Consider the following 288,358-nt stretch of genomic DNA (forward strand, 5'->3'; position numbering starts at 1 on the left):
GAGCTCTCCCAGAAGCTGCCCTTTCAAGGACAACCTCTGCAAGAGCTATGGCTGACCCAAGGCCATTCCAGCAGCTGCAAGTGGAGGAGCGGGGAATCAAACCCAGTTCTCCAAGATAAGAGTCCATGCATTTAACCACTATACCAAAGTGGCACAGAAAGTATAAGATATGATGAGTGTAAGCAGATTTTAACTAATTTGGTGTGGTTCATTTATTGTCCACCTTTCCACTCAAATGATGCTCAAAGCAGCATACAAATTTAGCATTTCATTGACTGCTTCAAAATGCCTGCCTGCCTAGCAACCAGCACAGCTGGGTAAAGATGCAAGGAGATGGGATAGGAAGTGAAGACTGATGTCACTGATCAGAGGGCAGACGAAATACCAGTGCTTAGTTAAATGTATACGATTGCTTGGAAACCGTGTCAACACTGCAAAAACAATACAAATTTAAATTACAAGATGAGGCAAGCAATGATATGTAAAAATTTCAAGAGCTGTCAGTTCTCATGCAAATTACTGCACCTTGGGTGCGACCACACCTCACATTAAAAGCGGGTGTGTAGCGCTCAAATTTGAACAGCTGAATATTGATTCGATGCAGGGCTTTTCAGACGAGCATTCAAGAATGCGACTCATTCTGTTGTTGAGCGATCACACAACCAAAACTGTCACGCTTTTTTCTTGGAGCATGCGTGATCAGATGTTGATTTCTGGGAGGGGGGGGTCCATTGAATATGCGCCCAACTGTTTGGAGGTGGGAAATCAAACAATGCTTCAGAGGCAGGGGGGAAGGGGGAAAATTTCCGGAATTAACATTGCGGATTCAAATCAGGGAACTGCCAGGAATTAATTTCCTAGAAACTGGCAGTGACAATGATATCTGGAAATCCTCCACATTGAAAAAAAAGATTTTGTTTTCCTGTTCTGAAGAGTGGAATAACGTTCCCCACCCCCCCTCCGATTCTGTGTTGATTGGAGAAGCAGAAGCGTCACCTCAGATTCCCGGATGATCTGGCAATGCGCATGTCAGCTGGGGCTTTTTTTTAAAAAAAAGGTGGGAGGGGCGGTAAACATTCCAAAGGGCAATATCATGCATGAGCTGTCCAAACAGGAAAAAGTCAATTTTGTGCTGCTGTTTTGAAAAAGGGCCGGACGTTCTGCACTGTCAAATTAATGCGGCACTGATCCGCAGCAAGTTGGAATGACCCTGGATGACGCTCGATTGCCAGATGTGGATGCCTGAACAAACACATTTAATCCGTCAGTGAGATGGAGCTGTGTTGCCACTAATGGTACGTCTGGCTGCACCCCTTGTGGCTTTTGGAGGAGTCTTATAAAACGCATGAAAACTTCTACAATACAAGTTTGAAACGCCTGTAGAGAAAAGACCTGATCAAAACAAGTGTCGAGAAAAACGTTGCAGCAGCCGCTCCGAAACTCATCTCACCAAAACAAATGTAGATGCTTCAGGCAGCAATGATGAAAAACAGTTGTGAGAACGTTAGGTAACGTAAAAGGTGAGTTTTCAATGCGGTGATAGTCACAAACTGTTGGGGTAAAAACACCCATAGAGAACATATGTATGTCTGCCTGTTCTCTCACCAACTCAGAGGAAGGAGGCCAAATCGAGGCTGTTGGGGGACCCCTGACACAAAGAGACCAACTCTAGGAACTTTCTAGTATGGGTTTCCTCTACTGGTAGGAGGGGAAACAGTGCCTTTGTGACATCAAGCAAGAATCTTGTGACATCAGTGGCTGTTCTACCAATCCCTAGCCACAATTAGGGACTGATTTGCATGCCTAGCAACCAGCACAGCTGGGCAAAGGTGCAAGGAGATGCGATAGGAAGTGAAGACTGATGTCCCCAGGGTGGCTGCTGATGTCGTAAAGGCAAGGCTTTTCCTCCGACTTGGCCACAGGCCTGGGTCAGCCCTAGATGAAGACTAAGGAGAGGCAAAGAAAGCTGACACCAGAGGTACAGGATTCCATAAAGCGAGAAGGTGAGAAGATGATGTCATGATTACTAGCCATGGTGACTATCTGGTCTTCCAGAGCCAGGAGGCAACATTAGGGGAACACCTTGGTTGGCCACTGTGTGAGAGAGGATGCTGGACTAGACGGACCACTGGTTTGATCCAGCAGGGATCTTATCAGGGGAAGGCCTTGGCCTCTATGCCCTGATGTTGGCCATCCAGAGGAACCTCTGAAGAGGATTTAATGGTGACCAAAGGGAGGTGGCTACTAGCCATGGTGACTAGTCAGTTTCTGAATCCCAGTGCCCAGGCAACATCAAGGGAAGGCCTCAGCCTGTTTGCCCTGTGGTTGGCCCAACAGAGGAACTAGATGGCCACTGTGTGAGACAGGATGCTGGACTAGATGAACCACTGGTATGATCCAGTAGGGCTCTTCTGATGTTCTTATGATAAAGATCTTATTTGGGATGTTTGGGTATTTTTGTCATCCCCAGTAAGCTACAATACCGCCTATCTGACCCAAACCACTTAGATGTTAAATAGTGCAACATGGTTTCAAATAAAATAATCTTAATTTCCCCTGGGATCTCTAGTTTTCTTTTAGATTTCTTTAACATGAAATATATCGTATTTATTAATTCCTTAGAACGCTTCACAAATCCAGGTCACAGTGTTAACCTTTTTCTCCTTCCTGATGAACACAAAATAAGGTGGTTTTCTTGTTGCACTCCAAAAGTAGAACAGATTTCTTGAAGCAAAAAAACCCCTAGTCAAATATTTAAACAAATATTTCGATGGCTGTTTTGAATGGTCAGGGTACTTATTTTTTACTTTTGTATAGAAATGTCACAAACTACCTCTTGAATCTTGAGCCTGCTCGCGGGACAGGGCGGGATATAAATCTGAAAATTAAATTCAATTAAATCAAAATTAACCATGCTGTTCACAATTCCCCCCTTTCTGTCCTAGGACTGCCGGTTCTGGATTGGGAAACACCTGGAAATTTTGGCGGTGGAGCCTGGGGTGGGTGAGGTTTGGGGAGGGACCCCAGCTGGCTGTAATGCCACCCTCCAGGAACCATCAGGAGGTCCACCAGTGGGGCCAGAACTCCAGAAACCTTCCCACTGTTGCCCCCACCAAGCGGTAGGAGCATCGCTCCCCCAGACAGTGTTCCATCCAGCGTTTCCTCTTAGCTTAGTGAGCACGAGCTAGCTCACAGATTTTTAGCCTCCAGCTCACACATTTTTGTCTTAGCTCAGGAAGGATGACCCCAGAGCATAGCAATTGATTCAGGAGCTCACAACTTTAATACCAGTAGCTCACAAAGTAGGATTTTTGCTCACAAGACTCCGCAGCTTAGAGGGAACATTTTCTATAATTTCTACAATTATAATTTATAATTTGTGGCTAAAAGTCTTATCCAGGGCTTTTTTTTGAGCAGGAACGCACAGGAACGCTGTTCCGGCTTAGTGTCAGGGGTGTGGCCTAATATGTATATGAGTTCCTGCTGGGCTTTTTCTGCAAAAAAACCCCCTGTGTGAAACAATGGTGACACCAGGAGTGTGTGATCTAATATGCAAATGAGTTCCTGCTGGGCTTTTTCTGCAAAAAAAAGCCCTGGTCTTAGCTATAATTTGTGGCTAAAAGTCTTGGTCTTATCTATAATTTGTGGCTAAAAGTCTTGGAATTATAACTGATCTCCAGGTGATAGAGATATGTTCCTTTGTAGAAAATGACATTTTTGGAGGAGGGGCTATATGACGAGCTGAGGTCCCTCCTCTTCCCAAACCCCGCCCTTCCCAGGCTCCACCCACCAAATTCTCCAGTTATTTCCCAACCCTGAGCCGGCAACCCTAGCTACAGGGTGATCTGTCTCAACAGAACAATTTGCTTTCTACAAAGGGCTGGAGGCTACAGAAGCAAGAGAATGAAATGCCGAGCTTATGGGTAAAGACAAAGAGGAAAATGTGCATGATAAACTCATCTTGTGTACCATGCATCATGGGGCGAGTGCTGTGAATATCAATGGCAAACTCGAGAAGCTTGGTGTGGTGCGGGCAGGCAGGGGAGGGGAGGCCTGAGCTGAGCGGCCTCCATTTAAAAGATCACATCCTGTCAAAATCGGTTGCAAAGATCATTGTCGAAGATGACGGGAACCCAACCATAGCAGCAGCAAGTCAATGTGAGAGCCGGCGGAAATATCCAGGCCTCATTTTGGGCAGGAGCTCACAGGAGCGGAGCTCCTAAACTTTATTGTGCTCTCTCTTTCTTCCACCCTGGCCCAGAGTTTGCTTTGTAGAAAAATAGGTGGTGGAGCTCATCCAGGGATTGTTATGCAGCTGCATCTACTATTCAACGGACAAGGTGGGGAGGAGGAGGGGGAACCCTCAGGAAGGTTCTGTGAGCTCCTGTTGAATCCAAGGCCTGCCCCAGCCCACCCCAAATACTTGCTTCTGGGCTCCATTGTTCAAACTCCCTGTGAGAATTTTGATGAACTCTTACGATCTAACGAACTTTCTAATATTTCCCCCTACAAAAAAAAAGGGAAAATAACTAAAAATAACTAAAACATATCAAATAAATCAACTAGATAAAATCGACCAAATAAAGCAGACAGATGGAAATCTTCCTCATGCCATAAGAACATAAGAGAAGCCATGTTGGATCAGGCAAATGGCCCATCCAGTCCAACACTCTGTGTCACACAGTAGCCAAATATATATATATATATATATATATATATATATATATATATATATATATATATATATATATATATATATATATATATATATATATATATATATATATATATATATATATATACACACACACACACACTGTGGCTAATAGCCACTGATGGACCTCTGCTCCATATTTTTATCTAACCCCCTCTTCAAGCTGGCTATGCTCGTAGCCGCCACCACCTCCTGTGGCAGTGAATTCCACTGTGAATGCCACTGTGGCCACATAGGAGAAAGTCACTTAAAAAGTATGATGGGAGTAAGGTTTTATTATGACAATTCTAATTCAAGAAGTATTTTAACATAGATGCTGAGCTGATATAATTGAGTCCACCTTCTGGTGATGTCAGGGGTGTGTGGCATATGCAAATGAGAGCCCGTTTGGTGTAGTGGTTAAGTGTGCGGACTCTTATCTGGGAGAACCAGGTTTGATTCCCTGCTCCTCCACTTGAATCTGCTGGAATGGCTTTGGGTCAGCCAGAGCTCTCTTATCTGGGAGAACCGGGTTTGATTCCCCGCTCCTCCACTTGAATCTGCTGGAACGGCTTTGGGTCAGTCATAGCTCTCTTATCTGGGAGAACCGGGTTTGATTCCCTGCTCCTGCTGGAACGGCTTTGGGTCAGCCATTATAGCTCTGGCAGAAGTTGTCCTTAAAAGGGCAGTTGCTGTGAGAGCCCTCTCAGCCCCACCCACCTCGCAGGGTGTCTGTTGTGGGGGAAGGAAGATAAAGGAGATTGTGAGCCGCTCTGAGATTCAGAGTGGAGGGCGGGATAGAAATCCAATTTAAAAAAAAATTAAAAAATGAGTTGTGCTAATGAGCTCCGGCACTTCTTTTTCTAGGAAATGACCCCTGACTATATCCAGATGTGTTGCGATGACTGCACCATCAAAGCTAAGCTAAAGACGCAAAAGGGATGATGGAGACAGATCCCTCAAAGGGTTGCCTACTCTGGGTTGAGGAATCCCTGAAGACTTGGGGGCAGAGCTTGAGGAAGCCGAGTTTGGGGGACGGGGGGGGGGGTGCTGAGCAGGGATGCGATGTCTTCAGATCCACCCACTGAAGCTGCCATTTTCTCCAGGGCAACTAATTTCTGTAATCTGGAGATGTCATCATTCCAAGAGAACTCTAGACCCCACCTGGAGGCTGGCAACCATAATGTCACCCCATGGCTTTTCCTATTGTCTGCTGAATTGTATTTTCCTTTGTTGTAAGCCACCCTGAACGTCGCTTGTCAAGGGAGTGGTATGATTCTGATACAGAAATGAAATATTTAGTGGTGTAGTGGTTAAGTGTGTGGTCTCTTATCTGGGAGAACCGGGTTTGATTCCCCACTCTTCCACTTGTAGCTGCTGGAATGGCCTTGGGTCAGCCATAGCTCTTGCAGGAGTTGTCCTTGAAAGGGCAGCTGCTGCGAGAGCCCTCTCCAGCCCCACCCACCTCACAGGGTGTCTGTTGTGGGGGAGGAAGGGAAAGGAGATTGTGAGCTGCTCTGAGACTCTGTCCTTGAAAGGGCAGCTGCTGTGAGAGCCCTCTCAGCCTCGCCTACTTCACAGTTGTGGGGAGGGAAAGGTAAAGGAGATTGTGACCGCTCTCTCGGTGAGCATTTAAAATTTTCATCTACATTGCATACCGCCGTCACTTCTGTCTTGCTTTGCATTATCTTCAGTCGTCTACGCTCATTTTCTTGAATTGGCACCAAAAGCCATTTCACCGCAGAGTTGCTCCTCTCTTTACAAGGAGTTTTCTGCAGGCGGATTAGTGCTCATAAAATCAGAAGCAACCCTGAGTGTAGAAATAGCCTCTGAGATTCAGAACTATAGGGTGGGATATAAATCCAATAGCTTCAAAATAAAAACCGTTCTGTCCTTCTGGGATTCCTAGGAGCATCTGAGTTGACTGCAGCTGGGAAACAGGTTATGGTCTGATTTGACAGATTTTTGTCTTATTTTCTTCTGGAGGGGGATTTTTCAGAGTCGTGTGCTTTGGGCCTAAGGAACAAGGTGTTTAGGGGGTAAGCATCTATCCAAAGCTCATGGGCTAAGCATAACGTTTCTGCTACACCAGGGGTGTCAAACATGCAGTTCAGGGGCCAAATTAGGTCTCTGGAGGCTCCTATCAGGCCCCCGAGCAACTGGCTGTCATCTGCTTCCTTCTCCTCTTGCTTCCTTCTGCAAAGCAGTTTGCTTTGCCAGACTTGCTCAATTGCTCAGAAACTACAGAGCAAAACCTCTGTTTTCTCCATTGGCTGAGGCTCCTCCCTTAGGGAGGAAGGGGGGAGAAATAGCTTGCTTTGCCAGGCTCTCTCAATCGCACAGCGGAGCCACTGAGCCAAGCCTCTCTTCCTTCTATTGGCTGAGGCTCCCCCTCCAGTCCCCTGGGGAAGGAAGGAAAGAGCCAGAGCTTCCTTTTCACAGTTCTCTGGATCTCATGGGAGAAATACAAAGAAAGCCTCTTTAAGACCAATGAATGCTAAGCATGTTTTAAGTTTTTAATATATATATATATATATATATATATATATATATATATATATATATATATATATATATATATATATATATATAATTGTTTCTGCATCCTTTATAAAGTTTATATCTCTGTTACCTAATCTTCAAAAGGTATACACATGGCCTGGCCCAACATGGCTTGGCCCAACCCGGCATGGTCTGGCCTGACAAGGTCTCATTTATGTCTGTTCTGGCTCTCATAACAAATGAGTTCGACACCCCTGTGCTACACAGTCTAACAGCAAACAGGAGGCAAAGTGTAGGAGTGGGAGCAGAAGGGGAAAATGATAGAGTGGAATCGGAGCTGATGATCACATGCCTTAAGAAGCTTCAACACATGCCTTAAGAAGCAATGCTTCTTTCAGGAGGCCTGCCCCTTTCCCTCCCCTCCTCCCGCTATCATGCAGCCTAGAGAGTGAGGGCAGGCTGAATGTGCAACAGCTCTTCTGTGGGCATCTGAGAGTGTGTGAATCGCACCTTGGGTGGCTTGTTTGCTGCCTCCACCTTCTGTGCCTTCGGTTAATGGATGCTGCAATAGCCAAACACCAGTTTGTTCTCAAGAAGTCTGCTTAAACCAGATGGGGGGGAAATTGCTTTCAAATCAGCTGTGGACATCAGAGCAGTTTATGGGTGCATAATATATGTTTGGCAGTAGGGATTTTTGTGGTTCACTTCGGTTTGTGGCCCAGTAGTGTGGTCTGAACTCTCTGCTCACGACGTGAGTTCGATCCCAGAGGAAGCTGGTTCAGGTAGCCTGCCCAGGGTTGACTCAGCCTTCCATCCTTCCGAGGTTGGTCAAATGAGTACCCAGCTTGCTGGGGGGAAAGTGTAGATGACTGGAGAAGGCAATGGCAAACCACTCCGTAAAAAGTCTGCCATGAAAACATCATGAAAGCAATGTCACCCCAGAGTTGGAAATGACTGGTGCATGCACAGGGGACCTTTCCTTTCCTTTCCTTTCCTTTCCTTTCCTTTCCTTTCCTTTCCTTTCCTTTCCTTTCCTTTCCTTTCCTTTCCTTTCCTTTCCTTTCCTTTCCTTTCCTTTCCTTTCCTTTCCTTTCCTTTCCTAACCATCCCCAAAACAAAGCATTTGGCTTTCTCAGAAAGATCCTGCCGCAAGGTCCTCTCTAGGGGTGGGGACAAACTAGCTCACAATCTAAAATTCATAATGAATTTTGGCTGGTTTATGGTTCGTAAAGAGGTGTTCATGAACTGAAGAGGCATTACGAATGAACTGCCATGATTTTTAAGACTGTTTGTGCTCGTTTGTAGGGGTTCATAAAGAGTAGAAAGTGGGAGTTCAAACGGCTCCAAGCCATTTAAATGGGGATTTAAATGGCTCCAAGAAAGCAAAGGTTTAAATGGCTCTGAGCCGTTTAACCCCCTATTTTCTGCTCTTTCCACACAAAAGAGCTGTGTGGTGTGGAGCAGAAACTGCTTTCCGCTCCTTGCTGCTGAACTGCTTTCTGCTCTTCACGAACTGTCACGAACTGACTTAAAATCTGAGGACGTTCGTGATGGCTCACCAGTTGGTGAACTTCAGTTTGCAAGCCACAAACCAGCAAAAATTCATCATAAATTTATGATCGTGAGCCAGTTTACACCCATTCCTATTTGCCAGATCTGGCTTGGGAACTGGCAGGAGACCCAAGGGATAGGAATGACATATTGGGGAAGGGGGGAAGCTGTGGTTGACGTGAAGAAAAGCAGAAAGTAGGGTTGCCACCCTCCAGGTAACAAGGAGGAATCTACAAACTGTGCTATCAGTAACAAAAACAATCTTAGAAAATTATAAACTTTTATTATTTTAACCCAGAAGTCTGTTAAGGAATTAATTTAATTATGTGGGACTCACAAGAAACTTAGAATCATTGAGTTGGAAGGGACCTCCAGGGTCATCTAGTCCAACTCGCCAATGCAGGAACTTCACCAATACCTCCCTCCCCCCCACATACATTCCCAGTGACCCTTGCTCCATGCCCAGAAGATGGCAAAAACCTCCACAATCCCTTGCCAAACTGACCTGGAGAAAAATTGCTCACTGACCCCAAAGTGGCACTCAGCTTTTCTTGTGCGTGTTAGAAAGGGCCACGAGAACTAAGCACTTGAGGGAACGGTGCATTCCCCCCACACCTTCGCTCCTTTCTCTGTCCTTCTTCTCAAATAATCTTCCACCACCTTTCTCCCCCTCCACTTCACAATCTTGTCCACCTCTCTTTCTCTCCATCAGTCTCCCCCTGTATATTCCCCCCATCTCTTATCTTCTGTCTCTCCCTTCTACCTTTCTCAGCCAATAGTCCTCCCCAGGGGTGGAATTCTAGCAGGAGCTCCTTTGCATATTAGGCCACACCCCCAATATAGCCAATCCTCCAAGAGCTTTGTTGTTGTTGTGATCTCTTGTCCTTCCCATTCTATTATTTTCTTCTATTGCTTTGCATTGTTCCTTTAGGAAGGCCTCCTTATCTCTCCTTGCTGTTCTCTGAAAATCTACATTCAGTTGGGTGAATTTTTCCTTTTCACCTTTGCCTTTCCCTTTCCTTCTTTCTTCAGCTATTTGTAAAGCCTCATCAGACAGCCACTTTGCTTTCTTGCATTTCTTTTTCTTTGGGGTGGTGTTGGTTGCTGCCTTCTGTACAAGAGCTTACAGGGCTCTTATTCCAGGGTCTACTGTAAGCTCTTGGAGGATTGGCTACATCAGGGGTGTGTGTGGCCTAATATGCAAAGGAGCTCCTACTAGAATCCCACCCCGGTCCTCTCCATCTCTTTCTCCTCCCCTCTGCTCCTTACCTTAATGTCCTGAACTGCAGTCGGACTGATTTAGAAAATGGGTATGTATGTGTGCGTGGAGTTTTTAAAAAGCAGCCGAGCTGGCAACCGTAGACAGCTGTGAGTGGGCGAGGAAGTTCCTTCTCACCCTTGTCTCGAGCTGTTGGCTCATCTATCCTTTAAAACTTTATCCCAGCTTCTAAGCTGTCAGACTGAAAGGAGAAGCAGTGCAGGAGTGTGTGGGGGGGGGGAGGGAGGGAAACAAAGATTCCTCCTTGTCCCCCCCCCCAAACCCCGTCTCCTGTGCTGTTTTGCCCTGAAGTCTGACAGATTTGAAGAAGAAGACGACTGCAGATTTATACCCTGCCCTTCTCTCGGAATCAGAGGCTCAGAGTGGCTCACAATCTCCTATGTCTTCTCCTCCCACAACAAACACCCTGTGAGGTGGGTGGGGCTGAGAGGGGCAACAGTGTGAGGACTTCTAGTGTCCTGGCCCCACTGGTGGACCTCCTGATGGCACCTGGGTTTTTTGGCCACTGTGTGACACAGAGTGTTGGACTGGATGGGCCGCTGGCCTCATCCAACAGGGCTTCTCTTATGTGACGCAGAGTGTTGGACTGAAGGGTCCATTGGCCTGATCCAACATGCCTTATGTTCTCAAGTACATTTCCCAGGGTAGAAATGCACTGCTGCTCTTTACTGTATCGGCAACAGCAGCTTCTGTATTCCAAACTGTACAGATTTCAGGGCTAGCACAGTTTTGTTAATACATATCAACAACAGATGCCTGAGACTGCCTGTTAGTGCAGACATGTCTTTTAAAACATTGCACTGGGGAAATGACTGAGCAGTCAAGTCACCCAACTGGGATATAAGTTCTATTGGCAGAAATCTAAGTTGGTGGTATATTGGCTAGATCAGGGGTCTCCAACCTTTTTTTTGAGCCTGTGGGCACGTTTGGAACTCTGACACCATGTGGTGCATGCAAAGGCAAAATGGCTGCCTCAAAATGGCGGCCACAGGAGGTGGTGCCAGCCACCAAATAATTGCCTTCTGTATAGAAGTTTTTTATTGGTTTCAAAAGTAAAGGGGAAAGGGGATAGAAGAATTGAAAAGTAAAAAATTCAAAGTTCAACAATACACTTTTGGTACAGTCGGCGTGATGATGCATCTTCCCTATGAGATAACCATAGCCTGTTTTAAGTCAGTTTACACTTTATCTTTATATCTAAATAAAACCTCATACAGATTGTAAATCAAATCTAGAAGCGCCTATCTAACTGGAAAATATTGCCTTTCTACATTTAATAGAAATTTTAGGCGATAGAATGAGAATATAAGTTCACACCAAAATGTCTTACATATCTAGCCAGACATATAGCTTCTCCCAACATTTCCTTGCATTTTCCTTCGGCTTCCCCGCCAACAGCTGAGATAAATAGTCTGTTTCCGCCACATCCAGAATTTTACCCATCAGGTCGTCTGGTGGGAATTTCCTGAAGTTTCCATCTCTGTGCCAAAAGAATTCTAGCTGCTGTGTTAAAATGAACAATCAAATGTCTCATCTCTTTTGAGTATGCGTTGGGAAGAATCCAAATAACTGCCACGGCTTACCTTCAGTCCCACAATGAAGGTCTCTTGTGCCGTGGTGGCAGCTGAGCCCAAAATGACTTTTTTTAAAAAAAATCTGCATGTCCCATCAAATCTCCAAGAGCCAATCAGAATCCTTCCCGGGCAAAAGCCCCACTTGGCCCTGCCCACTTTCTGAAAAGACTTGGTGGGCACCAGGAAAGGGGCTGGTAGGCACCACAATGACACCCTTGCCCCAAATTCCACACTAGCTGGGTAAGGGGGTGTACGCAGTTGTTAAACAACATCAGGGAGAGAAGTGCCCCTGCGGAACTCTTACCCCTCAAAGCCCAGGAAGAATGTGAATTCCCCATTGGAGTTCGATCGTGCTTGTCAATCGTGCCCCCGGCTCCACCCCCAAAGTCCCCAAATAGTTTTGAGTTAGACCTGGCAACCATAAAAGTCACACGTACACTGATTTTATAATCATCATCATCATAAACAGGGCTTTTTTTGGAGTAGGAACTTCTTTGCATATTAGGCCACACCTGTCAGCTTGTGTTCAATTGCCTGCTATTGATACTAACCATGTTGCCTATACTGTTTGTTTGTTTAAAGACTAACCCCATTGCACCTTCGTAGAATGTTAGACATGTGGGGGGGGGGCGAAGGAGGAAGGGAAGGGAGCCCTGGGCGCCAAGAGCAATAAACGGCTGGCAGAACAGAGAGAGGCAACGATGCCGTTTCCCAGGCCCCCCAAGGCCACTGGCCAAAGGGAGGAGAACGAATGGCTCAGGAAGATAGATAACAGACGTGTGAAGCTCGTACCTCAGTGAGAGAAAAGTAACTTTGTTTTGAGAATGATTTAAAGTCCCCTTTGATGTACTCCCATATATGCCCCAAGCTATTCAATGCATGTTATCACTCTCAAAGCTCTTCAACTGCAGAGACATTGTATTTCTAATAAAGAAACTTATTTCATAAAGAAAGAGTTCTATTATTCTGGAATTTCGATGAACCCTGCGCTGACAACACCCCTCTGATGTAGCCAATCCTCCAAGAGCTTGCAGGGCCTAATATGCAAAAGGTTCCTGCTACAAAAAACCCTCAAACAAATAAAAAAGCCCTGTTATTGAATAAATAAATAAATATAGTCGTGTGATGAAGACCAAAGCCCATCAACAGAGACCATAGCGGCATATTCTAAACCATTTATTTTTAGGCAACTGAATTTTTTAGCATTTCTTATCCACCATCTGCTAGGCCACGGCGTCAATCTTTCTCTGACCTACATACCATAGATTACATGTAGGAAAAATGGAAAGAATGCTAAATCCTTTATCGCTCCCCCCCCCCCCCTGTGCAGCGATTGCTATTTTTAGAAAATTCAGCCTTATGTAACATTTTAAAAACACCCTGAGAAACAGTCCTTGCTTGGATGCTGCATGACATTATCGGCACAATCCATGCATAGCGCAAAATCCAAATCGTATGTCATCAAAACTGAAGGCGGAGGGCCGCTGCAGATTTTATTTCTATTTTAGCGCAAGTTACAGATTTTATTGCATACCCCCCCAATTCTGGAAGTGGCCGTGCATATAGGGTTGTCAACCCTGGTTTGTGAAATACCTGGAGATTTTTGAGGTGGACAGTGCTGGATTAAACCCTGTGGAGGCCCCGAGGCAGTCAAAATCTTGAGAGCCCCCTTGCAAATTATCTCTGAGTTGGAGCTCCTGCCCCACCTCCCATGGCCCCCGCTGCAGCCTTCAGGCACCTTCTCAAAAGCCCCTTTGACAAAGCTGTGGGGGAGAGGCAGAGAGAGGCAAACTAAAAGATGACGCCAGCAGTAGCCGCACCAGGCAAGTCAGGCAAAGAGTGGCTCAGTTGCTGGTAGGGTTGCCAAATCCAATCCCAGAAATATCTGGGGACTTTGGGGGTGGAGCCAGGAGACTTTGGGGGTGGAGCCAGGAGACACTGGGATAGACACTAGGGGGTAGGGGGGGGAAATGGCGCCAGGGAGCGTGGCGAGCTGCCCCATCTCGGAGCGGGCGACGCCGCTGCGCAGCTGCCGCCTCTTCTTCGCTCGCTGTGGCTGCTCCTCCGAAATGGGCTCAGGCTGAGCCCATCTCAGAGGAGCAGCTGCGGTGGGGCGGGGGGGGGGGCGGCAGCGGCCTCGCCCGCTCCGCCTCTGGGGTGGAATTGGAGGGGGGGGTGGAGGCGGGCCGGGGGCGTGGCGAGCCACGAGTCCAGGTCCTAGAAGGGCCCGGATTCGCGGCTCGCCATGCTCCTGGCCTGCCTCCGCCCTTCCCTTCTCTGGTTTTGCCTGCACTCTTGCCGCCTCTTGGCTGCTTCTCCGAGATGGGCTCAGCCTGGGCCCATCTCGGAGGAGCAGCTGCAGTGGGTGGGGAGGGGGTGGGGGGCGGCAGCAGCACAGCGGCCTCGCCCGCTCTGGGATGGGGCGGCTCGCCATGCTCCCTGGCGCCGTTTCCCCCTCCCCCCGCTTCCGTTTTTTTGAAGAGCGGGGGAAGAGGGGTGAAAAATCCTGGGGTCCCCCGCCAGGGCGGGAGGGTTGGGAAGCCTAGTTGCTGGCTGCATGTGCAGGCTGGAAGGGCTGCAAGCAGGGGGGAAGGGGTGGAGCGGTCTGGGGCTCCTAAAGGCATGGGGGCCCATAGGCCAGTGCCTACTTTGCCTAACTGTTAATCCAGCCCTAGGGGTGGAGCCTAGAGAGGCCAGGATTTGAGGAGGAGCATGGTGCAATGCCATAAAGTCTATCCTCCAAAGCAGCTGTTTTCTCTCAGTGCTCCAGTGAGTCCAGTTTAGGCTTCCCAATCCCCAGGTCCCAGCGGGGGATCCCCCAGTTTTACAGGCTTCCCCCCGCCCGCAGCCAGCTGGCCGGCGGGGGAAGCCCCACCCCCACAGCCACCATGCAGCTCTAGATCTCTGGCAGGTTTAGAAACCTGCAAACAGGGCTGTTTCAAAATGTGTGTGTGTGTGTGTCAGTGTGCCTTTAAAGCTGAGCAGGAAGTACTTCATGGGAAGGGTCAGCAACACAGTCCCTCGGTTTGTTTTGCATTCGTTTCAGAGGAACTAAGTGTGTGTGTGTGTATGTGTGTGAGAGAGAGAGAGAGAGAGCAGCATAGCCCCTGTTCTTTTCAGTTGTCGTTGCGGAGGAACCAGACCCAGTAAGTGTGTGTGTGTGTTAGAGAGAGAGGGTTGCCAATCCCCAGGTTTGGAGGCCCTCCTCCCTGCTTTAGGGTCATCAGAAAGCAGCCGGGGGGGGGGGAGCAGGGGGAGGGAAGGGCAATTATTCCCTATGGAGAACGATTCCCATAGGGAATAATGGGGAATTGATCCATGGGTATCGAGGGCTGTAGGGGGGCTGTTTTTTTATGTAGAGGCGCCAAACTTTCAGTATGGCATTTAGTACCTCTCCTAAAAATACCCCCCAAATTTCAAAACGATTGGACCAAGGGGTCCAATTCTATGAGCCCCAAAAGAGGTGCCCCTATCCTTCATTATTTCCTATGGGAGGAAGACATTTAAAAAGGTGTGCTGTCCCTTTAAATGTGATGGCCAGAACTCCCTTGGAGTTCAATTCTGCTTGTCACATCCTTGCTCCTGGCTCTGCCTCCAATGTCTCCTGGCTCCACCCCCAAAGTCTCCTGGCTCCACCCCCCAAAGTCCCCAGATATTTCTTGAATTGGACTTGGCAAACCCAGTACAGTTTTTGCATCTTGGTTGGTGTGCACTGGTCTACCTGGGATTTAAAAAAAAGATGGGGTATTGCAGGATCTCCCTCAATGTGTACTTCGGGCATCTTTCTACAAAGAAATAAGATGAAATCATCTTGGACCTTGTGGATTGTGGCCAGCGTTTCCCAAAGCTTCTCTTTAGCTGTGTGCACAGTCGGAAATGAATTAATACTGGAGGCACATTTCCAGGGCTTTTTTTTTTTTTGAGCAAGAACGCACAGGAACGCAGCTCTGACTGGCTGGGTGTCAGGGGGTGTGGTCTAATATGCAAATGAGTTCCCGCTGGGAATTTTCTACCGAAAAGCCCTTTGTGAAACAATGGTGCTCAGGAGGTGTGGCCTAATATGCAAACGAGTTCCTGCTAGGCATTTTCTACCCAAAAAGCCTGCACGTTTCACTTTTATATTATGAAATCCCTATGTATTTTTTAAAATTCATTTTTTCCCTGTGGTGCAGAGTGGTAAAGCTGCAGTACTGCAGTCCGAGCCCTCTGCGCACGACCTGAGTTCGATCCCAGCAGAAACTGGGTTCAGGTAGCCAGCTCGAGGTTGACTCAGCCTTCCATCCTTCCGAGGTCGGTAAAATGAGTACCCAGCTTGCTGGGGGGGAAAGTGTAGATGACTGGGGAAGGCAATGGCAAACCACCCCGTAAAAAGTCTGCTGTGGAAACATTGTGAAAGCAACATCACTCCAGAGTCAAAAACGACTCGTTCTTGCACAGGGCACTGCCTTTACCTTTTTTATACCCTATCTTTCCCTCAAGTGAGGACCCAGATTGTGACTGGTATACTCAGGACTTTTTTTGTAGCAAAAACTCCTTTGCATATTAGGCTACACACCCCTGATGTAGCCAATCCTTACAGAGCTCTTTGTACACAGCCTACTATAAGCTCCTGAACGCACACCCCTGATGTAGCCAATCCTCTAGGAGCTTACAGTAGGCTCTGTACGATGAGCTCTGTAAGCTCTGGAAGGATTGGCTACATCAGGGGGGCGTGGCCTAATATGCAAAGGAGTTCCTGCTACAAAAAAAGTCCTGAGTATACCATTCACTCCATTAGGCCAGACTTCTCCATGCCACCCTTTCCTCCATTTTCTTCTGTTGCCTCATTGCATGCTTTGTTCCATCATCAAAAGCAGAGCTGAATAGGAATTGTGAACTTCTCTGGAAGCCCTAGAGAAGTTTTTAGTCTCCCCAGGGAAAAGATGTCAGCCTCTTCTACAGGCGTGGTGGCTGTAGCATTTATCCATTCCGGCTCAGCTCTCCTAAGGGCTCCCGGGGAAGCAAAGCAGGCTGTTTCCAACGGGAAATGTCACCAAACGGCACTCGCTTCCAGCACTTGAAGGCAATAACTGCCAGGAGGAACACAAATGATGCCATAGTCTTAGACGGGTAATTTTATTTTGTTTTTATTTTGGTCTCGTAAAACAATAACGCTCGTCATTGTAAAATCGGTTATAGGGATGGAACCTGAGCAGTTTACGGTTTGGGGTTTTTTTATTTCTTACAGTTCATCAAATATGTTGGCAGCTTAGTCAGCGTCAGCAAATTCTTTTGGCTCCTTCTGCCATTAAGGGACAAAAAAACCCAGTGGTGCATAGGTCAGTCTCTCTGCATTGAGCTCTCTGCATTTCTCATTGTTTGGTGATGCAAATATAGGGTGTTTTTACACTGACAGTTTGTGACTCTCTATCACCGCATTGGAAACTCACGTTTTACATTACCTAACGTTCACACAACTGTTTTGCCTCGTTGCTGCCTGAAGCATCTACATTTGTTTCGGTGAGATGGGTTCTGGAGCTGCTGCTGCAGCGTTTTTATCAAAACTAGTTTTGATCCGGCCATTTCTCTACAGGCGTTTCAAACTTGTATTGTAGAAGTTTTCATGCGTTTTAAAAGACTCCTCCAGAAGTCACAGGGTGAAGTAATTTGCATGAGAACTGAAATTGTTACATATCATTGCTTGCCTCGTCTTGTAATTTAAATTTGCATTGTTTTTGCAGCGTTGAAACGATTTCCAAGCAATCGTATACATTTAACTAAGCACTGGTATTCCGTCTGCCCTCTGATCAGAGACCTCCCCCCCCCCTCAAAATTGAAACGCTTTCAGCAGGAAATAAAGAAGTTTGGCTATGCAAAATGAGCGCAGCAAATCCACCAATGTGAAAGGGAAATAATTAAAGCGGAACGGTGGCAGGCGATTTGAAGGCTCTAAAACTTTGGATCAAACTGAATGTAAAAACACCCACCAGCCGGCCCTGCTGCTAGACAAACTAGGCAGTCGCCTAGGGTTAGGGTTGCCAAGTCTAAATCAAGAAATATCTGGGGACTTTGGGGGTGGAGCCAGGAGACTTTGGAGGTGGAGCCAGGAGCAAGGGCGTGACAAGTATAACTGAACTCCAGAGGAAGTTCTGGCCATCATTTTTATTAATTATGGTTTTAACTTTACTATGTAAATGTTTTTAAGTTGAATTTATGTGAATTACAATGTTGTAAGCCGCCCTGAGCCACTTCGGTGAGAAGGGCGGGATATAAGTCTAAATATAAATAAATAAATAAATAAATAAATAAATAAATAAATAAATACCTTCCCTCTATTAGAAATAATGAAGGATAGGGGCACCTTCTTTTGGACCCCTTGGTCCAATCTTTTTGAATCTTGGAAGGTGTTTCGAGGAGAGACACGGAATGCTATGCTGCAAATTTGGTGTCTCTATCTCAAAAAACAGCCCCCCCCCCCGAGCGCCAGATACCCGTGGATCAATTCTACATTATTTCCTATGGGAATCAGTCTCCATAGGGAACAATGGAGTGCTCAGCAGACATTTCCCTCCCTCCCCCCGCTTTCAGATGACTCTAAAGTGGGGGGAGGGCCTCCAAACCCAGGGTACCAAATTTGCAGCACAGCATCCCACACCTCTTCTCCAAATACCCTCTAAGTTTCAAAAAGATTGAACTGAGGGGTCTAATTCTATGAGCCTTCAAAGAAGGTGCCCCTATCCTGTATTATTTCCAATGGAGGGAAGGCATTTTAAAAGGTGTGTGGTCCCTTTAAATGTGATGGCCAGAACTCCCTCTGGAGTCCAGTTATGCGTGTCACACTCTTGCTTGTCACACTCTTGCTCCTGGCTCCACCCCCAAAGTCCCCAGATATTTCTTGAACTGGACTTGTCCACCCTAGACGTGGGCCTTTAGACATCAGTGTCAGAGGTCTTGCTGAGCATGAGTTGGTCCAATATGAGCATCTCTGCTTTCAGCTGGTCACACCAGGTCTGAATTGTCATCGGCCTGGAAGAGGTTACAGTGGCTAATACGAGAGAAGTTTTAAGGACAGAAAAGTAGCCAGGCACCTGACTAATTCAGGAAACGGCTTCCATAAAAACTGCTGGGTCATCTTGATTAACTCCTCCCCCCCCCCCCCGTCACCGGCGGCCTCTAATTGCACTCATAATCAATTCAGTTCCTTAATTCGACGTGAGGCTAATGCAACATGACTGCTGCATTATGCATAACGGAGCTAAACTGTACTAGGGAGTGTATTAAAGGACATTAGGGCCTGCGTGGCATACTTTGATTTATTTCGTGGGAGACAGAAATGCTGCATGTACATATTTGAGAATGAAAAAAGACGTTTAATTTTGGAACAGCCCCTGCACATATCCTCTTTGCATTGTATAAGCTGGCGTTGAAATTAATTCAGAATTACAGACCTCTGGTGATCGTGGCCGTCAGGGGTGGAATTCTAGCAGGAGCTCCTCTGCATAGTAGGCCACACACCCCTGATGTAGCCAATCCTCCAAGAGCTTACAAAAATAAAAGTCTTGCAAGCTCTTGGAAGATTGGCTACATCATGGGGGTGTGGCCTAATATGCAAAGGAGTTCCTGCTAGAATTCCACCCTGGTAGTCGTCGATTCATATTGGCAGATTAGCTGATCAAGGGAGCTTTGACTCTCAAAAGATCATGCCCCCCAAAATCTTGTTGGTCTTAAAGGGATGTATGATATTCGTTTGCATTTTCAGGAAGAAGTTAGAAGATGCCACATGCAGGCATCGTTGGGAGCTAAACTGACCTAGGCTTCCCCCCCCCCCCCGCCCTGCCAGGGGACCCCTGGATTAGCAACCTCCTCCCCCGCTCTCCAAACATCTGGAAGCGGGGGTGGGAAACAGCGCCGTGTCTCTTTCCCTGGCTGCCTCCCTCCCTTGCAGGCTACTGCCACCCGACTGGAGATTGGCAAACCAAAAACCTCTGAAGGTATATGTGATCCAAATTACTAGGCTGTAGGGTTGCCAATCCCCAGGTGGGGGCAGGGGATCCCCCGGTTTGGAGGCCCTCTCCCCGCTTCAGGGTCATCAGAAAGCGGGGGGAGGGGAGGGAAATGTCTTCTGGGTACTCATGATTCCCTATGGAGACTTATTCCCATAGAAAATAATGGAGAATTTATCCATGGGTATCTGGGGCTCTGGGCCACCTGTTTTTTGAGGTAGAGGCACCAAATTTTCTGTATAGTATCTGGTGGCTCTCCCCAAAATACTCCCTAAGTTTCAAAAAGATTGGACGAGGGGGTCCAATTCTATGAGTCCCCAAAGAAGGTGCCCCTATCCATTATTTCCTATGAAAGGAAGGCATTTAAAAGATGTGTGGTCCCTTGAAATGTAATGGCCAAAGCTCCCTTTGGAGTTCAATTATGCTTGTCACGATCTTGCCCCTGCTCCACCCCAATGTCTCCTGGCTCCATCCCCAAAGTCTCCTGGCTCCACCCCCAAAGTCCCCAGATATTTCTTGAATTGGACTTGGCAACCCTACTAGGCTGTAATGTAGGCTTCGCAATCCCCAGGTCCCAGAGGGGGATCCCCCGGTTTTACAGGCTTCCCCCCTCCCCCAGCCAGCTGGCCGTTGGGGGAAGCCCCACCCCCAGAGCCATCATGCACCACCATGAACGATTCCCATAGGGGATGATGGGGAATTGATCCGTGGGTATCAGGGGTTCTGGGGGGGCTGTTTTTTGGGGTAGAGGCACCAAATTTTCAGTATAGCATCTAGTGCCTCTCCCCAAAATACCTCCCAAATTTCAAAAAGTTTGGACCAGGGGGTCCAATTCTATGAGCCCCAAAAGAAGGTACCCCTATCCTTCATTATTTCCTATGGAAGGAAGGCATTTAAAAGGTGTTCAGTCCCTTGAAATGTGATGGCCAGAACTCCCTTGGAGTTCAATTGTGCTTGTCACAACCTTGCTCCTGGCTCCACCCCCAAAGTCTCCTGGCTTCACCCCCAAAGTCCCCAGATATTTCTTGAATTGGACTTGGCAACCCTACTAGGCTGTAATGTCCATATTGAATATCAAATTCTTTAATAAACCAGATGTCTCACACAGGTATGGTTCACAGTAGAACAAATATATCTTCAATTCCCCAAAACTGTAGATTGCCACAGAATTGTTAATGTGTAATTCCTCTTTCATACATCCATTTCTTCAGGCTTGAGATTTACCGAGAAACCCTGACACCCCCATTGTTTCACATAGGGCTTTTTTTGGTAGAAAAAGCCCCGTAGGAACTCGTTTGCATATTAGGCCACACCCCCTGACACCGAGCCAGCCGGAACTGCGTTCCTGTGCGTTCCTGCTCAAGAAAAGCCCTGATAGTTAGCATGCAATGGTAGTTCATAACTGACAACATGTAATTTGATAAAAGACTTGCAATGGTAGCCGGGGGTTGAATTTCGAAATGAACATTTCCCATTTAAAAATACAAAACGGAACTCTGTATTTAAAAAGGCCATGACGCTGCTAAGCGGTGAAAGTGAAATGTCAAAAGGATCTCATGGGTTGGCACGTTGAGAGGTGCTCTTGTCTCTTTCCCGTGTCCCTTTTAGTGCTTTCAGTTTGTGAAACTGCTGCGCTTTTATGCTCCATTCAGAGCAGTGGCGTTCCTTGGAGAGACTCTGTTCCTTGTTCTAATTAAGTTCTCGAGCACAACACAGCCACCAGACTGAAGCCACGGCAATGAGAATGGTGCATTTAGCTTTGAAAGCCTACAAATATAGTTTGCTGAATTAAGCATTGGTCAGTTTAATGCCTATAATATAGTGCGGGGGTGGCCAACGGTAGCTCTCCAGATGTTTTTTGCCTACAATGCCCATCAGCCCCAGCCATTGGCCGTGCTGGCTGGGGCTGATGGGAGTTGTAGGCAAAAAACATCTGGAGAGCTACTGTTAGCCACCCCTGATATAGTGGGTTCAATGCGAGGAGGAGGCACGGTGGCAGTGATCGTAGCTCTTTTTTAGTTACAGTATGGTAACGAGTAAACTAGAAGACTGCTGAACTGGGCCAACGGGGCCGACTATATACAGATCCAAGTTCCTGCGCTAGGACACCATTGGGTCGTTTGAACCAGCAGGGGGTCTGTGATTGGACCAGGGCAGCAGTGTTGGATCCTACTGCTCATTGTTCCTGAGTCCCCAAGCTCAGTCCGCAGGCTCCAATGAGCCAGGCAGGAACGCAGGTAAAATGTATTGCAAGAGTCCCCATACGGAAGAACACCGTATTGCAGAAAGTAGTGTTTCCAACAGAGAATGCTGTTACCCAACACCTGCCTTGAACGTAAGATCCTTTTGCTTTGTGATGCTGGCAGGGCTTGAATTCAGCAGGAGCTCACAGGAGCACAGCTCCTGAATCTCCAGCCAGGGTCTGCATGCAGTGGGGAGTTCTCTTCCCGCTGCACACAGATCCCGGGGCATATGCAAATGAGATATGCTACTGAGCTCCTGCACCTTTTCCCCCCTACAAAACGAGCCCTGGATGCAGGGATAGAGATGCCAAGCTCCAGATGCCAAGCTCCCTCCCCACACTTCAGGTTCATCAGAAAGCGGGGGTGGTGGAAATGTCTGCTGGGCACTCCATTGTTCCCCATGCAGACTGATTCCCATAGGGTATAATGGAGAAGTGATCCACGGTTATCTGGGGCTCTGTGGGGGCTGTTTTTTGGGGGCAGAGGCACCAAATTTCTGCATAGGATCTGGTGACTCTCCTCAAAACACCTGCCAAGTTTCAAAAAGACTGGACCAGCGGGTCCATTTCTATGAACCCCCAAAGAAGGTGCCCCTATCCTGCATTATTTCCAATGGAGGGAAGGTGTGCGGTCCCTTTAAATGCGACGGCCAGCACTCCCTTTGGAGTTCCATCATGCTTGTCACAACCTGGCTCCACCCCCAAAGTCCCCAGATATTTCTTGAATTGGACTTGGCAACCCTAGTATAAGGCAGCTTCATATGTTCATTGCGGAAGACGGGGTGGATGGGAGCTCTGGGCCCTCCCGTGCAGACCCTTACCAGAGTGGTGGCAGCCAGCAGAAGTCCCTTCCTGATCCCCTGTGCACTGATGTTTCTTAATGAGCATGGGCAAATAAAATGTGCACTGTCCGTTGGATGTTTTGTGAATCCGCTGTATGGCTACGACCTCCAGTGGCAAAGCATGGCTAGCAAGTCATATTCAAGCAGAGCCCCTGCGTCTTGTAACAGAAATGGAGAAAGTCGCTGGGACTCGTGAAGCCACAGTTTGGAGAGTTTGCCCGGTTGTGTTACCCCGCTCTCCTCTCTAATGCGGGTCAGATTTTCAAATACTCTCCACCAATTGAAACAAAAATTGGAGCCGTGCCCTTTCTGACCGGCTTGTCAAAGCTTTAAGAAATTCTGCTGAACCACGCAAGTTTTTTTTTTTTTTGCCAGGCTTCCAAGTAATCATATGTAGCTCAAAAAGCAGCAAAGGATGCTAGTATACAATTTCCAGTGCTCAAATTTACATGCTGGGCCCCCACAGTGAAACGAGAGTGCTCTTTAAATGTCTTGTACAGGGGTGGAATTCCAGCAGGAGCTCCTTTGCATATCAGGCCACACACCCCTGATGTAGTCAAACCTCCCAGAGCTTACAAGGCTCTATTTTTGTGAGCTCTTGGAGAATTGCAGGGCTTTTTTTGTAGAAGCCCAGCAGGAACTCATTGGCATATTAGGCCACACCCCCTGACATTCCCATTGTTTTGCAGAAGGCTTTTTTGTGGGAAACCCCCCCCCCCAGCAGGAACTCATTTGCATGTTAGGCCATACCCTCTGACACCAAGCCAGCCGGAACTGTTTTCTTGTGCAGTCCTGCTCAAAAAAAAAAAAAAAAAAAAAAAAGCCCTGGATGATTTTTTTTTTTAACAACAGATTTTCAGTTTACAATAAAGAATGCTGTAATCTACCACCTCCAAGAATGCAGCCTTAGTGAGGGTATAATTGACAAATTTTTAAAAAAACCAAGAACAAGAAAAAGAAGAAGATATTGGATTTATATCCTGCCCTCCACTCTGAATAGTCTCAGAGCGGCTCACAATCTCCTTTACCTTCCTCCCCCACAATAGACACCCTGTGAGGTAGATGAAGATACTGGATTTATATCCCGCCCTCCACTCCGAAGAGTCTCAGAACGGCTCACAATCTCCTTTACCTTCCCCCCCCACAACAGACCCCCTGTGAGGTGGGTGGGGCTGGAGAGGGCTCTCACAGCAGCTGCCCTTTCAAGGACAACCTCTGCCAGAGCTATGGCTGAACCAAGGCCATGCTAGCAGGTGCAAGTGGAGGAGTGGGGAATCAAACCCGGTCCTCCCAGATAAGAGTCCGCACACTTAACTACACCAAGCTGGCAAGGAGATCATAAAACAGAGAACAAAGGAGCAGTCATACAATTCTACTGAAGAGCATCCAGTGAAAATACGTTCTGTTGGTTGATTCTACTGTAGGAATGTACGAAGAATTGTATCAATATTCTATTAAGAAATCCAGTTAATCATAAAAGGACATTGGACAATTTTTGATAATGATTAAGTTTGAAAAAGAAGAAGAAGATAATTTTTTGTTTTAATAGTTAAGGGTACCTTTAAATATTTGCTTTTTAAGTAAATAACACTGGCGGGGGTCAAGTAACGGGGGGAGGGGTGGGTAGAAAGTAATATATGGGGTAGATAAAAGAAGTTTTTAAAGATGTAAGATATAGATTTATCACCATATGTTACCAATAAAATTGTTTTAACGAAGAAATCCAGTTAATCAAACTAAACTATTTAGAGCTCACCGTTTTTTGTATTCAGACCAGAGAAGAGAAAGTGAGCCCAGAACATATTAGAAATAGAGAAAACGTCATGATAAAAACGGTTTTTTGGGGAGAATATTATGTTTGGGGAGATATTCCTGAATTTGGAGGAGGGTTGGCTCCATCAGAGGTGTGTGGCCTAATATGCAAAGGAGCTCCTGCTAGAATTCCACCCCTAGTTACATGAACGCCACAGGAGAAGCACCTGCATGGACAGCACCTTCAAAACTAATGAAACATTCAAAGGTCCACGTCTATAGCGGAAGAACAGATCTGAACACTTTTGCCATTCGAATGCATGAAGCTGCCTCATACTGAATCAGACCATCGGTCCATCAAGATTACTCTTGTCTGCTCAGACTGGCATGTCTCAGCTTTGCATGCAGAAGGTCCCAAGTTCAATCGTCAGCATCTCCAGCTAAAAAAGAATCAGGTAGCAGGTAATGGGAAAGACCTTAACTTGAGAACCTGGAGAGCCCCCGCCAGTGTGAGCAGAGGAACCCGGCAATTCTAGAGGACTGAGTGCAAACAAACAACTGTGGAAGACCACGAAACACAACACAATGCTATTGAAAATATCTCAACAAAATTTAAAAAAAAGCAGCAGCAATAAATTCATAGAAAAATTTTAGTAATCACTATTAGGAAAATACACAATGCACTACTCTCTACAACAGGGGTGTCAAACATGCAGTTCGGGGGCCAAATCAGGCCCCTGGAGGGCTCCTATCAGCCCCCCCCCCCCGAGCAACTGGCTGTCACCTGCTTCCTTCTCCCTTTCTCTTGCTTCCTTCTGCTTAACAGCATGCTTTGCAAGGCTTGCTCAATTGCGTAGGAGCTATAGGGCTCCTCTTGCTTCCTTCTGCATAACAGCTTGCTTTGCAAAGTTTGCTCAATTGCTCAGGAGCTACATGTCAAGCATGCGGGTTCAATGATGAGTTGAAGTTGATACAAAGACTACGTTTATTGATAGACCAATACTTTGGTAACAAGTTCTTGAGAGTAATGCCAACTACACATTGGTACAATACTTTTAAGGACTACTTCAAAGGGATTCCAAGGGACGGGGTTGCGGGGTAGCGTTCACACATAAACTATCATAACTGTCTACTTTCCCATAGTGTTATCAGGACGGTGTCCTTGCTTTCCCAGATGTGTCTCACTCCCTTACTGGAATGTACGGGAAGGTGCCGACTACTTAGTTTCTATTCTTATTAATTCTAATTACAGGCCATAAAGCATAGGAGGGGGGGGGGGGAAGGGAAAGAATAACAACCTAGCAAAGTCAGGTCCTCCATGATACTTCACAGGCCAGGTTAGGAAGGACCATAAAGCAATGAATTAACAATGAAATTTCACCATGCTTGACACTACAGAGCAAAACTTCTATTTTCTCCATTGGCTGAGGCTCCTCCCCCCATTCCCCTGCGAAAGGATGGAAAGAGCCAGAGCTTCCTTCGTCCAGTTCCCTGGATCCCATGGGAGAAATACAAAGAAAGCATCCTTAAGACCAAAGAGTGCTAACGTTTTAAGCATAATTTAAGGGGTTTTTTTTTAAAAAAAAATATTTGTGTTTGTGTTCTTTATAAAACTCATATCTCTGCTACCTAATCTTAAATAGGTACACACATGGCCCAACCCAACATGGCCCGGCCCCTCAAGGTCTCATTTATGTCAAATCCGGCCCCCATAACAAATGAGTTAGACACTCCTGCTCTGCAATATCTAATTAATAACATCACTTGCAAATCACAATAAACAGTTCATAAATCCATGTCAATATCCTTGAGTACGTTGTTCCTCCAGTCGACTTCCAAGAATTTCGCAAGACCATCCTGCCGCTCCCTTACGGTGGATTAAAACGCTAGTGTGTGCAACGGTCCTGTGGCCGATATTGTCCTTAGATATTCATAAATGATTCCAGCCAAAATTAAGGCCTTACACCTTAAAACGATAAGAACAAGCGGGTGCGTGAAAAACCTTGGACGGGGACGTGCATTTATCACTGGTCTGTTTACTCATAATGACCACCAAATTATTGATAGCTTCAAAATGGAAAAACCCTTCTAAACCTACTCAGTCACAATGGCTCCTGAAAATGGTAAAGGTAGTCCCCCTAAAAAGGTAAAGGTAGTCCCCCTGTGCAAGCACCAGTCGTTTCCGACTCTGGGTGACGCTGCTTTTGCAATATTTTCACGGTAGACTTTTTTACAGGGTGGTTTGCCATTGCCTTCCCCAGTCATCTACACTTTCCCCCCAGCAAGCTGGGGACTCATTTTACTGACCTCGGAAGGATGGAAGTCTGAGTCAACCTGAGCCGGCTACCTGAAAACCCAGCTTCCGCCGGGATCGAACTCAGGTCATGAGCAGAGGGCTCCGACTGCAGTACTGCAGCTTTACCACTCTGTGCCGCGGGGCTGTACGAGTGATTGATTGATAAATTAGCTTCTCAGACCATCCAACAAGAAGTTTCACTATGCAAAAAACACTTTTTATAGAGCGTTGGTTTTCTTTTTTCGAATATATTGAAAACTCTAATAAAGAATATTGCAAAGTACCTGAAAAATACAAACATTTTATTTTATTGATTATTGATTAGAATGGAGAGATTTAATCCTTCTATTAATCACTATCTATATGTATTTATAAATAAGTATATGACCCCTAGACAGCACAGTTGTTAATTATGCTTTGTTTAACAGTTGTAATTCTTTTACTTTGCATTGATTGGTTATAGTAATGTTATGCTTATTGAATGATTTAAATAAACAGTTAAAAAAAATCACTGTTTCTGACCCAGTCCTTTGTCAAAGAGGCTTCTCAATTCACCCATACAACACCACACAGCACTATGCACAGAGAAAACTCTCTACCTTATTAAACACCTTATGGAATCATTTATGAATATCTAAGGACGATATTGGCCACAGGACCATTGCACACGCTAGCACTTTAATCCACCGTAAGGGAGCGGCAAGATCGTCTTGCGAAATTCTTGGGAGTCGTCTGGAGGAACAACGTACTCAAGGATAGTGACACGGATTTATGAACTGTTTATTGTGATTTGCGAGGGATGTTATTAATGAAATTGCAATGTAATTATTAATGTAATGTTATTAATGAAATTGCTGAGCAGTCGGGTTAAAACGGATAGAAGGAAGTACTTCTTCACCCAAAGGGTGATTAACATGTGGAATTCACTGCCACAGGAGGTGGTGGCGGCTACAAGCATAGCCAGCTTCAAGAGGGGGTTAGATAAAAATATGGAGTAGAGGTCCATCAGTGGCTATTAGCCACAGTGTGTGTGTGTGTGTGTGTATGTGTGTGTATATATATATATATATATATATATATATATATATATATATAGGCCACTGTGTGACACAGAGTGTTGGACTGGATGGGCCATTGGCCTGATCCAACATGGCTTTTCTTATGTTCTTAATGGATATTGTAGAGAGTGGTGCATTGTGTATTTTCCTAACAGTGATTGCTAAAATTTTTCTATGAATTTATTGCTGCTGCTGTTTTTTTGAATTTTGTTGAAATATTTTTAATAGCATTGTATTGTGCTGCGTGATCTTCCACAGTTGTTTGTTTGCACTCAGCCTTTACTGTGGTGCTCTGGGTTGTGCAATTCTAGAGGATTGGCATCTCTGGCCTTTTGAAAAGCCATTGCCGGTCATTGTGGGAAGCGGGATATTGGTTTAGATCCCCCACGGTGTTCCCCAGCAGGTCTCCTCTCCTTGCTTTTTCCATGCTGGAGGCATCTCCGAAATACAAAAACACCTAGGAATTCTTTGCAGGCTCAGAGCAGGAAGGTTCTGATTCCGCTCCAGTTGCTAGAGGCTGTTTCTGCCGTCCTGAGGATAGGTAGGACAGCTGCTACCAGCTTAGCAAAATGAGCAATGCAAATCCCTATTCTTTTAGAAAGCTGGAGAACAAAAGGGAGCTGGTAGGAGCACGGCTGTCAGCTTGCATAATGGCTCTTCTAGGAATAGGATATAACATCAGGCAAGCAATTTTTGCATCCAGCTTATGCCTCCTTTAAAAAAAAATAGCAAGCAGGTTCTTCAGTGAACAACGGGCGGCTTTGGGCTCTGTGTCTTCCCCTTCTCTCTTCACTTGATGGCTCTCAGATCTCTTCACTTGATGGCTCTCTGATCTCTTCACTTGATGGCTCTCTGATCTCTTCATTTGATGGCTGTCATCAAACAATGTAGTATTTGAGGCTGATAGGAAAGTCTGGCCTGTAATTCTAGCAGGAGCTCCTTTTCATATTAGGCCACACCCCCTGATATAGCCAATCCTCCAAGAGCTTGCAAAATAGAGCCTCGTAAACTCTTGGAGCATTGGTTACATCACGGGGCGTGGCCTAATATGCAAAGGAGCTCCTGCTAGAATTCCACCTCTGAGCAGAAGAAATTATGGGGTGGAATCAGGGGTCATTTTATAGAAAAAGAGGCTCCAGAACTCATTAACACAACTCATTTACATATGCCCCACACCCCTGACATTACGGAAGGTGTGCTAAATTATGTCTGCTCAGCATCTACCTGAAAATGCTTCTTGAATTAAAACTGTCATCAAAAAACCTTACTCCCATCATGCTTTTAAAATTACTTTCTCCTCTGTGGCCACAGTGGCACGAGGAAGATTTCCACCTGCCTTCTTAATATGTTTTGGTGACTTTCCCATTTTTTGTGGGGGGAAATATTAGAAAGTTTGTCAGCAGGGACATATTTGCCTATTAGGCCACACCCCCTTATGTTTTACACAGGACCCCTTTTTTTGTAGAAAAAGCCCAGCAGGCGCTCATTTCCATATTAGGCCACACCCCCTGATGTCACCATTGTTTCGCGCAGGACTTTTTTTTGTAAAAAAAAAGCCCAGGAGGGACTCAGTTGCACATTAGACCACGCCCCCTGACACCAAGCCAGCCGGAACTGTGTTCCAAAAAGCCCTGGTTGTCTGCATATGTGTGTGAGTGTGTACATATTTTTACAAAAAACTATTAAGTGCTTGTTTCTTTAGAGACAGAAGAAATGTTTGGTGTCGTGGTTAAGCGTGCAGACTCTTATCTGGGAGAAGCGGGTTTGATTCCCCCACTCCTCCACTTGCGGCTGCTGGAATGGCCTTGGGTCAGCCATAGCTCTCGCAGGGTTGTCCTCGAAAGGGCAGCTTCTGGGAGAACTCTCTCAGCCCCGCCCACCTCACAGGGCGTCTGTTGTGGGGGAAGGAGATAAAGGAGATTGTGAGCTGTTCTGAGCCTCTGAGATTCGGAGCGGAGGGCGGGATATAAATCCAGAATCTTCTTCTTCTTCCTCTTCAGGACAATGAACAATCACCCCTACAATGTTGTTTTGGGTGTGTGTGTGTGTGTGTGTGTGTCACTGAATCCTCAAGAAAAACATAATGAGGGTCTACAAAGGGAGAAGAGAATAATCAGCAGTCACGACCAGTGTTCCCTCCAAGTTAAGTGTGAGCTGACTCACAGTTGTTTAGTCTCTGGCTCACACAATTTTGTCTTCGCTTATGCAGGATGGCCCCAGAGAAGATTTATGCAGCAGTCAGATCAATAGCTCCCAGCTTTAATGCCAGTAGCTCACAAAGTAGAATTTTTGCTCACAAGACTCGTCAACTTAGAAGGGAGGATGAGTCACAACACCCTCTTAAGATAATTTAAGTGCCCTTAAGTTTTCAGGATGTGGTTGGGTTAGGTCCGCTAAGTTCCGGGGCTGGGCGGGAATTCCCCCACCCCAGGGGTTCCCAAACTGCCAGCCAGCATTGGACTGGCCGGGTTGGTCCTCCCCTGACGTCACTGGTGATGTCGTGTGCTGGCCACTCTAGGAGCTTCTGGGAAAATTCTATGGTTTTTCCCAGACACTCTAGCAATTTGGGAGGGAAAACTCTATGGTACCAGAGGCTGCGGGGGGACTTGGGAACTCTAGGTTGGGTACAGGCCATAATCTTCGGATTAATTTTTGTTTTAAAAAAACCTTTTGTAAATATTTGTACTGTTTTCTGTTAACCCCCCAAAAGAATAAATTGCAGGCCCGCAAGATTGTGGCATTCATTCACAGAGAGATTTGAAGACGGTGTTGAAAACTCAGGGGGCTATCTACTAATGCTGTTTTCCCAAATCTTCTACGCAGGAGAAGTCATAACCCATTTCTACTGGCAGTTTAAAAAAACATTTCTACTGTCTTTTTGTTAGCCTGAAGTGCGTTAAGGGTAAATAATGAGAACCTAACACAACTCCAAACTTAAATGAGGTGTCAAGGTAAGAACTAGTTAGTCTGAGCGCCCCCTTTAATTCCTTCCCAGGAAATCTGCCCTGGTTAGTTTGCATGTGATTGTAATCCCTTGATCTTTAGCCAATAAGTGGGGAACAAGTTTTGTGTGAAGTGGCTGAAAATAAATGTTATGGAAATTACAGGATAACTACTGAAAACAATACCTCCCCATCTTCTCCTAGGATTGCCCGTTCCAGTTTGGGAATCCTTGGAGATTTGAGGAAAGAGACTAAGGACAGAGTTTGGGAAGGGGAGAGGGCCAAGGGTGTCAAACATGCGGCCTAGGGGCCGAATCAGGCCCCCAGAGGGCTGCTATCAGCCCCTCCAAGCAACTGGCTGTCATCTGCTTCCTTCTCCCTCTTTCTCAGCTTGCTTTCATAGAATCATAGAGTAATAATAATAATAATAATACTTTTTATTTGTATCCCGCCCTCCCCGCCAAGGCAGGCTCAGGGCGGCTCACAACATATAAATGCAAATACAATAAAACCATACATAGTGATTCCAATTATAATTATAAAATCATCATTAAATCAATTTACAAGTTGTATTAAAATTAATATTGTGGTGCTATAACTTGGTCTTTAGTAAAATTCAGTGGCTAAAAAAACATGTCCAGCGGCACTTTCTTGGCTCGGTATTAGGTGAAGGCTATTTTGAAGAGGTGGGTCTTACAGGCCCTGCGGAATTGGTCTAAACATCGCAGGGCCCGTACCTCCTCCGGGAGTTGATTCCACAGCAGTGGAGCTGCAATGGAGAAGGCCCGATCCCGGGTGGTCTTCAATCTGGCCTCCCTTGGCCCAGGGATATTCAGCTGGTTCTTTCCAGCTGACCTCAGCGCTCTCTAGGGCTCATATGGGGAGAGACGGTCCCTCAAGTAGGCAGGTCCTCAGCCATATAGGGCTTTAAAGGTGATAACCAGCATTTTGTAACAGACTCAGTACACCACTGGCAGCCAGTGCAGTCCGCGTAGCCCCGGCTGTATGTGCTCCCATCTTGGGAGTCCCAACAGCAACCTAGCCGCCGCTTTCTGCACCAGCTGCAGCCGCCGAGTTCAGCACAAGGGCAGCCCCATGTAGAGGGCGTTGCAGTAGTCCAGTCTCAAGGTGACTGTAGCATGGATCACCGTTGCTAGGTCCCTGCGCTCCAGGAAGGGGGCCAGCTGCTTCGCCTGTCGAAGGTGAAAAAACACGGACTTGGCAGTGGCCGCTATCTGTGCCTCCATTGATAATGAATGCTCCAGAAGAACCCCCAAGCCTATGGGCTGCTTTCAGCAGCACACCATCAAAAACCGGCAAGGGGATTTCCCCTCCCGGGGCACCGCGGCCCAAGCAAAGGACCTCTGTCTTCGTTGGATTCAACTTCAGCCCACTCAGCCTGAGCCAACCTGCCACGGCCTGCAATGCTAGGTCCAGGTTTTCTGGGACGCAGTCAGGTCGGCCGTCCATTAGTAGATAGAGCTGGGTGTCATCTGCGTATTGGTGACACCCAAGCCCAAACCTCCGAGCAATCTGGGCAAGGGGGCGCATGTAGAAGTTAAACAACATCGGGGAGAGAACTGCCCCTTGTGGCACCCCACACACTAGTGGGTGCCTCCGGGACAGCTCTCCACCAATTGCCACCCTTTGTCCCCGTCCATCAAGGAAGGAGGAAAGCCACTGTAAGGCCGACCCCCTAATCCCTGCGTCGGTGAGCCGGCGGGCCAGTAGCCGATGGGCGACCGTGTCGAACGCAGCCGACAGGTCTAACAGCATCAGCACCGCCACGCTGCCTCGATCCAGATGCCTCTGGAGGCCATCTACCAAGGCAACCAGCACTGTCTCCGTCCCATGGCTTGGACGAAAGCCGGACTAGTGGGAGTCTAAGGCGGAAGTGTCATCCAGAAAACTCTGTAACTGTAGCACCACTGTCCTCTCAATAACTTTACCTAAGAATGGTAAGTTTGAGACCGGTCGGTAATTCGCCAATTCGGCCGGATCTGCTGTACTTTTTTTCAAGAGAGGGCGGACCATAGCCTCTTTCAAGGATGTTGGAAATTGCCCTTCCAAGAGGGATCTATTTATGATATCCTGTACAGGATATCTAAGCTCCCTCTGGCAAGATTTAATTAGCCAGGAGGGGCATGGGTCAAGATCGCAAGTTGTAGGGCACACAGTAGAGAGAATTCCGTCGACTTCCCCTAGGCTAAGTGCGTCGAAGTGGTCCAAGATAAAATCAGAAGATAGGTACAGAGCCTCGGGTTCTTGTACTGCCTCCAATGTGGCAGGAAGGTCCTGGCGGAGCGACGAGATTTTGTCTGCAAAGAATTTCGCAAAAGCCTCACAGCCTATTTCCAATTCTCTCATGTTTGGTCTGCCTTGAGGCAGAGTAGTCAAATTCTCAATTATCTTAAATAATTGTGCCGGGCACGAATTTGCAGACGCAATCCTAGCCGCAAAGTAATCTTTCTTTGCGGCTTTGACTGCCATCTCATAAGACTTCATAAACGTTCTGTAGGGTGTTCTCGTTGCTTCGTCACGAGTATGCCGCCACCGTCTCTCTAGTTGTCTGAGTGGGAAGGGACCTCCAAGGTCATCTAGTCCAACCCCCTGCACAATGCAGGAAACTCACAAACACCTCCCCCTAAACTCACAGGATCTTCATTGCTGTCAGATGGCCATCTAGCCTTTCCAGGGCTTACTCAATCGCACAAGAGCTACAGAGCAAAACCTCTATTTTCTCCACTTCCTGGTCCCCTGGGGAAGGAAGGAAAGAGTCAGAGTTTCCTTTGCCCAGGTTCTTGGATCCCATGGGAGAAATGCAAAGAAAGCACCTTTAAGACCAAAAGGTGCTAATGTTTTATTTTAAAGTATTTTTTTAAGGTTTTCGGAGGAAGTTGACAGAATCGTCTCCACTATATGCCCAACAACTTGTGATCTGGACCCTTGCCCCTCCTGGCTAATTAAAGTTTGCCAAAGGGAGCTTAGATATCCTATACGGAATATTGTAAATAGATCCCTCTTGGAAGGACTTTTTCCAACGCCCTTAAAGAGTCTGTGGTCTGCCCTCTCTTGAAAAAAATCTACATCAGATCCAGCCGAATTGGCACACTACCGACCGGTCTTGAATCTACCCTTTTTGGGTAAAATTATTGAGAGGGCAATAGTGTTACAGTTACAGAGTTTTCTGAATGACGCTTCCGTTTTAGACCCCCACCAGTCTGGCTTTCACCCAGGTCATGGGATGGAGACAGTGATGGTCACCCTGATGGATTACCTCCAGCGGCATCTGGATCGAGGTGGCTCGGCAGTACTGATGTTGTTAGACCTAATGGCTGCGTTCCATACGGTCGGCCATCGGTTACTGACCTGCCACCTCACCCATGCTGGGATTCAGGGGTTGGCCCCGCAATGGCTTTCCTCTTTCCTAGATGGCCGGGGACGAAGGGTGGCTATTGGGGGAGAACTGTCCCGGAGGACAGTTCTCCCCCAATTCCTCCATACTGGAGCTTAACTCCAGTATGGAGGAAACTGACCATACTGGAGTTAAGCTATTTGAAGCATCAGCATTGAATTGGTGAAAATTTTTGGGAAAGCTTGTGGAAGCAAACAGCGAAAAGTGGGAGAGAGTCCTACTGCGTCGCATATCATTTTGTGCCTAGCCGTGCATTTGAGGATAGGAGCATCGGTCTCCGTGGATAACGGCTACGTTGGAACCAGGACCCACATTCTGTTGTTGAGGCACTATGGACACGGACTTCCAATTTAAACGACTGTGGGTGGGGTCACATACGTCTCTTGGTTTGCACTTAAGACTCCGTATGTTCGAACGATACTGTTTTGATAAGTGAAAATTCATACTCTGTATAAGATAGGAGGCTGGTCTTCGCGGAGGTGTCTACCTATTTTCCCTGCCCCACCTGGAGATTGGCAACCCCTGGACAAAGATCAGTGAGCTCTGAAGCCATTGTGTCTGCCCTCCTAAGCTGCCATTTCCTCCAGAGGAGCTGATCTCTATAGTCTGAGGAGCAGCTGAAATTAGGATTGTAATTTGGAGGATGGTTGCCAGGTCCAGGTTGGGAAACTCCTGGAGATTTGGGGGTGGAGCGCAGGGAGGGCAGGGACCTCGGTGAGGGACAATGCCAGAGAGTCTACCCTCCAAAACATCCATTCTCTCCAGGGGAACTGATTTCTGTAGACTGGGCTGTTATTCTGAAGGATCTCCAGGTCTCACCTGGAGGCTGGCATCCCTAGCTGTGATTCTGGGAGAGCTTCAGAACGCACCTTGAGGCTGGTCACCGTAAACTTTTCCCCAACATAATATCTAGCGAACCGAGATGGGGGAGGTGACAGTTTTCCCGCTTCCACTTTTTCATTCGTCTCAGTTTAAATCAGCCAGGGGTGGCCAAATTGTGGCTCGGGAGTCACATATGGCTCTTTCGCACACATTGTGAGGCTCTCAAAGCCCCCAGCACCCTGTCAGCCAGTTTGGAGAAGGCATTTGTCTCTTTAAATCACTTCTCTAAGCCAACGCATCTGTTGGCTTGGAGAATGCATTTAAAGTTAAAGTTGCTTTCTTTTCACCTCTCCCTCCCCATCTATGTTTTCCTTCCTTCCTTCCTTCCTTCCTTCCTTCCTTCCTTCCTTCCTTCCTTCCTTCCTTCCTTCCTTCCTTCCTTCCTTCCTTCCTTCCTTCCTTCCTTCCTTCCTTCCTTCCTTCCTTCCTTCCTTCCTTCCTTCCTCTGATGTCCATGTGTTGCAGCTCTCAACATCCAATGTTTATTCTTCATGGCTCTTTTGTTAAGGCAGTTTGGCCACCCGTGGTCCATCCCCTCCCTTTCTGGACTCAGAATCAAGGTCGGCCATTAGAGGGCACCATAGACCTAACTATGGGTTCAGAGGAAGAAAAATTGAAAGGGAAGGCCGAGACAAACAAACCATCCATAAGTATGAGCGTGTGTGTGTTTGGAGGGGGGGGGGGGAGATTCAGTGTTAGGTATTTCATTTTTGACTAAAATTGACAGTGACGTCTGAGCAGATCAGACACAGGAATGATTTTTGGGAGGGGGAGTGTCAGGTGTTCCCTTGCGTCTTCAAACCTTATCGACACTTTGCTGTGGGTGGGAAGAAAGACTCAAATGCAACATCACCCTCCCCCCACGAGTTGTCCTACTCTCTTGACTTCTTCTTGATCCAGATACCATGCTCTGCATTGCAGCGACACAGCTATTCTACCTTTTGGAGTCCACACACTGAAATGTATGCACAGTTGCCATCCTATTCATTTCAGGGACTCTCGTTCGGTAGACTTTTTAAAAAAATTGTAGCCTGCTTTTCTCCCCAAATTTTAAACCGTTTTACTGCCATCTTCCATTTTATCTGCGCAACAACAACGTTGTGAGGTAGGTTAGGCTGAGAGGGCGTGACCCAGTGGGCTTCTAGCCAGTTTGGTGTAGTGGTTAAATGCGCGGACTCTTATCTGGGTTTGATTCCCCATTCCTTCACTTGAACTTGTTGGAATGGCCTTGGGTCAGCCACAGCTCTCACAGAGTTTTCTGGGAGAACTCTCTCAGCCCTACCTACCTCACAGGGTGTCTGTTGTGGGGGAGGAAGGTAAAGGAGACTCTGAGATTCAGAGTGAAGGGTGGAATATAAATCCAATATCATCATCATCATCATAATCACCACCACCATCTCCTTCTTCTTCTTCTTCTGTAGCAGAGCGAGGATTTGCATCTAGGTCTCTCAGATCTTAGTCTAATGCTCTAACTATTGCACCATGCTGGCTCAGTTAGTCATTCTGGGCAGACTTGGCAACTGGCTTTGTGTATCACATTATCAGTGTGCTAAATGGTATCTGGTGGACTTGTGGGCCTGCTAGGGTTACCAACCTCCAGGTGGGGCCAGGAGTTCTTCCCAAATTGCAATTGGTCTTCAGACTTACAGAGATCTGTTCCCTCAGAGGGTAAGAGCTGTGGCATCACATCCCTGGCTTGGCTGTCTCACCACTTTGCTCCCCCCCATTCCCTACCCCCAGATTTCCCCAAGGCAGAGTTAAATGCAGAGTTGCCAACCTGCAGGTAGTGACTGGAGAGCTCCTGGGACAAAAATGGGTTCACCTAGAGAAAATGGCTGCTTTGGAAGGTGCACTAAGTGGCATTATACCCCACTGAAGTCTCTCTCCTCCTCAAACTCCACACCGACAGGCTCCACCCCTAAAATCTGGAAACAATGTCTATGCTGTAGTAATCTTGAGTGTGCTGTTCAGGTGTGTGCAGGGCTTTTTTGTATTAGAAACTCCACATATTAAGCCACACCCCTGATGTAGCCAATCCTCCAAGAGCTTACAGGGCTCTTCGTACAGGGCCTACTGTAAGCTCCAGGAGGATTGGCTACATCAGGGGTGTGGCCTAATATGCAAAGGAGTTCCTGCTACAAAAAAAGCCCCGCACTTACCTGTTGTAAAGAGAGTTTGTCCAGCTCTGAATCACTTTCATTGCAAGAAGAAACAGTCACAAACAGTGCAAGCTCTTCATTCATTATGTACACTTTGGCCATGTTTAAGTGCAACCCACCCCCACAGCAGGCAACAGTTACTTCTATTGGCTCACTCCATAATTCTTCATTTGCATCTCTTTGTTGCAAGTTCATCGAATCACAGAATCATAGAGTTGGAAGGGATCTCCAGGGTGATCTAGTCCAACGCTTGCACAATACAGGAAACTCACAAATGCCTCCCCCTAAATTCACAGGAACTTCATTGCTATCAGATGGCCACCTAGCCTCTGTTGAAAAACCTCCAAGGAAGGAGAGCCCACCACCTCCCGAGGAAGCCTGTTCCACTGAGAAACCGTTCTAACGGTCAGGAAGTTCTTCCTAACGTTGAGCTGGAAACTCTTTTGATTTAATTTCAACCGATTGGTTCTGATCCTACCTTCCGGGGCCACAGAAATCAATTCCATACCATCCTCTAGATGACAGCCCTTCAAGTACTTGAAGATGGTGATCATATCTCCTCTCAGCCGCCTCCTCTCCAGGCTAAACATGCCCATCTCCTTCAACCTTTCTTCATAGGACTTGGTCTCCAGACCCCCACACCATCTTTGTCTTCCTCTGGACCTGTTCCAGCTTGTCTATATCCTTCTTAAAATGTGGTGCCCAAAACTGAACACAAGACTCCAGGTGAGGTCTTACCAGAGCAGAGCAAAGCAATACCATCACTTAATAATAATAATAATAATAATAATAACTTTTTATTTATATCCCGCCCTCCCCGCCAAGGCAGGTTCAGGGCGGCTCACAACACATAAATACAATACACAGTAAAACCATACTACACAATAATTACAATTAGATAAAACCATCATTTAAATCGACTTATATTAAATTAACATTATGGTGCTATAACTCAGATCTTCTATAACATTCGGTGGCTAAAAGTGGCTAATGTAATCTGGACACTATACTTCTGTTGATAAAGCCCAAAACTGCATTTGCCTTTTTAGCCACCACATCACACTGTTGACTCCTCTTCAGTATATGAGCCACTAAGATCCCTAGATCCCTTTTGCACATACTACTGCTAAGACAAGTCTCCCCCATCCTATAGCCATGCATTGGATTTTTCTTATCGAAATGCAGAATTTTCCATTTATCCCTGATAAAATTCATTTCATTGATTTTTAGCCCAGTTTTCCAGCCTGTCAAGGTCATCCTATATCCTGTCTCTGTCTTCTACTTCATTTGCAACCCCTCCCAATTTAGTATCATCGGCAAATTTAATAAGCATTCCCTCTATTCCTTCCTCCAAATCTTTGATAAAGATGTTGAACAAAAGAGGTCCCAGGACAGATCCTTGAGGCACTCCACTTGTCGCTCCTCTCCAAGAGGATGAGGAACCATTCGCAAGCACTCTTTGGGTGTGATCTGTCAACCAGTTTACAGATCCACCTAACGGTAACAGGATCCAAACCACATTTTACCAACTTGTCAATAAGGATAGTATGTGGAACTTTATCAAAAGCCTTGCTGAAGTCGTTATGTGCCTAGCATTCTGATTGACTCACTCTATAATCCTTCATTTGCATCTCTTTGTTGCAAGTAGTTCCATGCCTAGCATCCTGATTGGTCAGTTCTTCCAGACTTCAGGATCCTGGTTTGCAAGGAGTGCCTGTCTCAAGCTCAGGCAACCATAATGCAGTAAGATGCAATACATAACAGTACCACACAGAGTGTCATGGGGAGAGAAAGGGAAGGCAATTGTACACCTCTCTGAGAGTCTGAGTGAAGGGTGGGGTGTAAATCCTCTCCTCTCCTCTCCCTGTTTTTTAGAAGGGGCAAGATACCACAGAGGGTGGAGTGACCACTTGGATCCAGGCTAATCGTTGTAAATATAGAACACAGTAATTGGAATTCCAGGCGTGTGATTCCAGAAGAAAAGGTTATGACTTTGCACAAGTCGTGGAGGTGAAGTGATAATCGCATATGAGAAAATAGCATCGGCGGTGTAGCCTTTATTATTCTTTTTTTGGTCCAGCTTTTTTCTGATTTGAGGGGTTATATTTGCTCTTTTAACATTGACCACCGAGTAATTTTATATAAATTCCACAGCCGGCGTAGGGCTTTGGCTGTGTCATAAACGGTGAATGGAAATTCTTTGCTGCTGCATCAGCACCTTCCTATTTTAGCCGGAGAACTGCTTAGTTCAGGGAAAGACGCTTTGAAAAGAAAAGAGAGACAGGAAAGAACCACAGTATTTTTTTGAGCAGGAATGCACAGGAACGCAGTTCTGGCTGGCTTGGTGGCAGGGGGTGCGGTGTAATATGCAAATGAGTTCCTGCTGGACCTTTTTCTTCAAAAAAGCCGTGTGAAACAATGGCGTGGTCAAGGGGTGTGGCCTAATATGCAAATGAGTCCCTGCTGGACTATTTTTTTATAAAAAAAGCCCTGCCAAGAAGTCTTTCCTGGGAGTAAGCCCCATGGAGCAGACTTGAGTAGGAGTCCAAGTAGACCTGTTTTAGGTTGCCTGGGAAAAGAGAACCAGTTAAAGGCATAATTATTTTACAGTTTTTTAAAGCCTTCACTAAAAATAGGATAGTCAGTCTTTTCTTGCCACTATTTTAATTTTTTAAAAAATACATGGGATAACAGGTTTGGTTGTGCAAAACATGGAAATATTTATTCATTACCTTTATTTATATCCCAACTTTTGCCCAGTGGAGACCAAAAACAGCTTACATCATTCTTCTCCCCTCCATTTTATCCTCACAATGACCTTGTGAGGTAAGTTAGGTTGAGAAGTTAGGTTGGCGCAAGGTCACCCAGCAAGCTTCCATGGCACAGCTGGGGACTTGAACCTGACTCTTCCAGATCCTAGCAGCATATAGAAGGCAGGTTGTCAACCTTTAGGGCTTGAACGCCACCCACTGGCTATCTGTGATGGTATTGATGCCCCAGCGAACGACAAAGTGAAAGGTTGTACTTGGTCACACACAGTGGGAATGAGGTAAGCCTCAGTCACACTGGCTAGAACCTCAGGGACTCTTCTTGGATGTGGCTGGGGTTTTTGTCAGTCTATGAAATAACAATGCCCAGGGGTGGAATTCTGTCCGAAGCTCCTTTGCATATTAGGCCACACATCCTTTGATGTAGCCAGTCCTCCAAGAGCTTACCAAAAAAGAGCCTTGTAGATAGATCCAAGTGGGCAGCCGTGTCGGTCTGAAGGAGTAGAACAAAGTAGGAGCCCAGTTGCGCCTTTAAGACCAACAAAGTTTTATTCAGAACATCAGCTTTTGGGTGCTCTAAGCACACTTCATCAGATGAGGAATCAGGTACTGCTGTATGAGCAGAGCTACGTATAGCTGGTAGGCAGAATGGTGCAGAATGGTTCAGAATGCAGAATGGTACAGAATGGTTCGGAATGGTTCAGAATGCAGAATGGTTCAGAATGCAGAATGGTACAGAATGGTTCAGAATGGTTCAGAATGCAGAATGGTACAAATTCAAAATTCAGTGACAGAATAGTAAAATGAACAAATCGAGCAAACCTTTGATCCGGGTAGCATGAGCGTGAGAAACCAACGAAACAGTCAAATGTCAAAATGTCAAGCCCTGAGATTCCCAATAACAAAGTCCCTTGTTTTCTTTCAAATAGACTGGTTTATTCAGGAACTCAAAGGTGCTACGAGGAGCATGGTCCTTGGGAATACTGAGATACTAGAGGTTACGTGCTTGCTATATAGGGTATCATAAACCGTTACAAAAAGGTGCTTCATTTGAATCTTAGGTTCAAAGGTCACAGCAGCAACTGTCATTTTCACTACAAAAGCATTCTCACACTACATTGTGAACAGATAAGGAAGCCTGTGAATTTAGGGAGTATTTAGGGAAAGCCAGTTTGGTGTAGTGGTTAAGTGTGTGGACTCCTATCTGGGAGAACCTGGTTTGATTCCCCACTCCTCCACTTGCACCTGCTGGAATGGCCTTGGGTCAGCCTTAGCTCTGGCAGAGGTTGTCCTTGAAAGGGCAGCTGCTGTGAGAGCCTTCTCAGCCCCACCCACCTCACAGAGGGGTCTGTTGTGGGGGAGGAAGGTAAAGGAGATTGTGAGCCACTCTGAGACTCTTCAGAGTGGAGGACGGGATATAAATCCAATATCTTCATCTACCTCACAGGGTGTCTGTTGTGGGGGAAGAAGGTAAAGGAGATTGTAAGCCGCTCTGAGACTCTTCGGAGTAGAGGGCGGGATATAAATCCAATATCTTTATCTACCTCACAGGGGGTCTGTTGTGGGGGAAGAAGGTAAAGGAGATTGTGAGCCGCTCTGAGACTCTTCGGAGTGGAGGGCAGGATATAAATCCAATATCTTCATCTACCTCACAGGGGGTCTGTTGCGGGGGAAGAAGGTAAAGGAGATTGTGAGCCGCTCTGAAACTCTTCGGAGTGGAGGGCGGGCTATAAATCCAATATCTTCATCTACCTCACAGGGTGTCTGTTGTGGGGGGGGGAAGGTAAAAGAGATTGTGAGCCGCTCTGAGACTCTTCGGAGTGGAGGGCGGGATATAAATCCACTATCTTCTTCTTCTACATCCTTGAAACACAGCAGGCCATTTCCAGTACCATAAACATTCTTCTGCCAGATGGTGTTTCCTACGTGTTCCCTAAGTAGCAAATAATGGAGAACAGTCAAAGTATTAGCTTGATATTTGGCCAGCCATCTCTAATAAAAGGCCTTGGCTTGACAGTGAGAATGTCTGTTAATCACTCTATTGTATTGTATTAAGCCTGGGCCTTGTAAGCTCCAGGAAGTTTGGCTACATCAGGGGTGTGTGGCCATATATGCAAAGGAGCTCCTGCTAGAATTCCACCCCTGATAATGCCCTTGGCTTTTCCGTGGTGCCAGCACCACATTGGACCATCTCATTTTTTTGTAAGAAGAGCCCTGTAAGCTCTTGGGGGCTTGGCTACATCAGGGAGGTGTAGCCTAATTTGCAAAGGAGTTCCTGCTACAAATCCCCCCCCCCCCCCGCCATCTACAATGATGATAAAAGTCGACATGGTCAGTTGGATGGAATTCCTGGCTTATGTCCGTCCAGGGCTCAGGTTCAAGTCCTGCCTGTCTCATAGACTTCCAGTGTGCAGGGAGTCGGAAAAGTTGTCCTCTCTCAATGTCACTTCTCCCTGCCTATAAAATAAGAACAAAAGAGATCTATTCACGGTTTGTTGTGAAAGACAAACAAAGCAACAGTTGAAAGATACGGTGTAGCTCAGTGGGTAAGAAATGAGACGAGTACCAGGAAGATACTGCTTCTAGACACTTGTCAGCTATGATCTCCTTGGATAGCTTTTGACAAGACTATGGGCGTTTTCGCACTCACCTTCAAGTGGTGCGACCACCCTCCTCACGCCGGCGGATCTGCAGGGATTTCGCACCAGAAGCGCCGGCGCACCCAAAAGAGCCGGCGACTTCCGTCGCGAAACCAGCTCAAACGGAAACCGCCAAGAAGCAGGAAAACGTTTGAGCTGGTTTTGCGACGGAAGTCGCCGGCTCTTTTGGGTGCGCCGGCGCTTCTGGTGCGAAATCCCTGCAGATCCGCCGGCGTGAGGAGGGTGGTCGCACCACTTGAAGGTGAGTGCGAAAACGCCCAATGTCTCTTAGGTTCTGTACTATGTGAAGCCTAACACAAAGAGCTGTTGCAAGAATTATTGGGATAATGGGTGCTAAAACATGATTCCCTTGCTAAGTATTCTTATTCTCCACCGTGACAGCTCCTAGCTTCAGAGAATGTGCCCTTCCCACAGTGACTTGTCCCCAGGCATGTGATAGCCCAGGGACACCTTAGGCACGGATGCAGGGTGGTGGCGGCAACCACAAAATGGATGCCACAGGAAGTGGAGCCATTCACAAAATGTTAGGGAGTTAGGTTATGAAGAACTCTCATAGTAACTCTTCAACGTTTCAGGTGGATAATCTGTTTAACATAGAGTTGCCAAGTCCCCGGCTTCCCATAGCGAGGGACTTTTGCGCACGCTTCGCGATGGCATCACCCGGATGATGTCACCTTTTGTACCATAGAATTTTCCCTCCCAAATGGCTAGAGCATCTGGGAAAACCATAGAGTTTCCCCGGAAATGCTTCGAGTGGCCCCGCCCGGGGTGCTGCCATTTGGATGACATCACTTCTGTGTGATGTCACCATGCCAGCGATGTAGGGGGAGGTACCCCCCGCCGGCCCAATGTGGGTCGGCGGGTTGGGAACCTCCCGAATGGGGGATTCCACCCCTGGACGCAGCCCTAATTTAACAGGATGCCTTTTATAATTACTGTACTGTTTTCTGTTAAATACAGAGTTTACATTCAGTCAGGCAATGAAGTTCCTTTGCTGTGAAGACAGCTGCTACCAAAGCAATGCTTTTAAAGATCTGCACCGCCAAGCAGAAGACCTGCAGAACAAAATTCCCAGCCACTTTCCGAGAACATTTAACAGTTGCCAAAAAAAGGTGTGGAGTGCACAAGTATGGTGAGATGTCCCTGTGGACAGTTTGGTGTCGTGGTTAAGTGCGCGGACTCTTATCTGGGAGAACCGGGTTGGATTCCCCCCCTTTTCCACTTGCAGCTGCTGGAATGGCCTTGGGCCAGCCATAACTCTGGCAGAGTTTGTCCTTGAAAGGGCAGCTGCTGTGAGAGCCCTCTCAGCCCCACCCACTTCACAGAGTGCCTGTTGTGGGGGAAGAAGGTAAAGGAGATTGAAAGCCGCTCTGAGATTCGGAGTGGAGGGTGGGATATAAATCCAATGTCTTCTTCTTAAAGGTACCACAACCTGCATGCTAACAATCCTCACAATAAAATGAGGGAAATGCATACATGCGATCCTGTTACACTTCCAAGCAGGGCTTTTTTGTTGCAGGAACTTCTTTGCATATTAGGCCACATCCCCCTGATGTAGCCAATCCTCCAAGAGCTTACGGGGCACTTAGAGCCTATTGTAAGCTCCAGGAGGATTGACTACGCCAGGGGTGTGTGGCCTAATATGCAACAGAGTTCATGCCAGTTTGGTGTAGTGGTTAAGTGCACGGGTTCTTATCTGGGAGAACCGGGTTTGATTCCCCACTCCTCCACTTGCAGCTGCTGGAATGGCCTTGGGTCAGCCATAGCTCTGGCAGAGGTTGTCCTTGAAAGGGCAGCTGCTGTGAGAGCCCTCTCAGCCCCCCCCCCCCCCGACCTCACAGGGTGTCTGTTGTGGGGGGAGAAGATATAGGAGATTGTAAGCTGCTCTGAGTCTCTGATTCAGAGAGAAGGGCAGGGTATACATCTGCAGTCTTCTTCTTCTTGTTAGCCAGGCGCTAGATAATAGGACACATAGGCATGGGGTGGAGCTTTAAACAGCATCACAACCAGGAAGCCAGGGGTGCTGTTCCTCTGGGTGGGTAATTTGTAAAATGACCAGTTGGTGGCAGTGTACCCAAGGAGACATGTGAGAGAGGAAACCCCTCCAAAACTTGGGTGAGCCAAGATGGCGGCGCTTCAGGGGATGGAGATACAAGGCAAACCCTGGTACCTGGAGAGCCAGTGTTGTGGAGTGGTTGAGGTATTAGACTAGGATCTAGGACAGGGGTGGCCAAACTTGCTTACCATAAGAGCCACATAGAATAAATATCAGATGTTTGAGAGCTGCAAGACATGAATATCAGATGGTTGAGAACCACAAGGAACATAAGAACATAAGAGAAGCCATGTTGGATCAGGCCAACGGCCCATCCAGTCCAACACTCTGTGTCACACAGTGGCAAAAAATTTTATATACACACATACACTGTGGCTAATAGCCACTGATGGACCTGTGCTCCATATTTTTATCTAAACCCCTCTTGAAGGTGGCTATACTTGTGGCCGCTACCACCTCCTGTGGCAGTGAATTCCACATGTTAATCACCCTTTGGGTGAAGAAGTACTTCCTTTTATCCGTTTTAACCTTTCTGCTCAGCAATTTCATCGAATGCCCACGAGTTCTTGTATTGTGAGAAAGGGAGAAAAGTACTTCTTTCTCTACTTTCTCCATCCCATGCATTATCTTGTAAACCTCTATCATGTCACCCCGCAGTCGACGTTTCTCCAAGCTAAAGAGTCCCAAGCGTTTCAACCTTTCTTCATAGGGAAAGTGCTCCAGCCCTTTAATCATTCTAGTTGCCCTTCTCTGGACTTTCTCCAATGCTATAATATCCTTTTTGAGGAAGGAAGGAAGGAAGGAAGGAAGGAAGGAAGGAAGGAAGGAAGGAAGGAAGGAAGGAAGGAAGGAAGGAAGGAAGGAAGGAAGGAAGGAAGGAAGGAAAATAGATGGGGAGGGAGAAGTTGAAATGCAGCAACTTTAACTTTAAATACATTCTCCAAGCTGCCAGCTAATTTAACTTGGAGAAGTGAGTTAAAGAGAGAAATGCCTTATCCAAGCCAGCAGACAGAGCAGTGGGGACTTTGAGAGCCACATAATATGTGTGAAAGAAACCCATGTGGCTCTTGAGCTGCAGTTTGGCCACCCCTGATCTAAGAGATCAGGGTTTAAATCCCTAGTAATGGCGTGGAAGCTTGCTGGGTGTTCTTGGGCCTATGACGCACTCTTAGGGTGATTCTGCATTAGCCTTTGCTCCGGCCTCGGTGCTTTGTTTCCCCTGGGGCAGATGTTGGTTTTCACATCTCTTGACCCGGAGCGGCAGTTTGACCTACCTCTAAAGCAGTGTCACCCCACATCTAGGAGATCGTCATTTTGCGAGAAGTTTATTTTCGATGCGGTTTTGGGGCTCGAAATTTACGTGTGGCATTCACGCCAATGCACTGTCAATCTTCTTGCATCAACAGAACACACCCACATAACTCCACGCCCATGATTCCGCCCAGTTATTTCGTCATACTTCCTTAATTTTACCCCCTTTGAAAATTATCCAATATTTTCCTGAAATAAAGTAATTTTTTTTAAAAAACAAATCACGTTCCGCGTTACAACGCGAAAAATATATAACGATGTAATGTGATTTCCCACCCACCCCCATTCTTTATGGTATTCCACGTGATTTTGATAATGTGTCGTTGCATTGTGATTACTTTCTTCCCCCCTCTGATTAAAATCACTCCTGACTATTATCATTTTTTTTCCAAATAAGATCGTTGCAACGCAACTAAATAAATAGCGATGTTACAGGAACTACTTTAAAGATGAGCGATTGCCACTTTTATCGATCCCTCCCCGCCCCCCGTATGGCCTCAAATGGGAACGGGAATTTGATTATGTTTATAGGTTTATATTTTTGATCGGTTGGGGAAACTTTCTCCCTTAACCCCTCTGCATAAATCTCCCCCCCCCCACACACACCTTCATGCATCTGTTTGTAATTTGTTATAGCTTTTAATGGAAACCTGTGTGCTTAACATTCAGCGTGTGTGGATAAAAATGGTGGATCGCCGACTCAGATTTCCCGGGGCTTAGATAACCTGCCAATGGCAGGGCGAAAGAAAAACACGTGACTTTGCCAGTATTTTGCCTCTGGCATTACGTTGTAACGCAAACAAAGATGATCACGTTGTAACGCGAACACGCACGCACGTTTTTTTTTAAAAAAGGGAAACGTATGAGGGAGGGGAAAATTGCTACGATAGTGGGGGAAACTCTGGGAGCAGCAGTAATGTGGAATCAGAACACACGGAACAGATTGGGAATTCAAGAGAAATCTTCTAGTGCGGAATCGGGAAATCACACCCACATGGAACAGCCCTGGAGCGAAAGGGAGGCAAATGCCAAATGTGGAATCAGCCTTAGTCTAACCTACCTCACAGATTTGTTGTGAGGATAAAACAGAGGCAAAGAGAATGACAGAAACTGCTTTGCGTTCCCATTGGACGAAAGGTTGAGTATAAAGTAAACATAACCAAGTAAATGTCATCAGGACTTTTTTTTGTAGCAGGAACTCCTTTGCATATTAGGCCACACCCTCTGATGTAGCCAGTCCTCCAAGAGCTTACAGTAGGCCCTGTACGAAGAGCCTTGTAATCTCTTGGAGGATGGGCTACTTCAGGGGTGTGTGGCCTAATATGCAAAGGAGTTCCTGCTACAAAAGATGCCCTGCTTGTTGATTTTTATGATCATTATAAATTAAGATGGGGTATAGAAAAGGAAGAAAGACGGGGAGAATTATAAGTATATATTTCTATTTGCTCCTTATAAGGACAAATAGCATCTAAGCATAAGTATTTAAAATACCTAACATACAGTACATATTATGCTTGCTACTAAAACTTAACATTTATTATCATAAATTACTATTGTTAACATTCATTATTACAGTGAAATCTTTATATATCCTAATATATATAAAGAGAGCCAGTCTGGTGTACAGTGCACAGACTCTTATCTGGGAGAACCGAGTTTGATTCCCGACTCCTCCACTTGCAGTTTCTGCAATGGCCTTGGGTCAACCATAGCTGTGGCAGAGATTGTCCTTGAAAGGGCAGCTGCTGTGAGAGCCCTCTCAGCCCCACCCACCTCACAGGGTGTCTGTTGTGGGGGAGGAAGGTAAAGGAGATTGTTGGTTAAAACAATTTTATTTGGTAACATATGGTAACAAATTATATTTCTTGCATCATTAATAACTTCTTTTATCTATCCCATATATTACTTTCTACCCACCCCTCCCCCCGTTACTTGAGCTCCGCCGGTGTTATTTACTTAAAGTACTAATGTTTAAAGGTAACCTTAACTAATAAAAACAAAAATTAATATTCTTCTTTTTTCTAAGACTTAATCATTATCAAAAATTGTCCAATGTCCTTTTATTTTCCACTCTTTTTCTACATATCTTCTGAACTTTTTCCACTCCATCTTAAAATCTTCTAAATCATAGTCTCTTAAAATTCTTGTTAATTTGTCCATTTCACTCCATGTCATAACTTTTACAATCCAATCCCATTCTCTGGCATTTTTTCTTGCTTCCACAACTGCGCATGTAATGTCCTAGCAGCCGAAAGCAAGTACCATATTATAGTTCTATCTTCTTTTGGAAATTTTTCCATTTGTAATCCCAACAGAAAAGCCTCTGCAACTTTCTTAAACTCATATCCCAAGATTCTAGAAATTTCTTGTTGAATCATCTGCCAATACTTTTTTGCTCGTTCACAAGTCCACCATGTATGGTAGAAGGTAGAAGGTAAAGGAGATTGTGAGCTGCTCTGAGATTCTGAGATTCAGAGTGGAGGGCGGGATATAAATCCAATACCTTCTTCTTCTTCGAACACATCCTAGTGCTATCATAATTACTATAGGCAAATTTAAATCTCACAGGCTGTGTCAAGATTGCTGGCTCAGGGTGACCTGGAAGTGAGCCGCGGTCCACTGCTGGAACAGGGATGGGCCACAGGCACCCCAGAGAAGCTTCCAGAATGCTCATGCGCCTGTCTGTCACTCCCCAAGTGCTTCCTGGCTGTCCAAATGGCCGGGGAGACTCCTTGGAGGTGCCTCAGCATTTTTGTACCACATTTGTAGTGGTGCCTTTTTGAGCTGGCCAGACTGCAGGTAGGGATGGGGTGAGGGTGGGACGGGAGCCAGATGTGCTCGTTTGGACACGCTTTTCTGGTCCGCTTGCCAGCCATCCCTGGGGTGGCTTTTAGGAGAAGAAGAATTGCAGATTTATACCCCGCCCTTCTCCCTGAATCAGAGACTCAATCTCCTTACAATCTCCTATGTCTTCTCCCCCCACAACAGACACCCTTTGAGGTGAGTGGGACCGAGAGGGCTCTCCCAGAAGGTGCCCTTTCAAGGACAACCTCTGCTAGAGCTATGGTTAACTCAAGGCCATTCCAGCAGGTGCAAGTGAAGGAGAAGAACATAAGAACATAAGAGAAGCCATGTTGGATCAGGCCAACGGCCCATCAAGTCCAACACTCTGTGTCACACAGTGGCAAAAAATGTTATATACACACATACACTGTGGCTAATAGCCACTGATGGACCTGTGCTCCATATTTTTATCTAAACCCCTCTTGAAGGTGGCTATACTTGTGGCTGCCACCACCTCCTGTGGCAGTGAATTCCACATGTTAATCACCCTTTGGGTGAAGAAGTACTTCCTTTTATCCGTTTTAACCTTTCTGCTCAGCAATTTCATCGAATGCCCACGAGTTCTTGTATTGTGAGAAAGGGAGAAAAGTACTTCTTTCTCTACTTTCTCCATCCCATGCATTATCTTGTAAACCTCTATCATGTCACCCCGCAGTCGACGTTTCTCCAAGCTAAAGAGTCCCAAGCGTTTCAACCTTTCTTCATAGGGAAAGTGCTCCAGCCCTTTAATCATTCTAGTTGCCCTTCTCTGCACCTTCTCTAAAGCTATAATATCCTTTTTGAGGTGCGGCGACCAGAACTGCACACAGTACTCCAAATGAGACCGCACCATCGATTTATACAGGGGCATTATGATACTGGCTGATTTGTTTTCAATTCCCTTCCTAATAATTCCCAGCATGGCGTTGGCCTTTTTTATTGCAAACGCACACTGTCTTGACACTTTCAGTGAGTGAGTGGGGAATCAAACCCGGTTCTCCCAGATAAGAGTCCACACACTTAACCACTACACCAAACTGGCTCTCTCGTTTACTGCCCATCTGGAACCAGCCACAGTCTCCATACTTGAGGACCATAACACAATTTGCTTGAGAGCGATGGAGAGCCCAGCGAAACTGGACTTCCTTCCAGGAATCATAGAATCATTTGGAAGGGACCTCCAGGGTCATTTAGCCCAACCCCCTGCACAATGCAGGAAACTATCTCCCCCTAAATTCACATGATCTTCATTGGGTCAGATGGCCATCTAGCCTCTTTTTAAAAACCTTCAAGGAAGGAGAGCCCACCACCTCCCGAGGAAGCCTGTTCCACTGAGGAACAGCTCTAACAGTCAGGAAGTTCTTCCTAATGTTGAGCCGGAAATTCTTTTGATTTAATTTCAACCCATTGGTTCTGGTCCTACCTTCCGGGGCCACAGAAAACAATTCCACACCATCCTCTAGATGACAGCCCTTTAACTACTTGAAGATGGTGATCATATCACCTCTCAGCCACCTCCTCTCCAGGCTAAACATCCCCAGCTCCTTCAACCTTTCTTCATAGGACTTGGTCTCCAGACCCCTCACCATCTTTGTTGCCCTCCTCTGGACCTGTTCCAGCTTGTCTATATCCTTCTTAAAATGTGGTGCTCAAAGCTGAATACTCCAGGTAAGGCCTTACCAGAGCAGAGTAAAGTGATACCATCACTTCATGTGATCTGGACACTATACTTCTGTTGATACAGCCCAAAATTGCATTTGCCTTTTTAGCCACCACATCACACTGTTGACTCCTGTTCAGCATATGATCCACTAAGGCCCCTAGTTTCTTTTCGCACATACTACTGCTAAGACAAGTCTTCCCCATCCTATAACCATGCATTGGATTTTTCCTACCTAAATGCAGAACTTTACATTTATCCCTGTTAAAATTCATTTTATTGGTTTTAGCCCTATTTTCCAGTCTGTCAAGGTCATCCTGTATCCTGTTTCTCTCTTCTACTGTATTTGCAACCCCTCCCAATTTAGTATCATTGGCAAATTTAATAAGCATTCCCTCTATTCCTTCATCCAAATCATTTTTAAAGATGTTGAACAAAACAGGTCCCAGGACAGACCCTTGAGGTACTCTACTCCAAGAGGATGAGGAACCACTCACAAGCACTCTTTGGGTGCGATCTGTCAACCAGTTACAGATCCACCTAACGGTAACAGGATCCAAACCACATTTTACCAACTTGTCAACAAGGAAAAGCATGTGGAACCTTATCAAAAACCTTACTGAAATCAAGATAAACAATGTCTACAGCATTACCCTGATCCAGCAAGGTAGTCATTTTCTCAAAAAAAGAGATCAGATTAGTCTGACATGACTTGTTCTTGAGAAACCCATGTTGGCTTTTAATAATCACAGCCATCCTTTCTAAATGTTCCAGGACTGACTTTACATTCATCTTGGCCCCTTTGATGGGCTGTGGAGAAATGGACTGATTTTGCACTAGGGCTTGTTCCGGGCAGAGAGCCCTTTTGTCCCCGGGGCTTCACTCCGTTTTTACATAAGCTGCTGCAGAGATGCTGGTTGGCATGCTGCTTTTCCCCAGCAAGCAGAAGCCACTTGTCAGAGGATCTCGTTTGCTGTGGAATAGTGGCGTGCCAACTCTCAGCTCAAGGGCAACTTGTGTGAAAACGGGCTCTCCACCCGGAACAAGCCTAGTGGGAAATAGGTCATGGTTTTGTTCACAGCATAAAATGTTTGATTATATATTCAGAAAGCTGTTGCCAAAAATGTCCTTGACTGGCAGCATTACTTAGGAGAAAGTTGTCCTTTTCCGTTACCCGTAATCACACTCAATAAACTTCCATATCTAAAGCAAACATGCTGTCAACATTCCCACTGACATTCAAGAGTTTACCAAGTTTCGAGTATTATACACTTTTTTGTCTTTTAAAAATAGCATCCACGTATAGTTCTGTTGATTCAAATCAGCCGTAACATAATTTTAAAAAATACCTCATTGAAATGATAAAAAGGACAATATTTGCCACCCTGGCACAGTCTGTAATGTTCAGAGTACCGGAAAAATTGGAAAAGAATTTTATATTTTCAAAATTGGAAAAGAATTTTAGATGATCAGGATCACCATAAATTGATGGGAAAACAAGTGCTTCTGTGATTCTTGCACAGTTTTTGGAGACTGGATATTATAGGTTGGATTCCAGAGATCCTTTCTACTCCTGGTGGTACTTCCCTTTGGTTCAAGGTGACTTCCCTTGACATCAGAAGCTCCTCCACCATTGAAAGAGCCTTTTCCATTGAGGGGAAACCTCCCTGCACCACTACTAGAGTAGACCCACAGAATCCAATCATAGACATTCATATGTCATCTTTACAGTTACATGAAGATTACCTTAATAGAAACCTGAAGAAACGAACAATAGAAAGAAAGCTCAGTAGAAAGCTCGAAACATTCGGTAGAAAGTTTGAAACTTTCAGTAGAAAGCTCGAAACTTCAAGCAAACTTCAAAAGGGCACTGTTAGCTTAAAAAGTGATCTCATCCCTTTTCCTTCGTTCCAGAATGGAAACTTGCATCAATGGCAGGAGACTGAGCACTCGAACTTCTGAGGGTAGACATTTACCTAATTAATATTAATTGGCTATTTAAAGTTACTCGTAGCACCTTTGGGCTTTCTCTCCATCCTTTTTTAAAACCTTTCGTCTGCAAGTTTGAAAATCGTTTTGAATCAGTCGATGCCGAATCACCACCTCCATTGACAGAAACTAAACATGACCTCTGCAGGAGTCGGGCGGTGGCATGCTCTCCGGCTGAGAGTAAGCGGAGCCAGGAGCCGATGTGTAAACGTGTGTAACCTCTTATCGTCGGCGATCGGCTCGGCGCTGGAGTGACATGGATATCGCTGGTGTAGCTGTTTCTTTTCACCATGACATCACGGATTTAAAAATAAACCCAGACGACACACATGTCCCAGCACTACATCCAGACGACACCGATGGGAAGGCGTTTCCAAAAGAACAGGGGAACCCAGAAAACAGAGACTCACTGCCATTTCCAGATGGGCTTTATTTGAACACACTGAGGTCTTCCTGGATTATTTAAATAAGCAAATCTGAAGAGCTGTCCCTCACTGTTTTGGGACCCTGCTTGCCACTGCTGTCACGCCAGCGGCCCATCAGTCCTTTGTGTGTCTTTCACCCGGCTCCTCTCCTGCTCTGTCTTCCCTCACTGAACACCTGTCGATCGGTGATGTGAGTGATTATTTTGGTGGCCTTTAAAGGAAAGCGATCGGAGCATGCAAGAGAACCGGCCAGGCTCTGAGGAAAAAGACGGGCTCCTTCATTCGGCTTGTTTTGAGGCACACTGAAGGCGTCGTTTTGGGTAGGACGTGTTTCTTTGGGGAAGGTCTTCGTTGACGGTGTCTGAGCGGGGGGGCCTTTAAAAGCACTCTGCCATGCTGCAGCAAATTCTGCGGGACATGTACATCGATCCGGAGCTACTGGCCGAGCTGAATGACGAACAGAAGCACATCCTCTTCTACAAGATGAGGGAAGAGCAGGTCAGGCGATGGAGGGAGAGGGAGGAGAAGACACGCGAGGATGAGGCGGGTCTGAAGAGGATGGCGAGGCTCAAACTGAGTAAGATCTGGGGAGCTTTTTGTAGAGCTGCTTCTCCATGTTAATTCTTGTGTGCCAAACTGTACACTTTCTTTTATGTCATATTACTTGTCGTAAGCAGGCCTTGAATTCAGCAGGAGCTCACAGGACAGCAGCTCCTGAACCTTTCTGAGGGCCCCCCCTCTTCCTCCCCACCTACCTTGCCTATTGAATAGGAGGTGCAGCTGCATAGCAATCCCTGGATTAGGAGAGCAGGCAGCCAGCCAGGCATCAGGGGCTTTGTCACAACCCCAGCGGCCCTCATTAACCCCTGGAGAAGCCTGTACCACCCTTTCTCAACTTCTTATGTGATTTGGGGCAGCTGTTGGCTTGCTGGCCTTTTCACTGGAGGGAGGGGCAGCCCAGGAGAGCCCCAGGCAAGTGTGGCCTGATTGGGCTGGCTGGATCTCTAGCCAGCCCAAGCAGGCATCACTTGTCCGGGGCTCTCCTTTCTTGCATCGGGTGGCTTTTGGCTGGTGAGGGGGCGGCATATGCTAATGAGCTCCACCACCTATTTTTCTGCAAAACAACCCTTGGTCTTAAGAAGTCAGTCTCAGAGAAGGCAGGCAGTGGGATGTTTCAAGGTAACCTTGTCAATTTCAGGATAGAGCGTCCAGGGAGCCAGGCTGTCCAAATTCAGGCCAAGCCCTTTCAGATGTTACAACTGGCCGTTCTTGGAACCTTCCAACTGACATTTACCAGAAGCGGGAGCTTCTCCTGATACAGGAGGTTGCTATATTGTGCGTGAACAGGAGCAACATGCATGTTCAGCCTTGGTATATACAGGGGTGGAATTCTAGCAGGATCTCCTTTGCATATTAGGCCACACACCCCTGATGTAGCCAATCCTCCAAAAGCTTATGAGGCTCTTTTTTGTAAGCTCTTGTAGGATTTGCTACATCAGGGGGATGTGGCCTAATATGCAAAGAAGCTCCTGCTAGAATTCCACCCCTAGATATCTGTGAATGCAAACTCTGAAAAATCCCATTCACACACGCCGGAGCTGCTAGTGCATGGTAAATACCCACCTTGCCCATGATAACCACTTGTTAGGAAGCTCTATCCACAAGTCAGCAGACTCCTGGGACACCAGACTGTAACATCTGAAAAGCTCTTCAGGAACAACTAGTGCACTTTAACAAAAGCAGCCATTTCTTTAGTTATTTAGGGGATTTCCAGAGCTTTTTTTGAGCAGGAATGCATGGGAACACAATTCTGGCTTGCTTGGCATCAGAGGGTGTGGCCTAATATGTAAATGAGTTCCTGCTGGGGGTTCCCCCACAAAACAGTGTGAAGCAATGGTGTGGTCTAATATGCAAATGAGCTTCTTCTTTTAGTGGGACTTTGGTGTGATTCTGTGCGTTTGAAAAGCAGCTTCTGCTTCTGACTGGCAAGTGTGGGGGAGGTGGCGCTAGCAGGGGAAGAGGCCACCAGGGCTTGTGGGGCCACCACTACTGAAGGACCTGGGCTGGATTGGCTACTTTCCCCACCAGCACCACCTTCCTTGTCATGGGCTCCTGAAGTGTGCCCAGCTGCTGTACTGCCATCTTGGCCTGCAGCTGCATCCCTGCTCGCTGCATCCGCCTCCTTCACCTTGCCGCTGACTGCCTCAGCAGGCCACCCCTTTGAGAGCCAGTTTGGCTTAGTGGTTAAGTGTGCACACTCTTATCTGGGAGAACCGGGTTTGATTCCCCACTCCTCCACTTGCACCTGCTGGAATGGCCTTGGGTCAGCCAGAGCTCTCTTATCTGGGAGAACCGGGTTTGATTCCCCTCTCCTCCACTTGCAGCTGCTGGAATGGCCTTGGGTCAGCCAGAGCTCTCTTATCTGGGAGAACCGGGTTTGATTTCCCACTCCTCCACTTGCAGCTGCTGGAATGCCCTTCGGTCAGCCAGAGCTCTCTTATCTGGGAGAACCGGGTTTGATTCCCCTCTCCTCCACTTGCACCTGCTGGAATGGCCTTCGGTCAGCCAGAGCTCTCTTATCTGGGAGAACTGGGTTTGATTTTCCACTCCTCCACTTGCAGCTGCTGGAATGGCCTTGGGTCAGCCAGAGCTCTCTTATCTGGGAGAACCGGGTTTGATTTCCCACTCCTCCACTTGCAGCTGCTGGAATGCCCTTCGGTCAGCCAGAGCTCTCTTATCTGGGAGAACCGGGTTTGATTCCCCTCTCCTCCACTTGCACCTGCTGGAATGGCCTTGGGTCAGCCAGAGCTGTTGCAAGAGTTGTCCTTGAAAGGGCAGCTGCTGTGAAAGCTCTCTCAGCCCCACCTAACTCCAGGGTGTGGGGGAGGGAAAGTAAAGGAGATTGTGACCGCTCCGAGACTCTGAGATTCAGAGTATAGGGAAGGATATAAATCCGATATCATCATCATCATCATCATCATCATCATCATCATCATCATCATCATCATCATCTTCTTCTTCTTCTTCTTCTTCTTCTTCTTCTTCTTCTTCTTCTTCTTCTTCTTCTTCTTCTTCTTCTTCTTCTTCTTCTTCTTCTCTGCTGCTGGCCTTTCCTCCTCTACTGCTTCTCCTTTACAAGCCTCCTGGGTGAGTTCTTGGTGGGAGTTCGGGGTGTCAGGGCCATCCTCAGGCAATGGGGGGAGGGTGGGTGAGAGCCTGGGCTCTCCTAGATCACTGCACACCAGGCAGCAGCTTCCCCTGTTGAGGTGGTGGTTAGATTGAACCCCAGGCAGGCAGCTACCTGTTTTCCAGCTTTCTTGTGCCATGTCTTTAAACTGGGACGGCACAAGAAAGCCCAAAGCAGCTGAGCAGCTGGGAGCACTCTCGCCGCTCAGCTGTTTTTGTGGCTTTCTGAAAACCTTGTTTAAAGGGACCGCAGTCCCTTTAAATGAGGTTTGCTGGGCCCATGAACCACAAAATTAACTTTTTTTTAATCAGGGAGCAAAGCAATCCAGTTTGCGGTTGGTGCAGGCTCATCCCTAGTAGGGCATCTGCTTAGCCTGCAGAAGACTCCAGGTTCAATCTCCAGCATGTTAAATTAAAGTGATGCAAAAGACCTGGAGAGCTATGGCCAGTCTGAGTAGACAGTAGGGCTGCCAAGCCTCCGGGCTGGGTGGGGGTTCTCCCGCCTGGGAGGTTCCCCTGGGCCAGTGGGGGGAACCTCCCCCGACATTGCCAGCGCGATGCCATCACCCACCGGCCACTCTAGGCATTTCTGGTAAACTCTATGGTTTTCCCAGATGCTCTAGCAATTTGGGAGGGAAAAACTCTATGGGAAGTCCCCCGCTGGAGGCCGCAGGAGACTTGGCAACCCTAGTAGACAGCGATGACTCTGATGGATGAAGGATCTGATTCAGTATAAGGCAGATTCACGTTTGTTCAAGTTTCCCCTCAACACACTGAGTTGGGGTTTTGGTCTGCCAGGGTCAGTATTGGTTCCTCTAGCAGGTAACAGAGCCCTAGAGTCTCAGGCAGGAATCTTTCACATCACTTGCTACCTTTTGAGAACCAATTTGGAGTAATAATGGGTAAGTGTGTAGACTCTAATCTGGGAGAACCAGGTTTGATGCCCCGCTTCTCCATATGCACCTGCTGATGTGACCTTGGGTCAGTTTCAATTCTTGAAAGAGCTGTCCCCTCAAGAGCAGTTCTCCCAGAGCTCTGTCAGCCCCACCTACCTCACAGGATGTGTGTTGTGGGGAGGGGAAGGGAAAGAAGACTGTGAACTGCTCTGAGACTCTGAGGGAAGGGAAGGGTAAATCCAATCTCCTCCTCTTTCTCCTCCTCCACCACTACCACCAGGGGTAGAACATAAGAGAAGCCATGTTGGATCGGGCCATAGGTGCATCCAGTCCAACACTCTGTGTCACACAGTGGCCAAAAATCCCAGGTGCCATCAGGAGGTCCACCAGTGGAGCCAGGACACTAGAAGACCACACATTGTTGCCCCTCCCAAACACCAAGAATACAGAGCATCACTTGTCCCAGACAGAGAGTTCTTGTCAACTAGTTCCAACAATACGCTGTGGCTAATAGCCACTGATGGACCTCTGCTCCATATGTTTATCCAATCCCCTCTTGAAGCTGTCTATGATTGTAGCTGCCACCACCTCCTGTGGCAGTGAATTCCACATGTTAATCATCCTTTGGGTGAAGAAGTCCTTCCTTTTATCCGTTCTAACCTGATTGCTCAGCAATTTCATTGAGTGCCCATGAGTTCTCGTATTGTGAGAAAGGGAGAAAAGTACTTCTTTCTCCACCTTCTCTATCCAGGGCATAATAGGACCTTCTGTAAGCAGAGGTGGTGCTCTACTACTAAGCCATGCCCTCTCCTCTCCAAATGAATGGCAGTGAAAGAGATGAGGAGGAGCTACAGTCATTCTGCCCTCCCTTCTCTTGCCCATTGGTGAGATGAAGGTAGATTCTGCAAGCACTGAGTCATTACCAACTCATGGGGTGATGTTGCATCACAACGTTTTCATGGCAGACTTTTTACAGGGTGGTTTGCCACTGCCTTCCCCGGTCCTCTACACTCCCCCCGCCCCCCAGCAAGCTGGGTACTCATTGACCGACCTCAGAAGGATGGAAGGCTGAGTCAACCTTGAGGTCATGAGCAGAGCTTGGACTTTCAGATTTTACCCATTACTTATTTGCACTAGACTCTAAGCCAGGGGTGTCGAACTCATTTGTTATGGGGGCCAGATCTGACAGAAAGGTGCTTTCTTTGCATTTCTCCCATGGGATCCAGGGAACTGGGTAAAGGAAGCTCTGGCTCTTTCCTTCCTTCCCCAGGGGACCAGGAGGGGGAGGAGCCTTAGCCAGAATGAAGAGAGCCTTGGCTCAGTAGCTCTGCTGTGCGATTGAGAGGGCCTCGAAAAAGAAGCCCTGCCTTCTCCCCTTTCTTCCCAAGGGAGGAGCCTCAGCCAATGAAGAAAATAAGAGGTTTTGCTCTGTAGCTCCTGTGTGATTGAGCAAGCCCGGCAAGGCAAGCTGTGATGCAGAAGGAAGCAAGAGAGAGGAAGGAAGCAGATGACAGCCAGTTGCTCGGGGGCCTGATAGGAGCCCTCTGGGGGCCTGATTTGGCCCCCAGGCCTGATGTTTGACACCCCTGCTCTAAGCCCTACCGATGTCACATCCCTTTGCCTATTCCCACAGTTTTGCAGCACAGTGCAAAAAACAGTCTCTTCAAAAAAGAAAAACAAGGGATGGACTGTAGTTCAGCAGCAGGACATTTGATCTGCATGTACAAAATTCTAGGCTCTGACTGGCCTCTAGTCTTTTTTTTAAAGGACTGAGTAGCCCAGGCTAGCCTGATCTCATCTGATCACCAAAGCTAACCGGGGTCAGCCCTGATTAGTGCTTGGATGGGAGACCACATAAGAACATAAGAGAAGCCATGTTGGATCAGGCCAATGGCCCATCCAGTCCAACACTCTGGGTCACATAAGAGAAGCCATGTTGGATCAGGCCAATGGCCCATCCAGTCCAATACTCTGTGTCACATAAGAACATAAGAGAAGCCATGTTGGATCAGGCCAATGGCCCATCCAGTCCAACACTCTGTGTCACATAAGAACATAAGAGAAGCCATGTTGGATCAGGCCAATGGCCCATCCAGTCCAACACTCTGTGTCACATAAGAACATAAGAGAAGCCATGTTGGATCAGGCCAATGGCCCATCCAGTCCAACACTCTGTGTCACATAAGAGAAGCCATGTTGGATCAGGCCAATGGCCCATCCAGTCCAACACTCTGTGTCACATAAGAACATAAGAGAAGCCATGTTGGATCAGGCCAATGGCCCATCCAGTCCAACACTCTGTGTCACATAAGAACATAAGAGAAGCCATGTTGGATCAGGCCAATGGCCCATCCAGTCCAACACTCTGTGTCACATAAGAACATAAGAGAAGCCATGTTGGATCATGCCAATGGCCCATCCAGTCCAATACTCTGTGTCACATAAGAACATAAGAGAAGCCATGTTGGATCAGGCCAATGGCCCATCCAGTCCAACACTCTGTATCACACAGTGGCCAAAACCCATGTGTCCTCAGGAGGTCCACCAGCAGGACCACCCACTGAAGCCCACCCAATGTTGCCCCCCCCCCAGCAACAAGAATACAGAGCAGCACTGCCCCAGCTATAAGAACATAAGAGAAGCCATGTTGGATCAGGCCAGTGGCCCATCCAGTCCAACACTCTGTGTCACATAAGAGAAGCCATGCTGGATCTGGCCAGTGGCCCAGTCCAACTATCTGTGCCACATAAAAACATAAGAGAAGCCATGTTGGATAAGGCCAATGGCCCATCCAGTCCAACACTCTGTGTCACATAAGAACATTAGAGAAGCCGTGTTGGAGCAGGCCAATGGCCCATCCAGTCCAACACTCTGTGTCACATAAGAACATAAGAGAAGCCGTGTTGGATGAGGCCAATGGCCCATCCAGTCCGATACTTTGTGTCACATAAGACAAGTCATGTTGGATCAGGCCAATGGCCCATCCAGTCCAACACTCTGTGTCACATAAGAGAAGCCATACTGGATCAGGCCAATGGTGCATCCAGTCCAACAATCTGTGTCACACAGTGGTCAAATAAACCAGGTGCCATCAGGCGGTCCACCAGTGGGACCAGGGCACAAGAAGCCCTCCCGCTGTCCCCCCCCCCCCAGCACCAAGAATACACAGCATCACTGCTCCAGACAGAGAGTTCCATCAATACGCTGTGACTAATAGCCACCGATGGACCTCTGCTGCAGATGTTTATCCAATCCCCTCTTGAAGCTGGCTATGCTTGTAGCCGCAACTACCTCCTGCAGTGAATTCCATGTGTTAATCACCCTTTGGGTGAAGAAGTACCTCCTTTTATCCGTTCTAACCCGACTGCTCAGCAATTTCATTGAGTGCCCACGGGTTCTCATATTATGAGAAAGGGAGAAAAGGAGTTCTCTCTCTACCTTCTCTATCCTGTGCATCATCTTGTAAACCACCCACTAAGGTTTGCTATGCAGTGGCAGGCCATGGCAAACCACCTCTGAACATCTCTTGCCTTCAAAGCCCAACAGGGCAGTATAAGTCAGGCACAAGGTGATAGCACTTTGTTCCACACACGCAAGGGGTGATGTGAAAGACCTGTTCCCCCCCCCCCTCCAAAACCCAGAAAGCCACTGCTAGTCAGAGTAGATAAGACCAATGGTATGGCCAGAGCCTTTTTTTGTGGCAGGAACTCCTTTATATGGCTGAGGACAAGCCTATCTGAGGGACCGTCTCTCCCCATATGAACCCCAGAGGGCACTGAGATCAGTTGGGAAAAACAAAATGATTATCCCTGGACCGAGAGAAGTCAAGCTGCAAAACACCAGAGTGCGGGCCTTTTCAGCTGCGGCCCCGGTCCTATGGAATCAGCTCCCAGAGGAGGTGCGGGCCCTGCGGAATCTCGACCAATTCCGCAGGGCCGGCAAAACGGTCCTCTTTAAACAAGCGTATGCCGGCTACTGAATTAGGACCTAGAGTAGCCGTGTCTCAAGACTCTCGTCAGTATAGATACTTAAACTGGCAGGCACCAGCGTCAGAATATTATTATGCTGCCAGATTAATTTAACTCAAACTGTGAATTCTAAATTTTTTTTAATTATTAACGGGTTTTTATAATGTTTAGATGTTTTTATTGTTAACTAAGTTTTATCTATTACCTATTGTTGTACATGTATAGATGCTGTTAGCCGCCCTGAGCCGCCTCGGCGGGGAGGGCGGGATACAAATAAAATTTATTATTATTATTATTATTTGTATATTAGGCCACACCCCCTGATGTAGCCAATCCTCCTGGAGCTTACAGGAGGCCCTATATTAACAGCCCTGTAAGCTCTTGGATGGCACAGAGTGGTAAAGCTGCAGTTCTGCAGTCCAAGCTCTCTGCACACGACCCGAGTTCCATCCCAGCGGAAGCTGGTTCAGGTAGTCAGCTCCAGATTGACTCAGCCTTCCATCATTCCAAGGTCAGTAAAAGGAGTCCCCAGCTCGCTGGGGGGAAAGCGTAGATGACCGGGGAAGGCAATGGCAAACCACCCCGTAAAAAGTCTGCCATGAAAACGTGAAAGCAACATCACCCCAGAGTCGAAAACGACTGGTGCTTGCACAGGGGACTACCTTGACCTTATTAAGCTCTTGGAAAGGAGCCGCATGGTGCAGAGTGGTAAAGCTGCAGTACTGCAGTCCAACTTCTGCTCACGACCTGAGTTCGCTCCCAGCGGAAGCTGGGTTCAGGTAGATGGCTCAAGGTTGATTCAGTCTTCCATCCTTCCGTGGTCGGTAAAATGAGTACCCAGCTCACTGGGGCCGGGGGGGAGTACAGATGACTGGGGAAGGCAATGGCAAACCACCCTGTAAAAAAGTGCCATGAAAACGTCATGGTGCGATGTCACCCCAGAGTCAGAAACTACTGGTGCTTGCACAGGGAACTACTTTTACCTTTAAGCTCCTGCAGCATTGGCTACATCAGGGTGTGTGGGTGTGCGTGGCCAAATAGGCAAAGGAGTTCCTGCTATAAAAAAAGCCCTGGGTATGCATTGTGGCTTCAACCTCCCTAGTCCCCCCCAAAAAAAACTCAACTAAAGGCCTGTTTGATTGATGTGTGCTCTGGTGGGAAGGGACAGACAGAACTCAGAACGTCGCTCCGCTCGGTGTATCAAAACAACATTAGGGAAGGACGGCTGCCTTGCTCTGGAGATGAACTTCATGCCTGCTAACTCTGAGAGGGAAACAAAAGCAGCGGCAATGTTTTTATATAGTAATTTGTCACACTTCTGACAGCAGCATTTCCATATATAAATTATACATTAAACCTATTCTGTTTTTTAGTGCACCGAATTGTTTTCCGGTTAATTAATTTTCTGGTTTGCAAAAGAGGATGGGGGAAGGAGGAACGAACCGTCACAGGAAACGGTAGACCGTCTGTCTCTAATCTTGGAAGGAAGGCTCCTAGACCCCGTGTCTGCTCCGATCCATTTGCCTCCCTTTTTAACTGCTAGGGTCTTTGGGGAGAAAAGAGATGCAGGTAAAGTGGTTTCTGTTCTGCATTAAAGAGAGCAGGTCTATATTTTTCACTTCAGAGAGCCAGTTTGGTGTAGTGGTTAAGTGCACGTACTCTTATCTGGGAGAACCGGGTTTGATTCCCCACTCCTCCACTTGCGGCTGCTGAAATGGCCTTGGCTTAGCCACAGCTCTTGCAGAGTTGTCTTTGAAAGGGCAGCTGCTGGGAGAGCTCTCTCAGCCCCAACAGGGTATCTGTTGTGGGGGGAGAAGATATAGGAGATTGCAAGTTGCTCTGAGATTCAGAGTGAAGGACAGAGTATAAATCCAATATCATCGTCATCATCGTAGTCGTCGTCTTCTTCTTCTGCCAGTTTGGTGAAGTGGTTAAATGCACAGACTCTTATCTGGAAGAACTGGGTTTGATTCGCCACTCCTCCACCTGCAGCTGCTGGAATGGCCTTGGGTCAGCCATAGCTCTCGCAGAGGTTTTTTTTTTTTAAAGGGCAGATTCTGGGAGAGCTCTCTCAGTCCCACCCACCTCACAGGGTGTCTGTTGTGGGGGAGAAAAGTAAGGGAGATTGTGAGCTGCTCTGAGACTCTTTGGAGTGGAGGGCATGATATAAATCCAATATCTACATCTACCTCACAGGGTGTCTGTTGTGGGGGGGGGGGGAGGTAAAGGAGATTGTGAGCTGCTCAGACTCTTTGGAGTGGAGGGCGGGATATAAATCCAATATCTTCCTCTACCTCACAGGGTGTCTGTTGTGGGGGGGGGGGAAGGTAAAGGAGATTGTGAGCCGCTCTGAGACTCTTTGGAGTGGAGGGTGAGATATAAATCCAATATCTTCATCTACCACACAGGGTGCCTGTTGTGGGGGGTGGGAAGGTAAAGGAGATTGTGAGCTGCTCTGAGACTCTTCGGAGTGAAGGGCGGGATATATATCCAATATCATCTACCTCACAGGGTGTCTGTTGTGGGGGGGTGGGAAGTTAAAGAAGATTGTGAGCTGCTCTGAGACTCTTCGGAGTGGAGGGCGGGATATAAATCCAATATCTTCATCTACCTCACAGGGTGTCTGTTGTGGGGGGGGGGAAGGTAAAGGAGATTGTGAGCTGCTCTGAGACTCTTCGGAGTGGAGGGCGGGATATAAATCCAATATCTTCATCTACCTCACAGGGTGTCTGTTGTGGGGGGGGGGGAAGGTAAAGGAGATTGTGAGCCGCTCTGAGACTCTTCTGAGTGAAGGGCGGGATATAAATCCAATATCTTCATCTACCTCACAGGGTGTCTGTTGTGGGGGGGGGAGGTAAAGGAGATTGTGAGGTGCTCTGAGACTCTTCGGAGTGAAGGGCGGGATATAAATCCAATATCTTCATCTACCTCACAGGGTGTCTGTTGTGGGGGGGGGAGGTAAAGGAGATTGTGAGGTGCTCTGAGACTCTTCGGAGTGGAGGGCGGGATATAAATCCAATATCTTCATCTACCTCACAGGGTGTCTGTTGTGGGGGGGGGGGAAGGTAAAGGAGATTGTGAGGTGCTCCGAGACTCTTCGGAGTGAAGGGCGGGATATAAATCCAATATCTTCATCTACCTCACAGGGTGTCTGTTGTGGGGGAAGAAGGTAAAGGAGATTGTGAGCTGCTCTGAGACTCTTCGGAGTGAAGGGCGGGATATATATCCAATATCATCTACCTCACAGGGTGTCTGTTGTGGGGGGGTGGGAAGGTAAAGGAGATTGTGAGCTGCTCTGAGACTCTTTGGAGTGGAGGGCGGGATATAAATCCAATATCTTCATCTACCTCACAGGGTGTCTGTTGTGGGGGGGGGAAGGTAAAGGAGATTGTGAGGTGATCTGAGACTCTTCAGAGTGGAGGGTGGGATATAAATCCAATATCGTCTTCTTCTTCTACAAGTTGCTCTGAGATTCAGAGTGAAGGGCAGGATTGAAATCCAATATCACCATCAATTCTCCATTTTGCCCTATGGGGATCGGTCTCCATAGGGAATAATGGAGTGCCCATCATATATTTCCCTCCCCCCTTCCGCTTTCTGATGTCCCTGAAGCAGGGGATAGGGCTCTAAGCTAGGGGATCCTCTGCCCCCACCTGGGGATTGGCAACCCTTTTCCCCACCACTTTCACTAATATAGAGTTGCCAGCTCTGGGTTGGGGAATTCCTAGACTTTTTTCCCAAAAGATGACAGCAAACGCTGAGAAAATGATGTAAAAATTATTTCAGATGTGATGAGTGAAGCATATGAGTAGGTAAAATTCACTCGGATAAAGCAGTAAAGCGAAACAGGAGTTCTTTAGACCGGTTATTGATTTTTTCAATACTTCCTGCATACGCTGTGCGAATCTGGAATATTTACGAACTTTCAGGAAATTTTGAAAAATTTTGATATGAATAAAGGAATCAATTTTCTACAAGAGTAAAAAAAACACCTTTATTGGACATAATTGAGATCCATCGGCATTGCAAGAGGTATTCTTTGCACGGAGCTTTTCCTTCTTTCCCAATCTTTTTGTCCGTGTGGCTTTTGTCGTGTTGCACACACACCTGGGGATTGACAACCCTCGTTTGGATGCGCTTTCGGGGGGCATTCACCTGCCGTCCCTGGGGCGACTTACACCGTCTGTCTGAACCCAGCCATGACTATCCAGAAAGATTTCGTCTCTAAGCCGAAGGCAGGTCTTTCTGCGCCCTGCGACATACCAGCCTTTCTGGGACCCCGCTGCCCTCCTTTCTGCACGTAACCTTGGGCTTAATGCTGTGCGTTTGCTCCATTAAGAGGGTTTTATTTCCATCTTAAACAATGCCGGCTGCAAAACAATATGCAAGTCAAGAACAGGCCACTGTGCGTTTTCCGTCGTTTTTGTGCATGCAGGCAGTGGAACAAAACACAAGGCCTATTAAACGGTACATACGAGGTTTAATTTGCTAGAAGTTCAGGGTGGTCAAGTACAGGTTTTTAGTGTTGCTGAATGCAATTAGGACTCCCCGATCTGCTCTAGGAACAATGCGGGAAAGGTCGAATGGAAATTTAATGTTGTATTAAATACAAGTGGGATTTCCCCCAGTAAAATAAGATAATGGGTTCAGCTGGCAATGCAAAGCGGCAGGTCGCACGTTCTGGCTGCAGCACGATAGGGGAGGCCCTAAGCAGCCATAGCTGAAGCCAGACCTGGAGGGTGTCATCTCTAGCACAGCATGGAAGGTTGCCAGCCTCCAGGTGGAGGCTGGAGGTCTCCTGGGATTACAGGTGATCTCCAGGGAACGGGGCTCTGTTCACCCAGAGAAGAGAGCCATTTTGGAGAGTGGATTCTCTGGCATTATACCCCATATACTTCTCCCCAACCTCACCTTCCTCTTGATTCCCCACTCCTCCACTTGCACCTGCTGGAATGGCCTTGGGTCAGCCATAGCTATCGCAGGAGTTGTCCTTGAAATGGCAGCTGCTGTGAGAGCTCTCAGCCCCACCCACCTCACAGCGTATCTGTTGTGGGGGGAGAAGATATAGGAGATTGTAAGCCTCTCTGAGTCTCCGATTCAAAGAGAAGGGCGGGGTATAAATCTGCAGCCTGCCTTCCTTCCTTCCTTCCTTCCTTCCTTCCTTCCTTCCTTCCTTGCTTCCTTCCTTCCTTCCTTCCTTCCTTGAGAGACAGAGAGACAGATACAGCAGACCTGTACCTGGCCTGGATGTCATCCAACCAGAACAGGTTGTCAGCATCCCACTCAACAGGATCATTGCTATGAGTCAAGACCCTGGCAGTTCAATGATCAGAGATGGTCCATTCAGAATAGCTGTTTATTGATACATGACAGGTCAGAGCAAGATGATCCTTGCGGAAACTGACTTTGGCGGGCTTTTGCCCTTCTCTTATAGCTCTGGTCCAAACTGTTACACATTCAAAGCAAAGCGGGAAGCAAACAGTCCCTCCCCCCAAGACTCTTCCCAGGCCCCTCACGAGTGTGCACTTAATCAGGCAAGAGTGACCTCGGTAACTCTTGAGACCAGGCAGAAAGGGATGTTTCGACTGATACACAGAGGTTCACCTTTAAGACCAAGTAAGTTTTATTCAGAATGGAAGCTTTCGTATGCTCTAAGCAGACTTCATCAGGTAAAATTGGAATGACAAGCAGCAGTTCTTAATATAAGTGGGCAGTGAGCTGGTATGTGGAATCATGGGAACGTTTTTAGCAGATTAACAGAATCACAAATTGAGGTCTGTGTTTGTTAGTTAATGTTGTTAACTGGGCTGAAAAGAACATCGGAGGGTGATAAAAAAAAGCAGATTGATGTCGTAGGTGTGAAGTGCCATAAATCTGGGTAACGTTCTGGCTTTGTTAGTTTTGGGTTTAAATAGAGGGCATAGTTACTCGAGAGGTAAATACAGTGGTTAGTATATGCAATAAGATAAACAGCCGATATCCCTTATTCGAGTATGTCATGATTCTACATACCGACTCGTTGCCCACTTATATTAAGTATTGCTGCTTGCTATTCCAATTTTGTCTGATGAAGTCTGCTTAGAGCATATGAAAGCTTCCATTCCGAATAAAACTTTGTTGGTCTTAAAGGTGCCACTTGCCTATTGCTTTGTTCGGTTGCTTCAGACCAACACGGCTGCCCACTCGGATCTATTTACACAGATAGTAGCAAAGTGAAGTGGAGGGACTGGAAAACGAAAGCATCTCTCAATAATGGCAGCAGCCTTCTTGACACGATGGGCCTTTCTGTGCACCGCATTTCCGTTTCCCACCAATTGCTGCGTTTCCTCGTCTTAGTGGCTTCATATAGGGTTTTCTGCTTCTACAGAAATTCCCTGCTTCCTATCCTGGCCTTAGCTAAAATCAGTCCCAAGGCAGGTGTAGCATTGCTCGTGGAGGAGAGAAAGGCAAACGTGTGGCCTGCACTGTTTAGAAGGAAAGGCTTTGCGGGGAAGAGACAAGTCAGATTACTTCTGCCTTCCACGCCAGGTGCAACAGCTCACCTGTGGGAAGAGAGAACAGGCTTCACTTGCGCTCTCTCCTACTGGCCGGCAGGTCAAGCTCTGCTGCAGATTGGAAGGCGAGGCGAATGCCAGGTGTGACGAGGCAAAGAGATGCAGGCTGAACACAGACCCGCGTTTCCTTTTCTAATGAGAGATCATGTGCACAAAGCGGCCCTACGCTAAGTCAGAGCGCTGGTCCATCAAAGTCAGTACTGCCCACCCAAACTGGCAATAGGTTTCCCGGGGTCCTTCAAATCACCTCCTACCTGACGCTTTTTGACTGGAGATGACAGGGATGGAACACGAGGCCTGCTACGTGCACAATACGTGCTCTGCCACTGAGCCTTTCCCGCCTGTAAGATTAGTGATGAGGATCGCACCTCTGGAATCTTACAGTTGACGTGTCCTAGAGCAGGGGTGGCCAACGGTAGCTCTCCAGATGTTTTTCGCCTACAACTCCCATCAGCCCCAGCCATTGGCTATGCTGGCTGGGGGTGATGGGCGTTGTAGGCAAAAAACATCAGGAGAGCTACCGTTGGCCACCCCTGCCCTATAAAAGGCAGGTGCACACTCAGGGGTGGAATCCTAGCAGGGGCTCCTTTGCATACTAGGCCACACCCTCTGATGTAGCCAATCCCCCAAGAGCTTACAAAAAAGAGCCTTGTAAACTCTTGAAGGATTGGCTACATCAGGGGTGCATGGCCTAATATGCAAAGTTGCTCCTGCTAGAGTTCCTTTCCTGTGCACACGCTTTCCTGCCCTTTTAAAGAGTTCGGGGCTGTGATCCTGGCTCTCCCTTTCCCACTTTATTCTCACAACATTCTTGCAAAGGTTAGGTTGAGAGTGGCAAGGAAGAGGAGGAGGGGAAGGAGGAGGTGGTGGTGGAGGAGGAGCAGTTTGGTGTAGTGGTTAAGTGTGCGGACTTTTATCTGGGAGAACCGGGTTTGATTCCCCACTCCTTGACTTGCAGCTGCTGGAATGGCCTTGGGTCAGTCATAGCTCTTTAAGAGTTGGTCCTTGAAAGGGCAGCTTCTGGGAGAGCTCTCTCAACCCCACCCACCTCACAAGGTGTCAGTTGTGGGGGAGGAAGATAAGGGAGATTGTGAGCCGCTCTGAGACTCTGAGATTCGGAGTGGAGGGTGGGATATAAATCCAATATCACCACCACCACCACTACCATCTTCTTCTTCTTCTTCTTCTTCTTCTTCTTCTTCTGCTTTTCATTCTGGTTTTTCCTAAGAATCTCAAAGTGGCTTCCAATCCCCTTCCTCCTCCCACAACAAGCACCTTGTGAAGATGGTAGGACGATAGTTCTGAGAGAATTGTGACTGGCCAAAGGCCACCCAGCTGCCTCATATATGCAACTCCTGGTATCTCCTGTCATTTGGCCTTCAGGCCTGAGTGCCCAAGCCAAAGGGACTTATTAGCATTGATTACTTCCCGGTGATGCCTGGTGACCACCAGACAGCAGAGATTCATTCCCCTGGAGGAAATGGCCGCTTTGAGGGAAGGACTCTGTGGCCTTGTACCCCACTGAGGTCCCTCCTCATCCCAAACCCTGGCCTCCCCCAAGCTCCACTCCCAAATCTCCAGGAATTTCTGAACTCAGAGATGGCAACCCTAGATTCAGACTCAGCTTGATGTTTCTGGTTCAAGGTCAAGCTCCCTAATAATAGAGTTGGAACTTTTGGTTCATCTCTCTGGCAGGTGAGAGAGAGCTAATTCCACTTAGAATCATAGAGTTGGAAGGGACCTCCAGGGTCATCAAGTCCAACCCCCTGCACAATGCAGGAAACTCACAAATACCTCCCCCTAAATTCACAGGATCTCCATTGCTGTCAGATGGCCATCTAGCCTCTGTTTAGAAACCTCCAAGGAAGGAGAGCCCACCACCTCCCGAGGAAGCCTGTTCCACTGAGGAACCGCTCTAACGGTCAGGAAGTTCATCCTAATCTTGAGCCAGAAACACTTTTGATTTAATTTCAACCCATTGGTTCTGGTCCTACCTTCTGGGGCCACAGAAAACAATTCCATCCCATCCTCTATATGACAGCCCTTCAAGTACATGATCATATCACCTTTCAGCCGCCTCCTCTCCAGGCTAAACATCCCCACTTCCTTCAACCTTTCTTCATAGGACTTGTCTCCAGACCCCTCACCATCTTCATTGACCTCCTCTGGACCCGTTCCAGCTTTTTTGTATGCTTCTTAAAATATGGTGTCCAAAACTGAACACAAGACTCCAGGTGAGGTCTAGAGCAGAGTAAAGCGAAACCATCACTATATTTCCTTAAGGCTGACTCCCTTATTAAATTAGGGCTGCCAAGATCCCGCCAGGGGTGGGGGATCCAACGCCCTGCAGGGCCCCAACCCGCTGGCAGGGAGCAGAATCCCCACCCCTGAAGAGCCCTGTTGGCATGTGCCGTCCCCAGCATGAGGACATCACCCTGAAGTACAGTGATTGTGCTGGGGACAGCACGCTGGGGATAGGACTCACCCTATAGGACTCATCCTAAAAACTCTATGGTGCCATAGAGCTTTTACTGCGAGTCCTAGAGCGTCTTTGGTGCCACGTCTCTGTGTGATGATGTCACTTTCTGGTGACATCATCGTGCTGTGCGTGCAAAGCGCATGTGAGGAACAAGTCCCCTGCCACAGCAGCAGAGGGACTTGGCAACCCTATGTCAGATACATAAATCTTGTTTTATTTTACTTAAGAGCTGAGGGATTACACAGGGTCTATAAGAACCTATGTGCCTTATCCTAGCTCTGTGCTATCATCAGCACTATGCACGGCTAAGGGGATGCTTTAATTTTATGAACGAATCCTTCTGAGTATGTTGGAAAACATCCCCGAGTTTTCTTTGATCTGAACCAAGTATATTTAAGGAAAGTACGTAAGCATCTTCTCCTCTGATCAATGACCAGCTTTCTTGGTCAGTTCCTAAACTAAAATACATAATTTAAAAAAGCAACAAAATGGAACCAAGCCTATGAAGTAGGGTTGCTAACCTCCACGTGGTAGCTGGAGATCTCCCAGAATTACAACACAAGAGAACAGAAGATCATAAGAGAAGCCATGTTGGGTCAAGCCAGTGGCTCATCAAGTCCAACACTCTGGGTCACACAGTGGCTGAATCCAGGTGCCATTGGGAGGTCCACCAGCAGATCCAGAACTCCAGATCGCCCACTTTTGCCCTCCAAGCACCAAAAATACACAGCATCATGCCCCCAAACGTAGTGCTCTATACTTTATAGCTAAGAGCCACTGATGGACTTCTGCTCCAGATGTTTATCCAATCCCTTCTTGAAACTGATTTCCAGGCTACAGAGATAATTTCTCCTGGAGAAAATGGCTGTATTGGAGGGTGGATGGTAAGGCATCGCATCACCGTGGAGGTCCATCCCAATTCCCAACTTCACGTTCCCCAGGCTCCACCCCAGGGTTGCCATATCCCTCCTAGCAACCAGGGGGAGGCTTTATCAAAACCAGGAGGGTAGCCTATGCCTCACTGGCAGCAACATGGTGACATCACTTCCGGCATGCACCAGAAGTGATGTCATCCTATTGTTGACATTGAGGTGACACCCTGATATTTGGACAAAAAAAAGGAAGAAAGTATAGGTGCCACAGGACTCAAGCCAGTTTGGTGTAGTGGTTAAGTGTGCGGACTCTTATCTGGGAGAACCGGGTTTGATTCCCCCCTCCTCCACTTGCAGCTGCTGGAATGGCCTTGGGTCAGCCATAGCTCTGGCAGAGGTTGTCCTTGAAAGGGCAGCTGCTGTGAGAGCCCTCTCCAGCCCCACCCACCTTACAGGGTGTCTGTTGTGGGGGAGGAAGGTAAAGGCGATTGTGACCACTCTGAGACTCTGAGATTCGGAGTGGAGGGCGGGATATAAATCCAATTTCTTCTTCTTCAAATTTTATTCTATTGTTCTGGGTGTGTCTGCTGATTGGGATATGGCACTAGATTTTGCTGTTTCCTTATATCGACAGTCCTCAACAGTGCAATCCTAAACAGAGTTACACCCTTTTAAGCACAATGACTTCAGGGGACTCATAAAGGTATAAGTCTTTTGAGGATTGCCCTGTGAATTTTCTAGCTGCACTGGATGCATGGCGGTGATAAAATGCACCATCAAGTTGTAGCTGACTCATTGCTACCTTGTAAGGTTTTCAGAAGAAGAGACAGTCAGGGTGTTTGGCCATTGCTCGGTTCTGTGTGGTGACCCTGGACTTCCTGGTGGCCTCCTGTCCAAATGCATACCAGGGCTGACCTTGCTTCGCTTAGCTTTTAAGATCTGACAAGATAGGGCTTGACTTGGGACATCCAGGTCAATGGACTGAAGGACTAGAAGGAGCATAAGTACCTGCTCCTCGTGTAAAAGCTAGGGCTGCAAAGCCCCCGGTCTGGGTGGGGTTTCCCCCGTTCAGGAGGTTCCCAACCCGCCGGCCCACATTGGGCCGGGGGGGGGAATCTCCCCTGACATCACCAGCGTGATGACATCACCCGGAAATGACATCATCGTGCCGTTGCCACTCTAGGCACTTCTGGGATAACGCTATGATTTTCCTGGACGCTCTAGCCATTTGGGAGGGAAAACTCTATGGTACAATAGGTACCATAGAATTTCCCCCTCCCAAATGGGTAGGGCGTCTGGGAAAACCATAGAGTTTTCCCAGAAATGCCTAGAACGGCTGCGTGTGATGTCGCCGGCGTGATGATATCACTTCCGGGTGACATCATCATGTCGTGCGTATGAAAGTCCCCCGCTGGAGAATGCAGGGGACTTGGTAACCCTAGTAAAAGCTCATTGCAAGGTAGTAAGGGGCCAGAACAGGGAATCATGCAGCTCTCCAACGGGCGACCTCTTCAGTACTTTTTTTTGCTCAGCAGAACCGTTAATTCTTTCATGCAGTTGTTTTATTTCTCATACTGCATTTGTGTGGGTCAGCGCACAGTGTGGGGCTTGCTATTCCTTGTTTCCCTTTCCTGTTTAAGAGGAGACGGTATAGGGTAGAACTCTGCAGGGCCCCTAGAATGAAGCTGCTGGGAGAGATGGCTGAACTCTCCATCAGCATTGTTTAGCGTTTCTGTGCCAAGAGTGAGAGGGACGCGCTGGGCAACTGCCAACCCTTCATGATCAAAGGTGAGTGGGATCAATAGGGTATTCTTCCATCTCGCTCTCTAAGTGTAGATCAAGGACTGAGGCCACAGGTGCGAACCTCAGCGTTGTTCCGGGGTTGCAGACTGAACTGCCGTAGGGGGAAGGGGGCTGACAAGTCCTTCTGTGCCTGAAGTTGCATAGCAACGATTCAAGGAACGACCTTTCAGAACGGAGGTTGGCTGAAAGAATGCTGAGAAAGAGGTACAATCAGATCACGGCATAGGGGCCATACCAAAATAGCGGGATCTGGATTCTATCCTGAGCAGGTCATTCTTTCGCTGTCCACAAGCTTCTCTTTGTCGGCTGCGCATTTGCGTTCATCACCTTTGCAGTGTCAAAACAAAAATTAAAATAAAATTGACCCCGAGTAGTGATCACATAAACCCCCCTTTCCAAGACGATCAAAGCTCCCTTATCAATGCAATGAGAACTGTTGCTCTGAGCAGAGGACTTCCACCTTTTCCAGCCCATGGCACCTTCAGGGCTTTTTTTGTAGCAGGAACTTCTTTGCCTATTAGGCCACACACCCCTGATGTAGCCAGTCCTCCAAGAGCTTACAATAGGCCTTTAAGCTTGTGGAGGATTGGCTACATGAGGGGTGTGGCCTAATATGCAAAGGAGTTCTTGCTACAAAAAAAAAGTCCTGGACACCTTTGGAATTCTGGAACAGTTCCAAACAGTACCGAGCTCTCCGTTATTTCATCCTACAAAGTACTTGCAAAGAAGAAGAAGAAGACGATATTGGATTTATATCCTGCCCTACACTCTGTATCTCAGAGTCTCACAGCAGCTCACAATCTCCTTTTACCTCCCTGCCCCCTACAATAGACACCCTGTGAGGTTGGTGGGGCTGAGAGAGCTCTCACAGCAGCTGCTCTTTCAAGAATAACTCCTGCGAGAGCTCTGGCTGACCCTAGGCCATTCCAGCAGCTGCAAGGGGAGGAGTGGGGAACCAAACCCGGTTCTCTCAGATAAGAGTCCGCACGCTAAACCACTATACCAAACTGGCTCTGCACTGCAAGAGTCTCTGTGTTCCTTCAAAGTCCATAGAGTTCCAAGAATACAGTAACTGGCTGTCCCTGCGCACCCTCGACATAGCTCCCTAGTTTGTTCTACATGTTTCAATCATCTTCCTCATGGAGGGGTAGAAGACAATAGGCCAAATCCATTTTCCAAACCATTTACAATCCTTAACAGTGTTGACACTGTGCTTGTCCATAATCGCACTGGGCACCCTGCGCAGGGGCACTCTAGCAATTTGGGCAAAAACTCTATGGTGCCATAAAGTTTTTGCCCAAATTGCTAGACCGTCCCCTGCGTGACAAGCCCGGTAGGATTATACTACTTCTGGGTGGCATCATTGCGCCTGGCACGTCGGGCGCAATGGAGCTCTTTGGGGGAAGGGATCCCGCTGCTGGCCAGTTCCGAGCCAGTGGGGTGGGGGCCCCCAAAATTGGGGGAATCCCCGCCCCAAGTGAGAGGCTGGGAACCCTACCTATGTTCACGGCTGGCTCCTTTTAATTGTCACAACAGCATTGTGAGGTGGGTTAAGCAGAGTGATAACATATGAAGCTGCCTTATACTGAATCAGACCCTGGGTCCATCAAAGTCAGTCTTGTCTACTCAGACTGGCAGCGGCTCTCCAGGGTCTCAAGCTGAGGTTTTTCACACCTATTTGCCTGGATCCTTTTTAGTTGGAGATGCCGGGGATTGAACCTGGGACCTTCTGCTTACCAAGCAGATGCTCTACCACTCAGCCACCGTCCACCCAGTGAACCCAATGGTGGAACAAGGTTAAGTACACTAACCTAGTCTGCTTGCCACTACTGTATTTTGAGAGAGCCAGTTGGGTGTAGTGGTTAAGTGTGCAGATTCTTATCTAGGAGAACCGGGTTTGATTCCCCACTCCTCCACTGGCAGCTGCTGGAATGGCCTTGGGTCAGCCATAGCTCTCGCAGGAGTTGTCCTTGAAAGGGCAGCTGCTGGGAGAGCCCCCTCAGCCCCACCCACTTCACAGGGTGTCTGTTGTGGGGGGAGAAGATATAGGAGATTGTAAACCGCTCTGAGTCTCTGATTCAGAGAGAAGGGCGGGGTATAAATCTGCAGTCTTCCTTCCTTCCAGTTTGGTGTAATGGTTAAGTGTGTGGACTCTTATCTGGGAGAACCAGGTTTGATTTTCCACTCTTCCACTTGCACCTGTTGGAATGGCCTTGGGTCAGCCATAGCTCTGGCAAAGGTTGTCCTTTAATGGGCAGCTGCTGGGAGAGCCCTCTCAGCCCCACCCACTTCACAGGGTGTCTGTTGTGGGGGGAGAAGACATAGGAGATTGTAAGCCACTCTGAGTCTCCGATTCAGAGAAAAGGGCGGGGTATAAATCTGCAGTCTTCTTTTTCTTCTTTTCATGAATGGCAAAGACATGGCTGGAACATAATTTACCAGCGGCTGGGTGGATCACGATTGACTAAAGGCAGCCTGAAAAAGAGGAGCCTTGCATGCCCTGAGGAGCCTAGGGAGAACCTTGTAGGCATGCACCTCTTCAGGCAGGTGGTTCCATAGGCTGGGGGCCACTACTGAAAAGGCCCTTGCCTTTGTTGACACAAAGGGGGGGCAGTTCATAGACCAGGGACCTTCAATAAATTCTGAAATTCTTCTTCTTTTTCTTCTCCTGTAGAAAAAAGCACAAATTTTGACTACCACAAATTTTGTTAGCCTTTAAGGCACTACTGGACTCTTGCTTTTTTCTATGGCTGCAGAAAAACATGGCTTCCCATCTTGATCCATTGCGAATGTCAGGCCTCATTTTGGGCAGGAGCTCACAGGAGCAGAGCTCCGGAACCTTTCGATTTTATTGTGCTCTTTCTCCCCCCCCCCCCAATACATGCTTTGGAGTTCCATTGTTCAACCCTCCGGTGGGAATTCTACTGATTTGATGAACATTCTAATATTCTCCCCCCCACCACAAAAAAACATTGCCCAAACATATCAAAAAGACAGATGGAAATCTTCCTCATGCCTCTGGGGCCACAGAGGAGAAAGTAATTTAGAAAGTACGATGGAAGTCAAGATTTCTTATGACAATTCTAATTCAACAAGCAGTTGAAGGTAGATGCCGAGGTGATATAAGTTAGTACACCTTCTGGTGATGTCAGGGGTGTCTGGCGCATGTAAATGAGTTGTGCCAATGAGCTCCAGCACCCCTTTTTCTATGAAACGATGACCCCTGACTACTGTGTTGTTGTTGTTGTTCAGTCGCACAGCTGAGTTCGAATCTTTGCGACCCCATGGACCAAGTCACGCCAGGCCCTCTTGTCTTCCACCATCCTCGGAAGTCTGCTCAAATTCGTGTTTGTTACATCAGTAACGCCGTCCAGCCATCTCCTCATTTGCCGTCCCCTTCTTCTTTTGCCTTCTGCCTTTCCCAGCATCAGGGTCTTCTCCAGGGAGTGCTCCCTTTTCATTTGGTGGCCAAAGGATTTGAGCTTCAGCTTCAGCATCTGACCTTCCAGGGAACAGTCTGGGTTCATTTCCCTTAGGGCTGGCTGATCTGATCTTCTTGCAGTCCAGGGGACTCTCAAGATTCTTCTCCAGCACCACAACTCGAAAGCATCTATTCTTCTGTGCTCGGCCTTCCTTATGGTCCAGTCCTCACAGCTATACATGTACGACTACTACACTCCTGATGAAAATACCAGTCTCAGTGTGATGCAGCGCACACTGCAGGATCTGTCCCTTCGCAGGACACTACAAAAATTCGCTGTACCCAAGCCGAGCTGCTTCACGTTCCTTTATTTCCATTTGATGGCGGTGCCGCATAACTCGCCGTTCCCCCTCCTAGCCTCCGTCTTATTTATTTGTTTTTATTGATAAATCTTTTTTAGCTGCCTCTCAGTAAAAGGCCCAAAGTGATGTACAATAAAACAGGGAATTAAAGCAATGTATCTGTTAAAAACAACCCCCTCCCCCCCCCCTAACATTTAAAGCGAGCAGTAGTTTAGAATCATGGGCAATAAAATGCGAATATAAAGTCCAAACAAAGGACAATACTATTTTAAAAGGGCTATTGGAATAGAAATATGCTGGGTAGTGAAAAACGGTATGAAGATCGACCTTGGCCCAGTTGATGTGGCCGTATGCCTAATATAGTGGGCACCACAAGTCTGAATGTTCTGCATTCAATGCTTCTATGCGATAACCTTGCGGTTCTGTCTTCAAGAATGAAAGATACTTAGAGCAAGGCCTCACTTGCTAAGGGCTTTCTTTTTTTTGGGGGGGGGGGGCGGGTTCTCCTAACTTTTCTCATGGAATGCCAAAATTGTTAATAGCACCATAAATCATAGAATCATACCTCCCGGGTCATCTAGTCCAACCCCTTGCACAATGCAGGACACTCACAAACACCACCCCCTAAATTCGCAGGACCTTCGTTGCTGTCAGATGGCCATCTAGCCTCTCTTTAAAAACTTCCAAGGAAGGAGAGCCCACCACCTCATAAGGAAGCCTGTTCCACTGAGGAACCGCTCTAACTGTCAGGAAGTTCTTCCTAATGTTGAGCCGGAAACTCTTTTGATTTAATTTCAGCCCATTGGTTCTGGTCCTGCCTTCTGGGGCCCCAGAAAACAATCCCACCCCATCCTCTAGATGACAGCCCTTCAAGGACTTGAAGATGGTGCTCATATCACCTCTCGGCCTAAGGATAAGTGGGTGTTGGGTGGAGAACCTTGCTTGTATCTCAGAGACAACAATCTGGCGATGACTGGTTCCACAAGGGGATTTTTCCTTGCAGGGAAAGCAGAAAGCCCCCCAAGTAGGGGGAATGTTCACATAGGTCAGTTACAGATGGGTGGTTTAAGCTGACCTAGGGACATCGGGCAATCGGATCTAAAAAGAGTGTCCAAATACGCAAAGTGGTACCTAATTTCTGAGGCAGCTTAGAGGCACATTCCTGGCCATCTGGGCAGCTGGGAAGCAGCCTGGGAGAAAAAAACCCAAACAACTGTGCACAGAAAAAGAAATAATATACAAAAACCCATGGTTCTTATATAGCAAATTTGATTAACAATCATAAGAACATAAGAGAAGCCATGTTGGATCAGGCCAACGGCCCATCCAGTCCAACACTCTGTGTCACACAGTGGCAAAAAATTTTATATACACACACACACTGTGGCTAATAGCCACTGATGGACCTGTGCTCCATATTTTTATCTAACCCCCTCTTGAAGGTGGCCATGCTTGTGGCCGCCACCACCTCCTGTGGCAGTGAATTCCACATGTTAATCACCCTTTGGGATACCACATAGCACAGTAGAATGCGATTCTGTTCATTAGGGAGAGTCCCGCTGCAGAAACAAAGGAATCCAGCACAAGTTTGTAGACAACAAAAATTCATGCAAAGCATGAATTCTTATGGAAATTCTTCGAAATTTTTCAAAATTTCTGTGTGGACGTAAGGAGAACTTTTGCCTTTGGAGCCGGATCTTTTCAGGGGATTGGATCCCACGCAGAAGTTCATGGATCTTCAGCCACCTGAACACTTTTAGTAATTATCGTAACTCCAGTTTACTTGTTTATTTATCAGATTTATATCCTGCGGTGTCTCCCCTGAATGTTATTTGAGAGGGCTAACAACATTCAAATGGAGTTGCCAAGTCCCTTAGCTGCTCTGGCGGGGGACTCCTCTCTCTCTCTCTCGCCATTTGCATGTGCAATGCGATGACATCACCCAGAAGTGGCATCATCACACCAAGCATGTTGTGTTGTGGATGCTCTAGGATTTGCATTGAAACTCTATGGTACCATCGAGTTTTACTATGATTCCTAGAGTGTCTGCGGTACAACATGGCCGGTGCAACGATGTCGCTTCTGGGTGGCGCAGGGCACGTTGCGTGGCGATGGGGCTGTTTGGGGGTGGGGATCCTCCTGGAAGCCCGCGTTGTGTCGGCGGGCTGGGTCCCACTAATTGGGGGATCCTCATCCCTGGCGGGAGCTTGGCAGCTCTACATATAAAACTAGGCTTCCCAATTCCCAGGTCCCAGAGGGGGATCCCTTGGTTTTACAGGCTTCCCCCCTCCCCCAGCCAGCTGGCCGATGGGGGAAGCCCCACCCCCACAGCTATTATGCACCTCCATGAACGATTCCTGTGGCGGAACCGGCCCGATTCTGCCTTCAGACCCGGTCCCGTCTGCTCCCTATTGAGTCGCCAACTCCTGGAGGGAGCTATTTCTCCTCCTGCCCCTTGGGCGCGCTGCCACCACCTGCTCAGTCCCGGGGTTCAGATTGAGAGGAACAGGACTCCCAATCCCCCTCTCCCTCTATGAGGCTAGGCCTCCAGGTCCTCTGCCACCCTGCACTTGGGTTTCACAGAGACCTCAGCGCTTCTTTGGGGCACCCCTGGAGGATTGGCACCTTATCCAACTGCATGCCTTCCCCCTTCCCCGGGGCCCCCTTCTCAACACAGCGTGGTCTAAAGCGGTCTGGGGATCTAGGTGGTACAGAGATTGACTGCCAGCATTTAAACAGTAAAAATATATTTATTTAAAAAGAGAAAAAGATAGGAAAAGAAAAACAAAACAAAAACAGTTGCATTTAAAAAGTTAGCACAGCACAGCACAGCTCAGCACCCGTACAGCACACAGCATACAAAGAAAAGTTGATTATAAACGCATCCTGCTGGCCCTGATCTAAACTTGCCCTGTCTTGAGAATTACTTACTTGGTCTGCCTGCCTGGGGCCTCCCCGGCAGGAGCCTCCATGCTCACCACATGCTCGCTCGAGCCCCAGTTCAAATCTGCCCTTCTCTTCCTGCTAACACACATGCAAAGAACAAAAGCACTTCCTGCCTCTCTAGGAGATTTTCCCCCTAGTGTTGTTGGTTTGGCTCTGGAAGGGAGGGGGGGAGTGAGGGGAAGGCTACAAAGCCTGCTGAGGGATTTACTGACCCCTGCCAAATGAAGCACCACCACTGACTAAAATGGCGTTTCTCCACAATTCCCATAGGGAATGATGGGGAATTGAGCCATGGGTATCGGGAGCTCTGGGGGGGCTGTGTTTTGAGACAGAGGCACCAAATTTTCAGTATAGCATCTAGTGCCTCTCCCCAAAATACCTCCCAAGTTTCAAAAAGATTGGACCAGGGGGTCCAATTCTATGAGCCCCAAAAGAAGGTGCCCCTATCCTTCATTATTTCCTATGGAAGGAAAGCATTTAAAAAGGTGTGCAGTCCCTTTAAATGTGATGGCCAGCACTCCCTTGAAGTTCAGTTCTGCTTGTCACACCCTTGCTCTTGGCTCCACCCCAATGTCTCCTGGCTCCACCCCCAAAGTCTCCTGGCTCCACCCCCAATGTCCCCAGATATTTCTTAAATTGGACTTGGCAACCCTATATAAAACACAACTGATAAAACAGTTGTAAAGACACAATAAATAAACTTAAAAATAGAAAACAGTTAGTTAAGTTAAGTTTGCCTTTATTGGCATAAAGGAAACAATTAAAAATCTGTCCCAGTTAAAATCTCTCCACTTTAAGTTGGGTAGGAGAGCCAGTTTGGTGTAGTGGTTAAGTGCGCAGACCCTTACCTGGGAAAATTGGGTTTGATTCCCCACTCCTCCACCTGCAGCTGCTGGAATGGCCTTGGGTCAGCCAGAGTTCCTGTAGATGTTATCCTTGAAAGGGCAGCTGCTGTGAGAGCCCTCTCAGCCCCACCCACTTCACAGGGTGCCTGTTGTGGGGGGAGAAGATGTAGGAGATTGTAAGCTGCTCTGAGTCTCCGATTCAGAGAAAAGGGAAGGGTATAAATCTGCAGTCTTCTTCTTCCTCTTCTTTTCATGAATGGCAAAAACATGGCTGGAGCATAATTTACCAGCTGCCCGGTGGGTCACGATTGACTAAAGGCAGCCTGAAAAAGAGCAGCCTTGCATGCCCTTTGGAGCCTAAGGAGAACCTTGCAGGCATGCACCTCTTCAGGCAGGTGGTTCCATAGGCTGGGGGCCACTACTGAAAAGGCCCTTGCCTTTGTTGACATGAAGGAGGGCAGTTCATGGACCAGGGACCTTCAATAAATTCTGAAATGATTGGAGAAGATGGGGAGGATCGTGCCAGGAGAGGTGGTCCCGAAGGTATGAGGGTCTCAAACAATTAGGGTTTCAGTGACTTTTCAGTGTTTGCAAGTGTGCCCTCTCTTTCCCTTTCTAATTAAAATCGCGCTCCGAAGAGAACGTTTGAAATACAAATTTGAGATGCCATTTGATGTTCCTCCGACCAGAGCGTGTGTGTCGTTTTTCACTCAGCCATCCATCCTTTGATTAGTTTGGCTGAAACACCAGGCCACGAGGGGCCTTCCAGCTGGCGTTCTGACATCCCTGCAATAACAGAGTTGACGGCAGAGTAGCGATGAGATTTCAGAATGTATCGGGGCCTGAAGGAGTGAAGGACAGGCTGGCGGGATGGGAAAGATGCTAGGTTTGTTTGCTGAAGCAAATATTGGATTGTGTTGAAGCAGAAACTGCCTTGTGGTAGCTGGGTAGCTGCGGCCCAGTTTTGGCTCTAGGGGCTTTAGATTAGGCCAAACTCAGTCAAGGTGGTTTTTGTCAAGTGTCATCTCCTCTGTATTCCTTTTATGTTGTAACCAATTTGCCTGGACGCATTCTTGCTTTGCTCACCCCCCTCCATGCTTATCTTGGGAACTTATTAGTCAAGCTGTTTCCACCAACTTCAAGGTCAGATGCTTGGGAAGTATAGATTAGACACCTGGACTCTAAAATGGGGAATGGGAGGGGGTCACGCCAAAACCTTGGTTTCCGCTTTGCCGCGCTTGCACTTGAAATGTAACGGTCGGGGCGAGGGGTTAAAAGGAGTGTCTGGGCTAAGACGTCAGTCTTAGCAAAGATGCTGTACTGCCTTCTGATGTTTATGGAATAAACTGCTGAATTATTGGACTGTGTTATTCCTTGACTCAAGGTCCTGTCAGATTTAACACAGGGTTTCCAGCCTCCCTGTGGGTCTGAAGATCGTAAAGAATTAAAACTGATCTCTAGAGAACAGAGATCTAAGAGATTCTAAGCCGCTCTGATTCAGAGAGAAGGGCGTGGTATAAATTTGCTGTCTTCTTCCCCTTTTCCTGTGAAATGACCCCTGTTGAAACTTATTCTTGAGCAGGTTCATAGGATAATTTATGAATAGTATCTAAGTCGTAATGGTTGTTAGGGAAAGACATGTCAGCTCTTCATCCAACCCTAATCAGGGTACTGCTTGCAGGGGCCTGCCCTGCTGGAAGCCATCATTTATACATGTGTCTGCCATTCATAAATAATGCCGTGTGTGTATTTCGAACTCAGGAGTAGGTTCTTCAGCAGGGAAAAGTCAGAATGGCTTGGCCCTAAGACAAGCGTTTTGACAAGATAGCCCCAGGTTGCGGCCATTCTAATTTGGTGTCCTTTTTTTAAAAAAAGAAAGATACTTACGAACGATTCTCTCTGAGAGAAAAGTTTATGGCCTTTGACGAACTAGAGGCCGGGCCGGAGCGATCGGCCCCATCTCATGGGAGATGGAAAAAGCATTTTGAAACATGAGCAAAAACTGTCAGGAGTTCTGGCAAGGAGTGATGGAAGCATCAGTTACACTCTTGAAAAGCAATAAACGAGGATGGGGTCAACGGGTGGGCACCGATACCCAGTCCAGGGTGGGCAGGGTTCGAAGGTGATGTCGATGGTCATGAGATACATGGGCAGTTGTTCACGAATAATGTCGAATTGTGAAAAAGTTTCCAGGGGGACAGATGAAAAGCCGGGTATCAGCTTATTTCAGAAGGAGGCGTGGTGGTTGCTTTTCCATGGCTCTCTGCCTATCTCCTGTCCAGGGATGGTTCGAGGTATTTGGTTACCCCCAAGCAATGATACCCATCACCTCTTCAACCTGTGGGGCAGCTGGTCAAATCCAAGCTCGTTTTCTTGGCATAGGCCCAGCCAACAACAGGTAATGAGTCACTCCTTGAGCCATTGATAGCTGGGATATCTGCAGTGAATCGGTGCCCTCCGTATTGGGGTGCCTCAAACAGTGGTTTGGCTGGCTGGGCTTGAAGAAGAAGAAGACCACAGATTTATACTCCACTTTTCTCTCTGAATCAGAGTCTCAGAGTGGCTTACAATCTCCTTTATCTCCTCCCCCCACAACAGACACCATGTGAGGTGGGTGGGGCTGAGAGAGCTTTCCCAGAAGCTGCCCTTCCAAGGACAACTCCTGTGAGAGCTATGGCTGACCCAAGGCCATTCCAATAGGTGCAAGTGGAGGAGTGGGGAATCAAATCCAGTTCTCCCAGATAGGAGTCTGCGCACTTAACCACTACACCAAACTGGCTCTTCCCACTACACCAAACTGAGATAGGGTTACTGTCCTCAAGGTGGCACGAGGAGATCTCTCACTATTACAGTTGCCCTCCAGAAACCCAGATCGGTTCTTCTGGAGCAAATAATATAAGGAAACCACCAGAAACAATGTAATCTCCACATAAACCGTGTGTAAATGTATTTAGTGCAAAACTGAAAAGAACCAAAAATACAGAACACTGAGTATGCAATAGATGAACTGTCCCCACAAAGTTTCCACAGTCTGATAAATGGCTTCTTCAAGTAGACACAGAGGTGGGTAAAAACTTTACAACTCAGCGTTCAACTCCAAATGGTACAGAGAAAATAAGGAACCGCTTATTGCAGGACTCCTCGCCATTTCGATAGTAAACACTTCATCAGCCTCCTTCTTCTTTGTATGGACCCTTAGTAGATTTTTTTAACATGGATTAATGCATGTTCTCTTCAGCTGCTGGAGCACTTTCTCCGTACCATTTGGAGTCGAGCGCTGAGTTGTAAAGTTTTCACCCACCTCTGTGTCCACTTGAATAATAATAATAATTTTTCAGTTATATCCCGCCCTCCCCACCGAAGCAGGCTCAGGGCAGCTTACATAACATAAAATACGACATTACAAGGGTACAATAATAAAACACCCCGATTATATAACAGTAATTCCCCAATTAAATACACCATTACATTAAAACCGTCAATGAAAACAACAATTTGAAACCACAGATTAATTTGGTGCCACGATCTTAGTGTAACATAGCTTTGGATGACGATGGTACAATAATTCCACATTAAAAAGCCAGCTGGAAGAGGATGGTCTTGCAGGCCCGGCGGAACTGGTTAAGGTCCCGCAAGGCCCGTACCTCTTCTGGTAACTGGTTCCACCAGTGGGGAGCTGTAGCTGAGAAGGCCCTCTCCCTTTTTTTTCAATTTTGCCTCCTTCGGCCCGGGGATTTTCAGCAGATTTTGCGAGCTAGAGCTCAGTACTCTCTGGGGAACATATGGGGAGAGACGGTCCCTAAGGTAGGCAGGTCGTCGGCCATATGGGGCTTTCAAGGTAATAACCAGCACCTTGTAACGAATCCGGTACACCATTGGCATCGATCAGGCTGTGGAAAGACTTTGTGGGGACAGTTCATATATTGCATACTCAGCGTTCCGTATTTTTTTGTTCTTTTCAATTTTGCACTAAATATATTTACACACAGTTCGCGTGGAGGTTACATTGTTTCCAGTGGTTTCCTTATATTGTTTATCTAATACAACGGCTCCAGTTGTGCTTATCACCTCTGGAGCAAATGGCTGCTCTGCAGAGTGGACTCTGTGGCATTATACCTTGCTGAGGTGCCTCCCTTCTCCAAACTCCTCAGGCTACTTCTGAAAAACCTTCAGGTGTTTCCCCAACTCAGAGCTGCCAGACCTGGCTGAAGGCCCAGCCTTGAGGCTAGCAACATAATGTTTCTTTAACTATTGTGTATGGCTAATGGGACAGAGGAAAACTGGGCTAAAGCCAAGAAAATGAATTTTAACAGGGATAAATTTAAAGTTCTGCATCTAGGTAGGAAAAATCCAATGCGTGGCTATAGGATGGGGGAGACTTGTCTTAGAAGTAGTATGTGTGAAAAGGATCTAGGGGTCTTAGTGGACCATATGCTGAACATGAGTCCACAGTGTGATGCGGTGGCTAAAATGGCAAATGCAATTTGGGGCTGTATCAACAGCAGTATAGTGTGCAGATCACGTGAAGGGATGGTATCGCTTTACTCTGCTCTGGTAAGACCTCACCTGGAGTCTTGTGTTCAGTTTTGGGCACCACATTGTAAGGATATAGACAAGCCGGAACAGGTCCAGAAGAGGTCCTCCAGGAACAGGAGGGCAATGAAGATGGTGAGGGTTCTGGAGACCAAGTCCTATGAAGAAAGGTTGAAGGAGCTGGGGATGTTTAGCCTGGAGAGGATGCGGCTGAGAGGTGATATGATCACCATCTTCAAGTACTTGAAGGGCTGTCACATAGAGCAGGCGTGGCCAACAGTAGCTCTCCAGATGTTTTTTTGCCTACAACTCCCATCAGTCCCAGCAATTGGCCATGCTGGCTGGGGCTGATGGGAGTTGTAGGCAAAAAACATCTGGAGAGCTACCGTTGGCCACCCCTGACATAGAGGATGGTGTGGAATTGTTTTCTGTGATCCCCCTCCTGCGTTGGGTCCTCCTCCATTCGCTAATGTTCCTTTTCCTCCTCTTCTTGTTGCACTTCATGGTTTCTGTCCAGGAAACCTTCACCTTCATTTATAAATTGGAGTCTGGGCAAAGTCCATCTTCCTGGACTTGGAGGCTTTGAAAACTGCCCCCATCATCAGCCTCTTCCTAGTTAGCAATGTATTCTGTGACATTGCCACTGATGTCACAATGGACTTTTTCTGGTCGCCATGTGAGCGTACAAGTATATAAGCATCTCCACAGACCTACAGGCTCAGTCAGCAACCACGAGGCTTTGAGATGACAGTATGGCGACTGAGACATCTGGGTTGCATGGAAAATAAAAGAAGCAGGTTCACAGCATCCTATAAAAGGTAAGATGCTTCTGAGCCTATAGGACAAGGGTGGTCAAACTGTGGTTCGGGAGCCACACATGGCTCTTTCCCAGACATTGTTTGGCTCTTGAAGCCCCCTCTGCCCTGTCAGCCAGCTTGGAGAAGGCATTTCTCTCTTTAAATTGCTTCTTCAAGCTGAGCCAGCCATGGCTTGGAGAATGAATTTAAAGTTGCTTTCTTTCAACCTCCCTCCCTCCCTCCCTCCCTCCCTCCCTTCCTTCCTTCCTTCCTTCCTTCCTTCCTTCCTTCCTTCCTTCCTTCCTTCCTTCCTTCCTTCCTTCCTTCCTTCCTTCCTTCCTTCCTTCCTTCCTTGTCTTACAGCTCTCCAACATCTGACGTTTATTTATTGTGGCTCTTAAACATCTGGCATTCATTCTGTGTGGCTCTTACATTAAGCAAGTTTGGCCACCTCTGCTATAGGGAATGGTGGGTGGGGAATATACTGTCAAGTAAATTTCTGATAATGGAGATTTGGGAGGAAAGAATTGGAGGAGAATTAGTGGATGTGGTTAATGGCAGGCTTGGACAAAGAAAGGACGGTAAGTCTGAGTCAGGCCATGATATGAACCAGAATTATCTTAGATGCCTTGGGATGAAATGAATGTTAGGAAGCTTAGATTGAAATGACTAAAGAGAAGACTTCTCTTGTCGAAAGCCAAAAGCAGGTTGGTTTGTGTCATGTCATTTCTATTTGCTACTTCTAATGGTGTTTAGCAGATAAGCCAGATACAAAGCAGAACACCCCTCATGCTCTCCTCCCCTCCCTTTTCTCCTTCTAACCAAATGATGCATAATAAATCCATCTGGACCCAGGATGTTTAGAGTAACCTTGTATTAACAGTGTAGAGTGCCTCTCCCCCAGATTCACACAGCCAGGTCTTATCGGTTCTCAGAGAATGTGTGAGAAAGGGAGATGTTTTCATTAGCTGACATTCCTTAGTCATAAAGAGATAATAGTGAATAGCCTTTGAACTCTTAACTCAATTTGCATCTTTATGTTATTCTTTTGAAGTTATCTGTAACCTATCTCTTTGAAGCATGCCTATTAGTTATTATCCAATGCTATGTATGTCATTACTTCCAAGGAGTCCGTCTTTGGGCAAGCTATGGAGAACAAAAGCTTGATTATTGAGAAATATCGATGCTTGACATTTTGGAAATAAGAAGAGCGCAGATTTATACCCCGCCCTTCTCTCTGAATCAGAGTCTCAGAGTGGCTTACAATCTCCTTTATCTTCTTCCCCCACAACAGATGCCCTGTGAGGTGGGTGAGGCTGAGAGAGCTCTCACAGCAGCTGCCCTTTCAAGGACAACTCCTACGAGAGCTATGGCTAACTCAAGGCCATTCCAGCAGGTGCAGGGAGTGGGGAATCAAACCCGGTTCTCTCAGATAAGAGTCCACACACTTAACCACTACACCAAACTGCTTCCGGGTCCATTGCAGGCAAGAAAGGGGGCAGAATTGGTGAAGGCTTAAGCCCCCTGTGGCAGTTATGGGGGGAGGGGAGAAGACTCTGAGACAGGCCCCCTGTAGACTGAAGAATGTTGAATCCCCCACTTATGCATTTCATAAACCACAGCAGCCCATAATCAAATAAAAAGGGACACACAAGCTTTGATTAAAGGGGTGAGGCTTTGCCAGTTGTCGATCCCAGTCGACTCAGCACATATGGGAATGGTCAGGAGATTATTAGAGATCAATGCAGAGCAATAGACAGGACTTTATTTTTCTTGTAGAAAAAGCTCAGCAAAAACTCATTTGCCTATTAGGCCACACCCCCCAACATCACCCTTGTTTCACGCAGGGCTTTGGGTAGAAAAAAGCCCATCGGGAACTATTTTGCATATCAGGCCACACCCCCGATGCCAAGCCAGATGGAACTGTGTTCTGATGGACCTTCTGACTACGAAGCCATTGCCGAGAATAGAGTAACTTAGGCTGGGTACAGAAGGGCGGCTTCAGGGGCACCCGGAGGTGCCCCAAAATGTGCCGACCCAAAAATGGAGCGGAAAAAGAGTGATTGGATGCTCCTGTGCAAGGCGCCTATATCTGGCACAAAGGGGCGCTTCAGCACAGACAGTTGTTGCGCACCACCCCCTCAGTGTGGTTTGAGTTTCTTTTGTTCCTTACATTTTTAATGGACATATGCTCATGAGCCTAGGGCAGTTTTTTTTTTAAAAAACAAAGAATACTGGTTAGCGCCTAAAGTGGATTGGGGGTTCACATCAGAGACCCAGAAAGGTGGATGGCGTGCGGCAAAAGATGACCATCTAGCCTGCTTAAAAACCTCCAAAGAAGAAGAGCCCACCACCTCCTGAGGAAGCCTGTTCCACTAAAGAACTGCTCTGTCAGGAAGTTCTCTCTGGGAAAGGCTGCAGGAGAGGAGGCAGCAGGAGAGATCCCTCACCCAAGGTGGTGAGTTTTGGTATTAGAGGAAGGGAATGTCTAGCTAGTTGCGTCAAGGCTTCTGCTTACTTGCACCAATCTTTTTGTATTCATACTCACTATTACACTAAACGTTTATCACCCACTTTTTACTTTCGAGCACTAACAAACTCCTTTTGTTGCTATCCTGCCTGGCTTCTCACGTCTCCTTGGTCACGGTTAAGAAGATTGACTAATGAGGTATAGGGGCGGTTGGGTGCTCTGGGCCCTCCCATGTAGACAGCAGCAGCCCGATGGCCCATGGCACCCTAGGAAGACTGGTGGTCTGCCTCCCTTTTCCACAGCGCCCCACACCTCCCCCCTGTGGCACCGCCTCCCATGCCTTCTCCACCCCGTGGTGTCGCACCACCGTGTGGCTCCTTCTCCCTCCCCTCCCCATCCCAGGTCTATTTTAATGTCGGGAAGGGCAGCAGCGGTGCCTATTCGGGACGCGGTTCGTTAGTGCGGCTGCTGGCCTGCCCAGCCGCTGAGTGAGGACGCAGCATGATTTTACCCGTCGATCAGCTGATTGGCGGGGGGCGGCCTTTAGACAGCCTGGGAGCTGCACATGATTGCCCTTCCCAGCATTAAAATAGACTTGGAAAGGGAGGGAGGAAGAGGTATGCATGGGGGGGGGGCAAACTAGGCATTCGCCTGGGGGGGAGGGAGGCCAAATTCAGCGTACCCACACTGCTGGCGCCCTAGGCAACCACCTAGTTTGCCTAGTGGGCAAGTTGGCCCTGCATGTAGACCCTTACCCGAGTGGGGGCAGCCCGTAGAAGGCCCTCCTAGGCCCGTGCGGCATGACGCTTGGGGCAGATCCCAAATCTTCTTCCTTTTGGCTTTCCAAGATGTCGGCAAAAGCAATTGCGCAAGCTCGCATGATGCTCCCGCCTTCTCCACCCCATTGAAACAGAGCGCCTTGTTTCAGCAGCATTTCTAATTAAAAGATGCATCATCTGGATGTCCCTCCGGCCACCTGAGTAAATGAGGTTGTACAGAGAGGGGAAAGGAAGTGTGCCGAGCTTTAATTATCTTATCCCCGTTCTCCCTGTCGCCAGCCAACGGAAGCCTTTGAATAGGCACATCTTAATGCCGCTTTCTGTAGAAGCGCCAGCTTTCCACGAGTTGCCAGGGAAGAGAACTCCAAAACCGAGGGCCAGCTTCTGAGAACGCTTCCCTGCGCAAGACATCCTGTCTCAATTCAACATTTCAGGCGCTATTTTTCAGCGTGTGTTCCTCGATGATGTGAAAGCTGGATGCGACATAGGAAAGGCGTGAGTCTCATGCGGAGTCCGAGCTATTTAAAGCTTCATTAGGTCCTCACAGTTTCTGGAACTGAGCCTGTAAGGCTTTTTGTTTTGTTTTGTTTCTTTTTAGTTTGGGATCCTGGTGCGAATCAGTTTGGGATTGTCGCAGTTAGAACTCCTCTCTTGGTGTCTTAAATGCTGACAAGTTGCTTCTGAATTGGGGGGACCCTATGAATTAACGTCCCCCAAAATCTCCTATTATTAATCACCTTGCTCGGGTCTTGCTAACTGAGGGCCATGGCTGTCTTGAGACAATCCATCTCAGGGTGGGTGTTTTACTGATACGGGTTTAATACTGTTTACTAATGTTGCCTCTGTTTATTTTATGTTGTTAGCTGCCTCGAGTCTTAGTAGAATGGGTGGAATATAGATCTAATGTAATAAATAATAAAAGCTCAGCAGGAACTCATTAGCATATTAGCCCACATCCCCTGACATCACCATTGTTTCACCCAGGGCTTTTTTGTAGAAAAAGACTAACATGACCATATTTGCATATTAGGCCACACCTACTGAGCCCCGTGGCGCAGAGTGTTAAAGCTGCAGTACGGCACTCCTAAGCTCTGCTCACAGCCTGAGTTCGATTCCCGGCGGAAGCTGGGTTTTCAGGTAGCCAGCTCAAGGTTGACTCAGCCTTCCATCCTTCCGAGGTCGGGAAATTAGTACCCAGCTTGCTGGGGGGAAAGCGTAGATGACTGGGGAAGGCAATGGCAAACCACCCTGTAAAAAGTCTGCTGTGAAAACGTGAAAGCCACGTCACCCCGGAGTTGGAAACCCTGACACCAAGCCAGCCGGAACTGTGTTCCTGTGCGTTCCTGCTAAAAAAAAAAAAGCCCTGACTTTACTGGCATGGAAGAGGATCTTGTAGAGAAAATATTAAGAGAATTCTCTTACTCAGGTACACTTGTCAGTTGGTCCTGCCTTCTCATTGGTTAGATGCTGAGTCTTTTTGGCCATTGCTTGCCTTTTGTTTTTCATCTCATATAGAATCTCTCTTCTCTCTTTTACCTTGGCTTGGAGCTGTAGCAAGTTAACCTTTTTTTAAAAATGTTTATCTGTTCACAATGTGTTCACTGCACCTACATGGACATGTCCTGTAAGATGTGCTTCCGCTTTTGTAAGTAAACTCTCTTTTGTAAGTAAACTCGTTGGAGTTGAATTATCCCTGTAATTTGTTCAACTGCATCTCCCTTTAACCAGGAAACTTGAAGGATCAGGATAAAGATTCTGTGAATTAGAATTCTGGCCTTTCTTGTGTGGAGAATAAACCAATCAGGAAGTGAAGCCAGTATTATTATATTCTGTATTCTTGGTGCTTGGGGAGGGGCACAATGGGAAGACTTCTAGTGTCCTGGCCCCACCGATGGACCTCCTGATGGCACCTGGTTTTTTTTGGCCACTGTGTGACCCAGAGTGTTGGACTGGATGGGCCGTTGGCCTGATCTAACATGGCTTCTCTTATGTTCTTTAGTGCCTTGGGAAAATATATTTACTAATCTCACAGAGCATGTATGCAATCTAACAAAGGGTGTTGCTCAGTTCTAGGTAGCATCTAGGTTTGCTATGAGATGAGATGAGCATTTTCTCACTGGGAACTCAGTTAACCGGCTCTCAAGATACCCAGTATTCATATAGTCCCTGTCTCTCATGATACACCAAAGTTGTGGGTGGGTCAGAGTTAACAAAGAATGTTGCACAGTCCTAAGGTAGTATCTAGGCCAGGGGTGGCCAAATTTGCTTAATGTAAGAGCCACATAGAATAAGTATCAGAAGTTTGAGAGCCACAAGACATGAATGTCAGATGTCTGAGAGCTGCAAGACCAGAAGGGAAGGGAAGGGAAGGGAAGGGAAGGGAAGGGAAGGGAAGGGAAGGAAGGAAGGAAGGAAGGAAGGAAGGAAGGAAGGAAGGAAGGAAGGAAGGAAGGAAGGAAGGAAGGAAGGAAGGAAGGGAGGGAGGGAGGGAGGGAGGGAGGGAGGGAGGGAGGGAGGGAATGGAGAGAGAGGTGGAAAGAAAGGAACTTAAATTTCATTCTCCAACCTGCCAGCTGGTTTGGTGATGAGATTTAAAGAGACCAATGCCTTCTCCAAGCTGGTCAGCAGGGTGGTGGGGGCTTTGAGAGCCACACAATATGCCTAGATAGATAAATAGTTTATTGATGTGACAGTTGGCCATGTCAACTAAAAGAAGAAAAGAAAGCAGTGACATCCCTAGTATTACAAAAGAACACATTCAGTTATTGAATTTGGTTATACAGAATCTAAAATATCTAAAATACCTCAAATTAAATAGGTAAACAACATTTATAAAATTCCATTGCTCAGTCGTTGCTATATTGCTGTGTCAACGTGTTATCATCTCAGTAAGTTGCATTTTTAAGAATCCGACTTGCTCTAACTTTCCTGGCTGCTAAAGCAAAGAGTGCTACCCTATAAATGACCAGAGCGTTCACATCCGACGACAGATAAATTAGCTTACTGTCAGAGAAATTATATAGTTGATTTAGTAATCCAGATAGACATTTGCTTCTAGGATCCGAATATAACGGACAAACCATCACATTAGTGGAATCAATCTTCCACAGAAGTTCCACAAATACATTGATCCAGGGGACTTTTTGAGTTGTCTTCCTGTCACTACTTCTGTCGGCAGAGTCTGAGATCGTAACGCTGTGAAGGCTTCTCTTAGACTGTCACCCAATATGTGTGAAAGGGCCACATGTGGCTCCCAAGCCACAGTTTGGCCACCACTGATATAGGCTTACTATAAGACGTGCATTGCCAGTTTCTCATCGGGGGCTCAGTAAGTAGGATCTCAGATGCCTGGTTTGGATCAGGAGGAATTTGGGGGTCCAAGGACGATGTATTACGGTTCCTTGTCCGACACTTTTTACAAATTCTTTTCCCAGTGAGGTAAATAGCACCATGGTAGATGTTTCAAGTTGGAGGAATGGCATGAGCAGATAGGGGGAAGACTTAAGTACCCACTCCCTGCGTTTTGGAGTCCCTATCAAAATCAGATTCCTGCATGCCTAGGAACTAAATTCACCACATGGAGGGCTTTTTTTTGTAGCAGGAACTCCTTTGCATATTAGGCCACCCCCCGATGTAGCCAATCCTCCTGGAGCTTACAGGGCTCTTCTTACAGGGCCTACTGTAAGCTCTTGGAGGATTGGCTACATCAGGGGGTGTGGCCTAATATGCAAAGGAGCTCCTGCTACAAAAAAAGCCCTGTCCGTATGTCTGATTGAAAGCCCTCATGGTGGACAGCAGACATGACGCAAGGACAGGCAAGGGGGGAAGGCTGTGGGGCACCACCACCCCCCGACTTACAGGCAGGGCCCCCTGACTTCCAGGGGGCAGCCTGCTTCCCCCCTTCTTTTCCCAATAGTTGAGATGCGGAAGCAACAGCAGCAGCTGGAGCTGGGAGAGCTGAGCAGGGCACAGAGGGAGGCAAAGGAGCGGAAAGTGGAAGAAACTGCATGGTATGGTCCAGGGAGGGGAGAGATGGATGGAGCTGCTGGCTGCAAAGCTGCCAGGGTGGGGGAGAGGGTGGTGGAAGGAAACCGCTCTGTTTGCACACAAGATGCAGTCCCTTCATGACGCCAAAGTTTGAGGGTTGGCTGCCTCGACTTGGCCGCTTCCAGAGCCTCCAGCTTTTGCCCCTACCCCAGAAAGCCCTTAGCCACATATATCCTCTGCCACACAGTTCTTATGATACGTTCAGCCCGACGACCATGTAAGTGAATGGCGAATAGTATTTATCCTGTGCCTATTCAAACACAGGCTAAACTCGAGGGAGACAATCTTTTGTTGTTGTTGTTGTTGGAATTTGTCCCCCCCAAACAGCATCTGCCCGTGAAGACCAAACCAAAGGGAACACACAAAATGGTGGACTGGAGTCAACAAGGGGCATAAGGCCACGGACAGCTCCTCAGGGGCTCCTCTGGGGAGGGGCTGCAGCTCAGTGGAAGAGTCTGCTTTCCCATGGGGAGTGGCCCTAACTCACTGGAAGAGCCTCAGCTCTGCATGCAGAACATTCAGTCCCTGGAATCTCTAGTTCAAAGGACCATGCAGTGGGTGGCGTAACCCAGTCCTGTGGCCAAGTCAGAGGAAAAGCCTTCCCTTTATGACCTCAGCAGCCACCTTGGTGACACCTGTCTTTTCTTCCTCCCCTCATCTCCTTGCTCCTTTGCCCAACATTTTGGCGTAGTGGTTAAGTGCGCGGACTCTTATCTGGGAGAACCAGGTTTGATTCCCCACTCCTCCACTTGCAGCTGCTGGAATGGCCTTGGGTCAGCCGCAGCTCTAGCAGATCTGTCCTTGAAAGGGCAGCTTCTGGGAGAGCTCTCTCAGCCCCACCTACTTCACAGGGTGTCTGTTGTGGGGGTGGGTGGGAAGGTAAAGGAGATTGTGACCGCTCTGAGACTCTGAGATTAAGGTGGGATATAAATCCAATATCATCATCATAATCTTCTTCTTCTGTGCTGGTTGTTAGGCACGCAAATCAGGTCCTAACTGTTGCTAGGGATTGGTGGAAAAGCCACTGATGTCACAAGATTCTTGCTTGATGTCACAAAGACACTGCTTTCCTTTCTAAAGTAGGGAAAACCCATTCTAGAAACTTCCTTAGTTTGGTTGTTTTATGTCTGGGGTCCCGCAACGCGCTGTCTGTGGGCACCATTACACCTGCCTACACCTTTCCTAGCATCCCTGCCTTTAGCCAAGCAAGGTATCTGAGTGGCTGCTGGAGAGAATAATAATTTAATAATAATTTTTAATTTATATTCTGTCCTCCCCGCCGAAGCAGGCTCAGGGCGGCTTCATTGCCAATGAGATTTCATTGGCTGTGCAGATTTCTAAAAACATGGCAGCAGAGAGCCAGTTTGGTATAGTGGTTAAGTGCATGGACTCTTATCTGGGAGAACCGGGTTTGATTCCCCAGTCCTCCACTTGCAGCTGCTGGAATGGCCGTGGGTCAACCATAGCTCTTGTAAGAATTGTCCTTGACAGGGTAGCTTCTGGGAGAGCTCTCTCAGCCCCACCTACCTCACAGGGTGTCTGTTTTGGGGAGGGAAGATAAAGGAGATTGTGAGGCACTCTGAGACTCTGAGATTTGGAGTGGAAGGTGGGATATAAATCCAATATCATCGTCGTCATCGTCTTCTTCTTCTTCTTTCAGCACAGCACAAGGATCTTCGCTGTTTGGCACAAGGTAAGCTGCAGCAGCCATGTTTTTGTTTCAGAATTCAAAAGGTGCCCACGGAGTCAAAAAGACCGGGTATTCCTGTTTTATTTTGAGTACTCAAAACCCAGTTTCCTTTCCCTCTCAGCCAGCAAAAACAGTTCCGAGAGGAAGGCGAGCAGAACTGCAGAAGTGTGAAAAGCTGGAGCAACATTTTTTTTAAAAAAATAAAACCATACTCTGCTTTGACCCCCAAGATTTTGGGTATTTCGCATGTGAGCAGGGGTCGTTTCGTAGGGGAAAAAAGGTGCAGGAGCTCAGTCACCTATCTCATTTGCATATGCCCCGGGATCTGTGTGCAGCGGGGCGAGAACTCCCCACTGCAGGCAGACCCTGGCTAGAGGTTCAGGAGCTGTGCTCCTGTGAGCTCCTGCTGAATTCAAGCCCTTCATGTGAGCATTTAATTGGTCTCACCTGGATAGCTCAGGCTAGCCTGATCTTGTCAGATCTTGTAAGCTAAGCAGGGTCGGTCCCGGTTAATATTTGGATGGGAGACCACCAAGGAAGATCTGAGGTTGCTATGCAGAGGAAGGCAATGGCCAACCACCTCTGCAGGGCTCTTGCCTTGAAAACCCCAAGGGGTCACCTTTAGTTAGCTTCGATTCCATGGCGCAAAGATCCCACTGCCATTTCGTTGTAACCTTTCCCTGAGTTCAGAGCCCAACAGTTGGAGTCCTAAGTAAAGTAACGCCCTTCCTAGGTCACGGGTTGAGAATTAGGACCGCACCACTCCTAAATACTTACGTCGGATCTAGCCTCTCTTTTGGGAAGCTATGTTCTCATCCTTGCTGTTCAAAAAGCATTCAGGCTTAAAAAGACGCCCCCCCCCCCTTTCTCCGAAATTCTTCTGCGGCTGCTGCATGCATTTGAAGTATGTTCGGTCAGCATTCAGAGAGACAGCTCCGAACTAATCAGACCAAAGTGTCGCTTAGCAGGCATCTGCGAGGTTCCGAAAGATGATTTGCTTCCTTCCCTCCCACCCGGCATTTCTTTAGCAGTGTGCTTAGGCAACAGAATTGGTGACCCCCTTAAGTTTCTGATCATGGCTCACTCTTGGAGACGGGTGGAATTCTAGCAGGAGCTCTTTTGCATATTAGGTCACACACCCCTGCTGTAGCCAATCCTCCAAGAGCTTTCAAGGCTCTTTTTTGTAAGCTCTTGGAGGATTGGCTACATCAGGGGTGTGCGGCCTAATATGCAAAGGAGCTCCTGCTAGAATTCCATCCCTGCTTGGAGATGTTCAGGGAGTATGCATGCATGCATGCTGAACAACAGCATTTGCATTTTTTGCTGTCAAATTGTAGTCAAGTTCTAATCGCAGGGCAAAACGCACTGGGAAGTTCTCCTGGGTAAGACCCACTGGGTTGTGGAAGAGATGGCCAAGAGCACCGCTCCTAGGAGAACCTCCCGGAACATCCGATGATGCAGTCCAAAGCCGAGGTGGAGGGGGCGGATGGTGCCGCGAAGCTGCAGTTGCCTTATGGTGACCCCGTATGGTTTTCAAGGCAAGAGGCGTTCAGAGGTGTTCTGTAATTGCCTGGCTCTGTGTAGTAACCCTGGATTTCCTTGGTGGTCTCCCACTGAAGTACTAACTTGGGGCGACCCTGTGTTGGCTTCTAAGATCTGAGGAGACCAGACAAGCCTAGGCTATCCAGGTCAGGGCAACAAAGTTAGTTTGGTGTAGTGGTTAAATGATTGGACTCTTATCTGGGAGGACCGGGTTTGATTCCCCACTCCTCCACTTGCAGCTTCTGGAATGGCCTTGGGTCAGCCATAGCTCCCCTAGAGCTGTCCTTGAAAGGGCAGTTTCTGGGAGAGCTCTCTCCATCCCACCTAGGGTGTCTGTTGTGGGGGAAGAAGATAAAGGAGATTGTAAGCCGCTCTGAGACTCTGATTCAGAGAAAAGGGTGGGGTATACATCTACAGTCATCTTCTTCTTCTTCTCAAGATGATTTTGCTGGTACGCAGGGCTGGCTTTCTGTCCAAGCAATGGAAGCAGGTGAACGCACACATGAGCACAAGCACAAACAGGAACACGCGCATGAAGCTACCTTCTACTGAAACAGACCCCTGGTCCATCAATGTCAGTATTGTCTACTCAGATGGGTAGCCTTTCTCCAGGATCTCGGGTAGAGATCTTTAACACAAGATACGCTTGCAAGCTGGGGGGAGGGGCTTCAAATAATTTTTGTACAGCATGTACTTGTTCTTAGGGCTGAAATACAAGCGGAGGCACTGCGGAAGGGACTTGAAGTGCTCTTCTCCTCCTCCAGTGCCGTCTCCCCCACCATCATCCTGGCCAGGTTCAAATCCAATTCTCAGCCTCAAAACTTGGCCAGTTGCTCTCTCTGCCCAGCACAGGGGTTGTTGTGATGATACAACAGGGTTGCCAGGTCCCCCGCAGCTGCCGGTGGGGGACTCTTTGCCATGTGTGCATAGTGCGTGTGGTGTGATGACATCAGCTGGAAGTGACGTATCATGGCGGGCACATTGCGCAAGGGCACTCTAGGAATTCACTGGAAACTCTATGGTTTCATGCGGGGATGTTCTAACAGCTTGGGGGGAAACTCCATGGTACCAGTGTTCCCTCTACGCTGAGTTAGCGGGATTTAGCTCACAGATTTTTAGTCTGCAGCTCACACATTTTTGTCTTATCTCAGGAAAAATGGCCCCAGTGTCAAGCATGCGGGTTCAATGACGAGTTGAAGTTGATACAAAGACTACATTTATTGATAGACCGATACTTTAGCCGAAGCCATTTCTTGAGAGTAATGAAACTGATACGTTGATGCAATACTTTTAAGGCATACTTCAAAAGGATTCCAAGGGATGGGGCTGCGGGGTAGTGTTCACACATAAACTATCAAACTGTCTACGTTCCCAGGACATTATCAGAACTTTGTCCTTGCCTTTCCCAGATAGCTCATCCTCCCTTTAGGTGAATATATGGGAAGGTGTTGATTACTTGGTTCCCTTCTCACTACTCTTAATTAACAGCCATAAAGCGGGAGGGGGAAGAGGAAAGAATAACAAACTAACAGGAATGGATCCTCCATGACAATTCACCGACCAGGTTTAGGCAGGATCCTAAAACAATCAATTACCAATAGTATTTAACCATGCTTGACACCCAGAGCATAATAATTTATGCAGTAGCTCACAACTTTAAGGCCAATAGCTCACAATTTTAATACCAGTAGCTCACAAAGTAGAGTTTTTGCTCACCAGACTCTGCAGCTTAGAGGGAACATTTCATGGTTCCATAGGGTTTCCCTCCAAATTGCTACAGCATCCCTGTACGAAATCATAGAGTTTCCTGTGCATTCCTAGAGAGTCCCTGTGTGAGGTGCCTGGCATGATACATCACTTCTGGGTGCTGCACATACCGCATGTTGACGGGACTCTTGGGAGGGGGGATCCCCTTCATAGCCTCCTCCCTGCTAGTGGGTCAGGGCCTGCCAAACCGGAGGATCCCCTGTCCTTGGTGGGAACTTGGCAGCCCTATGATACAATGAACTAGGGGACAGCCAGATGCACCACTCTTTGGAGCCCAGAATAAAAATGTGTCATTAAAACTTGCTTTGGGCTACAGTAATTGTGTCTACTGTGATTTGGTGCTTGGCGAGGGCAACAGTGGGAGGGCTTCTAGTGTCCTGGCCCCACTGGTGGACCTCCTGATGGCACCTGGTTGTTTGTGGCCACTGTGTGACACAGAGTGTTGGACTGGGTGGGCCATTGGCCTGATCCAACATGGCTTCTCTTATGTTCTTATGTGTGACACAGCATGTTGGACTGGATGAGCCATTGGTCTGATCCAACATGGCTTCTCTTATGATCTTATGTGTGACACAGAGTGTTGGACTGGATGGGCCATTGGCCTGATCCAACATGGTTTCTCTAATGTTCTTATGTGTGACACAGAGTGTTGGACTGGATGGGCCATTGGCCTGATCCAACATGGCTTCTCTTATGATCTTATTTGTGACACAGAGTGTTGGACTGGATGGGCCATTGGCCTGATCCAACATGGCTTCTTTTATGATCTTGTGTGACACAGAGTGTTGGACTGGATGGGCCATTGGCCTGATCCAACATGGCTTCTCTTATGTGTGACACAGAGTGTTGGACTGGATGGGCCATTGACCTGATCCAACATGGCTTCTCTTATGTGTGACACAGAGTGTTGGACTGGATGGGCCATTGGCCTGATCCAACATGGCTTCTCTTATGTGTGACACAGAGTGTTGGACTGGATGGGCCATTGACCTGATCCAACATGGCTTCTCTTATGTGTGACACAGAGTGTTGGACTGGATGGGCCACTGGCCTGATCCAACATGGCTTCTCTTATGTTCTTATGTGTGACACAGAGTGTTGAACTGGATGGGCCATTGGCCTGATCCAACATGGCTTCTTTTGTGGTCTTATGATTTCTAGTGCAGCAAGTTTTAGGGTTGCCAGCCTCCAGGTGAGGCCTGGAGACCTCCCAGAATTACAGTGGACCTCCAGGTGACAAAGCGGTTTCCCTGGATAAAATCCTGACTTGGCAACCCTACAGATGACCCACACCAATATCCTCCCCATACATTTCACCTGTGTAAAAATTGATGAGGGGGTGGAAACTGCCTTTATCATTGGCTAAAGCCAGGACGGGTAGGGCTAGATCCGCATCTTTCATTTGACGCTTAGAGTCATTTGCAATCGTGCCGCTAATTAAAAGGCATTTAAAATAACTGAGGCTGCAGCTGATGAGATATCGCTGGACTCAGCTCGTCGCGCACACAATCATTTATCTTTTTTTTTTGCAGTTGTGGCATCCTTGACAATTCTCAGTTGTTCGTCATCAACCTCTGGAAATTCCCCCCCCCACACCTGCAAGGAAACGACTTCAAAGTCCTTTGCAAACTCAATTTGATACTACATTTCCGAGAGGTCCCATTAGCTAGGCAAGGGTTAACTACATTCAATCTGGAGGCCCACTCTGTCTCAGAAACTCATATTAATTGCTAATTAAATCCAAGTTTCAGTGGATCACTGCTTTGCAACATTAACGAACTACCAAACCTTGCTGACTTGACCCATCATGTTTCTTTGCTTCCTCTGGCTATCGTTAGGACTGCCAAGTCCCCGAGCTGGGCGCGGGTTCCCCCACCCTGGAGATTCCCAACACGCCGGCCCACATTGGGCCAGCGGGAAGAGCCTCCCCCGACGTCACCGGCGTGATGACGTCGCCCGGAAGTGATGTCATCACGCTGGCAATGCCGCGTGCTGGCTGCTCTAGGCGTTTCCAGGATTGCTAGAGTGTCCAGGGAAACCATAGAGTTTTCCTGGAAATGCCTAGAGCGGCCGGGACACGGCATTGCCAGTGTGATGATGTCACTTCCAGAGGCCACGGGGGACTTGGCAACCCTAGCTACGGTTGGCGTACAGAGCTCCCTTTCTGCCTTAAATTAGCATCTCAGGGAAAATAGTATGCTACATTTTTCTAAGTGCTAACTTGCTACATTCAGAGGGTTTTTTTTAAAAAAAAAAAACATATGGGGAAGCAATCAACCCCATAAGGCAGGGATCCCCAGCTTTTTTGAGCCCGTGGGCCCCATTGGGATTCTCACACAGGTCTAGGGTTGCCAAGTCCAATTCAAGAAATATCTGGGGACTTTGGGGGTGGAGCTGTGAGACATTGGGGGTGGGGCCAGAAGAAAGGATGTGACAGGCACAATGGAGTTCCAAAGGGAGTTCTGGCCCTCACATTTCAAGGGACTGCACACCTTTTCAAATGCCTTCCTTCCATAGGAAATAATGAAGGATAGGGGCACCTCCTTTGGGGGCTCACAGAATTGGACCCCCTGGTCCGACCTTTTGGAAACTTGGTTTAAAGTATTTCCTGAGTCAGACCAATGGAACAATACCAGGATTGAATGTAGTCCTGTGTCTGTAGATGAGGGGATATGGTTTATCCACTTGGAGCAGGCCTCAGGTTCAGCAGGAGCTCACAGGAATGCAGCTCCTGAACCTTTCTGACGCCTCCCCTCCTCCTCCCCACCTACCTTGTTCATTGAACAGTAGCTGCATAACAAGCCTTAGATTAGGAGAGTGGGCAGCCAGTAAGGAACCAGGAGCTTTGCCACACCTCCAACAGCCTTCTTTAACCCCTGGAGAAGCCCATGCCACCCTTTCTCCACTTCTTATGTGATTTCGAGCAGTGGGTGGCTTGCTGGCCTTTTGACTGGGGTGGGGGGCGGCCCAGGAGAGCCCCAGGTGAGTGAGGCCTGCTTGGGCTGGCTGGATCTCTAGCCAGCCCAAGTAGACCTTGCTCGCCTGGGGCTCTCCTTTATTGCATCAGATAGCTTTTGACTGGTGGGGTGGTGGTGGTCCAAGAGAGTGCCTCACTCGCCATGGGCTCTCCTTTCTTGTATTGGGTTGTTTTGGGTGGCGAGCAGCGGCATATGCTAATTAGTTATGCTAATGAACTCCACCACCTATTTTTCTACAAAACGAACCCTGACTTTGAGCCATTTGGGGAGACCCTGTGGCCGAGTGTTAGAGAGCCATTTGGGCTGTGGCTGTGTGGCAGAGCAGCTGCTTGGCATGCAGAAGGGCTCAGGTTCAATCCCCGGCATCTCCAGTTAGGGATGCCAAGTTTCCAGGTGGGAGCTGGGGATCCCTTGGAATTATAGCTTCCTTCCAAACCAAAGAGATCAGTTCCCCTGGAAAAAAATGGGTGCTTTGGAAGTTGAACTCTATGGGCGTTTTCGCACTGACCTTCAAGTGGCGCGACCACCCTCTTCACACCGGAGGATCTGCGCGGATTTCGCACAAGAAGCGCCGGAGCACCCAAAAGAGCCGGCGACTTCCGTCGCAAAAGCCGCTCAAATGTTTTCCTGCTTCTTGGCGGTTTCCGTTTGAGCGGGTTTCGCGACGGAAGTCGCCGGCTCTTTTGGGTGCTCCGGCGCTTCTTGTGTGAAATCCGCGCAGATCCTCCGGTGTGAAGAGGGTGGTCGCGCCACTTGAAGGTCAGTGCGAAAACGCCCTATAACATCGTATGCCACTGAGGTCCCTGTCCTCTCTGGGCTCCATCCCCACATCTCCAGGGTTTCACAACCAGGAATGGGCAACCCTACGCTCCCCCACCCCCTTTTGGTTTTAGGGTTGCCTAGTCCAATTCAAGAAACATCTGGGGACTTTGGGGGTGGAGCCGGGAGACTTTGGGGATGGAGCCAGGAGCTAGGTTGTTACAAGCATAGTTGAACTCCAAAGGGAGTTATGGCTGTATCATTTAAAGTGATTGCACACCTTTTAAATGTCTTCCCTCCATTGGAAATAACAAAGGATAGGGGCACCTTCTTTTGGGGCTCATAGAATTGGACCCCCTGGTCCAATCCTTTTGAAATTTTGAGGGTATTTTGGAGAGAGACATTGGATGCTATGCTGTAAATTTGGTGCCTCTACCTCAAAAAACAGCCCCCCAGAGATCAATTCTCCATTATACCCTATGGGAATTGATCGCCATAAGGTATAAGGAAGTACCCAGCAGACACTCCCCCCACCCCGCTTTCTGATGACCCTGAAGTGGGGGGAGGGCCTCCAAACCGGGGGATCCCCTGCCTCCACCTGGGGACTGGCAACCCTAGTTGGTGGCCAGGAGGGATGTGGCAAACCTATCTCCAGTTAGAAGGAGCAGGTGATGTGAAGGACCTCTACCGAAGTCCTTGAAGAGCCGCTGTCCACCCGAGTAGACTCTACTGACTTCGATGAACCAATGGTCTGATTCAGTATAAGGCAGCTCATACTGTGTTGATAGTCTTTAGAGCAGTGAAACTCAGTTGCTTTCCCCTGTTGGCCTCAACTGAAAAAAACAAAAAGTAAAGCATTTACCTCAGCAGGGCCAAATGGCTGTGGGACCTTGTTGTCCATCGTGTGGGTCAGAGGCCTTAATGGGAATTCTTGACAGCCTTCTGTGATGCGGAAGAAAAGGTCCTTTTCTCTCTCTCTCTCTCGTTCTCTTCCTGCTTAATGATCGGAGTCGTTTTTTCTTTAGCTTTTGTCGGCCTTTGGTGAATGTGAGGTTGGGAAATGATGCTCCAGTCCACGGTATATATTAGACAGGCCGCGCAGCTCGTTGGAGACCAATAATTCTTAGAGGCCAGAAACCTAAGCTCGGTATTGGTCTCGCAGGCCTTGTTTTCCGACTTCATTGCTATGAACTTCAGCCAGGAGCGGTTCCCATTAATCTGTTGTGGAAGGCCCTGGAAAAGCCAAGCAAATATTATGGTTCCAGTGCTGGGTCAGTGCATGTTTATTAGCAATAATAAGAATACATTTTCCATGTTCTGTTGATCTCAGCCGTCTGACTCCTGGAAAGTTGCCCTGTATGGCCAATGAGGATCCAAGACTGGAGCATCTGATGTCCCATCTAAAGGGCAAGGCTTAGCATCTGTTCTTTTAGGCCAGGGGTGGCCAAAATTGCTTAACGGAAGAGCTGCAAGACATGAACATCAGATGTTTGAGAGCCGTAAGACAGGAAGAAAGGAAGAGGAGGAGGAGGAGAAGGAGAAGGAGAAGGAGGAGGAGGAGAAAAAGATATTGGATTTATACCCCGTCCTGTACTCTGAATCTCAGAGAGTGGTCACAATCTCATTTACATCCCCCCCTCCCACAACAGACACCCTGTGAGGTAGGTGGGTCTGAGAGAGCTCTCACAGCAGCTGCCCTTTCAAGGACAACTCCTACGAGAGCTATGGCTGACCCAAGACCATTCCAGCAGCTGCAAGTGGAGGAGTGGGGAATCAAACCGGGTTCTCCCAAATAAGAGTCCTCACACTTAACCACTACACCAAACTGGCTGGAAGGAAGGAAGGCAAATAGATGGGGAGGGAGAGAGAGGTGAGAAAAAGCAACTTGAATGCATTCTCCAAGCTGCCTGCTGGCTTGGCTTAGAGGAGTGATTTAAAGAGAGGAATGTCTTCTCCAAGCTGGCCAATAGGGCAGTGGGGGCTTCAAGAGCCACACAATATGTGTGAAAGAGCCACATATCGGCTCCCAAGCTGCAGTTTGGCCACCCCTGTTTTTAGGCCTACAATTGGGCAGTTCCTAGGGATAAAGGTATAGTACAAGTGATAGTCATTCATACTGGCCTCAACTAGAGCTAGAGCCTTTTTGGCGATCACTTCAGTTTTGTGAAATGCACTTCTGAGCGAGATCAGGACCCTGCGGGGCTTAGCTCAATTCCACAGACCCTGTAAAATGGAACTGTATCTCCAGACTTATGGGTGAGACCAGGCAGTTTTTCTTTAAATACTGCCCTCTGCGTCTTCCCCGCCCTTCTTTCCCCAGGAAATAGTTTATATGCCATCTGGCTAACTGTTGATTTTGTATAGATAGATTTTAATGGTTTTTTAAAATGGCTTATTTATGTTGTGATCTGCTCTGAGCCCCGTGATCGTGGAAGAGAGTGCCATAGCAATTGATTAAATACATAAGGCAAAATGCACTGGGAAGATCTCCTGTGTAAAGCCCAATGGGATGTGGGAGAGATGTGCAACAGTACAATCACATGAGCATCCAACAGTGCAATCCTAAGCAGCTGGGCTTGCTAGCCCCAAGATCCGGAAGAAGCCCCACCTCAACAATCATGATGTGCCTTTAAATCTTCTCAGGGCATTTTGGAAGAAGCTTGCAAACTGTGTTTTTGAATGGGTGCCTTTAAATCTCACCGGGATGAAAGCTGCATGGGGGTGGGGGTGAGCAGGCAGAGCCACGTGGCTCTTCCGGGTGAGTGTGTGAAGTGTATGAGACAGGGCGAGAGCACAGTCCCTCGGCTTGTTTTGAATTTGTTCCAGAAATCATGTGTATAGTAGAATGTAAAGTAGTAAAGAGTTAACTAGAACCTGAATATGAGATGGAGGAAAAGTCCACCCCCTAGACTGCTCTCTTCCTTACTTTTGTTTATCTGTGTTAGTCCGAACAAGTTGGTTGAAATGAAGCAGACTGTTTGATTCAGCAGCTTCTGTGAGCAAAATGATTTTATACCATTGCCGCGGTGAGATCACGAAAGTTGGGCTTGCAAACTGTGCTTGTCAAAACCTTGCTCTTGGCTCCATCCCCAATGTCTCCTGGCTCCACTTCCAAAGTCCTCATATATTTCTTGAATTGGACTTGGCAACCCTACATCTTCCAGGTCCTGTAGCAGGAACTCCTTTTGCATATTAGGACACACCCCCTGATGTAGCCAACCCTCCAAGAGCTTACGGGGCTCTTATTACAGGGCCTACTGTAAGCTCTTGGAGGATTGGCTACAGCAGGGGTGTATGGCCTATTATGCAAAGGAGTTCCCGCTACAAAATAACAACAACAACAACAACAACAACAATAATAATTTTTATTTATATCCCGCCCTCCCCGCCGAGGCAGGCTCAGGGCGGCTTACAGACATGGAAAGTGCCATGATTACAATAAATACATTATACAATAAAATACATTTAAATAATTTAATTAAAACCACAACAGTTTAAGGTGCTATAATACAAGACAGTATATATCAGATGGCTAGGTGTCACTTCAGGATTCAATCTTGTAGGCCATTTGAAAAAGGACAGTTTTACAGGCCCTGTGGAACTGATTATAGTCCTGTCTGTAACCCACTACACCACAGTGGTACTTCAAAATGGCACTTTACAGCACTTTAAAGAAAATGGCACCTTAATAACCTGAATTCCTCACTAGTTTTGGGGAAATAGGACTTTAAAGTAGCGTTTGCGCTACAATATCTTCACACTGGCCATGTCTGTTTTAAGATTTCAGTAAGTAAAGAAGAAGTACAATTGAAAATTGGCAAAATAAACGCAACACTGTGTGGCACAGTACAAATTGCTATAATAATATCAAAGAATTTCCAATATACAAACAAAGTCTCTCATAAGTGCTAGTTGCAAAAAGTCTCTTAAAGCCTTTGTGAGATATCCAAAGCGTAGTCTCCTGCCTTATCACGGCAAGCCCATACTCCGTGGGGACCAGTTTCGATGTTACACACCTTCATCAGCCAAGGGCTTCCCCACAGCTTCTGACAACAGTTCCTCCTGACTGATTTCCCACTAAACTTACGCCTCTCTCACTCTCCTCTTCTCCGCGGGGCTGCTGCTGGATTTCACACAAACTGTCCCGGACCAGTGAGTTGCCCTGCCTTTCTTCAAATTCCCTTCTCAGCAGGCAGGATCCTCTGAAAACCAGTTTCTGTCTGCCGTGGAGGAAACTTGAAAAGGGGCGGGGCAACTCGCCGGCTTGGGGCAGCTTGTGCAAATGAGACCGAAACACGAGAACAAAGCAGTGGACGAGTGCACCTTCAAGACCAACGAAGTTTTATTCAGAATGTATTTATTTATTTATTTATATTTAGACTTATATCCCGCCTTTCCCACCGAAGTGGCTCAGGGCGGCTTACAACATAATAAACTTACATAAATTTAGCATAAAAAACATTTACATAAGAAGATTAAAACAATAAATTAATAAGACATAAAAACATAAAAACCAGCGGTCTATTAAATGCATTTTAGTTCCATCTAAAAATTTCTCAGTGTCAGTTAGTTGTTGTAGGCCTGCTGGAAGAGGGCTGTCTTACAGGCCCTGCGGAACTGCCCTAGGTCCCGCAGGGCCCTCACCTCTTCCGGCAGCTGGTTCCACCAGTAAGGCGCCGTTACCGAGAAGGCCCGATCCCTGGTGGATTTCAGACGGGCCTCCTTTGGCCCAGGGATTACTAACAGTTTTGTGAACCCGGTCGTAGTACTCTCTGGGGAGAGACGGTCCCTAAGGTAGGCAGGTCCTAGGCCATATAGGGCTTTAAAGGTAATGACCAACACCTTGTACCGGACTCGGAATGTTATTGGCAGCCAGTGCAGATCCCGAAGCCAAGACTGAATGTGCGCCCATCTTGGGAGCCCTAATAGCAGCCGGGCAGCAGCATTCTGCACTAACTGCAGTTTCCGGGTCCGGCACAAGGGTAGCCCCATGTAGAGGGCATTACAGTAGTCCAACCTCGAGGTGACCATGGCATGAATCACCGTTGCTAGGTCGTCGCGTTCCAGGAAAGGGGCCAATTGCCTCGCCCGCCTAAGCTTTCGTATGCTCTTAAGCAGACTTCATCAGACAAAATGGGAATGGCAAGCAGCAATTCTTAATATAAGTGGGCAGTGTAGAATCGTGGGAATGTTTTTAGCAGATTAAAAGAATCACAAATAGGTTTTAAACAATTTTATTGATAACATATGGTAATAATTTCCATTAATAACTTCTTTTTATCTATCCCATATGCTTCTTTCTAATCACCCCTCCCCCCATTACTTGACCCCGCCAGTGTTATTTACTCAAAATACTAACATTAAAAGGTACCCTTAATTCCTAAGAACTATAATTAATATTCTTCTTTCTTCTAAAGTTTAATCATTATCAAAAATTGTCCAATGTCCTTTTACTTTCCACTCGACTTCTACATAACCTAAATTTTTTCCACTCCCTTTTTAAAATCTTCTAAATCATAGTCTCTTAAAGTTCTTGTTAATTCATCCATCTCACTCCATGTCATAGCTTTTACAATCCAATCCCATTTTTCTGGTATTATTTCTTGTTTCCATAACTGCACATATAGTGTCCTAGCAGCTGAAAGCAAGTACCAAATTATAGTTCTATCTTCTTTTGGAAATTTTTCCATTTGTAATCCCATCAGAAAAGTCTCTGCAGCTTTCTTGAATTCATATCCCAAGATCCTAGAAATTTCTTGTTGGATCATCTTCCAATACTTTTTTGCTCTTTCACAAGTCCACCTCATATGGTAGAAAGAACCTTCATGTTTTTTACATTTCCAGCATCTGTCTGGCATCTTGTTATTCATCTTTGCCAATTTTTTAGGAGTCATATAACATCTATACATCATTTTAAAACAGTTCTCTTTAATACTCTGATATGTTGAAAGTTTCATAGAGTTCTTCCATAAATATTCCCATGTATCCATCTGTATTTCTTTATTTACATTTATTGCCCATTTAATCATTTGATATTTCACTACTTCATCTTCTGTAGACCATTTTAAAAGTAACATAAGTTTTTGAAATTAATTTTTCATTATCTCCAAGCAGAACTTTTTCCATTTCTGTTTGCTCTTGTCTTATTCCTTCAGTTTTAATATCGTTTTCCACCAAACTCTTTATTTGTTGCATTTGAAACCAATCGTATTTGTTATTCAACTCCACAGCAGTTTTCAATTCTATTTTGCCACTTTGTATTTTTAATAGTTGATTGTATGACAGCCATTTTTCCTCACCTGCCTCAGCTGTTATTTTTATCACTTCTGCTGGCACTATCCATAATGGTTTTCTTTCATCACCATATTGCTTATACTTCATCCAGGTATTCAACAAATTATTTCTTATATAATGGTGAGAGAAAAAACTACCCATCTTTTTCTTCCCATAATACATATAAGCGTGCCAGCCGAATTTATTTCCATGACCTTCCAGCGCTAAAAGAATCACAAATAGGGATCTGTGTTTGTTAGTGTTAGGACAAAGCAGGGCTGAAAAAAAACTGGAGGGTTATAAAAAGCAGACTGCTGTTGTAGGTGCGAAGTGCCATAAATCTAGGTAACATTTTGGCTTTGTTAGTTTAAATAGCAATAACAAATAACAAAAACAACAAAAGTATTTAAATAATGAAGTTATTTAACAAAGTTATTTAACAAAGTTATTTAAACTTAGTTATTTTTGTTATTTAACAAAGCTACTGCTGTAGCTGCACTTCCCGCACTGCATCTGTGTTTCAAGCTTCAAGCACAAATGTGGTGCAGGAGATGGAGCTACAGCAGTCAAGGTTGGTCACATTATGACATTTTCTTGGCAGACTTTTTACGGGGTGGTTTGCCATTGCCTTCCCCAGCCATCTACACTTCCCCCCCAGCAAGCTGGGTACTCATTTTACCGACCTCGGAAAGATGGAAGGCTGAGTCAACCTCAAGCCGGCTACTTGAAAACCCAGCTTCCGCCGGGGATCGAACTCAGGCTGTGAGCAGAGCTTAGGACTGGAGTACTGCAGCTTTAGCACTCTGCGCAACGGGGCTCCTTGAAGCAGATCTGTAATTCTCTCAAAGTGGCGTCTGTCTTTCCTTGCCCATTCATTATATTCTCCTTTGAAAAGCTGTTCTCTGCTGAAAAACTGGGGAAAGGCTTTATAGTTTGATGGGCCACCCAAGTCCACTGACAATTTTAGGAGCACCTTTATTACCGGTTTTACTGATCTTGGACGTGGGTGAATATGCGAGGGAAGCACTTTGAGAAGGAAACTTGTGTCTGTATGGCAAATAAAACGTTACTTTAAAACAATTCCTTGAACTAAAGGCAACATATGATATGCAAAGAGGAGGGAAAGCAGGGTGGCATACCGTAAGTTCTTCAGATCTCAGCAGCTAAGCAGGGTCGGTGCTTGGAAGGGAGACCACCAAGGAAGACTTTGCAGGGGAAGGCCATGGCCAGTCACCTCTGCTTCTCTCTTGCCTTGAAAGCCCCATGGTGGGGGTCACCATAAGCAGGGTCGGTACTTGGATGGGAGACCACCAAGGAAGGCTCAGCAGAGGAAGGCAATGGCCAGCCACCTCTGCTTCTCACTTGCCTTGAAAGCCCCATGGTGGGGGTCACCATAATTAGGGTTGGTACTTGGATGGGAGACCACCAAGGAAGGCTCAGCAGAGGAAGGCAATGGCCAGCCACCTCTGCTTCTCACTTGCCTTGAAAGCCCCATGGTGGGGGTCACCATAAGCAGGGTCGGTACTTGGATGGGAGACCACCAAGGAAAGCTCAGCAGAGGAAGGCAATGGCCAGCCACCTCTGCTTCTCTCTTGCCTTGAAAGCCCCATGGTGGGGGTCACCATAAGCAGGGTCGGTACTTGGATGGGAGACCACCAAGGAAGGCTCAGCAGAGGAAGGCAATGGCCAGCCACCTCTGCTTCTCACTTGCCTTGAAAGCCCCATGGTGGGGGTCACCATAATTAGGGTCGGTACTTTGATGGGAGACCACCAAGGAAGGCTCAGCAGAGGAAGCAATGGCCAGCCACCTCTGCTTCTCACTTGCCTTGAAAGCCCCATGGTGGGGGTCACCATAAGCAGGGTCGGTACTTGGATGGGAGACCACCAAGGAAAGCTCAGCAGAGGAAGGCAATGGCCAGCCACCTCTGCTTCTCTCTTGCCTTGAAAGCCCCATGGTGGGGGTCACCATAAGCAGGGTCGGTACTTGGATGGGAGACCACCAAGGAAGGCTCAGCAGAGGAAGGCAATGGCCAGCCACCTCTGCTTCTCTCTTGCCTTGAAAGCCCCATGGTGGGGGTCATCATAAGCAGGGTCGGTACTTTGATGGGAGACCACCAAGGAAGGCTCAGCAGAGGAAGGCCATGGCCAGCCACCTCTGCTTCTCAGTTGCCTTGAAAGCCCCATGGTGGGGGTCACCATAAAATGGAAGCTAAGCAGGCTCGGAGCCTGGATGGGATAGCACCAAGGAAGACTCTTCAGAGGAAGGCAATGGCAAACCATTTCTGCTTCTCCCATGCTCCAGGTTTCTAGCCCCTCCCAACAACCTGGTAGGTTAGGCTGAAAGGGAGTCCCTTGATCTTTCCAGGCTAGTTTTGGAATTCCTGCCAGGAGACTACAGAGAATTGAGGTACAGATGAAATGAAACCACAGAGCTGCCTTATACTGCATCTCAGGGGTGGAATTCTAGCAGGAGCTCTTTTGCATATTAGGCCACACACCCCTGATGTAGCCAATCCTCCAAGAGCTTACAAGGCTCTTCTTTGTAAGCTCTTGGAGGATTGGCTACAGCAGGCATGTGCGGCCTAATATGCAAAGGAGTTCCAGCTGGAATTCCATCCCTGCTGCATCTGACTTTTAGTCCATCGAAGTCTGTATGGTCTGTTCAGACCTTTCAGGATCTTCCCGGGATCTTTCACATTACCTAAGGCCTCTTCCTTTTAACTGGAGATGCCAGGGATTGAACTTGGGACTTTTGGGACACGGGGTTGAACTTGGGACTTTCTGCATGCCAAACAGATGGTCTGCTCACAGCTCCTCTGCTAAGATTAATATTGTCTACTCAGAATAGCAGTGGCTATCCATGGTGTCAGGTAGCAGCCTTTCACATCATCTACTACCTGTTCTTTTTAACTGGAGATGCTGGGGGTTGATCCTGGGACCTTCTATGTGCCAAAGAGATGCTCTACAACTGAGCCACGGCCCTACCTCTAGTGATATGAACATATTTTGAACATATGAAGTTGCCTTCTACTGAATCAGACCCTCCTGGGTCCATCAAAGTCAGTCTTGTTGACTGGCAGCGGCTCTCCAGGGCCTCAAGCTGAGGTTTTTCATGCCTGCTTGCCTGGACCCTTTTTAGTTGGAGATGGTGGGGATTGAACCTGGGACCTTCTGCTTACCAAGCAGATGCTCTACCATGAGCCACCATCCCTCCCAATGGAGGACAACCATTTGGCCAGTAGTCAAGCCAGTCATATATGGACATATGAAGCTGCCTTCTACTGAACCAGACCCTCAGTCCATCAAAGTAAGTATTGTCTGCTCAGACTGGCAGCAGCTCTCCAGGGTCTCAAGCTGAGGTTTTTCATGCCTACTTGCCTGGACCCTTTTGAGTTGGAGATGCCGGGGATTGAACCTGGGACCTTCTGCTTACCAAGCAGATGCTCTACCACTGAGCTACCGTCCCTCCCATTAAGATGATTTTTTGGGGGTCTTTTGATCATATGAACATATGAAGCTGCCTTATACTGAATCAGACCCTCGGTCCATCAGTCAGTCTTGTCTACTCAGACTGGCAGCGGCTCTCCAGGGTCTCAAGCTGAGGTTTTCACATCTATTTGCCTGGACCCTTTTTAGTTGGAGATGCCAGGGATTGAACTTGGGACCTTCTGCTTACCAAGCAGGTACTATACCACTGAGCCACCGTCCCTCCCATTAAGATTATTTTTGGGGGGTCTTTTGATCTTATGAACATATGAAGCTGCCTTCTACTGACCCAGACCCTCGGTCCATCAAAGTCAGTATTGTCTACTCAGACTCGCAGCGGCTCTCCAGGGACCCAAGCTGAGGTTTTTCATGCTTACTTACCTGGACCCTTTTTAGTTGGAGATGCTGGTGATTGAACCTGGAACCTTCCGCTTCCCAAGCAGATGCTCTACCACTGAGCCACCATCCCTCCCTGATGCGATAATAAGTCATCTTATTAGTGTTGAATATTTTGGGAATCATGTTCCAAAGCAATAATGAAGTTTAAAAAAATGACTGTGTTGCCCACACCATTATTCACTTTCAGCAAAAACCTGGAAGCGATGGAAGGTGGCTCTAGAAATAGCTGGAAACTCTATAGTTTCACAATAGAGTTTATGCCATTTTCCCAGACCTACCTCACGTCACTTCCTGGTTTGCCCTGGAAGCGAGGTAACAGTGTATGCAGCATCACTTGCTTTCCTTGTCCCCACCCCCAAACCTCTGGCCAATTTTTAGGCACATCCTGGGAATGCTATTCGCAAAAAAAAAAGTCTAAAGATGGGGAGATGTTTATACAGGAGTCAGAAAAAGCTAGTCACATGGCGGAGGAAGTAGACCAAGGTGCAAAAAAGCTGACTGGGGCGTAAAGTTATTCAGATGAGAAGGTGAAGGCTCAAGATAGCAGGGGGCAGTTCAGTCCCCAGAAGAAGAAGATATTGGATTTATATCCCGCCCTCCACTCTGAAGAGTCTCAGAGTGGCTCACAATCTCCTTTACCTTCCTCCCCCACAACAGACACCCTGTGAGGTGGGTGGGGCTGGAGAGGGCTCTCACAGCAGCTGCCCTTTCAAGGACAACCTCTGCCAGAGCTATGGCTGACCCAAGGCCATTCCAGCAGGTGTAAGTGGAGGAGTGGGGAATCAAACCCGGTTCTCCCAGATAAGAGAGCTCTGGCTGACCCAAGGCCATCCCAGCAGCCGCAAGTGGAGGAGTGGGGAATCAAACCCGGTTCTCCCGGATAAGAGTCCACACACTTTTAACCACTACACCAAGCTGGCTCTCCCTGGTCTGAGACTAACTGAAACTAGAAGGCCCCCTGAGGTTTACTGGGTGCCAACATACGAACTGCCAGCCAGAGACGTGAAGACAGTGTAAAATGTAGGGTTGCCAATCCCCAGTTGGGAGCAGGGGATCTCCCGGTTTGGAGGCCCACCCCCTGCTTCAGGTAAACGTCTGCAAGGCACTCTATAGCAGTGGTGTTGAATTCATTTCTTATGAAGGCTGGATTTGCTATAAATGAGACCTTGTTGGGCTGGGCCATGTCAAGTTGGACCAGGCCATGTCGGGCCAGGCCACATGTGTATCTATTTAAGATTAGGTAGCAGAGATATAAACTTTATAAAAAAACAAAGACAAACACAATGAAATATTTCTTTTAAAATGTAAAACATGCTTAAAATGTCAGCACCCATTGGTCTTAGGTGCTTTCTTTGTGTTTCTCTCACGGGATCCAGAGAACTGGGCAAAGGAAAGCTCTGTCTCTTTCCTTCCTTCCCCAGGGGACTGGGTGGAGAGGAGCCTCGGCCAATAGAAGGAAGAGAGGCTTGGCTTGGTAGCTCTGCTGTGAGATTGAGAGAGCCTGGCAAAGCAAGCTCCCCCTTCCTCATCCTTCCTCAGCCAATGGAGAAAATAGAGGTTTTGCTCTGTAGCTCCTGTGTGATTGAACTAGCCTTGCAAAGCAAACTTATGCAGAAGGAAGCAAGCGAGAGGGAGAAGGAAGCGGATGACAGCCAGTTGCTTGGGGGCCTGATAGGAGCCCTCTGGGGGCCTGATTCGGCCCCTGGATCACCTGCCCTATAAAGACCGATTCCCATAGAATATAATGAAGACTTGATCTGTGGGTATTTGGGGCTCTCGTTTATTGAAGTAGAGGTACCAAAATTTCAGCATAACATCTGGTGCCTCTCCTCAAAACACCCTCCAAGTTTCAGAAAAGTTTGGACTAGGGGGTCCAATTCTATTATCCCCCCAAAAGATGCCCCTATCCTTCATCATTCCAAATGGAGGGATAGCATTTAAAAGCCACACAGTCCCTTTAAGTGGGATGGCCAGAACTCCCTTAGGAGTTCACTTGTGCTTGTCACACCCTTGCTTCTGGCTCCACCCCCAAAGTCTCCTAGCTCCACCCTCAAAGTCCCCAGATATTTCTTGAGATGGACTTCGCAACCCTAGTGAGATGTTAAGGCTTATGTTCTCCTTCCGTGCAGCAGTCAGTAGTCCGTCAATCTTAGTTTTGATTCCCTGTCAGTTGTTGGCTCTCTGACTGTTCCATAATCACATTTTTGATGTTTGTTTTGGTGGCTTTTCCAGAAAATGGCAAACGAGTGCAGTGGCTCCGTGGGAACGACGGCGAGGTCTGGGTTTGGATCATGGGAGAGGCTCCCGGAGACAAGCCGTTTGACCAGATTTCTGAGGAACTCATGGCAGAAAGAGCCCGACAGCAAGCCCAGAAGGAAGCGGATGAACTATGGTGAGCCGACTGCCCAAAGCAAAATCCAGACATTTGAACACGCGAAGATGTGGCTCTTCCCTTCCTTCCCCAGGGGACTGGGTGGGGAGGAGCCTCAGCCAATAGAAGGAAGAGAGGCTTGGCTTGGTAGCTCTGCTGTGAGATTGAGAGAGCCTTCTCCCTCTCGCTTGCTTCCTTCTGCATAACTGTTTGCTTTGCAAGGCTAGTTCAATCACACAGGAGCTACAGAGCAAATAAGTTGCCTTTTACTGAATCAGACCATTGGTCCAACAAGGTCAGTATTGTCTAAAACTGGCAGTAGCTCTTCACATGGGGAGCTTTTGCCTGATCCTGGTTACTCTGCTCTGGTAAGACCTCACCTGACGTGTTGTGTTCAGTTTTGGGCACCACTTTTTAAGAAGGATATAGACAAGCTGGAACGGGTTCAGAGGAGGGCGATGAAGATGGTGAGGGGTCTGGAGACCAAGTCCTGTGAGGAAAGGTTGAAGGAGCTGGGGATGTTTAGCCTGGAGAGGAGGCGGCTGAGAGGTGATATGATCACCATCTTCAAGTACTTGAAGGGCTGCCATATAGAAGATGGTGTGGAATTGTTTTCTGTGGCCCCAGAAGGTAGGACCAGAACCAATGGGTTGAAATTAAAGCAAAAGAGTTTCCGGCTCAACATTAGGAAGAACTTCCTGACCGTTAGAGCGGTTCCTCAGTGGAACAGGCTTCCTCGGGAGGTGATGGGCTCTCCTTCCTTGGAGGTTTTGAAACAGAGGCTAGATGGACATCTGACAGCAATGAGGATCCTGTGAATTTAGGGGGAGGTGTTTGTGAGTTTCCTGCATTGTGCAGGGGTTGGAATAGATGACCCTAGAGGTCCCTTCCAACTCTATGATTCTATGATCCTAAACTGGAGAGTCCAGGGACTGGAACTGGGACCTTCTACATGCCAAACATATGCTCAACCAATGAACCACAGACATTCTCCCATTTCTAAGAGAGCCACTCTTGGGTGAAGGAGCCTTGCATTTAAATAACCTTTCCCATTGAAAATTAAGGCAAACATCTTCTTCGCAACAGCAGTTTCCATTTTTTTTAAAAAAATAGATTTTATTTTATTGAATCCAGGGGTCGCTTTGTAGAAAAATAGGTGGTGGAGCCCATCCAGGGATTGTTATGCAGCTGCACTTCCTATTCAACAGACAAGGTGGGAAGGGGGAGGTGGAACTCTCAGAAAGGTTCAGGAGCTGTGCTCCTGTAAACTCCTGCTGTATCCGAGGCCTGGATCTAACCATTCCAGTAGATTTTAAACTTCTTTTGTTCGATATGTGGCCTGATAAGTTGGTGAGTAAAGATCAGAAATCTTTAATCTCAACGATATTGGCGATAGCTCGCATGACGGTTGCCAGGGGTTGTTTTGTAGAAAAGTAGGTGGTGGAGCTCATCCAGGGATTGTTATGCAGCTGCACCTCCTATTCAATGGACAAGGTGGGGAGGAGGAGGGAACCCTCAGAAAGGTTCAGGAGCTGTGCTCCTGTGAGCTCCTGCTGAATCCGAGGCCTGATTGAATCTTATCCAATACACAGGGAGCATAGGGGAAATAAATAATAAAAATATAAGTCTAACATACTAGAATCCAATTTAGATAATTGGATTCATATAACAAACCATTTACAAAAACATTACATAATATGCTAGGTATTAAGAATTAGGAAATAGCCTACAATTCATTCTATTAGGCAAAAAAGGAAATATTCCCAAAGAATCCCAAAACTGGGGCCCAAAGCAAATCATAATCTATAGCCATTTTCGAAGGAAGGGGTATCAATCAATTTATTTCCATGCGTTTCCTCTAGCATTTGCTATGTATCAAATGCAATGAAACTAGTTTTGGGTTAGAGGTGATACAGTTTACCAAAATACAATGCATTTAGAAGCAGGGGTGGAATTCTAGCAGCAGCTCCTTTGCATATGAGGCCATGCCCCCCTGATGTAGCCAATCCTCCAAGAGCTTGCAAAAAAGAGCCTTGTAAGTTCTTTTCACTGCCTGCCCAGATTTTCTTTTAGAAATTGCTTTGGCATCAGCGTCCTTTGCAGCACAAGAATATTCCTTGCAGCACAAGAATATTCCTTGCAGAGACTAGTGCATGAATATATTTTTAAATGCTACATTCGTTTTAAAAGGCATCTTATTGAGCAGAGCTTCTGCATAGGCTTCCCAACCCTTCCGCCCTGGCTGGGGACCCCAGGATTTCCACCCTCTTCCCCCGCTCCCCCAAAAAATGGAAGCGGGGGGAGAGGGGGGAAACGGTGCCAAGCCGCCAGATCCTGGAGCCGGCGAGGCTGCCGCGCTGCTGCCGCCCCCTCCCCGCCCACCGCAGTTTCTCCTCCGAGATGGGCCCAGGCTGAGCCCATCTCGGAGGAGCAGTCAAGAGGCGGCAGCAGCGCAGGGGAGGGCGAGGCAGGCCAGGAGCATGGCGAGCCGCAAATCCGGGCCCTTCTAGACCCGGGCTTGCGGCTCGCCATGCTCCCGGCCCGCCTCCACCCCCTTCCATCCCAGAGGCGGAGCGGGCGAGGCCGCTGCGCCGCCTCTACTCTGCTCACCGTGGCTGCTCCTCCGAGTTGGGCTCAGGCTGAGCACATCTCGGAGGAGCAGCCACGGCGAGCGGAGAAGAGGCTGCCGCGCCGCTGCCACCTCTACTCTGCTCGCCGTGGCTGCTCCTACAAGATGGGCTCAGGCTGAGCCCATCTCAGAGGAGCAGCCACGGCGAGCGGGGCAGAGGCGGCAACTGCGGGGCGGCTCGCCACGCTCCCTGGCGCCGTTTCCCCCCTCCCCCCTAGCTCCACCCCAGTGTCTCCTGGCTCCACCCCCAAAGTCTCCTGGCTCCACCCCCAAAGTCCCCAGATATTTCTGGGGTTGGATTTGGCAACCCTACTTCTGCATGAATGCTGAAGAATTACCATTACAGTTATGCCTAACCTCTCTCCCTGACATTTTGTGTCTTGCAGCCACCATTTTGTGGTTGCACCCGCTACCCTGTGCCGGGCTCGAAAAGTTTGGGGATCCAAATTTACACATGACAAAGTCATCTTGTTTGCTGGGGAACAACACAAGGGCTTTGTATCCCATGTGCAATGGGAGTTTTTGTGCTTCCTGGACATATCCCAGCTCTTTTCTGTTTGGGACCACAGCACCGGGGGGGGGGCAGTTGTACCTCCTCCTGCTGTGCTGTTTTTGCATCCACAAACTGGCCCAATGGATGCAAATACATCCAGCAATGGGCTCTGTAGCGAAATTTATATGTAGTCATGTATACAGGGTTGCCAAGTCCAATTCAAGAAATATCTGGGGACTTTGGGGATGGAGCCAGGAGACTTTGGGGGTGGAGTCAGGAGGCATTAGGGGTGGAGCTAAGATCAAGGCTGTGACAAGCATAATTGAACTCCAAAGGGAGTTCTGGTCATCACATTTAAAGGGACAGCACGCCTTTTCAATTCCTTCCTTCCATAGGAAATAATGAAGGATAGGGGCACCTTCTTTTGGGGCTCATAGAATTGGACCCCTTGGTCCAATATTTTGAAACTTGGGGGGTATTTTGGGGAGAGGCACTAGATGCTATACTGAAAATTTGGTGCCTCTTCCCCAAAAAACAGCCCCCCCCAGAGCCCCAGATACCCGCGGGTCAATTCTCCATGATTTTCTATGGGAAAAAAAAATCTCCATAGGGAATAATAGAGATCCCAGCAGACATTTCCCTCCCCTCCCCCCGCTTTCTGATAACCCTAAAGCGGGGGGAGGGCCTCCAAACCGGGGGATCCCCTGCCCCCACCTGGGGATTGGCAACCCTACATGTAGGTAAACTGATTTTTACCCCAAGCCAGTGGCAGATCCATGGGGCCATTTTTGCAGATGTGAACACAGTGGGCGCAATTGGACGAGAGATTTAGCCCAACCTAGCCATACCTCCCCTCCTCTACCCCTGAGTTCCACCCATATTTACCTCATTTTAGGATAGAGTTGCCAAGTCCAATTCAAGAAATATCTGTGGACTTTGGAGGTGGAGCCAGGAGAATTTGAAGGTGGAGCCATAAGCAAGGCTGTGACAAGCACAATTGAACACCAAAGGGAGTTCTGGCCATCACATTTAAAGGAACTGCACACCTTTTAAATGCCTTCCCTACATTAGAAATAATGGATAGGGGCACCTTCTTTCGGGGCTCATAGAATTGGACCATGTGGTCCAATCCTTTTGAAATGTGGAGAGCATTTTGAGGAGAGTCATCAGATGCTATGCTGAAAATTTGGTGCCTCTACCTTAAAAAAACAGCCCCTCCAGAGCCCCAGATACCCCCAGATCAATCCCCCATTATACCCTATGAGAATCGATCTCCATAGGGAATAATGAAGTGCCCAGCAGACATTTCCCTTTCCCCCTGTTTCTGACAACTTTGAAGTGGGGGATTGGCATCTCTACTCACGGGTTGCTGAACTCCCAACTTCTTCAAAGTAACACAGTGCAACCATCCCAAGAGGAAGCCTTTCCAAGGGAGTCTGAAGCCTCCGGAGATGGAAAGGCACATGGTGGCTGTAGGGGCTTCCCCCGCCGGCCAGCTGACTGGGAGCAGGAAGGTGCCTGGGAAAGCGGGAGAACCCCTGCTGGGACTTGGAGACTGGCAAGTCTATTTCAGGATGGGCTGAGACTGGATTAAATAGATACTGGGAACTTCCAGGCAGCAAATCTCTAAAACCCAGGTAGGGTGCATGTCACAACTGTCTGAATGATTAGTATTATCGGCTGCCATTTTAATTGATTGCTTTATGTATTGTTCTTAATATGCTTCAGGCCTTTGTAGCTACTTTTGATTGTGACTCATGATTGCTTTTATGCCAATAAAGGTCTGAACAGAACCGACCAGGGCAAACAATGCATCTGCATGTGCAGGAGCAATCTAAATGCTCCTCTGGTGTGTGTGCAGCCTGTGCCTGCAGGGCAGGGGCTGTGTGATTGCCGCAGCTCATATCAAAGAGATACTGCCTGTGCCAAATTCCCAGCGTGATCCCACCCAGCACTGGCCCGAGGGCGCACGGCACCCTAGGCAGACTCACAGCCTGCTGCCCCCCTCCACAGTGCCCCTGCACCTCCACCCGTGGTGCCTGTCCCTGCCTCCTCCCCTGACTGCCGCATCTCCTCCTCCCTCCCTTCCCCACCCCAGGTCTATTTCAATGCGTGGAACGGCGTTCAAGCGCAACTCTGGGCTATCTAAAGGCGCCCCCTGCCAATCAGCTGATCAGTGGGTAAACCCACAGGTGCTCACTGTCAGCGCTGGGGCATGCCAGCAGCAGAATGCAGGAACATCATCCTGAAAGGATACCACTGTCAAGCATGCGGGTTCAATGACGAGTCGAAGTTGATACAAAGACTACGTTTATTGATAGACCGGTACTTCAGGCAAAGCCATTTCTTGAGAGTAATGAAACTGATACATTGATACAATACTTTTAAGGCTTACTTCAAAAGGATTCCAAGGGATGGGGCTGCGGGGTAGCATTCACACATAAACTACCAAAACTGTCTACGTTCCCAGGGCGTTATCAGGACGTTGTCCTTGCCTTTCCCAGATGTCTCGTCCTCCCTTAGGAGGATATATGGGAAGGTGCTGATTACTTGGTTCCCTTCACACTATTCTTAATTCACAGCCATAAAGCGGGACAGGGGAAAGGGAAAGAATAACAAACTAACAGGAATGGATCCTCCATGACAATTCACAGAACAGGGTTAGGCAGGACCCTAAAACAATCAATTATCAATAGAATTCAACCATGCTTGACAACCACTGCTGCTCCCTCCTCCCCACTTCCTGGATGAGAAGCATTGAAATAGACCTGGGGTGGGGAAGGGAGGGAGGAGGAGGCTGAGGAGCGGGCAGACTAGGCATTTGCCTAGGGGGAAGGGGGGGGAGGCTGAATTTGGCACCCCCGCCCTGTCGGCACCTTAGGCAACTGCCTAGTTTGCCTACTGGATGAGCCGGCCCTGATCCCACCCACTGTGTGTGGGTGTGCATTTGCGTGTAAGCTACAACTTCTTCTGCCTGCATGCTGTGGTCGCAGCATGCTGTGGTCGCAAATGCGAAACAGTTGCTGTGTGCATGGGCGGCACAAAACTCTGATTGCCCATATGATATGAAGACTTTCTATTATGTCGGCGGAGCTTTAATTCAGGGAGGGTCTATCCACAGTTCAGTGTCCTCACAGAATCTCTGATCTCTGTCTAGAAGAAGACATTGGAAGACGACATTGGATTTATATTCCGCCCTCCACTCTAGAGTCTCAGAGTGGTTCACAATCTCCTTTACTTTCCTCTCCCACAACAGACACCCTGTGAGGTGGGTGGGGCTGAGAGAGCTCTCCCAGAAGCCCTTTCAAGTACAACTCCTATGAGAACTATGGCTGACCTAAGGCCATCCCAGCAGGTGCAAGTGGGGAATCAAACCCGGTTCTCCCAGATATGAGTCCTCACACTTAACCACTACACCAAACTGGCTCACCTTCGTGAATGAAGAGCTCAGGGCAGTGTGAGAAACGTCGACTGAGGGGGTGACATGATAGAAGTTTACAAGATTATGCATGGGATAGAGAAGGTAGAGAAAGAAGTACTTTTCTCCCTTTCTCACAATACAAGAACTCGTAGGTGCTCAATGAAATCGCTGAGCAGTCAGGTTAGAATGGAGAAAAGGAAGTCCTTCTTCACCCAAAGGATGATTAACACATGAAATTCACTGCCACAGGATGGGGTGGTGGCTACAAGCAAAGCCAGCTTCAAGAAAGAATTGGATAAACGTATGGAGCAGAGGTCCATCAGTGGCTATTAGCCACAGGGTATTGATGGAACTCTCTGTCTGGGGCAGTGATGCTCTGTATTCTGGGTGGGGGACAGTGGGAAGGCTTCTAGCATCCTGGCCCCACTGGTGGACCTCCTGATGGCAGCAGGGTTTTTTTTGGCCACTGTGTGACACAGAATGTTGGACTGGATTGGCCATTGGCCTGAGCCAACATGGCTTCTCTTATCTTCTGTGAGCCTCTGTGGCTTCAGAAGAACTATGTGCAGTGCTTCAGTTTGCATCTGTGAGGCAGAGGCTCAATCCAGACACCTCACAAGAGCACACTGTCATCAGACAAATTATGGTTAATGTGATTATCTAAATGCACGCCGCTCGTTACACGCGGACAATTTGGAACCATCAATCCAAGATCTGAAGCCAGGATCTGAAGTCGGTGCAGTTAATGTTAGACATTTAGTTTGCAGCCTTTGATGATGTGTTTTGTGGGGCCAGTAGCTTTGTTGTCGTGCTTCTTGTAACCGTAGTGCCTTTGATGGAATGGTTTTGTACTTTCTGATGTCTAGCAAACACCAGCGTTGTGGCCACTTATTAATTCAGCACTAAATCATGCTCTTTCAGGCACTACCTGGCACACAAAGTTAAGCCAACGTCACAAGCCAATAGGCACGGCAAGCATGTGTGTATGTGTTGTGACATCATGTTGTTTACAACTCATAGCAACTGCAACCCTATGAATTAATGTCCTCCCAAACATTCTAGAATCATGGAATCATAGAGTTGGAGGGGACCTCTAGGAACGTCTAGTCCAACTCCTTGCACAATGCAGGAAACTCACAAATACCTTCCCCTAAATTCACAGGATCCACATTGCTGTCAGATGGCCATCTAGCCTCTGTTTAAAAACCTCCAAGGAAGGAGAGCCCACCACCTCCCGAGGAAGCCTGTTCCACTGAGGAATCGCTCTGTCAGGAAGTTCTTCCTAGTGTTGAGCCAGAAACTCCTTTGATTTACTTTCAACCCATTGGTTCTGGTCTGACCTTTCGGAGCCACAGAAAACAATTCCACGCCATCCTCTAGATGACAGCCCTTCAAGTACTTGAAGATGGTGATCATATCACCTCTCAGCCGCCTCCTCTCCATGCTAAACATGCCCAGCTCCTTCAGCCTTTCTTCATAGGACTTGGTCTCCAGACCCCTCACCTGTTGTTAATGGCCTTTTTGTGTCCAGTGGCACCTTTAAGATCAACAAAAAGTTTATTCAAGGTGTGAGTTTTTGCGTGCACACATTCTTCCTTAGATGCTGTATCCGAGGAAGTGTTTCTGCATTTCAGATCCGGGATCTGCAGAAGTGTGCATGCACAAGGAAGCTCATACCTTGAAGAAACTTGCTCTTAAAGGTGCCACTGGACTCAGCATTCCGACCAACATGGCTGCCCACCGGGATCTGTTAACAGCCTTGCTCAGATCTTGCAAATTGAGGTCCTTGTGACTTCCTTGATTGAGTCCATCCATCTCGTGTTGGGTCTTCCTCGTTTCCTGCTGCCTTTAACTTTTTCTAGCATCCTTGTCTTCCCCAGGGAATCTTCTCTTCTTATGATGAAAGTCCATCAGTGGTCCATCAGTGGCTATTAGCCACAGGGTATAGATGGAACTCTCTGTCTGGGGCAAGTAATGCTCTGTATTCTTGGTGCTTGGGAGGGGCAACATGTGAGGACTTCTAGTGTCCTGGTCCCACTGATGGACCTGGGTTTTTTGGCCACTGTGTGACACAGAGTGTTGGACTGGATGGGCCATTGGCCTGATCCAACATGGCTTCTCTTATGTTCTTGGTGCTTGGGAGGGGCAACAGTGTGAGGACTTCTAGTGTCCTGGCCCCATTGATGGACCTCCTGATGGCACCTGGGTTTTTTGGCCACTGTGTGACACAGAGTGTTGAAGTGGATGGGCCATTGGCTTGATCCAACATGGCTTCTCTTATGTTCTTATGTTCTTGGTGCTTGAGAGGGGCAACAGTGTGAGGCCCCACTGATGGACCTGGCCCCACTGATGGACCTCCTGATGGCACCTGGGTTTTTTGGCCACTGTGTGACACAGAGTGTTGGACTGGATGGGCCATTGGCCTGATCCAACATGGCTTCTCTTATGTTCTTGGTGCTTGGGAGGGGCAACAGTGTGAGGACTTCTAGTGTCCTGGCCCCATTGATGGACCTCCTGATGGCACCTGGGTTTTTTGGCCACTGTGTGACACAGAGTGTTGAAGTGGATGGGCCATTGGCCTGATCCAACATGGCTTCTCTTATGTTCTTATTCTTGGTGCTTGAGAGGGGCAACAGTGTGAGGTCCCACTGATGGACCTGGCCCCACTGATGGACCTCCTGATGGCACCTGGGTTTTTTGGCCACTGTGTGACACAGTGTTGGACTGGATGGGCCATTGGCCTGATCCAACATGGCTTCTCTTATGTTATGTTCTTAAGTCAGTTTTGTTTCTAGGGATAGTTCAGGCCTGATTAGAGCTAGTATTGATTTGATCTAACATAGGCTTAGCCATGGCGTGTTTAACATTTCTTACATTAACGATGCTATTTTCCAGAAATTACTAGCTTTTATACAGACATGTGACACCGACCTTTCGGCAAGCGTAGCACTTTCTTGTACCACATTTAAATTGCTTTGCTTTTGCCAAGGCATGAAAATGCCACTAAACGGTCATTTCCTCGCTCTTAAATTCAAATTGATTGTAAACTGTGACTTTTTTTAAAAGACCATTTCCCACAGAGATACCGCGCTGCAAATCTGTTTCAAAAATATTAGGTTCTTTCATTTTTGTAGAATCTCAGCTCTCGTAAGACATTTACAAGATTATGCATGGGACAGAGAAGGTAGAGAAAGGAGTCCTTTTCTCCCTTTCCCACAATACAAGAACTCGTGGGCATTCAATGAGATTGCTGAGCAGTTGGGTTAGAATGAATAAAAGGAAGTACTGCTTCACCCAAAGGGAATGGAATTCACTGCCACAAGAATTCGCATTTAGTGTCACACAAGGTGGCGGAGGCTGCAAGCATAGCCAGCTTCAAGAGCGGATTGGATAGACATGTGGAGCTGAGGTCCAACAGTGGCTATTAGCCACAGCATATTGTTGGAACTCTCTGTCTGGGGCAGTGATGCTCTGTATTCTTGTGCTTGGGGAGGGGGGAGGGCAACAGTGTGAGATCTTCAAGTGTTCTGGCCCCGCTGGTGGACCTCCTGATGGCATCTGGTTTTTTTGGCCACTGTGTGACAAAGAGTGTTGGACTGGATGGGCCATTGGCCTGATCCAACATGGCTTCTCTTATGTTCTTATGACCATGAATGACTCCATCCATGTGAAGTATCCACGATGTGGTAGTAATATATGGTGGACTCTCCATCGCCACTTGAATGTTTAAAACAGGAGTCTCTCAGTTTTTTTTTTTAAAAAACCCTTCTCTGTATTATTTTTAAAGGAAGAAAAAAGAAGCTGAAATTACACAGAAATTCCGGGATGCTATGGCGAAGGAGAAAGCTCGCATCGTGGCGGAGAAGTGGAAGATAGAGACCGAAGATCGCAAAGCTGCCAAACTGATGGAAGAGAAGTTCCAGGAGGAACTGAAGGTTTGCTTCTGTTTGGAGCATTTTTATTCTCACCTTTCCTCCAAGAAGCTCAGAGCAACATACATGATTTCCCCTTTCTCATCAGGGCAGGTTAGGATGAGCGTGTGAGAGAGAGTAACTCCCATCGAGTGAGATTTAGGACGGACTGGATGTTTGCACCAAGCCCGTTCAGATTCCAGTTTGGCAGACTGACTACCAATGTTCCCTCTAAGCTGTGGAGTCTTGTGAGCAAAACGTCTACTATGTGAGCAGCTGGCATTACAGTTGTGAGCTATTGGCATTAAAGTGGTGAGCTACTGCATAAAATAATAATAATAATAATAATAATAATAATAATAATAATAATAATAATAATAATAATAATAATAATAATAATAATAATAATAATAATATTTAATTTATATCCCGCCCTCCCCGCCGAAGCAGACTCAGGGCGGCTCACAACATAAAAACACTTCAACGATAAAACAATGGATATTATAAATCATACATACATATTATAAATCATACACTAGAAATCATATACTATAAGTCATACATTAAAACCATCTAAGTTGGTTTGGTGCTAAAGTCTTGATGTTACACATCTTACAGTTTTTCCGTGGTATAGGCCAGCTGGAAAAGAGTAGTCTTGCAGGCCCTGCGGAACTGGGCAAGGCTCCGCAAGGCCCGCGCCTCCTTTGGCAATTGGTTCCACCAGTGGGGGGCTACCATTGAGAAGGCCCTTTCTCTGGTGACTTTCAGTTTGGCCTCCCTTGGCCTGGGGATTACCAATAGATTTTGAGAACCAGATCACAGTACCCTCTGGGCAATATATGGGGAGAGACGGTCCCTTAGTGTGCTCTAGTGCCATCTTTCCTGAGCTGAGACAAAAAATGTGTGAGCTGGAGGCTAAAAATTTTTGAGCTAGCTCACACTAACTCAGCTTAGAGGGAACACGGCTGACTACTACACTAGGTGTTCCTCACCTTTTTGAGCCTGAGGTATCTTTGGAATTCTTACACAGGGTGGTGGGTACAGGCACAAAATGGCTGTCACAGGAGGCGGAGCCAGCCACAAGATGGCGGCCATTGCTTATCTTTAGTTACTCAGTGAAGAACCTTGTGCTGTGGTGGGCAGCTGCTGTTGAAGCAGTGTTTCTTTTTTTTAAAAAAATAGCGTAGCCAAATATCCGATGACCAATCAGAAGCCCTGATGAGCAGACACCCCAACTGACCCTATCCACTTTCTAAAAACACTTGGTCCCTCCCAGGAAAGATGTCAGTGGGCAGCTGTCAACTCTTGGAGGATTGACTACATCAGGGGGTGTGGTCTAATATGCAAAGGAGCTCCTGCTACAAGAAAATGCACTCTGATTTCTCCCAGGGTGACAACTCTCCTTGCCAGACTAGATATATATTAGAACCCATAGCAGAGAATGCAGACTCAGGACTACACCTGGTGTAGTGCTTAGAGAATTGGACTAGAATCTAGGAGACTTCAGTTTGAATCCCCCACAGAAGCATCCTGGGTGACCTTGGGCCAGTGGCACACCCTCAGCCTCACCTACCTCACAAACAATACTCCCTCTATGCCAGGGGTGTAAAACATGCAGTTCGAGGGCCAAATCAGGCCCCCGGAGGGCTATCAGCCCCCTGAGCAACTAGCTGTCATCTGCATCCTTCTCCCTATATCTTGCTTCCTTCTGCATAACAGCTTGCTTTGCAAGGCTTGCTCAATTGCGTAGAAGCTACAGAGCAAAACCTCTATTTTCTCCATTGGCTGAGGCTCCTCCCTTGGGGAGGAAGGGGGGGAGGAAGAGCTTGCTTTGCCAGGCTCTCTCAATCACACAGCAGAGCTACTGAACCAAGCCTGTCTTCCTTCTATTGGCTGAGGCTCCCCCCCTCAATCCCTTGGGGAAGGAAGGAAAGAACCAGAGCTTCCTTTGCCCAGTTCCCTGGATCCCATGGGAGAAATGCAAAGAAAGCATATTTAAAATCAATGAGTGCTAACGTTTTATACAAATATATATATTTGTTGTTTTCTTTATAAAATTTGTATCTTTGCTTGTTGTTCAGTCGCACAGTCGCGTCCGACTCTTTGCGACCCCATGGACAAAGTCACACCAGGCCTTCTTATCTTCTACCATCCTCTGAAGTCTGCTCAAGTTTGTGTTAGCTACATCAGTAACGCTGTCCAGTCATCTCATCTTTTGCCATCCCCTTCTTCTTTTGCCTTCTGTCTTTCCCAGCATCTGGGGCTTCTCCAGTGAGTGCTCCCTTCTCATTGGGTGGCCAAAGTCTTTGAGCTTCAGCTTCAGCATCTGACCTTCCAGGGAGCAGTCAGGGTTGATTTCCCTTAGGACTGACTGATTGGATCTTCTTGCAGTCCAAGGGACTCTCAAGATTCTTCTCCAGCACCACAGCTCAAAAACATCTATTCTTCCGTGCTCGGCCTTCCTTATGGTCCAGCTCTCACAACCATACATTACTACTGGGAATACCATCGCTTTGCCTATATGGACTTTTTTTGGCAGGGTGATGTCTCTGCTTTTCATTATACTGCCTAGGTTTGCCATAGCTGTCCTCCTAAGGAGCAAACGTCTTTTAATTTCATGGCTACAGTCGCCATCTGCAGTGATCTTGAATCCCAGAAATGTGAAGTCTTTGCTACCTAATCTTAAATAGGTACACATGTGGCCCGGCATGGCTCGGCCCAACCCAACATGGCCTGGCCCAATAAGGTCTCATTTATGTCAGATTGGGCCCTCATAACAAATGTGTTTGAAACCCCTGCTCTATGCTGTGGAGTCTTGTGAGCAAAAATTCTACTTTGGCATTAACGTTGTGAGCTACCGCATCAATTCGTTTGCTCTAAGCTATTTTTCCTGAGCCAGAAGCTAAAAAAACTGGGCCAGCTCACACCAACTCAGCTTAGAGAGAACACTGCTCACAAGGTCGTTGCAAGAATAAAACGGAGAAGATGAGATTTACGTTAGCTCCTTTGGCTCCCCACTGTGGGGAGGTATCTGTGAGTTTCCTGCATTGTGCAGGGGGTTGGACGAGATGACCCTTCCAACTCTAGGATTCTACGATTGAGGAGAAAGGCATGGTATGAATGAAGTAAATAAAGATCAAGACAAGGGACGTTTCTTGGATCCATGTCAGTTTTTCTCCTCTCCACGGACTTATCTGTCATTTCCCTGGGTGTTTTCCTGCCTCCGGCAATGATGTTATGTGCGGAAGCAGGGCTGTGGTAACTCTTTGCCCCCCCAGTCGGAATGAAGAGGCAGACACAATTGTTGGGTTTTAAACCGGGCCGCTTTATTAGGATTAACAAATATAATTGGCAGGGGGGGAAACCAGACCAGACAAGCCCTGGGGTCAACACCTGGACCCCGCCTTGTCCAAAGGGCGAGCCACCCTGCCCCCAGCACAAACCCGCCGTCATCGGGTTGTAACTGAGCGGCCAGGCCTCCAGCCATCACCAACCGGGCTGGCATCAATCCCCATGGAAAGATCCACCCAGGTGAGGCTTCTTGTGATCTGCATCACCGCACTGAGCCGTTTAGCCCATCTACGGTTCCTGCAGACCACCGCACCACCGGTGCAAGGCCATAGGTGCTCCCCTGGAAAAACCCGTGGCCAAACCTCATCCAGCCACCGCCAATGCCAAGCCTCTGCTTAGGCATTAGCGCCCCAACGGGTGGCCCAGAGCCAACCGCACCCCCTGCCAAATTTCATCTAAAAAGGCCCGGTTGCCCACATTGGATAAATGAACGCCATCCGGCCGATGCAGGTCCACTTGGTTGACCTGTATGGCCAGATGAGGGAGGAAAATTCCAAGTCCACCCTCTATAGTCTTCTGAGTGGCCCTATTGGCCTGTGAGGAGGCAACGCCCTTCGCTCCCTGAACAACAAAGCCTGATCACAGGCCAGCCCAGCAATTCCACTGTAACCCAGCAGTGAGCCCGAGCTGGGTACCCACAGGAGACCGCCTAGCGTAATGGGCAGCCAAGAAACCATGCCGTGCCCGCAGATGAGAACCCACCTTCTCTCACCCCGAGCACAGCACCTGAAAAAACAAATCACAGTCAGCAACATGCACAAAATTAACCAACCACCCGACAGCCTGCAAAGGGACCAAGGGGGGGGGGGCAAAAAAGAACTTATAAGCCGCCGACCGCCATCAGCCAACATGCTGGATGGCAGAGGGCATATAGCCCCTAACTGGCTAGCGTCGGCCCTAGCGGGCATGTCGCCATTAACCTACTGAGAGCCGGCCGGCGGATGGGGCTGGGCCCCTTTTCCCGGTGGCTGCGAGCCGCCGCCGCCGCCTCCGGGGCGCTTACCGCCCGCTCCAGACTTTGACCTACTACAGGCCGAAAGCGCGTGGGGCCCGCTACACAGCGGACATTCATGACGGAATTTGCAAGACTCCCTGGGGCAGACCCCCTTGGAGGCAAACTCCCAACACAACAACCGTGAATGATCCGGCTGGCCCGCGGAAACGCGGGCGCCCGGGGTAGGCTCCTGTTGCTGTGCTCTCTGCACCAGATGGCCACTATCGGACCTATCCCCGGAATTCGGTTTTGCCGGGGCCATCAGCTGCAGCCACAGCTGCTGATTTATCTGGTCCCATGGCATTCCGGGATTGACGGCGGCCCGCATCCGGAAGGCTTCGTCATATTGCAGCCATGCTGCCCCGACGAAGTCCGTGTAAGCCCTGTAGACTATATCTATATATTGAAAAAGGGCGGCCGCCCTAGCCGGCTGTGCCCTTGCGATGACCCCGGCGTAGATCAGGAAGCCGGGCAACCAATTTGACCAGGACCTATCAACCTTCCTGCGCTTTATTTTTTCCTTGTCCCTGTCGTCGAGCTCCTCCTTACTTTTCTTCTCGAGCTCCCGAAACAAGAGACCAAAAACATCAACATACTCCCCACGGAGGATTTTTTCACGCGTGGCCGCCGTCAGATGCTCCCCCAAAGGCAAAGAAGTGTCGCCATAAGGGAGAGCATGAAAGGGGATACTTGCATAGGGGTTTGGTGGATAGAACCACCCACCCCCTTGAGCTGCAAACCGTGCCCCCTGTGACTGAGCCCCCTGTTGCCCACCCCATGGCAAAATGCCCGGTGTGGGCAGTGAGGAAGAGGCTGCAGGGGGGGCCCCAGCGCCCACCTGCTGACCAAGAGGGGTAGGAACTACACTGGACAGCCAACTGGGTGCATAAGCACCCCAAGCCCATGGCTGAGCGGGGCCCACCTGTTCCCCGGCACCAAACCACCCGGGCCCCCATCCTACCCCGCTTGCCCCCAGCATGTGGGGGGTTGGCTGAGCAGGACCCCAAGGCCAACCATGAACAGGCAGAGTAAGGGGCTTACCGCCGTCACCCGGAAAGACGCCCAAACCTCCAGGGGGTTGCATCCCCCCACTTCCAGACGCCCCGCCCGATGGGCCTTCACCTGGATCTTCGTCTTGGTCAGGTTCCAGCGGCGCTTCGGGCTCCGGCTGCCCACCCTGTAAAGCAGACAGCCTGGCAAGCAATTCGGATTCGAAAGTCAGCTGCGCCGACCGACCGGTGGCACGGCGGCGGCCCTCCCAAATGGGTGCACCCCTGGCCACCCGTTCCTGTTCCAGGGCATCTAATTGACTAATAATGGCGAGACGAACCCGCTCGCTCTGGCCCTGTTCCTCAGCAGGGGCTCCTTGCTGACCTCGCCCCCGGGGTGGGCGAGCGGGCTGTTTGCCCTTAGATTTGCCTTGCCCCTTTGTTGGTGCCATCCGTACTAGTGACAAAATAGGCCAAGTACTTACAAATGACCCCAAGGCCCCGTCTGGTCCTACCCACCCAAACTTAGGAAGAGTATACTCCCTTGTCAGTGGGGTAAACCAGGTGACCAGTAGCCACCCAGGACAGGCACACACCTGGAATTCCCACCCACAGGTAAGGAAATAAGAGGAGATGTATGCCCTTTGTTAATGGGGCAACCCCAAACTGCCAAGAGGTAATGATGATGGAAGGGGGGGGGGAGTTGCTACAGGCAGGAGCCCAGAGCACCAAAATCCAGACAACTCTCCCTTCGTTCAGGCCAAGGAACCCAGCTTAGCCTCCCAAGGAGCAATTTCAAAAGAAGGGTCCTCCCGGAACTAGCCAGCCCCCCGTTCCCAATAAGCAGGGGGGCCGCTTCACCAGGCGAGCCAACAACGGTGGAAAGCCCCAAGGGGCCTGTACAAAAAGGGAAGGCCGAGCCAACCCGTCCCAGCCTCCCCCCCGAGCCCCCAAACACTGATAGACGTGCGCAGCGCTACTCAGCCCCGCAACGCGTCCAAGCGGAAGCCTCCACGCCGCGGCGATCAGAATTCTGAGCCTCGCAAGCGCGCCTCGCCGCGCCGAACAGCTGATCCGCTGAAGTCCGCCGCGCTGCTGAACACGCCTCCGCAAGCGCGCCTGCCGCCAAAACCCCAGCCGCCGATCAGCTGTTTGAAGAAGCTCAGACCCCCGTCGCCCAGGCCTCGCCTGCAGCAGCAAACGACGTGGCTCTCACACAGAGAGCCGAAAACAAACTGCGTGGCAAGGAGGGAGCCGGGGCTTATATAGCCCCGACTCCGCGCCTTGCAAAAAACACCCGTATGTCGGGTGATCTTGCTGCCACTCCCTCCTTCCGGGGATGCAAAGGCGGCCCCCAGCCTATCGCCAGCGAGCTGGCTCGGCTGGGAAGGGGCCGGACCTTCTCAAGTGTCCAATAACGTTCCACCATCGAGTATACCTGACCTTGTAAATGAACACAACGTCAAAGGGGTCTAACAACAGGGCCATCTTAACAGCATTATGGGTAGGGTTGCCAAGTCCAATTCAAGAAATCTCTGGGGACTTTGGGGGCGGAGCCAGGAGACTTTGGGGGTGGAGCCAGGAACAAGGGTGTGACGAGCATCATTGAACTCCAAAGGGAGTTCTGGCCATCACATTTAAAGGGACGGCACACCTTTTTAAATGTCTTCCTTCTGTAGGAAATAATGGATAGGGGCACCTTCTTTTGGGGCTCATACAATTGACCCCCTGGTCCAATCGTTTTGAAACTTGGGGAGTACTTTGGGCAGAGGCACTAGATGCTATGCTGAAAATTTGGTGCATCTACCTCAAAAAACAGCTCCCCCAGAGTCCCTGAAACCTCCAGATCAATTCCCCATTATACCCTATGAGAATCGATCTCCACAGCAGACGTTTCCCTCCCTCCCTTCCCCCCCCCCGCCCCGTTTCTGGTGACTCTGAAGGGAGGGATTGGCATTTCCACTCACCAGTTGCTGCCAACTTCTTCCAAATAACACAGACACACCATCCCAAGAAGAAGCCTTTCAATCGGAGACTGAAGCCTCCGGAGATGGAAAGGCACATGGTCCTCTGGGAGCGGGGCTTCCCCCCACCAGCCAGCTGACTTGGGGTGGGAAGGAGCCTGGGAAAGTGAAAGAAGCCCCGCTGGGACCTGGGGATTGGCAAGCCTAATTATGGGCCCCGGGCAAAGCAGTGTACTGGGCCCCTATGACAACTACTCACAGCAGCGGGTTGTTTTGTAGAAAAATAGGTGGTGGAGCTCACCCAGGGATTGTTATGCAGCTGCAATACTATTCAATGGACAAGGAGGTGGAAGTCTCAGAAGGAGGAGGTGGAATTCTCAGAAAGGTCCAGGAGCTGTGCAATAGGGGGACACTCTGGTATTTGGGCAGAAACTCTTATGATAGAAGTCGTTATTACCATAGAGTTTTCACCCAAATATCGGAACTCCCTGTGTCACTGGCAATGCAATTATGTCACTTATGGTGCATGCTGGAAGTGACTTACTAGTCTAGGGGTCCCTTTGATGCCGTTAAGTTGCCCTGACAGCAAGCTAATCAGCGATGGAGGTGGGGCTTGAGGGTGGGGATACGATGCCCCCATTGGGGGTCCGGCAAGCCTGTTTCAGGGATCTCATTAAGCTGTACTTGGTTGGGAGTGGAGGAGGCAGAAAAAGTTGTGTTCCACTGATGGAGATGCCTTCTGTTGATGGAACTGAATTTGGATTGAAACCATTGGTCTTTCATTACTAGCAAGTCTACTTGACTGGTCTGCTCTATGAATTTTCAATTATTTTCCCCATGTTTGACAAAGCAAAACACCTATAAGGCAAAGCAAGGGTCATAACAATGGCACAGAAGAAGAAGAAGAAAAAATTGGATTCATACCACCCTTCACTCTGAATCTCAAAGTCTCAGGGCGGCTGACAATCTTCTTTACCTTCCTCCCCCACAACAAATACCTTGTGAGGTACATGAGGCTGAGAGAGCCCTCACAGAAGCCCCCCTTTCAAGCACAACTCTGCAAGAGCTATGGCCAACCCAAGGCTGTCCCAGCAGCTGCAAGTGGAGGAGTGGAGAATCAAGTGGAGAGCCAGTTTGGTGTAGTAGTAAAGTGTGCGGACTCTTATCTGGGAGAACCGGGTTTGATTTCCCACTCCTCCACTTGCATCTGCTGGAATGGCCTTGGGTCAGCCACAGCGTTGGCAGAAGTTGCCCTTGAAAGGGCAGCTTCTGCGAGAGCTCTTTCAGCCCCACCCACCTCACAGGGTGTCTGTTGTTGGGGGAGAAGATATAGGAGATTGTGAGGCACTCTGAGACTCTGAAATTTGGAGTGGAGAGCGGGATATAAATCCAATATCATCATCATCATCATCATCATCATCATCATCATCATCATCATCATCATCTTCTTCTTCTTCTTCTTCTTCTTCTTCTTCTTCTTCTTCTTCTTCTTCTTCTTCTTCTTCTTCTTCTTCTTCTTCTTCTTCTTCTTCTTCTTCTTCTTCTTCTTCTTCTTCTTCTTCTTCTTCCCCGGTTCTCCTGGATAAGAGTCCTTGCACTTAACCACTACACCAAACTAGCTCTCGCTGGCTCACTGCACTTAGAGTGGCTTTTTAAAGACAATATTCTGAACATAATAGCCGTACTCTTTTCTTCCGTAGGGCGCAAAACCCTCTCGACCCGTGACCCCATCAACCCTTAAGAGAAGCTGCACCGTCTGAATATGAGAATTCTTACTATGTTTGTCCCAAGCAGAGCAGATAGAAACGTTTCACATGTATTAGTGACCCATACAGATCAGCTGTAAGAGATACAGCAGAAAACCTCATGACAGTTTCCTTGGCTGAAAAATTGGAGCGGGTCAAATGCCACCGCTGCCAATACAAATCCTAACCTCAGTGGGTTCGGCAACGTTTATCCTCGGGTCGCACTGGCCTTGCAAAAATGGTGCAATTCCCTGTTTCCAAACATCCAATTGCACTTTTGTTTGTCCTTCTCTATTTATGCTTCAGGCGAAAGGAAGGATAACAAAATTTAGTCTGCGGCATGACATTTTTAGCTTTTGGCCTCTAGGGTGGCCACTTTCTCCCCTTGGCCGTGATCTTTTTCTCTTCAGAGGGTTAGAATTACAAAGACATAGCTGGCAATGAGCATGGAGAAAACCTGTTATTGGAAGTTGCGTCTTCTTATGTTTCAAACAATTTTATTGGTAACATATAGTGATAAATTCAATTTCTTACATAATTAATAACTACTCCCCCCCCCCTCTATCCCATATATTACTTTCTACCCACCCCTCCCTCCGTTACTTGACCCCTGCCGGTGTACCATACTTAAAATGTTAATATTAAAGGTACCCTTAATTAGTAAGAACCAAAATTTATATCCTCCTCCCTCTTGTACTTAATCTTTATCGAAAATTGTCCAATGTCCTTTTATTTTCCACTCTTTTTCTACGTATCTTCTGAACTTTTTCCACTCCATCTTAAGAAGTTGCGTCTTCTTAATCTTGCGTTGAAGTTGAGGCTTAATAGGCCCAGTACTGTAATCAGTACTTTGTGATCTAATGTTGGTAATTTTTCACTTGCAACACGGTTTTCTCCCAGTCTTCTGCTTTCTGTGTTCCTTTCACCATTTCTGCCCCACCTGAGAGCCAGTCTGGTGTAGTGGTTAAGTGTGCGGACTCTTATCTGGGAGAACCGGGTTTGATTCCCCACTCCTCCACTTGCACCTGCTGGAATGGCCTTGGGTCAGCCATAGCTCTCGTAGGAGTTGTCCTTGAAAGGGCAGCTGCTTAAGAGCTCTCTCAGCCCCACCTACCTCACAGGGTGTCTGGTGTGTGTGTGTGGGGGGAAGGTAAAGGAGATTGTGACCGCTCTGAAATGCTGAGATTCAGAATATAGGGCAGGATATAAATCCAATATAATCATCTTCATCATCATCTTCTTCTCCATTCAGGTTTGACTCGAAGTCATTGATGCCTTGAAGAAGTGTAACTTTTATGAATGATTCAGGGGGTCAGAACGAGCGGCTACTTAGTTAACACACCCGCTTTACCAAATTTAAAATATTTATCATGTCATTAATCATCTTTCTAAGCAGACGACTGGGGCCATATCTGAAACGGTCTCCAAAAGAGAGGGAGAAAGAGAAAGAGAGAAAATTATAAACTCCATTAAAATTTCATCATCTGGAAGCTTTTTGATTTGGGAAAATTAAACGGTGTCGTCCATTTTCCTGATGTGTCTAACCTTTAACGACACAGTATGATCAGGCTTCACTTTTAAAAATAACTTTTATTCCTTTTGACACCAATCAGGACTCTGAACCTGACCAGATGAAAGAAATTATCGTTTCACTTATCAGGGTGAATAATGATTCTTTCTTTCTCTTGCCAATACTAATCAACCCTTAGCATTTCTTAAGAGGTGATGGATTTAATTTTATGGCGTGAGATGAAGTGGGGCCAGAAATTTTGGGGGGTGGTTTAGGAGCTCCTTTTTCTCTGCCTTTTCTTTGACAACAGGTATGCGAGTAAGTCGCTTGCAAAATGTTATCCTAATTCATGGAAATGGTGGGAGATCACGTCCCACTTTTTGCTGATCAATTGCTCTACCTTTTCTTGTGGACCGTGTTTGTTGAACATGTAGAGGAAGTAGAAATGGCTATTGATTCTCAGATGAATCTACAGACCTTTTTAATCGGCTGGACAGTCTGTTATAGAAGAGGAGGAAGAAGTTTTTATACCCTGTTTTTCTCTACCTTAAAAGAGCTCCGTGGCGGAGAGTGTTAAATCTGCAGTACTGCAGTCCTAAGCTCTGCTCATGACCTGAGTTCGATCCCCGGTGGAAGCTGGGTTTTCAGGTAGCCAGCTCAAGGTTGACTCAGCCTTCCATCCTTCCGAGGTTGGTAAAATGAGTACCCAGTTTGCTGGGGGAAAAGTGTAGATGACTGGGGAAGGCAATGGCAAACCACCCCGTAAAAAAGTTTGCCGTGAAAGCAACGTCACCCGAGTCGGAAACGACTGGTGCTTGCACAGGGGACCTTTCCTTTCCTTTCTCTACCTTAAGGCAGGGGTGTCAAACTCGTCTGTTATGAGGGCTGGATCTAACATAAATGAGACCTTGTTGGGCCGGACCATGTCGAGCCAGGCCATGTGTGCACCTATTTAAGATTAGGTAGCAGAGATATCAACTTTATAAAGTACACAGACAAACACAATTAAATATATATTTTTTAAAAAAACAAAACCCTTACAACATGCTTAAAACATAGCTATCGCAGAGGTTGTCCTTGAAAGGGCAGCTGCTGTGAGAACCCTTTCAACCCCACCCACCGCACAGGGTGTCTTTTGTGGTAGAAGAAGATAAAGGAGATTGTAAGCCACTCTGAGTCAGAGAGAAGGGCGGGGTATAAATCTGCAATTCTTCTTCTTCTTCTTCTTCTTCTTCTTCTTCTTCTTCTTCTTCTTCTTCTTCTTCTTCTTCTTCTTCTTCTTCTTCTTCTTCTTCTTCTCCTCCTCCTCTCGAAAGCTCATACCCTGAAAATGTTATTGCTTTCTAAGCTGGTCGTGGATTCGAATCTAACTGCAGACCAGCATGGCTACCCTCTGAAAATATCCTAAGCAGAATAAAGTTTGAGTCCAGTGGCACTTTGAAGACCAATAAAGTTTTATTCTGGGTATAAGCATTTGTGCGCATGCACACTTCTTCAGATACACTGAAACAGTCCTGAACCATTATGTATAGGTCAGGGGTGGCCAACTGTAGCTCTCCGGATGTTTTTTGCCTACAACTCCCATCATCTGTACCTGTGCAAGTTGCTTTTGTGAGGCTGAATCTGTCGTAAGCAATGTTATATCATTTTATGTCCACAGAAGTCCATGGGATTAGAAAGATCCTAAGCAGTTTCATCTTTCTAAGCCCATGGACTTCTGTGGACATAAACAGGGCTAAACTGGGTTCCTAAACAGGGCTTTTTTGAGCAGGAACACACAGGAATGCGGTTCTGGTTGGCTTGGCATCAGGGTGTGTGGCCTAATATGCAAATAAGTTCCCACTGGGCCGTGCAAAAAATGGTGATGTCGGCGGGTGGGGTGGCCTAATATGCAAATGAGTTCCTGCTGGGCCTTTTCCACCCCCAAAAAGGCCCTGCTTAGGAATGTACTGTTGGTGCGTCTTCAGAACCGTGTGCCATACTAGAAGAGAAGCAGGGGGAAAAAATTCTTTAGTATCACAACAGTGTAACGCATTGCAAAAGAGGTTTTTTTAAAAAAAAATTCTACAAGGTCTCTCCTTTGACTTTAATTAAAACTCTCTTCATGCTTGACAAAGGCAAATAGGTCTGTCTCTCTAGGAAAGAATTCTCTTCCAACCCCCTCTGGGCTCTGTCGTCGTTTTTATGGCTGTATTGTGTTACTTGATTAACATAACAAATATAAGAGCATCCTGCAGAGAGATGTTAATTATGTGACAGGTCTCCTATCCGTGCGCAGCAGACTGCATCTGCTCCTTGGCTGTAAAATGGGCGTAATGCGCACTGTGCAGGGGCGTTAATGTTTCGGGGAGCAAAACAGAATGATCTGGTATTTCCAAAGGTGTTTTCACGGTCGATTCCCCGCCCTTTAGGATTAACAGTTTCTTTTGCTGCAGTATGCTAAGTTTAAAAACCTGCACTTGTTCTTTTTCCTGTTGAGTTGTGTTCCTATATCTTCTTCCTAAATGGAGAGCCAGTGGGATGCAGTGGTTAAGAGTGGCGGACTCTAATCTGGGGAGCCAGGTTTTATTCCCCACTCCTCAATGTGCAGCATCTGGATGACCTTGGGTCAGCCACAGTTCTCTCTGGCTGTTCTCACAGAGCTCTCTCAGCCCCCTATTGGACAGGGTGTCTGCAGTGGGGATAGGAAGGGAAGGAGATTGTAAGCCACTCTTTTGAGACTCTGAGTGAACGACGGGGTATAAATCCAGTCTTCTCCTCCTCCTCTTCTTCTTCTTTGAATCATAGAATCATAGAGTTGGGACCTCCAGGGTCATCGAGTCCAACCCCCAGCACAATGCAGGAAACTCACAAACGCCTCCCCCTAAATTCACAGGATCTTCACCGCTGTCAGATGGCCATCTAGCCTCTGTTTAAAAACCTCCAAGGAAGGAGAGCCCACCGTCTCCCAAGGAAGCCTGTTCCACTGAGGAACCGCTCTAATGGTCAGGAAGTTCTTCCTAATGTTGAGCCAGAAACTCTTTTGATTTAATTTCAGCTCATTGAAATGAAACATTCGCCCGCCTCCACTCTTCTGGCACCTCTCCTGTTCTCCAAGAATTCTCAAAAATAATAGCTAGTTTCATTTAAAGAAACTAGGTGTTTATATATTAGGTGTTTATATATAGCTTTGTTGTCGTGCTTCTTGTAACCGTAGTGCCTTTGATGGAACGGTTTTGTACTTTCTGATGTCTAGCAAACACCAGCCTTGTGGCCACTTATTAATTCAGCACTAAATCATGCTCTTTCAGGCACTACCTGGTACACAAAGTTAAGCCAACGTCACAAGCCAATAGGCACGGCAAGCATGTGTGTATGTGTTAAGTGACATCATGTTGTTTACAACTCATGGCAACCGCACCCCTATGAATTAATGTCCTCCCAAACATCCTAGAATCATAGAGTTGGAGGGGACCTCTAGGGTCATCTAGTCCAACCCCCTGCACAATGCAGGAAACTCACAAATACCTCCCCCTAAATTCACAGGATCCACATTGCTGTCAGATGGCCATCTAGCCTCTCTTTAAAAACCTCCAAGGAAGGAGAGCCCACCATCTCCAAGGAAGCCTGTTCCACTGAGGAACCACTCTAACAGTCTGGAAGTTCTTCCTAATGTTGAGCCGGAAACTCTTTTGATTTAATTTCAGCCCATTGAAATTAAACATTCGCCCGCCTCCACTCTTCTGGCACCTCTCCTGTTCTCCAAGAATTCTCAAAAATAATAGCCAGAGACTCAGAAATTACATTCGCAAGCTCTTTTAGAATCCCTGGATTCAGTTCATCTGGCCCTGAGGACTTAGTTTCATTTAAAGAAACTAGGTGTTTATATACTACCCCTATGCTGATCCTAGGTTAGAACTTCATACCCTCCTTATATGTTCTGTTTTTGCCATGTTGAGCACCGTTTCCCTCAGAAGAGAAGACTGAGGAAAAGTAGGAATTGAGCAGTTCCACCCTCTCTTCATTACCTGTTACAATTTCACTTTCTTGCCCTTGCAGTGGGCCTACCATGTCCTTCCTCTTTTTCTTAAACATAAGAAAAGAACCCTTTTTTGTTGTTTTTAGCATCTTTGGCCAGCCTAAGCTCATACTGGGCTTTAGCTTTCCTAACTTTTTCTCAACAAGCACTGGTGATTTCTTCTTCTTCTTCTTCTTCTTCTTCTTCTTCTTCTTCTTCTTCTTCTTCTTCTTCTTCTTCTTCTTCTTCTTCTTCTTCTTCTTCTTCTTCTTGGCATCCTTGGCAGCCAGAATGTTGTAGTGCTTCAAGTATCAGACTAAGATCTGGGTGAAGCAGGTTCAAATCCCCACTCCACCATGGAAGCTCGCTGGGTGGCTTTGGACCAGTTACACGATCTCAACCTCATCTACCTCACAGGGTTGTCATCAGGATAAGAGGGAGGAGAATTATGTAAGCCACCTTGGGTCCCTGTTGGAGAGGAAGATGGGGTATAAAAGAAGAGAATAAACTGGGAGGCGGTGTTTTTAAAGCCCTCACAGTCTGTGGTCAAATGGTGAAAGTATTGGGCTAGAACCAGGGATATTGAAGAGGAAGGCAATGGCCAACCATCTCAGCTTCTCACTTGAAAGCCTCTTGCTGAGGTGGTCATAAGTTGGAAGCTAAGCAGGGTCGGTATTTGGGAGGGAGACCACCAATAAAGGCTCTGCAAAGGAAGGCAAAGGCCAACCCTCTTTGCTTATCATCTGCCTTGAAAGCCCCTCGCTGGGGTGGTCATATGTTGGCAGCTAAGCAGGGTCGGTATTTGAGAGGGAGACCACCAAGGAAGACTCTGCAGAGGAATGCAATGGCCAGCCACCTCTGCTTCTTGCTTGCCTTGAAAGCGCCTCACTGGGGTCGCCAGAAGTCCACTGTGATTTGACAGCACTTCACACACACACTGTACTGATGGGAGGGATGGTCAGATCTTGTCAGATGGTGGAAGTTGAGCAGGGTTAGTATTTGGGAGTCCTTCAAAGGACTTTGCAGAGGGAGGCAACAGCAAATCACAGCTGCTTAATCACTTGCCTTGAAAGCCCCTTGCTGTAAAAGGTAAAGGTAATCCCCTGTGCAAGCACCAGTTGTTTCCGACAATGGGGTGGCATCGCACCATGACATTTTCACAGCAGACTTTTTTACAGGGTGGTTTGCCATTGCCTCCCCCAGTCACCTACACTTTCCCCCCAGCAAGCTGGGGACTCATTTTACCGACCTCGGAAGGATGGAAGGCTGAGTTGACCTTGAGCCTGCTACCTGAACCTGGCTACCTTTGCTAGGGTTGCTGCAAATCTGCTGTGATGTGATGGGTTTTTAAACATGTTGGCGAATTTCTGTTTATGCACAAGTCACCAACTTTGTTGGAGGATTTCTTTTGTACCCCCAACAGCACAAACCCCAAACCGAAACCTTCCGTTATCAGAAGGCTAATACATCCTCACTAATAAGTTTTAAGACCTCGTAGATAAACTTTCTTAGACTCCATGTTTAGAAAAGCAAACAGTTTATTAGACTCCAAGTTTATTCTCTAGACAGAAGGCTTCAAATATAGTTAGAAAGGCAAAACAAGAGATTACATTCGTACAGTTGCTCATACAGTTCCTTTAGAAAGAAGGCTTCAAATGGACCGAAAACAAAGCAGTTAGATAAACTTAGTACATTTCAGTTTCTCCTTTAGATAGAAGGCTTAAAATATATGGGTAGAGAACAAAACAGAAAACAGTTCCACATTTAGAATTCAGTCAAGCATAAAGCATAAAATGCAATAAAGCAATAATGAAAAATATAAGTCCCAACAGGGACTTCCCCTATCAGTTTCATTTTCCCATTTAAAATCAAAGTCCCAAATCTTAGTAAATGCTATGCTCTAGATTTTGAATCTGAGCATTTTCTCTATGTTTGAGATCTCAAACAGATGATGACTTAAATCAGCAAAGGCTGTCTCTCCTCTTTGGCTGTCCAGCAGAGAAACTGTCTCTGCAGAGCAGCCCCAGAGTCTGAGTTCCAATTAGCTTGGCATAATCTGATGCAGAGGCCGTGTAGCAACGCTCTGGTCCAGATCAGCCACGTGGGCTAAAAAATCCACAGCTTATGTAGGCTCCAGTGACCTCATACTAGGGTGGCCAACCCCCAGGTGGGGGCAGGGGATCACCCGGTTTGGAGGCCCTCCCCCTGCTTCAGGGTCGTCAGGCAGTGTGGGGAGGGGAGGGAAATGTCTTCTGAGAACTCTGTTATTCTCTATGGAGATTTATTCTCATAGAAAATCATGGAGAATTGATCTGCGGGTATCTGGGGCCCTGGGGAGGCTGTTTTTTTGGGGTAGAGGCACCACATTTTCAGTATAGCATCTAGTACCTCTCCCCAAAATACCTTCCAAGTTTCAAAAAGATTGGACCAGGGGGTCCAATTCTATGAGCTCGAAAGGAAGGTGCCCCTATCCTTCATGATTTCCTATGGAAGGAAGGAATTGAAAAGGTGTGCCGTCCCTTTAAATGTAATGGCCAGAACTCCCTTGGAGTTCAATTATGCTTGTCACAGCCTTGATCTTGGCTCCACCCCTAATGTATCCTGGCTCCACCCCCAAAGTCCCCAGATATTTTTTGAATTGGACTTGGCAACCCTACCTCATACATACATCTACTGGACATTTACTGTCAACAATTTTTATAGCCGACTGTAAACAATTTCAGCTAACTCAAAACACTCATGGCTGAGATTGTCCCCAGTTCACTTCTACCTTTCACCCACTTTCTGGGTCTTTGCAAATGGCTGCCTCCTCCATCTTGTTTCCTCCTTGCCATATAAGGATCTTTACCATATATGGTACTTCCTGCCTGAAGAGGCAGCTTGAACCTTCACCCAGTTACCCCCATCTAGCCCTAATATAGATGCCCCATAGTGCTGAAAGACTGAGACCTCTAGTGGCCAAATTCCATAACCGCAGCAAAGATTATAGAGAGAAAGAGAAATGTAAAGGCTTAAGGTGTTTGAAGTGCCCATTTCATAAGAGCATGGCTGCTTTGAGAAAGAGTTCTGGTAGCCAATTTCATAAAGAGTATGTTTAAGATCATAAAGAGGGCCAACCCAAAATAAATTTCGCCACAACACACACACACACACACACACACAGAAAGAGATGATTGCTGCCCACGTTCTACTTTGGGTTATTTTTTAAAAGGAAGGTGGGACCCAGCATTTAACCACATTATTCCCTTCTTAATTCCTTGAAGATTTTCAGGAGGTGAAGCCGGTACTGTCTGCTGGCACTTTGTTGTCTTGCTTGCCTCTGATGCATTCTTTTTAAACTGGCCACTTGACTAGAGAGCTGAATCTGTTCCACAGGAAAGGTCTGAAGCGGTGCTAGAAAATCATGCCACGAACCGTCACCGGAGCGTAAAAACGAATGTCGGATCATTTTCAGCATACAGAGGAAACACCCCCCCCCCCAATGTGTCGATGTACCGGCACACAGTTTAGCTTCCATCATAGTCACAGGTTTCTACATGCACAATTCTGTGTACGAGTGGGTGGGCAGAGATACTTCAGCAAAGGTTCCCCTCCCTTTCTGTGTTTCTAAGCACTCTGTTCCTGCTGGGCACATTTTTGTTGCTTCTTGCTGTAAAGTCACAGCTAGGGTTGCCAATCCCTAGGTGGGGGCGGGGGATCCCGTGGTTTGGAGACCATCCCCCTCCCCGCTTCAGGGTCATCAGAAAGTGGGGGAGGGGGAGGGAAATGTCTGCTGGGCACTCGATTATCCACTATGGAGACCTATTCCTAGAGGGTATCATGGTGAATTGATCCGCAGTTATCTGGGGCTTTAGGCCCCCCCCCCCCAAAGGTGCTCCTATCCATTATTTCCAATGGAGGGAAGACATTTAAAAAGGTGTGCGGTCTCTTGAAATGTGATGGCCAGAACTCCGTTTGGAGTTCAGTTATGCTTGTCCACACCCTTGCTCCTGGGTCCCCTCCAAGGTCTCCTGGCTCCACACCCAATATCTCCTGGCTCCACCCCCAAAGTCCTCAGCTATTTCTTGAATTGGACTTGGCAACCCTAGTCACAGCTGATTTATGGCACCTCTGGTAGCAGGGCTTTTTTGGGGGGGGGAGCAGGAACACCTTTGCATATTAGGCCACACCCCAGGATGTAGCCAGTCCTCCTGGTGCTTACCATAGGTCCTGTATGAAGAGCCCTGTAAGCCCTTGGAGGATTGGCTACATCAGGGGTGTGTGGCCTAGTATGCAAAGGAGTTCCTGCTACAAAAAAGAAAGACCTGACTGGTAGGAGCTTCAGAAGTGGTCTGCCATTGCCTCCCTCTGTGTAGCAATCCTGGACTTCCTCGGTGGCCCCCCATTAAAAATACTAGCTTGGGCTGATTCTGCTTAGTTTCCAAGATATAATGAGGTCAACCAGAGCTAATAAACCCACATCAACACCGAGCTTTTATGCTGGACAGACTCAACATATTTCCATCGTCCATGGTCTCTGGTAGACAGAAGAACAGAGACAGTGCAAATGTGGAAGAGAGCCTGACTCTATTCGACACGTTCTATTAGACTGCCCGTTACTTACCCACCACCCAAGTTGCCTTATCAAACCTCTGCCCTTAATCCCCAACTTGGTGACAAACAAAAGGATACAGTTTTTGTTGGCTGACAAATGTCCCTCAATTACTGAGCAGGTTGCAGAACTTCTGGCCCTAGCAGTGAATGAGAAAGACATTAAAAGTGGCGTCAGGCAGGGGAATACCTCGCTCCACTTTGCTTAGTTAAGTTTTGTTTGTAACTTTGTATTCCCGCGCTGGTTGTGCTTGCAAATTACTGTGGTTTGTATGTCTCATTTTGAAGTTCCTTTGGATCTTGTATTTCTTTTCTGTTATGCCACTAAAGGTTATGTCTGTCTGTATCTCAGGTAGGTCCAGATTTGCACAATGTATGCAAAAGATAATTCAAGACAATTTTTAGTATCAACTTACAGGCGTAATCGGTCTAAATTCTCCTGTTTCGCAATTGCTTTATCCAAGCCACAGTTTAATCAATAATTTGCTCATACTTCTCACACTTCTATGTCATTCTCATTAAATTTACTGCAACCTTCAACAAGATGGCCCATTCACAGTGAAGGTTGGAGTAGATTTAATGAGAGTAACAGAAGTGCGAGAAGGATAGGCAAATTATTGGTTAAACTGTGGCTTGGATAAAGCAATTGCGAAATAGGAGAATTTAGACCGGCCTGCAAGCCGATATAAAAATTGTATTGAAGTATCTTTTGCGTACATTGTGCAAATCTGGACATTTAAAAAGTAAAAGATTTGGAATACAAAACCAATATTTTGGAGTGGATTTTTGATGATAGGAAATTGGTGAGAGGTGCATTTTACATGGAGTTGTTGCCTATTCCTTGTCTCCTATCCGTGTGACTTCTTTCTGTTGCCTATTCCTTGTCTCCTATCCGTGTGACTTCTTTCTGCTGCCACCTCTGTGTTGGGAAATACCTAGAGATCTTGGGGAGGGCAGGGTTTGAGAAAAGGAGGGACTTGAGCGGGTGAAATGCCATAGAGGCCACCCGCCAAAGCAGCCATTTTCTCCAGGGGAACTGATCTCTGATGCCTGGAGATGGAGTGTAGTACCCAGGCCTCATTTTGGGCAGGAGCTCACAGGAGTGGAACTCCAGAAGCTCTAAACGTTACTGTGCTCTTTCTTTCTTAAATGCACCCCCCCCCCCCACACACCAAAATACTTGCTTCTGGGCTCCATTGTTCAACACCCCCCTGTGAGAATTTTGCTGAGCTCTAAGATTTGACAAACTTTCTAATAGCTTCCCCCACACATACAAAATGGGAAAATAACCAAAACATAGAAAGCAGACAGATGGAAATCTTCCTCATGCCACTGTGGTCACAGAGGAGAAAGTAATATGAAAAGTATGATGGGAGTAAGGTTTTATTAGAACAATTATAGGAACATTTTTTAGAACAATTATTAGAACATTTTGAGGTAGATATTGAGCTGATATAATGTAGTACACCTTCCGGTAATGTTAGGGCAGGGGTGTGTGGTGTATGCAAATAAGTTATGCAAATGAGCTCCAGCAGTTCTTTTCTACGAAATCACCCCTGGTAATACCAGATCTCTAGGCTGCACCTGGAAGCTGGCAACACTAGGTATCAAGAGATTGGGAAATTCGTTTTAAGGGAATAAGAGCACTCATAGAATTCAGGCCTATACAATCTGCAGACTCTTTGACACGCTCGCTGTGCCAAAAATCCTCTGCAAACCTGGCCTTATGTTCCCAGCTGGTATGAACCTCCAGCACAGAATGCCACACTTGCTACTGAATACCCTCGGGATGAATTATTGCCCTTCTGAAATTTTCCAAAAACTGGCACAGCGCCTTGATTATTTGCCAATGGTAGAAACCTGCACTTGCCGTATTCCTGGGATATGATAATTGCTTCTAATTAAGCTGATCGCTTACTTAGTTCCAATCATTTTGGAAAATGTCAAAGGATGAGAAAAGGGTTTTTGAACATTGCCAGCTTGATGGAGGATGGGTTGGGATTGCTAAGTGAGCCATCTTTTTGAAGCTCGAGACACCTGTCCTTGTTTATTTACACTTGACAAAGTATGTCTCTTCTTTGTGTCTCCTTCCTAATGGAAAGTGTCAATTCTTCTTAAGTGCATCCCCCCTTTTTTTTCTTTTTTAAAGCACTCTTTTGTTTCTCAGCAGTCAAACAACCTGAGGCCTTTTTGGTATCTTAAAGGTCATCAAAGAAACACTGGAGGATCTTTTGAAAGATCTTCAGATCTTGACAGCACTCAAGCTCCCACCAGACACCCTCGCATTTCTCAAGGCACAACCGAGTTTGGCACAAAACTGTTAGGAAATAAAATGGAGATGGCTCTCATGAAAACAAAGCGATTTCTTTTAAGACTGATGGGAAACAGTCTGGATTTCTCTGCTATTAGTGGCTTATCTAGTCCCAATGTAGGGCTGCTATCCTCCAGGTAAAACCTGGAGTTCTTTTGGAATTACAACTTATTTCCAGAGATCGGGTTCCCTTGATGAAAAGGCAGCTCTGGGGTGCAGACTCTGTGGTGTGCCAGAGAGTCTTGGAGAAATTGAACTTCTAGAGTGACATCACATCTCCATTCAGGGGTGGAATTCTAGCAGGAGCTCCTTTGCATATTAGGTGAAACCCCCTGATGTAGTCGATCCTCCAAGAGCTTACAAGGCTCCATCAGGGGTGTGTGGCTGCATCAGGGGTGTGTGCCCTAATATACAAAGGAGTTCCTGCTAGAATTCCACCCCTGTCTCTACCGATCTTCCTTTCCTCCCTACACTCCACCTTTTCCAGGCACTGTCCATAACTTCCAGGAATTTCCCAAACCAGAATTGGAAACCCTATCTGGATGTGGATACAAAACATGTGCAATTGGGAGATCCACCAGTGGGGCCAGGACACTAGAAGCCCTTCCACTGTTGCCCCCCCCCCCTCCGCGTGTCAGACCCAGAGTCAAGGAAAAGACAATTGAAGTTCAAGATCTTTATTCCAGCTTCATGGGCATACACACTCGTTGTCGGAACTGACCTCTCTGTCAGTTCCCCCAACGTATAAACCTTTGCCCTGACCGTTATAATTCAAGCCAAAGCGTGCCAAGCAAAAGTGGGGGGTTTTGTGAGGGGTTTTTGCAAAGCTCTCATCATTGGAGGTGCTTGCTATCAGTTCATGGTTCGCATCTCCTCCATCTCTTAGCCTTGGTTACCTAGCAACTAGCCCATTCCCGGACATGCCATCCTCCCTCCAAATAAACAACAAGTTACAGTTATATCAAAGGCATAGCAAGTGCACCATACCATTGAGGCACAGCCTAGCATTGTATAATTGGATACACATGACAAGAGGAACAAGATGGAATGACTCTTGACACACAGCACCAAGAATACAGAGTATCACTGCCCCAGACAGAGAGTTCCATCTATAACTTGTGGCTAATAACTATTGATTGACCTCTGCTCCATATGTTTATCCAATCTCCTCTTGAAGCTGTCTATGCTTGTAGCTGCCGCCACGTCCTGTGGCAGTGAATTCCATGTGTGAATCACCCTTTGGGTGAAGAAGGACTTCCTTTTATCCGTTTTAATCTGACTGCTCAGCAATTTCATTGAGTGCTCACAAGTATTTGTATGGTGAGAAAGGGAGAAAAGGACTTGTATATGTGATCAAATATATATATATAAAGTATTGTGTTCTTGCCTGGCTCATTGGAGGCTTGGGGACTTGGGAACAATAGGCAGCAGAATCCAAATCCCTGCTGTCCTGCTCCAGTCACAACACCCCTGCTGGTTTGAATGGTCCAAAAGCATGCTAGCGTGGGACCTTGAGTGTATATATAGTTGGCCCGGTTGGCCCAGTAGTTAGTCTTAGAGCACAGCCCTGCACTATTCCGTGATAATAAAAAGAGCTATGATCACTACCATCTCACCTCTTCATTGCATTGAACCCACTATATTATAGTACTTCTTTCTCTACCTTCTCTAGCCCATGCATAATCTTGTAAACCTCTGTTAAGTCACCCCTCAGTCGATGTTTCTCCAGGCTAAAGAGCCCCAAGCACTTTAACCTGTTCCAACCCTTGAATCCTTCTTGCTTTTGCTTGCTTGCTTCTCGAACCCACTATCTATCTATCTATCTATCTATCTATCTATCTATCTATCTATCTATCTATCTATCTATCTATCTATCTATCTATCTATCTATCTATCTATCTATCTATCTATCTGGGATTTATATCCCGCCCTTCCCACCGAGTGGCTCAGGGCGGCTTACAACATATATAAACTAACATAAAAATATAAAATTACACTTTAAAATTAACATTTCATAATATATAATTAAAATCAAACGTATATCATAGTACTTCTTTCTCTACCTTCTCTATCCCATGCATAATCTTGTAAACCTCTGTCAGGTCACCCCTCAGTCGACGTTTCTCCAAGCTAAAGAGCCCCAAACACTTTAACCTGTTCCAACCCTTGAATCCTTCTTGTTTTTGCTTGCTTGCTTCTCGAACCCACTATATCATAGTACTTCTTTCTCTACCTTCTCTATCCCATGCATAATCTTGTAAACCTCTGTCAGGTCACCCCTCAGTCGACGTTTCTCCAAGCTAAAGAGCCCCAAACACTTTAACCTGTTCCAACCCTTGAATCCTTCTTGCTTTTGCTTGCTTGCTTCTCGAACCCACTATATCATAGTACTTCTTTCTCTACCTTCTCTATCCCATGCATAATCTTGTAAACCTCTGTCAGGTCACCCCTCAGTCGACGTTTCTCCAAGCTAAAGAGCCCCAAACACTTTAACCTGTTCCAACCCTTGAATCCTTCTTCTTGCTTTTGCTTGCTTGCTTCTTGAACGCACTATATTATAGTACTTCTTTCTCTGCTTTCTCTATCCCATGCATAATCTTGTAAACCTCTGTCAGGTCACCCCTCAGTTGATGTTTCTCCAGGCTAAAGAGCCCCAAGCACTTTAACCTGTTCCAACCCTTGAATCCTTCTTCTTGCTTTTGCTTTGTTTAGAAACGGGAGGAAGAAGAGAGGCAGAGGGGCGAAGAGCAGATCCGTCAACAGGAAGGACGCCGAGCTCAGGAGCTTTACCTGAGCCTCAAGCAAGCCCAGCAGAACAGCCAACACAATGACAAAGAGGACCCGGAATGGGTTGAGCAGCGTGAGTGAACTTTAAAAGGAAATTTTAAACAATGCTGAGAGCCTGGTTATCGCAGCAACTGTCACATAATGTGACACATGTGAAGCTGCTTTATACTGCACTGAACCCTTAGTACATCAGTGTCAGTATTGTCTTCTCAGATTGTCAGCAGCTCTCCAGGAACTCAGGTGAAGGTCCTCCACATCACCTACTGCTTAGTCCTTTTAAGTAGAGATGCCAGATGATTGAACCTGGGACCATCTGCATGCAAAGCAGAGACTCTTCCATTAAGCCATCTTCTTGTTTTTGCTTTGTTTAGAAATGAGAGGATGAAAATAAGAGGGGTGAAGAGCAGATCCATCAACAGGAGCAGAGGTCCATCAGTGGCTATTAGCCACAGAGTATAGATGGAACTCTCTGCCTGGGGCAGTGATGATCTGTATTCTTGGTGCTTGGGGGGGGCACAATGGGAGGGCTTATAATGTCCTGGCCCCACTGGTGGACCTCCTGATGCCACCTGTTTTGGGGATTTTTTGGCCACTGTGTGAGTGTTGGACTGGATGGGCCACTGGCCTGATCCAACATGGCTTCCTTTATGTTCTTATGAGCCACGGCCCCCATCAAGGCCAGTGTCACCTTCTCTGATACTGAGCTTAATAGGCCAAGGGTCTGGCTCATAATAACAAAAGAGAAGGCATTTTGGATCAGGCCAATGGCCCATCCAGTCCAACACTCTGTGTCACACAGTGGCCCAACACCAGGTGCCATAAGGAGGTCCACCAGTGAGGCCAGAACTCCAGAAGCCCTCCCACTGTTGCCCCCAAGCACCAAGAATCCAGGGCAACACTCTATACCTTGTGGCTAATAACCACTCATGGACCTCTGCTCCATATGTTTATCCAATCCTGTAAGAATTATGAGAGACCATCATCTGTATGTTCAATCATGTCCATAGACTATCAGTTGCTCCCAAGGGTGAGGTCTTTCACATCACCTACTACCTTATTGCTTTCCTTGGAGATGCTGGGGACCGAACCTGAGACCTTCTGAATGCAGAGAAGATACTCTACCACTGAGTCATGGTACATTCCCTGACATAGGGGAGATGGATGAATAATGGGAAAAGGCAACTATAGGGACATTGATTCACCCAGTGTGAGTAAATAGGGACTGTCCCGATAAACAGGGCAACTGGAGTGCATATTTTAACCTTCCTCATGTCTTCTCTCATTCCCTTTTGTGTTTCCTCTCTTCAGATTCTAAGTCTTTGAGCCAGGACTTGTCCTTCATTTTAATTTGCTGCGAGGTACCCAGCTAAAGGTTAAACACTGCGCAGATTAATAACAATAAGATGGCATTGCGTGAAGTGCCATTGCGGATTTCATTTGTGTGGCGTTAGAGGCGCCGGCATTCTGCGAAGACACCATTAGTCACAGAATTCGGCATAATTCCTTTAATGCCAGTTACCCTAAGTCTGTGACCTGCCATTCGTATGAGACCAAATTACTTCGCAACAAATTAATTTTGCATGTGACGAACAATGCTCCTTATTAACTGAGATCGTGCCTGGCCTCTGCACTTCTGGTACGGCAAACGCCGAAAGAATTTCAGTGAACCGAGGGGAGGGGGGGGGCGGAAAGTAATTCTCTGAGGAAGGAAATCTGGCCTGATTGTCGATTTCAAAAGCAAGCAATTATTGCTTTGAACAAACGGGTCTCTGTTGCGTGGGAAGAAGCACAATGCCGGGGTCAACCTGATTTCTGTTGGTGGTAAAGACAGTTGTCTGTTTTGTTCTTAGAGAAATAGCCTTTTGCAGGACATGGAAGGGAAAAGATGGGAAACTGATTACTAGGAGGGGGAGAACTGTAAGCAGGGGTCATTTTGTAGAAAAAGAGGTGCTGGAGCTCATTAGCTCAACTCATTTGCATAGCGCATTTGCATATGCCAGAGTGGAAGGTGTAGAAGAAGAAGACGACTGCAGATTTGTGCCCTGCCCTTCTCTCTAAATCAGAGACTCAGCGGCTTACAATCTCCTCTATCTTCTCCCCCCACAACAGACATCCTGTGAGGTGGGTGGGGCTGAGAGGGTTCTCATAGCAGCTGCCCTTTCAAGGACAACTCCCGTGATAGCTATGGCTGACGCAAGGCCATTCCATCAGGTGCAAGTGGAGGAGTGGGGAATCAAACCGGTTCTCCCACACACTTAACCACTACACCAAACCGGCTCTTAAATTAAATTACTAAAATATATCAGCTCAGCATCTACTTTAAAATGCTTCTTGAATTAGAATCGTCATAAGAAAATCTTACTCCCATCATGCTTGTTAAATTATGGTCTCCTATGTGGCCACAGTGGCATGATGAAGATTGCCATCTGTCTGCTTTAGATGTTTTCGGTTATTTTTCCATTTCTTTGTGGGGGGAAATATGAGAAAGCTTGTCAGATCTTAAGAGTTCAGCAAAATGCTCACAGGGGGGTTGAACAATGGTGCCCAGAAGCAAGTATGGGGTGGGGGTGAGGTAAGAAAGAAAGAGCACAACAACATTTAAAGGTTTCGGAGCTCTGCTCCTGTGTGCTCCTGCCGAAACAAGGCCTGACTGTGAAGATTTGTGTGAGGGGGGTGGATCTCATTTTCCTCTGGAGAGAGATCAAGATGGGGAGCCATGTCGGTCTTTCTGTAGCAGCAGAAGAGTCCAGGAACTCCATGAGGAAGAAGAAGAAGACTGCACATCATTAAAAGCGAGCTAAAATGCAGATGCAAAAACAAAAAAAAAATCAACTAAAACATAGGGCAGGGAGGAGGAATCATTGAGGGAACGGCAGATGACAAAATCAGTCTTCAGTCATTGGCGGGAAACAAAAGAAGGACAAGGAGGAGGAGGAGGAGGAGAAGAAGACCGTAGATTTATACCCTGCCCTTCTCTCTGAATCAGTCTCAGAACGGCTTACAATCTCCTTTATCTTCTTCCCCCACAACAGACAACCTGTGAGGTGGGTGGGGCTGAGAGGGCTCTCCCAGCAGCTGCCCTTTCAAGGACAATCTCTGCCAAAGCTATGGCTGACCCAAGGCCATTCCAGCAGCTGCAAGTGGAGGAGTGGGGAATCAAACTCAGTTCTCCCAGATGAGAGTCCACGCACTTAACCACTACACCAAACTGGTGTACCACTCTTGAAGACTAACATAATTTGTGGTAGGGTATGAGCTTTCATTGAATGAGGAGAGCACAAAAGTAGGCTTGAAACTCAACATCAAAAAAACCAAGATCATGGCATCCGGCCCCATCACACCTTGGCAAATAGAAGGGGAAGACATGGAAGTAGTGACAGACTTCACATTTCTGGGATCCAAGATCACTGCAGATGGTGACTGTAGCTATAAAATTAAAAGACATTTGCTCCTTGGGAGGACAGCTATGGTGAACCTGGGCAGTATAATAAAAAGTAGAGACATCACCCTGCCAACAAAAGTCTGTACAGTCAAAGCGATGGTATTCTCAGTAGTAATGTATGGCTGTGAGAGCTGGACCATAAGGAAGGCCGAGCGCAGAAGAATAGATGCTTTCGAGCTGTGATGCTGGAGAAGAATCTTGAGAGTCCCTTGGACTGCAAGAAGATCAAATCAGTCAGTTCTAAGGGAAATCAACCCTGACTGTTCCCTGGAAGGTCAGATGCTGAAGCTGAAGCTCAAATCCTTTAGCCACCAAATGAGAAGGGAGCACTCACTGGAGAAGACCCTGATGCTGGGAAAGACAGAAGGCAAAAGAAGAAGAGGATGGCAAAAGATGAGATGGCTGGACAGCATTACTGATAGAACTAACACGAATTTGAGCAGACTTCGGAGAATGGCAGAGGACAGGAGGGCTTGGCGTGACTTTGTCTATGGGGTCGCAAAGTGTCATAAGAACATAAGAACATAAGAGAAGCCATGTTGGATCAGGCCAACGGCCCATCAAGTCCAACACTCTGTGTCACACAGTGGCAAAAAATTTTATATACACACATACACTGTGGCTAATAGCCACTGATGGACCTGTGCTCCATATTTTTATCTAAACCCTTCTTGAAGGTGGCTATACTTGTGGCCGCCACCACCTCCTGTGGCAGTGAATTCCACATGTTAATCACCCTTTGGGTGAAGAAGTACTTCCTTTTATCCGTTTTAACCTGTCTGCTCAGCAATTTCATCGAATGCCCACGAGTTCTTGTATTGTGAGAAAGGGAGAAAAGTACTTCTTTCTCTACTTTCTCCATCCCATGCATTATCTTGTAAACCTCTATCAGGTCACCCCGCAGTCGACGTTTCTCTAAGCTAAAGAGTCCCAAGCGTTTCAACCTTTCTTCATAGGGAAAGTGCTCCAGCCCTTTAATCATTCTAGTTGCCCTTCTCTGGACTTTCTCCAATGCTATAATATCCTTTTTGAGGTGCGGCGACCAGAACTGCACACAGTACTCCAAATGAGACCGCACCATCGATTTATACAGGGGCATTATGATACTATACAGGGGCATTACGATACTTGTCGGACTTGACTGTGCGACTGAACGACAACATGAGCTTTCATCAGTCACTGCTCAGTTCTTTAGGTACTACCCCTAGGGACCAGGAAGGACCTGTCAGCCCTAATCCTTCCCTCTCACTATTTCATCATTCCCTTCCCTAGCAGTACTGCAGTCCAAGCTCTGCTCACGACCTCAGGTTGATCCCGACAGAAGCTGGGTTGAGGTTGACTCAGCCTTCCATTCTTCCGAGGTCGGTCAAATGAGTCCCCAGCTTGCCGAGGGGGAAGTGCAGATGACTGGGGAAGGCAACGGCAAACCACCCCATATAAAAGTCTGCCATGAAGACATCGTAATGTGATGGGTCATCCGTAATGTGATGGGACATCCCAATGGGTCGCTTGTGTAGGGTCTTTTTTACCTTGCGTAGGGTCCTTTTTAACTTTTCCTTTTTACCTTTCATACTCCCGTATCTTTGGGTTATGCCTTTACATGGGCCAGGAGAGAGCGGCCAGTTTTCATCCCTCAGTAGCACATCGTGCAACCCTGGCTTCCGTCCACCAGCGCCGGAGGCCAGGGAGATGCAGGGATGTCAGCGTTCGCATCCTTTTGCTATTCTGTGCTGACTGCAGATGCCAAATCATCCATTAGGACCCAAGCCAGGCCCTGTGATGTCTTGCCCCCACCAAGCCAACTGCTGCGCTCACCGGTGCCAGGGGTCGGGGGGGTCGAAGAGGCGCGTAGCAAGCACAGCTGCTGCGGAGGGTGAATGTTGCCATGATATTGATAACACTACTAATTTATTTAGTGGATGGAATTTCCAGCAGAATGAGGATTCATCTCATCGTCCCACCGCTATTTATTGCCAAGTCAATAGGCGAAGCGTTACTAATTTTAGTGTTCGGCTTAATTTGCCGCCGTGGTTCTTTTCGTCGAGCCAAACAAACAACAGCGCCGCTCCGCTATAGGTAATTGAAAGATAACTTTTAAAAAATATATTATGTTGACTTCCCTCCAAGGCGGACGTCAGCGTTTCATTCCAATGCCGTGTAAGACTTGCCTCGTTGGGTCAAGCCAAGGACCAGCTAGCTTAGTAATGGCACATGCGTGGCACAAATACGATGCCCTGTTCTCCTGGCTTGATTCTGACCGGTGTTCCCTCTAAGTCAAGGGTGGCCAGAATTGCTTAGTGTAAGAGCCACAAAAAATACATGTCAGATGTTTGAGAGCCAGAAGACATGAGCATTAGATGTTTGAGAGCTGCAAGGAAGGGAGGAAGGAACATCAGATGCTTGAGAGCAGGACAGAAGGAAGGAAGGAAAGAAGGAAGGAAGGAAGGAAGGAAGGAAGGAAGGAAGGAAGGAAGGAAGGAAGGAAGGAAGGAAGGAAGAGAGAGAGAGAGAGAGAGAAAGGGAGGGAGGGAGGGAGGGAAGGAGAGATGGAGGAAGGAAGGAAGGAAGGAAAGCAGGGAGGGAGGGAGGGAAGGAGGGAGGGAGGAAGGAAGGAAGGAAGGAAGGGAGGGAGGGAGGAAGGAAGGAAGGAAGGAAGGGAGGGAGGGAGGGAGGGAGGGAGGGAGAGAGGGAGAGATGGAGGAAGGAAGGGAGGGAGGGAGGAAGGAAGGAAGGAAGGAAGGAAGGACGGAAGGAAGGAAGGAAGGAAGGAAGGAAGGAAGGAAGGAAGGAAGGAAGGAAGGAAGGGCTCCTTTGCATATTAGTCCACCCCCCACCCCCCAAATGCAGCCAATCCTCCAAGATCTTACAGTAGGCCCTGTACTAAGAGCCTTGTAAGCTCTTGGAGGTTTGGCTACATCAGGGGTGTGCAACCTAATATGCAAAGGAGCTCCTGATACAAAAAAGCCCTGCTTTTATTTATTAAAATATTTATACCTCACTTTCCCTTTTGGTTCAGGTTTTGAAGTCTTTCTCTGCTCTAAGGAGATTTTCTCCAACTTAAGTGACTCTTCCATTGAAGAAAGCATCAATTACATTGGAAGAAGAGGTACTTAGGTTGGAGGAGGGCTACTTAGAGAGTGGTTGAATCACCCCAATATATTCAGAAAGAGGACAGCTATCTTGCAGCTGGAGACCAAGTTGAAGGAGAAGCCTGAGATGTTATTAAGAAAATGATCATTCTGCCTCTGAGTTCCCCTATCTGCTGTGGCAGATGCCACACTTGAGTTTTGGGTTCTGAAGCTCTGAGCTTCAGGACACCTGACATCTCTGGGTAAGCATGTCCAGGAACTGAAGAAAGCCAGCATTCCCACAAAAACTTGATGCACAGGCTGGATCTGAAGAGCTGTTGTGTGTTCCACCAAGAGTTTGGATCACACAGGGCTTTTGACTATTTTTCTATGGACAGCAAACAGCGTACCTGGTGACTGACCACTTCAGAAAGGCTCCTCTGTTCCAAAAGGGGTTTGTACAGCATTGGAATGTGTGGGCTGAGAAATGAATGCAGGTTCTCTGTGTTGATTTTCTTCTTAAGAACATAAGAGACGCCATGTTGGATCAGGCCAATGGCCCATCCAGTCCAACACTCTGTGTCACATAAGAACATAAGAGAAGCCCTGTTGGATCAGGCCAATGGCCCATCTAGTCCAACACTATGTGTCACACAGTGGCCAAAAAAACCCAATTACCATCAGGAGGTCCCTGCAGTGGGGCTAGACACTAGAGGTCCTCCCATTGTGACTCCTCCAAGCACCCAGAATACAGAGTATCACTGCCCCATACAGAGAGTTCCAACTATTGTGGCTAATAGCCACTGATGGACCTCTGTTCCATATGCTTATCCAATCCCCTCTTGAAGCTGTCTATGCTTGTAGCTGCCACCACCTCTTGTGGCAGTGAATTCCATGTGATAATCACCCTTTGGGTGAAGAAGTACTTCCTTTTATCCATTCTAACCCGACTGCTCAGCAATTTAATTCAATGTCCACGAGTTCTTGCATTGTGAGAAAGGGACAAAAGTACATCTTCCTCTTCCTTCTCTATTCCATGCAGAATCTTGTAAACGTCTTCTTCTGGTGAGGGGATCAACTTCTTTGATTGATGGGACAGTCATAAAGTCCTCCCCTGTGATCTTAATTCTCGAGCAGCAGGGCTTTTTTGTTGCAGGAACTCCTTTACATATTAGGCCACACCTCCTTGATGTAGCCTACAGGGCCTACTGTAAGTACTTGGAGGATTGACTACATCAGGGGGTGTGGCCTAATATGCAAAGGGGTTCCTGCTACAAAAAAAAGCCCTGCTGAGCAGGAACATACGGGAGAAGATGGTCTTTCAGATACCCTGGTCCCAAGCAGTGTTTCCACTAGCTCATACAAGCTGAGCTAGTATGAGCTAGTTCACAGGTTTTTTCAGCCTCTGGCTCACACATACTTGTCTTAGCTCAGGAAAAAATGACCCCAGAGCAAACTAATTGATGCAGTAGCTCACAACTTTAATGCCGGTAGCTCACAAAGTAGAATTTTTGCTCGCAAGACTCCACGGCTTAGAAGGGAGTATTGGTCCCAAGCCATATAGGGCTTTCAAGATCCAAGCCGACACCTTGAATTGCACCCGGGAGTGGATCAATCGCTGGTGTAATTGCTGTAATATCAGGATCATACGTTCTTGGTAGCTGGCCCGACCAGCGATCCAGCTGCAGCCACGCTCGTTTAAAGCTATCATTGCGATGATCAAGGGATGAATGTTTCATGAGAGCCGTTCTCCCTCTCCCCTCCCCAGCTGAAGACAAAAACACCTTTTGCAATGTTTGCACTCAAACAACCACTTAAATCCGGAATATTTACAGTGGATTGTTCCCAAATTAGCGACAAGACCAAGAGCTATTAACAAGAGAGCAGCTGGAGCCAGTCATTAGAAATCAGAGATGCATATTCATGGGGCATTCTTAGAAGATACATCCAAGCCTAGCAGTGTGACTCACCGATCTTCCGAGGAGCAAAGAACGACCACAAAATTACGGCGATCTCCTAAAAAAGCTCCCAGTGGCGGGACTTGCTCAAATTCCTTCCCCGGTCATTCTAGGGTTGCCAATCCCCAGGTGGGGGCAGGGGGTCCCCCGGTTAGGAGACTCTCCCCGCCACTTCAGGGTCATCAGAAAGTGGGAGGAGGGGAGGGAAATGCCTACTGCACACTCCGTTATTCCCTAAGGAGATCGATTCCCGTAGGATATAATGGAGAATTGAACTGCGGGTATCTGGGGCTCTGGGGGGGGCTGATGTTTGAAGTAGAGGCGCCATATTTTCAGCATAGCATCCGGTGCCTCTCTTCAAAACACCCTCCAAGTTTCAAAAAGATTGGACCAGGGGATCCAGTTCTATGAGCCCCAAAAGAAGGTGCCTTTATCCTTCATTATTTCCAATGGAAGGAAGGCATTGAAAAGGCGTGCGGTCCTTTTAAATTGGAGTTCAATTATGCTTGTCACAACCTTGCTCCTGGCCCCACCCCCAATGTCTCCCGGCTCCACCCCCCAAAAAATCTCCTGGCTCTGCCCCCAACGTCCCCAGATATTTCTTGAATTGGATCTGCCAGCCCTAGGTCATTCACATATCTATCAAAGAAATTGGCGTTAGCATCCTCTTATAGCTGCCCATCAGTTTGGCTTTATATTAGGGTGGGGCCAAGCTTTTATTTCTTGTGCCACTTTTATTTCTCGTCCCATTTTTTGGGACTGCCACTCTCTGAGATTAGGTGGGTAGCAACCTGAGAGAGGGTCTTCTCAGTGGTGGCACCAATACTCTGTAACACCCCGAAGAGTCTCACCTGTCCCCTCCTGTTGTCTTCTGCCAATGACCGAAGACTGATTTTGCCATCTACTGTTCCCTCAATGCTTCTTCCTTCCTGCCCTATGTTTTAGTTGGTTTTGCATCTGCGTTTTAGCTCAGTTTTAATAATAATGATGATGATGATGATGATGATGATGATGATGATGATGATAATAATAATAATAATAATAATAATAATAATAATAATAATAATAATAATAATAATAATAATAATATATTTTATTTATATCCCGCCCTCCCCGCCGAAGCAGGCTCAGGGCGGCTCGCAACATGTAAAACTTACAATATAAAACATTTCCCAAAACAATATATGTAATTTACATATCTATCAAAGAAATTGGCGTTAGCATCCTCTTATAGCTGCCCACCAGTTCTGCTTTATATTAGGGTGGGGCCAAGCTTTAATTTCTTACGCCACTTTTATTTCTTGTCCCATTTTTCGGGACTGCCACTCTCTGAGCCCTTCTTTAATTGTTTTTAAAACTGTAGTAGCAGTAGTAGTAGTTGTTATTATTATTATTATTTAAAAGAAGGGCTTTTTTTGAATAGGAACGCACAAGAATGCGGTTCCGGCTGGCTTCCTGTCAGGGGGTGTGGCCTAATATGCAAATGAGTTTCTGCTGGGCTTTTTCTGCAAAAAAGCCCTGCGTGAAACAGTGGTGACACCAGGGGGTGTGGCCTAATATACAAATGAGTTTCTGCTGGGCTTTTTCTGCAAAAAAGCTCTGTGTGAAACAGTGGTGACACCAGGGGGTGTGGCTTGATATGCAAATGAGTTTCTGCTGGGCTTTTTCTGCAAAAAAGCCCTGTGTGAAACAATGGTGACATCAGGGGGTGTGGCCTAATTGGGAAATGAGTTTCTGCTGAGCCCTGTTTGGTGACACCAGGAGGTGTGGCCTAATATGCAAATGAGTTTCTGCTGGGCTTTTTCTGCAAAAAAGCCCTGTATGAAACAATGGTGACACCAGTGTATATGGCCTAATATGCAATTGAGTTTCTGCTGGGCTTTTTCTGCAAAAAAGCCCCGTGTGAAACAATGGTGACATCAGGGGGTGTGGCCTAATTGGGAAATGAGTTTCTGCTGAGCCCTGTTTGGTGACACCAGGAGGTGTGGCCTAATATGCAAATGAGTTTCTGCTGGGCTTTTTCTGCAAAAAAGCCCTGTATGAAACAATGGTGACACCAGTGTATGTGGCCTAATATGCAAATGAGTTCCTGCTGGGCTTTTTCTGCAAAAAAGCCCCGTGTGAAACAATGGTGACACCAGGGGGTGTGGCCTGATATGCAAATGAGTGTCTGCTGGGCTTTTTCTACCAAAAACCGCCTGAAAAAAACCCTATGTGTTTTTAAAAAAAATGTTAGTCACCTCGGTGGCCCTGATTAGGGCAGAAAGGCAGGGCATAAATTTTGTAAAGGAGTACATAAGAATTCTTATGCCACTGTTCTTTCTTGATCCAAACCCCTGTAGGCCTCTAACCTAAAACAGTTTCTTTCTGACCAAACGTGACAGAGGCGGATAACCAGGGATCAGACGTGGAAACAATCCGACACCCCAACTCTTTCCGCACATCTACTCAGAACTTTAAAAATATGAAGGGTTCCCAGCCTCCAGGTTTGGCCTGGAGATCTCCCGCTTTTAAAACTGATCTCCAGCTGGCAGAGGCCAGCCCTCCTGGAGAAGATGGTAAATAGCAAGAGGTTCCGATGTAAATAAATAATTGTCAAAAAATCACCGGAATAGCAATAAGACTTTTACACGAATAGTGTATATGCAACCTACATTTATTAAAATACATGCATAGCGAAAGTCATCATCAGGGCTTTTTTTGGTAGCGAAAGCCCAGCCGGAACTTATTTGCACATTAGGCCACACCCCCCGACATCACCGTTGTTTCACATAGAGCTTTTTAGCAGGAAAAGCCTGGCAGGAGTTCATTTGCATATTAAGCCGCACACCCCTGACTCCTAGCCAGCCAGAACTGCGTTTCTGCTAAAAAAAAAAAGCCCTGGTCGTCGTAAGTAACTTGTTAACCACTCATAATACTTGATTCAACAAACGCTCATAGTACATCGTTAAACCAATGTGACTGGAAATAGAGTTCTGTTCACTTCCCCGCACTGCCTGCTGTGTAAAGATAATAAAATACAGTTCCTCAGGGGCAAGTGCCTTCCTGCTGTTCCAGCTTATGTTCAGCGACCTGGGTGGAGTCCTCAAATTTCCAGCAAAGCTTGTCTCCGAAGAGAGTAAGGGGCCGTTAGCCCGGGATTCTGCTCCTTCATCAGCCTTTTTCTCTCAGCGTTTTATCCTGGAGCCTCAGTACAACAGTTCACAACTTGGATCAACGCATGTCAATTGCTCTTTCTGTTCCCAGCTCTCCTGGAGAAAACGGCTGCTTTGAAGGGTGGACTCTATGGTATTGCACCATGCTGAGGCCCCTCCCCTCCTCAAACCCCACCCTTTTCTGGCTCCACCCCAAAGTCTCCTGGCTCTACCGTCAAAGCCACCAGATGTTTCTTGAGTCAGATCTGGCAACCCTATCTGCTTCTCTTGGCTTGAAAACCCCAAGAGGAGGAACTAGCGTTGCCAGCTCTGGTTAGGACATTACTGGAGATGTTGGGGGTAAAGCCTAAGGAGGGTGAAGTTTGGGGAAGGGAGGACCTCCACCCCTCTCCAAGCCTTGACTCCCCCCTCCCCCTCAGGACCCCTCATCCCGAACGGTAAGTTCTTGGGTGGGTGGGTGGAGAGGCCCCTAGATTGCCCAGGATGCAAGGTCAGCTAGAGTTCTTTTGGGGTGAGGATGGAGGGAGGGAAGGAGGAGGGCAGCCAGGGCATGTCTCCCCCAGCCAGCTTGTACAAGCCGCATGTGTTCCCTGATACTCCTGGTTGGTGAAGGGCACAGGAAAGCAGGGAAATGGGGAGGGAGCGCAGAGATACAAGTCAGCCTTCTTTTGAACTTTGGAACTGGAAGTTGAACACTGCAGGCTGAGCTCCAGGGAAGGAAGAAGGGGAATCGGAGCTCACTTGCAATTTAAATCATACTGGAGGGGGGAGGGAGAGGGGTGGCCCCCAAGCCTTTCCAGCCTCTTGATCTCACTCCATGGCTCCCCCTATGGCCCCCCATGGCACCCTTCCCCTGTGGCTCTTAACTACAGGGCTGGGTATAATTCCATAGAGTCCACCTTCCAAAGTGGGCGTTTTATCCAAGTGAACTGATCTGTGTCTCAGCTGTAATTAGACTTGTGCTTCCCCAGGTCCAGGTGAGGGGTTTGCAGGCTCCTTCCTACTGCCAACCAGCTGGCTGTTGGGTGGAAGCCCCGCCCCAACAGCAGCTATGTGCCTTTAGTTCTCGGGCAGGTTTTGCATTCCTTTCAGAAGCTGTTTGAGTTAGTTTAAGGGATAGTAAAGAGTTTACTGGAACTTGAGTATGGGATAGAGGGGAACTCCACCCCTAAGACCTCTCACTTCGTAAATTGGTTGAAATACAGCAGATTGTTCCATTCCGCAACTTTGGTGAGTAAAGCTATCTATACCATTGCCCCAGGGAGATGATAAAAGTGTGGGCATGCAAACTGTTTACTTTGCCTGCTTTTGTGAGTGTGTGTGTGTGTTCACTTTCATTTTAGTGGAAGTGCAGCTACTGTGGAACCATTTGAATGGCAAAAAAGAGGAGGAGGAAATGAAGACTGTATTCAGGGAAACTGCACTGCTGTGTTTTTATTTATTTATTTTTATGGAAAGTCTCCCGGCTCCACCTCCAAAGTCCCCAGATATTTCCTGAGTTGACCGGGCAACCCTAGGTGGAATGCCAAGGGGTTGCCATGTGTTATATGCACCTCCACTTTTAATCAAGGGTTTTTAAAAATCTTTTTAACATGGTCACTGCTTTCCAAAATGACTTTCTCTGCCTTTATGTTAGCACTGGTTTCACTACAACGTGGGGGTATTTAGAAGAAGAAGAAGATATTGGATTTATATCCCGCCCTCCACTCCGAAGATCTCAGAGTGGCTTACAATCTCCTTTACCTTCCTCCCCCACAACAGACACCCTGTGAGGTAGATGAAGATATTGGATTTATATCCCGCCCTCCACTCCGAAGAGTCTCAGAGCGGCTCACAATCTCCTTTACCTTCCCCCCCACAGCAGACACCCTGTGAGGTAGATGAAGATATTGGATTTATATCCTGCCCTCCACTCCGAAGAGTCTCAGAACGGCTCACAATCTCCTTTACCTTCCTCCCCCACAACAGACACCCTGTGAGGTGGGTGGGGCTGGAGAGGGCTCTCACAGCAGCTGCCCTTTCAAGGACAACCTCTGCCAGAGCTATTGCTGACCGAAGGCCATTCCAGCAGGTGCAAGTGGAGGAGTGGGGAATCAAACCCGGTTCTCCCAGATAATAGTCTGCACACTTAACCACTACACCAAACTGGCTTTACTTTTTCCTTTCTCGAGGCCAGAAGAAAAATGGGTAATATGCCAGGGGCCGGGAAGCCAATTTCACAAGAGTCTGTGTTCTCTTCCATGACTCAGAAAAAAAAAAGCTCTTGTCAGAGAAAAAGTTGATCCCTGCTGCTAAAGAGGAGACTCCAGCTTGAAACTGTTGAACTAGAATCCATCAAGAGCTTTGACACCATTTCTCCTTCAGGGGAGAAAAGACAACTTGGGATTCCTTAGTCATTATAGATGTTGACGGTGGTGGTGAAACATGGACTCCTCAGCCATTTCTCTGCTAAGCAGCTTAGCAGTGATGCAGAAACAGGGGCTTTTGTGAAGGTGTCTTTTTTTCATTGTAGTCTACGGAATTATGACTCACCCTCTAATTTCTGCTCTTTCTGGTTATCAGCTACCAGGCGGATCCTTAGAATTGCAGCTCCTCTCCAAAATACAGAGATTTGTTCCTCTGGAGAAAATGGTGGCATTGGAGGGTTGTCTCTACGGCAGTGTCTCTCTTTCTCCCTCCGCCCCCAAGGCTTCATCCCCAAATCTCCAGAAGTTTCCAAGCCTGGATTCGGCAAGTCTATCTCCTGATCCCCTGCTGGTGGACAGGGGAGACCTGGCAACCAGTGTTCCCTCTAAGCTGAGAACCAGTTTGGTGTAGTGGTTAAGTGTGCAGACTCCTATCTGGGAGAACCGGGTTTGATTCCCCACTCCTCCACTTGCAACTGCTGGAATGGCCTTGGGTCAGCCATAGCTCTGGCAGAGCTGTCCTTGTGAGAGCCAGTTTGGTGTAGTGGTTAAGTGTGCGGACTCCTATCTGGGAGAGCCGGGTTTGATTCCCCATTCCTCCACATGCAGCTGCTGGAATGGCCTTGGGTCAGCCATAGCACTGGCAGAGGTTGTCCTTGAAAGGGCAGCTGCTGTACGAGCTCTCTCAGCCCCACCAACCTCACAGGGTGTCTGTTGTGTGTGTGTGTGTGGGGGGAAGGTAAAGGAGACTGTAACCATTCTGAGACTGAGATTCAGAGGACAGGGCAGGATTAAGTCTAATATCCAATATTTCTGACCGCTGGGCATGGATTTTCCCCATCTTAATCATGGAAAACTAAGTCAGAATGCAAAATGCTAGACTGGAATGTTTCTCTGCAATGTGCAAAGTTTTTTTTTAATTGTCCGAAAGTCTTTTTTTTTTAAAAAAAATACATCAGAGGATTAAAAATGACTCTCCCTTCCTACAGTCTGCAGTGCAGAAATTCCCAGGTTCAGTGCCCATCATCTTCAGTTGAAGGGACCAGGCGGCAGATGATGTGAAAGACCTCTGTCTGAGACCCTGGAGAGCTGCTGCCTCTCTGAGTAGACAATACTGACCTTGAAGGACCAATTGTGGGCAGGGCCGGCTCACCCACTAGGCAAATTAGGCATTTGCCTAGGGTGCCGGGAGAGAGGGGTGCTGAATTTGGCTTCCAGTGCCCAAGACAAATGTCTAATTTTCTCCCCCTTGCCGCCCACCCCCTCCCTCCCTATCTTTCCCTTCCCTTCTGCATCGCAGCACCGCACTCCATGCCCCCCCCCCAGCGTGTTCAGAGGAACGTCGCTAGGCTCAGCCCTACCCCCTTCAATGCGGCCCGGGCATTCTCTTAAGAGAGCGCTGGAGGAGGCTTTGCTCCCCCTCCCTTTTGGTTCCGAAATTGAGAGGGAGAAGCCTCCTCCAGTGCTCTCTTAAGAGAATGTTCAGATGCCCGGTCTATGTCAATTTGAAGCAGGGAGGGCTGAGGCAAGTGGTGCTGCTCTGAGCATGTGGGGGGGGGCATGGAGCATGGCGCCACATTGCTGCAGAGGGAGAGGAGGGGGGCACTGGTGGGGGGCTGGGCTGGCTGGGGTGTATGTGTGCGTGTGCATGCCTAGGACCCCCAGGGGTGTGGGGCAGTGGTCACTGAATTTGCCTGGGGCGCCAGGCACCCTCGGGCTGACCCTGATGATGGGGAGGGTTAGCCTTTGCTTTGCGTAAAGAAGTCCCAAGTTCAATCTCTGCCATCTCTAGTTAAAAGAGATCTAGTTTGGTGTAGTGGTTAAGTGCTGCACAGATCCTCATCTGGGAGAACTGGGTTTGATTCCCTCCTCCTCTACATGCACCTGTTGGAATGGCCTTGAGTCAGTCAAATGTTTTCACAGAGCTGTTCCTCTCAAGAGCAGCTTCTGTCAGAGCTCTCTCAGCTCCACCTCACAGGTTGTCTGTTGTGGGGAGGGGAAGGGAAAGGAGATTGTAAGTCGCTCTGAGACTTTTTTGGGTAGTGAAGGGCAGGGTATAAATACAATCTCCTCCTTCTCCTGTTTGTTGTAGAGATGGTTTGGTTTAATGGTTAAGTATGTGAACTCTTATCTGGGAGAACCAGGTTTGATGCCCCACTCTTCCACTTGTAGCTGCTGGAATGGCCTTGGGTCAGCCATATCTCTCGTAGGAGTTGTCCTTAAAAGGGTAGCTTCTGGAAGAGCTCTCTCAGCTCACAGGGTGTCTGTTGTGGGGGAAGAAGACAAAGGAGATTGTAAGCCACTCTGAGACTCTGATTCAGAGAGAAGGGTGGAGTATAAATCTGCAGTTGTCTTCTTCTTCATCATCTTCTGTAATAGTTGATGTGAAAGATTGTGAAAAGGTACTGCTGATCAGAGTAGGCAATAGTGACCTTTATAGACCAATGTTCTCCATGTGAGGCAACTTAGGGAGGGTGCACAGCTCAGTGGCAGAGCCTCTGCTTTCCTTGCAGAAGGTCCAGGGTTCAATCCCTGGCGTCTCCTGTTAAGAAGATCAGGTAGCAAAGTTCTCAGTCTGAGATCCTGGAGAGCAGCCGCCTGTCAGAACAGACAATATTGACTTGACCCTGACAGGTGAATGGTCTGGCTCAGTATAAGGCAACTTCGTACACTTATTGCATGTGTGGCTTGATTGGCGCTGTGCAGGCTTCCGTTTTATACCAAGCTTCATTTCAGAAACTAAGTTTAACTGTTCTTTTTTAAAAAAAATCCTAACCATAAATATCCTCGTTCTACGGGTATACTGAGTTGGAGTTTTTCATCTGTCGCGGAAGCATCCTGCAATTTTAATTACATCCAGCATGGATGAACAGCGGAGAGAGCAGGGAAGCCCTGCAGTTCTTACGACTCTCGGCTTCCTCTCCCCCGCAGTACGTCGCTCGAAAGCCGCTGATGAAGAACGGAGCCACAAAGCCCGGAGGGCTCGGGACGAGTATCGGCGGCAATCCTTGCGGGCCATCCAGAAAGGAAAAGTGGCTGGTCTAAGCAACCTCTTCCAAGGAGCTGGTCTGAATAATGAGCAAGAAGCAAAGCCGGCCATCACCTGCCCTGTCCCACTGCTGACCGTGAAGGTACCAACCAGGTGGGTTTGCATGGGAACTTAGACTTGATCTGTACCTTTTAGATCCCATACAGTGCCGGATTAAACCCCTTGGAGGCCATAGGCAGTCAAAATCTTGGGGCCCCCTTGCCAATTATCTCCAAGTTTGAGCAACCGCCCCACCGCCTGTGGCCCCCCACTGCAACCTGCAGGCACCTTCTCAAAAGCCCCTTTGACAACGTGTGCCAGACCGTCTAGGGTCGGCCCTGGGGTGGGTTCAAGCATCTTCCAATGAGCCTTCCTCCAGGCAAAGGTGACTTCTTCCAACTCGAGGGGCAACAGTTGGAGGGCTTCTGGAGTTCTGGCCCTAGTGGTGGATTTTGTGATGGCACCTGGAGTTTTATTTGGCCACTGTTTGACACAGTGTCGTGGCCCATTGGGCTGATCCAACATGGTTTCTCTTATGTTCTTATGACTTGCTCACTTAGAAGCTTTCCTTCAGCTTATTTTGAAGGCTACCAGGAGACAATCTCCAGGGGGTTTCTCTTGAACATAAGAGAAGCCATGTGGGATCAGACCAATGGCACATCCAGTCCACCACTCTGTGTCACACAGTGGCCAAAAAGAACCAGGTGCCATCAGGAGGTCCATCAGTGGGGCCAGGACAACACAACATCTTATTGGGATGAAGGGGAATTACACAGGGAGTGTTCGCTGGAAAGCATCTCCTGCCCTTTTGCCTGATCTTCAGTTGGATGTAGTCATGTGGGCAGCTAAACAAAGGCATTGTGATGTAACTCAGTGATGTCAGCTGCCTTGAGAAACAGATGGATAGGTGGGGGTTGGGTGTTCTCAGCCAAGGGATGTCTGGAGCAGCTGCCTTGGTCCCCGAGCTAATGGCTGCTCATGTTGCTGAAAGAAGAGGAAGAAGTTGGTGGCCACATCCATCTGTTCCCTTTGGGGCTTGGGCAGCAGCCAGCCAGCCAGTTACAGCATTTGCCCACAGGGGGAGGGCTTCTGGAGTTCTGACCCAACTGATGGACCTCCTGATGGCACCTGGGTTTTGGCCACTTTGTGACACAGAATGTTGGACTGAATGGGCCACTGGTCTGACCCAACATGGCTTCTCTAAAGTCCTTATAGATGAAGTGCTCTATCTGAGGCAGTGATGCTCTGTGTTCTTGGTGCTTGGAGGCCCACAGTGGGAGGGCTTTTAAAATTCTGACCCTGCTGGTGGACCTCCTCAGGGCACCTAGTTTTTTGGCCTCTGTGCGACATAGTATTGGACTGGATGGGCCATTGGCCTGATCCAACATGGCTTCTCTTATGTTCTAACTGGTTTACTAGGGGCAAGCAAAGTATGGGGAAATGAAGAAGAAGACCGTAAATTTATACCATATCCTTCTCTCTGAATCAGAGTCTCAGAATGACTCACAATCTCCTTTATCTTCTTTCCACACAACAGACACCCTGTGAGGTGGGTGGGGCTGAGAGAGTTCTCCCAGAAGCTGCCCTTTCAAGGACAACTCTGATGAGAGCTATGGGTGACCCAAGGCCATTCCAGCAGCTGCAAGTGGAGAAACAGGGATTCAAACCCAGTTCTCTCAGATTAGAATCCATGCATTTAATCACAACACCAAACTGGCTTTCCAATCGCAGATCTTTACAAGAGCTCCCTGCAAGGTAAGGAGAATTGAGAAGACAGTTTCAGATGGGTAGCCATAGAGGTCTGCAGTAGAAGGGCTAACTTTGTTTTGTTGGTTTCCCCATTGCTGGTGAGAAGCCCTGTGGTACAGAGTGGTAAGCTGCAGTACTGAAGTCCAAGCTCTGCTCACGACTGAGTTCTATCTCCAGACCCATGATGCTGGATTAGCTGGTATAACCCTCAGTGGGTATAATTGCATAGAGCCCAGGACTCTTTTTGTAGCAGGAGCTGCTCTGCATATTAGACCATGCCCCCCTGATGTAGCCAATCCTCCAAGAGCTTAGAGGGCTCTTAGTACAGGGCCAACTGTGAGCTCCAGGAGGATTGGCTACATCAGGGGGGCGTGGCCTAACATGCAGAGGAGCTCTGGATTTCCCCCTCCAGAGCAGCCATTTTTCTCCAGGGTAACTAATCTCTATCGTTGGGAGATCAGCTGTAATCCCAGGAGATCCCCAGGCTCCACTTGGAGGTTGAGGACCTGGAGATAACCGTGTTGGATAGTTACTTAGTCTACAATATTAACTAGAACACTCGACTATTAGACACTGGTGTTGCTTACAAGAATCAATTTATATAATTAATAAAGAATAGAGTACATCTTAACATACATTCATGCTATATCATAATACAAGGATTAACAACACACTTTAAATATCTACGATAGACATTCACAATATCATTCGTTGGAATATTTATGCACACAGAGTCCACTAGCAATTAAGGAATTATTCCTCTTCTTTATACTGAGAATTCAAAAGGTGCTAGTGATTCTCTCCAGAATAAAAGTGAAAGTGACACACTTCCGGTAAAAATAGGCACATTTCGGTAATGTCCTTTGCCCGACAAGTGACTTGATTATTCTGGAACGAAATATACAAATACTCACAATACATCACTCAGATACAAATCTGAATTAGGGATAGTCGTTAAATTAGCATTTACAACTCACCGAATGCTCAATTCATTGTAGGTCCAAAATGCAGTGATCCATTTCACAATGCTCAAGCGGTTCTCCCATGCGGCATTGGAGCCGCATTCTACCAGTAATTAAAAATTCTGGAACTAAATATAAAGACGCTTACAGTATAAGGTTACATTTTGCTTGATCAAGTTATTAATGAAAAAGAAGAAAAAGTATAGAGGAGCGTAACTCACCCAGTGCTCATACAGTATGGATGCAGAAAGTCTAGTCACTTACTCATTAGGCAACCCTTCAGCTGGAGAATGCCTGGCCTAAGGCCACCTAATAAGTTTTGTAACAAGCAGGGATTTGAACACAGGTATTGTTTCTTCTCGTCCAACCTTTTAACCAGGTTGCTATGCTGCCATACGAAGTGTGCGTCAAGCATGCGGGTTCAATGACGAGTCGAAGTTGATGCAAAGACTACGTTTATTGATATACCGATACTTTGGCCGAGGCCATTTCTTGAGACGAATGAAACTGATACATCAATACAATACTTTTAAGGATCACTTCAAAAGGATTCCAAGGGAGGGGGTTGCGGGATAGCATTCACACATAAACTATCAAAATGTCTACATTCTCAGGGCGTTATCAGAACTTCCTCCTTGCTTTGCCCAGATGTCTCATCCTCCCTTTGGAGAATATATGGGAAGGTACTGATTACTTAGTTCCCCTCACACTACTCTTAATTAACAGCCATAAAGCAGGATGGGAAAGAGGAAAGAATAACAAACTAACAAGCTTGGGTCCTCCATGACAATTCCCAGACCAGACTTTTATAGGACCCTAAAACAATCAATTATCAATAGCAATTGACCATGCTTGACAAAGTGTTGTTAGCCTTGCTTTGAAGATGGCTCGAAGAACTCAACGTACCAAGGCCTTGTTGAGTTAGACCGGAGATATGTGTAGCTCCCATTTCTGTTTTTTTAAAAACTGTAGTCAGCTCCTCTGACTCAGAGGGACAGGGGAGCTGAAAAGGAAGGCATGAGATCAGTGATATATCCTCCAGTCTTAAGTTCCCGCTTCATGCAGTCAGAGGTGAATCTAGTTTTTGCTTCTAGCTATTGCAGCGAGCAGCAACCAACCGATCCACCCTCCATGTAGTTTTCTAATCCTTTCAAAAGCCGGTTTTGCTCTTGGCCATCATATAACATGGTGTGTGGGTGAAGAAATACTTCCCTTTTTATTTTTCATAAACCTGCAGCCTATTAGTTTCGATGGATGATCTCCGGAGTGTCTTGCGCTTTGAGGACGAGTGAATCATATCTCCGTGTTATTCATGCTCTCCCCACCGCTCGCAATCGCACGAGGATCTCCCTTATCATGTTCTTCCTTCGTCTCCTTTTCTCAGATGAAAAGCTCTGAGTGTTTAAATGCAACACATCCCCTGCAGCGACTCTCTTAGCGAGCGCCAGGCCACCTGGCATCTGGGGTGCAGAACAGCTTATGGCTGTATCGCCATGGCGTCTCCTAATGTCATGTTTTACTTCCCTGTGTAGGAGCAAATGGGCAGCCGCTCACTTTGATGGGAGATGATTGCTATTGCAATTAGGACTTAAGCTTGGTCTTTGTCTTAGGGGCAGACTTCTATCTCAATGACATCATCCTGGCAACTGATCTGTGTTAACAGGGGTTTTGTGGGACCAAAATCTGCCTCCTTAGGACTGCCAAACCTCTGGTCTTTGCCCTTGTGATTTGACAACCTAAAGGTGTCAGAGGTATTCATAGAATCATAGAACCATGGAGTTGGATGGGACCTCCAGGGTCATCTAGTCCAACTCCCTGCGCAATGCAGGAAACTCACAAACATCTCCCCCTAAATTCTCAGGATCTTCATTGCTGTCAGATGGCCATCTAGCCTCTGTTTAAAAACCTCCAAGGAAGGAGAGCCCGCCACCTCCCGAGGAAGCCTGTTTCACTGAGGAATTGCTCTAACAGTCAGGAAGTTCTTCCTAATGTTGAGCCGGAAACTCTTTTGATTTAATTTCAACCCATTGGTCCTGGTTCCACCTTCAGAAAACAATTCCACACCATCCTCAATATCAGGGGTGGCCAACAGTAGCTCTCCAGATGTTTTTTGCCTACAACTCCCATCAGTCTCAGCCAGCAAAGCCAATGGCTGGGGCTGACGGGAGTTGTAGGCAAAAAACATCTGGAGAGCTACCGTAGGCCACCCCTGCTCTATATGACAGCCCTTCAAGTACTTGAAGATGGTGATCATATCACCTCTCAGCCGCCTCCTCTCCAGGCTAGACATCCTCAGCTCCTTCAACCTTTCCTCATAGGACTTGGTCTCCAGACCCCTCACCATCTTCATCACGCTCCTCTGGACCCGTTCCCGTTCGTCTATATCCTTAAAATGTGGTGCCCAAAACTGAACACAATACTCCAGGTGAGGTCTTACCAGAGCAGAGTAAAGCGATACCATCCCTTCACGTGATCTGCATGCTATACTTCTGTTGATACATCCCAAAATTGCATTTGCCTTTTAGCCACCGCATCACACTGTTGACTCATGTTCAGTGTATGATCCACTAAGACCCCTAGATCCTTTTCGCACATACTACTGCTAAGACAAGTCTCCCCCATCCTATAACCATGCATTGGATTTTTCCTACCTAAATGCAGAACTTTACATTTATCTCCTTTAAAATTCATTTTATTGGTTTTAGCCCAGTTTTCCAGCCTGTCAGGGTCATCCCGTATCCTGCTTCTGTCATCTTCTGTGTTTGCAACCCCTCCCAATCTTGTATAATCGACAAATTTAATAAGCATTCCCTCTATTCCTTCATCCAAATCATTGCTAAAGATATTGAACAAAACAGATTGGAAAATCAGTTTTTATATCCCGAACAGTTCGATGGATCGTTGGATCGAAATGAGATTGAGAATCTTTTAGTATAAAAACGAAACCATAGCTTTATTTCTACAGGGATGGGGAACAGGGATGGAAAATAAGAAACTCTATAGCCTACATCTTATTTCTAAGAAAGTCAGATTGCTAAAGTGGAGATCACTTCTTCTTCTTGACCTCTGCCTACCCAGACAAAGGAAGTCACCTGCCTAGCTGACCAATAGCACAAACAAAGACTCCTTTTCCCGGGCTTTCTCTTCATTGGCAGAGAGCCAAGTTCCTTTTCCTAGGTCAGGCAGACAATAGGGAACAGGTGAACACTTTTAGCCCTATAATGGCTGGAACTTAGATCATTGCAAATCCCAACAAAAGGAAACAGGGCCAAAGTAGGACCAAAGGAAGCCTGTATGTCTGTTCTGCTTTGACAGGCCGTCGTTTTCTCTTGCCGTGTTTCCACACAGGCTGATTCTACACTGGGCAGAAGATTCAGTGGGCCTTTAAAAGCGTCCATCTACATTTCACGCTAACGTCACTTCTGTCTTGGTTTGCATTTCATGAAGTCATTTGCGTTCACTTTCTTGAAGTGGCACCGAAAGCAGTTTCACCCCAGAGTTGCTCCACACTTTGCAAGAGTACTTTTGAACAGGTGTTTTTTTTCCTGAACATCCGGATCTAACTTTCCCTCTGTGTTTTCAAACTCCTACCCAAAGCCCCGTCCATCATTTGCTTGTGAGAGCACTGATTCAGGGTGTCGCTAGGTGTGTTGCTCAGAGGCATGTCGGTGTGTCCTCTCCTCCACATGAGGCTCGGTGGGCGACCTGGGTCAGTCAGAGTTCTCTCAGAGCTCTCTCAGCCCCACCATAAAGTGCCTGTTGTGGGGGAGAGGGATGTGATTGGAGGTCACTTTGGGACTCCTTAGGGTTGGGAATATAATAACCTCAGCAAAGAAATTTGTAGGGGAACATAATCTCAAACAGGTATAACTATTCTGGGTTTAGGAAGATGTTGCTGCTCTTTAATTCCCTCGTGTTTGAACTAGGGTTGCCAAGTCCAATTAAAGAAAAATCCGGGGACTTTGGGGGTGGAGCCAGGAGACATTGGGGGTGGAGCCAGGAACAAGGATGTGACAAGCATAATTGAACTCCAAGGGAGTTCTGGCCATCACATTTAAAGGGACAGCACGCCTTTTTAAATGCCTTTCTTCCATAGGAAATAATTAAGGATAGGGGCACTATCTTTTGGGGCTCATAGAATTGGACCCTCTGGTACAATCGTTTTGAAACTTGGGGGGTATTTTGGGGAGAGGCACTAGATGCTATACTAAAAATCTGGTGCCTCTACTTCAAAAAATAGCCCCCCCAGAGCCCCCAATACCCACGGATCAATTCCCTGTTATTCCCTATGGGAATCGTTCTCCATAGGGAATAATAGAGTGCCTAGTAGACATTCCCCCCCCACGCTTTCTAAGGGGGGGAGGGCATCCATACCAGGGAATCCCCCCTCCCTGCCCCCTCCCTCTCTCTCTCACACACACAAATACTTACCGTACTTGGTCTTCTTCCAGCAGAATGTGCTTGCTGGGAAAACGAAAGCAAGGCTCCACAGGAAAAGAAAGGGAGGGGCCGTTCTCCATGGAAACTGTTACTTTCCCATGAAGCCCTTCCTGTTTCCTGTGCAGCCTTAAAGGGACACATTTTAAAACGGATCAGAAGCTCTACAACGTGATCCCTAAAGGTATGTTCTCTCCCCCCCCCCGCCCCCAGATTTTTTGAGAGCGGGGGAGGAGGATGCAATTATGGGGGTCCCCCGCCAGGGCGGGGGGGGGGGTTGGGAAGCCTAGTTTGAACTAGACACCTCAATTTTCACTCACAATCTGGAGAAGACATTTTTGGAAAGGTGGAAAGTCGCTTGTAGAAACAATAGTTCCCCAAGCGTCTTGTAAAAAAGTGAGAGCACTTTTTCAGTAACCTTCGTGTAGTACCTTTCTTGCAGCATGAGGCCTGCCTGGTTCTGACCTCTCATTTCTTCTTCTTTTTTAAAATTAATACAGCAAAGCTTGGGAGCGGCCCCTGAGGCCTTTCTCCAGAGAAGTCATCATTCAGTGGTTCAAAGTGGAGCAGCTGCCACGCCGCGCTGGATTTGAAAGGAACACGAACACCATTGCTCCGTGGTTTCACGGTAAGCATTTTTGAGAAAGAAGCACTTTTTTCTTGAAGCTACAGCTGGTGGCAGCTACGGGGACCAAGAGATGTTAGTTCGTTTCCTGAAAGTCATTGGAAGGCATGGAAGGAGCTCAGTCCTCGGCCTTAGAGCTTCCTTTTGACAAAGAATAGTGCTAAATGAATATGTGCCCCTGAAAACAGTGTCTCTTCAGCCTTTTCCATAGTACATGACTTGGAAGGAAGCTGTTGCCAGTGGGGTGCTCTGCAGTGACTCATTGACAGTTTGGTGTAGTGGTCAACTGTGTGAACTCTTATCTGGGAGAACCGGGTTTGATTCCCCACTCCTCCACTTGCAACTGCTGGAATGGCCTTGGGTCAGCCATAGCTCTGGCAGAGGTTGTCCTTAAAGGGGCAGCTGCTGTAAGAGCTCTCTCAGCCCCACCTACCTCACAGGATGCCTGTTGTGGGGGGGGAAGGTAAAGGAGATTGTGACCGCTCTGAGATTCAGAGTATAGGGTGGAATATAAATCCAGTATCATCATCATCATCATCACCACCACCACCACCACCTTCTTCTTCTTCTTCTTCTTCTTCTTCTTCTTCTTCTTCTTCTTCTTCTTCTTCTTCTTCTTCTTCTTCTTCTTCTTCTTCTTCTTCTTCTTCTTCTTCTTCTTCTTCTTCTTCCATGTTGGATTTCCAGCTCCAGGTTGGGATTTTCCTAGAGATTTGGGGGTAGATTTTGGGGACGGGAGAGGCTTCAAAGGAGTAAATTGCCATAGAGTCCACTTTCCAAATTGGCCATTTTGTCCAGGTGAACTGATCTCTGTTGTTTGGAGTTCAGCTGTCGTAGCAGAAGATGTCCGGCCACTACCTGGTTGGCGACTTCGTTGTAGAAACACTGACGCAATGCTATGGCATCACTCACTTCCAGTTGAGCAACCCAAAGTGGTCATGGCACCCGTGACACCACAGGACTTCCTACAATTTGGGAAATTCCTAGAGCAGTGCCGATGCTGGGGCATCACTTCCACTTGGGCATGTGAAAGTGATGTCATAGCATTCCCCCCTCCTGCCACTCCACAGTCCATTTTGGGAGTTGGAGCATGGGGAGGTTGGATGGGGGGGGGGGAGGTTACCTGCTGTGGCAGCCTACCTAGTAAGGCTAGCTGTGTAGTAGTTGTAGTGATGGAGGTTCATTTCCTTCTGCCCCGTATAATGTTCCCTCTAAGCCAGGAGTTTCAAACATGCAGCCCCCCAGAGGATTCCTATCGGGCTGCTTCCTTCTTCCTCTCGCTTCCTTACTTCTGGATCACAGCTTCCTTTGCCCGGCTTGCTCAATTGCACAGAAGCTACAGAGCAAAGCCCCTTTTCCTTCTATTGGCTGAGGCTCCTCCCCCTTCTGGTCCCCTGGGGAGGGAGGGAAAGAGCCAGAGCTTCCGTTGCCCAGTTCCCTGGATCACACAGAAGAGATAAAAAATTTTTAATTGTGTTCATCAATGTCCCTAATAAAGCGTATATCTCAGCTGCTTTTCTGACACACATAGCCCGGCCAGAAAAGGTCTCTTTTATGTCAGATCCGGCCGTCATAACACATGAGTTCGACACCCCTGCTCTAAGCTGTGGGAGTCTTGTCAGCAAAAATTCTACTTTGTGAGCTAGTGGCATTAAAGTTGTGAGCTACTACATAAATTAGTTTGCTCCTGGGTCATTTTTCTGAGCTAAGCAAAAAAAATAAATAAATAAATATGTGAGCCGGAGGCTAAAAAACTGCGGGCTAGCTCACACTAACTCAGCTTAGGGGGAACACTGGCCTTCCGCAGTAGAGGAAATTGACTCTCTCCCAGATTCATGGATGGCTGGGTCAGTTAATCAAAGAATGCTGGGAGAGGGGAATTATGACTCTCACAAAGCTGTGCAAAATAGGCATGGATAAAATGATGGTGGTAACACAAAGTCTAAAAAACCCACATAGGCCCTTTTTAGACGTACAGTATAAGCAGATGTCGCTGCTGTTTCCTTCCGGATTTAAAGTGGCTGATCAGACAGCAACATTTGCCTCCCGGTACAAACTCGTGGTAGCCCCCCACTCCCAATCCTTCTCGGAACCGGATTATTTTGTTACCTGCTCCTTTGCAGTGTTTTTTTGAGTTCTCTGGTTTCACCTCGTATTTTTCTGCGTCTGGATAATTCTGCTGCGATATTAATCAACTTCTAAATGTCTGAAGGCTGTCCAAGAGCAAAAAGAGCCTCAGACATCCGGTTTACGGTTGCAATTTTTTTTTTACTGCTTAGCGATATGCGCATGACCACATAATGTTTAACCTATGCACAATGCACGCATGCACATAATGCACACATGTGCATAATAGTGGATAAAAAAAAACTGCATGGTGCCGTTGTGTGGATGGCAGAAGACAGTTTCACCACGGAGTGATTCGAATTGCAGTACGGCAGTCTGATCGATAATATCCGGAACAAAGATATTCGGAACAGAACCGGGTCAGTTTAATACGGACTCAACGTGCTGTGTGAACAGGGCCATAGTGTTTATAAATGACATCCTATTTATTTATTTAAAACAACATAACATTAAATTATTACCATAAAATCACAATGTTATTAAAACATCTGAAACATTTACAGTTTTAATCCCTAGATGGCGCTATTATTGCTTCTTGGTTAGCGCTGTTTACTGTGGTGTTATTAGATGTTATTGAGCGCCTTATATTTCTATTTGGGTCGGGTTAAGATATTCATGCCGTGGGGTGGTGAAGTGCTGGACGCCTCCATTAGATGTTAAAAGCCTGTTTAAACAGTTCTGTCTTGCAGGCCCTGCGGAATTGTGGCAAGTCCCACAGGGCCCTGATGTTTTCCGGGAGATCATTCCAGAGGGTAGGGGCTGCCACCGAAAAGGCTCTTGCCCTGGTGGTGGACAACCGAGCATCCTTTGGCCCGGGGATTTTTAAGAGGTTTTGTGAGTTTGATTGTAGGCTCGTGTGGGGAAAGGTGGTCCCGGAGGTAGACAGATGTGATCATTATTCATTTAAACAATTGGCAGTGGCGTGACATTGCTATGACAACAGATTTGGAGGAAAGGGACTAGAACTTCCACTGGGCTGCGCAAGAATGCAGATGCACCGTTTGAATACTGCCAAATGGGCTCAAGCTGCTCACAAACTGCCCTGCAACCAAGAGCCAGGTTGGCGTAGTGGTTAAGTGCGCGAACTCTTATCTGGGAGAACCGGGTTTGATTCCCCACTCCTCCACTTGCAGCTGGAATGGCCTTGGGTCAGCCATAGCTCTTGCAGAGTTGTCCTTGAAAGGACAACTCCTGAGAGAGCTCTCTCACCCCACCTACCTCACAGGGTGTCTGTTGTGGGGGAGGACGGTAAAGGAGACTGTAAGCTACTCTGAGACTCTGAGATTCAGGGTGGAGGGTGGGGTATAAATCCAATATCATCCTCCTCCTCCTCCTCTTCCTCCTTTTCCTCCTCTTCCTTCTTCCCTCTCTTCAATGAGCAGAATGCAGGCTAAACCAGCAGGTTCCCAGGTGCCCCCGGTTCCATAAACTTTGCCGTGATTTGTACAATCTGTACAAAACTATCAGGGGTGGCCCAGTGTTTGGCAGTTTGTTTGCACTAGATGATTGCTTCAAACTCTTCAAGGCTATCTGGAGACACTGATGGGCATTTCCAAGGTCAGACGGCCTTCAAGCAGCGTGACAAACACTGATTGCCTTGTTGACTCCAATCCCCCTCTCCCCTGGGAGAATTGTGGGTGTCCCCCCCGCCCCGTCCTCTGTCCTCACAAATAATTCGATCCTTCACGCAGCACGTCACTTCATTTTAGTTTTTAATAACTGTTTACATCCCACGGTCTCGTGATTGTTGTTCTCTGGGCCGTTGTCGAGAAGTGTCGGGGCCCAGACGTTATTAGCAAACACTATAAATGTTTCAGAGCCCCGGCCTCCCAGAGGAAGAAAGAAGTGGGGCATCCAGGTGAGGTAACATGAGTTGGGACATATGGCAAGGAGAAAAGGAAGCAAAGGAAAAAGGACCGGAGCAGCTACCGCTATGAAACCGGAGAGCCGGGAGGCGGCTGAATAATTCATGCCGGTGGTCTGATTGCCAAGGTGGAAATAGGGCTTTGCTAACCTGCCACCAGACACCCGACATCTTTGCTTTGTGCTTAACCGGGAGTCAAGTGCTGAGACGCCGAGGCTGTAGATGATGGATGGGAAAAGATTGCTGTATCGGACAGCTGTTCCTGATTCAGAAAGGGAAGGGGGGGGTAAAAATATGATTACACAGTGTGTTAGCACAGATGTGGAGAGAAGCTTGCTTGCCGAAGCATGATGAAGGCTTAAAGAGCTCGACGCGGGCCCTTGTACAAGTTGCCCCCGGGCACAAAGGCTTTTCCATTTTGCTGTAATTTTTCATCTCATCCTGAGGTTTAGGGATGATCGGGCTCACCTTGTTGTTAATTAAGGGTACGCACGGCGGATGCTTGGTCTTTTGCTCTGCTCGTTTTGTAAACTGGGAGTATCCTAGCCGTGGCTAATGAAAGTGCCCGAGACTCTCGCCAAATTTACCAAGACACACAGAGAGAGAAGGTGATGAAATGCACATCTGTTGTGACCTAGCACAGGAAGAAGACAATGGCTGAACACTTAGAATCGTAGAAACATAGAGTTGGAAGGGACCGCCAGGGTCATCGAGCCCAACCCCCTGCACAATGCAGGAAACTTACAAACACCTCCCCCTAAATTCACAGGATCTTCATTGCTGTCAGATGGCCATCCAGCCTCTGTTTAAAAATCTCCAAGGAAGGAGAGCCCACCACCTCCCGAGGAAGCCTGTTCCACTGAGGAACCACTCTAATGGTCAGGAAGTTCTTCCTAATGTTAAGCCAGAAACTCTTTTGATTTAATTTCAACCCGTTGGTTCTGGTCCTACCTTCCAGGGCCACAGAAAACAATTCCACACCATCCTCTATATGACAGCCCTTCAAGTACTTGAAGATGGTGATCATATCACCTCTTAGCCGCCTCCTCTCCAGGCTAAACATCCCCATCTCCTTCAACGTTCATAGGACTTGGTCTCCAGACCCCTCACCATCTTCGTCGCCCTCCTCTGGACCTGTTCCAGCTTGTCTATATCCTTCTTAAAATGTGGTGCCCAAAACTGAACACAATACTCTAGGTGGGGTCTTACCAGAGCAGTTTGACAGTGTTTCCAAGTTTGACAATGTGTGTGGTGTAGTGGTTAAGAACAGGGGTGGAATTCTAGCAGGAGCTCCTTCGCCCCCACACACCCCTGATGTAGCCAATCCTCCAAGAGCTTATGAGGCTCTTTTTTGTAAGCTCTTGGAGGATTGGCTACATCAGGGTTATGTGGTCTAATATGCAAAGGAGCTTCTGCTAGAATTCCAAGCCTGGTTAAGAGTGTCAAGGCTAGTATCTGGGAGACCCAGGTTTGAATTCCCATGTGCACCATGGAAGCTTGCTGGGTGAACATTCAGTATAATTATCCAATTCCAAAAACCTTTATTGCATAACAATTAAAAAAAAAAGTAGCAATACAAATCAGCCAATATGCCAACAAGGAGAAACAATCAAAGTACAACAATTTGTAACATTAGGTGTAATAATAATAATAGGACAATGTGAGAAAAGTGTGGAACAGCAATCTCAAATACAATAATTAAAACGGTTATAGTAAAAAGCTTAACTATCCAAAGAGGAATTGTAAATACACTGTATTTCTCTCACTCATTCTTCCCGCCCTTCCCTCTTCCCTCTTTTCTTTCCATTTTTTCTTGCCCCCTGAGTACATTTGCCAGGAACTCTGCCGCCTGCTCAGTAACTTCGGAGTTTTTGTCTGCTAGCAAGAATTCAATGCCTCTATTGGTCACAGTCTTAGGGTGTTTTTACATTCAGTTTGATCCAGAGTTTTAGAGTCTTCAAATCACCTGCCACCGTTCCGCTTTGATTATTTTCCTTTTACTTTGGTGGATTTGCTCTGCTCATTTTGCGTAGCCAAACTTCTATATTTCCTGCTGAAAGCATTTCAATTGCGGGGGGGGGGGGGGGGCGGTCTCTGATCAGAGGGCAGCCGGAATATCAGCTTGCGATTGCAATGTACACGATTGCTTGGAAATCATGTCAACACTGCAAAAACAATACAAATTTAAATTACAAGATGAGGCAAGCAATGATATGTAAAAATTTCAAGTGCTGTCAGTTCTCATGCAAATTACTGCACCTTGTGGCTTTTGGAGGAGTCTTTTAAAACGCATGAAAACTTCTACAATACAAGTTTGAAACGCCTGTAGAGAAATGACCGGGTCAAAACTAGTTTCGAGAAAAACATTGCAGCAGCAGCGCCAGAAGTAATCTCACCGAAACAAATGTAGATGCTTCAGGCAGCAGCGATGCAAAACAGTTGCGAGAACGTTAGGTAATGTAAAAGGTGAGTTTCCAATGCGGTGATAGAGAGTCACAAACTGTCAGTGTAAAAAACACCCTTAGAGTTGAAAAAGAGGACTAATCAAATGTGAACTAAGTAAACGGTGGGCAGTTTAAGAGGATATGCTGAACAGAGACAGGTTCTTTACAAAGACATCTGCAGAGACTTTCCTCATAGGGGAATACTTTTGTACTCAGACCATCACAATCGGTATCTATTTAGACTGGCAGAGGCTCTCCAGGGTCTCACACAGAGGCCTTTCACATCACCTCCTACCAGATTCTTTTAAAATAGATATGCCAAGGATTGAACCGGGGACCTCCTGCATGCCAAGCAGACGCTCTACCACCGAGCCACTGCCCTTCACCATAACAAGAACCCTGAGTGACCTTGGGCCAGTCTCACTCTTTCATGCTTACCTACCGCACAGGGTTGTTGTGAGGAGAAAATGGAGGACAATGATTTTTCAACACAGCCGACAATGTTACCAGAAAAATAGTTGGCTATTTTTTAGTTCAGCTCTATAAACTAGCGTTCATTGTTAAGTGCAAGCCTCGGATTCAGTGGGAGCTCACAGGAGCACAGCTCCTGAACCTTTCTGAGAGTCCCACTTCCTCCTTCTGAGAGTTCCACCTCCTTGTCCATTGAATAGTAGGTGCGGCTGCATAACAATCCCTGGATGAGCTCCACCATCTCTTTTTCCTCAAAACGACCCCTGGTTAAGTGTAGCAAAGACGTCAATATTCTCCCCCTCGATTCTGAAGTTTAATTCGTTGTTTCTGTAGCTCCCTTCTTTTTGCCCTTGGAGAAAATGGCAAATATTATGATAAATGTTCTGACCTTAACGGCCAGCTCTTTTGCAGGTGGCCTTCTTTCCGAACTGGTTTCTCAAAGCCCAAAGTCCTGAGACGGCACGGCATCGATCTGGCCTCTAGGGGGGAGCTGCTAAAAGCTGTCAATCTGCAAAAAAAACCCCTCCACTGGAAAAATGATATATTTGAAGCCCGCCAAGGCAAAATTACACTGGCGAATGGGCGCTCATACAATCATGCAACAGGGGTGGGGGAGAACACCGCGTGATCACACAGAAATATGCAGAGATCAAAAATGCAAAATGTTGTCACTCAGGAAACAGTGGGAGTCAGCACTTAGCCTACTGACATTACAACGCATGAAACAGGAGATTAGAAAAATAAAGAAATCAGGCTCTCTTATTTCTCTGCAGCAGTAGCTTTTTATTCTATGCACAAAACCATGAATGTGTATTTGTGTGGACCAGAGTTGTCCATAAGGAAAAAGTAAACCGGCAGGAAGTGTAAATGAGAGGGCTTCCTTTCAGACGCCTCAGTAGGGTTGCCATGTCCATGGGGACTTTGGGGGTGGAGCCAGGAGATTTTGGGGGTGGAGTCAGGGGCAAGGTTGTGACGAGCATGATTGAACTCCAAAGGGAGTTCTGGCCATCACATTTAAAGGGACCACATCACATTTAAATGACATCACATTTAAATGCCTTCCTTCCAGTGGAAACAATGGAGGATAGGGACACCTTCTTTTGGGGCTCATAGAATTGGACCCCCTGGTCCAATCTTTTCAAAACTTTTTTTTTGGGGGGGGGTGAGGAGAGGCACCAGATGCTACACTGAAAATTTGGTGATTCTACCTCAAACAACAGCCCCTCCAGAGCCCCAGATACCCACTGTTTGGTGTAGTGATTAAGTGGATGGACTCTTATCTGGGAGGACTGGGTTTGTTTTCCCACTCCTCCATTTGCACTTGCTGGAATGGCCTGGGGTCAGCCATCGCTCTTGTAGGAGTTGTCCTTGAAAGGGCAGCTGCTGTCAGAGCTCTCTCAGTCCCACCCACCTCACAGGGTGTCTGTTGTGGGAGAAGGAGATAAAGGAGCCTCGCTGAGACTCTGATTCAGAGAGAAGGGCGGGGTATAAATCTGTGGTCTTCTTCTGCTTGATTCTCTATTATACCTGATCTCCATAGGAACAATGGAGGGCCCAGAAGACATTTCCCTCCCCGTCTTGCTTTCTGATAACCCTGAAGCAGGGGGAGGGCCTCCAAGCTGGGGGATCCCCTGCCCCCAAATGGGGATTGGCCGTCCTATGTAGGCTTCCCAACCCTCCCGCTCTGGCGGGGGGGTCCAGGATTTCCACCCTCTTCCCCCGCCCCACCCAAAAATGGAAGCAGGGGGGGAAGGGGGGGGGAAACGGCGCCAAGGAGCTCGCTCGGCTTCTGGAGGCGGCGGCGAAGGGCTTCTGGAGGTGGCCACCGAGATTGCGCGCCAGGTGGTGAGTACCAGGCAGAAGGGCACGCACGGGACTGGGGTGGGCCTCCCTTGGGTGGCTGAGCTCGGCCATCTCACCTCCTTCCTCGTCTACCTCGCCAAGGCTGCCGGAGCCGGGGCAGCCTGGCGTGCGTCTGCCGGCTCTCCAGCGGGCGAGCGAGGAGGAGGCGGCTGGGATGTGCGGGGATGAGGCTGGGTGGGCGCCCGCACGGCTGCTCGGAGGGCACGGGGCCTCGCCTTTCAGAGCTAGGAGGAGGAGGAGGGGGGGATGGGGCAGCCTCTGAGTACCCTGCGAGGACCCCGCGAGGACCTAGCTGTCCTGGATGAATGCCCATGTCCTCAACCCACACTTCCTAGGTCACACTGTGACAGTTCCCCCCTCCCCGTTCTTAGGACATGGCTGAGAAGTGTTTCAATAACACTTCCTTTGAAAAATAATCCATCCCACTCTGTTTTTTTGGAAAACTGGGCTGTCGACAGAACAGGAAGAAGTTAATTACTGTCCAGGGGGGTGTGGGTGTGAGTTCCCAAAAGTTTGAAAAAAAATGTTTAATTTTTCATGAAAGAGAAAAGGGCTCTGATCTCTGTTGGAATCCCTCCCTGTTTACACAGAGGTTTCTATTAGCAGAGTCAACAGCGAGACTCCTGATAGCTTCGTCTCTGGGGGAGCTGTTTTTTGAGGTAGAGGCACCAAAATTTTAATATGGTATCTAGTGCCTCTCCTCAAAGTACCCCCCAAGTTTCAAAACGATTGGAGCAGGGGGTCCAATTTTATGATCCCAAAAGAAGGTGCCCCTATCCTTCATTATTTCCTATGGAAGGAAAACATTTTAAAAGGTGTGCTGTCCCTTTAAATGTGATGGCCAGAACTCCCTTGGAGTTCAATTCTGCTTGTCACACCCTTGTTCCTGGCTCCGCCCCCAATGTCTCCTGGCTCCACCCCCAAAGTCTCCTGGCTCCACCCCCAAAGTCCCCAGATATTTCTTGAATTGGACTTGGCAACCCTAGTCCTACGCCTTGGGCAGGTTTGACCGATGTCAGTGCTGTTGCTTCTACTGTCTTTTGTATGACTGGTGGGGATGGAAAATGCAGACAATTTATGGTGACCTGTCAAGAACTAAGTGCCCCCTGGGTTTGTTTCTGGGAGGCAAAGGCAAGCACTCAATATATAACACTAGGCCAAAAGTTAAAATATCCTTTTAATCTACAGAAAAAAAAATCTATCAGATTGAACAGAATGTATGCTAGGCAGAAACTATTCTGAAAGTACAAGCGATGGCAAGTAACGAAATAACTATACTCAACTAGCAGTAACTCAAAGCTGGCTTACTAACACCCCTCCCCCCCCAAACTCCAGGAATTTCCCAACCCTGAATCGGCAACCCCAAGTGTGTAAGGGTCCATAGTCAGGACAGGTTGAGAGCCAGTTTGGTGTAGTGGTTAAGTGCGCGGACTCTTATCTGGGAGAACCGGGTTTGATTCCCCCTTCCTCCACTTGCGCCTGCTAGCATAGCCTTGGGTCAGCCATAGCTCTCGCAGAGTTGTCCTTGAAAGGGCAGCTTTCTGTGGAAGCCCTCTCAGCCCCACCTACCTCACAGGTTGTGGGGAAAGAAGGTAAAGGAGATTGTGAGCCGCTTTGACATTCAGAGTGAAGGGTGGGGTATAAATCCAGTATCACCATCATCATCACCATCTTCTTCTTCTGTGTGGGGCTGTATTCTTGTGAAAACCCTATTAAAGAAGATTGTCTTGCCTCACGGATCAACTTCCGTCCTTCATTCCCACCAGAGTTGCAGTGTCTAATTAGCACTTCCTTAAGTCTTAAGACAAAGCCTTTTCTTCCCTAGCACCCATTAAATAAAATCAATATGTAAATACATCAGAAGCAACTAGACAAATATTAAGTTAACTCTGTTAATTAGAATCCTCACTTTAGCTCAAGCGATTTGAGGAGGGGGAGGCGGAGAAACATGGTTCCGATTCCCTCGAGCTATTTAATCTTTAATTGAAAAACAGTTTCTGAGGGGAATTTTTTTCTATTTCTAATTTGTTGGCTTATAATGTAAGGGGGGGACAGGAAGTCCTTCTGCTTTGAATAGTAGACTTTTCCTTTGGGGATGGACTTCTATCATTTAGACATGGTACCTGATCCTAAATGACTTTAAAGCTGAGGAGGACCAAGGGTCGCTTTGTAGAAAAACAGGTGGTGGAGTTCATTGGCATAACTCATTCGCATATGCTTCCCCCCCCCCTCAGTGAAAAGCAACCGGATGCGAGAAAGGAGAGCCCCAGGTGAGCGAGGCCTTCTTGAGCTGGCTAGAGATCCAGCCAGCACAAACAGACCTTGCTCTCCTGGGGCTCTCCTCGGCCACCCCCCCCCCCCACCAGTCAAAAGGCCAGCAAGCTATCTGCCACCCAAAATCACATAAGAAGTGGAGAAAGGGTGCTGCAGGCTTCTCCAGGGGTTAATGAGGGCTGCTGGGGGCATGGCAAAGCCCCTGGTGGCTGGCTGGCTGCCCGCTCTCCTAATCCAGGGATTGTTATGCAGCTACACTTACTATTCAATGGACAAAGTAGGTGGAGAGGAAGAGGGGGGACTGTCAGAAAGGTTCAGGAACTGTGCTCCTGTGAGCTCTGAGGTCTGAGGAGAATTATTAAGGCACACAGTAGATTTGCTAGGTATAACTAGTAAGCCTTGATACATTGCAAATGCAATGAATGAGTGCAATTCTTCTACTGCTTTGTGAAAAGGCCTTTTCATAGATTAGGTGCGCACAGGGCTTTTGTTGAGCAGGAATGCACAGGAACACAGTTCCAGCTGGCTTGGCAGCAGGGAGTGCGACTTAATATGCAAATGAGTTCCTGCTGGGCTTTTTCTACAGAAAAGGCCTGTGTGCAACAATGGTGACATCAGGGGTGTGTGGCCTAATATGCAAACGAGTTCCTGCTGGGCCTTTTCTACAAAAGAAGCCTTGGGTGTGCATGTAAGTGTATACCTAAAAATATCGTTTGAACTGAGCTTTATCATCATAGAGTTATCCTCATCAGGTAGATGTTGAACGAGCACTCCGTATAAAACTGAGTTTGGTGTCCTGTAACGTGGAAGAGCTCTCCGTTTGAGTTTCTAGTGATTCCTAGAGCATCTGCTTGCCGCTTCCAAGTTATACCCAGAAGTGATATAGAAACATCACTGACATTTATTTATTTGTCATTGATGTAGGGTTGTCAGGTCCCCTCGCCATTGGGGGGGCATTCCGGGAGTGGGTGGGGATGGGGCAATGATGTCACCTAGAAGTGATGCCATTGTGTCAGGGATATCATGGGGGAACACTCTGTTTTTTGGGCAAACTCTATGGTAAGATTAGACCACAGAGTTTGCCCAAAAACTAGAGCATCTCCTCAGTGATGTCCCTGACATGACGATGTCACTTCCAGGTGATGTCATTGTATTAGGAAGTTGTGCGGCACCATTCTTGCTTAGGGGAGGGGATTTTCTCACTGGCCAGCTGGCCCACAGTGGAGAGAAGTCCCCCCCCCAAACCGGGGGATCCCCCACTGAGACCTTGGGGCTGGCAGCCCTACAATGATACTCTCATGCCCACCCCCCTTGACCCACTCTTCAGCCCTCTTGCTGGTTGCCTGGCACCCTATAAACCCATGGGAGAGTTCAGACTGTAACTGAATGACTGACCTAAGATCACCCAGTGAACGTCTTGGCTGATATGGCTCTCTTCAGTCCAGTATGCTAACTACTATACCAACCTGGGTCCCCCCCAAAATCAAGCTCTAATTCTTTCAGAGTTAAAATAAAGTGAAAAAGGGAAGTGAAGTGATTTCCATTTTCAAGTACTGATCACCATCTGACCTGATCTATAAATGTCAAGAACTGATCACCATCCTCAAGTACTTGAAGGGTTGTCATATAGAGGATGGTGTGGAATTATTTTCTGTGGCCCTAGAAGGTAGGACCAGAACCAATGGGTTGAAATTAAATCAAAAGAGTTTCCGGCTTAACATTAGGAAGAACTTCCTGACTGTTAGAGCGGTTCCTCAGTGGAACAGGCTTCCTCGGGAGGTGGTGGGCTCTCCTTCCTTGGAGGTTTTCAAATAGAGGCTAGATGACCATCTGACAATCATGCTGGTCCTGTGAATTTAGGAGCAGGTATTTGTGAGTTTCCTGCATTGTGCAGGGGATTGGACTAGATGACCCTGGAGGTCCCTTCCAATTCTATGATTCCATGATTTAATGGAGACTTAATTCAAGACAAACACAATCTATTATTGGCTTTGCTGAACTGAGACTTTCACCCACAACATGCCAAATTCCTTTTTCTGCGTACACAGCCACAGCCAAAGCCCTTGTGATTCCTAGAGAGGTCATCTCAGATTCCCCTGAGAACTTTATTGTGGGAAATAACGCTGCCTTGATATGCAGCGATGAGGTTATACCACGAAATGCACCAGAGTTAATCTATCATGGTGGAGCACTGCTGAGCAATAATGTTAAACTGCGGTTTGGGGAGACGGCCGCTGAGACGTACATTCATAATGCCTTAATGTTTCCCCGAGGAGAACATTTGGAACATGCGCTGCTCTCGGTGGGGTTCCGTAGATGAAATTTCTTTCGAGTTTTTACGAGGGCCGACTCCAGTTTTTATATGCATTTCGTTCATGGCTGAGGAAGTTGTCTTTCTTTCGGGGCACTGCAGCACAGGATCATGTAGTATCGTACGGCATTTGGGGATCAGGTAAAATGCCATGGATTCTTTGGGGAGCGAAGTCTGAACTGCTGGGTACTCTTTTATTGAATGGAGAAAAAAAGCCAAATGGCTCTGTGTACGATCAGCTTACACACACTCGTTGCAGTCGATGTATCCTTCAATAAAGTCAATTTCGCCACTCTTATTTTGCAGTTCCAGTTTATTATATAGGCAAAAAACAATAAGCCTTGAAAAAAGTGTAGAATATTCCAAGCTTCTATATATTCCCACCAAATACGTTTTCTTTCTTAGGTAGCTTTCAAATGATATTTCCGCAGCCGCTTGAAGCCATAGCGCAGCGCGACAGGATCAATCGATTTTATTTTTCCTGTTTCGCTTCCAAGCTTTATCACCAGCAAAAGCTTATTCACTCATCAAAAATTGTTTCTCTTATATCCAATGCTCTACTCTCAATCTCATTAGAATCATCATAATTTATGGTGATCCTAATGAGAATGAGAGTAGAGCACTGGAGAAGCTCGGAAAATTCCACACTTTTTTCAAGGCTTATTGTTTTTTGCCTATATAATAAACTGGCATTGCAACATACGAGTGGTGAAATTGACTTTATTGAAGGATACATCGACTATAACGAGTGTGTGTAAGCTGATCATACACGGAGGTGTTTGGCTTTCCCCCCCTCCATTCAGTCTATCTGTGCGACTCTTTTGTTGTGGGGGGTACTCTTTTATTAACAGGCACTGTAGCATTTATCGAGAATGGTGGCGAGCAAGGCTCACGATCTGGGACGACGTCGCCGGGAGATAATGTTTGGCTCCCCTAATAGCGTCTTGCAAGGTTCCTTTTAGGTACGAGCTCCCGCTGTTCGCATTTCGGATTCAACGGCGATATTGCGTTAGCCTTCCTTCACGACACTGATGTATTTCCACATTACGGCTGAATCGAGGGCCTTTCAGTGGGACCCCGCGCCACAATAGCTGTAGCCAGCTTTTCAAGTGCTAAAAGGAAGCTCACCTGCTGAGCCTTCCAGGGGAAAGTGTTTAACAGACAGGGAGCCTGCACTGAGAGTGCAGATAATGTCTTTGCTCCGCACGCAATGGAAGAAGTGGTCACTAGTTTATGGTCTAGGCCTCATGAAACATGGTAGTTTCCATCTCCCGCACAAAAAATGGGAAAATAACCAAAACATATAAAGCAGACAGATGGAAATCTTCATCAGGCCACTGTGGCCACATAGGAGAAAGCGATTTAAAAGTATGATGCGATGCAGGGCTCTTTTTCTAGCAGGAGCTCCTCTGCATATTAGGCCACGCCCCCTGATATAGCCAATCCTCCAAGAGCTTAGAGGGCTTTTAGTACAAAGCCTACTGTAAGCTCCAGGAGGATTGCCTACATCAGGGGGCGTGGCCTAATATGCAGAGGAGCGCCTGCTAGAAAAAGAGCCCTGGGAGTAAGGTTTTATTATGACAATTAGAAGAAGACCATAGATTTATACCCCAACCTTTCTCTCCGAATCAGAGTTTCAGAGTGGCTTACAATCGCCTTTATCTTTTCCCCCCCACACCCTGTGTGGTGGGTGGGGCTGAGAGAGCTCTCCCAGAAGCTGCCCTTTGAAGGACACCTCTGCAAGATCTATGGCTAACCTAAGGCCATTCCAGCAGCTGTAAATGGAGGAGTGGGGAATCAAACCCAGTTCTCCCAGATAAGAGTCCGCACACTTATCCATGATACCAAACTGGCTCTCTTAAAATGCTTCCTGTATTATCATTCAAGAAGCATTTTAAGGTAGATGCTGAGCTAATAGAATTTAGAACGTCTTCCAGTGATGTCAGGGGTGTGTGGCATATGTTAGTGTTATGCAAATGAGTTGTGTGAATGAGCTCTAGCACCTCTTTTTCTACAAAATAATCCTTGCGTAGATGGACACATGGAGATTAGCAAGGGGACGCAAAGCAAACTGTTTCATGTTTGTGCCAAATATGTGAGCATCTGAAGGAAAGCTGAGGAAATAATACAGCCTCTGTTTCTCTCCACAAACTAATTAACTGGAACAAAGGTTTTGACAGCATCACACGGAAGCATAATAAAGGTAGCATCACAAATTGCATATTTTCGTACAAGCGTGCGTAAATAACACAATCTACACAAGGGCCCCCGTGTTTTAGGTTAATCACTGGTTTCACACTTAACAAAAAGCTGTGAAATGAAACACAACACCGCAGGCTTGCTCTACATATTGTTCTAAATGTGCCAAAGATGATTTCCTCTCTCCCCTCTTCAGAATGGAGATCTCTATCATTTGCATGACTGGAGGAGACTTGGAATTTTAACGCCAAATTCCTGCAGTGCTTTTAATAATTTTCACAGTAGAATGAGTTTTCTTTGGCAAAAAAGCTATTGTAGGCCGGCAGAGAGAGATATTGGGGTGGCACTGTGGCAGAACTGGGGTTTGCTCTGGAAATGGTATCATGGAATGGTCACAGTGCCAATTTCCGCATCATTTCCCCTTAGTGCCAACACAGTGGAGAGGCAGCTTGGTGAAGTGGTTAGAGCTTGGATGCTAATCTGGGCGAATTGGGTTTGATTCCCCGCTCCTCCGCAGGCAGCTGCTGGGTGACCTTGGGTCAGTCGCAGTTCTCTCAGCGCTGTACTCTCAAGAACAATTCTCAAGCTTTCTCACCTTCCTTCTTCTCCTGTCCAAATCATGTGAAGTGATGGTATCGCTTTTCTCTGCTCTGATAAGACCTCACCTGGAATCGTCTGCTCAGTTTTGGGCACCACATTTTAAGAAAGATATAGACACGCTGGAACGGGTCCAGAGGAGGGCGACGAAGATGGTGAGGGGTCTGGAGACCAAGTCCTATGAGGAAAGGTTGAAGGAGCTGGGCATGTTTAGTCTGGAGAGGAGGTGGATGATAAGTGATCTGATCACCATCTTCAAGTACTTGAAGGACTGTCATCTAGAGGATGGGGTGGAATTATTTTCTGTGGCCCCGGAAGGTAGGACCAGAACCAATGAGTTAAAATTAACCCAAAAGAGTTTCCGGCTCAACATTAGGAAGAACTTCCTGACCGTTAGAGCGGTTCCTCAGTGGAACAGGCTTCCTTGGGAGGTGGTGGGCTCTCCTTCCTTGGAGGTTTTTAAACAGAGGCCAGATGGCCATCTGACAGCAATGAAGATCCTGTGAAGTTAGGGGGAAGTGTTTGTGAGTTTCCTGCATTGTGCAGGGGGTTGGATTAAATGATCCTGGAGGTCTCTTCCAACTCTATGATTCGATGATTCCTTCAGGGCTGCCCCTGTGAGGGCTCCTACTATAACAGACAAGGCCAGCCCTAGACTGTCTGGCACCCTAGGCAAGGCTGACTTCTGGTGCCCCCCATGCGCTGATAACATCACTGAGTCACATGGAGGGCACCCAATTCGGCACCCCCAGAAGGCTGTCGCGCTAGGCAATTGCCTAGTTTGCCTAGTGGCAGGACCGGCCCTGATAACAGAGACCTGGCAGCCCTCCAATGAGACACAGTGGCCCAAAATTCCCTGGACCTAAGTTGCTTTAGGAGGGAAGGTGGCACGTTGTAGCCCAGTCTCACCAGATCTCGGAAGCAGGGTCAATACCTGGATGGGAGATCACTGAAGAAGACTCTGCTGAGGAAGGCATCATAACCGCCTCTGCTTCTCACTCGCCTCGAAAGCCCCTTGTTGGGGGGCACTCTAGGTCAGCTGTGACTTGAAGGCACTCTCTTGCCTTTCATTTATTAGCTTCCTCGACCAATGGTCTTAAACTCAGCGTAAAGCAAGACACTGAATCCTAGAACTACAAAACAAAATTACAAAACAGAATGAAACCAAAGTAGATTAACTAAAGAGGAAGCAGAGCCAGTAATTATGACCGCAAGGCATAATTAAATCACTACAATCCTCCCCCCCCCAATATATCCACAGTATTCCAATGTGGATTCCATACTATATTCCATACTCCCCCCCCCCCATTATTTATTTATTCGATTTATATCCCGCCCTCTCCACCAAGGCGGGCTCAGGGCGGCTTACAACATAAAATTCAAAACAATAAAGTTAATAAATATTAAAATACATTGAATAATTTACAACAGTTAAAACAATAAAACAAAAAATGATCTAAACCTAAATCTAACCTAAACCTAAATCTAAATAAAACAAAAAACAATCTATTCTACAACCTTCCTTCACAGTTTTTAGGTACCAGTCAGTTATATGCCAACCGGAAGAGGACCATCTTACAGGCCTTGTGGAACTGCCCAAGGTTCCGCAAGGCTCCCACCTCTTCCGGTAGCTGGTTCCACCAGCAGGGGGCTGTAATTGAAAAGGCCCTATCCCTGGTTGACTTCAGACGGGCCTCCTTCGGCCCGGGGATTACTAACACATTTTGGGAACCAGTTCTAAGCACTCTCTGGGGAACATGTGGGGAGAGATGGTCCCTAAGGTAGGTAGGTCCTAGGCCATATAGGGCTTTAAAGGTGATAACCAGCACCTTGTACCGAACCCGGTATATTATTGGCAGCCAGTGCAGTCCCCGAAGCCCTGACTGAATGTATTAGAGATAGAGAGGGAATTACTGTACACTTTCTGTAGGGGACACTGTTCTACTAACACTGCTCTGAGATAACGGAAGTGGATTTTTTCCTACCCAGTACAACCTTCTCAACATTGGCTCGAGCTTCTGCAGTTGTTGATCTTTGGGTTGATCCTGACCTGGCTGGTCCGTGCTGACCCAATCTCATCAGATCTCAGGAGCTGAGCAGAGTCGGTCCTCATTAGTTCTTGGATGGGAGACCACCAAGGAAGTCCAGGGTTGCTATGCAGAGGCAGGCAATGGGCAAATCACCTTAGTATGCCTCTTGCCTTGAAAACCAAATGGGATTCCCATAAACTGGCTGTGACTTGAGAGTACATTCTGCCATGTTTTGGTATTGTCAAATACCTCAAAACCAAATAGTGATGTAATGTTGATAGGCTTCCTAATCCCCAGGTCCCAACAGGGAATCCTCCGGTTTTACAGGCTTTCCCCCACCCCTAGCTAGCTGGCCGGCAGGGGGAAGCCCCATCCCACAGCCACCATGTACCTCTAGATTTCCAGCAGGTCCAGTTTTAAAATGTCTCTGTGTGTGTGCCTTTAAAGTTGAGCAGGAAGTACTTCATGGGGAAGGGTCAGCAGCACAGCCTCTGGGGGCACAGTCTCTCTGTTTGTTTTGCTTTCGTTTCAGAGCAAGTAAGAGTGTGTATGTGTGTATGTGTGTGAGAGAGAGAGCAGTGTAGCCCCTGTACTTTTCAGATGTCATTGTGGAGGAACCAGACCCAGTATGTGTGTGTATGTATGTGTGTGTGAGAGAGTGTACTTTTCAGAAGTCTTTGTAGGGGAGGCAGTAATAGTGTGTGTCTATCTCGGTGCTTGTTTTGCGTTGTTTTCAGAGTCTTTGTATAGGAGCCTGCTTATGGGATGGAGGAAAACTCCACCTTTCTCTCTTTTTATTTGCCAGTGTTAGCCTGAAGAACAGCAGTTCCTGTGAGTATAGCCCCAGTAAGATCCCAAAGACATGAGCTTGCAAACTGCACATTTTGGCTGCTTTCTGTGTGTTTACACTTTTATTCACTAGAATTGCAGCTATCGGGGGATGAGGAAATGCTGACTATTCAGGTGAACTGCACTGCTGTATTTTTATGTATTTATTTTGGAAATGGGAAAGCCTGGCTCCGCCCCCAAAGTCTCCTGGCTCCACCCCCAAAGTCTCCTAAATCTAAATAAAACAAAAAACAATCTATTCTACAACCTTCCTTCGCAGTTTTTAGGTTCCCAGATCTTTTCTGAACCCTAAATGTTGAAGAGTCAGCTGTCTCAGTCTTCATAACTTCTAGAGCTGGGCTGAGGCCGTGGCTCAGATGCAGAGCGGCTGTTTTGCATACAGAAGGTCCCAGGTTCAATCCCCGCCATCGTCAGTTAGAAGGATCCGGCAGCAGTTGATCCTGGGCAGAGTAGACAGACTGGTCTTGATAAATGAACAAAGGACAGCTTCATGTCAAAGAATTTCCTATTCAGATTCAAATTAACCTAAAGAATTTCCTGTTTTTGTTGAGTGATGCAGTCAGGGCTTTTTTTTGTAGAAAAAACCCAGCAAAAGGTCATTTGCATATTAGGCCACACCCTAATGTCCCCATTATTTCACACAGGGCCTTCTTTGTAAAAAAAGGCCCAGCAGGAATTTGCATATTAGGTCACACCCCCTGATGGCACCATTGTCTTACACAGGGCCTTCTTTGTAGAAAAAGGCCCAGTAAGAACTCATTTGCATATTAGGTCACACCCAATGTCCCCATTGTTTCACACAGTCTTCTTTGCAGAAAAAGGCCCAGCAGGAACTCATTTGCATATTAGGCCACACACCAGATGTCACCATTGTCTCACACAGGGCCTTCTTTGTAGAAAAAGGCCCAGCAGGAACTCATTTGCATATTAGGCCACACCCCCTGATGGCACCATTGTCTCACACAGGGCTTTCTTTGCAGAAAAAGGCCCAACAGGAACTCATTTGCATATTAGGCCACACCCCCTGACATCACCATTGTTTCACAGAGGGCTTTTTTTTGTAGAAAGAAGCCCATCAGGAGCTCATTTGCATATTAGGCCACACACCCCTGACACCCACCAGTTGAAACTCTGTTCCTGCTCAAAAAAAGCCCTGGATGCAGTTTTATTGATTTACTTCATTTGTACCCCATATTTCCCCTTATTGGGAGAAACCCCCAATTCCATGGTTCTCTTCTCCTCTAGTTCATCCACACAATAACCCTGTGGGGTAAAAAGCTATATTTGAGTCAGGCACCTGACAAAGGGAACTTTGATACTCAAAAGGTTAAACCCTGACAATCTTGTTGGTCTCTAAGGTGATAACAGGACTCTCATCCAGTTATTCTATTGCAGAATAACACGGCTGCCCTCTCAGGGACGGTGACTCGCCCAAGGTCACCTGGCAAACTTCCATGACAGACCGAGGATTCTCAGATACTAGTTTGACACTCTAACCACGATGGCACAGTGGTTCTATGTTTCTATGAGAAAAGTCCCCCCCCCCCGAATCTTAATTAATCTAGGCTTTTTTTAAAAAAGCAGGAATGCACAGGAACGCAGTTCTGGCTGGCTTAGTGTCAGGGGATATGGCCTAATATGAAAATGAGTTCCTGCTGGGCTTTTTCTACAACAAAAAGCCCTGTATTTAACATTAGGTTGGGCCAGCAGGAGTGAAATGATGTCATTTCAGAGGCTGGATCAGACCCACTAAGGTTGCCAAGTCCAATTCAAGAAATATCTGGGGACATTGGGGGTGGAGCCAGGAGACATTGAGGGTGAAGCCAGAAGCAAGGGTGCGGCAAGCATGATTAAACTCCAAAAGGAGTTCTGGCCATCACATTTAAAGGGACCACACACCTTTTAAATGTCTTCCCTCCATAGGAAAAAAATGAAGGATAGGGGCACCTTCTTTTGGGGCTTATATAACTGGACCTCCTGGTCCAAACTTTTTGAAACTTAGGGGGTATTTTGAGGGGAGGCACTGGATACTATACTGAAAGTTTGGTGCCTCTACCTCAAAAAAACAACCCCCCCCCAGAGTCCCAGATACCCACGGATCAATTCTCCATTATTTCCTGTTTCCATAAGTCTCCATAGGGAATAATAGAGTTCCCAGCAGACATTTCCCTCCCCTCCCCCTGCTTTCTGATGACCCTGAAGTGTGTCTGGGGGGGCTCTCCAAACCGGGGGATCCCCTGCCCCCACCTGGGGATTGGCAACCCTAAAACCCACGAACTTTCATTTGCCAATCTCTTTCTATGTGGTTGTCATGTATACTCAGGCAGCTCTTGGGTGCCAAAATGGAATACAAATATGTCATGCCATAACGATGGCACTGTGTTAACGTCATATTTGTCACTGGACTTCACAATCTATTTGGTGACCCCCCTCGGCACATGAGACATCCCCGGCCAATAGCAACCAGCGTTTGGGAGGTATACACCAATGTGGCACAGCAACGAAATTTGTATTCAGCCCTACGCGAGGCTACGCAAGTGCTCCATTATTCCGGCGGAATCTAATCTAACTGACACAAATTATGTACAATTTTTTTCTGCAAGGGGAGAACATTGGAAATGATCAGGACGACCATTTGTTAACGCTTTGAAATGGATATGTAAAGAGATAGGTAAATGTCATCTTTTTCTTTCTTTTTATAAAAGAATTAGCAAAGACTTCCATATTTCTTTCCTCCCCTTTTCCGGGCCATTTTCTCCTGGTAATAATACAGCTCCAAGCTGGCGTGTTACTTTTCTGTGAATGCTGATGAAACGCATAGCCGCTTAAGAAAGAGAGGAATAAATGAGGCTAGATTTTTTTTTCGGTGTTCGTAATTAGATTTCCCCCCTTGTACCTTCCCGAGAGAGGAAACAGCAGCAATGCTTTACGATGCTACCGCAACAATGCAATCGTTTCATCATATTTATATTGCGGTAATTTTTACCAACTCGCTCCCCCTCGGGTCGGAGTCCCATTTCATTCAGAACGTTGTATGCGTATTACCATTATGTTTCTTTCGCTTGACTAGTAAGTAGTATATCACGTGGCAGCCTCCAGATAGTTCAGAACCAGGCCTTGAATTCAGCAGGAGCTCACAGGAGCGCAGCTCCTGAATCTTTCTGAGGGTTCCCCCTCCTCCTCCTCACCTACCTTGTCCATTGAATAGTAGTTACAGCTGCATAACAATCCCTGGATTAGGGAATCAACCAGCCAGCCACCAGGAGCTTTGCCACGCCCCCAGCAGCCCTCATTAACCCCTGGAGAAGCCCATGCCACGCTTTCTCCACTTCATATGTGATTTTGGGTGGTGGGTGGCTTGCTGGCCTTTTGACTGTGCGGAGGGGTGGCCAAGGAGAGCCCCAGGTGAGCGAGACCAGCTTGGGCTGACTGGATCTCTAGCCAGCCCAAGCAGGCCTTGCTTGCCTAGGGCCCTACTTTCTTGCATCGGGTTGCTTTTGGCTGGTGGAGGGTGGTGACATATACTAATGAGCTATGCTAATGAGCTCCACCACCTATTTTTCCTACACAGCGCCCCCTGTTCAGAACCATCCAAGCACTAGGACAGCCGCATGTGTGAAGTATTCTTATCCCAACGTATGGATTAATGTCCTCCAAAATCTTCCATTGTTGATTGTCTTGCTCGGGTCTTACTTGGTTGAGTCAATCTATCCCACCTTGCGTCTTCCTCTTTTCCGGCTGCCTTCGACTTTTCTTAGCATCATTGCATTTGCCTGTGAGCCTGGTCTTCCCATAATGTCCAAGGAAAAACAAAAAAAAAAGGGGGGGGGAGAAACTTAATCCAAAAACTGGAGTAAGAAACCTGAAAGGTTAATATGCAGTTGAAGGGCCAAACATTAAAAACAAACGATGAAATAAATCATAAACCAACATACACGTATTTATTGTAGAAAGCTAAAACCAGTTAGGGACCCATCATTAGCCTCTAATACAGGATACAATAAAACAGTAGAACAATGCTGGACCACAAAAGACTCTTGGCACATAGGCTCTGACCTTACATCTACGTTGATCAATTCTGGATCGTGTGGTGAGGCATACAATAAGGACACTGGATGCAATATGTATGCCCTTGATTAGGACATAAGGCTGTAGAATAAGAGGCCTTGAGAATATCTTTAAGTCTTTGGGCGTTTTCGCACTGAACTTCTAGTGGCACGACCACCCTCTTCACACCGGAGGATCTGCCCGGATTTCGCACAAGAAGCGCCGGCGCACCCAAAAGAGCTGGCGACTTCCGTCACAAAACCCGCTCAAACGTTTTCCTGCTTCTTGGCGGTTTCTGTTTGAGCGGGTTTCGCGACGGAAGTCGCCGGCTCTTTTGGGTGCGCCGGTGCTTCTTGTGCGAAATCCGGGCAGATCCTCCGGTGTGAAGAGGGTGGTCGCGCCACTAGAAGGTCAGTGCGAAAACGCCCAGTGTCACTTCATTAAATTTCCTTGTGGTCCAGCATGGTTCGATGGTTTTATTGTATTCTGTATTATGAGTCAAAATGTGTACTTACTTTTCTGACCTCTGAAGAAGACCAGTTTAGGTCAAAACGCATCAGGTCAAGTTGAGTGGGTTCCCATTGCGGTTTATGATTATACATAGGATAGAGGCTAATGATGGGAAGCTAAAACTATTTAGGGGCCCATCATTAGCCTCTATCCTATGTACAATCATAATGTCATCAAAGCATGATAGCCTATCGAAGATTTCAGGTTTTCATGGCTGGTAACATCATTAGGGTTTGTAGAATCTTTTGGGCTCAAGTGCCGTGTGCAAGTGGTGGATCTGTTGTGTGGGTTTGAAGACTGTGTCAACATTGTGGTGTTTGAGAATATTCTGTATTCAGTATTCACTGTATTCAGGAAACTCACACACACCGACCGCTATCTAAATAAGAATTCCAATCATCATCCTCGCCAAAAACGTACAGTTGTAAAAACCCTCATCCACCGAGCATCACACATCTGTGAACCAAGCCAACTCCAGCAGGAACTACACCACCTCAACCAGTCACTGCAGGCCAATGGATACTCCCTACAAGAAATTAGAAGAGCCCTCCATCCCAAGAGACCATCCACACCAAATCCCGAGCCACACACAAATGTAGGTACAGCCTTCCTGCCCTACATTAAATCTGTCACCGACTGCATTGGCAAAATTCTCAAACGCCACAATGTTGACACAGTCTTCAAACCCACACAACAGATCCGCCACTTGCTGCACTCGGCCAAAGATATGAGAGATCCACTTTCAACCCCTGGAGTCTACAAAATACCCTGCTCCTGTGGTGCAGTCTACATTGGCACTACCCAACACAGTATCAACACCTGCCTCACAAAACACAAGAGACACTGTTGCTTGTTTCAGCCAGAAAAATCAGCTGTAGCTGAACATGCACTTCAAGAAGGAGACCACGTCATCCACTTTGAAAGAACTGAAGTCCTTTCTACAGCCTCACATTATCATACCCGCCAGAACAGAGAAGCTATTGAGATTTACAAACACCAGCACAACTTTAACAGAAAGGAAGAAGGCATTTCCATCCACCAATCTTGGTATCCAGCTCTGCAAAACACTCTACAGACTATAAATTGCAGAAATTCACAGAACAACCAGTACATTCCACAGAACAATCAGCACAGTCAACAACCATCTTCCTTTTCTTCACACCCCTTCCAACCCTCCCAGCAATTAACACAGAACAATGGTCACATTCAACAGCCAGTTTCCTTATCACTACCCTTCCAGGAAGCCCCACTAAACAATGGGCACATCCACAAACCTATTGCCCTTTCACCACACCCCCTCCAGCCTAGAAATAGCAGCTCTCCAGCAGCCCTGGCCTCACTCAATGTACAGCAGCCAAGAAGGTTAGAACGCCTGCTCCGGCTGCAACGCCACTGAGGATGTTCTCCGCAGCCAAGAACGAAACGTCTCCAGTAGAACACGGCACTTGAGCCTGAAAGATTCTACAAACCCTCATGATAGCCTAGTTTAGTCATACTAGCTTTCTAGAAATTCAGGCTCGGTTTGATTTAGAACTCACTTATTTGTCTTTGTGATGGTCCGTGCTATCCATAAAACTCTCTTCCAACACTACATTTCAAAGGAATCGACTTTCTTCCTTACAGCTTTCTTCATTGTTCAGTTTTAACACAGAAATCTCATTAAATCTGGCTGGCCTATGTCCCCTTCCCTCCCAAGCAGGAGATACAGGGGGAAATATTCAGCTTAAAAACATTGATGAGTAAGGGCTGCTAAAGAAGGGAAGGGAGGACATGGGTCCCAGTGATTCCTGCTACCCTGGGGGCATAGATTGCCAGGAAATATGATGCTAGGTAGTAGCATACCTGTTCTAATCAAACATCTTGTGTGTGTTCTTCTGAATCTGGAGCAGGGGTAATTGTTGGCTGAGGGATTTGTGGTGGCAGCCCTGGGAGGAAAAGATGGTGGGAAAGATGGAGGGAGGAGAATGGAATCAATATCAGCAGAAAAATCTTTGACTAAATGTATGTAGAAAAAGACAGTAAAAGAAACCATAGGCAAGAGTGACATGATAGAGGAAAGGAAAGGGAAAGGTCCCCTGTGCAAGCATCAGTCGTTTCTGACTCTGGGGTTATTTGCTTTCACAACGTTTTCATGGCAGACTTTTTTACGGGGTGGTTTGCCATTGCCTTCCCCAGTCATCTACACTTCCCCCCCAGCAAGCTGAGTATTCATTTTACTGACCTCGGAAGGATGGAAGGCTGAGTCAACCTCGAGCCGGCTACCTGAAAACCCAGCTTCCACCAGGGATCGAACTCAGGATGTGAGCAGAGCTTAAGACTGCATTACTGCAGCTTTAACACTCTGCTCCACGGGGCTCTTCAAAGTGATAGAACAAAAGTCCAAAAACAGGGAGGCTGGTGAGAAAGTAGACTGGAGACGGAGGCTGGTGAGAAAGTAGACTGGAGACGGCAAATGGGTCGACAAAGCACTGTGATAGTCCACTCAAGAAACAATAAGGGAGTGGATGATAAAAGTAAAGGGCCATAGGGACACACCCACATTGACCCATGAATCTGCCTTATACTGAATCAGATCTTTGGTCCATCAAAGTCAGTATCTACTCAGACTGGTAGCAGCTCTCCAGAGTCTCAGGCAGGGAAGAGTCTTTCACATTGCCTACTGCTTGGTCCTTGGAGGCCTTTTAGTGTCCTGGCCCCACTGGTGGACCTCCTGATGCCACCTAGTTTTTTTGGCCTCCGTGCAACAGAGTGCTGGACTGGATGGGCCATTGGCCTGATCCAACATGGCTTCTCTTATGTTCTTATGTGACACAGAGTGTTGGACTGGATGGGCCACTGGCCTGATACAACATGGCTTCTCTTATGTTCTTATGTGACACAGAGTGTTGGACTGGATGGGCCACTGGCCTGATCCAACATGGCTTCTCTTGTGTTCTTATGTGACACAGAGAGTTGGACTGGATGGGCCATTGGCCTGATCCAACATGGCTTCTCTTATGTTCTTATGTGACACAGAGTGTTGGACTGGATGGGCCATTGGCCTGATCCAACATGGCTTCTCTTATGTGACACAGAGTGTTGCTGGATCAGCCATTGGCCTGATCCAAGATGGCTTCTCTTATGTTCTTATGTGACACAGAGTGTTGGACTGGATGGGCCATTGGCCTGATCCAACGTGGCTTCTCTTATGTTCTTATGTGACACAGAGTGCTGGACTGGATGGGCCATTGGCCTGATCCAACAGGGCTTTCTCTTATGTTCTATATTCTTATATTCTTTTTAAACAGAAGATGCTGGGGATTGAACGTAGCACCGTCTGCATGTCAAAAGCTCAGGGCTGACCCACAGTCTCTCCCCAAATATTTGTGTAAGACACATTTAGAAGAGTAAAACGCCACTTTTTGATCACTGGAGGACAGCTATGACGAACCTGGGCAGTATAATAAAAACTAGAGGCATCACCCTGCCAACAAAAGTCTATATAGTCAAAGCGATAGTATTCCCAGTCGTAATGTATGGCTGTGAGAGCTGGACCATAAGGAAGGCTGAGTGCAGAATAGATTCCTTTGAGTTGTGGTGCTGGAGAAAAATCTTGGGAGTCCCTTGGACTGCAAGAACATTAAATCAATCGGTCCTAAAGGAAATCAACCCAGACTGTTCCCGGGAAGGTCAGATGCTGAAGCTGAAGCTCAAATACTTTGGCCACCAAATGAGAAGGGAGCACTCACTGGAGAAGATCCTGATTCTGGGAAAGACAGAAGGCAAAAGAAGAAGGGAACGGCAAAAGGGGACAGCAAAAAGATGAGATGGCTGGACAGCATTACTGATGTAACAAACACGAATTTGAGCAGACTTCAGAGAATGGTGGAAGACAGGAGGGCCTGGCATGACTTTGTCCATGGGGGTCGCAAAGAGTTGGACTTGACTGTGCGACTGAACAACAACAACAACAAAATAATGAAATCACTTACATTTTTACACATGCTAAATAATGCACTTTCAATCCACTTTCAACACACTTTGCAACTGGATTTTACTGTGGGAAATGGCAAAATCCACTTGCAGATGGTTGCTGGAGTGGATTGAAATTGCGTTATTTAACGTGTGTGGAAGCACTTATGCTTTAGAGTTTGCTCTTGGGTATTTTGCATACACTGAAATGGAAAACAGTGGAGCGGGTGGGTAAGACCTTAACAGTCTCATTCGAAGCATTATTAAGTTACAGTTCCTGTTCAGGAATGGCATGGTTCGATGAGAAATACGTGGTCTGCCTTTCTTAGAGCCAGTTTGGTGTAGTGGTTAACTGTGTGGACTCTTATCTGGGAGAATCAGGTTTGATTCCCCACTCTACCACTTGCACCTGTTGGAATGGCCTTGGGTCAGCCATAGCTCTGGCAGAGGTTGTCCTTGAAAGGGCAGCTGCTGTGAGAGTCCTCTCAGCCTCACCCACCTCACAGGGTGTCTGTTGTGGGGGAGGAAGGGAAAGGAGATTGTGAGCCCCTCTGAGACTCTGAGATTTGGAATGGAGGGTGGGCTATAAATCCAATATCATCATCTTCTTTTTAGGCAGCGTGGCTTGTTAGTGAACGGGGGAAAATATTTTGACAGCAACCTGAAAGGTTTTATAAGCGCTCGATCAGCTAGACACAGTAGGAGGTTTCAATAATACAATGAGGGTGTTAGCTACAAGCTGCAGCAGTGAATTTTGCAGTTAATTCGCAAGGAAGCTGCTGGAAAATTCGCTCCTTATCTACAGAAAAGCCTTATCAAAGAGACTCTGAAATTCGAGTGAATTTCCATTTGGGCAGGTAATTCCCTGGATAGGGTTCTGGTTTTGAAGAAAGGACAGCCTCAAAAGGTTTGAGGCTACAAAAAGGCCAGTGCCAGGACTTTTTTTGTTTCAGAAACTCCTTTGCATATTAGGCCACACACCCCTGATGTAGCCAATCCTCCTGGAGTTTACAGTAGGCCGTGTAAGAAGAGCCCTGTGAGCTCGTGGAGGATTGGCTACATCAGGGGTGTGTGGCCTAATATGCAAAGGAGTTCCTGGTACAAAAAAAGCCCTGGCCAGTGCTAAGTCACGAAATCCTGATCTTCTGAAGCAGAAGTAGGCATGGACCTTGACACAGTCAAAAATGGCAGCCCAAAGCCGAAATCATTCCCCGCATCCTAGTAAAGTTGAGTTTGCCCAAGACTACATTATGTGGGAGATCTGAGACTGGATCTTCCGATGTATATATTTTTAAAATGTTAAAAAGCAGATGGAGGTTGATTTGGATCAGGGTCATGGTGCAGGTTGTTGAACTCTGGTGCCATTTCTCCTCTAGATACAGGAGTTTTTTTGTAGCAGGAGCTGCTCTGCATATTAGGCCACACCTCTCTGAGGTAGCCAATCCTCTTGGAGCTTACAGGGCTCTCAGTACAGAGCCTTCTGTAAACTCCAGGAGGGTTGGCTACATCAGGGGTGTGTGGCTTAATATAGAACAAACACCCAATGTCTGAGAGCTGTGAGATGGAAGGAAGGAAGGAAGGAAGGAAGGAAGGAAGGAAGGAAGGAAGGAAGGAAGGAAGGAAGGAAGGAAGGAAGGAAGGAAGGAAGGAAGGAAGGAAGGAAGGAAGGAAGGAAGGAAAGGTGGTTCTGAGATCTGAGGAGATCAGGCTATACCAGGGGTGGCCAAACTTGCTTAATGTAAGAGCCACATAGAAGAAATATCTGATGTCTGAGAGCTGTGAGAAGGAAGGAAGGAAGGAAGGAAGGAAGGAAGGAAGGAAGGAAGGAAGGAAGGAAGGAAGGAAGGAAGGAAGGAAGGAAGGAAACAGATGGGGAGAAGGGGAGAGGTAGAAAGGAAAGGAAGCAACTTTAACTCTACATGCATTCTCCAAGCCACCCGCTGACTTGACTTGGCATAGTGATTTAAAGAGAGAAATGCCTTCTCCGAGTCAGTTGATGGGGGCGGTGGGGGCATCGAGAGCCACACAATATGTGTGAAAGAGCCACACGTGGTTCCTGAGCCTCAGTTTGGTCACATCTGGCCTATACCAAACCGTCTTCCCTCCTCTCTAAGGTGCCACTGGACAAAATTTAACTGAATGGCGGCACATGGATGGGACTTAGAACTGAAGTGAGGGAGAAAGTCGCCTCTTTTGAGACACGTCACTCTGAGAGGGGGCCAAGAGGGGAGAACCAGTGTTCATCACCTCTAGCAAACCGTGAAGGTCTATTAGCAACCTGGACAACCGCGTATGTTGTTCCTGAACAGGTAGAAACTTTTTCTTGAGGTCTCTCTCGTTTCCGTGTGCTACCGCCCTAGGGGATTTGTTTCGTTTACCTTTTTATTCGTGCCAGCAGCTCCGTGCTGCTTCCTCCTGGCTGCAAATCGTTCTTCAGTTACCTGTGATAGAAGCAGGCCTGGTGTTGTTTCTTGCTTGTGACTCTGTAAATTCAGCCCGCGATTGCCGGCAGATGGTGAACCCCTCCAGCAGTTTAGGTTCTAGGGCCAGCTGTTTCTGTTTTGCTTTGCGTTGCTTTCTTTAAAAAAAAAAAACGGTTCCAAGTGAAATCACAGTAAAGCTGCAAAACTTGTGGTGCCAGCAATTCTGGGCAGGTTGGACTTCAGCTAGGACGGCTTGGATCCAAATCACTACTTGGAAATGATGATGATGATGATGATGATGATGATGAAGAAGAAGAAGAAGAAGATATTGGATTTGTATCCCACCCTATACTCTGAATATCAGAGTCTCAGAGCGGTCACGATCTCCTTTACCTTCCCCCCCTCCCACAACAGACACTCTGCGAGGTAGGTGGGACTGAGAGAGCTCTCACAGAAGCTGCTCTTTCAACGACAACTCCTACAAGAGCGATGGCTGACCCGAGGCCATTCCAGCAGCTGCCAGTGGAGGAGTGGGGAATCAAACCCGGGTCTCCCAGATAAGAGTCTCGGAAGCCACATGTGGCTTTTTCACACATATTGTGTGGCTCCCAAAGCCCCCACCACCCTGGTGGCTACCAAAGCGGAAACAAAATGAACAAACAAACAAGCTGCTTTCATACAGCTTCAGGCGCAAACGAAAAGGCAAATGCAGTTTTGGGTTGTATCAACAGAAGTGCAGTGTCCAGATCGCGTGATGTGATGGTGATCTGGATCTCGCTTTACTCTGCTCTGGTAAGACCTCACTTGGAGTATTGCGTTCAGTTTTGGGCACCACATTTTAAGAAGGATAGAGACAAGCTGAAACAGGTCCAGAGGAATGCGATGGTGAGGGGTCTGGAGACCAAGTCCTATGAGGAAATATTGAAGGAACTGGGGATGTTTAACCTGGAGAGGAGGCAGCTGAGAGGTGATATGATCGCCATCTTCAAGTCCTTGAAGGGCTGTCATATAGAGGATGGCGTGGAATTGTTTTCTGTGGCCCCAGAAGGTAGGACCAGAACCAATGGGTTGAAATTAAATCAAAAGAGTTTCTGGCTCAATATTAGGAAGAACTTCCTGACCGTTAGAGTGATTCCTCAGTGGAACAGGCTTCCTCGGGAGGTGGTGGGCTCTCCTTCCTTGGAGGTTTTTAAATGGAAGCTAGATGGCCATCTGACAGCAATGAAGATCCTGTGAATTTGGGGTAGGTATTTGTGAGTTTCCTGCATTGTGCAGGAGGTTGGACTAGATGACCCTAGAGATCCCTTCCAACTCTATGATTCTATGATTCTAAACACACATTTGAAACTTATACAGTCCCATATGTATTTTTTGCAACATTTTAATGTTTTTTTTAAAGCTATCAAATCTGTGGGAATAATGGAAAGTCATTGCTCTAGATAGCACAGGATCCTAAATAGCTCCTGTAAAAGTGTGTAGGGGATTCAGAAGTTGAGGGAAGGAGGAGAAACCAAAGGGCATGACTGGAATCCAAACTGCTTCAAAGGTTCCAGCATCATTTTGCACAGATGTTGTTTGTTTCTCAACAGCTATCCTGAAGAAAATGGCAATACTTTTGGTGAGCTCTCCGCTTTTCTTTGTTTCCTTTTTTTCGGGCTCTTGCTGTCATGAGACTAATTCAGTGTTCCCTGAAAAGAGGAGGATAAGGTCTTCCACTGCTCTAATTAACATAGGGTGTTTTTACACTGACAGTTTGTGACTATCACCGCATTGGAAACTCACCTTTTACCTTACCTTACGTTCTCACAACTGCTTTGCATCGTTACTGCCTGAAGCATCTACATTTGTTTCAGTGAGATGAGTTTTGGAGCTGCTGCTGCAACATTTTTCTCAACACTAGTTTTGATCCGGTCTTTTCTCTACAGGCATTTCAAACTTGTATTGCAGCAGAAGTTTTTATGCGTTTTAAAAGACTCCTCCAAAAGCCACAAGGTGCAGTAATTTGCATGAGAACTGACAGCACTTGAAAGGTTTACATATCATTGCTTGCCTCATCTAGTAATTTAAATTTGTATTGTTTTTGCAGTGTTGACCCGATTTCCAAGCAACTGTATACATTTAACTAAGCACCGGTATTCCGGCTGCCCTCTGATCAGAGACCCCCCCCCCTCCCAATTGAAACGCTTAAATGTAAAAGGAAAATAATTAAAGCGTAACAGCGGCAGGCTATTCGAAGACTCTGAAACTTTGGATCCAACTGAATGTAAAAACACCCATAGTCTCCGCGCAGACACACACACCACAATGAAGGTAGAGAGAGAAAAGAAAGGCAATTCTCTAGAGATGCATGACAGCTCCAAGAAAGAAAGTGTGTTTTAATAGGAGGGGATTGAAGAAGAGGATTCACTGAAAGCTCTGGTGAGCTAAAGGGAAAAGAATTAAAGCAAAGTGTTGCCATGAGTTAGGTATAATTTCCTACCTAGGAAATGATAATACTGCCTCGGATCAAAAATGCACTCAGACAAGAAAGACCAACTGTGCTGAAAATTATACTGCTTTTCCTCCAGTGATAGGAGTTTCGGGGGCAACAGAGCAGCTTGTTTGGAAAGAAAGAACCAGATCTGAATTGTATTTGGTGGTGGGCATGTCTGGTAACAGCGGGCAGATATTATTATTCGCTTATTATTGTTTACTTCTGGGATGGAACCAGCCCAATTCAGCCTTCAGACCCAGTTCCGTCAACTCCCTTTTGGGTTGCCAACTCCTGGAGGGATCTAAACTTTTTCCTGCCACTTGGGCACGCTGCCACCACCGGCTCAATTGAGGGGTTCCTGACTGAGAGGAACAGGACTCCCAATCCCCCTTGCCAGCTCTGAGGTCTGGCCTCAAGGTCCTCTGCCAACCCAGCACCCGGTGATCACAGAGACCAAAGTTCTTGTTTGGGAGACTCCTGGAGGATTGGCATCCTTGCCAACTGCATGCCTTCCCCCTTCGCCGGACTTCCTCTGACAGTAGCGTGGTCTAAGGCGGTTGGGGAAACTATGTGGCACAGAAAGACTCCGCTTTAAACAAACAACATTTATTTAAAGTATTTAACGATTTACAGGCATTACGCAAAGCCAACAGAAGAAACAAATCATAGTAGGGAAAAAAATGCTCCTTCTCTCCCTATTCTAATGCTGGGAGGAAAATAAAGGAGATTGTAAGTCACTCTGATACTCTGAGATTTGGAATGGAGGGATATAAATCCAATGTCTTCCTCTTCTTATGTTGTAATATATAATGAAATAATTCTACAACTCATGGACCGGTTGTTAACTGGCCACGGACCGGTACTGGTCCATGGCCCGGTGGTTGGGGACCTCTGGGTTAGACCCATGAGTTGACTCAGTATAATGGCAGCTTCATATATCCAAACTGATAAAGAATTCCAGAGAAGTCAAAAGCCTACAAATTGGTTATGTCTTTTTTTTTGACATAACCAATGAAGAGCCCCATGGCACAGAGTGTTAAAGCTGCAGTACTGCAGTCCTAAGCTCTGCTCACGACCTGAGTTAGATCCCTGGTGGAAGCTGAGTTTTCAGGTAGCCGGTTCAAGGTGGACTCAGCCTTCCATTCTTCCGAGGTCAGTCAAATGAGTCCCCAGCTTGCTGGGGGGAAAGTGGAGACGACTGGGGAAGGCAATGGCAAACCACCCCGTGAAAAAAAGTCTGCCGTGAAAACGTGAAAGCAGCGTCATACACCAGAGTCGGCAACGACTGGTGCTTGCACAGGGGACCTTTCCTTTTCCAATTAAAAGATATTGAATGGCTTTCGCTTTGGGACACTGCTATAACTCAACATCCCCAGTGACCTTCATCTGCTGGGGAAACGAATGAGGTGGCTGTCCCTCTAGACCAGGGGTCCATGGCCTGTTAGCAACCAGGCTGCGAGTTGTATAATTATTTCATTATATATTACAATGTAGTAATACTAAGAAGAAGACATTGCATTTATATCCTGCCCTCTACTCCGAATGTCAGAGTCTCAGAGCAGCTTACAATCTCCTTTACCTCCCCCCCACAACAGATACCCTGTGAGGTGGGTGGGGCTGAGTGAGCTCTCCTAGAAGCTGCCCTTTCAAGGACAACTCCTGTGAGAGCTATGGCTGACCCGAGGCCATTCCAGTCGCTGCAAGTGGAAGAGCGGGGAATCAAACCCGGTTCTCCCAGATAAGAATCCGCACACTTAACCACCCATACCAAACAACTAGAAATAAAGCGCACAATTGTATCTTCTGAAACCATTGCGCACCCCCTCCCCCCACCCCGGTCTGTGGAAAACTTGTCTTCCACAAAACCGGTCCCTGGTGCCAAAAAAGGTTGGGGACCAGTGCTCTAGACTACACTGAGAATGGGTTAATCTACTGAAGATGGATAGCCGTGTTTGTTCGTCTGTAGCAGCAGAATAGAGCAAAAGTCCAGGAGAACCTGAAAGACTAATGAAACTTATGGCAGCTTATAAGCTTTCGTGAGTGACTGCTCACTTCTTCAGGTACCTTCATAAGGTTGATGGATTTCCATTCTGCATGGCTGAATGTGGCGTCTTCCGTTGAAATAGATCAAGATGGGTAACCGTGTTAGTCTGTCTGCAGCTGCAGGAAAAAAAGCCAGAGTCCAATATCACCTTAAAGATGAACAAAATTTGTGGCAGGGTTTCAGCTTTGCCGAGGCACTACTCATGTCTTTAGATACAGCTGGAATGTGAGACCGATTTCGCACTCACCCAGGGCTTTTTTGGTAGCAGGAACTCCTTTGCATATTAGGCCACACCACTCTGATGTAGCCAGTCCTCCTGGAGCTTACAATAGGCCCTGTACTAAGAGCTCTGTAAGCTCTTGGAGGATCGGCTACATCTGGGGTGTGTGGCCTAATATGCAAAGGAGCTTCTGCTACAAAAAACCCCAAACCCTGGGTGCAACTATAAAATGGAGAAGGTGGTGGAGCCAACAACGAATTGTCAGGGAGTGAGGGTATACGTAACCCTCAGTCACTCTTCAACATCTCAGGCAGAAGCTCTGTTTGACAAGATGCCTTTTGACATGAACATGGTGTTGGAAAACATTTTCTCGCTTGCGCACAGCTTATCTCCAGTCACACAGGAAGAGCTTCTTGTGCTGCGGTGGCAGCGGTTACCAGAGCAACTTAAAAACAAAACAAAACATGGAGTGATTTCCCACTCACCCTACGCCACTCTCACGTTCCTCTTCTCAGCGGGGCTTCCTTCCGATTTCACACTCTCTGCCCCCCGGGCTTCAGCTGGCATTGGCGTTTTCGCACAGCAAGCAGAAGCTGGTTTTCAGCGGTTTCTCTTTGCTGCATGAAAAAGCCGTCGCTAGCTGAAGCCCCGGGGCAGAGAGTGTGAAATCGGAAGGAAGCCCCGCTGAGAAGAGGAACGTGAGAGTGGCGTAGGGTGAGTGGGAAATTGGTCATGCTCAGCTGTTCAGCTATCCAATGGCCAATCAGAGGCCCTGCTGGGTAAAAGCCCTGCCCACTTTCTAAATATATTTAGTGGCTGCCAGGGGCCATTTTGTAGAAAAAGAGGTGCCAGAGCTCATTAGCACAACTCGTTTGCGTATGCCACACACCCCTGACGTCACCAGAAGGTGCAATAATTATATCAGCTCAGCATCTACCTTAAAGTTCTTCTTGAATTATAATTGTCAGAATAAAACCTTACTCCTGTCATACTTTTTAAATGACTCTCTCCTATGTGGCCACAGTGGCATGAGGAAGATTTCCATCTTGCTGTTTTATATGTTTTGGCTATTCCCCCGTTTTTTTTTTGTTGTTGTCGGGAGAACAATATTAACAAGTTTGTCAAAACTTAGAAAGTTCAGTCAAATTCTCATAGGGGGTTTCATCACTGGAGCTCAAAAGCAAGATTTTTTGGGGAGGGGTAAGAAAGAAAGCACAATAATATTTTGAGGTTCCGGAGCACTGCTCCTGTGAGCTCCTGCTCAAAAATGAAGCTTGGTGGGTACTGAGAAAGGTGTTGGTGGGATGATGATGCCCATGGTAAACGCCATCCATTTCTGTGTCATGTGGATAGCAGCCCTCAGTCGAAAGGGACTGAATGCAATTCCCATGGGAAGTATTTGGGATTGCTATAATATTAGTGATGACAGAAGCTGTAATCACTTGTACCCTACATAAGTGGCAGTGCAAGCTTCCTTTGGCACAGAAGTGCCAGGGAGGGGGTACAAATAAAAGCACCCTGATGGCAGCATCACCACTAGAGATGTGGAAGGTCACTAAGAAGAACATAAGAGAAGCCATGTTGGATCAGGTCAATGGTCCATCCAGTCCGACACTCTGTATCACACAGTGGCCAAACAAACAAACTAACCCAAGTGCCATCAAGAGGTCCATCAGTGGGGCTAGAAGCCCTTCCACTGTGCCCCCTCCAAGCAACGGAATACAGAGCATCACTGCCCCAGAGAGTTCCAACGATAAGCTGTGGCTCATAGCCACTGATGGATCTCTGCTCCATATGCTTATCCATTCCCCTTTCAAAGCTGTCTATGCTTGTAGCCACCGCCACCTCCTGTGGCAGTGAATTCCACATGTTAATCAGCATTTGGATGAAGAAGGACTTCCTTTTATCTGTAATGTCCACCAAATCTCCCACCAGCTCTCTTTGAAGGGGTGGCCCTGGTCAGTGTAGCAGTCTTAACTCATCAGTCTGTTTACAAGCAGAGGCAGTAACCATCTGCAAAAGGAAATGCTGTAAGCACCATCCATTTCTCCATTTGGGCACTGAGATAGGGCTCATCCACAGTGTCAAAGTGGCAAAGACTTGAGCGCTTCCCTTGACAGAGAGCTTCTTTCCCGTGGGATCCTTCTGGCTCTCACGACACACTGCATCCAAGCCCACTGAAGCGGCTCCGCACAATATGTGCCACTTGTGTTTGTGGAACCGTCTGCTCCTGCCTTGCCCACATCGAGCCAGAATTATGCAGATCTGAACGCTTCCTCTGAGCTTGGAGAAGGAATGAACAGTTGATTGCTTTGGCTGATATTTTGTCAGTCAATTCCATATTTACTTGCATTGATGAAGGTCGGCTGCCATATTTTATCGGAGATGGAAGAAAATGCTCGATACTAATGTTATTTGCCTGAGATGTGCACCACCCCTAGATGTACTGGTTATCTTAGCCCGAGGTGTTTGCTTGGTACTCCATATTCATAACTCAGATGTCTATATTTTGCCCTCTACTGGGACTCAGATAGGTCTTGGAGGTCTCCCAGAATGACAACGGATCTCCAGACTACAGAGATCAGCTCCCCTGGAGAAAATAGCTGCTTCAGAGGGTGAACTCTATGGTATCGTACCAGGGGTGTCAAACATGTGGCCTGAGGGCTGAATTAGGCCCCCGGAGGGCTGCTATTGGGCCTCCGAGCAATCGGCTCTTGTCTGCTTCCTTCTCCCCCCCTCTTGCTTCCTTCTGCATCTCATCTTGCTTTGTAAGGCTTGCTCAATCACACAGGAGCTACAGAGCAAAACCTCAATTTTCTCCATTGATTGAGGCTCCGCCCCCTCCTGCTTCCCTGGGAAGGGAGGGAAAGAGCCAGAGCTTCCTTTGCCCAGTCCCCTGGGTCCCATGGGAGAAATACAAAGAAAGCACCTTTAAAACTAACAAGTGCTAATGTTTTATTTTACGTTTTTTTTAAAAAAAAATCTTTAGTTGTGCTTGTCTGTGTCCTTTAAAAAGTTTATATCACTGCTACCTAATTTTAAATATGCATACACACGACCCGGCCCGACACAGCTTGACCTGGCCCGACAAGGTCTCATTTATGTCAGATCCGGCCCTCATAACAAATGAGTTTGACACCCCTGCATTATACCATGTTGTGGCTCCTCCAAGGAGAGCCAGTTTGGTGTAGTGGTTAGATGCGTGGACTCTTATCTGGGAGAACTGGGTTTGATTTCCCACTCCTCCACTTGCACCTGCTGGAATGGCCTTGGATTAGCCATAGCTCTGGCAGAGGTTGGGTGAGAGGCCTCTCAGCCCCACCCACCTCACAGGATGTCTGTTGTTGGGGGAGAAGATAAAGGAGATTGTAAACCGCTCTGAGTCTCTGATTCAGAGAGAAGAGCGGGGTATAAATCTGCAATTCTTCTTCTCCCTAAACCCCTCCCTCCTAAGGCTCTGCCTCCAGAATCTCCAGGCATTTTACACCCTGGTATTGGCAACCCTAGGCACAGAACTAGGGTATTCCGACTGGCTTGGCATCAGCGGGTGTGGCCTAATATGCGAATGAGTTCTGCCAGGCTTTTTCTACCAAAGCCCCCTTTAAAAACAATGGTGATGTCAGAGAGTGTGGCTTAATATGCAAATGAATTCCTGCTTGGCTTTTTCTACCAAAAAAAAAAAAAAGCCCTGGTCAGTCACAAACGAGTTCTCACAGAGCAGTTCCTCTCAAGAGCAGTTTCTGTCAGAGCTTTCTCAGCTCCACCTATCTCACAGCATATCTGTTGTGGGGAGGGAAAGGAAAAGGAGATGGTAAGCCACTCTGAGAATCCAAATGAACGGGGGGTATAAATCCAATCTCCGCCTCCTCATTCCTGTTGAACGAACTGAGGTTATGCTTTCAGGTTCATGAAGACCCACAATCTTCTTACCACAGCTTTTTTTGTTCTGCTTTGTCAGGTATTATTAGTCGCCAGGAAGCAGAAGAGCTGTTGATGAACAAGTGTGAGGGAGCTTTCCTGGTGCGAGTCAGCGAGAAAATCTGGGGTTACGCCTTGTCCTACCGCCATCAGAGCGGCTTCAAGCATTTCCTGGTGGATGCTTCCGGAGATTTCTACAGCTTCTTGGGGGTGGATCCCAACCGGCACGCAACCCTCACAGACCTTATTGATTTCCACAAGGTATTGCGATGCACCGATCAATCACTGAGCTCGAGAGATGAGTAGGTCAGGGAGAGCCCGTGCACTCTGAAAAATGATCCTGTAGGAAAAAGAAGGAATATGTCAGAATATCACAACATACGTGATTAGTTTTGAAGTGGTCTCAACATCCGAGCTCCCCCTGCAAGGTAGCTCATGCCTGCCTAGCTAGTCTGATCCCCAATTCTAAAAACGAAATCTTATCCCAGCCAAAATCTCATTACGAGGCAAAGTCAGCCCAGTTGAAGCTGGCTGGGATAAGATGGGGGAGCCTGATGATGAGACAGGGGTGGGATCAGGGGTGGAATTCTAGCAGGAGCTGCTTTGCATATTAGGCCACACACCCCTAATGCAGTCAATCCACCAAGAGCTTACAAAGTTCTTTTTTGTAAGCTCTTGGAAGATTGGCTACATCAGGGGGCATGGCCTAATATGCAAAGGAGCTCCTGCTAGAATTTCACCCCTGGGTGGGATTATGTCATTTGCTATAGAAAGGCTGTTAAACTGGCTAGAGAAGGCTAAAGTTCCTGAGAGGTCCAGGTGGGAGGAGACAGTTTCCTCATTTGCCTTTGCAGGGTATAGGTTAAGTGAACAGTAGCTCATTAAGGGATGTTTTACATTTTGATGAAGACCTTGGAGAGAAAGATGGAAGTGTGATGGTGCTATAGAGAGAACAGTCATGATCTAGAGTAGTTCGGGCTAATTCTGCGCAATTCAGGGTCCGTAGAAACAAAATCTGAATTTTTCAATCTGCATAAAATTGAGGGCCCTGACCCTTGCTGAATCTTGTCGCATCTCAGAAGCAGGGTCAGTCCTGTTTAGCACTTGGATGGGAGACCACCAAGGAAGTCTAGAGTCATTCCACAGAGTCAGGCGAGGGTAAACTACCTCACTCCGTCTCTTGCCTTGAAAATGCTATGAGGGTCTTACAAATTAGTTGTGATGATGCCATTTTCCACCACCATGAAACTGAGGTAACTGAGTGAATCTTGTATAGCCTCTTCATTTTTCATCACTGACTGAGCTCTTTTGGCACTTCCGCCCCTGTGCAGACAGAGACCCAGTTTGGTCTAGTGGTTAAGTGTGTGAGCTCTTATCTGAGAGATCCAGGTTTGATTCCCCACTCACAGATGCTGGAATGGCCTTGGGTCAGCCATAGCTCTTGTAGGAGTTGTCCTTGAAAGGGCAGCTGCTGTGAGAGCCCTCTCAGCCCCACCCACCTCACAGAGTGTCTGTTGTGAGGGGAGAAGATCTAGGAGATTGTAAGCTGCTCTGAGTCTCTGATTCAGAGAGAAGGGCGAGGTATAAATCTGCAGTCTTCTTCTTCTTCTTTGCATTCTGGCTTTGCTGGCCCTACTTGGAGCAAAGGTCAACCGAGGACCAACCACGGACAGTACTCCTTTATTTCTTCGGGAGGCTTTGGGCTAAAAGTTCTGCATTCCTGTTTGCTCATCATCAGCAATAAGAGGACAACGAGAGCTCCCCCATCGAAGGGAGCTGCAGAGACACCTGTCAGAAGCAACAGATCCATTAGCCTCTGACATTCAAACTAAAATAGATTGGAGGGAGGGGGGGATCCCCTGATGAGAAAAAAAAAATCAATGGCTGCCATTTTGACAAGCTTGCTTGAGGCTCTGCCCCTAGCAAGCGGGTAGCTCTCGCTTAATTGTCTGCGGTCAAATGAGAAGCCACTAATAGTGTCGTCTCGGGATGCTGCCCCCTTCCTTATCTCCCTAGCCACTGACTCCGGTGTTTGCTTCCGTCTGAGTGCTCTGGAATGACAAACACTGGAAAAAAGTTAGTCCAGCTCTCATAAAGGCAGAAGACGGCCGATGTATAGGCACCAGACAGTCTAGCTTCTATTATTAAATCCGCTAATGTATTTATTTTTTTAAAAGTTAGCGTGCATTTAAATGCAATACGGAAAGCACTCTAGGCGGCTACTGCAATCTGGTGGAGGCAATTCACCTGCCAGACATATCAGTGTTTTTTGGGCATTAAGTTTCTGGCATTCCAGTCTTGTGTGCTGGGACACTGCGGCACAAGTGACCTTTCAGTACTTCAAAGCAGGAGTTCAGTAGCACCTTTAAGACCAACGAAGTTTTATTCAGAATGTCAGCTTTTGTATGCAGAGTCATGGAAATGTTTTTAAAAGAATCATGCATTGGGGTCTGGTGTTTGTTAGTTAGTGTTAACTGGACCGAAACAACAACAAAAGGTGATATGAAGAAGAAGAATAAGAATTGCAGTTTTATTCTCTCTGAATCAGACAATCAGAGCGGCTTACAATCACCTATATCTTCTCCCCCCTACAACAGACACCCTGTGAGGTGGGTGGGGCTGGAGAGGGCTCTCCCAGCAGCTGCCCTTTCAAGGACAACCTCTGCCAGAGCTATGGCTGACCCAAGGCCATTCCAGCAGGTGCAAGTGGAGGAGTGGGGAAATCAAACCCGGTTCTCTGAGATAAGAGTCCATGCACTTAACCACGACACCAAACTGGCTCTCAGCAAATAAATAAATAAAGCAGATTGATGTCCATGTCCTTTATTTTATTTTTATTTTATCAGAGTCACATCCCGCCTTCCCCTAATGGGCTCAGGGCGGCTGACAACAGTTAAAAACCACATCGAGTACTAAAAAAACAATCTGCAATAAAATCAATTCCACACATTTTAACCATAAAATCCAAGATGCACGTTGGTGATTCTCAATATCGATATTTGTCCAGTGGGACTGTCAGTGCTGTGGGACATTTGCTACCTCCCCTTAACTACTGAAGGCAAGCTTAAATAATTTGGTCTTATTAGGGTTGCCAAGTCCAATTTAAGAAATATCTGGGGACTTTGGGGGTGGAGCCAGGAGTCTTTGGGGGTGGAGCCAGGAGACATTGGGGGCGGAGCCGAGAGCAAGGGTGTGACAAGCATAATTGAACTTCAAGGGAGTTCTGGCCATCACATTTAAAGGGACTGCACAAATTTTTAAATGCCTTCCTTCCACAGGAAATAATGAAGGATAGGGGCACCTTCTTTTCGGGCTCATAGAATTGGACCCCCGTGGCCAATCTTTTTGAAACTTGGGAGGTATTTTGGGGAGAGGCACTAGATGCTATACTGAAAATTTGGTGCCTCTATCTCAAAAAACAGCCCCCCCCCCCAGAACCCCTGATACCTGCGGATCAATTCCCCATCATTCCCTATGGGAATCGTTCATGGAGGTGCATAATGGCTCTTGGGGCGGGGCTTCCCTCGCCAGCCAGCTGGCTGGGGGAGGGGGGAAGCCTGTAAAACCGGGGGATCCCTTTCTGGGACCTGGGGATTGGGAAGCCTAGGTCTTATAGGCCCAGCGTAACTGTGGCATGTCCCGCAGGGCCCTGATGTTTTCGGGGAGGGCATTCCACGGAGCGGGGGCTATTGTTGAGAATGCTCTGGCTCTAGTGGTGGACAATTGAGCTTTTCAGTCTGGGAACCTGAAGGAGAGTTTGAGACCCTGAACGTAGTGCTCTCTGGGATACGTATGGGGAAAGTCGGTCCCGAAGGTAGACAGGTCCCAGGCCATATAGGGCTTTAAAGATTATAACCAGCACCTTTATATCACCTTTTGTTGTTGTTTAAGCCCAGTTAACACTAACAAACACCAGACCTCAATGCATGGTTCTTTTAATCTGCTAAAAAACATTTCCATGACTCTGCATACTAACCCACAGCCCACTTTCTCTATATTTAGGACTGCTTGCCATTCCTTACTATTGTCTGATGAAGTGTGCTTAGAGCACACGAAAGCTGACATCCTGAATAAAACCTTGTTGATCTTAAAGCTGCTGCTTGACTCCGTACGTTGTTCTACTGTTTCAGACCAACATGGCTGCCCGTCTGGATCGTTCAGTATTTGTGATAGCTATTTTTGAGTTAAGCAGACACTTTCCAACACTGCCTGAAATCTGGATTTTTGAGGCGACACGCTTGTGGCGCTCTTTGAAACCTGGACTTTCAAGGGTATATGGTTAAAGAGCGGCCTGAATCTGAACTTTCAAGGGTATATGTTCGCAGCACTGCTCGAAATCTGGGTTTTCGAGGGCACGTTAAGAACATGAGAAGCCAACGGCCCATCCAGTCCAACACTCTGTGTCACATAAGAACATAAGAGAAGCCATGTTGGATCAGGCCAATGGCCCCTCCAGTCCAACACTCTGAGTCACATAAGAACAGAAGAGAAGCTGTGTTGGATCAGGCCAATGGCCCCTCCAGTCCAACACTCTGTGTCACATAAGAACATAAGAGAAGCCATGTTGGATCAGGCCAGTGGCCCATCCAGTCCAACACTCTGTGTCACATAAGAACATAAGAGAAGCCATGTTGGATCAGGCCAACGGCCCATCGAGTCCAACACTCTGTATCACACAGTGGCCAATAATTTTATATATATATATATATATATATATATATATATATATATATATATATATATATATATATATATATATATATATATATACACACACACACACACACTGTGGCTAATAGCCACTGATGGACCTCTGCTCAAGCCTACAGCACCCGGTATTCCCTGGCAGGCTCCCATCCAAGTACTAACCAGGCCCGACCCTGCTTAGCTTCTGAGATCAGATGAGATCGGGCGTGTTCAGGGTGGTAACGTTTTGGCAGCGCTGTCCCAAACCTGTATTTTCAAGGGAATACGTTTGCAAAGCTACCTGAAACTTGGATTTTGGAGGGTATATGTTTGCAACACTGTCTGAAATCTGGGTTTTCGAGGGTTCGTATCAGCAGCACTGCCTTAAACTTGGTTTTTTGAGGGTACATGTTTGTAGAGCTGCCTGAAACTTGGATTTCTGAGAGTATGTGTTCGCAGAACTGCCTGAAATCAGGGGGTTTGAGGGCACATGTTTGCAAGTCCCAGTGCTACAAAATGTATGCATTGCACTTTTCACACAAAATGGCTCACACTTGTAACGTGCTTGCAGCAGTATATGAGACGGGATTCACGAAACACATTGCCTGATGGCTACAGGCTTTAAAAAAAAATACAGGTCGTCCCCCACCCCCCTGTAGACGGTGGCTCAGTGGCAGAGCATCTGCTTGGGAAGCAGAAGGTCCCAGGTTCAATCCCTGGCATCTCCAACTGAAAAGGGTCCAGGCAAATAGGTGTGAAAACCTCAGCTTGAGACCCTGGAGAGCCGCTGCCAGTCTGAGTAGACAAGACTGACTTTGATGGACCGAGGGTCTGATTCAGTATAAGGCAGCTTCATATGTTCATATTTTCACACCCAAAACCAAAACCAAAAACTCGGGTGCTGTGGCTGCTGGGACAAGGGAAAGGGGAAGACAGCTCATGAGTTTGAAGTTTATTTGTGGTGTTGCTTTTTTGTTTGCTGACAAGTCACACCTGATTTATAGGGTGATACCAGACGGCCGGTGGTTTGAAGCTGCCCCAAATAAAGCCGTCCGGAAATAGAGCGCCTCGGAGCTTCTGGATGGCGCTCAGAAAAGGGGTGGGCTGTGGGCACCCAGGGAGTGTCTGGAACGCTCATGCATCCCATTCACGGCTCCCCAGGTGCTCTTCAGGTGCTTCCCAGCCTTCCAGATGGCCTGGGAGACACCACAGAGGTGCCCCAGCGAAAAGGCACCACTTTAGAAGGGATGCCTTTTTGAGCCGGGTGGATTGGCCTGGAGGATGGGGTGAGTACGGGACAGGGGCGGGTGGCAAATGTTGCCATCTGGAGGGGTTTTTTGAGTCGATCTCAGAGGCGTCTCTGAGTTCAGCCAAAGTGCCGGTCTGTTAGCAGCCATAGTGACCCTGTAGGTTTCTCAAGGCACAAGTCGTTCAGAGCTGGTGTGCCATCGCCTGCCTCCGCATTACTACCTTGATATTTCTTGGCGATCTCCCATCCAAACCAACCCTGTGCAGCTTCTGAGATCTGATGAGATCAGGGTACCCTGGGCTATGCAGGTCAGGTTAGCTGTTTCTACTGATTCATAATTGCTCGGCCTGGTTCTTATTTTAAGTTTTGTCACCTCCAGGCCGATTTACCCAGGCCAATTTATCCAGCCTGAAAAACTACCACGTTGGAAATGGTAGCAAATATTTGCACCGGCCGCCAGTCACCTCTTCATCTTCTGGAAAGGGAAGGGCGCACACGAGGTGACTTGGCAGCTTGGAAGTGCTGAGCCGCCCCGAACCGTTTCCAGCTTTTTTTTCCCTTTGAAGACCGGTCAGAGCCCTTCTGCGCATGAGCGCTCTCCCCATTCAACCAACACAGGGCAGTGACTTCTGAGGCACCTCCCCATGTGGAGGCACCCGACCGCCTCACGGATGGGATGGGGCCACCTCGCCAGCACCGTGCAAAGGCTCAAAAAGAGCCGTTCCACTTTTGGCTGCCTCTCAGCTGCCCTGGAATGCCTGTCTGTTCTCAGCCTTTCTTTCTCTAGAAGAAAATAACCAAGGAACAGACTGTTCGTTGCACTACCAGCTCAATGTGTCTTCCTTCCTTCCTGTTCTGGTTATGCTTGCCTCCTCCTAAAATAAAAACAAAAACAGGAGCTGTATTGCGACAAAGAGCTTCAACTGGAGGCAGGCGTTCCCCCAGTTTTGGGGCTCCCAACCCACCAGCACCGGCAAGGGATTCCCACCCCCCAAGAGCTCCGTAAGTGCCCACTGTGCCTGGGATGATGATGGAACCTGGAACTGATGTCATCGTGCCGGGCATGTTGAGAGGAGGATGCTCTAGCATTTGGGTAAAAACTCTATGGCACCATAGAAGTTTTTTTACCCGAATGCTAGAGTGCCCTCCACGCAACGACGTAACTTCCAGGTGACATCATTGCACAGCGCGAACTTCTGTCCCCTATTGGCAGCCAGGTAGGAGCTGGCAGCCCTAGTTTCAACAAATACATATATATTTTAAGGAAAGAAAGAAAACATTTTGTGGAAACATAACGCCAAGTGTTGATTTGCTCTCCATGTGCACTCTGAAAGCTTTCTAGTATAATAAAGGGCAGGTACGAGATCTATTTCTGCTTCGCACATGAAAATAATTAAGAGGAAAAGAAAGCTATGGGTATTCCATGGTCTCCAAACACCCTGTGATGTTTTATTCATTCTACCCTGCTGCTATGTCAAGCGATGGGAGCTTTTCAGGCTGAAGAGTGGAAGGTGACTCTCCCTTACAAGGGGGACACCGCTCGGTAGCCACAAGGCCTTCCTACTTATCTGTCTGAACTCTTCCGAAAGTTCTCTGGGGGCACCCATATGCCAGGCAGGCCCTTGAATGCTGGCTAGGCAACTATGTGCCTCAGCCACTTTTGAGATGTTGAAAGAGACATGGCTCCAGCCTAGAGACAAGCATCGACTCTGGACTGCACACTGGCACACTTCTGCCTGCAATTGTAGTTCCAGGGCTGAGCGCATTCCTCTTGGTCTGCCCCGCTGCCGCTTTGAAAGTACACAGAATGTCCTCATAACCTTTTGTCCTCTTGAAGAAAAGATTCGGTAAGAGAGAAAACTTTTATGGCTTTTGGCACGGATGGAGATCTTCCGATACGGGCTGCCCTCTTTTCTCCGTGAAAATCAATTGGAGTTTTACTATTGATTTCCATAGGTTTCGCCCCTTCAACTTGCAGCTCTCGGGGTTTTTTCTTCGGCTCTCGTATCTTTGGTTTTCTAAATATTTCTTTTAAACAAAAATAACTGAAAAAACAAAGCAACCCACCCGTCCCAAAGCTCCTCTCTTCAGTTCCCTCGAGGAATCTCAATATGCCAGACTCGTCAAGATACCATTTCTTCAGTGCATAATGACCCGTAAGCTAAAGCTGAAGAAAAGAAATCCATCTTGAAAGCGTTTTGAATGATTGTTGTTTATGTAGAAGCATCAGAAGGACCAGGTGCAACTGCAGACCTATAGCAGACGGGGGGGGGGTTATGAGAGGGCAAGAGAACATGCGGCGGGAAGAAGAAACTTTGCCCATGGCAAAGATGAACGGGGGGCCGGTTGAATAATTGATATTGTGCTGATCGCTTAGCGCCACATTCTAGATGGAGAAAGATCTCCTAGCGTTTCCTGAACTGAAAACAATTAAAAAAATATGGTTGCCAGTCTCTTTTCTGCTGGGAGGAACAATTACCTCACGTGGAGGGGCCTCAGTTTAAACCCACTGAAATCGATGGATGTGGAGTAATTCAATGTAGGATTGCACTGGGAGCATCTCTCCACGCTCCGACCGTTGTTTAGCATCAATCGCTTAGCGATGAAAACAATCTCTTCCCCATGCACCTCTGCTATTAGCTGGACATAGGATAGCATTTTTGGGGAGGGGGTTTCCCTGATGCTGTAAGCTCTTCCCCTCTGGAACCTTCATTATCATCAATTAGACCCCCACGCAGGGCTTCTTTTTTCATAGCAGGAACTCCTTTGCATAGTAGGCCACACACCCCTGATGTAGCCAATCCTCCAAGACTGTAGCAGGCTCTTCGTACAGGGCCTACTGTAGTCTCCAGGGGGATTGGCTACATCAGGGGCGTGTGGCCTAATATGCAAAGGAGTTCCTGCTACAAAAAAGCCCTGCCCCCATGTAATCAGTCCTAGTCATCTGAGATTTTTAACACAGGAGTGTCAAACTCATCTGTTATTAGGGCTGGATCTGATATAAATGAGACCTGGCCAGGACGGGCCATGCCGGGCCGGGTCATGTGTGCACCCATTTAAGATTAGGTGGCAGAGATATGAACTTTTTAAAAGACACGGACAAACACGACAAAAAATCCCCACCCATCTTAAAATAAAACATGCTTAAAACTTTCACACTTGTTGGACTTAAAGGTACTTTCTTTGCATTTCTCCCAGGGGATCCAGGGAACTGGGCAAAGGAAGCTCTGGCTCTTTCCCTCCCTCCCCAGGGGACCAGGAGGGAGAGGAGCCTCAACCAATGGAGAAAATTGAGGTTTTGCTCTGTAGCTCCTGTGCGATTGAGGAGGCTTTGTAAAGCAAGCGGAGATGCAGAAAGAAGCAAGCGAGAGGGAGTAGGAAGCAGACAAAAGCCAGTTGTTCAGGGGCCTGAAAAGAGCCCTCCGAGGGCTTGATTCGGCCCCTGGGCTGGATCTGACACCCCTGTTTTAACACCTAAACATAGTAATGCTTCAGGTTATTGCATAGTTCTTCTTGATTTCCTTTACATTGAGGGTTGCTACTTGGGTCGATTGTAAGCCTAGTTGTAGTGGAACAGTGGAACAGAAAATCCCTTAATAAAATAATTTGGGGTTAGATTTACAAATTTAAAGCTAAGCCAAGTGGTCAGCAGTCCAGTAAGACTGAACTGGTCTGTACCAGTTCAAACTTCAGCAGAGATCAAACACTTGAATGTATTCCCAGTGGGTGCATGCACTAGCATTAGGGATGGCCACAAACCGGGGAAAATGCGATTCAGTTCAAACCATGAACCGAGCCAGGATGTTTGTGTGCTGAACCAAAAGCAGCTGAGCAACAGGGAGCACGCAAGACAGCCTGAAACAGCTGAGCACTTCCCAACTGCTCATTTGTTTTTGCAGCTTCCACAGGGATCAGAAAACGGGGATTTAAAGGCCAGCTACTGGGAGCCCCGTGGCGCAGAGTGTTAAAGCTGCAGTACTGCAGTCCTAAGCTCTGCTCACGACCTGAGTTCGATCCCCGGCGGAAGCTGGGTTTTCAGGTAGCTGGCTGGAGGTTGACTCAGCTTTCCATCTTTCCGAGGTTGGTAAAATGAGTACCCAGCATGCTGGGAGGGGGGGAAGTGTAGATGACGGGGAAGGCAATGACAAACCACCCTGTAAAAAGTCTGCCGTGAAAAAGTTGTGAGAGCAACATCACCCCAGAGTCGGAAACGACTGGTGCTTGCACAGGGGACCTTTCCTTTCCTTTCCTACTGGGAGCGTATGACCTCTGCTACAGAAATTAGTATGTGACTGGGGCGTTGCTGAAGGACTATCTTCTCCCATATGTTCCTGCTTGGAAATTATGACCACAGGAAGAGGTCCTCCTGACACTTCCATCAATCAAAGAAATTCATCTGGTGGGCATCCGAGAAAGGGCCTTTTCGGTGGCAACCCCATGACTATGGAACAATTGCCCCAGGGAGGTGCACCTTGCCCCCTCACTTACTATCTTGAGGAGGCAATTGAAGATATTTTTTCATTTTGGAGTGCATTTGACTATTTCGCTTTTATTTATTGGTAGTCCTAATCAGGGCTTTTTTTTTATAGCAGGAACTCCATTTCATATTAGGCTACACTCCCCTGATGTAAGCAATCCAAGAGCCAGTTCAGTGTAGTGGTTAAGTGTGCGGACTCTTTTCTGGGAGTACCGGGTTTGATTCCCCACTCCTCCACTTGCAGCTGCTGGAATGGCCTTGAGTCAGTCACAGCTCTGGCAGAGGTTGTCCTTAAAAGAGCAGCTGCTGTGACAGCCCTCTCAGCCCCACCCACCTCACAGGGTGTCTGTTGTGGGGGAAGAAGATAAAGGGGATTGTGAGCCGCTCTGAGACTCTGTCCTTGAAAGGGCAGCTGCTGTGAGAGCCCTCTCCAGCCCCACCCACCTCACAGGGTGTCTGTTGTGGGGGAGGAAGGTAAAGGAGGTTATGAGCCGCTCTGAGACTCTGCAATTCGGAGTGGAGGGCGGGATATAAATCCAATATCATCATCATCATCTCTAAGAGCCTATAGCAGGCCCCATGAAAGAACCCTGTAAACTCCAGGAGGATTGGCTACATCAGGGGAAGTGGCCTAATATGAGCCACTTCGGTGGGAAGGGCGGGATATAAATCAAAATATAAATAAAAATAAATAAATAAATATGCAACGGAATTCCTGCTACAAAACAGGCCCTGGTCCTAATTGAGATTTTAAACTGTGGTCTTTTGAGTGTGTTTTTTTAAAAAAAATAAATGTTGTTTTATTTGTATTGTAAAACAATTTGAGTTCCTCAGTGTAAGAAAGGCAATTAATAGATTGTTGGAATAAAATAAATGAGAAGGAACTCTGTTGAGGATTGCACTGTTAGTCTGATTTAGGGTTGTAGCCTTACCATCGCAACACAATCTATTTTCATGCTGCTGATGCAATTTATTTTCTCTTCCCAGGAAGAAATAATCACCTCCTCTGGTGGAGAGTTGCTTTTGGACCCTTGCAGCCAGATGAAGAACCCGCCGGACTACAGTCCTTTATTTGAATGATTTTTTTTAAAAAAAGGTTACAGAAAATATTTCTAGGCAGAAATTATTAGTGAAACAACCCCACCTGGAGAAACAAGGGACCGATTATTTCTAGGTAGGCTTATAAAGTTCAATCAATAAAAAAGTCTTAGATGAGATGATCGATTTTTTTTTATCTGCAAGCATTATCTTATGGCATTAGTAATGAAAAGCTGAGGGGGGGGGTGAAGATAATCAGTTACACCAGGGCTTTTTTTGTAGCAGGAACTCCTTTGCATATTAGGACCCCCCCCTGCAATGTAGCCAATCCTCCAAGAGCTTACAGTAGGCCTTGTTAGAAAAGCCCTGTAAACCCTTAGAGGATTGGTAGAGTTGCCAAGTCCAATTCAAGAAATATCTGGGGACTTTGGGGGTGGAGCCAGGAGACATTAGGGGTGGAGCCAAGATCAAGGCTGTGACAAGCATAATTGAACTCCAAAGGGAGTTCTGGCCATTACATTGAAAGGGACGCCACACCTTTTCAATTCCTTCCTTCCATAGGAAATAATGAAGGGTAGAGGCACCTTCTTTGGGGGCTCATAGAATTGGACCCTCTGGTCCAATCTTTTTGAAACTTGGTGGGTATTTTGGGGAGAGGAATTAGATGCTACGCTGAAAATGTGGTGCCTCTACTCCAAAAAACAGCCCCCACAGAGCCCCAGATACCCATGGATCAATTCTCCATGATTTTCTATGGGAATCAATCTCCATAGGGAATAACAGAGTTCCCAGCAGACATTTCCCTCCCCTCCCCCCGCTTTCTGACGACCCTGAAGCGGGGGGAGGGCCTCCAAACCGGGGGATCCCCTGCCCCCACCTGGGGATTGGCAACCCTAAGGATTGGCTACATCTAGGGCTGCCAAGTTCCCAGGCTGGGCGGGGTTTCCTGCATTAGGATCTTCTCCTGAAGTTGCCGGCGCTATGACATCGCTCACAAGTGATGTCATCACGCTGGCTGCTCTAGGAGCTTCTGGGGAAACTATGGCTTTACCTATTGTACTATAGAGTTTTCCCTCCTAAATTGCTAGAGCATCCGGGAAAACCATAGCATCTTCCTGGAAGCTCCTAGGGCGGCTGGCGTGTGACGTCGCTGGCATTATAACGTCACTTGCGAAAACAGTCCCCTGCTGAAGGCTGAGGGGGACTTGGCAATCCCAGCTACATGGGAGGGAGGGTGTAGCCTAATATGCAAAAGAGTTCCTGCTACAAAAAAAAAGCCCTGGTTGACACCACTGATGCTCCCTAGACCTTCAACACATGGGGGGGGGACCCTCATTTTTGTAACGTTCAGTTCTCATGTATGCCCTTGTACATCTCAGCATGGGTCTAGAAATAATGGATGGAGTCTGTCTCATCTCTAGGCCTATACTGAGATGTACAAATGTACACATGGGGATCAAACATTACAAGAATGAGGTCCCCCATGGGGCATCAGTGATCAAACTAATATCGAATGGCTGTGAGTCACACTATGGGTTTAAGGCATGTAGGGTCACTTTTCCATCAGTCACACAAAGCCCATCGGAGGGCTGCTCCCCCCTCCCTTAAGGACCTTGGCACTCCCTCCTTGATAATTTGATCTCAACAAATGACCCAGATCTCCAAGATAATAAGCAACTGGGCTAATTCCAGCAATTTCTCCCATATCTTAACAACTGGATAGTGCTGTTGTACTGTCAAATGCCCAGCCATAAATACTTCGCTAACTAACTTCCAGATCTCCCCAAGGGAACATTTTTGGTACTTTCCATGAAAAAAGGAAGACTTTCCTCCACAATGCAAACTAGGGGTGGAATTCTAGCTGGAGCTCCTTTGCATGTTAGGCCACACACCCCTGAAGTAGCCAATCCTCCAAGAGCTTACAAGGCTCTTTTTTGTAAGCTCTTGGAGGATTGGCTACAGCAGGGTTGTGAAGCCTAATATGCAAAGGAACGCCTGCTAGAATTCCACCCCAATGCAAACAAATTCATATCCAGAGATACTGAATTTTCAGCAGTCTCGCATTCCAATGCCAACAGCCCTTCCCCTCCTCACTCTTTGCAACAAAGTATAAAGATTTACCCCCTTCAGCTCCAATTTTCGTAGCAGGTTTGGACTCCTCCAGTTTCTCCAGCTTCACAAGTGGCTTTCTGCTATTTCCATTGCTCCACAGACCCACCTTTTCACACTGGTCAATTTCAAGCCTCCAAACTTGCCTCAGTGTCACCAAGAAATCCCTCCCTCTTTCCTCCTAGACCAGGTTTTGGTTTTCCCCTTTCAGATTTCCCCCTGTATGCAGGTAGCTTATTAGGGAAAAGGTTTTGGGGTGTTTTTCTAAGGCTGCTTATAGACGGGCAGTTTAAGGAGACCCAGAGACGCCTCAGGAACGGTCTAGAAAAACCCGTCCAAACGAGCGCATCTGCAGCCCACCCCCCCATCCCGTCCTCTCCCCGTCCTCCACAGAGTGGCTCAGAAAACTGCCACTTTTGAAGTGGTAGCAAATATCTGAGCCGCTCGCCAGTCGCCTCTTCGGCGTCTGAATGTGGAAGCGTGCAAGCAAGGTGCCTTGGCAATGTGAACCCGCCCATCTGCTCTTGGCGCTCACTGGTATTCTTTAAAAAAAAAAAACCCTGCCCGCAGTGCATGTGCACATGCGAACATGAGTACATACGTGCATGACCATTAAAATGTATGGGAAAAAAGAAACCCAAACTGTGCCAAGGGAGTGGTGTGCTACAACCATCTGATCGTTCTGTGCTGCCCCGCGGGCAGGATGGGAACGGCTTGCCAGGGAGTATATGGACGGCTTGCTGGGATGCGTGTGGACGGTTTTGAGCCTGCCCGATATGGGACACCTCTCAGTCATCCCAAACTGCCCGTCTGTAAGCAGCCTAATTTTTTTTCTTTTATGTAAATCACAATTTACCTTCCAAACCACTTACAATGTTAAATTATTTTGTTTCTGTTCATTAAATTCAACCTCTTTTGTTTAAGAATGCTTGTTTCCCCTCTTTTGTTTAAGAATGCTTGTTTCCCCTCATTCTTGAGTGTTGGTACACAATCTCAAATATATACTTCATTCCCTCAAAGAAGGGTCGCCATGTCCGACGCAGGAAATATCTGGGGACTTTGGAGGTGGAGCCAGGAGACTTTGGGGGTGGAGCCAGGAGACATTGGGGCAGAGCCAGGAGCAAGGGTGTGACAAGCAGAACTGAACTCCAAAAGGAGTTCTGGCCCCCACATTTAAAGGGACTGTGCTCCTTTTAAATGCCTTCCCTCCATTGGAAACAATGAAGGATAGGGGCATCTTCTTTTGGGGCTCATAGAATTGGATCCCCTGGTCCAATGTTTTTTGAAACTGGGGGGATTTTTTAAAGGAGAGTTAGCAGATGCTATGCTGAAAATTTGGTGCCTGTACCTAAACAATAACAACCTTCCCCAGAGCCCCAGAAACCCCTGGACGGATTCTCCATTATACCTTATAGGGACTGGTCTCCATAGAGTATAATGGAATGCTCAGCAGAATTTCTTCCCTACTCCACTTTATGTTAGCCCTGTAGCAATGGGAGGGCCTCCAGACCAGGGGATTCCCTCCCCCCAACTGAGAACTGGCAACCCTACCCGAAAGACACATTTGCTCTGCACTAGCAAGGGGATATAGAGCCCCGTGGCGCAGAGTGGTAAAGCTGCAGTACTGCAGTCGGAGCACTCTGCTAATGACCTGAGTTCAATTCCCAGCGGAAGCTGAGTTCAGGTAGCTGGCTCCAGGTTGACTCAGCCTTCCATCATTCTGAGGTTGGTAAAATGAGTACCCAGCTTGCTGGGGGGGGGGGAGCGCAGATGACTGGGGAAGGCAATGGCAAAACACCCCGTAAAAAGTCTGCCGTGAAAACATTGTGAAAGCAACGTCACCCCAGAGTCGAAAACAACTGGTGCTTGCACAGGGGACTACCTTTTACCTTTAGCAAGGGGATGCTTTTGCATGTTACAATATCTCCACATGTAAAGCTAGCTGGTTAAGTACCACAATTTTCCTGATGGAAAGAGACAGAAGTACTCAATTGCTGTCCTCACTGCATCCCTCCCAACTTGCATGACCTTTTTTCTATGAATGTCTCCGTCTCCCAATAATGCCTTTCAAGAAGAAGAAGACCATAGATCTATACCTTGCCCTTCTCTCTGAACCAGAGTCTCAGACCGATTCCCCACTCGCCTTGTTCCGGTCTCGTTGCTCCTTTTCCCGTGGGGCTTCTGCTGGATTTCGCGCATGCTGCCCCAGGATGGTGAGTTGGCCCGCCTCTTTTAAAGTTCCCTCCACAGCAGATCCTGCCTATCACAGAAAGAACTTGAAAAGAGGCAGGCCAACTTGCTGCCCCGGGACAGCTTGTGCAAAATCCAGCAGAAGCGCCATGGGAAAAGGAGAGACGAGACTGGAACAAGGTGAGTGGGGAATCGGTCTCAGAGCAGCTTACAATCTAGGGCTGCCGAGTCCCCGGGCCAGGTTGGGGTTCTCCTGCCCTGGAGTTTCCCAACCCGCCGGCCCACATTGGACCGGCGGGGGGATCCTCCCCTGATGTCGCCAGCGCAATGACATCACTTGCATGACATCATGTATCATAGAGCTTTCCCTCCCAAATTGCTAGAGTGTCCAGAAAAACCATAGAGTTTTCCCGGAAGCTCCCAGAGCGGCCAGTGTGCAACATTGCAGGCACGATGATGTCACTTGTGAGTCCCCCATCAGAGGCCTTGGGGGACTTGGCAACCCTATTACAATCTCCTGTATCTTCTCCCCCCACAACAGATACCTTGTGGGGTAGGTAGAGCTGAGAGTTCTCTCCCAGCAGCTGCCCTTTCAAGGACAACCTCTGCCAGAGCTATGGCTGACCCAAGGCCATTCCAGCAGCTAGAAGTGGGGAATCAAGCCCGGTTCTCCCAGATAAGAGTCCATGCAGTTCACCACTACACCAAACCACATGGGGTTGCCAGGGAAAGCTGGGGAAATATCTGCCTCCACCAGTGGAAAGGTAAAACGCAATCATTTTACAACTGCACTTTGCCAGGGAGTGAAACATTAATGAATTACCAAAGACTCATATATATTTTACAACTGAGTTTCACTAATAATAACCTGAAAGAAGGCAGTGACTCTAACAACTTGGCTGCTGTAACTTTTGAAGTTCTCAAAGGGCGTTTTCGCACTCACCTTAATCGGCAGCAACGACCCTCTTCACCGCGCAGGATCTGCGCGGATTTCGCACTAATTGCCGCGGAGCACCCAGAAGAGCCGGAAAGTCCCGGCGCTTTTGCGGCGCAAACGGCAACTGGTTTTTGGCGGTTTCCGTTTGCGCCGCAAAAGCGCCGGGACTTTCCGGCTCTTCTGGGTGCTCCGCGGCAATTAGTGCGAAATCCGCGCAGATCCTGCGCGGTGAAGAGGGTCGTCGCTGCCGATTAAGGTGAGTGCGAAAATGACCAAAGTGATGTTATTTGGGAGGACAGCTGGACTCCTGTCCTGTAGCACCTCAGAGACCGACATGATTTTCAGGATAGGAGCCTTTGAGAATAAAAGCTGCCTTTGTCAGATGGCTTGAAGCTCTTACCCCCTTGCTGGTCTCTACAGTTCTACTGAATTCCAGTCTAGCGGTTCTACTGCTAGCCTACACGATGAGCCTTTGAAATTATCCGGGAGGCTCATTTATGTGCTTGAAAAATACAAAGTTGTGGTAAGTAAGTAGGCATAAGTATTTCCAAAAGCTTATGCCAGACTCGTTTAAATTTGCACATGCCTCAATCAAGTATAAAGCCGGGTACAGCTGCCATGTTTCCGGGCCAGGCAGGGGTTCCCCTACCCAGGAGGTGCCCAACCTGCTGGCCCTCATTGGGCTGGTGGGGGGGGGATCCTCCCCTGACATTGCTGACTCGATGACGTCACTCGCAGTGACGTCATCGTGCTGGCGACGTTGTGCACTGGCTGCTCTAGGAGCTTCCAGGAAAACTCTCCGGTTTCCCCGGACGCTCTTTCAATTTGGGAGGGAAAACTCTATGGTGCCTATTGTATCATAGAGTTTCCCCTCTCAAATTGCTAGAGAGTCTGGGAAAACCGTAGAGTTTTTCCGGAAGCTTCTACAGCAGCCTGTGCTTGAAGTCGGCGGTGTGATGACGGAGGCTGCCGGAGACCTGGTAACCCTAAAACTGGGGGAGGGGTGTCAGCAGGTTGACAAAATCTGATTAATACTGCCAAATGAGCACGTGAGTGAGAAAAACAATTGCACACACTTCTCTGTAGCCTTTTGACTTCCTCCAGGACAATTTGCTCATAGCTGAGCACATATGTAGGCTTTAGAAACTGGCTGAGATGAAAAGTTGCCTTGGGAATTGTGGGAAGAGAAGTTGGGGGAAGGTTTAAGATGCAACTCACACTTCCAGACTTGTACACAGGGCTTCCCACCCCCCTTGTAGCTGGAGCTCCTTTGCATATTAGGCCACACACCCCTGCTGTAGCCAATCCTCCAAGACCTTACGGGGCTCTTCTTACAGGGCCTACTGTAAGCTCTTGGGGGATTGGCTACGTCAGGAGTGTGTGGCCTTATGTGCAAAGGAGTTCCTGCTACAAAAAAAGTCCTGCTTGTACGTAATTGGCGCAGACTGAGGTTTAAACTGAAAATGTTTCCCTTCCTCCCATGCACTTTTAGATAGGGAAAAAGCTTGCGGAAATGAAATCTTCCCCTCCCCCCTCTCTGAAAGAGGCTTCTCATAAATGGTCCACCACCCTGATACAGAGAGGGTCTTCCTTAGATGGGAGTCTACCATCTTTCGCTGCATTCTGGAAAAAGCTGACAAATGTTATATTATTCCTCTTGTGATCTGACAAGTGTTTGGGGGAGATAGGAATGCTATGGACTTTTTTTTATAGCAAACCATAAATGCTTCTGAAAGACAAGTTGTTTGTGTGCGTACGTACCTATAAATATACTTTCTATATAGATAAAATTTCTCTTCTGCATCCTTGTGTTTTCCATTTCCAGCATATTTTGTCATTCGTGCTAATGCATTTGTATTTTTGTAGCAAGTTTGGGTATGATGCATAAGTGTGCGATTGTCTGGGAGATTTTCCCACTGGACTATAAACAAGCTTTTTAGTTTCCTTTATTTGCGTCTCCATTTTTGCCTTCGTATTCTGCCTTAAGAACCCTCAAAGTGGCTTCCACCTAGGAAAACATTACAAGTTCAATGCAAGTATTTAAAAGATAAAAAAAAGAATGAAAAGAAATGAAGAAAAAAATAAACATAGGCAGTGTCACAAATAGTGAAGAAGGACCCAAAGAATATTTTTTATTTATTTATTTTATTTATTTATTTAAGATTTGTATCCCGCCCTTCCCACAAGTGGCTCATGCACAACAATATGCACAAACGCTGGTGTAATTAACAGCAACAAAAGAAAAGGCCTTTGGCTTGTTTCTAAAAGTGACCAAGGAGAGTGCAACAGAGTAGGCCCTACATCCGGTATATTTGTCACTCTGATTTTTGACATCCAACCCACTGAGAGAGGCCTATCTTGAAGACTTCAGCACCAGAAAAAGAGGAACAATAGCTCCTCCAGGTACCATGGAATCATCACTGGAATACTGGAGTTTGGCTTAGGGTTGCCAAGTCCCACAGGTGACATCATCACACCGCCAACGCCGTGCACCAGCTTTTCTAGGAGCTTCCGGGAAAACTCTATGGTTTCCCCAAGGGAACTCTATGGGGCTGTTTCTTGAGGTAGATGCGCCACGTTTGCAGCATAGCATCCGGTCCCTCTCCTCAAAACACCCTCCAAGTTTCAAAAAGATGGGACCCAGGGGGTCCAATTCTATGAGCCCCCAAAGAAGGTGCCCCATCCTTCATTATTTCCAGTGGAGGGAAGGCATTTAAAAGGTGTGCAGTCCCTTTAAAAGTGATGGCCAGAACTCCCTTTGGAGCTCAGTTGTGCTTGTCACAACCTTACTCCTGGCTCCACCCCCAAAGTCCCCAGAAATTTCTTGAATTGGACTTGGCAACCCTACTGCTCCTTCTGATGCATGCAGGGAAGAATCGTAGAGTTGGAAGGGACCTCCAGGGTAATCTAGTCCAACCCCCTGCACAATGCAGGAAACCCACAAATACCTACCCCCAGGGCCGGCGCTAAGGTTTCTGCTGCTAGAGGCAAAACACCGCACCATGCCCCCCCTCCAGCTCTCTTGGTTTTTTTCCCCCATACATGTTGTGCACGTGCCATCGTCGATGGCAGCAGAGAACCACAAATACCAGTCCTCCATTAGCTCATCTAACGATCCACCAGGGGGCATCGGATCCTGCAGAGCTTCTTGAAACCGCTCTGGGTCCAATTGGCTTGGCAAGCAAGCATAAATTTGCCAGCCGCCTAAACAGGAGGGCTGCAGGTCAAATCAGACTTTCAGAGCATAATGCTCTGACCATGGAACTGGAACAACAGATATCAGATCAGATGTTATCCCAGCCCCAAAAACCAAATCCAGCTTGTGCCCAGCCTGGTGTGTGGAGGTCGATATAATCTGGCTGAGTCCCAGTGCCACCATGGAAGACACTAGGTCCTGTGCCTGCATGGATGGCATGTTGTCCGCATGGACATTGAAATCCCCCAAGACCATTAACCTGGGAAGCAACGCCCAGGCCGACACTGTGTCCAGCAGGGCAGGCAGGCTCACTGGGGGCATGTTAGGCAGCTGGTACACCACCCAGATAGCCAAACTCTCCTCAACCTCCCACATCAAGCCGACACATTCAATGCCAGTGATATTTGGGGCAGGGAGTGCCCTGAAAGAAAAAGCGTAATGAATGAGCATTGCAAACCCCCCTTCCCGCCGGGTTGTCTGCGATTGGTGGAGGACCGAGAACCCAGGCGGAGCAAGTTGGTTCACAGTTTCACCGTCACGCGCCCAGGTCTCGATCACACATGCCAGATCTATCTGTTGCTCCATGAAATAATCTCACAGAGTATGGGTCTTATTGTTGATAGATCTGGAATTAATCAACACCACTGTCGGAGCTGAGTAATTTGTCCTGGCTCCACAACCGACATACCTTGGGATGGGATGCAGGTGGGAAGAGGTCCGAGCATCCCGACATCTCTGGTCTCTTTCAAAACTCAAAGACCTGGACCAACCATCATATCTTCCCTGCCCCCATATAACTGGAATCCCTGACCCAGTCATAATCCTCCCCACACAATATTATTGGGCCAAAATGGTCCAACCAACATACCCTGCACTAATCTAATCTGTTCTATTCTATGCACTCTATACGTTCTACTCTATGCACTCTATACGGGTGGCAATTGGGGGCGAGCGGTCCCAGAGGCGCACACTGGATTGTGGAGTGCCTCAGGGGGCAGTTCTCTCACCAATGTTATTTAATATGTATATGCGCCCCCTTGCCCAGATTGCCAGGAGACATGGACTTGGGTGCCATCAATATGCAGATGACACCCAACTCTATCTGCTGATGGACGGCCGGCCTGACTGCGTCCCAGAGAATTTAGACCGGGCCTTGCAGGATATGGCAACTTGGTTGAGGAGGAGCGGGCTGAAACTGAATCCAGCGAAGACAGAAGTCCTTTGTCTGGGTCGGGGCACTCGGGAAGGGGAAATACCTCTCCCGGTCTTTGACGGGGCGCCGCTGAAAGCGGCGCACAGGGTTAGGAGTCTGGGAGTTCTACTGGAGCCTTCATTATCAATGGAGGTCCAGATTGCAGCCACTGCCAAGTCAGCCTTTTTCCATCTAAGGCGGGCAAAGCAGTTGGCTCCCTTCCTAGAGCGCCAAGATCTGGCAACGGTGCTTCACGCAATGGTCACCTCGAGACTGGATTACTGCAATGCCCTCTACATGGGGCTGCCTCTGTACCAAACCCGGAAGCTGCAGCTGGTGCAGAATGCAGCAGCTAGACTGTTGTTGGGGCTCCTTAAATGGGAGCACATACAACCTGGGCTGCGCGAACTGCACTGGCTGCCAATTATATACCGGGTTCGTTACAAAGTGCTGGTCATTACCTTTAAAGCCCTATATGGTCGAGGACCTGTCTACCTTAGAGACTGTCTCTCCCCATATGAACCCCAGAGAGCACTGAGGTCAGCCGGGAAAAACTTGTTGACTACTCCCGGACCGAGAGAGGTGAAGCTGCAAAGCACCCGTAATCGGGCCTTCTCCTCTATAGCCCCGAGCCTATGGAACCAACTTCCAGAGGAAATGCGGGCCCTGCGGGATCTTGAACAATTCCGCAGGGCCTGCAAGACCTTCCTCTTCCGATTGGCTTTCGCTGATGAAAAAGGAAATTGCTAATGATAACCGCCATCATAAAAAACAAATAGTATTAGCACTTTTATCAATCTAATTTAATTCAATTTTTAAAACTTAACCAGAATTTTAATGTTTAAATGTAATTTTATTTATCTCTGTATAACTGAAACTTGAATGATGCTGTTAGCCGCCCTGAGCCTGCTCCGGCGGGGAGGGCGGGATACAAATAAAATTTTGTTGTTGTTGTTGTTGTTCTCAACAATTGCTTCCTAGATCCACTAATTAAAATAACTAAATTCAACAATTAAATTTATTAAATTAGCCAATTAATTTCAAAATCTAATCAATCACCCCTAACCCTAACCCCTATACCCAACAACCCCACAAATTAATCACACCCAATTAAATAGCAAAACCAAATTTAAATACTGTAGCAATTAAATGGTTCAATTTAACTAAATCTAATACCACTAATTAATCGATTATAACCTTCCCCAATTTATTCAGATTAAATCAAGTTCTAAATAAATAAACAAACCATACAGACAGTATAATCAATTAGCACTAAACAGATCTAATGGTAAAATAGGGCCAAACAGATAGTTAATAACTTCCTATAAAATGCAAACGAAGTGCAAGTGCTGGATAGTTAAGTGCTGGGTGATTAAAGTACAGTTACAGTGCAGAGTGGAGTCAGTGTCCTATCAGCAGTTTGTACTAGGTGTATAGGGCTTCATCCAGTAGATCTTGCCATTAGGCACACGCCCTGTCGTGTCGCCGCTGCGCCCCCGGCACTCCACCACCTCCATCTTCGGTCTCCTGCCGACCCTCAGCTGCTGCAGGCACGATCCAACAGAAACCGCCACCAGTGTTCTCCAACAGGGGGTCGAGTATGTTTCCGTGGGGCACTGTAGTTGTGTCGTCCCCTCGTAGTGCAGCTAGGTCTCTCGTCCATAGCCACTGACGCTGGGCTCCTCCGGGCTCGTCCGGCAGATCTCAGTTTCAGGGTACAGCCACCCTGTACTGCTGCCGCGATGCCCCTAAACGCCTCGCTCCTTGTCTCTGAGCAATTCTTAGCTTCCAGACTGAATATCTGCTTGTAAATCTGTGCACAACTTTTAAAAGAATACAAACTCTAACCCTTTAAAACCATTTAAGTGTTAAAGTCAGTAAAGGAGAGGGGGGGAAAGCTCCAAAGCCAATAACAAATTGAAAAACCACAAACAGAAGCCTCCCTTTCCAAAGCCTTGAGGGGGAGAAAAAGTGCTTTGTCCATTTATTTACTTAAACAATTTTTATCCTGCAGCTCTCAACCTAAAGAGCCTCCCGAGGCAGCTTTCAATACAGAGCAAGACAATGGTAAAATGCAATAAAAACATCTTATAAGAACAGCCATAAAACAAGTTGATTTTCTTAAGGAAAGCTAACAGCGACTTTAAAGCAGCAATAAAGAGATTTCCTATTGGAGGCAAAGGATGGCATCAAAACGCCCTTCTCAAGGTAGGGCACCCCAGGGCATCTTATGAAAGGGTTCTTCTCCTAGTGGATGCTAACTTTGTGTCTGCAAAAGATGGTACCCAAAACAGATGCAGGGGTGTTGAACTCATTTGTTATGTGGGCCGGACCTGACATATGTGTGACCTTGTTGGGCTGGGCCATGAATGTCATAAAATGTAATGCCAGGTAGAAGTGATATAAACTTTATAAAGGACACAGACAAACACACACACTCAGCCTAATCCACCTCATTGGCTTGTTGAACCTCAGTCAACAGAAGAAAGAGAGGCTTGGCTCAATAGCTCTGCTGTGCAATTGAGAGAGTCTGGCAAAGCTAGCTCTCCTTCCCCACTTCCTCCCAAAGCGAGGATCTTTGCTCTGGAGCCCCTGTGCGATTGAGCAAGTCTGGCAAAACAAGCTGTGGTGCAGAAGGAAGCAAGAGAGAGGGAGAAGGAAGCAGATGACAGCCAATTGCTTGTGGGCCTGATAGGAGCCCTTCAGGGGCCTGATTCGGCCCCTGGACCACATGTTTGACACCCCTTTCTTAATGCATTGGGGGATCATTTTGGAGAAAACACTCCCTGGGGAATTCTAGATCTGGACCAGGTTGGGCGAAGGAAGAGCAGCATCCTGGGAGAAATTTTTTAAAAAGAAAAATATGGTCTCTCCAACTTACAGGTATCTGGGGGTGGGTGATTCACTGCCCCCGTCGGGCTTGATGGTCCTAGATGCAGTGTTTAAGTTTATTCACAGCAAAAGCCAGCAAAAACAATACAGATAAAACCAATGTTGGTTACAGTATCCCATACAAATTGTGCTGAGAGAAAATTGCTACCATCAATGATAAAACATACATACAGTTTATAATGGGATTGAACATTTTAAAAATGACCAACTAAGGGAAAGAGAAAGACGATGCCTAGCTATTTCCCTTCAAAGCTATGAGTGACTTTCTAGTTCTGGTGGCAAGCCAGCCAAATTTAGCTCATTTGAGTATAACCCTAGGGTTCCTATCATCCTCCTCCTCCTTTATTGGCATAAAAGAAATCAGTTATACAGAATAAAAGGCTTACCGAGTTATACAGAATAAAAATTACCCATAAAATACAAAAGGTACAGCTAAAATTTAGAAACATCGTTATCAATTAAAACTACGGCTACAAAATCCTTTGGCGTATCATGGTGGCCAGAAAAATGAACTTGGCTACTATTTCAGTGTCTTTTGGGGAGTAACCACTCAGGAGCCTACAGACTCTTAAGGCATCCGAACAGCCTCCTGATGTCTCCAAAACGGGACGCAGTAGTGAGTTACGAAGCTGGGAATATAACAAACAGTGGCGCAAAACGTGAGGGACTGTTTCAGCGGCTGTATGGTCCCAAGAACGGAATCTAAGAGACTAGGTCGTCTTGTTAAACCTGCCACGAAGTATGGCAGAGGATAGAGCATTATATCTAGCAAGAGAGAAAGCTCTTCGGTGCTGGAGTGTCAATAAAAGGGAAAAGTATGAAGCCATTTCCCCCATGGCGAGAGGAATCTCAAAACACAGTGGAGAACAAGTTTTATTGGCCAGCCTGTATAATTCCTGGCATTCATTGTCCAAAAATCTACTTTTAATTTGGTAAAATGCTGCTGAAAACATTCCAGGGATAGGCCCAAAGACTTGATTTTCCCTGCAATATACTCTGACCAAGGGTGCGGTCAGATGTTCATTATATCCCGTTACCGGCATGAGTGGAGTCCGGAAGCATGTCGGATTTTCAATGGTTGTCCATACATCAGCATCTGCCAATGGTGGTTAGCTCGTGGAAGTCCCGTGCTGATGTGCCTTGATTGCGGATTACTTTGATACTGCTTTAAATCCAGAGCAGAACGCTTACAATGTTTCCTGAGCGGATTTTCTGCATTTGAACGCGCCATCGGTGGCGACTCGTCGGAAGCGCACCAGCGCTTCCCGCCACAAGGGATATCATTGCGCAATTGAACGATCGAACAAGAGTTGGCTCGATAAATAGCTTATTTACGGAAATAAAACTCAATTTCGAAAATAAATGTTAACTGCATTAACTGTGGATGTGAGCTGCTTAGAAATCCTGCGCTTTTTTCAGCATGCGGAGCATCTCCTTCCAAAAAAGTAGTGCAAACGGAGTAGCACACCGGTAAGTGATACTTCCTCTTAACGAACGCGCATGCGCAGAAATGCTGAGTCTACGAAACCAAACAGCGATAGCGGGCATCACTGCACCTGCGCTAATGCTGATCGCCGTCTCTTGAAAAGAAGTCCGGTAGAGTGCTCTGATCGACCAGCGACGGGATCGACACGGGAAAGCATGGGAACACGACTGCTGTCTGATCGGGGAACAGGTGAACAATTTATACTCAGAGAGCATATGATGGGACAAGCTCTCAGGTTCAGAGAAATAGTGAAGACGGAGCCAGAGGTTGACGGTAGCAAGCCAAGCTCTGGTCGCCAATAGAGACATGCCAGTTTCCAAGCATATCGCTGTGTACGGAACAGGGTTCCTATCATTCGAAAGATCCTTCAGTTGTTGCATTTTTTTGATTAAGAGTGGTAGGCAGGATTGCAGGAAAAGGAAGGATTTCACTGTGAATGTTGTACACCTTGCAGTCATACAGGACATGCACTAAAGATTCTATCCCTAGATGCAGTGGCGGACTGGGTCTAAAAGCATTGGTTTCCAGGAGACGTTGGTGGCCCAGCCACAACTATAAAGCTATCATTTCATTTTCGTAAGAAATAAATAAAATTTCCAGAAAATACAGGGCTGTGATCACGCTAAATAATGCACTTTCAATCCACTTCCAATGCACTTTCCAACTGGATTTTGTCAGTTCGCAAGGTGGAAAGTGCACTAAAAGTGTATGGAAAGTGCATTATTTAGTGTGCGTGATCACAGCCCAGAAGCAGGAAAAAGGTACAATTAAAACTTTTGTGAAATATATATTTTTAGTAATTACAGTGTACATATACTGGTATTGTACATATAGGGTTGCCAATCCCCAGGTGGGGGCAGGGGATCCGCCGGTTTGGGGGCCCTCCCCCCACTTCAGGGTCATCAGAAAGCGGGGGGAGGGGAGGGAAATATCTGCTGGGAACTCTGTTATTCCCTATGGAGATTTATTCTCATAGAAAATAATGTAGAATTGATCTGCGGGTATCTGGGGCTCTGGGGGGGGGGGCTGTTTTTTGGGGTAGAGGCACCAAATTTTCAGTATAGCATCTAGTGCCTCTCCCCAAAATACCCCCAAAGTTTCAAAAAGATTGGACCAGGGGTCCAATTCTATGAGCCCCAAAAGAGGGTGCCCCTATCCTTCATTATTTCTTATGGAAGGAAGGCATTGAAAAGGTGTGCCGGCCCTTTAAATGTGATGGCCAGAATTCCCTTTGGAGTTCAATTATGCTTGTCACAGCCTTGATCTTGGCTCCACCCCTAATGTCTTCTGGCTCCACCCCCAAAGTCTCCTGGCTCCACCCCCAAAGTCCCCAGATATTTCTTGAATTGGACTTGGCAACCCTATGTACATATTACTGGCAGTATACAGTAGATACTAAATGTAAAGTACAAATGCATTTCCTCCAGGGGAGCTGATCTCTGCCAGCAGGAGATCAGTTGGAAAAGCGGGAGATCCCCAGGTCCCACCTGGAGGCTGGCAACCGTAATACAACATAAATTTTAGTTGCATTGCAGTAATAATACTGGAACGTCTATTATAGTTTTAAGCTACTTAAAGGTCATGAACATTTTTATCATATTGTCTAATGTTTAAGGGGCCCCACTTCATCAGGGGCCCACAGGGCACACTTGCCATCGGGCAAGCTGACACCCTGGCCAGTCCGCCACTGCCTAGATGGAGTTGTAAGATTTATCCCTATGAAGAAAGGTTAAAACGCTTGGGGCTCTTTAGCTTGGAGAAATGTTGACTCAGGGGTGACATGATCGAGGTTTACAAGATGATGCCTGGGATAGAGAAGGTAGAGAAAGAAGTACTTTTCTCCCTTTCTCACGAGAAATCGTGGGCGCTCAATGAAACTGCTGAGCAGTCAGGTTAGAACGGATAAAAGGAAGTCCTTCCTCACCCAAAGGGTGATTAACGCATGGAATTCACTGCCACAGGCGGTGGTGGCGGCTACAAGCATAGACAGTTTCAAGAGAAGATTGGATAAACATCTGGAGCAGAGGTCCATCAGTGGCTATGAGCCACAAAGTATAGATGGAATTCTCTGTCTGGGGCAGTGATACTCTGTATTCTTGGTGCTTGGGAGGGACAACAGTGTGAGGACTTCTAGTATCCTGATCCCACTGTTAGACCTCCTGATGCCCCCTGAGTTTTTTGGCCACTGTGTGACAGAGTGTTGGACTGGAGGGACCATTGGCCAGATCCAACTTGACTTCTCTTATACTCTCATGGAACAACTAAAGTTTGATGTGCTGTAACATCACTAAGAATAAAATCCCAGTTCCAGACTGGAAACAAATCAGTTCAAAACCTCCATGAGGAAGCAACCCCAATAGCAGTTGGCCAGGGTGAAATTCTAGCAGGAGCTCCTTTGCATATTAGGCCATACCCCCTGATGTAGCCAATCCCCCAAGAGCTTACAGGGCTCTTAGTACAGGACCTACTGTAAGCTCCAGGAGGATTGGCTACATCAGGGGTGTGTGGCCTAATATGCAAAGAAACTCCTGCTAGAATTTCACACCTGATCAAAGCCACCAAGTTGTCAGAACTTAAGAACTTCAAACGGATCCCATACTTGGTTACAAAGCTAGGATTTTATTAGAAAGAACTAAGCACTGGAAGAGGCAAGATAACAGTGATGGCGAGAGCCAGCACCAACTCAATTTTATACACGTAAAGCAAACATCTCACAAAGCCACAATTCACACCGTTACAGGCACATCTGTCTTCTCACCATCACTATCAGTAGAGAGGATGCCTCCCTACTCCGAAGGCCATGCTGTTCGGCTTCAAAGGGGTCCCAGTGTGAGAATGTGCAGAGACATAACATAACTCATTCTACAGCCCCAAATATTTTGGATACCAGTGGGGCAAGGTTAATTACTATTCAAGCGCTTTGGGTTAAGCAAGGGTTACAACATGGAGTCGGTTTGGTTCCATAACGAAACAGCTCTGAACCACAGTAACAGTACAATACAGCATTGGTTACATTATAGGGAATCAGCAGTAAAGATACAAGTTCTGACACAAGTATTACACCATCTTTCAGTTTGCAAAAATATATTATAATGATTGTGTACAATACATAATAGACAATACAATAATGATAGAGGCCGCTGGTGCTAGGGCCTTTTAAAGCAACAGAAAACCCCAAGGGGCCCCAAAACCCCATCTTTACTTTAAAAGGCCCTAGCACCGCCAGCCTCTATCATTATTGTATTGTCTATTATGTGTTGTACACAATCCTTATAAAATATTTTTGCAAACTGAAAGACGGTGTAATACTTGGTGGCTTTGATCAGTTGACTAATTGCACCAAGTGCCCTTCAAGCAGCAGAATTCCACCCCTGGCAGTTGGTATTTGAGTCGCCGGCCACAAAGCTAAACCAAGAGTAACCAAGTAACTGCTCAAATATTGATCAGTTGCAAAAGTGGGACATGATTTTCAGTCGAGGGGAGCTGAAAGCTAGGCCATCTTCACCGCTGTCTCCTAATGAACAGGGATGGGACAATGGCCCGCTTTTTCATCCCCTAATCCATTTTCATCTCTTCTCTGGCCTGCGTTTCAGGCATGCCTCATATTTTAGGTTTTACCTGGCATTAAAATAAATTCCTTCTAAGTTCAGCAGCAAATGAAATTACCGGCTGGAAAACTGCAATTTCATCTCAAGAGTTTTATTATGTTAATAAATGTCAGGATTCTCAAATAAAGGAATCAGAGGGGTTTTTTTTCCCCTGCCCAGAGTCCCACAGAAATAATGAAAAATGGTTGGCCAACTCACCGAGTCCGAGCCAGGAAAACCTCAACGATATATAACAAACAGGAGCTGTATAATAGAGTGGGACTTAACCGAAGATAAATTTCAAAGGAAACAAAGGGAGATCATAGCAGAAGAGAATTTAAAAGGGCAGAAGAATGAATGGAAAGGATGCATAACCAAAGCTAATATCTGGGGTGGGAGTGGAAAGCATATAACAGGCCACGTTGAGGGTCTTTTTCTAAACTTTGCCGCCACATACACCCAGACAACACAATCACTGGACCTAACAGCATTAAATACACCATCTCAGGCTCATTTACTTGTTCATCTTCCAACATTATATATGGCATTAAATGCCAACAATACCCTTCAGATCTCTACATAGGGCAAACAGGACAAACACTCCACCAAAGGATAAATGGACAGAAATCTGACATCAGGAATTACAGAACTGAGAAACCCGTGGGGGAACACTTTAACCTTCCAAAGCGTTCAATGGGTGACCTCAAAGTAGCTGTTTTACTGCAAAGGAACTTCAAGAACAGAATGGAGAGGGAAATTGCTGAATTACAAATTATTATGAAACTTGAAACAAACACCTCCCCAGGACTAAACAGGGATACTGGGTTTTTGTCTCATTACAGATGCTAAACCCACTCTCACTAAGTTATACATCCACAGTATTCCAATGTATTTCTCTTTTAGAATAGTGTATCAGAATGATTTTTTGTACTGACATACTCAAAATAGGGATATTGACTGTTTATCTCACTGCATATACTTAACCCATTTTCACTATATTTTATTGTATTCTTTTTTCTTTGGCAAACTAGAATGACGTTTACATGTTAAAAAGTAAATTAGGTGGACAAGAACATCACTATCTAATGTATTTCTCTTTTAGCTGTATTGACATACTCAAACAGGGATATTGGCTGTTTAACCCATTATATATGCTGAACCCATCTCCCACTAATTTTAATGTATTTTTCTCTTAATGGCAAACTATGTGTATGTTACATGTTAAAAGGAAAATTAGTTGGATGGGAAATCTTCTGAGATATAAATACCTTCCTTTTGACCCAGGCTTAATTAACAGACATTCTCACATTTTGACATATTACTGTTTTATTGCTTTTGCATGCTCATGCTACTCAGATCAAAGGTTTGCTCAGTTTGTTAATTTTACTATTCTGTCATTGAATCTTAAATTTGTACCATTTTGCATTCTAAACTACTCTCTACCAGATAATTTTACTATATAGTCATTGGATCTTAAATTTCTTAAGCGTCAGCCATAGCTCTGGCAGAGGTTGTCCTTGAAAGGGCAGCTGCTGTGAGAGCCCTCTCCAGCCCCACCCACCTCACAGGGTGTCTGTTGTGGGGGAGGAAGGGAAAGGAGATTGTGAGCCGCTCTGAGACTCTTTGGAGTGGAGGGCAGGATATAAATCCAATATCATCATCTTCTTCTTCTTGTACCAGTTTGCATTCTGAGCCACTGACTACCAGCTATGTGTGGCTTTACTCACTGTACTGGATTCCTCATCTGATGAAGTGTGCTTGGAGCACACGGAAGCTTACATTCTGAATAAAACTAAGTTGATCTTAAAGATGCAACTTGACTCCTATTTTGTTCTTTTTCTAAACTTATAAGTTGTTCGGGTTGAATCGGAGAAAACAAGCAGCTTATTAAAAGGTAAACAGTGCGCGGGAGAAAGAGGGAGATGAAAATAAGTCTGCAAGCTGGAAAAGAAATAGGAGCCTGCAGAATTTGAAAAGGGTTTGTTTCATGTGCATTTGCATGTGAAGATGCTAGATCTGGAGCAGAGGTGGCCAAACTGGGGCTGTGATGCTCTGGATTCTTGGTGCTTGGGGGAGTCAGTGGGAGGGCTTCTAGTGTCCTCAGGCCTCGGATTCAGTGGGAGCTCACAGGAGCACAGATCCTGAACCTTTCTGAGAGTTCCACATCCTCCTTCCCACCTTGTCCATTGAATAGTAGGTGCAGCTACATAACAATCCCTGGATGAGCTCCACCACCTATTTTTCTACAAAATGACCCCTGAGTGTCCTGGCTCCATTGATGATCGACCTCCTGATGGCACCTGGTTTTTTGGCCACAGTGTGACACAGAGTGTTGGACAGGATGGGCCATTGGCCTGATCCACCATGGCTTCTCTTATGTGGCTCTTTCACACTTCTCGTGTGACTCTCAAAGCCCCCACTACCCCATCAACTGACCTGGAGAAGGCATTTCTCTCTTCAAATCACTTATCCAAGTCAGCCAGCAGCTTGGAGAATGCATTTAAAGTTAAATTTACTTTATTTCTACCTCCACCTCCCTCCTCCTTCCCCCATCTATTTTCCTTCCTTCTTTCCTTAGTCTTGTGGCTCTCAAAGTCTGACATTTATTCTATGTGGCTCTTACGTTAAGCAAGTTTGGGCGCCCCTGATCTGGAGGCATCTTTGTAGCTCTTCTGGGACTGAGAGCAGCTCTCCAGAGCCTCAGTCGCCAATGAGTCTGGGGACAAAAGTCCTGTCCCTCAAATAGAGGCTTCATGAGCGGAAAGGGGCAACTGAAGCATTCCATGGCATGGGGGTCAATAACATTCAAAGGGACAAGCCCTGGCCAGGCTAGCCTGATCTTGTCAGATCCCAAAAAAGCAGGGTTGGCCCTGGCTAGTCCTTGGATGCAGATCACCAGTGGATCATATGCTGAACACGAGCCAATAGTGTGATGCGGCGGCTAAAAAGGCAAATGCCATTTTGGGCTACATTGTCAGAAGTATGGTGTCCAGATCACATGAGGTGATGGTATCGCTTTGCTCTGCTCTGGTAAGACCTCACCTGGAGTATTGTGTTCAGTTTTGGGCAATACATTTTAAGAAGGATATAGAAAAGCTGGAACAGGTCCAGAAGTTGATATGTAAATTATGGTTTTATATGTTTTATTGGATTAATTGTTTTTATAATGTTGTAAGCCGCCCTTAGTCCGCTTGCGGAGAGGGCGGGATATAAATAAAAAGTAATAAATAAATAAATAAGAAGATGGCGAGGGGTCTGGAGACCAAGTCCTATGAGGAAAGGTTGAAAGAGCTGAGCATGTTTAGCCTGGAGAGGTGATATGATCACCTGGGGATGTTTAGCGGCTGAGAGGTGATATGATCACCTCGGGAGGTGGCGGGCTCTCCTTCCTTGGAGGTTTTTAAACAGAGGCTGGATGGCCATCTGACAGCAATGAAGATTCTGTGAATATTGGGGGAAGTGTTTGTGAGTTCCCTGCATTGTGCAGAGGGTTGAATCAGATGACCCTGGAGGTCCCTTCCAACTCTTCTATGATTCTATGAAATCGAGAGTTGCACTTGCTATGCAGAGGAAAGCAATGGCAAACCACCTCTGTTCATCTCTTGCCTTGAAAACCCTATGGCAGGGGTGGCCAAAAAGTCACATAGAATAAACATCAGATGTTTGAGAGCAATAAGACATGAATGTCAGATCTTTGAGAGCTTCAAGAGAGGTAGGCAGGCAGGCAGGCAGGCAGGAAGGCAGGAAGATGGAGGTGAGGGGAGGAAGTAGAAAGGAAGCAACTTTAAATGCATCCTCCAAGCTGCAGGCTATATATATAGAGTTACCGCTCTGGGATGGGAAATTTTATTTATTTATTTCTATTTCTATCCCGCCCTCCCATATGGCTCAGGATGGGTTCCAGCAGGTTAAAACAGTTAAAACCAACATACCTGCGGGACCAGGAGGTTGTTGCGTTCGGCCTCCCAACACCTGTTGGCCATCCCCGGCCCAAGAGACGCCCACCTCACCTAGGGCCAGGGCCTTTTCAGTCCTAGTCCCAGCCTGGTGGAATCAGCTCCTTTTTGAGATCCAGGCCCTACCTGGCTTGCTAGCCTTTCGTAGGGCCTGTAAAACGGAGCTGTTCCACCAGGCTTTTAGCTGGGGCAGCGGGCATCTGTTTTTGAACTGGTTGGCCTCCCCGGCCAGCACTGTCATCTGTGCTAGGAAACGGAATAAAAACTGCCATCCCTATGAGATGTCATGATGTGAGACGGCTAGGCTGGGCAATAGGTGATGTCATGGTAATCTGAGTGCTGTTGAGTTGTCTGTTTATAAATGTTTTTATTGTTTTATTATATGTTGTACTCCGCCCTGGGCCCTACGGGGAATGGGCGGAATAGAAATTTACGAAAATAAAATAATAAAATAAAATTACTAAAAGAAAACAGTCATCAAACAGTCCATCCTGGAACATTATGAAGAATGGATGTGATTACTAAGAGCCAGCATGGTTTTCTCAAGAACAAGTCATGTCAGACTAACCTGATCTCTTTTTTTGAGAAAGTGACTACCTTGTTGGATCAGGGGAATGATGTAGACATCGTTTATCTTGATTTCAGTAAGGCTTTTGATAAGGTTCCACATACTATCCTTGTTGACAAGTTGGTAAAATGTGGTTTGGATCCTGTTACCGTTAGGTGGATCTGTTACTGGTTGTCAGATCGCACACAAAGATTGCTTGCGAATGGTTCCTTATCCTCTTGGAGAGGAGTGACAAGTGGAGTGCCTCAAGGATCTGTCCTGGGACCTGTTTTGTTCAACATCTTTATCAATGATTTGGATGAAGGAATAGAGGGAATGCTTATTAAATTTGCAAATGATACTAAATTGGGAGGGGTTGCAAACACAGAAGAAGACAGAAACAAGATACAGGATGACCTTGACAGGCTGGAAAACTGGGGTAAAATCAATAAAATGAATTTTAACAGTGATAAATGTAAAGTTCTGCATTTAGGTAGGAATGTTTATAGGATGGGGGAGACTTGTCTTAGAAGTAGTATGTGCGAAAAGGATCTAGGGGTCTTAGTGGATCATACGCTGAACATGAGTCAACAGTGATGCGGTGGCTAAAAAGGCAAATGCAATTTTGGGCTGCATCAACAGAAGTATAGTGTCCAGATCACGTGATATGATGGTATCACTTTACTCTGCTCTGATAAGACCTCTCCTGGAGTCTTGTGTTCAGTTTTGGGCACCACATTTTAAGAAGGATATAGACAAGCTGGAACACGTCCAGAGGAGGACAACGAAGATGGTAATGTAATGTAATGTAATGTAAAATTTTATTTATATCCCGCCCTCCCCCGCCAGAGCAGGCTCAGGGCGGCTTACAACATTTAAAATGAACAATACAATAATAAAACATTAAGAACACATTAAAACCAATCAGTGATTAAAACATTACTAGACTAACAGTGGCGGTAAGCATTATTAATTTAGCAGTAAACATTGGTACCATCATTAGTGAACGCCTGTTTGAAGAGGGCGGTCTTGCAGGCCCTGCGGAACTGATCTAAGTTCCGCAGGGCCCGCACCTCCTCTGGGAGCTGGTTCCAGAGTTGTGGGGCTGCGGCGAAAAAGGCCCGAGTGCGGGTGCTTTGCAGTTTTACTTCTTTCGGCCCAGGGATATTCAGTTTATTTTTGCCTACTGACCTCAGTGCTCTCTGGGGCTCATATGGGGAGAGACGGTCCCTCAGGTAGGTCGGTCCTTGGCCATATAGGGCTTTAAAGGTTATGACCAGCACTTTGTACCGGATCCGGTATACAATCGGCAGCCAGTTCAGTCCGCGCAGCCCAGGCCGTATATGCCTCCATCTTGGAAGACCAAGTAGTAGCCTAGCTGCTGCATTCTGCACTAGCTGCAGTTCCCGGGTCCGGTATAGAGGCAGCCCCATGTAGAGAGCGTTACAGTAGTCCAGTCTTGAGGTGACCGTCGCATGGATCACCATCGCTAGGTCCTGCCGCTCTAGGAAAGGGGCCAACTGCCTCGCCCGCCTCAGATGAAAGAATGCTGACTTGGCAGTGGCTGTTATCTGGGCCTCCATTGATAGTGAAGGCTCCAGTAAAACACCCAGGCTCTTCACCCGTTGCGCCGTCTTCAGTGGCGCCCCGTCAAAGGCCGGGAGAGATATTTCCTTCCCCAGAGTGCCACGACCCACCTGGAGAACCTCTGTCTTCGCTGGGTTCAACTTCAGCCCGCTCAGTCTGAGCCACGTTGCAACAGCCTGCAAAGCCCGGTCCAGGTTCCCCGGGGCGGAGGCGGGCCGGCCGTCCATTAGTAGATAGAGCTGGGTGTCATCTGCATATTGATGGCAACCCAGCCCAAATCTCCGGGCAATCTGGGCGAGGGGGCGCATATAGATGTTGAATAGCATCGGGGAGAGAACTGCTCCCTGGGGCACCCCACAATCTAGTGTGCGCCTCTGGGATCGCTCACCCCCAATTGCCACCCTCTGTCCCCGACCCATGAGGAAGGAGGAAAGCCATTGTAAGGCCAGCCCCTCTACCCCTATGTCGGCGAGGCGGTGAATCAGCAGCTGATGGTCGACTGTATCAAATGCAGCCGACAGGTCTAATAACATCAGTATTGCCACACCGCCTCGATCCAGTTGCCGCTGGAGGTCATCCACCAAGGCGACCAGGACCGTCTCCGTCCCATGGCCCGGCCGGAAGCCAGACTGGCACGGGTCTAAGACAGAAGCGTCATCTAGAAATCTCTGTAGCTGCAACGCCACTGCCCTCTCGATAATTTTACCTAAAAATGGTAAATTAGACACCGGTCGGTAGTTTGCCAATTCGGCCGGGTCTGCTGTAGATTTTTTCAGATGGTGAGGGGTCTGGAGACCAAGTCCTATGAGGAAAGGTTGAAGGAGCTGGGGATGTTTCGCCTGGAGAGGAGGTGGCTGAGAGGTGATATGATCACCATCTTCAAGTACTTGAAGGTGTGGAATTGTTTTCTGTGGCCCCAGAAGGTAGGACCAGAACCAGTGGGTTGAAATTAAATCAAAAGAGTTTCCAGCTCAACATTAGGAAGAACTTCCTGACCATTAGAGCGCTTCCTCAGTGGAACAGGCTTCCTCGGGAGGTGGTGGGCTCTCCTTCCTTGGAGGTTTTTAAGCAGAGGCTAGATGGCCATCTGACAGCAACGAAGATCCTGCGAATTTAAGGGGAGGTGTTTGTGAGTTTCCTGCATTGTGCAGGGGTTGGACTAGATGACCCTAGAGGTCCCTTCCAACTCTATGATGCTATGAAAAAAGATTAAAAAGGCAACAAGACAGATTCCATACATGATATAAACAGCATGATCCCATGCCTAGAGATTATGGGAACCTGGGGTAGATGGGGTTTGGGAAGGAAAGGGACCATAGAAGGGTTTAATGTTGTAGAGGTCACCCTCCAAAGCAGCCATTTCCCCCAGGGGAACTGCTTTCTGTAACCTGGTGACTAGATGTAAAGCAGGAAATTTCCAACCAGCACCTGGAGACTGGCAGTTCTATTTATTATTCACCTATGCATCTTACACTCCCACTTGTGTTTCAAGCCTGCAGCGAGCATACAGGATATAAACATTTCTACAAAACTCACAGTGAAAAGCAGAGAACTTTTGATAAGAGAGCCAGTTTGGTGTAGCGGTTAAGTGCGCGGACTCTTATCTGGGAGAACCAGGTTTGATTCCCCACTCCTCCACTTGCACTTGCTGGAATGGCCTTGGGTCAGCCATTGCTCTCGCAGGAGTTGTCCTTGAAAGGGCAGCTGCTGCAAGAGCTCTCTCAGCCTCACCTACCTCACAGGGTTTCTGTTGTGTGTGGGGGGAAGTATAGGAGATTGTGACCGCTCTGAGATTCATAGTATAGGGCGGGATATAAATCCAAAATCATCATCATCATCATAAAAGGGGGGGGGGGAATCTAAAATGAAACAAAATCAGGAAATATTTTGTTCATTCCTATAAGGACTGGCTTTCGAAGGGTACAGTGGGAAGATGGAACCAGAAATCATAGCCTTAACCAACAGTACAATCCCATCAGGATCTGTGCTTAAATAGTCAGCCCGCACTACTTTCTAAGCGCAGCCGCTTATTGGCTGTTTCATTTTCCTAGGTTGTCGGGGTTTACGAGACTACTGCCGTGACCTTCAAAACCAGCTCCATAATTTACTATTCCTGTTATAGTTAACATGGAGATAGGGGAGTTTTGCGTTTTGTAGGCTTCCATTAGAGGCCTTCCTGCCAATAATTCCTGTCAGCCTGACTTTTGGGAATTGATTACAAGATACTTTACGTGCTTCCATTTTTACGGGAGAAAAGGCCCTGGTAAAGGGAGGGGGGGGGGAATCCCTCAATGCACAATCATTTTCGTCCAATATTCAGTAATGTGAAGTTCATAAATACAAAAAAATGAAGGGCCAATACTTAACGGAAATGAAAGCAATCCCCCTCCCCCAATCTGTTTTCTATAGTTACAGCAACGAACAAATAGGGTTGCCAAGTCCAATTCAAGAAATATCTGGGGACTTTGGGGGTGGAGCCAGGAGACTTTGGGGGTGGAGCCAGGAGACATTAGAGGTGGAGCCAAGATCAAGGATATGACAAGCATAATTGAACTCCAAAGGGAGTTCTGGCCATCACATTTAAAGGGACGGCACACCATTTCAATTCCTTCCTTCCATAGGAAATCATGAAGGATAGGGGCACCTTCTTTTGGGGCTCATAGAATTGGACCCCCTGGTCCAATCTTTTTGAAACTTGGGGGATATTTTGAGAAGAGGCAGTAGATGCTATACTGAACATTTGGTGCCTCTACCCCAAAAAACAGCCCCCTCCCAGAGCGCCAGATACCCGCAGATCACTTCTCCATGATTTTCTATGGGAATAAATTTCCATAGGGAATAATAGAGTTCCCAGCAGACATTTCCCTCCCCTCCCCCCGCTTTCTGATGACCCTGAAGCGGGGGGAGGGCCTCCAAACTGGGGGATCCCCTGCCCCCACCTGGGGATTGGCCACCCTACGAACAAATGAGACGGATTTGTTCAGACAACCATTGGTTTAGTCAAAAATAATTTGGATTGCTTTAAATCAAAAGAGTTTCCGGCTCAACATTAGGAAGAACTTCCTGACCGTTAAAGCGATTCCTCAGTGGAACAGGCTTCCTCGGGAGGTGGTGGGCTTTCCTTCCTTGGAGGTTTTTAAACAGAGGCTAGATGGCCATCTGACAGCAATGAAGATCCTGTGAATTTAGGGGGAGGGATTTGTGAGTTTCCTGCATTGTGCAGGGGGTTGGACTAGATGACTCTGGAGGTCCCTTCCAACTCTATGATTCTAAGAATCCTGTACAGTATTTTCATAGGTGTAAGGACTTCTAAAGAGCTCGATGGCACAGCGTGGTAAAGCTGCAGTACTGCAGTCGGAGCTCTCTGCTCACAACCTGAGTTCGATCCCAGTGGAAGCTGGTTCAGATAGCTGGCTCCAGGTTGTCTCAGCCTTCCATCCTTCCGAGGTTGGTAAAAGGATTACCCAGCTTGCTGGGGGGAAAGCGTAGATGACTTGGGAAGGCAGTGGGGCAAACCACCCCATAAGAAGTCTGCTGTGAAAACATTGTGAAAGCAAAGTCACCCCAGAGTCGAAAACGACTGGTGCTTGCAAAGGGAACTACATTTACCTTAAGGACTTCTATCCATCGAGCACAACTCTGGTGGCTCCTCATCCTGTGGAAGTCCAAAACACCCCTAACTTATGGTTGCCAAGTCCCCCATGGCCTCCAGCAGGGGATTGTTTTTGGGTGCGCAAAGCGCACGCGGCACAATGATGTCACTTGGAAGTGACGTCATCACACCGGTGATGTCGCGTGCCAGCTGCTCTAGGAGCGTCTGGGAAAACTCTATAGTTTTCCCAGATCCTCTAGCAATTTGAGAGGGAAAATTCTATGGTACCATAGAGTTCCCCTCCCAAATTGCTAGAGTGTCCGAGAAAACCATAGAGTTTCCCCAGCCACTCCTAGAGCAGCCAGCACACAATGTCGCTGCCACAATGACGTCATTTCCACATTATGTGCAACACTGCTGATTTTTAAATATTTTTCTTCTGCTTTATATATTTTTTTTCTAGCAGCTAAAGTGGTGGCAGTAGGGTTGCCATGTCCAATTCAAGAAATATCTGGGGACTTTGGGGGCGGAGCCAGGAGACTTTGGGGGGTGGAAGGGTGTGACAAGCATGATCAAAGTTCGCACCATTGCATTTAAAGGGACCGCACAACTTTTAAATGTCTTCCCTCTGTTGGAAATAATGAAGGATAAGGGCACCTTCTTTTGGTGGTCAAAAAATTGGACCCCCTGGTCCAATCTGTTTGTAACTTGGAGGGTCTTTTGAGGAGAGGCATCAGATGCTATGCTGAAAACTTGGTGGCTCTACCTCAAAAAGCAGCCCTCCAGAGCCCAGATACACACAGATCATTTTATGAATGGGATGGAGAAAATAGAGAAAGAAGTACTTTTCTCCCTTTCTCACAATACAAGAACTCGTGGGCATTCAATGAAACTGCTGAGCAGTCGGGTTAAAACAGATAAAAGGAAATACTTCTTCACCCAAAGGGTGATTAACACGTGGAATTCACTGCCACAGGAGGTGGCGGCGGCTACAAGCATGGCCAGCTTCAAGAGGGGATGGATAAAAATATGGAGCTGAGGTTCATCAGTGGCTATTAGCCACAGCATATTACTGGAACTGTCTGGGACAGTGATGCTCTGTATTCTTGGTGCTTGGGGTGGGGGCAAAGTGGAAGGGCTTCTCGACCCACTTGTGAACCTCCTGATGGCACTTGGGTTTTTTTTTTTTTTGGCCACTGTGTGACACAGAGTATTGGACTGGATGGGCCATTGGCCTGATCCAACATGCCTTCTCTTATGTTCTTATGTGACACAGAGTGTTGGACTGGATGGGCCACTGGCCTGATCCAACATGTCCTCTCTTTTGTTCTTATGTGACACAGAGTGTTGGACTGGATGGGCCACTGGCCTGATCCAACATGTCCTCTCTTTTGTTCTTATGTGACACAGAGTGTTGGAGTGGATGGGCCATTGGCCTGATACAACATGGCTTCTCTTATGTTCTTATCAATTCTCCATTATATCCTATGGGAATTGGTCTCCATAGGGAATAATGGAGTGTCCAGCAGGCATTTCCTTCCATCTTTCTGATGACCCTGAAGCGGGGGGAGGGCCTCCACACTGGGGGATCCCCTGCCCCCACCTGGAGATTAGCTACCCTAGGTGACCCTAGGTAAGCTCTGTGGGAAAACGCCCCAAGAGCAGGTTGCCAGCAAAAGGCATGGGAACCCTTCCTGGATAGCTGTACAATAGGAAGCTGTACAGAGCAATTTCCATTATATAAATACAAGCTTTTATATGCTGATACATTATCACAGAGTTCCCGTGCACCATTGTGGCTTGCTGTCTTAACTCATAAATCCTTATCTTCTGAGATTTTATATTCTGTCGCATCACATATTTGTGTTAGGGCAAAAAATGGCCGCCCTCATCCAGGGAGCAATTTTCTTTCCTGTCTGCTCTCTGTTTCTTTCGTATATATACGAATGTATTCGTTTAAATTGTTTGCCGACGAGGGTCTATAGTTCACAGGTTGTCAGAGATTTACATTCTTATTTGTTTTCTGCTGCCATGACTTGAAGACTCTTACATCCTTCTCTTGAGGTTTTTGGGTTTGGGAACCGAGATAGTAATGCATCTCTGACTTAGGGTTGCCAAGTCCAATTCCAGAAATATCTGGGGACTTTGGGGGTGGAGCCAGGAGACTTTGGGGGTGGAGCCAGGAGACATTGGGGTGGAGCTAGGAGCAAGGGTGTGACAAGCACAATTGAACTCCAAAGGGAGTTCTGTCCATCACAATTAAAGGGACCACACAGTAGTCCAATGAGATGGTATTGTTTCTGAATGCTCCTCCTTGCACAGAAAAAGGGACTTTCTGTAAACACAATACCAGCAGCCCAGGGAGAAGAGACTGAAACCCTCCAGTCCAGATTTTTTTTTTCATCCCCCAACTGCTATCATGCACTTGTTCTCTGAGGTGGTACAGCCCTCCTCACAAAGCACCTGAGGACTCTACCACCACCCCCACGCACTGGGTCAGGGGTGGCCAAACTTGTTTAATGCAAGAGCCACATAGAATAAACATCAGATGTTTGGGAGCTGCAAGCCATGAATGGCAGATGTCTGAGAGCTGCAAGACAAGGAACGGATACAAATAGATGGAGGGGGAGGGAGGTGGAAAGAAAGTAACTTTAGTTTTAATGAGGCTGTGGGGGCTTCGAGAGTCACACAATATGTGACACAGTTTGGCCACCCCTAAACTGGGTCAACCCAAGGAAGGCCACTCACCAGCTGCTTAAGGTCCTCCTGAAGGCGGGCCGGCCGGCTGCTTGCAACCCGACCCAAATCCGAATCTTTCGAAGCCCAAGGCGATCGCAGCTTAGCTCCAGAAGAACAGTGGTCTCGCCCCAAAGCACACAGGCTGTAGATTGTTTGTGATCTCTGCAGTTAGAAAGCTGGGCAAGCCGTTCTTAGCTCGCAGTAGCTGCATAGGATCGCGCAGTCTTTTTTTTGGGGGGGGGGGAACTAGGTGGGAGGCAGGCGCGGCGGCCGGGCCCACAGGCCGGTATCTGACCTCTAGCCCTGCCCCAAATGTTGTTCGTCTCTGGACTTTTGCTCTTTTCTACTGCTACAGACAAACAGGGTTCCCCACCGCCTTGATCTCTCTCCCATTCCCGTCAGTGAGACTTCCTTCCCTCCCCACCTGTTTTCCTTCCTTCCCCCCTCCCCCCCCGGGATGAAATGCGACGGCGGCACTTGTTGCTGAGCCTGCAGGCGTGTAATTGACGCGCGCCTCGGATCCGTTTCAATGAGGCCTCGCTTCCAAGTAGCTTTTCAAAGCCCCCTCCACTAAGCAGGGCTCGGAAGGGAAATTCACAGGAAACCAACCCAGCTGTATTTTGCTTTAGGGCTCCTTGTAAGCAAGCAGGCAGAATTTGCCCTGAAAGGGTATCTCGTTTTAGGATTCTGGCGTCCTGGCGTCCTTTCCCACAAGCCCTTCAGTGCCGACGGAACATTTCATTCCAAGTGAGATTTTGCAGGCTTCCTCAGCGGCTGCTCTCCCTGCGCCGCCCTCCGCTCCCTGTTCAAATCCTCGGGGCGGCGGCAGCAGCATCAACATCACCATCAACGGCGCTTCACCTTAACGTCCAAGCTTCCCCTCCTCGCCTGCGCCGGGCGGTGAAGCGCAGTTGATGGTGATGTTGATGCTGCTGCCGCCGCCCCGAGGATTTGAACAGGGAGCGGAGGGCGGCGCAGGGAGAGCCGCCGCTGAGGAAGCCAGGGAGGCAGGTCATAGCCCTGGGGGCTTTGGAACGTCCTGCGGGCGCCGCCGCCGCCACAGATGAGGCCAGACAGCCGCGAGCCGGACGGCCCGCCTTCCCTCAGCCTGTTCCTCAACTGCATGGCACGCGCTCTCCAACGGAGCCACTGCGCATGCGGCAGAAAACTGCGCATGCGGCTTGACACATGCACACCTCTTTCTCTTTTTGCCTTCAGATTTGCGGCTCGCCACGGACCCACGCTCCTTGGCGCCGTTTCCCCCCTCTTCCCCCCCCCGCTTCCGTTTTTGGGGGGAGCGGGGGAAGAGGCTGGAAAACCTGGACTCCCCCGCCAGGGCGGGAGGGTTGGGACCCCTACTCTGACTTCATGCTACTATTGAAAAAGGAGGCCTCAGGGGGAGGATGCTGGGGGGTAGGAGGGGAAGGAGGTTGGCCTTTTTCCTGGACTGGGCCTAGCGATAATGATGTATAATTGATGCACCCCCAGGTCTTTGCTTACGATGCTTGCACTCTGTGGGAACCTCTGTTAGGGAAACTGCTCTCAAAATGAGATTGGGGAATTAGATTGAGAGACAGCTGGCCCTAAAAAGGAATCTTTGTTATCAATTGTATACCAGGCTCAACCGTTCAGAGAGTCAATGCTCAATAAGAGACTCTAATTTAGTAAAAATCAATTGTAATTTATTTAGAATAATATTTCTTTCATACAAGGTAAAAATACAAAACACTCACACATTCACACAGGTCTAGGAAATATAGATAGATCAATAGGGGAACATATATGGATAAACAGACAGGGTAATATTTACCATCGTAGTCTTCCAGGAAGGTTTCCAATGGCGACTTAAGAGGACAGGGGAAATGGACCCAACACTGTGGCCAGAATTGGGGATGGATCTAGACAGCGGGTAATAGGGGTTGCTGAATAGAAAGCACACATGAGTGGAGTTGGGTCAGAGGTTAAATAGGCTTCCTCAGACCCTTGGGACTGGGAGGTCCAAGGGAGGAGAGATGGGAGGTTCAAGAGGGCTGGACATTCCTTACTGACACCTAATTGGATGCCTGCTTTGGCCAATGAACTTCACCTTAGTCCAGTGGACCTGGAAATTTCCAAGCTGCAATATTGCCTGGGTTGGCCCCAGGGTACTTAGGCTGGGGTGAGAATGGGAATGGCTGGGTACTTAAATCTAAATGGGATTAACTAGGAGGGTGACAATAGGGAATAAAATACATGGCCTAGGTACCACCCGGTGTAGACAAAAGACTTGATGAAGACAGGAGATGTCCTTCCTCTTTTCTCATCTTCTGCTGGGCAAGAGTAATTGTTCTGGTATTGCTGAGCAATTAGGATCAACAGTTGAGCTATTAATCCATTCATGAGTTAATGGGTTGCTTGCAGGCTAGGGTGTGTACGTGTGACTTTCCCACTAAGGAGGAATGGAGTCTCTAGCCTGGCAGGGTGTGCTTGGACAAGCTTGATTGCCTTATGCAAAAGCTGAAGCAGATGCTTGAGATGGAATCAGGAAAGCAAGATGGATTCTGCTTGTTGTTAGCTTTAGGTCCATGGAGCCAGGCTGGAAACATGGTGGCCTGGCTTCTTCCACTGCAGTGGCCAAGAGCAGCTGGAGCATGTCTGTAGTTCTGGCTAACACTCTTCAGAGACGTAGAATGCAAAGCTGAGGCTTATGGTATCCACATAAGCCAGAAACTGCAAGCAAAGTCCACTTCTTAGAGCAGAGGTGTAAGAGTCAAATCTCCAGGCACCCTGGCAACCATGCTGGTGATCATGATGTTCACATGTATGAAAAGTAGGGGGCTTTTCCTCACAGTTCCCCCCCTCAAGACCTATGTCACCATCTGGTGGCGAGGTCTTGCAATAACACAATGTCCATATCTGTAGTTGACAGGCGGCGAGTCCACGTAGCTTCAATTGTCTACCGGGGTGTACCGTCTATCTAAAAAGGTTGGAGCCACTATCTAAACTACTCAAAAATCAATTTGGAAAAATATTCCAATAGGCCAAAGGTTCCTTCCTTTGAATACTATGATGCAGGGGTAACAGGCATTGGCAACATTGTAGGGCATACAGTATTAAAACACAGGGTTACAATCATTGAAATAAAAGTTGAGTTCATAAAATCATTACTGCTATTTAAACCAGATAAATAACAAGAATTGATCTATAAATCACACACAATCATGACAATAATTGATTAGGAAAACACACAGGTACGTTAGAGTTTATGGTTACAACTGAATCCATATCTTAATCTTGAGTCTTCTTTTCTTCTTCTCCCCCCCTTGATAAGCTTCTTATACTGGGGTTTGAAGAGGATCTTCTTCCATGTACCTATTGGGTATGTGAAAGTCCTAGTGGAGGGTGAACTAAAGAGTCTTCCCACCCCCCCTAGCACCCAGCGAAACCTGTCTTTATTGTTGCTAAAAGGGAATTCTTCCTGTAACCCATCATGGAATTGGCAATGGTGCTTTTCTGCCTGTATCACTGATGGTCCATAGAGCAACAGTGGGCTTTGAGGAAAGAACCAAAAAGGAACCAAAAACATTTACACATGACCACATGGATATGATTCTGTACCATTGTAGGGAGCAGTGAAAGCAGATCAAAAATGCATACATTCAACCATGAAGAAAGGAGTTTTAAAAAGCTATTAGTGAAGTGTCCTCCTGTCCAAAGTATGGTGACCAGTGAGCTTTTACGTCACAAGCTTACATATGTCATGTTAGGGGCCTGCATTGGGCAGGTTTGCCTATTACACTAAGCATTCAGGACTTTAGGAGGCTTTTTCCTTGTCAAGGAAGGAAAGTAACATACACAATTCAGAAAACACAACCCAAAATATTCTTTGTTGCAACATAAAACTTAAAATAAAACATTGTGCACAATCCAGGAAAATGACCATAGTTTGGGGCGTCCCCCATAATGAAAATAGTTCCACAAAGAAGAGACAAAAGAAAACTTTTGCTATAGCCTTAGAATATAATAAATTGTCAAAACAATATAAAAACTTCAAAAACAAAAACTGAGGCCTCAATAGAACAATGCTAGCTAGCTTTATATGAGAGGGATCATACCCCAAATGACAGGTGAGCTAGAGCAGAGAAATTAAAAACCTGGACATTAGTGAGCTGATCAAGTCCCACTAAATCCAGTTTTTCTCTAGGCTAGTTCAGCTAAAACGATCTCGGTATGGGGGTCTCACATGTGAGCATAGATTTCAACAAAAACTTAAAACCTAACAAAACAGGAATTCTGAAAAGCAACATAATGGTTACACATACATAAAACAATTCTTAACAGGACTATCAACAACTCTTAAAACTACTGAGCATGCATTAGACTTGATTTGCAGGTCCAGATTCCCTGCACATCTATGTTGAAAGAAATGATGAGCAAACTTAACAAAACAGTTACAAAATCCTAGAAATCAAATTATGGTTAATTCACCTTGACAAACAAATTAAGCAATTCATAAAAAGAGAAAAGATGGGGCAAGGCATCTGTGGTACCAAGAGAAAAATGCTGAGTTGTTGCAAGGACAAGTCAAAAGAAAGACTTGAAGCACGAAAGCATATCCCCTGAAGAAGAAGAAACCTTTTATGGAGTAAAAGGTAGAACTAGGATGATGGCACAATGCTCCAGGTTTAAGGCTTGTGCCAGAGAACGATTCTCCTCTGTGCATACACAGAGTGCAAAGAATGTGTTGCTGGAAGGCAACATGCTGTCAGAAATACCAAGTAGACCAAAATTTGAGCATAATACAACAAGACTTAATTTGGAAAACCTTGATAGGCTCAGCCAACTGGTTATAGATGCAAAAATAACACAAAAGGATATTTAATAGCAAGAAGAAAATCATGATTAGAAATGAACCCTGAGGAATCTATGTTAAGAATCTAACAGGTTATTGCTCATTTCCTTGAGAACATGGAAAATAGAAAAGGGTTTTCACTCAGAAAGAGTCTAGTTCTAACAAGATATATATTATAGGTGGAGGCAAAACCATCCATTGGTCATTATATTACTTAAGACCAAACAAAGATACTGAGCCCACAAGTTGGGGCCTCTTAAGAACATGTGGATACCTCTTTCCACAGGCAGACTGGATTAAACTAAAATTAAAACTCAAGATTCACCAAATAGCTACAAGGGAAGATTGATGATGCAAATGGCATTCAGAGAGAAAATGAAGATATCAATAGTTGAAGTACACTGGAGGAATCCAGATTTCTAATGGAGACCAAGAACTTTCAGGACTTCTGCCAAAACAAGAGTATTAGTTCTTGAGGCTTAAGAGAGAAAAAGCACAGGGAGAGGGTAATTTTACCCCAAGGAAGTGTACAGATGTCCTATACTTCTTGTAGGAACCAAAATTGGTGAGATAAAGTTTTCTTAGCTCTAATGTTTAGCAAAGGGCCTATAGATTGCAAAGCATTTTCCTTGTACTATAAAGCACTGGGGATGCCCAATAGACTTTGAGGAGCAATTTCTTAAAAGTGTTTCCCTTAAAATTAAAAGCTACAAAACCTAAGTGTAGGAGAGATTGGTACCAGTCACTAGAAAAAATATTTTAAGACCTAAAAAGGTACAGCAAAAATAAATAACAGAAAGAAAGCTTCTAATCTAAGAGAACTCTTAGTATTAGGGCAGTTTACAGGCAGGGGATTTTCTCTACTGGGGAAAAGGCTATGATTTTGGGAGAGACCTCCAGGTCCCACCTGGAGGCTGGCAACCTTACAAAAACACAGTAGCATGCACATCTTCCATCCAGGTATTTCTCTGGCTGGGAAGAGGCTGTCTCTGTGAGAGACTGCAATATTTAAAAAAAGTTTGGTAATGAAAAACCTTTGAAATTATATCTTTTTGGACCCAAAATCAGAAGATGAGAATTCAAAATAGCACAAAAAAAATACCTCAACTGTATTTCCACCCTATTTCCACCCTCCCCCCCTAGATGAAGAAGGTGGGGAAGGTTTTAACAGACCAAAATTCCTTCCCTCTTGGATTAACCTTAACAAAAGGCTAAAACAGACACAATGGATCTGGCCAGTACTCTCTTATCTGACCCTGATAAGTTTTTACAAAGAAAGGTGGAGGAGGAAAATAATGAGCTTTCTGCCTGGGTGGGGCTCAAAATTGTAACTCTTTTCCAGTTTCTTTAACTCAAGCTGAATTTGGCTGAGTTTATTTCAAGAGGGTCTGCATGAGATTTGCCAATCAGTACTACATTAGTTGTTGCTGCTCCTGCAGCTGGAGGTTCTCCTTTCTGTACTTTCAAATTTAAATGACAGACTTGCCCATTTGAGGTTAGCTGTCTTGTGTTGCTGTGACCGTTGAGAAGGAGAGGCAACACTTCTTACAAGACAATGAGGCTCTCTCTCTCAAAGACACTGAGTTGCTTGTACCTTAAGGAGACCTGAGATAAACAAAAATTTAATTTCTCAGGGCAATGCATTTAAAATTCTATTCCTTTGCCTTAGTTACTTATCAAATCTTTACTGCTACAGATTTCCATTGAGCAAGAGGGAGAACAATTAGCATTTCTTCCTGATGGCAGGAGTGCTGAGCATTTGCAATACTTTAGCCAGCTCTATTTGGACTAATCTGCAGGCACTCTGTACAAGCTCAGAGGCTATACCATTTAACATTCATAGAACTGAGGAAATAAATATTTTTTTTTGACTTTATAAGCAAGAGAGAGAAAGATGAACTTGGGAGTTTCACAGATTTTCATACAGCCAATTTGAAAGCTAAAACAGTCAGTTTCTTACATTTTGCTCTGAATGCTTTGAATTAACAAAAACTAGTTCAGTCTCTCTTTCTCAGGTACTTGATGCTGGCCCTTTTTTAAAGGGTTAAACTAAATACATACTACATCAAGCTCCCATTACCCTGCAGAGAAAACTAACTCTGCAGGCTGGAATCCTTGCTGGGATTCCAGGAGATCTCCAGGCCTCACCTGGAGAAATGGCCTGGTCTAATTGTAGTCCAAGTCATTGCTTGTATGTTTTCTTATTTAGTCAAGGGAAAAGGTGCCCTTGTTACCTTTAAACCTAATAAAGCCAGATCTCTCTGTTTTAAGAGACATTCAAGTCTAGATGTTAGATTTTCCTTTGGGTGGGGGGAGGTTCAGAGACAAAGGAACCTTGCCTGCCCATGTGGGACTACCATTCTCTGAAGTTCCACAGAATTCTGGCTTTCAAATTCCCCAAATGGGATGAGATAAAGACAGTAAATTTCTAGCCAGAAGGGCTGAGACTTGCTCATGTAGGAGGGTCTGGAGCAAGTCCTTGCTAAAATGAATACCTTGTGCCATGATTGTGGAACTCTGCATAGGCTCAGAGACCACATTTCCTTCATGATTCTGGGGTAAGAGAACTGAAATAGGGACTGTTTTCTCATTTTCATGGGGGAAAGAAGTCTGGGGCTGCACAGCTGGGTTTGCCCCGCCATATTTCCTTTTATCCTGCACTTCCAGAATTTCCAGTCTCCTCTCTGTGGCCCTGCAAGACTCCAGGACATGTTGCAGGAGACTGGCAGTTTCCTTTTCTTTACTAGCTTCTAACTTTTGCTGAAGTTCCTGATTTTTCTCAGCAAGCTTTTGGATTTCTAAATCCTTTTCATGAGTAGGATTTGCAAGTTTCCCTACCCTCTCCTTATTAGGGAAATTTTCCAAAGCAGTAGCTTTGGGGAAGCTACCTCCATTTTCTGCAAACCCTGTGGCATTGGGAGCCATGTGCCCTGGTGGCTTCATGGCTTCTGAAAGGGCAGCAAGTAACATATGTGTGGGCTGCTTATCAAACTGCCTCATGTCTGCTCCAGTGGCTCTAAGCTGGGACCAAGCTGCCATTCTGACTTTGTCTCGAGGAGTCCGCTGAGGCCAGGGTTGCCCAGAGGCTGACTGTGTCTGCCTAGGAGCATAAGCCTGCTTGTGAAGGGGAACCTTTGGGGCAAGCTGGGGATGGCAAGAAGAGCTGGAACCAAGGCCATTGTTTAGGAACTTCCAGTTCTGGCTCTCTTTTCCATGCCCACCCTGCTCTTGATTATATTGTGCCTGAGTGAGCTGTGTTTCTAAAACAGCAACTCTTTGTTCAGAGACTTGGGCATGTTTTAAAGCATTCTCCAGTCTCCATTTGACCTCATGGAGAGAGTGGGTTAAATTTGCTATCTCCTTCTCATGAGCACTTAATCTAGCTGTGTAGTCTTCATGAACTATTTCCCTTTTTGCATAGTCAGCTTTCATTCTACTCTCTCTTTCCATAAAATTGCCAACTCTGTCAAGATTAGCCTCTAGATCTTTCCAGGTGGTGTTTACCAGGGCTGTTATGCCATAGCACCTCAAGGTGGGTATATTGAGACCTCTGATCACATCGGATATGAAATTTTGATTCTCATAATCTGGTTCCCCATTGTCTTTGGGTAATACTACCTTAGCTGCTTCTGCTAGGAATTTCTTCCTTATTAGATAGCTCACTGGACGCTCATCATGACCTTGTAAGGTCTGATGGTAGAGATCTTTTATATCCTCTCCATCCCAGGTGGCAAATAGTACCTCAGCCATCCATTCTAAGATGGTGGCATTAGACAGGTTCAGGCGATACATTACATTTCTTACTTTGTCTAGTTCAGGGCCTGAGGCGCATAATCTCAGCACATGGTTTAATTCAGTTAAGGAGGCTTCTTTGTAGTGAATTCTAGCGCTGGCCATCCACAACACTGAGGTGTCTATGTTATAGGGGCCAAGGAAGCTGGCAGCCATTTTAATGTCCTCTGCTCCCCAAGATCTGGTTTCCTTCACTACTTTTACAGATTCAGCTCCATTCTGTTTTCTGGCTGTGGTCTTTTTAGTGACCACAGGACGGACTGGGGCTGACCTGCTTTTATTTCCTTCTACCACCTCTTCATCCTCACTTTCCTCATCTGATGAAAAAGCATAGAGGCTGGATGGAGAGACAGCCGCTATGAGAGCATTTTTGCGGTCTAGCTTTTGATGCAGCAAGGCAATCTCCTTTTTACATGCCTCATGATTGGCTGCTTCTCTGTTTTTTCGGATCTTTTCTGTAACAATTTCAACGGCATGTTGCAACTTACTATTTCTGTCTTTTGTTTGTTCCAGCTCTTTGTCCAATGCTTTTAACTGCACTTGGGCCTTTTTCAGAGCGGACATGGTGTCTTGATGCACTAAGTTTAAGGTGTGTTTTTCTGCCTTAATCTCCTCTATGGTCCGACTTGCGCGTTGCCAGTCGAGTTCCAGGCCATTATTTTCCTCCACTAAATATTGTACATATGCTCCCTGTTTCCTATTCAATTCTGCCTCTTCCATCTTATGGTTCTGCTGAACTTGTTCTAGCTCTGCTGCATGGCTCTGGAGCAAGAGTTCCTTCTCAGCAGTATGCTTTTGGAATTCCTGTTCCAGTGACTCTGCATGCCTTTTAAGAATTTCCTCTAATTCTTGCTCCTTTTCCTCTATCTGCTGATCCTTCTGGGTTAGCTGTTCCTTGAGTTGTTTAATCAAGGTTGAGCTATCCCGCAAGGCTTCAAACAAGCCCCATGTGGCAAAAAGATCTCTCTTGCCGGTGCTAATTGTTTTATTGCTGCAACCCTCCTCAAAAATGTCCCTGAGGGATTTGAGGGGATCAGGGCCTTGGTTAAAGAGTCCCTTTTTCCAGGGATTATCTCCCTTCTTTACCAACCACTTTTCCAATTTGGGGATCTCTTCCTTCTGGGCAAGGATTTCCATATCTTACAATTTAGTTCTTTTCAAAGTTCTAACTTTACTTGCAGGGCTGGTTTTCCTGCACTATTAGGTGCCTAACCACAGGCCACCAAAATTAACTGATGCAGGAGCCTTCCCTGGCACTTTTCCTGCTTATTGGGGAGCAAAGAACTTGCAGGACACGTCTGTGTGCCTCACAAGTAAAGGAGGGAGTTGCAGGACCTTCCTTAGTTCTCTGCAACACTAACAAATGTTTGTGGCATGGGCTTATGGCCTTGCACACATTGTTGAGCTCCTCAGGAGGGGCTTTTCTCTAGCCTCTGCCTCCAAACAAATCAAAAGTTTTAAAAGTCTCAGAGCCTGAGCTTTTCCTCTGTTGGCCCTAAGCAAAAGGGAAATTTTTCGGCTGGGAAGATTGCCTATCTCCTCAGACCCGGGACAAATTTTTTTTAACCCTAAAGGAGAGCTTCTTGCTCCTTCCACTAAATTCTCTTAAAGGCACAGCCAAGTGAAAGAACTAGCAGCATATTTCCAGATGCTTCCTGGCTCCTATGTGCTATTTTACACCTGGGCTGGCAACTTTACTTATGTTCCCTTTTTTTGTTTTGCCTACTGCCAATCTCTGATTGCGCTTCGGCTTGGGTTTAGGGGGCAGTGAGCCAATCCTATGATTGCGTCTCGGCCAGAAAAGGGAGCCACGAGCCGACCCAACGATCGCGTCTTCGGGCAAAAGGGAGCCACGAGCCGACCCAACGGTCGCGTCTTCGGGCAAAAGGGAGCCACGAGCCGACCCAACGGTCGCGTCTTCGGGCAGAAGGGAGCCACGAGCCGACCCAACGGTCGCGTCTTCGGGCAGAAGGGAGCCACGAGCCGACCCAACGGTCGCGTCTTCGGGCAGAAGGGAGCCACGAGCCGACCCAACGGTCGCGTCTTCGGGCAGAAGGGAGCCACGAGCCGACCCAACGGTCGCGTCTTCGGGCAGAAAAGGGAGCCACGAGCCGACCCAACGATCGCGTCTTCGGGCAGAAAAGGGAGCCACGAGCCGACCCAACGATCGCGTCTTCGGGCAAAAGGGAGCCACGAGCCGACCCAACGGTCGCGTCTTCGGGCAGACAAAATAAAAAGTTGCCCAGCAGTCAGATTGCAGCGGTCCTACGACCCACCTGCCTTCTTGACTGTCGGGTGCCTTAGACTAGCCTTGGCCTAGACTCGTGTAAGGACTTGGGTGTGTGTGTGCAAGTGTCTGAGTGTGTATGTAGTGTGTGTGCACTACGCTCTAAAGAAAAGGGAGAAGGGAAGGGTGCTCTATCCAGATCTTAACAGCTCTGACCTATCCTGACATTCCCTCCCACGATAGACGCGTTTAGAAAGGCCTCGGGACGGCGGCCAGGCTTCACGGGACTTCCCCCTTGCATTCGATCGGGCTCAGTCCTCTTGCGAGGTGTCTGGCCTCCTCGGGGCGGCTGAGAAGTCCAACGCTGAATGATAGAAATGGGAGTAGCCCAACCCACAATTATATAGAGATGCTCGCTAGAGCCGTTCACACAGAACTCATTCACTCAATCACTCACACAATAGCCTCCCTAGCAAGACTGTTTGAACGGTGCAACCCTACGTCTGTCTGTATGAAGACACGCGTGTCGACTCGCGTGTGTTCCTACAAACAGGATAATGCCAACGCTTTCTCCACCAATTTCTGTTAGGGAAACTGCTCTCAAAATGAGATTGGGGAATTAGATTGAGAGACAGCTGGCCCTAAAAAGGAATCTTTGTTATCAATTGTATACCAGGCTCAACCGTTCAGAGAGTCAATGCTCAATAAGAGACTCTAATTTAGTAAAAATCAATTGTAATTTATTTAGAATAATATTTCTTTCATACAAGGTAAAAATACAAAACACTCACACATTCACACAGGTCTAGGAAATATAGATAGATCAATAGGGGAACATATATGGATAAACAGACAGGGTAATATTTACCATCGTAGTCTTCCAGGAAGGTTTCCAATGGCGACTTAAGAGGACAGGGGAAATGGACCCAACACTGTGGCCAGAATTGGGGATGGATCTAGACAGCGGGTAATAGGGGTTGCTGAATAGAAAGCACACATGAGTGGAGTTGGGTCAGAGGTTAAATAGGCTTCCTCAGACCCTTGGGACTGGGAGGTCCAAGGGAGGAGAGATGGGAGGTTCAAGAGGGCTGGACATTCCTTACTGACACCTAATTGGATGCCTGCTTTGGCCAATGAACTTCACCTTAGTCCAGTGGACCTGGAAATTTCCAAGCTGCAATATTGCCTGGGTTGGCCCCAGGGTACTTAGGCTGGGGTGAGAATGGGAATGGCTGGGTACTTAAATTTAAATGGGATTAACTAGGAGGGTGACAATAGGGAATAAAATACATGGCCTAGGTACCACCCGGTGTAGACAAAAGACTTGATGAAGACAGGAGATGTCCTTCCTCTTTTCTCATCTTCTGCTGGGCAAGAGTAATTGTTCTGGTATTGCTGAGCAATTAGGATCAACAGTTGAGCTATTAATCCATTCATGAGTTAATGGGTTGCTTGCAGGCTAGGGTGTGTACGTGTGACTTTCCCACTAAGGAGGAATGGAGTCTCTAGCCTGGCAGGGTGTGCTTGGACAAGCTTGATTGCCTTATGCAAAAGCTGAAGCAGATGCTTGAGATGGAATCAGGAAAGCAAGATGGATTCTGCTTGTTGTTAGCTTTAGGTCCATGGAGCCAGGCTGGAAACATGGTGGCCTGGCTTCTTCCACTGCAGTGGCCAAGAGCAGCTGGAGCATGTCTGTAGTTCTGGCTAACACTCTTCAGAGACGTAGAATGCAAAGCTGAGGCTTATGGTATCCACATAAGCCAGAAACTGCAAGCAAAGTCCACTTCTTAGAGCAGAGGTGTAAGAGTCAAATCTCCAGGCACCCTGGCAACCATGCTGGTGATCATGATGTTCACATGTATGAAAAGTAGGGGGCTTTTCCTCACACCTCATCTTCAAATATTGGCTCACTCGTGTCGATTAGGCCCGCAGCCTGAGTGTTTGCATTGCGACCCTGTGACTAAAGGAGATTTTCTAACAGGCCGGAACTTTTGGCCGGCGAACATTTCCACTTGGCCGCTGCGTTTGCCATACTGAATTAATGATAGGGTTGCCAGGTCCAATTCAAGAAATATCTGGGGACCTTGGGGGTGGAGCCAGGAGACTTTGGGGGTGGAGCCAGCAGACATTGGGGGTGGAGCCAGGAGCAAGGTTGTGAGAAGCATGATTGAACTCCAAAGGGAGTTCTGGCCATCACATTTAAAGGGACCGCGCTCCTATTAAATGCATTCCCTCCATTATAATGAAGGACAGGGGCACCTTCTTTTGGGGCTCATAAGATTGGATCCCCTGGTCCAATCTTTTTGAAACATGGAGGGTATTTTAAGGAGGGACACCAGATGCTGTGCTAAGAATTTGGTGCCTTTACCACAAAAAAAAGCCCCTCCAGAGCTCCAGATACCCACGGATCAATTCTCCATTATACCTTATGGGAATCGGTCTCCATAGGGAATAACAGAGTGCCCAGCAGACATTTCCCACCCCGCTTTCTCATGACCCTGAAGCAGGGGGAGGGCCTCCACACCGGGGAATCCCCTGCCCCCATCTGGGGATTGGCAAACCTAATTAATGACCACGTGCTGCATGCTGCACGTTGGTTGAACATAGGGTTGCCAAGTCCAATTCAAGAAATATCTGGGGACTTTGGGGGTGGGGCCAGGAGACGTTAGGGGTGGAGCCAAGAGACATTGGGGTGGAGCCAGGAGCAAGGGTGTGACAAGCAGAACTGAACTCCAAGGGAGTTCTGGCCATCACATTTAAAGGGACGGCACACCTTTTGAAATGTTTTCCTTCCACAGGAAATAATGAAGGGTAGGGGCACCTTCTTCTGGGGCTCATGGAATTGGACCCCCTGGTCCAATCATTTTAAAACTTGGGGGGGTGTTTCAGGGAGAGGCGCTAGGCGCTATATGGAAAATTTGGTGCCTCTACCTCACAAAACAGCCTCCCCACAGCCAGGACTGGATCTACATGTTTTTTGAAAGGGGGGCAAAATTAAAAAATGGTGCCCCCTTATGGGCCATTCTATCTTATGGTCCCATATAATACAATGGACTCCATATCAAATTTGGTGCCCCCCCTCCATTGGCACCCGGGGTAAGCACCCCCCCCTCTGCCCCCTCCTACATCCGGCCCCGTCCAGAGCCCCAGATACCCGCGGATCAATTCCCCATTATTCCCTATGGGAATCGTTCTCCATAGGGAATAATAAAGTGCCCAGTAGACATTCCCTCCCTCCCCCCCTGCTTTCTGATGACCCTAAAGCGGGGGGGAGAGGGCCTCCAAACCTGGGGTTTTGCAACCTTCTCTCTATCTCACACACAAACACACTTACTGGGTCTAGTTCCTCCAGAACAACATCTGAAAAGAGAAGGGGCTACACTGCTCTCTCTCTCTCACACACACACTCTTACTCTGGAACGAAAGTAAAACAAATGGAGGGACTGTGCTGCTGACCCTTCCCCATGAAGAACTTCCTGCTCAACTTTAAAGGCACACACACACACACACACACACACATTTTGAAACGGATCTGTTTGCAGGTTTCTAAACCTGCCGGAGATCTAGAGGTGCATGGTGTCTATGGGGGCGGGGGGAAGCCTGTAAAACTGGGGATCCCCCGCTGGGACCTGGGGATTGGGGAGCCCAACTAGGGGAGTCTGAATGACAGACACTATACTGTTGTGTGGGTAGGCATTAAGGACATTTTGAACTACAGACATGTAGCCATTTCAAATATGAGGCCTATCCTGTTTTTTACGGTGGCCAGCCCTGACTGGGTTGACCCAAGCTTAGGGTTGCCAATCCCCAGGTGGGGTCAGGGGATCCCCCGATTTGGAGGCCATCTCCCTGCTTCAGGGTCATCAGATAGCGGCAGGGGGGGAGGGAAATGTTTTGCTGGGCACTTCATTGTTCCCTATGGAGACTGATTCCCATAGGGCATAGCGGAAAATTGATGTGTTGGTACCTGGGGCTCTGGGAGGGCTGTTTTTTTAGATAGAGGCACCAGATTTTCAGCAGAGGATCTGATGCCTCTCCCCAAAATACCCTCCAAGTTTCAAAAGGATTGGGCCAGGGGGTCCAATTCTGTGAGCCCCCAAAAAGGTGCCACTATCCTTCCTTCCTTCCTTCCTTCCTTCCTTCCTTCCTTCCTTCCTTCCTTCCTTCCTTCCTTCCTTCCTTCCTTCCTTCCTTCCTTCCTTCCTTCCTTCTTGGCTTGCGGTTCTCAAACATCTGGCATTTATTCTATGTGGCTCTTATGTTAAGCGTGTTTGGCCACCTCTGGTATAACAGTAGGAATCAGGGCTTTTCTTGTGGCAGGAACTCCTTTGCCAATTAGGCCACACGCCCCTGATGTAGCCAATCCTCCTGGAGCTTACAGTAGGCCCTGTACTAAGAGCCCTGTAAGCTCGTGGAGGATTGGCTACATCGGGGTGTGTGGCCTAATAGGCAAAGGAGTTCCTGCGACAAAGAAAGCCCTGTAACAAACCAATTTGAACTGCCGAGGAGCCAGTCAAGGCGGATTGGAAAGCCTCTGATCCGTTATCGGCTCCGAACTGTTTTCAGATCAGTTAAGAGGCATTCTTTTGAACCCTCTCCACCCTCCTGATTTATTAATAATGAAAGACATTTGCAACAACCAAGGAGAGACTTGCCTGCTGGCTAATATTCTGTTTGGGAATGCAATAAAGTCTCTGCTCGCTCACCCGAGGAGCTGATCATTTCATTCTCTTCTCTCTCTCTCTCTCTCGCTCTCTCTTTTTGTAATTGATGATCGTTTGCACAGCCTTTTATAAAGCTTTCTTCCATCAGCGTCTGGATGTTTCATTTTATATCAACAGAGAATCAATGAAAATTTAATGGAAGCAAGTGTGTAGCTTCAGTCTGGATTAATGCCCCTTTACTTCTTTCAGTTATGAAACCCTGGTGTCCACATCTGGAACCGAAAGAGCTTCCCAGTTCTTTTCTTTCTCATTACTTTCCTCTTCTTCTGAAAAAAAAAAAAAAAACCAATGCTAAAGCTTCAGAGCAGGTTATGGCCATGCTCATGTGAACATAAGAACGTGAGAGACGTCATGTTGGTTCAGGACAATGGCCCAGCCAGTCTAACAGGCTGTGTCACACAAAATGGGATGAACATATGAAGCTGCCTTCTACTGAATCAGATCCTTGGTCCATCAAAGTCAGTATTGTCTTCTCAGACTGACAGGGGCTCTCCAGGGTCTCAAGCTGAGGATTTTCACGCCTACTTGCCTGGACCCTTTTTTGGAGATGCCAGGGATTGAACCTGGGACCTTCTGCTTACCAAGCAGATGCTCTACCACTGAGCCACCGTCCCTTGGGATGCTCAAGATCTTCCATAAGAAGCCAGATTGTACCTACTCAACTGCCTTATTTATTTATTTGTTTATTGAATCAATCCACATGGGGGCACCTTATAATAATTGGGGGCCTATTTTCAGATTGAACACTTTCAAAACAGCCGGAATATATTGGTTCCCTCTTTCAGAGAAAAAGAAATGCAGAAGTGTATTTACATTTGCTTTAGATTTGTTAATTATTGCTCTGGGTTGTTGGGTCCATGTTGCAGTGACTTGGAAATGCAAACCTAGGTATTTGTAGCGTTTAACTCGCTCAAGAAATCAGAAATCTTTAATCTCAACGACGTGGGCGATAGCTCGTATGATGATTGCTAAAAATCGGAAACCCCCACATATCCCCACGATTGAAATGTGGTATGATAAGTTATGGGACCAGTATGAATGGGAAAGACAATGGATAACCCTTTCTTCGAAAAAGATACTGATTTGGCTATAGATTATGATTTGCTTTGGGCCCCGGTTTTGGAATTTTGGGGGAATATTTCCTTTTTGCCTAATAGAATGAATGGAAGGCTTTTTCTTAATACCTAGCATATGATGTATTGTTTTTGTAAATGGTTTGTTATGTGCATCCAATGATCTAAATTGGATTCTTGTATGTTAGATCTCTATTCCTGTTATTTATTTTCCCTGTGTTCCTTATGTTCTCTATGTTCCCCTTGTATTGGATTAGATTCAATACAATATTATATTTAATTCTTTAAAAAAAAAAAATAACTTGCTCAAATTTGTGGTCACCCAGTCTCCAAGTAAATTGTTTCCTGCAGAAAACTAGGATTTTGGATTTCTCATAATTTAACTCTAGTTGAAAGCAGTAGACAAGTGCACCTTTAAGACCAACTAAGTTTTACTCAGGATGTCAGTTTTCATATGCTCTCAAGGGTCGTTTTCGCACTCACCTCCAGCCGGCGCGACCCCCCTCTTCACCGCGCAGGATCTGCGCGGATTTCGCACTAAATGCCGCGGAGCAGCCTTTTGCGCCGGAAACTCCTGTCGCAAAAGCCGCGCAAACGCCAAACTGCTTTTTGGCGATTTACGTTCGAGCGGCTTTTGCGACGGGAGTTTCCGGCGCAAAAGGCTGCTCCGCGGCATTTAGTGCGAAATCCGCGCAGATCCTGCGTGGTGAAGAGGGGGTCGCGCCGGCTGGAGGTGAGTGCGAAAACGACCAAGGAGACTTCATCGGACAAAATGGGAATGGCAAGCAGCAATTCTTAATATAAGTGGGCTTATATTGCTGCTTCCATTCCCATTTTGTCGGATGAAGTCTGCTTCAGAGCATTCTGAATAAAACTTAGTTGGTCTTAAAGGTGCACTTGTCTACTGCTTTGTTCTACTGCTTTAGACCAACACGGCTGCCTACTGGGATTTAACTCTAGTTGATTAGTTTCACAGGATTCTCGACATCTGTTCACTAAGCGAAGTAATCCAACACGACAGCATGGAAGCAGGACCGCGTCATCTGCGTAAAGCAAAACTGGGACCTTAGTGGAGCCTAGTTTGGGGCAGTGGCCGTCTTGAGGCAAGAACGGTGCCAAATCACTTAAAAAGAAATTAAAGAGAAGAGATGCAAGGACGCAGCCCTGTTTCACCCCTTTACTGGTGGGGATTTTGGGTGTTAAACTCCCCGAAGGAAGAGGTCCACCAGCAGGGCCAGAACTCCAGACGTCCTCCCCACTGTTGCCCCACCCCAAGCACCAAGAATACAGAGCATCACTGCCCCATGTCAAGAAATGATTCTTGCCAATAGTATCGACAACCGTTGTATCAAATTCTTCTGTGTTGTCCTGCTTCTTGGACCTTTATGTCTTTGAAACAATGTTATAAGTATTCTCTTTCTGCCCTGGCTACAGAAAGGTCTCTTTAAGGACTAAGACACATTACTCAGCACAGCTGCATTATCTGTGTCTGTTATCTGTCCAGCCAGAGAGGTTAACATTCAGTTCTAGAATCGTAGAATCATACAGTTGGAAGGGACCTCCAGGGTCATCTAGTCCAACCCCTGCACAATGCAGGAAACCCACAAATACCTCCCCCTAAATTCACAGGATCTTCATCGCTGTCAGATGGCCATCTAGCCTTTGTTTAAAAACCTCCAAGGAAGGAGAGCCCACCACCTCCCGAGGAAGCCTGTTTCACTGAGTAATTGCTCTAACCGTCAGGAAGTTCTTCCGAATGTTGAACAGGAAACTCTTTTGATTTAATTTCAACCCATTGGTTCTGGTCCTACCTTCCGGGGCCACAGAAAACAATTCCACACCATCCTCTATATGACAGCCCTTCAAGTACTTGAAGATGGTGATCCTATCACCTCTCAGCTGCCTCCTCTCCAGGCTAAACATGCCCAGCTCCTTCAACCTTTCCTCATAGGACTTGGTCTCCAGACCCCTCACCATCTTTGTCGTCCTCCTCTGGACCCGTTCCAGCTTATCTATATCCTTCTTAAAATGCGGTGCCCAAAACTGAACACAATACTCCAGGTGAGGTCTTATCAGAGCAGAATAAAGCAATACCATCACATCATGTGATTTGGACACTATACTTCTGTTGATAGAGCCCAAAATTGCATTTGCCTTTTTAGCCACCACATCACACTGTTGACTCATGTTCTGTGCAAAGCAGGCTTGAACTGATGGTGGTGGGGAAAGTACCTGTCTGGGGAAGCTGCAGAGCATGCAACCAGTGCTTAAACTCTGCCCTGGAGCCTCCACCCTTGGTGCCACCTGCCGCTGAACCCCAAATGCTGGAGAGTGACATCACATCATGACATTCTCTTGGCAGACTTTTTTGCGGGGTAGTTTGCTATTACCTTCCCCAGTCATCTACACTTCCCCGCCCCCCCCCCCCCAGCAAGCTGGGTACTCATTTTACTGACCTCGGAAGGATGGAAGGCTGAGTTAACCTCGAGCTGGCTACCTGAACCCAGCTTCCACCAGGATCGAATTCAAGTCATGAGCAGAGCTTGGATTACAGTATTGCAGCTTACCACTCTGTGGCATGGGGCTAGGAAGACCCCCCAAATGGTACAGCTCTCACATACGTGAAAACCACTGAAGAGAGAAGCTAAGCGGAAAGCTATAGCTATAGTCTTGCATGCTGCAGGAGCAGAAAGAGTCAGTGGTTCTAAAGACCAAGTTTAAATTCCAGCTCTGGCATGGCATCCACTGGGTGACCTTGGACCAGTTGCACACTCTTGCTCTAACCTCTCTATGAGGGCAGAATGAGCAGGAATAAATATGTAGGCTTCCCTGACCTTTAGAGAAGGTATAAGATAAAGGATTCCATGGAGACATGGGCTGTGGAGTACTGAATACAATTCTGGTCACCGTACCTCAAAAAAGATATTATAGCATTGAAAAAAAAAATGCAGAAAAGGGCAACTGGAATGTCCCAAGGATTGGAACACTTCCCCGTGAAGAAAGGTTAAAATACTTGGGGCTCTTTAGCTTGGGGAAACGTTGACTGAGGGGTTTATGGGATTATACATTTGATAGAGAAGGTAGAGGAAGAAGTACTTTTCTCCCTTTCTCACAATGCAAGAGCTCATGGACACTTAATGAAATTGATGAGCGCTCCCCGGTGCATTGTGGGAATCAAGAGCAAGAACATGGGTGTGCCTTACCACCCTGCTCACCCTTATAGGCCTGCTCCCACTTCAGACTCCTCCTGTTGGCTACATGGGAATCATTCAAAGGGTAGCCATTTTGATCTGCTGTCTAAGAGCTAGATCCAAGCCCAGGAGCACCTGAGAGACCAACACAATTTTCAGGGTACAAGCTTTTGCGAGCCAAGGCTCTCTTCATAGCCAGCTTCAAGAGGGGATAGGATAAGCATATGGAGCAGAGGTCCATCAGTGACTATTAGCCATGGTGTAACGTTGGAACTCTCTGTCTGGGGCAGTGATGCTCTGTATTCTGGGTGCTTGGGAGGGGTTCTAGTGTCCTGGTCCCACTGATGGACCTCCTGACGGCACCTGGCTTTTTTTGGCCACTGTGTGACACGGAATGTTGGACTGGATGGGCCATTGGCCTGATCCAACATGGCTTCTCTTATGTTCTTATGTGCTTGATGGCCAACTAAGGCAGTCTAAGAAGTCTGGGTGAACTTCAACCAGTTGCACACTCTTGGCTTAACCTATCTCAGAGGACTGTTGTGAGGTTAGAATGGACCGAAAGAACCATGTATATTTCTCTGACTTCATTGGAGAAAGTACAGGATAAATGCTTCCATGGAGACACGGGCTTGATGGTCTCCCAAGGCAGCCAAAGGGGTCTAGCATCAATCCAGTTATGCAGGAGTCTGAAGAGGTTTGTAAATGAAAGCTGTTGAGACATACGATTTTCTAAAGGGAACTCAGAGGAAAAAAAAGAATTGTGTGGGGAATTCTGAACAGCCTTGAAGCTGATGTGCTCGAGCAGCAAATAGAGGCAGTTAACAGATTCCATCAAAAGAGATCATCTTGTGATTGGCACTGCAGAAGTAACGATGCAAACCAGACTTTCTGGCAGAGAGATACGGATATTCATTTAGGAGAAGGCATGAGAATGTGCCAAGCATCCGAGATTACCTTCCTAAAAATAACTGAGGCAGTTGCTGCTTTCAACTGAGCATCCGGAACATCAGAAGCAAGGAGCACACTGAGAAAGCAGGGAAAAGATAAATATGAGCAGGGCTTTTTTTTTGGTAGAAAAAGCCCAGCAGGAACTCATTTGCATATTAGGCCACACCCCTGACATCGCCATTGTTCCACACAGGGCTTTTTTGTAGAAAAATCCAACACCCAATTCAGCCCCCTCCCCTGTGATGCCTCCTCCCCCGCATTTCCTCCTCCCTTCTCCACCCCCCTCCTGCACAGCCTCGCTGCCCCTGCCCCCCTGCACAGCCCTGCCGCCCCCCATTTTCTCCATTTTAAGGCTGGGGAAGGGGCTGTGAAGCGCCTCCCAGGCCGACCTCCCTTCCCGGCTGATCAGCTGATAGGGTAAAGTGTGCGAGCGACCCGCTGAAAGAGCAGTGCCTCCTCCCCACTTCCTTCCCACACAGCTGATTGGTGGGGGGTCGGCCTGGGAGGCTCTTCATGGCCTCTTTCCCGGCCTTAAAATGGAGAAAACAGGGGGCAGCAAGGCTGTGCGGGGGCCGGGGCCGGTGAGGCTGTGCAGGAGGAGGTGGAGAAGGGAGGAGGAAATGGGGGGGAGGAAGCGCTGCAGGGGGCGGGGACCGAATTGGGTATGGACGGGGTGGGTGGGCTGGCTCTGGGGCCAAAAAGGTTGGGGGCCACTGCTTCAACAGCTTACAGGGCCTACGGTAAGCTCTTGGAGGACTGGCTACATCAGGGAGGTGTGGCCTAATATGCAAAGGAGTTCCTGCTGAACAACAACCACCACCAGAAACCTAGTTCCCTGATTTAACTTCACTGTTCTACACAGTTCTCTTTTTGACTGCAAGTGCTAGTCACCCCATACACTAGAAGATAGTCATCAAGGTCATTTATCCAGGCTCGTTAATTAGGCTCCCTTAGGTCATCTGAGGACTGATATGGGAGAGGGGAAACTCACTCCTACTTGGGAGATTTCATGAATACTGTCCAGCCATTGGTTGTGGAAATCATGACGTTATGGTCTACATTTTTAAAATAAAAGTGGCTAGTGAGAAGAAATGTTATCTCCTTGCTTTTATCTTTTCCTCCCATCCCTCCCGTCACTCCATGCTGCTAAGGAGGCATCTGTATTATGCTCAAGCACTCTTTACTTCCAAAGCTAGCTGCATGGTGTTTGGACTCCAGTAGGTCTCTTGTTTTTCTGTGCATTTTTACTCCCGATGAACGGCATGTCTTGTTTTTTAACCTTTTTCTTGATTTTTTTTAAAAAATAAAGCCTTCTTTTACTTTATTGTGTACGAGTTACTCAAGGAACTTCTGACACCAAACCCAGTTACAACTTGGTTGCATTACTGCTCCAAGGCAGGGTTAGCCTTGACTGACCAAGAGAGAGATCTTGGGGTTGTGGTAGATAACTCACTGAAAATGTCAAGAAAGTGTGCGATTGCAATAAAAAAGGCCAACGCCATGCTGGGAATTATTAGGAAGGGAATTGAAAACAAATCAGCCAGTATCATAATGCCCCTGTATAAATCGATGGTGCGGTCTCATTTGGAGTACTGTGTGCAGTTCTGGTCGCCACACCTCAAAAAGGATATTATAGCATTAGAAAAAGTCCAGAAAAGGGCAACTAGAATGATTAAAGGGCTGGAACACTTTCCCTATGAAGAAAGGTTGAAACGCTTGGGGCTCTTTAGCTTGGAGAAACGTCGACTGCGGGGTGACATGATAGAGGTTTACAAGATAATGCATGGGATGGAGAAAGCAGAGAAAGAGGTACTTTTCTCCCTTTCTCACAATACAAGAACTCGTGGGCATTCGATGAAATTGCTGAGCAGACAGGTTAAAACGGATAAAAGGAAGTACTTCTTCACCCAAAGGGTGATTAACATGTGGAATTCACTGTCACAGGAGGTGGTGGTGGCCACAAGCATAGCCACCTTCAAGGGGGGTTTAGATAAAAATATGGAGCACAGGTCCATTAGTGGCTATTAGCCACAGTGTGTATATGTGTGTGTGTGTATATATATATAAAAATTTTGCCACTGTGTGACACAGAGTGTTGGACTGGATGGGCCATTGGCCTGATCCAACATGGCTTCTCTTATGTTCTTATGTGACACAGAGTGTTGGGCTGGATGGTCCATGGCCTGATCCAACATGGCTTCTCTTATGTTCTTATGACACTTGGGTGGTGGCAGGTGTCACACAGCAGGGCCCAGGAAGGGCCTGCTACTGACTGCCACCACTCTGGTAAGGGTCTGTACGGGAGGGCCTAGAACACCCAACCTCCCCTGGATCTTCATTTTAGTTAGGGCTGCCAAACTCCCACAGGGGGCGGGGGATGCCCTGCCTGAGAGGGCCCCAACGTGCAAGCAGGGAGCAGGCTGCCAGGGAGATCCCCACCCTTGAAGAGCCCTGTTAAAGTGCACCGTTGTCGACGTGCACTGTTGTTGTTGTGATAACGTCATCCGGAAGTGACATCATCTCGATGGGGATGTTGCACAAGGATGCTCTAGGACTTGCGCTAAAAACTCTATAGTACCATGAAGTTTTACCGTTATTCCTGGCGTTTTTCCGGTGTGATACCCTAGGAATTGCGGTAAAACTCTATGGTACCATAGAGAGAGTTTTAGCTCATAGTACTATAGAGTACTGTAGTACTATAGGGTATGGTACCATAGAGTTTTAGTGCAAGTCCATGAGCGTCCTTGCGTGATGTCCCCGGTGCGGTGATGTCATTTCCAGGTGACATCATCATGCCACATGCACAAAGCGCACATGATGGAGTCCCCCACTACAGCAGCAGAAGGACTGGGCAACCCTACTTTTAGGAAGACTTTTTAACCATGACTAAGGAGATGTGAAGACTCAGGCTGTTAAACAAGAACGATTTATAGGACCAAACTGCTGGAAGGGCTGTGAGCTATCTGGATCTTTCATCCATTGCTGGTGGGAGTGTCCTGAGATACCGGCTTTCTGGAAAAAGGTCCTGGAAAAAATAAAATAGTTGGTTTTGCTATACTGTTGACTCCAGAATCTATTTTGTTAAATTTTTGGAGAAATACTAATTTTTCTGCTCTACAGAAAGTGTTATTAGCTTTATTGTTGCTGGCAGGGAAAATTGTTATAGCAAGCCTTTGGAAGTTATCCAGAGTTCCTACATTAAAACGTTGGTTTGATAAAGCTTGGGATATTCTTAGCCAAGATAAATTAGTTTCTTGTATTGTTCTTCAAGTTAATCCTAAAGCAGGGGATTGGTTTCTGGAAAAATGGTTTGTCTTTCATAACAAGGAACCTAATTTGGGTAAAACGCCATTGAAATATATGAATATTATGATTTATTAACCGTATTTTATAACGTTTTGAAGTATTTTTTTCCGAGTGGCTATGTGTTGTATTGAATGATCCACAAGTTAATGTCTGTTATTATTTTAAATCTTTAGTTACTGTATGTACTTCTTGACCGTTTTTTAGTTTTGTTGAAGTGTACTTTAGTTGTAAAAATTTCAATAACATTTAAATTATATATAAAAAAAACTTTTAGTGCAACAGTGAAATATATATACAGTAAAAAGGTAGTCCCCTGTGCAAGCACCAGTTGTTTCCAACTTTGGGGTGACGTCGCATCACGGCGTTTTCACAGCAGACTTTTTATGGGATGGTTTGCCATTGCCTTCCCCAGTCATCTACACTTCCCCCCCAGCAAGCTGGGGACTCATTTGACCGACCTCGGAAGGATGGAAGGCTGAGTCAACCTGGAGACGGCTACCTGAACCAGCTTCCACTGGGATCGAACTCAGGTCATGAGCAGAGGGCTCCGACTGCAGTACTGCAGCTTTACCACCCTGCACCACGGGGCTCTTATATATGCAGTAAAGGTTGGTAAAAATAAATAAAAACCCTGACGTGTCTGACTAGACATTCCCTGCCTCTGTTACCAAAATTCACCCCTTGGAGATGCCCGGGATTGAACCTGGGACCTTCAGCATGCCAAGAAGATGCTCTTCCGCTGAGCCACACTGCAGCTATGGATCCTTCTGCATTCTCAGCAGGAGCAGACAGAATCCTGACTATTGCACAATGCTGTCAAAACTGGGTTACCGCAGGAGTAGATTTTTTTTCAAATGTTACATATTAACATGATTCATCTGTGCAATTTTTAGATAGGCAGCCAGTACAGGATGTTTCATAGCGTGAGGAAATACTTCTATAATGTTCATCGGTAAAATGGGATAATTCACGCTGGAGAGAATTGGAAAGCAAACCCGAAGCAGAAAAACAGGACTCTCCCAACAAGCTGTTGTTAGAGCTGCTGCCATTATTGACAAGAAGCAGACGAATAAGTGAGGAAAAGGATAAAGACATCTAAGTAGTCTACTCAGTGAAGTCATATTTGCATCTGAATGCTGCTTATAATACACTTTCCCATTTCCCCAAACAGCTCTATTAGTCTTGATTGGAAAGTGACTTTTGTTGACGGCAGGGAAGAACCATCTCTGCTTGTGTTTTAATTTACCCCTGAAAGGTAAATTACGTGGTGCAGTCCTCAGGGTCACCCATTACATTAGGACATGTTAAAAAGTATACAGTCAGAGAAGATATCTAGACCACACAGATCCTTGCATTCATTCAGTCAGGGCTTTTTTGGTAGCAGGAACTCCTTTGCATATTAGACTGCACACCCCTGATACAGCCAATCCTCTAAGAGTTTGCAGGGCTCTTAGTACAGGTAGGCTTGCCAATCCCCAGGTCCCAGCGGGGGTTCTTCTGCTTTCCCAGGCTCCTTCCCGCCCCCAGTCAGCTGGCCAGTGGGGGGAAGCCCCGCCCCCAGAGGACCATGTGCCTTTCCACCTCCGGAGGCTTCAGTCTCCGATTGAAAGGCTTCCTCTTGGGATGGTGTGTCTGTGTTACTTTGAAGAAGTTGGCAGCAACTTGTGAGAGGCCAATCCCTCACTTCAGAGTCGCAAGAAACGGGGTTAGGGGAGGTAACGAAATGTCTGCTGAGCGCTTAATTATTCCCTATGTGGAGATTGATTCTCATAGGGTATAATGGGGAATTGATCTGGAGGTTTCGTTGGCTCTGGGGGAGCTGTTTTTTGAGGTAGAAGCACCAAATTTTCAGTTTCAAAACGATTAGACCAGGGGGTCCAATTCTATGAGCCCCAAAAGGTGACCCTAACCTTCATTATTTCCTATGGAAGGAAGACATTTAAAAAGGTGTGCTGTCCCTTTAAATGTGATGGTCAGAACTCCCTTGGAGTTCAATTATGCTTGTCACACCTTTGTTCCTGTCTCCGCCACCAGTGTCTCCTGGCTCCACCCCCAAAGTCTCCTAGCTCCACCCCCAAAGTCCCCAGATATTTCTTGAATTGGACTTGGCAACCCTAAGTACAGGGCCTACTGGAAGCTCTTGTAGGGCCTGATTGGCTACATCAGGGGTATGTGGCCTAATATGCAAAGGAGTTCCTGCTACAAAAAAAGTCCTGCATTCAACCATACTGCTCTTATGCAGTTTTTAAAAAAATTACTGCATTTACTCTCTGCCTTTTTCTCCGATGGAAACCCAAAGTGACTTACGTTGTTTTCCTCTACTTCATATTATCATGAGAACCAGAGCTTGTTTTTGGTAGCAGGAACTCCTTTGCATATTAGGCCACACACCCCTGATGTAACCAATCCTCCAAGAGCTCACAGTGCTGTTACTACAGGGCCTACTGTAAGCTCCAGGAGGATTGGCTACATCAGGGAGGTGTGGCCTGACATGCAAAGGAGTTCCTGCTACAAAAAAGCCCTGGAGAACCCTGTAAGTTAGGTGAACCTTATGAGGCAAGGTCACCCAGCTAGCTTCTATAGCATCGTGGAAACTCGAATCTGGATCTTACAGATTCTCTGACCATTCCACCCTACTGGCTGTTATCCAGTCCAGCTCTTAAAAATCTCTGATTCCCCAATCTTCCAATAATCAGAGGGTTTTTTGGGGTTTTTTTTTTTTAAATCTCCTTCAAGGTCACTTAGATTTTCCTATTTATTTCCTACAGACTAACAGCCAGGTAATAGCATGTTGGATCAAAAATGAGATTAAGTGAAGGGCATTTTATCTTTCACATAGTCTCCTTTTCATGTACCCTTCAAGTCAATCTCTCTGCTGAAATTTTAATTTCCTTTCCATTCTTTTGTACTTAATCTCTGCCTTAATATCCCATTTTATATATATATATATATATATATATATATATGAAGGGGTGAAAAACTGAATTACAAGGCACTGCTCCAAAGTGAGCTAACCGGAGGGGGGGGTCAGAAAAAATTAACCAAAATTAAAAATGTACTAAAGACATTCACTTGATTGACTATTTTTATTACTGATCCCCAAAGCATCCCCCTCATTCTCAGTTACCATCCATTGCTGGGAGCGACATTGTCACATAGGACTGGGTTTATACAGGACTTTTTTTGCAGCAGGAACTCCTTTGCATATTAGGCCACACACCCTGATGTAGCCAATCCTTCAAGAGCTTACAGGGCTCTTAGTACAGGGCCTACTGTAAGCTCCAGGAGGATTGGCTACATCGGAGAGGTGTGGCCTGATATGCAAAGGAGTTCCTGCTACAACAAAAAAATCCTGGGTAGATACCACACGGGTTTTATTACAGGATCACTGATTGTCTAGGATGACTCGTACTGTTGATCCACCAAGAAGAAGCAGTAGGCAGAAGAAAACAAAGCAAGGTTATCAACATGGGGGACTAGGGAAGCTCTCTATAGGCTGCCACCACTCTTGTACGGGCCTTCGTGGGAGGGTCCAGAGCACCAACCCAACCTCTTATAACCACTCTTTCCTTGTAGGTTTTACTTTATCTGTGACAAAATGAGGCGAGAGGATCCAGGCAGAATAAAAAAATAATGTTATTTAAGAGGTCTAGCAATAATTGGTTTTCAAACAATTTTCAGAATAATGAGAACAGAAAAGGTAGGTGAACAAACAAAATTAAACCCCCATAATGTGTCTATCTAGACTGTTCCTAGCTGCTTTTTGTTATTTGGCTTTGAGCTGACTCACCCCTTCTGGATGAGGGATCCCTCTGTCCACAGCAGCCTCTCCTCAGCTCTGCTCCTTAGGAGCGAACAACCTCCCACTTTGGACGAGGCCTTTTATCCCTTCTTCCCAGGTACCACCTTCCACTCCTCTACTGGTGCAAGTTTCCCCTCCAAATCCCATTAACCAATCAAAGGTCCAAAGGGTGGCCTGGGAAATGTAGGCCAGGTAGTCACTCTAATAACAGGCTTTCCCAGAGCCACTAGGCCTCACTAGCAGGCCCAAGATGGTAACAAAGGTAAATAATCAGGGCTTTTTCCAGGAAAGTCTTCTACCACAATGAAGTTAATTTTTCTATCCAAAAAACGAGAGAATATTCAACAAAACCCTGTTTATAACCTTTGGGTGTCTCCTTAGACTTTCTCTGATGAAAACTCTTTGACCCTGCTGTTCGAAATACCGTCTTAATGCAACCAAGAAACATGAAAGGCAGAAAATACCTTCCAAACCTTGTTCTGCGGGCCTTTCAGCAATTTTGCTGAATCCGAGTGGCGTTGACTCTTTTGAGAAGTTTCTAAGAAGCATCTGTACTCTTGCGTGAACAAACGAACCCCTGAACTTTGCAAGATTAAGCAGACTCTAATAATACAAAAAAAAGTCCTTATGTAGTTTTTAATCTATTCTGGCAGGAGTGCAGCATGAAGATGTTCGCTTCTTAATATCTCTCGGGAAAGCATCCAAATGTCAGGTCGTACAATGCAGCGCCTTGCTTTGTAAAACCCAGAGGCCTAGTTTACGAAAAAGAATGTAATACAGAGGGAGATCATCGTGGATTACAGAGCAGCTTCTGAAAATGTCAGTGGTAAATAACCAGTAAATCCCTTATTATCAATATCGTGGCATTGATATACGGTCAAAAGGCATATGCGATACTTTCGAATCCATATTGCCACAAACGTTTGAGTCTGCGACAATCCCATCAGACCCAAGCAAAACACAACTCTAATACGTGCGGGGCCTTGGGCTTTATAAATGGTGGAGAAATTGGTATTAAGTTTCCGAGGACTCCTGATGGGCAAATGGACTTGGTTTTAATTGCGTTCTAGCGGGACATTTTTTTTTTTTTGCCTTCGTTCCTCCACTCTGAACAACACAAAAAAAGATTATAAACCTTTCACGCATTTTCTGTTTTCCATTCCAGCCAGCTGGCCCACGGTGGAGAGAAGCCCCCCAAACCAGGGCATTCCCCACTCGGACCCTAGGACTGGCAACCTTACATTTCTAGAGGGTAGAATCCTTTCTGTAGTACGGTATATACCTCCTTCCCCTTGTCTTGTTGGAAGAACAGACTGGTGATGTTTCTTGCTCAGTCCCCCAAGACCAGTGCCAGATGAAACCCTGTGGAGGCCCCTAGGCAGTCGAAATCTTGGGGGTCCTCTCATAAATTATCCCAGTTGCTGGCTGCACATGCAGACTAAGAGAGCTGCAAGCCGTGGGGGAAACTGCGGGGGGGGGGAGTCAACCCGGGGCCCCTAATAGGGTTGCCAAGTCCCATTCAAGAAATATCTGGGGGCTTTGGGGGTGGAGCCAGGAGACTTTGGGGGTGGAACCAGGAGACATTGGGGGCGGAGCCAAGAGCAGGGGGTGTGACAAGCATCATTGAACTCCAAGGGAGTTCTGGCCATCACATTTAAAGGAACTGCACATCTTTTTAAATGCCTTCCTTCCATAGGATATAATGAAGGATAGGGGCACCTTCTTTTGGGGCTCATAGAATTGGATCCCCTGGTCCAAACTTTTTGAAACTTGGGAGGTATTTTGGAGAGAGGCACTAGGTGCTATACTAAAAATTTGGTGCCTCTATCTCAAAAAACAGCCCTCCCAGAGCCCCTGATACCCGCAGATCAATTCCCCATCATTCCCTATGGGAATTGTTCATGGAGGTGCATGATGGCTGTGGGGGCGGGGCTTCCCCTGCCGGCCAGGTGGCTAGGGGAGGGGGGAACCCTGTAAAACTGGGGGATCCCCCTCTGGGACCTGGGGATTGGGAAGCCTAGCCCCTAAAGGCCTGGGGGCCCATAGGCCAATGCCTACTTGGCCTAATTGTTAATCTGGCTCTGCCCAAGACTACAAACACCATAGAGTTGGCTAGAAAGCTAGGTCAGTATCCATCTCCTTACTATCCGCTCTGTTTTCACTCACCCTCTCTAACTGGTAGAATGCAATCATTCTACCCTTCCTCCTTGTTCTCCTTCCTCCTTGTTCTCCTCCTCTTCCTTCTTCTTCCCTGCATGCATCAGGAGGAACAGCATGGGGTCTCTCCTCCTGATCTGAAGATGGCCTACTATCCATCCAAAGCCATCCAGTTAGTTAGTATAGTTAAGTCACTCTTTCTCTCCCCTACACTTATATGTTATGTTTCTTTAAATAAATCCACCAGTATTGGTTTCTTAACTTAAAGCAAGGACTCTCTATGCAGTTTGTGAGAGAGTGTGGTAACCATTAGACTAGGCCACACTGCTGAGCTGAAGCTCAGAAAGAGCACGCTGCTAAGTGAAGGCTGCCTGACCAGTCCAGCCATCCCAAACCAGACCCTGAATTTCTGTCCTCTCCCTCACAGGTAGGGTGGTAGGGTGATTACAGACAGGCATTTTGGGCTGACTCAGAGATGGCTCTGAAATCGACCCAAAAAATCCTTCTGTACACAAACCGCTGTTGTCAGTCCCCATCCCATACTCACTCCATCCTCCGGCTTTCACAGGCCGGCTCAAAAAGCTACCACTTCTGAAGTGGTAGCAAATATCTGAGCCTAAGCCAGTTGCCCAGTCGACATCTGGAAGTGGCAAGGTGGATGTGCGGCGACGTGACTGTGTGAAAGCGCCAAGCCGCCCCAAGACGCTTCCACCTCCCCCCCCCCTTAAAAACTGTTGGGAATGCTTGAGCGCTTAACTTGTCGGGAGAGGAAAGAGCAGTCCTGAGGTACCTCCACACCTGGAGATGCCCAGCCGGCTTGCAGACAGGATGCAGGTGTTTTCCTGGGGAGCCTGTGGAGGCTTCGGGATGGCGCTTTTTGACCTGGCCCAATTCGGGGCACCTCCCAACTGCCCCCAACTGCCCGCCTGTTAGCAGCCGCAGACAAATTTTTTCCTCTTGATTTTAAAACGTTCCAGCCCTTTCCTATTAAAAAATGTTGCTGAACTGAAATAAAAAGCTTCGCTATGTGTGATTGTGAAGGTTGTATTGCATTTGTCTGACATCAAGCCTGAAGAAAATTTGGGCAATTTTTTTTTAAAAAATGAGCTCATCAGGGCTTTTTTTTTTTTTTAGCAGGAGCTCCTTTGCATATTAGGCCACACTCCTCTGTTGTAGCCAATCCTCCAAGAGCTTACGGGGCTCTTAGAACAGGGCCTACCGTAAACTCCAGGAGGATTGGCTACATCAGGGGGAGCGGCCTAATATGCAAAGTAGTTCCTGCTACCCAAAAAGCGCTGGAGCTCCTTATTTTGTGACATTTATTCAGTCCTAAATGAGATATCAGACCGCTGCTGCTTGATCCTGGGATCCAGTGGCGGACTGGCCAGGGTGTCAACTTGCCCAGTGGCAAGTGGGCCTCTGATGAAGTGGCCCCCCTTAAACTTTAGACAATATGTTAAAAATGTGAATGACCTTTTAGTAGCTTGAAAATATAATAGACGTCCCAATATTATTACTGCAATGCAACTGAAATGTATGTTGTATTTAGGATTGCCAGCCTCCAGGTGGGACCTGGGGATCTCCTGCTTTTGCAACTGATCTCCAGTTGGCAGAGATCAGCTCACCTGGAGAAAATGCAATCTGTATTTCCATTTAGTATCTACTGTATACTGCCAATAATATGTACAATATATGTATACTGTAATTACGAATATACATACACATCTATTTTGCAAAAGTTTTAATTGTTCCTTGTTTCCACTAAGAGCCCCATGGCGTAGAGTGGTACAGCTGCAGAACTGCAGTCGGAGCCCTCTGCTCATGACCTGAGTTCGATCCCAGCGAAAGCTGGTTCAGGTCGCCGGCTCCAGGTTGACTCAGCCTTCCATCCTTCCGAGGTCGGTCAAAGGAGTCCCCAGCTTGCTGGGGGGAAAGCGTAGATGACTGGGGAAGGCAATGGCAAACCATCCTGTAAAAAGTCTGCCGTGAAAACGTTGTGAAAGCAACGTCACCCCGGAGTCGGAAACGACTAGTGCTTGCACAGGGGACTACCTTTAACCTTTTTTCCCCACTTACATATTTTTGAAATTTTTATTTATTATAAAAATTCAATGATAGCCTTATAGTTGTGTGTGGGTCCCCTGTGTCTCCTGGCAACCAATATTTTTAGACCCAGTCCGCCACTGCTGGGACCCGACCCCCAGAGGCCCGGGGCCTAGATTGGCCTCAGTGGCTCCACTGTACTGTCCTTCTCTGGCTTTTTCTCTCTGCCGTGAAGGGATTAGTCAGCGTTTTTTTGAGCTCCGCACTCACTCGCGCTGCTTAGCTGAATTAATTTCGTGCCACAGCCTGAAGGGAAAAGTTATTACACCATTATTCACTTCAAATCATGCTTTCGTGCAATTAGACAACAACATTAAAAATGGTAATTGTGATGGTGGTGGTGGTGGTGGTGGGGGGGGGAATCCTGACTCCTTATGGATGAGGCTGATAAATTTCCAGGCAAGTGATTGATGGATGTGGCTCAGAGGTCTTGTGGGCCAATATTATTTCTCTATTCGTTTTTCTTTATTTATTCTCCCCCAACTGTCAGAAGGACGATTTGTCCTCTGAAGAGGTTTGTGAGCACTTTCACCCCACACTCCCCCTCACTGACACAGAGCCCTGTTAGGAATCTAGGGCAGATAGGTGCCTTTTGCCTTCTCTCGTCTCCGATAGCATGCCAATACCAGGGGCCATTTTGTAGAAAAAAGAGGTGCTGGAGCTCATTAGCACAGCTCATTTGTATATGCCACATGCCGCTGACATCACCGGAAGGTGGACTAAATTATATCAGCTCAGCATCTACCTTAAAATTTGATCTTGCAGTCCAAGGGACTCTCAAGAGCCTTCTCCAGCACCACAGCTGGAAAGCATCTATTCTTTTGCATTTGGCCTTCCTTATGGTCCAGCTCTCACAGCCATACATTACTACTGGGAATACCATCGCTTTGACTATACAGACTTTTGTTGGCAGGGCGATGTCTCTACTTTTTATTATACTGCCCAGGTTCGCCATAGCTGTCCTCCCAAGGAGCGAACGTCTTTTAATTTCATGGCTGCAGTCACCAGCTGCAGTGAACTTGCATCCCACAGATGCAGGCATTTAAAAAGTATAAATAAAACATTTTTCTCTCACGGTGAGAATGCCTTTCTTTGTGGACAGCCAAAATATAATTGGGGCTACTGTACACCTTGCTGTCTTTAATGAGGTATCAAATATTCTGGTATCCAGGGGTCGTTTTGTAGAAATATAGGTGGTGGAACTCATTAGCATAACTCATAAGCATATGCCCTGCCCCCCAGCCAAAAGCAACCCGGCGCAAGAAAGGAGAGCCCTGGGTAAGCAAGACCTGCTTGGGCTGGCTAGAGATCCAGCCAGCCCAAGCAGGCCTCACTCACCTGGGGCTCTTAGGGGCCACCATCCCCACAGTCAAAAGGCCAGCAAGCCAGTCACTGCCCAAAATCACATAGGGAATGCAGAAAAGGTGGAGTGGGCTTCTCTGGGGGTTAATGAGGGCTGCTGGGGGTGTGACAAAACTCCTGGTTGCTGACTGGCTGCCCGCTCTCCTAATCCAGGGATTGTTATGCAGCTGCCCCTACTTATTCAATGGACAAGGTAGGTGGGAGCTGCCAGAAAGGTTCAGGAGCTGTGCTCCTGTGAGCTCCTGCTGAATTCAACGCCTCTTGGTATCAGATACCATGGGAATACAGCAGACTGTGGACCATTGAGAGTTCATGTGATATAGTGTGGACTACGCCACTTTTTCATAGGGTTATCCCATTGCTTCTAAAAACTGCCCATTGGGATGTCTGTTTAGGTCCAGACTGTAAATTAAAGTGCAATTCCTTGAGCGCCACAGATATGAATATTGGCAGTTATTGTGAAAAAGACAGTCTCTGTTAATACAACTCCAGTGAATTTTAAACCCGCACGCATATATACGCCAGAATGAACCATCGTTACAAGATGCCGTTAATTTCGCTCCTCTGTGACTCTGCAGATAAATTCCTTGAATCTTATTCATTGTTTTCCTGTAGAGAAAAGAAAAACGCAAAGAATCGAGCTGAAATTGGCGTCTCGTGTTCTTAAAAATTAACTGCCGGGGGGGGGGGAATAAAGGTGAGGGGGGGGGAAGAGACTATATATAACCTTGTGGATAATGTTAGTCTTTAATATGGATGGGAAATGGCGCGTATATAAAATCCCCGGTATTGAATTAGTATGAAAAGTGGGAGTTCTAGCCTCTTCATTCCATTGCTTGTTTCTTATACCTTGCTGAGCGCCCATTCAGTGTGAGTAATTGTTCAGAATGATACCTATGGACTAATAACCCTCAACAGCTCTCTGGTTGATTTTGTGGTTAGTGAGTTGGGAAATTGTAGCGATGCACCATGAAAACACTGAAAGGGAGTAAATTGCCCTCTGCTTTGCTGCTGGTAGAATCTTGGAAACAGAAACACACGAGACTGGGAGATAGAACTTAAGCATTGCGCACATGAACTTGCCATCTACTGAACCAGACCTCTGATCCGTCAAGGTCAGTATTGGCTCCGACGGGCAGCCGCTCTCCAGGGTCTCAGG

The 288,358-nt window shown here is 47.1% G+C and overlaps 1 protein-coding gene and 1 pseudogene across 1 annotated transcript; one reads left to right on the forward strand and one right to left on the reverse strand.

Annotated features, from left to right (window-relative positions):
- The first annotated feature begins 53,254 nt into the window (after positions 1-53,254).
- On the forward strand, positions 53,255-223,786 carry SH2D4B (SH2 domain containing 4B). The gene is made up of 8 exons (XM_060241044.1): positions 53,255-53,438; positions 113,946-114,105; positions 124,415-124,562; positions 148,702-148,849; positions 165,736-165,946; positions 173,481-173,608; positions 212,261-212,481; positions 223,620-223,786. The coding sequence occupies exons 1-8, from the start codon at positions 53,255-53,257 to the stop codon at positions 223,710-223,712; spliced, it is 1,293 nt and encodes a 430-aa protein (XP_060097027.1). The 3' UTR covers positions 223,713-223,786.
- LOC132574515 (5S ribosomal RNA) lies at positions 217,041-217,158 on the reverse strand (annotated as a pseudogene).
- Positions 223,787-288,358: the final 64,572 nt, after the last annotated feature.

Source organism: Heteronotia binoei, chromosome 6 (assembly GCF_032191835.1).
Source record: "Heteronotia binoei isolate CCM8104 ecotype False Entrance Well chromosome 6, APGP_CSIRO_Hbin_v1, whole genome shotgun sequence".
In the NCBI taxonomy this organism is placed as follows: Eukaryota; Metazoa; Chordata; class Lepidosauria; order Squamata; family Gekkonidae; genus Heteronotia; species Heteronotia binoei.

Excerpts from the sequence above, each read along its gene's own strand:
- SH2D4B (XM_060241044.1), top strand. The coding sequence starts at position 53,255 with ATGCTGCAGCAAATTCTGCGGGACATGTACATCGATCCGGAGCTACTG. Across the intron at positions 124,563-148,701 it reads AGTTCCAGGAGGAACTGAAG|AAACGGGAGGAAGAAGAGAG; the intron begins GTTTGCTTCTGT and ends TGCTTTGTTTAG. Across the intron at positions 173,609-212,260 it reads CATTGCTCCGTGGTTTCACG|GTATTATTAGTCGCCAGGAA; the intron begins GTAAGCATTTTT and ends CTGCTTTGTCAG.